Source organism: Acinonyx jubatus, chromosome E1, assembly GCF_027475565.1.
Source record: "Acinonyx jubatus isolate Ajub_Pintada_27869175 chromosome E1, VMU_Ajub_asm_v1.0, whole genome shotgun sequence".
Lineage (NCBI taxonomy): Eukaryota > Metazoa > Chordata > Mammalia > Carnivora > Felidae > Acinonyx > Acinonyx jubatus.
In genome coordinates, this window is record NC_069397.1 from 38,088,485 (window position 1) to 38,367,303 (window position 278,819).

A 278,819-nucleotide genomic window follows, 5' to 3' on the forward strand; every position below is an offset into this window, starting at 1 on the left:
ATGAATAAGTAAACATATGGGGGCACTGGGTGGCTCAGTCAGTTGAGCATCAGATTCTTGATTTTAGCTCAGGTCATGATCCCAAGTTCATGGAGCTGGGCATGAAGCCTGCTTGAGATTCTCTCTTTCCTTCTGCCCCTCCACCACTTGTGCATGCAATAAATAAATGAATAAATAAATAAATAAAATAAAACAAAATAAACATATGAATATAGCAAGCAAATAGAAAATATGCAAAGCTACTTGGGTTTCTATAATTGGTCCTGAGGTTGTAATTGATACTCATGTATTCCTTCTTCAACTACTCATTCCTTATTTTTCTTGCCCTCAGCCAGACAGTTGCTCTGGTTCTTTATCCGGTAGAATAACCAAAACCTTCATTCCCAAGGGGTATGGGTCCTCATATTCTGCCCTTTTTTATTGTTGTTGTTGCTATGTAGTTTTCCATTAACTTTTATTATTAGGCAAGGATGAACTAAGAGACACCCCAGAAAATCTCCTGGGTTCCAGAAACACTCCTTCTTGCCAACATTTTGTAGCAACACAGTTATCCCTTAGTAATCAGGATCATCACTCCATCCAGTAGGTTAATACCCCCCACCTCCCTTTTTTCTGGCCATAGCATATGGAGCTTAAATGTCCAGGTGGCAGTCTAATCTTCCAATTCAGGCAAGAGCCATTGTTTCCTGGTGGAAGCATCCCACATTTGAGGGCAAAGATCTCCAAACCAGTAGAGCTCAAAGCTGCCAGTATAGGAAGCAAAAATTCTGCAAGTGGGTTATTATGTATAATTTCCCACTCCTATTTGCACCTCTGATTTCTGAACTATTCTGGCTATGAGGGAGACAGCACTATATATTGGTCTCTGATTCAAAGCATATACTGCATCCTGTGAAACAGAACCCCTTCATTTCAGGGTATTGTCTCCCAAAGGACACTGTAACTGAGATTTTTGTAAGCCATTTTTCTTTCAGTTGCTTCTGGGTGATGGGGCATGTGGTAAGATTTAATTCCATGGTTATGAGCCCACTGCTTCACTTCTTTTGCTTTGAAGTGAGTTCCTTGATCAGACACAATGCTGTGTGGAATGTCATGATGGTAGATAAGGCATCCTATGAGTCCACTGGTGCTGGCAGAAGCATTATGAGCACAGAAGGCAAATCCACACCCAGAATTTGTGTCTACTCCAGTAAGGTCAAATCTCTGCTGTTTGGACAGCTTTACTCTGTCAGCATTAACACATATTAATGAATATAATGTTGCCCTGAGATAGACTGCTGCATTATTCTTTTTTATTTACAATAGCGTTGTCCCATTTTTAAACAGAATTTTATAAAAGTGAGAAACAGAATATGAACATTTTAATGACTGAATTCTAAGGGGAAACTTCTGTCCCCTCAAGAATTAAATGTCTCCTTGAAAACAGAACTATCACCGGGACCATCTTAGAGAGATAGATGCCTAGGGAATTCAAAGGGAAAAGCTCCATCCGCTCCCAAATGATAGCTGACACATGTATAGCACTGTGTACCAGGTACTATTCTAAATGTTTTTGATGTATTTATTCAGTACTCCTCATGCTCATAATAGTATGTACATACTCATTATTCACATTTTATAGAGAGCAAACAGAGGGACATAATTGTTAAGTAATTTGCCCAAAGTCACACAGCTAGTAAGTGGTAGAGTTGGCATTGGAAGTCTCCAGCATCTAGGCTCTTAATAATTAGCTGTTCCATTTTTCATAGGAAGTTTTAGCTTAACAGGTAATAACTATTCCTAACATTGTATATGAGCTCTTCATATAAAAGTTTAATAAAAGTGCCCATTACGCAAATAAGATATAAACAAAATACAAATTTTAACCAACCCCAGTGAGGGAAAACTAACAGGTTAAAGGGATAACTAGCAATGGTGCTGAGTACATAAGATTGCCACCTGCTGCTTTCTGATGATGTGAGTCAATGACTTCACTTTCCTTCCCCTGCTCTTTAGATAATCTCACAGCATGTAGGGCCTGCTCTTAAATTTGTGAATTTTTTTCCTAAGCCCAGAAACTATTTTCTCCTTTTACATATTGTTTTTCATCCTCCAGTGTCCTTTTACACTTTAGATTGTTGACATATTGCATCTTAACTGTGTTCACCTTTGGCAAGCTTTCCTTACCCCACAGCCCGTGCATGTGATAAATGTTTCTCAGGGCCCTTCTTGCCTTCCACGTTCAGTTTCATAAGCTTGTCAGTCCCTCGGAAGGAAGAATGTCAGTAGATAAATTGACAGATTAGTATGATTACCTTTAGCTCTATGAGTAGAATAGTTTTAGTCAAAAACAAAACTTGATCTCAAGAAAAATAATTTTTAAGTTACAATAATGGGTAAAAACACAAGATTGCCAGGTTTGTGCAGGTGTCAGTGACCTAGAGTAGAAATTATTTTCTTACCATAGCAGGCTTATCATTTCACCAGTAACCCATTTCTCAGAATTGAAAATTAAGTAGCCAAGAAAGAACAAATTGTAGCTGTTAGGAAGTAATATAAATTCAGACAGCTATGGCACAATAATGACTTATGTAGGTCTGAAAGCTCCTGAGGTTGCAGAAACATGATTGGTGCCAAAGTATCGTTCCAGAGTGTCAGCGTTTATTATGAAGACTGCTAGAAATTTGAGGCAGTGTTTGGATAAACAGATACTATGCTATCACTTTGGATCATCCCAGGGTAACACATTGATCATCTGGTATCTGAATCCAGAAACAAATAGAGAGCAATGAAGGTGTTTGGAAAACAAAAAAGATAAGGAAACAGGAAGCAAAAAAGAGAAAGAAGTGGTTTAAACCACCAACCACTGATTAGAAAAGGTTGCACAACTCAGAGGGTAGAGGAAGTACACTTCAGTCCAAATTTTAGCTTGAAGTCCATTTCTTGCAGACATAGATCACACAGCTTTTGACTGAACAGGCTCCTGGGCCCTCCATCATTTCTGTGGAAGTTTTCTAGAATGTGGCTCACATAGAAGGAAGTCAGCCAAATTTTAAAATGCAGAAGAAGACTAAATTGAGGATAAAGATGCGTGCGTGTGCCTCTCCTTTCCTTCTGACCCAGCTCTCTCAGAGTCTAATATTCAATGGTCTTTATTTATTTTTTTTAATATATGAAAGTAATTGTCAAATTGGTTTCCATACAACACCCAGTGCTCAGCCCAAAATTCAATGGTCTTTAAGGCATCTCCCAAAATATGTCTGTCCTGATTGACAGGAAACAAGTGAGGAAAGTCTGCAGTCTATGAGTGGAAAGACCCTGGATTTCTGATTCTAGTCCTGGCACCATCATTTTCTAGTATATCTTTGGCACAGACCATTTTCTCATCTCAACTAATACCAGTTTCAACCTCTCTTACAGTGTAACTTTATGTAGTCATATAATATATAAGAAAGAACTTTGTAAACCATAAATCAACAATTTCAAGGCTCTGTATTAGATTGTGGGACATATAGATAAAGAGGTGATTCTATACAGCTAGGAATCCATGGCTTTCACCATAATTTGTATACTTCAGTCAATAAGCTTTTATTTACTACTAGTATTAAGCTCAGTAGTCTCAGTCTCTATCACCAAGGAGGGCACAGACTAGCGTCTGAGATAGGTTAGTACAGTACTGTTTGATTAAGTGCTATTGTGACCTAGATGGCAGCTTAGGACCCTCTGTCCCTTGAATATTTCAGTGGTAGACTTTAGGGAAGATTTCAGAAGGCAGATGAGGAAGGGTTTACAGGGCCACAACAGAGGCAAAAAGCTTCAAGTGGAATAGTAAACATCGCCATTCTTTCTTTTTTCTACCACTTTTATTGTGAATTATAATGTGCATACAGAAAAATGTATTACAGACAAAAGTATAGCTTAACAAATAATTGTCAAATAAACATCTGAGCTACCCACCACCTAAGTGGAGAAATATAATACAAGTAGCATCCTAGAAACCCACCCTTTTCCCATGCACCTCTCTCTGATCATATCCCTCCTTCAAAGAGGATGATTAAAAGGGTGCCTGCGTGGCTCAGTTGGTTAAGTGTCTGACTCTGGATCTTGGCTGAGGTCTGTATCTCAGGATCATGAGTTCAGACCCCACACTGGGCTCCATGCTGGGTGTGGAGCTTACTTTTAAAAAAATAAATAAATAAAGAGGATGCTCTGTAATAATAATTCTCTTCCTTTTCTTGGAGTTTTACCACCAAAGTGTAGACTCCTAAACAATATAGTTTCCCTACTTTTGAACATTATGTAGAGAGAATCATATTAAATATATTATTTTATGCCTTGATTCTTTCTAAAGGTTAATTTCATGTATCATTAGTTCATTTATATCCATTGCTGTATAGTATTCCATTACATAGGTATACAGTAATCCCTCCCCCGCTTATCTGTAAAGGATACATTCCTGTGAGGGATACATTGTAGATAGTACCAAACATATCCATTAGGATTTTCTCTTTTAAAAAGTTCTATAGAAGACTTTTATCTATTTTTCTGTTGGGTCATCTTTTTTAATTGATTTATACAAGCTCCCTATACTGGATACTTTGCTTTGTAAGTTACATATGTTTTAAATATCTTCTCCCACTCTATTGTTTGTGTTTTCACCTCTTTATGATACCTTTTGATGAACGTAAGTTTTTAATGTTAATATAAGTATAATTTTACCTTTCACATTTAGATCTAAAATCCACCTGGAATTAATTCTTACATATGCTGTCTGGTAGGGATCAAATTTCATTTTTTATCCATGTGGTTACTCAATTGTCCTGGCACAATTTATTGAAAAGTCTAGCCTTTCCCCACTAATCTGCAATGATACTTCTCTCATATATGAAGTGTCCATTTACACATGAGAATCTATATCTGAGCAGTCTCTTTTGTTTTTCTATTTGTCTATCCCTGCTCTAATGCTGCACTAAAATATTATAGTTTTTATAATCCATCTTGACAATCTGGTAGAGCAGATTTTTTCACCTCATTCTTCAAGAGTATCATAGCTATTTTTGCCCTTTTGCACTTCTGTATAAATTTTAGAATCAGCTTAAGTTACACACACACACAGAACTGTTGAAATTTTGTTAGAATTTTATTGTATCCAGAAATTAATTTGGGAAGAACTGACATTTTCACAGTACTGTTTCTTGTAATCATTCTTCAACATAGTATCTCTTCTTTTAATTAAGTCTTCTCAGGTCTCTCAATAAGATTGTATAACTTAATGTGTTAGAACATTTCCAGACCTTTTGTTAGATAGATTCCTAGGTATTTCATATTTTGGGTGCTATTACAATGAGTATTTTCCAAATTTCATTTTCTGTTGATGTATATAAGAATATGATTGGTTTATATGTATATTGATTTTAGCAAATTGCTAAATTATCTTATTCACTTTAACAATTTATCTGTAGACTCTTTTGGGTTTTCTATAAACACATTAGATCACCTGCAAGTAATGTTATTTTCTTTTTTTAATCCTTATATATATTTGTTTGTTTTTGTTTTTTTACTTACACCTTCTATACAGTGTCAGACACAATGATAGTAGGCATCCTTATTTTGTTTCTCATCTCAGAAAGAAAGCTTATAACATTTCACCATTAAGTATGATATTTACTGCTGATGTTTTATAATATGGTTATCAGATTAAAGAAATTCCCTTCTATTCCTAGTTTTCTAGGAATTTTTATCATGAATGGAAATTGAATTTTATCAATTTTCTGTATCTATTTTCTGTATCTATTATGTATCTATTTTCTGTATCTATTATGATGATCATGTTATTTTTTTTCTTAAACTGTTAATGTCATGAATTACATAAATTAATTTTTCAATGTTAAACCAACCTTGAAATCCTAGATAAATCTAACTTTGTCCTAATGTATTATCTTTTCTTCATTGCTGGATTTGGTTTGCTAATATATTTTCTTATTTTTTCATGTAAGTTCATGGGTAAAACTGGCCAGCATTTTTCTTTCTCCTGTTCTTGTTAGATTTTACTAGCATTATAAATGAGTTAGAAAGTGCTTCCTCTTTTTCTGTTTCCTGAAAGAGTTTGTATAAGATTGGAATTATTTATTCTAGAATGCTTAATTGAATTTACTGGAGAAACCATTAGGCTTGGAATTTTCTTTGTGGGAAGATATTTTACTACTATAATATGCTTTGTGATTATAGGATTTTTCATATTTTCTGTTTCTTCTTGGTTTAGCATTAGCAAATTATACTTTTCTAGGATAGTGCCCATTTCATCTAAAATCTCAAATTTATTGGTATAACATTGTTCCTTATATTCTCTTTTTAATGCCTATAATAACATCTGTAGGACTGTCTACTTTATGTGCTCACTTTTTTTTTTCATTCTTGTCAGAGGAATGTCTACTTTATTAGTCATTTCAAAGATCTGATGTCTGTCTTTATTGAACCTTTTTATTATTTGTTTCCTATTTTATTAACTTGTGCCCTGTCTTTATTTTCTTTCCTTTTATTTGTTTGGACTTATTTTGCCAGCTTTTTTCCCTAGCTTCTTGATATAGATACTTAACTCTGAATTTTTTTCTTTTGGTCTTTCTTCTTTTCTAACATGAATAATTAAGATGATACATTATTGTTCCTCTAAAAACTGGCTTTAGCTTAATCACACAAGTTTGATATGTATATTTTTCTTATTGTTAAACAAAAAAAAATTCTAGTTTTCACTAGGATATCTCCTTTGCTTGACTCATGGGTTATTTACACATATGTGCCTTACTTCCCTAAAATTTGGTGATATTTGGTAATGTTTTCTTAGATTTCCAGGTTGATTGTATAGGGGGCAGGGAAGATGCTATGTATGATGTCAATCTTTTGAAATATGTTGAAACTTATTTTATGGCTCAACATATGGACAATGTTGATAAATATTTCAGGCATATATTCTACAGCTGTTAAGTACAGCTTTCTAAATATGTCCATTAGGTTAAGTTTGCTGATCATGTTCAAAACGTCTATATTCTGACTGATACTTTTAGCTGCTTATTCTGTTAATTACTAAGGGGAGTGTGTTATTTTCACTATGGTTGTATATTTGACTATTTTGTCTTCTGATCTGTCAATATTTGTCCTCTGTATTTTGAGGCTATATTATTATTACATAACAATTCAAAATTGTTATATCTTCCTGGTAAATTGAAACTTTTATCATTCTTAAGTGACATTCTTTGCCACTAATAATTCTTTATGCCTTAAATTTATTTTGCCTAATGTTAATATAGCCACACCAGTTTCCTTTTGGTTAGTATTTACATATCCAATATATTTCTATCCTTTTATTTTCAATATTTTATGTCCTTATGTCTTAGATATGTCTCATAAGCAGTGAATAAACTTATCCATTCTGACAATATTTGCATTTTTACTGGTTCGCTTAGCCCATGTATATTCAATGTAGTTTCTAATACATTTGGATTTCATTCCATATTTTCCTTTGGGTTTTTTATTTGTTTCATCTGTTCTAGGTTTCTCTTTCACTCATTTTTTGTATTTTTTCCCCAAACTGGTTTGTTTCTATTTTGTTAATGATTACCTTAAAAATTATAGCATGTATACTAAATGATCAAAGTCCAAATGAGGCAATACCTTTTCTTTCTTCCCAGATAAAATATAACCCTTAGAACACTTTAAATTCAATATATTATTATATTATTTTATTGTTACTTAACCCCAAAAGACACTATTAATATTGTTTTATTATTTTTACATACAATTGTTGCTTATTTAGATTTAACAATATATTTACTAGTTTTTGTTATTATTGTGCTTCATTGCTTCTTTTATCTTAGACTTTTCTTCTGGGATCTCTTCTCTTTGGCAAGAATTTACTTTAATGAGAACTTACTGGTGGAAAACTCTCCCAATTTTTGTCAAAAAAATAACTTTATTTACCTTTGTTCTTAAATGATAGTTTTGCTAAGTATAAAATTTTAGGATGGCAATTATTTCAACACACAGAGGTTATAATTTCATCATCAAATGACTTCCCTTAAAGTAAGTTTTAGTTAAACTGTAACTCCTTTGAAGGTAAGCTATCTTTTTCTCTGGTTGCTCTTAACATTTTGCTGTTGTTCTGCAATTTTACTATGACTTGTCTAGATGTGGAGTTCTTTTTATGGATCTTGCTGTTATGCATTGAGCTTCTTGAATCTGTGGCTTAGTATCTTTCATTAGCTCTGCAAAACTCTCAACCATCATCTCTTCAAATATTGTCGTCTTCTTAATCTCATTTTCCCCTTCTTTTGGAACTCTGATTGAACATATTTAATACCTTTCATGCAATCCTCCATGTCTATTGACCTCACTCCATATTTTCCATCTTTTGTCTCTCTATATTTTGAGCATTTTTCTCTGGTTTCAATTTCACTGTCTCCTCAGGTATGTCCAATATATTCTTTTACCTGTTCATTAAATCTTTACCAAAGGATCAAATTTTTCATTTCTAAAAGTTATATTTGGTCCTTTTACAAATATGACAGGTGACTTTTTATAGTTTCTTCTTGCTATTGATTTTTCAAGCTCATTTTAAAATTTCTTTAAATGTAATAAGTATGTTTATAAACTAGTCTAGTAATTCCAATAGGGATATATTTCTGTGCCTCTTTTTGCTTTTGTTTCTGCTTATTCTTGTGTCATTTCCTTGTGTGCTTTGATACTGTTTGTTGTGAATAACTCATTGTCCTTAAAAAATTATTTGTAGAAATGAAGATGATGTCTTCCTGAAAGATGTGTGTTTAATTCTGACTAGCATCTAGACACACAACCAATCCTGGACACTCACAAACTAACTTTGCAATTTGAGATTCTCTGAAACACCCAGATGATGTAAATCCAGGCTAAGTTATCTGAAAACACAAGCCTATGCCACATTTCAGAACTTTTTTCCTTTCTTTTTTTCTTTAACCCCTTAACCAAATACCAAGAGTCTTCCCTGCAGGTGAGGCAAGAGTTATGGGTTTCCTGATGATTCAGTGTTACCTCAATGATGTAGCCCTTTGAGATTCCAGTTAATATGGGAAAGATCTCCTTTAATTAGATTCCCTACCTTGGGTGGGTCCTTGGCCTTGATTTCTAGACTCATCAGTCTACAAGGCTGGCCAAAGCAAAGCCCTAGCTTGCCTGGATTTGTAAATCCCCTTCATATAAGGAAAAATTACATTAGTGTTCTAATACTTCACTTATCTCCCTGGGTCTCCTTTTTAATTATTTTGGCTTGAGTTTCTTATCAGTTTTTTGTCAACAATTAGATGCTTTTTATGAATGTTTTTAAATTGTCTTATCCAACATTTAAAATTGTTTTCTGTGGGAGAGCTGGAGCAAACAATCTAGCTTACTATTTACCAGAAACACGTTTGGTATCACCATTCTTAAGTGTTTTTCATATGTAATATCTACAAGTTTTTACTACCTTGCCCAATTTCAGCCTCTCTCTGCCTTAACTGTGCTTCCCTGTCTCTCCATTCTCTCTCCTTTCAATGTCCCTCTCTAACATCTCAGGAGCAAAATCAATAAATTCCTCATTTTGTTTCCTACAAAGTAGTTTTCCCCCTTACCCAAGACATCCAACTCCATAGGATCGTATTTGTACCCAGGTGGCTTAACTAACATTTCTCCAAAAGGGTTTCCTTCCCTAAAAGGGTAGGTTCACTACGTTTGGAAGTCTCTAACTCAGCCTGGAGAGATACAGGAAGTATCAGAAGGGAGTAGTACTTAAGCGAAGAGTTATGAAGAATAAGTAAGAGTTAGTGGAGTCTCCCACATCTCTCCAAGCTCAAATAATGACTATTGCAACTGCCCCCATTTCAAAGTCATCTCTATCACCAGTTTTAACTGCTGGAATAGGAAATTCCTTTTGCAGACATATGCAGTTGCTGTATTGAACTTCATATGGGAATCAGAAATGTGAGGTGAAGGAAATCAGCAGATGAAATATGAACCTCAAGCTTCTGGGTTAGTTCAATCTAACCCAGTAGACAAGTACTCCCTTGCTGAGACTGTGAGAGGACAGAAAAAAATTCTTGGGGCACCTGGGTGGCTCAGTGAGTTGAGTCCAACTTTGGCTCAAGTTGTGATCTCATGGTTCGTGAGTTTGAGCCCCACATCAGGCTCTGTGCTGACAGGTCAGAGCCTGGAGTCTGCTTTGGATTCTATGTCTCCCTCTCTCTCTGCTCCTCCCCAACTCATGTTCTCCCCTCTCTCTCTCAAAAATAAATATACATTTTAAAAAACAAAAAAAAATTATTACTGACAACTGGTAATTCTGAGGTTGAGCCAGCCTTATAAAATTTGGGTGTCTCCCAAACTTCTTCCAACTCAAAGGCACTTCTGAAAAAAACAATTGTTTACTGAGCCCTAGCAAAGATTTAAAGATTTAAAGTTAGATTTAAACTCTGTTTTCCAGAAACTTTTACATTAGTGAAACAGTGTACTAATAATTTCAGTATAATATGATGAATGCCATAATAGAAATACATTCAATGTGTTATGGGTCATACAGAACTATCCAAATTCTTTGGGTAAGTAGGATGACTACTAAGGAAGGAATATTTGAACTGTAGTGTAAAGGGTAGATAAGGTGCAGAAAGGTAATCTACACAGAGGGAGAGTGAAACCTGTATTTTAAAATGTTTATTTATTTTGAGAGAGAAAAAAAGGGGGCAGAGGGGCAGAGGAAGAAAGAGAATCCCAAGCAGGCTCCACACTCTGTGCAGAGCCTGATTTGGGGCTTGATCTCATGAGGGTGAGATCAAGACCTTAGCCGAAATCAAGAGTTGGATGCTTAACTGACTGAGCCACCCATGCGCCCCAGGAAACCTGTATTTTAAAAAACTTATCATCGTAGGGGCGCTTGGCTGGCTCAGTCAGAAGAACATGTGACTCTTGATCTAGGGGTCATGAGTTTAAGCCCCACATTGGGCATAGAAATTACTCAAATAAAAACTTTTTAAAAAATCTTTAAAAATTTTTTTTAACGTTTTATTTATTTTTGAGACAGAGAGAGACAGAGCATGAACAGGGGAGGGGCAGAGAGAGAGGGAGACACAGAATCTGAAACAGGCTCCAGGCTCTAAGCTGTCAGCACAGAGCCCGACACGGGGCTCGAACTCACAGACCGTGAGATCATGACCTGAGCTGAAGTCGGATGCTTAACTGACCGAGCCACCCAGGCGCCCCTAAAAAATCTTTAAAAAATTAAAAAATAGCATGTGATTGTACAAGTAGATGGCACATTTAAATAAAAGGCGAATAGTTTAGTGTGGCTGGAATCAGAATTTAAGGAAGAGGAAAGGGGAAAATGTTGGAGGTAAGAGGGGACCACCTGTCACCTTTTATTAAACACTTTAATAGGTACCTTTGATTTTTTTATAATATTCTTCCTACTTTGTATTTCTTGTTCAATACTGGGAAGTCAATAAATACTATCTAAAGTTAATAAATCAAGAACAAATATAAGAATATCATTTTTAGTTGTAATAGTAACAAAAACTAAAACAGTGGTTGTCTCAAGAAAGTGGGACTAGGTTTATAAGGTAAAAGAATTTGAGAAGAAATTTTTATTTAACTTCTTTGTATTCTTCTGTTTGTTCAAGTATGTTCATGTGTATATATTGTTTTTAAAATAAAAATTTTTATTGTAGTTAAAAAAAATACTTAAAGTGGAGTTAAAAAAAAAAAAAAACTTAAAGTGCCCAGATCTTAAATGTATAGCTTAATAATGTCTACACAGGTAAACATCCACATAAACACTATCCCAATCAAGATATAAAATATTTCCAATGCCTCAGAAGATTCCTTCATGCCCCTTCCTATCCAATACTGCTCCCACTATTTGGACTTCTACCACCATCATCCAGTTTTCACTTCATTTATATGGAATTATGCACTATGTACTTAAAAAAAAAAAAAACTTTTTTCTTTTAATTAATGAACAGGGGAGGGTCAGAGAGAGGGAGACACAGAATCTGAAACAGGCTCCAGGCTCTGAGCTGTCAGCACAGAGCCCGATGTGGGGCTTGAACTCATGGACCGCGAAATCATGACCTGAGCCGAAGATGGCCGTTTAACCCACTGAGCCACCCAGGCGCCCCAACTTTTTTTTTTTATTGATGAATAATACAGTGAAATATACTGATCTTAAATGTTAGCTCAATGAATCTTTATATATTTCCAGCACCCCAGGAGATTCCCTCATGCCTCTTTCCAGTTAAGACTATTCCCACTAAGATAACCACTATTTTGAGTTCAACAACCATTGATTAAGCATTCCCTGCTCTTGAGCCTCATATAAATGGAATCATACAGTATTGTGGTGGCCATGGAGGATGCCACTCAGATTTTTCTTTAGGAGAATCTGCTTCAAGAAGCAGAGTTGACTAACAACCTCTAGCTGCTGCCCTGTAGATCTACCTCCTGAGATCAAGCTCCCCTGGGCTGCTTCCAGCCAAAGGCGGAGCATGGTAGGGATACTAGAGCCTGGCCATTTCTGCCTGATGGGGGCTCCTCCAGTAGACAACCTTTGCTGAAGTCAACTTGACTGAGACTCTCAAAACTGCCCTGCATTCTGAGACTCTTCCTACTCGATTCTTCCCTCCTTCTCTCCCTTCACAGGTTTTAAACCTGCACTGAAGACTTGTCATTCCTCTCCCTTTATTCTTCACAGGCTCTTCCCTTAAAAAGACTTTGGCATGTCTAATTCTAGTTTGGCACCTGCTTCTCAGAGGACCCAAATATAAATATGTTCTTTTGTGTCTGACTTCATTTGCTCAGCATTGTCTGTGAAAGTCATGCATACTGTTATGTATAGCAGTAATTTGTTCTCTCTTATTGCATAAATATGGCACAGTATACATATCCATCCTAAAGTTATTGGACATTTGAGTAGTTTTCAGCTTGGGGCTCTTATGCTAATGTTTTTGTAAATGTATGTCTTTTGGTGAAGACATGCACTCATTTCTCTTGGGTACGTGCCTAGAAAGTGGAGTCGCCAGCTCATAGGCTTGTGTTTAGTAGATATGTCAGTTTTCTAAAGTGGTTGACCAATCTACACTCCCAACAGCATCTACAAGAATTCTTGTTGCATATGATATTTTTACAAATTTAAAAGAAAAAACAACTCTAGTGCAAAAAATAGAAAACAAATTTGTTATATCATCCTACTTTCATGTTTAAATTACCATATTTTGAGGTTTATTTATTTATTTTAAGAGAGGGAGCATGCCCATGAGTGGGGTAGGGGCAGAGAGAGAGAGGGAGAGAGAGAATCCCAAGCAGGCTCCACACTGTCAGTGCAGAGCCCGATGTAGGGCTCGAACCCACAAACCATGAGATCACAATCTGAACCAAAATCAAGAGTTGGACACTTAACTGAATGAGCCACCCATAAGCTCCTAAATTACCATTTTAAACACTGTTTCATAGGAAGACTGTTAACATACCCCAAAATGTTAACAGTGGTTATATTAGAGAAAGAAGGGGAGATCGCCTTCAACTTTGAGAAATATTTGAAATGCTTTACAATATATTTCTTTTACTTTTAATTACCTTGTCTTAAAAATATTAAAGAGAAAAGCCTCAAGATGAGAGAAGAGCAGTCTCCTCCTACACTTCCAGCACATCTCAGGCCCACACCTCCCGGCTTAAACTCCTTTAGTAACCTGCTAGTTTCCAAAGATGTGTCAGAATCTCTTATCTGCTGCCTTGTTCTCTTTATCATTGTGGGTTTACATCTTTTCTAGTACTTTATTTAGTGATATTTCAAGGAGAGAAAATTAATATGATCAATCTGCCACTCTTAGAAAAGTCCATGCATATAATGTAGGCTGATTTGGGGGCATTATCATGAAGGGAATGGGATCTATCAAAGAAAAGTCAGCTGTTTGTTATAAAGACATTGTTCTAGTGATTGGGGGTGCAGGGGGAGAGGACGGTCTGGGAGGGGAGCATCCAGATGGTTCAAGAGCTAACATAGTTAGGAAGACACTAAGATAGGCTTCTCACCCAGCTGCAGCAGGACGGAGACAGCAACACGGAGGGCACAGAGAAATCTTGCATCAGGGTCACAGCCCACATCGTGGGGCTGCTCACCCCAGTTCTGCTCCAGGACAGACTCCACCTAGAAGGAAACACACCAGACTATAAAAGCTAGGAACAAGGAAACATACCAGAAATGGCAAATATTTCACCACACTTCTTAATCCTGGGCCATGGCAGATGTAATAATCCATAATGGCACTTTTTCCTGCGGGGCCTGGAGAGCCTCATTCTTTCTCAACACAGTGACAGGCACTGCTAATCAGCGTTGGCACTGCCATCCTGAGACTAACAGTTTTCCACCCCCCTCTCTTACGAATAGGCTAGCAACAGAGCCTATTAAGCCTGAGTTGTCCTGGAAACCAGTTCCAGGGAATTGCCACAAACCAGCTGAATGGATGTAAACTGACAGAGAACTACGAAGTAGGAAGGACTGTACCCTGGGACTTCTGAGTCCCTTGAGAACACAGGCATTCACTTCTACTATGACCCTAGCCCTCAGTCCAGGGTGTCTTATCTGGTCTTTCAACAGGGACAGGATCCCCTTTTCCAGGGCCTCAGCCACAAGATGCTGCTCCTAAGATATCTCGGGGCAAAAAAGAGGGTCAAGAGGGTTGCTGGCAGAGAGGGACAGGGCTTCAGTATTTCATCAGACCTGGGACAAACATCAGAAGGAGGTTCCAGAGAGCCCCTAGCAATGATAGATGAGAGTTATTCCAAATGGGCTCTTGTGGTGAATCTTTCTTCCCTCTTAGCTTGCAGGAGGTCAGACTTGCCAGGCGGGTAGAGGAGGCATCCCCCAACCCCTGGCCTGGGGAAAATGACTAGTTCCTAAAGTGTGAAAGTCTATCCTTCATGAAATGTAAAAGGCAATGTATGTCACCTTCCTCCCAGGATTTGAACCCCCACAGACCCCTTTGCTCCACAATTCCTCCACACCAGCATACTTCCAAATCCCTCCTCACCAATCAAGGCATCCAGGACATTCAGAATAGATTCTGTATGTGTTTTTACCAAGATCCCAGCAGCATTAAAAAGCATTAAAAAGGCTACTTACAAGAGGATCTGCTGGACCCTCCAGGTCACCAGAGATCAGGGCCTCAGACACCGAGGGCCAGGAGATGGGGGAGATGAGTGCCAGTCCCACTATAGCAGACTGTCTTCAGTACGGTAACTGCCCTTCCTGCTGGTTCCTCCCTCTCTCTGCTCCAATTCTTTCCTGGGTCCCTTACTCTTTGTTCTAGATTCTGTCGCTGCCCCTCCTTGTTGAGGTGCTTAGTGAGGCAGCTTAGCACAGTCAGTCAGATCCTAGAGGCCTCTCAGCATGTCCTGCACCTTCTCCTTCATGTTTCTGAAGTCCTCCAAACTCAAGGATTTCCCTGTAGAGGCAGCAGTTAAGAACCCAAACTACCCAGCCAACAAGCTCCATTATTACCAAGGCCTCTGTCGACCCCATTCTTCATGAGACCACTTCTCTATTGCTTCCCTTCTAATCTTTTCCAGTTAAAGTAAAGCACCCTTCTTCCCAGATACCCATCATCATTGCCTCCTGCCAACCTCACCTTCACCTTCCCAGCTCAACCCCAGTTGAGTACCAATCCCAAATTCTTTTCCACCTCCAATATATCAAAACTTACTTAGTCCTTGCCATTCAAAGTGCAGTCTCTGGACCATGCTAGTAGTAGTGAGGATTTAGACAAAGTTAGAGCAGTGGTTCTCAACTTTGTGCATGAGAATTACCTGGGGAGTGATTAAAAATCCTGATGCCCAGGCCACATCCCCAGATAACTTAAATCAGAATTTCTGGAGGTGGGACTCAGGCATCACTAGTTTTAAAGTTCCCCCAGGTGATGTCTACATATAATCAATGAGAACCACTGTGTTTAAGGAGACAGATGCAACCTCCAGACTAAAGTTGAAGACTGCTTTGGGCACTGCCCTACCCTTCTCTCCCCAACTCCTCCACCATACACATATACTAGGCTCTCCCACCTGAGCTGAAGTCCTTGAAGCCAGGAGGCTCAAGGGTGAGTGTGCAGCTACACTAAACACAGCTAGCTCCAATCTTTACTTAAGCAAGATGAACCATCTTCCTCTGAAAAGAAGGGAAGAATAATTTCAGAAAGTCTTCAGGTCACCTCCAGCCCTCTCTGGACATTCTCTTCCCAATGGTGGGAGTTTTCATTCCTGGACTCTGAGCCCTCACTGCCCATGCCAGGGAGACTGTATCCTTATCATTTCATGTAAATGACAAAGCACTATATACGCAAACACCTTCCTACATCCTCAGATACAGACAACCATAGGATTACGCCTAGATAAGTGAAGAAGAAACGGAACCCCAGAGAGGGTACAACAGGTCCTCAGTCACTCAGCAAATGTGGGTCAGAGCAGGGATTGGAATCTACCTCCTGCCTCCTCTGTTATGGCAGTTTATTTGTTTGTTTGTTTAATTAATTAATTAATTAATTGAGAGAGAGAGAGCACGTGTGAGCAGGGGGAGAGGCAGAGAGAGGGAGAAAGAGAACCCCAAGCATGCCACACACTCAGCACAGAGCCCAACACAGAGCTCAGTCTCACAAACCATGAAATCATGACCTGAACCAAAATTAAGAGTCAGATGTTTAACCAACTGAGCCACCCAGATGGTCCTGTTATGGCACTTTATTGTTTTTTTAATGCTTATTTTTGAGAGAAAGAGACAGAGCGCAAGCAGGGGAGGGGCAGAGAGAGAGGGAGACACAGAATTCGAAGCAGGCTCCAGGCTCTGAGCTTTCAGCACAGAACCCAATGCAGGGCTCAAACCCATGGGCTGTGAGATTGTGACCTGAGCCAAAGTTGGACGCTTAGCCAACTGAGCCACCCAGGTGTAGCACCCAGGTGTAGCACAGAGATTCACTCTTGAACTAGCAAGACCTTGCCAGGGTTGAAAAACCCACTTCTACAACTTCTGGGAGTTTCTGGATTTTCTACCACATCTAGATCTCTTTCTATCCCTTCCCAAGTCTTCTTAGGCAGTACAACCTTTCTGGGACCCAGAGGAAGACTATGAAATTTCAGAGGAAGCAACGTTCAGAATCACAGGGATCTTCTAGTCATGCTAACATCAGGATAACCATGGCTCCAGAGGCTACAGAGCCAGTGAATGGCAGAGCCACTAGACCCTGAGACCCTCCTACTCCTAGTTCCAGTGCTCCTTTCACAGCCAGTGCTACCATGTGAGAACTGGACATGCAATGCAATTATGCTTCCCAGGTTTCAGTAAGGGCTGGGACCCCAGGATCCAGCACACCAACCTGCACAAAGCAGGCCAAAGTTGTCAGAGTCTGGAAACCCTAGGCCAATATGCAATCCAATCTGCTTCTCCAATAGACAGGATTTTTTCCTGCTCACACCATGGTCCCTACCCCTGGGTGCATCCTATTCCATTCTCAACCCTGATAACCCTATAATTCTGGGCCATTTGTTACCTTCTTTTAAAAAATACTATCCTTGCCCTTTTTGGAATGATGAACAGAAGGCCTAAAAGCCATTCTCTTTCTGGAAAGGATTTTGTGTTACCCAAGAAACAAATGGCTAGTGCCAGAGAGAGTGAGAAAACCAGTTATCAGAAAGACAAGTTCTTTCTCTATAAGTTCCTCTTTCATATCTTTCCCCATTCTCATACCCTGCCCCTCACCAAAACAAAACAAAACAAAACAAAAAAAAAAAAAACAAAACAAGCTCAGAAAGAGATAAGACTTAACACCTCTAGCTAGGGAAGGATTAACGTTATGATGGGGCAAAACCTGGGTGTCTGCACAAGGAGCTTCAGTCCTTCTTCCCAGCCCTGAACCCTCCACCCCTTCCTTGGAATTTCCCCCCACCTTCGAGCTCACAAGGGCCCCTCCAGGCTGACACAGAGTCTAGCTGAACCTACCTGCACTCAGTCTGCCCCCATCAGACCTTGCTTACTCATTCTCTCCATGTTGGGAAAGATGAGCTGCTTTACTCAATAGCTCAGGACCTGCTTTAGGGGGTTGGTTACTGACCTTTGGTGCTAGGAAAAGGAGTTCACGTTGGTTAATCCCTAGGTGCTTTACATAGTTACCTTGCTTGATCTCCCAAACAATCCCCATTTTACAGATGAGAGAACTGAGGCTCAAAGAGGATCAGTAGGTAAGCCAGTTTCACAGCTAAACCAGTAGCAGAGCTGAAATAAGAACCCACATCTGACCCCCAAACTCATGTTGCTTTCACTGTTGAGTCAATAAATGTTTATTGAGGACCTTTTTATTCCAGGCACTGTGGCTCTTGCCCTCCTGTATCTTGGAAAGGGAGGCAGACAGTGAATAAGCAAAAAATCCCCATGTAATTATGAACCACGAGAAATGCTAAGAAGCAAATAAAAACAGGGCATTACTAGAGAGTGACGGGAAGGACTTAGCAATGCCACAGGCACTTTCTTGGGGCAAGATGAGAAGTCATAAGAAGGCCAGGAAGCAGTTGAGACTGCTCAGGGAGGTCTGGAAGGAGAGCTGAAGAGCCTGACATCTGGGCTGATATCTCCCTGACTTACCATGGGTGGGCCAAGGCTGGTTCTCTCACAGACCCTGCCTCCCATCCAGCTCCGCAGCATACACTGCCATTCAGTTTTCACGGTTTCCTTCTTTGCTGTCTCCAGAGTCTCTGTCACCAGATAGAGGTCTGCTCTCATTTCTCCAGATTGATTGCAACAAAGTAGGTAGTTTTCTCTTCAACTCTCTGGAGGGAATAGAGGGGAATAGAGCTCAGGCTCCCAGGAGTGACATTTCTCCCTCTCCATCAGCTAGTTCCTATTTGAGATGAAGGGTCTCTGGGGCTGGAAAACCAAAGAACATGGTACCCCATCGTAGTCACTTTACCCACTGTGGGAGCAAGGAAGTGGGAAGTGGGAAGAGAACTCACTAGCATCTGTGGAAGGCTACAATGTGCCAGCACCATGAGATACTTCACATGGCATTTCATTTCACCCCTCACCACAAACTTATGGTGTAGGCAGAATTGCACCCATTATCATGAGGAAACTAAGGCCTAGAGACAGGTTGTGAATGGTCCAAGGTCACACAGCTAATGAGTGTAGAGTTGAAATTCAAATCCTAGTCGGTAGGAGTCCAAAGCATGAGCCCTTCCCATGGCACTGAGACAGGCATCTTCCCAGATCATCACACCCAGTTCTCGGGAGTTGGGGTTCCAGTTCCTCATACTGGTCCCTGGGACCTGGCCACATTGTCCACAGCCTTGGGCTCCAGAAGGCATCTCTGATTCCATAAGGAAATGAATGTATTTTGTCACTAAAAATAGCCTGATGGAACTTCTGGTATTTGCAAACAACCCTCAAGGAAGACCTACATCCTTGCCTCTGCTGACCTCCCTCTACCTATCTAATACCCTCCCCAACCCCACTCTATATGCACACACCACAGGGCCTCATACTAGAAACAACAGGCATTCTAGAAAAAATTGAGCTCCCTTTGAAAAACTCCAAAGACCCCTCCCCAGCAACACTATGGTAGGGAGGGGTAGTTCAAAGGACCAGTAAAATTTCAGTGGAAGCCTTTCACTTTTTAGCTAAAAAGGAAAAACAGGGGCACCTGGGTGGCGCAGTCGGTTGAGCGTCCGACTTCAGCCAGGTCACGATCTCGCGGTCCGTGAGTTCGAGCCCCGCGTCAGGCTCTGGGCTGATGGCTCAGAGCCTGGAGCCTGTTTCCGATTCTGTGTCTCCCTCTCTCTCTGCCCCTCCCCCATTCATGCTCTGTCTCTCTCTGTCCCAAAAATAAATAAACGTTGAAAAAAAAATTAAAAAAAAAAGGAAAAACAAAAGGCATTTCACTCAAGGAGGGCTAGGCCAGGAGAAAGGTTGAGTCCCCTCCACTAAGCTGCTCCACACTCTCCAACAATTTCAGCTAGGGGAGAAAACACCCACACCAACAATAAATGCCCGCTGAGGGAGAAAGCTGGTGATGTCCCTGTAAGTCCCTTGGAAGCACCATGCCCTCAACCATCAGAAACTCTGTGGTAGTTGGTTAGTGCCCCCCTGATGGGGTGGAGTTGTGGCACTTTCTGTGCAGGAAATGTTCTACAGGGGTGCTGTGATTTCATTGTGCTTCACTTTGACTCTCTTAGTGAGCGCCTACTGTGTGCTGTGGATAAACACAGAGAGGTTAGTAAAAGCTGTTGCGGTCACAAGCTATTCCCAGTCCACTGAGGAACAGGGGCATGGCTTGCCACAAGGCAGAGCAAAACAGCACAAAACACAGATCTTGGCAACTCATAGGAGAGCAGAAAGTGGCCTCTTGAAACCAGCAGGTTTGGGTCCAAGCCAGAAGAATCAATCACCCTGGAGAGAGGCAGGGAAGCAAGTGAGCTGGGGGTGTTGGAGGGTTTCCTGGAGGCTGATGCATGAAGAATGAGAAGGCTTTCCGAAGGGGGAAGAGGAGGCCACGCTTGAGTAAGGAACGGGCTTGGGAAGTGCCGGGAATTGGGCGTGAGGGACTGCACTGGCCGGGGCACCTCCATCTCAGATGCTCTTGGTGCTCAAAAGGGGCATCTCCCCCTCTCACTCCCCACTGCTGCCCATCTCCAGCCTCACCTGTTCTCAAGGGAATCCAGATACTGCTGGGTATCCAGGTCTCCAATGTCTTGATTCTCTGCTTGTGGGATCTGTGGAAGGTCCCTGCAATTATTATTTCTTTGGATAATTTCACTATCAACATTCCTTTTGAGTCTACCACATCCAGAACTTGGAACTCAGCCTTTTGGCCTGGAAAGGGTAAAGGTCATACTGAGGCTGACCCAAAAGATCTCTCTGCAGAAAATTCTCCCCGGAGCAGCCCCATCCTGGGCTCCCCCTCTACAATCCCCTTCCCTTCTGCAGAGATCCTCCAGCTGTGGCTCCCAGGAAATGCTGTGCTCATCAGGAGTCACCACAAGGGTCACATAATCCCAGGTTTGCACCTATTCTGCCACCTTCTTACCAAATGACCTTAGATAAGTCACTTAACCTCTTTGAATCTGTTTCTTTATTCATGGAAGGAGAATATTGATAGTACCTACTTCCTGTGCTTGAAGAAATTAAATAAAAAATGCAGTTAGGCACTTAGCAAAATGCCTTGCACACATACTAAATGCTCAATAAATGTGAGCTAGTCCTATTTAACTATCTGAGAGGCTGAAATGAGCCAAGGAAAAGTAAAGCTAAAGAATTAGGAGCTCTTGCCAATTGAGAAATAAAAATTAAGCAGACTTCAGTCTCCGGTGTTTGTATGAACCACGCAGGTGTAAAGTGAAGCAATCCTGGACCACCGCCTATCCGTGTGGACTCTGTCCAGACTGATCAGCCACTTTCATAAGGGCCTTGATTCCGAGTCAGCTGGTGTGCCGGGGTTAGCGGAGCATGTGTGGAGATGCTGCCAGCTGACTGCCTTTCTCTCAGACCTCCCAAATGTGAACCTACAGACGAGGAGGAACTCATACAGCCAGGTTTAGGGGGTTGGGCAGGGCTGGATCTCCAGAGACAAACACATTTTGTAACTGACGGAAACGTGACAGAACTGGAAATGGTGCCTCAAATCAGTCCTGTATGGGTTACACTAACATTCTAGGATCCATTTGTTTTTTGATCAATGTAAAAGTGTACATGTACTTTATCCAGGACAAAAGAAAAATCAAGCCTTAAGCACAAAAACAATGTAATATATGGGGGTGGGGGGAGGGGCGTGCTAACTTTACAGTAGAGAAACTTGACAAACACCACCTCAGCCAGGTGACCAAGGTCAACATTAACAGTGATAAGTCATGTTGATAGCACATACCCTTGATATGATGCAGTGAGAATAGTACCTTACCTCGATGGTCTTCCTCTCCAAAACCCATTACTTCAGTCTAACCATGAGGAAAAAAAGTCAAGCAAATTCCAATAGACAAGCATCCTATAATATGCCTGACCAGTACTCGTCAAAACTGTCAAGATCATCAAAAATAAGGAAAGTCTGAGAAACTGTCAGAGCCAAGAGAAGCCTCAGGAGATACAAAAACTAAAGGTAATGTGGTATCCTGAATGAGATCTTGGAACAGAGAAAGGATATTAGGTAAGAACCAAGATAATCAGAATAAAGTATATGGACTTTAGTTAATGGAAAACAAAACAAAACAAAACAAAAACCTATGCCACCTTAACCACATCATCAGCACCATATAATTAAAAAATAATCAATTTGAGAAGAAAGCAGGCCAAGTTGCTAAAAATCAATTCAAATTACCCATCCACTTCATTCTTAAGGATTTTTTTCAAAGTTTGGTTTCACCTCTGTCCCTGATTTGTTTATGCAAACAGACAGACTTTCCCTTAAAGGAAGTTAACTTATCAATTTTTTTTCTGTACTTAACGCTTTTCCCCCTGTCCCTGGGGAGTAATATCATGGCAAAACACCCTAGTCCTAGTCTAAAGTTTTTTTCTGTTTTCAGTGAACTGGTCATCTGGCAAACTGGTTTTTGGAGACTAGCTTTTAGTAAATTGGCTCTTAGCAATTTACTTTTCAGAGAATTGACTCAGTCCTTGAAAAATGATCATCTGAAATTTTCCTGAAGCCCCTTGCTCACTTAATGAAACCACTTGTGGAAAGGCCCAAGTAATCTGGACGCTGCTCTTGGTCACATAACGGCTATGCCTGGCACATAGCAGGTGCTCTAAAACTATACAGTGGTACTGTTTGCATTCTTTTCTTAATGAGATCCAGATGGGCTGTAGCAAAGATGTCTGAGCTGTAAAAGTCCTTACCCTGAGGTCTGAGACACTGAAATAAGTCTCCAGGTGAGGGTTCAGCAACATTTACCCTGGTGCTTCTGCAACCCAAAAGTCTGAGTTTGGAGGCAGGGGAATGGAATAGACTCCTCTAGAAATCCCTCAAGCCTTTAGGGAGTTCTGCTCACCCATCCAGTCTGATCTCCAAGGGACACGAGGGATAACAGCCGCCAGCAGAATGATGGGGCTGAACTTTGACTGAATGCTCCTTTTGCACAACCACTGTCATAAATGACCTAATTTATATCATTTGAGTCTTGTAACATTCTTGTCAAGTTGACAGCTGAGGAAACAGACTTAGAGAGAGAGAAGGCAACTTGTCCAGAGGCCGCCCAGCCGGTGAGTGGCAGAGCCAGGCTTAGAAACGAGGTGCCCTCAGCTCTTAGGCCTGTGTCCTTTCCTAACCACTAAGCAAACTGCCTCCGTTTATTTATCCATCTAAATGATAAACATACAAACACATCAAAAGACCTTAGCTAACTTAAAAGTGAATTATTTACAAAAAGAAAACATGGGAAAGGAAGACAATTTAGGAATAATTTTCAATAAAAATAAATTTTCACTTACCCTGTTCTTTCTCCCCATGCAGCTCTTCTGTGCATTTTTTTTTCAAGTTTTCATTTAAATTCCAGTTAACATCTTTTGTGCATTTCTTAAACTGAGGTGTGTGGACATATGCAAACAAATTCTAGTACATACAAGTTCTTTGTCGACTGGCTGACGTGGTTGATGGCAATGGGGAGTTGACAGTGTGGTACAGCAGGAGTGGGTGAAGTCTCCTGGCTGGCCATCTCTTACCCCCTCGTACTGACCTTGGAGCCCAGAATCCAGCTTATCAAACAGCACTTCACCCTCCTCTCTCTCCACTATGTCCTCTAGGGTGAGGTCTGTCCTGTGGTACTGGCATCCCCGGAAATTTCTCCTCCCACTCACCAAAGAGAAGCAGTGAAATCTGTCAGAGTCAAGGATGCTTCTGACAGCAATCATATCCCCTCCAGCTCCATCTCTTGGACCACAACTCGTGATTTCCTCAAATAGGCTGGACATTGTGCCTGGACCAACTGGAGACAAAGAAGCCAGTTTCAGTTTGGGGAAGGGAGATATTGGTTCAGGTTTTTAAATCTCCCTTTGGCAGCCTGGGGTCAATGAAGATCCAAAGGTTCTAGAACAATCAGGACTTGGAATTATTTGACTTCCCTGTTTCTAGAATGTGAGGTGGTCACTATACACTAAGGAGGGTAACCATCACGAATGCTAGATTCTCCTCTGCCCTTCATAGAACCCTTCTGGAAAAAAGATGGAACAGTGTTTATCCCAAAAGGAAAGTAAGAGTGAGGTCTGTTTTCTCCCACAGCAGAGTTGCCCCTTTGCTCAGAAGGGCCTGAGGGGTAGGGAGGCAGGCCCACCATCTTCCAGCCAGACCCCCACAGTGTTGATGAACAGAGGACCCAGGAAAAGATAAGAGGCATGGCTGCCAGACCTCACATTACCAACCCCCATGATTACTTCTTCCCTTGGCTCTGACTCCTGGGCCTCCCTCCCTTGCTGTGTTCTGCAAGGTAGTGGGATGGGTACTCCTACCAACCATTTCCCAATGAGATAGTGATAACTCTGCCTCAGAAAAAAACGAAAGAGAAAGGATGGAATGCAAGAGTGGCTTGGGGGTAGGTGCCCTGGATAGCCCTCCACCCCCAGGTCCTGTCTCCTCAGTTACTGGTCACCATCTGAAAGGTCCCCTTACTCTTGGAAAAATAAAATGAATCCCAAAACTCTACCTGGGGCCTCTCCCCCACCCACTTTCCCCTTCACCCTCTCCTGGTCTACAGTTGGCCCCTGTACCCGCCCCCCCCCAAGCTCCCCTGCAGGACCCTCCATAGGCTCATTACCAAATCCAACCTGATACAGCCGGTCCTTCCCTTTTCCTACTGAGCAGCAGCTCTTTGTCCCCACCACACCAGACCCTTCCCGCACTCTTACCTCCAAATCCTTCTCCCTCTCCCCTTCCATCAATCACTCTGCAACTCCTTCCTCTTGAGATGTTTCCCTTTCTTCAGGCTCCTCTGTTTTCCTCCTGGGGCCAGGACTCCCCTCACAAGCCTTCTGGTCTCCACTTCCCTATCCTACATCTGGCTACCTTCCCCTAAGTCCCTTCTGGCTGGCCCAGGCATCTGCTCACCCATGCTCCCTTCTCCTTCCCTGCCCCCATCATGGTGGCCAGCTCTCAGCTCAGTCTCAGCCTGGGAATTCTTCTGGCTGCCTGGAAAGGCAGTGCCCAGGGCCCACAGGCCTATCTTGGGGGCCACTCACCTCAGCTGCTCACGAGGAATGGAGGTTGTGAGAATCCCCTCTGTAAGAGCTCTGCACAGGTCCTGGCCACCGTGTCTCAGGAAGCCCTAAGAAGGGAACTGAAAGAACTGGAAAGCTGGGTAGCGCTAGGTGCCCCATCTTTCAGGCCTTTAGATAAGCCACATTATGGCTGGGCTGGAGGCAGATAAGGCCAGAGGTAAGATAGATAAGATAGGTAGGATAGGTAAGATAGATAGATAGATAGATAGATAGATAGATAGATAGATAGATAGATAATCTTTACCTGGTATGTATTCTAGGTGGGTTTGGGGCCAGAGAATGGTGCAGGAGGCATACTGGACCATGCAATCCAAGTGCCAGCAGGCAACGGCTATGGTCGTGTCAGGGGTATGAAGAGAGCAATAGAGCTGGAAACAGCTACCATGCTGCCATGCTGCGGTGGGCAAGGCTGAAGACTGAGAGCTACAGCAGCCAACATCTGTGGGGAACAGGCTGGCCAGCAAGGAGGACTCAGCCTTCCTCCTCACACATGCTCCCACATAGCCCTCTCAGGGAGACGCCTCCACCTGTCCTCTCCACCCACCTCCTTCTCCAGAGAGAGGCCTCTGGCCCCCACCCCTCAGTCCTCAGAGATAAACCACCGGAGCGAGCCTGGCCCGTCTCCTGGCCCCCTTATCCCTCAGTTCCAAACAACCTTAAAGAAATTATGGTGGTAGTTAACGACAGTAATGATACTAATGTGGCTATCACGTGTTCAGTATTTACTATACCAGGTGTGGTGCTAATCCTACAACAGCCCTAATGCCTATTATCCTTCTACAACAGAGGAAGAAACTGAAGCTCAGAGAAGTAACTTGGCAAGGCCACAAGTCTAGTAAGTGGCAGAGCAGGATTTGAACGCTGTTGTTGTTGATGTGCCCCAGCCCCTCACCCTGACTATACTCCTGCAGGTCCATGGAAGCTCCCAGGGCACCCCCACCCCCAGGACTGGGCCCAGGGAGGTGTACTGCTCCTCCCAGCACTGTGTGGGCCTCACTCAGCAGACGTGGGCAAAGACCCTGCACTCTTCCCAACACCCACTCCAAACACACTGTGACGCTGGCCCAGAGCCAGAGAGAAGCCCAGCCTGCCTGAGGCAGCTCCTCCCATCTACCTGGGACTTTGCACCTGTCCTAGGAATAGCATGTAACACTGCCACAGCTCACACTGAGCGGTCCAGAACCTCAAAGATCAGAGTTCCTCCACTAAAGGACTCCTCCCCTTTCCTGGCCCCAGGAGCCTAAATAAGTCCTGGGGAGCTACCTCTTCCTCTCCCACTCATGCTCATGGCAGAAGGGAGGAAGCATGAAGATTCCTCCAAAGACAGAGAGGCCAGGAGGAAATGCAGCACTCCCAGGGAAAGAGCACTAGGGGGAGAGAAGTGAGAGCTGGGAAAGGCATTCTGAGGAAAGGGCTGGGCACCCCTCGGGACTCCGCCTTCATTTATGAAGTCATTGCCCAACTGACCCCCTTCCAGGCCACGCACAAGCCATCACTCAGCCAGCCCACGGAGACCAGAGGTAGAAGTTCTGACAGATGAACCGCCAGGCCAGGTCACAGAGCAGGATTCTGCTGCTGCCTCTGCCAGTTCCCATCAGCCCCTCAGGCTCTCTCCCGCTCTCTCCCCTGGGAGCAGCAGGAAGACCAGCAGCCCCAGAGCCCCTCACACTGCCCTCAGCAGGAACTGCTGCCCAAACCCCTGCCCCCTCCCCCAGGGCCCTCCAGGAAGCAGAGGCCAGACTCAGGGGAAACAGGAACACATTGTCCTTTATTTGCGTTTCTCAGAATACTGTACAAAGGGAGTAAAAATCCTATTCACACGTTGCTTAGAAAGATTTCGAGGTGAAAGTTCCCTATGATACATGGGGTGGGGGGTAGGGGGGCCAGGAGGCAGGAAACAGGACCAATGTCCTCCCCTCCTCCCTCAGGGCCCTGGAAGGGGTCACGGGCACCCACACCTTTTCAAAAGTAACACAGACCCTGGTCAGATTGGGGAGGGGAAAAAGGCGGCTCCTCTCCAGCCCACACTCAGGCTCCTGCCCATCTCCCGCCCTCAGGCTGAGGAGACAGTGCCCGCAGGTCACTCCTGGCTCCTTCTACTACCCTGCTCGAGCAGGGACCATTCTGTGGCCCACCCACCCCATTTGGGGGTGGCCCCATAGCCCCACATGTACACACAAGAGGCCCCGTCCAGCTCCAGTCTGCATGAGGAGGCTACGAGGTGAGGGCTGCAGAAGGCCCCACCATTCATCATTTGTCCCGGTTTCCCCACACCCCTCACACCCCTGCACAGGGCAGTGTCAAAGCAGACATGTGCTAACGTGCTAACGATGACTCATGGGCCTCTTCCACCCCTCTCCACTCCTCACACTAACCCCGGAGCTGTAACCCCCACCTCCGACCCCACAGCCTCCCTTCCAACTATCACCACCATGCCTGGGGAAATTAACTCTCCGAGCCTGACCACTTCCCAAAGGATGAGGCTGAGTCTGGCTTCTGTCCCCACACTCCTCCCTTATACCAATCTCTGTGGCTAACGGCCCCTTCCTCCAAGTCTCAATTCACTGTCCCCATCCCCGCCCCCCAAACCATCCTCCCCACCTCCACCAGGCCCAAGATGAGAGTGGCCATGGCCCCCTCACCTCTGAGACCAGGCCATCCACACCCAGCCCCACCATCCCTCTCCTTACCCTCCCCGCTCCCATCCAGTGCCCCGGGTGGGCTGTAGGGGAGCTGCCAAAAGCATGAGACTTGCAATAGGCAGTTCTCTACCCAGAGAGATGAGGCATCGTCGTGCACTTGCTTTTACACATACGAGCACACACTGAGTGTCATCCTAAAAACTTAAGAATTAAAGTGAACCAATCTAGAAGCTGTACCGTCCCCCCTGCTCCTCTTGCAGGGGTTAAAGTGCTTTAGCAGTCTGAGGATGAGCAAGTGAGCAGGGGGTTTCTCCTGTCCCAGCCTCACAGGTTGGGAGCCCAGCCCGTCCCATGACTGCCCCCACGGAGTCTCTATCCAAAAGGCAAAAGGAAAAGATCAAAAAAAATCAGAAAGGGTCAGAGACCTGGGGGGCCCACCTGAACCCCACTACAAGCTACGTCAAGTCGGCTACCAGGGAAATTGGAAGGGGAAACTAGGGCCCAGAGGCTCGACCCCCATCTCTAACAGGATCCAGAGGCTCCTTCTGTCTTCAGCTTCACAGCACAGGCCTCTACCCCTCCCCTACCATCCCAGGCAGGGGAAGGGGCGGCACCCTCAGTACTTATTGATTCCAAAAATCCGGACTCCATGGAGCTGGGGCAGCTTGGGGATGAGCACACTCATCAAGGACACAGTGTTGAGGATGAAATGGATCTGGTCGTACTTGGTGTAGAAGCTGGTGAGGAAGTACCTGGGTGGGAAGGTTGGGAAGAAGTGTAAGACTCTGTTTGGAGGACCCTTCCTCCCTCACTGCTGGGTGGGGAGTGGCAGATCCCCAACAGGTGTGGAGTTATGGGAAAGACCCCCAGAACAGAAGTAGGGTGGCAAGATCTCCTCAGCTAGAGGTCCCTCCCGACCCAGTCCCCTTGCTTTATCCCAGGTCTGTGGGCTTACGTCACTGGCAGGAAGGAAGGCCCATTTGGTGAAACACAGGGCCAGGGAGGCACAAGGCCTAAGCCCAGCAGAAGAGCCCGGGATGCTCCAACTTCCCTGCCTCTGCTCATGCCCATGCCAAAAGCCAGAGCTGGGGACGGGTTTAAGCCTGGCAGGGCCCAGGGTTCCCCAGGCCTTGGCCTGCCTGCTGGTGTCCTCCTCCACCCAAGGCACTCACAGCACGATGGGCGTGATGGTTAAGAATTTCCGAGACGCTGTGAACTGGACCCCATAGTCCATCTGCTCCCAGTGGGTTAGCAACCTCGCCTTGCCCTGGTCCGGAGTCTCGAAGGGTGTCCCCTTCACCGTGTGCAGGAAGATGTACATGCCCTGGAGGAAGGGGACTTCATTGGAGGACACAAAAGGCAAAAGGCCCTCCAGCTCAGCTCCACCACCCCAAAGAACTGTGCTCTGGGTTATGTGGAGCCTCCCTCTGAGGGGCTGAGGGATGTGGGCTGGAGGTCAGGATGGGGCAGCTGGGAGCCTGGCAGGAGAAGAAGGGAGCCCACCGGGTGAGAGGACAGCCTGACATGAGGATAAGGCATGGAGAGAACTCAGCTGCAGAAATGCCCGTCTGGCCCAGTGGTAGCTTCCCTGTGCCAGCTGGGCGGGGATGAGATGACGGCCCCTGCTTGCCTACCAAAGAGTACAAGCTAGCAGGCAGGAGCTGAGGGAGCAGAGGCACCAGACTGGAAGATGGCTGGGGATCCAGACTTGGGAGAGGGGCATTTCTGTGCCAGGCTGGGCGCCTGGGTCCTGGGGACTCTCTGGAGCCCTTAGTTCAGTTCCCAGCGGGCCTCCCTCCAGGTCCACATCCTGAAGGTGTGGACAAATCTGCAAATTTTAGTCCTCTTATCAGAGTGCACGTGGCTGGAACCCAGAAGTGGGACAAAGCAGAGATGAGCTGGGTCCGGGCTTGGGTGACAAATGTTGTCAGCGTGTCACCCTGACATCTGGCCCATGTTTGGGGGGCTCCTCCTACTCCTCCGCCCCACCAAAGAGCAGCCCACATGGTCGGGACGGGCAGCAGGCAGGCCCTCACCATATTATGGATGAGGTTGGTGAGGGTCCAGACAACAGGGACGCTCACAAAGGGGATGCTGAGCAGCACGACATGGAGAAGCCCGATGGCCAGCACGTAGGACAGCCAGATGCCGCGGCTGTTCATCACCCGCGTGTTGGGGTTCACCTCACTGTGTGCCGTGCCCACATTCATCCTGCTGCCCCTCTCCTGCCGCTGTTCTGCAAACAAGCAGCACAGGTGAGACAGGTCACACCACTTTCCCTGCCCCCTCACCCCATCCAAATCCCACAGGGAGGGAGGCACTGCTTTCCCCAAGAACTCCACGCAGTTCTGCTGCTTTGATTCTCAAGCAAAGAGGACAAAGAAAGTCCGCGTGGACTTAGCTCCATTGGTTTCCCACTACCGGGCTGGGATAAACACCAGGCTGCCCTACACATTGTCCAATCGGGACAGAGCCCCTCAAGGCACCAGGACTGCCTTGGTGGATAGGTCATCAAGAGACATCCAGCCCAGAGCAAAGAAACCATTGCCTGTTCCCCAATCTCATCCTCCAGAGCATTCTGATGAGGACCCTCTTCCCACCAAGCTCAGGGGAGGGGAGAAGAGGACTGTCCCCTCAGAATCACTCAATATAACCCCTGCTGGACCATCTTGCCAAGGGCCTGATAAGGGGCATCTCCTACCCGTGTTCCCACCACCATTAAAATTAACAAAAGGCGGTGGGGTGAGAACAGGCAGCAGTGAATATTTGGGGGTCACTGCTTCTACCCTTCTCCCCTAATTATCCAATCCTGGGTCTCTCCCAACCCTGATCTAGGAAGACAGGTAAGTTGCGGGGGTGGGAGGAAGGAAAGAGAAAACAACAGACTAGGGACAACCTCTGCCCAGACTTGGAGGCCTCCTTCTTGGTGACACAAAACAACCCATGCAAGATGTTTTGTCCATTTGGCAGCCACTCAAGCTAACCCTTGTGATGCCGCCCACTCTGCTGCCAAACCACCAGGGCCCTTTTCCCCAACACAGGAGAGGTGAAGATAGAGAACGTGGCCAACATCTACAGTTCCAACGGGCAGCTGAAACCCACATCAACACACCCTGCGCAAGGACACAAAACTACACCTGGGGCCTCTCTCCTGCCCCTTTCCTCTCCACCCCACCCATCCTCACCTCAGCCTCTTTTCCAAGCCCCTGTTTCCAGGTGTAAGTTACCACCATGCTCCCCCTTGCCCAGTTCCAATGGCACAGCCCTGCAGCAGGAGGAACCAGGAGGGCTGCCCTTGATGCCCAAGAAACAATGCAAGCCAGCTGCATTCCTGGATGCACATAAAGAGGGGAATGAGCAGCCCCCTTGTCTAGAGCTCAGCTGTTCCAAATCCTTAAGGGCCCTGTAACCAGCAAGAGGTGGGAACAGACTGTGCCTTTCTACTGGCTCACCTCCCTAGGTGAGGGGAGGTCCTGCCTGGTAAAGACCCTAAGGTCATCACCATGGTAACAACCCCATCTTCCCTGGGGATGCAGAAAGGGCTCCCAGATGGAGGTATCCTGGAAGTGCCCAGAAGGCCACCTCCTTCACCCTGCTGCAACAAATCCCCTCAGAGTCGGTTGCTATCTATCTCTGGCAAGGATCACAGCCAAGCCGTGTGGGAGCCAGGATTCTCAAGGATCAGTTCCTTACTTCCAGAATAATGAGAACAAGTTTCCTCTTCTCAGAGAGCTCCAAGCTAAGAGACCTCAAGGGAAATGTGACCCACAACACTCTCTCCCAACATGCAAACATGCGTGAGATGTCCCAGGGTGCATCCTGGAAGTAATGCTCTTGAGGCCCATCAGCTCAGCCCATTAGGCTGGATAATTGGGCCTAACAGAAACCCAAGGAACTAGAAAACCAAGACTAAATCAGTTGTTTACGTTCCCAGGGACTTGGAGCTTCAGTTACCCTAACATGGCTCTTGGGACACCTACTACACCTACTAGTACGCAAAAGCCTGGGACGGTGGGGAGCTGGCTAGGAAGTGAGGCCTCTGAAGGACTTACTAGTAAGGAGAGAGGCAGAGTTCCCCAAGTCAGACCAGAAACTGCTTGCCCCTCCCCCTTCTCCCTAACCTAGACCTATAAAGGTGTGGTAGTACAGAGACCTGTAGCTGCCCCCCCGTATTTTATCCAGCAATACCACGGGCCTTGCTGAATTTCAGACCATCCTACACTCCTTTCTGGCTGAACTAGGGCATCCAATGAAGCCTGATGAGTCCAGGAGGGGCTGAGACCTAGGACCTAAACTGATACCCTTGGAAGTGTCTTCCTGAAGACTGAACACTAGCTCCCCTGACAGCAGAAATCCCAGAAGACCCTCAAAAAGACAGGAGAAATCAAGAAACTAAGAAAAAGATTGGCAGCCAGGAAACACTCTTAAGAGGTTTGTGTGACTAAGGGTACATATCACTTCCATGAGTAAAAAAACAAAAACAAAAAACAAAAAACAATTGCCCCTCACCCAGAAGGGGAAAAATAGGGAGAAGAACCCAGTAAAGTAAGTCTACAGCAGCTGAGGCTGAAAAGTTCTGGCCGCCCTAGCTGGCAGGTGGCTGCCGTGGCAGTGCCTGATGTGGTTTCATAACCCGTCTCAAACCAAAGCCTGCAGCAACTCTGTTCTGTTAACTACTCTCTTGCTGGTAGCTGTTTTCTACTCCTTCCCTCCCTTCCCCCCTTGGCTCCACACACAAATATCCCTGTCCCAGTCTGGCACCTAAGCCCAGGCCACAGTGCGCCCCAGCCCAGCTGCCAGGTGCGCGCTTCCCACTCTTTCCCCCAAGTAAGGGCAGCCCCTTAAGCAGCAAATCTTTTGCCTTCTAGATGAAGAGCACAAAACATCCAAGCCCACAACCTGGACCCCAACAATGGGGTCCCTGGCATCCTCCACAATGCCATTTTCATTCTCCCCACCGCCCAATCCGCGGGGCCACGGTCGCTCACCTCTCAGCTCTGGCCCAGCCTCCCGGACTGGGGAGGACGGTGGAAATGGAAAGACGGCAAGTACCGGGGCGAACCCCCACTAGCAGGGGAAGAGGGTGAAAAAGAGGAGGTGGAGTCTTCGCTATTGTTGGGATTATCCGAGCGGGACTCAAGCCGAAGAGGGGCCTCCCGCTCCGCTCCCCAGCCTAGGACCTCGCACTTCAAGCCCAGCCCGGTCCGGAGCCCCACCCCCACCTCCACGCGTTCACCCAGCCCTGGAGGCGGCCAATTTATCCCCGAAGCCCAGCCTCTCCCCGCCCCCCTCCTCCAGCCGCAGCACTCCCCCACGACGGCCCAGACCCGGTCTCCTGCCCCCACTTTCCCCTGTGGGCATCCCTTCGATTAATGCACCCCCTCGGCTGATGCACCCCCTCCACCTCCGCTCACCCTGCCCGGGTCCCCTTCAGCCCCGGGCGCCTCCCCAGCAGCCCCCACTTTCTTTCCCACCCTGCCTCTAGCCCCAAGAGGAGGCTTCTGGTTCGGCCACCGCGAAGCCACTCGCCGGGACTCACCGCACAGGGCGGGCGGTCGAGGGCCCAGGAAGGGTGCCCGGGGGCGGGGGCCGCTGCTGCTCCAGCAGCTGTAACAACCCGCGGCGGCAGACACCCCGCTGGCAGCTCGGGCCGAATCAGCGCCCCGCGCCGGCCCCCGTGACGTCACCGCCCAGCGCCGTCCCACCCAGTGCTTCCTGGGAGTTGTAGTTTTTCAGCCTGCCTGCGTGCGGGGTGGGGGACCGGTGCCTCCTGGGAGTTGTAGTTTTCTGCCTCTGCTGCAGTCTTGGCCTCGCTGGGGCTGCTGGGCCAGACGTTTCAGTAGCCCGGGAAACTAACATCAGAGGGTGGTATTGCTTTGGGGTGTAACAATTCCCGCTTTTGCGTCAGCGCGCTCCAAGTGCGGTTTACTCTTGCTTGGTTTTGAGATCAGGAAATTCAGAGTTTTAACTTGCCATAGGTCCCTGTTGGGTCCCAGCATAGACCAGAGCCCAGAGATTCTGACCCCGCGTCAGTGTTTTTCCACTTAATACCTAACTGGCTCGGCCCTGGCCGCAGATTAGCTTCAAGGGAAACAGACTAGCTTCAAGGGAAACAGACTAGCAGGCCCGTTGCCCTGCCAGGCCTTCCTGGAAGCTGGCTTCTCACTATGTTGGTTAAGATCAGAGTCCAGAGGGCAGATAATGTAGCCAATGGGCAGCATTTGTCCAGAGACTGGTTACTCTTCATTTAACTTGAGCCAGGCTGGCATGGGCCAGGCCACATTCTTGGCCTCCCCATGTGAGGCCTCAGAAGAGGACCTCTTGGGAAGACTCCTTGATGAATAGTTAGGAGCCTTAATTCCAGTCCCAGGTCAGCTTGTGTGGCTTTGGGTGGGAGGCTCCACCTCTGGGCAGCAGGTTTCACAGCTGCATGCCCCAAAGGCAAGGGCACAGATTTTATTTCCAGGCCAGCATAACATAGGCACACCTTTACCAGCAGTGTGACCCCGAGCAAATAACTTGTCTTCATCTCCAATTCTACACCTGTGAAATTCAAAAGAATGTATGTAAAGCACCTGTTGCATGGTAGGAAGCTATTCTGTAGGAAGTGGAACTAAATGGCTTCCCAGGTCTCCTGGGTCAGTCCCACTCTTCATGCCACCAAAAGGGGCTGGTTTAAGTGGTTTTCATTGCCCCCACCCAGCTTCTAAGTCCACTCCGTATGGCAGGGCTGGAATAGCAGGATCAGATGACACCATGACATGCCAGCCTGGTGGGCTGTAAACACACCTGAAATAAATGTGAGGGGACAGAAAGGACAGGGAGGCTGGGGAGCACTTCTCTCACACCTCACCTACCCTTCCCCAGGAGACTGCCAGGAAACAGCCTTCACAAGTTGGAGGGGGCCCCCAGAGGCACCTAGTGGGCAGGGATACCTGAACCACTAGGAGCAGAAGAACAGGAATCTTCTCAAATATTTCCAGGGCCAATGACCAAAGAGCACTCATCCCAAGACCTAAATAATCACCCCAGAGTCTGAAAAAGTTCTACCTTATACAGAAGTTTCTCCTGCTTCACCCATTTTGTGTAGTCAGCCTTCTGAAGACATGAGCCAACAACTGAGTGTTGGCCTTTCTACAGAAACCTCCCAGCACTGAGGCAAAAAAAGATGTCTTTATTTTTTCCAAAGTGAGCCTACTTGACTCCTTGGACTTTTCTCTGGAATTCTTCCATCATCCTTCAAGTTGCTCGAACCCTCCGGATCTTTGCCAGTTTCCTCACACCTCTGCGAAGTTCAGTGACCCAGACTGGACCTACGTCTCAAATAAGGGCCTGACTAATGCGTAGTCTAACGGAAAGATTACCCGACATGCCATGCCCTATTAATAACTCCTGTTATCAAGCTTTTTTCACAATGGGAATGAACAGAGTTCTGACTCACTCTAGGTCTGTGGTAAATTGTAGATCACTCTCTGCTTAATTTAGCCTGAGTCCCTGTCATCATCTTTCTTCTTCTCTAGCTCTCTGCCCTCATAATTACCCTGTCTTTACCAAACATCCTTCAGCCCTGAATAGGCCTAAGTACTGAATGAGTGACAGCACTTTTATGCGGTGCTGGGGAAGGCACAACCCCTTGGACAAACCATTGGTAATATGTGCCAAGAGGCTGAAAAATCATTCAGGCCTTGGAGCTATGATTACATTTCTGGTAGCATATTCTAAGGAAGTACATCCCGTGTACTATGTGGGAGGATGTTCATTCCAGCATTTTTTATAACAGCGGAAAATGGAAAGCAACCTAAATGCCCGAGAAAAATATTATTGTATATCCACTGGATGGCATACTATGAGGCTGTAGAGTTAACGGTTGTGAAAACCATGGGGCAGGATAGGAAAATGTTTGCTAGGTTATATGAAAAGATCAGGGGGAGAAAATAGCATGAGTATTCCCCCAGATGCAGTCAGCAAAATCTAGGAAAAGGGAAACTAGAACATCCAATTCCCTTAACAAATAAATTGGAAAGGGAAAAAAAGAGGAAAAGACTTACAGATTAAAACAAATTTCGGGTGCCTGGGTGGCTCAGTCAGTTAAGCATCCAACTCTTGATTTCGGCTCAGGTTATGATCCCAGTGTCATCTTGGGATAGAGCCCCCCCCCCCCTCCCCACCATCAGGCTCTGTGCAGAGCATAGAGTCTGCTTGAGATTCTCTCTCTCCCTCTGCCCCTCTCTCCCGCTTGTGTTCTCTTTCTCTAAAAATAAATAAAATTAAAAAAAATTTTTTTTTTGATATCAAGCAATATTTCAGCCAAAAGCCATATCTGGATCCTGACTGAAGCAAACCAACTTCAAAAAAAAAAAAAAAAAAAAAAGGTTTATTATCAGGGAAATTTGAATACTGACTCTTCAAATTGATGATATTAAGGAATAATTTTTTTAATGTTTATTTATTTATTTTGAGAGAGAGAGCAAGCACGCACATGGGAGGGGGAGAGAGAGGGGGAGAGAGAGAATCCCAAGCAGGCTCCTTGCTGTCAGCGCAGAGCCCAACTTGGAGACTGGGGCTTGATCTCAGGAACAGTGAGATCACAACCTAAGCCAAAATCAAGAGTCAGACATTTAACCGACTGTGCTACCCAGGCGCCCTTAAGATTTTATTTTATTTTTAATTTTTTTAAGTTTATTTGTCTTGAGAGAGAGAAAGCACAAGCAAGGGAGGGGCAGAAAGAGAGAGGGAGAGAGAGAATCCCAAACAGGCTCCGCACCATCAGCGCAGGGCCCAACTCAGGGCTAATCCCAGGACCTGTGAGATCATGACCTGAGCCGAGATCAAGAGTCACTTAACAGATGGAGCCACCCAGGCACTCCTAAGGAATAATAATTTTTAAGGCATTGTAATTTTTTAAAAATAAAAGTCCTCCTGGGGCGCCTGGGTGGCTCAGTTGGTTAAGTGTCCGACTTCGGCTCAGGTCATGATCTCACGGTCCGTGGGTTCGAGCCCCGCGTCGGGCTCTGTGCCGACAGCTCAGAGCCTGGAGCCTGTTTCAGATTCTGTCTCCCTCTCTCTGTGACCCTCCCCCGTTCATGCTCTGTCTCAAAAATAAATAAACGTTAAAAAAAAAATTTTTTTTTTAAAAAAGAAAAAGAAAAGTCCTCCTAATCTTTTAGAAATATATACTAAAATATAAGTGGATGAAATGATACGATCATTGGATTTGCTTCAAAATAATCTGGGCTAGGGACTTGGGGGAATAAAAAGAAACAAGATGAGCTATGAAGTGATAATTGTTGAAACTGGGAAATGGGGACATGGGACTCCTTATACTATTTTTTCTACTTTTTTATGTTTGAAATTGTCCATAATAAAAGCTTCTCTAAACCTGCATATGCACTAGTGATGATGATAAGAAAAAGTAGAGCAACACCAGTGAGATCCTGGCACCAGAATGCCAGGATTCAACAACCAGCTCCTGTACTTACCAGTTGTGTGGCCTTGGGCAAGTCACTGAACCTCTCTGTGTTTTAGTTACCTCATTTCTTTTTTCTTTTTAAAAATGTTTAATTATTTTTGAGAGAGGGAGACAGAGTGCAAGTGGGGAAGGGGCAGAGAGAGAGGGAGACACAGAATCCGAAGCAGGCTCCAGGCTCTGAGCTGTCAGCACAGGGCCCGACGCGGGGCTCAAACTCATGTACCACGAGATCATGACCTGAGCCGAAGTCAGACGCTCAACCGACTGAGCCATCCGGGTACCCTGTCAGTTACCTTCTTTCTAAACAGAGATGGTGATGATCATGATAATGCCTACCTCATATCGTTGGGAAGAATAAATGGCTCAATAGATGTGTAGCACTTCACAATTGCTGATACATAGTAAGTGCTCTGTATTACTGATGAGGGAGCAAAAGGCAAGCTGAGGGCAAAGCACAGGCTAACACCCAACCCAATCCCCCGGAGGTGGAATATGCTCTCCTGCTTCCTAAGGCTCTCCTGCTGCCCAAGAACAGAGGAAAGAGAAAAACAAGTGGTTAACCGATAGAAATCATAGTAAGGCAGGACATGAGTCTCCATCAATTTACAACTATCTTAATGATTTACAAGGAAAAAAAGCAATTTTATCAATAGCCAACTTACAGAAACCTATAGATTCAATTTCATGGAACTCTGTCATCACCTTCCCCTCCACAAGATAGAAAATCTTATATAATCAGTCACTCCTCATGCCCCAAGTACAGCTCTCTCTGCCCATGGGTCCTGTCCCCGTGCTTTAATAAAAACCCCTTTCTACATCGAAGATGTCTCAAGAATTCTTTCTTGGCCATCAGCTCCAAACCCCAACTTTTCTGCATCATTACCTCTTATTAATCCATTGTGCATGTCCATGGAATCTGAACATCTGCTTTCCTAGGCTGTGCAACTTCGAAAAAATAAAAACAGATCTTGTGTTAGGATGGAGGGGTTAGGAGTGATCTTTTTCACTCTCCAGTGTCAATCTTTGTGTAATGTGAAATTATTAGTTTTAAATTTTTTATGAAATGTATTTGTGTTTTTAAAACCCAATGAGTCACTTTCACAGGCTCTCCTGCCCTCTGGGAGCTCCCTAGTCTGCTGAGATAGACACATTCCCCAGCCTTGGTGTTTCCATCTGGCAGGGTGGCGTGGCCTCTGCTTGCCACAGATACAACCGTGTGGGCCGAGATAGCAAACGTGGGCGGAGAAATAAACTGGGAGCACATTCCCAAGACGATGAGAAGTGAGGAGGTGGGGCGTCAAGAAACAGAGCCCCTTTCCCTGACCCCTGGGGGGAAATCATGGCACCCCTCCACTCTTAACCACCTCTCACTCCCCTCCAATTCATTCCTTTCCCCCACTGCTCTCCCTACCTCACCTCCCTCCTTCCTGAAGGGGAGGTGTAGAGGTCACACCCAGAGCAAATACAAAGGGGAAAAAAAAAGCTGTTTATTTCATTGGCAGTTGAGTTTGGGTTTCGGTGGGGGGCACCCCAGGCATGGGGTAGCAGAGGTGGAGTGGGGGGCGGTGATGCTAAGCAGACAAAGAAACACTGAGTGAGAGCTCTGAGCTGGTGAGAAACAGAGAGCATTGCCAGGCCCTCACTCTCCACCCCTCACCCAGCCCTGTGGTTGGCTATTTGGGGCTGCTGAGGGAGAGGGCCAAGCAGGCCAGGGCCCAGAACCAAGGCCTGGGATCTGGAACCTCTGTCTGGGAACCAAGAGCAGGGCTGTTCTTTAGGCACCCCTCAATCTGCATACTTTGGTATGGACAATTGACATTTTCTCCCCTGGGGGGAAAAAAAAGTAGGCTAGGAAACTGCAAATATTACAGATCAACAGTGACTATAAGAAGTCCCCTAGTGCCCATCCAGAGGGATCAGGCCCCACCTCTCTAGAAATCCACTGTGACAGCTGCCCCAGATCACCTTCCTCCCCTAACGCCCACTCCTCCATCAGTAACAGCTAACGTTATTCAGTGTTGGCTGTGTTCCAGGTATTGGGCAAAGGGCTTCACATCTATAAATACATAAACACATGTGTTTATATATTTTTTTAACTTTAAAGAAAAAGAGAAAGAGAGAGTATGAGTGGAGGACAGGGGCAGAGGGAGAGAGAGAATCTCAAACAGGCCGTTCACTGAGTGCAGAGCCTGATCCCATATCCCCGGGATCACCACCCGAGCCGAAATCAAGACTCAGACGCTTAACCGTCTCTTAATCTTTAAAACGGCCCTGTGAAATAGATATTTTTATTTTCCTCACTTTACAAATGGGAAAATTGTAGTACAGAGAGTTTAAATATTCCAGGGGCGCCTGGGTGGCTTAGTCGGTTAAGCTGGGCTGACAGCTCAGAGCCTGGAGCCTGCTTCGGATTCTGGGTCTCCCTCTCTCTCTGCCCCTCCCTCACTTGTGCTCTGTCTGGCTCTCTCTCTCAAAAATAAATAAATGTTATAAATAAATAAATAAATAAATAAATAAATAAATAAATAAATATTCTACCAGAGGTCACACAGCTAAGGAAGGGATATTTCTCCCCTAATCCACTCCTGGCCACACCCCCTGTCCAGCATGTCCTTCATGTTCCCATAGGTGCCTTGTAAAGCCTTCTATTGGCACCGAGGGCGCTATATTTAAGTTATCTGCTATACACCCGCTTCCCCTGGTGGACTGCTTGTTCTCTGTTTTACTCATATGCGTTTCCTCCACACAGTGGGTTCTCAGTGAATGTTAGCTGAAGGATATAACGATCCACACATCCCAGATACAGCCACTCTGAGCTCCTGACCATTGTCAGAAATACCTTGCTCTTTCTTGCTCTTATCTCAGTCTATAACGCTTTTTTCCTCCTATCTTTTTCTATTTGGTAGACTCCTTTCCTCACCTGTCACCTCAAGGCCTCCCTCACCTGTCACCTTCTCTGTGAAGCCTTCCCCAACTATCCAGGCAGAGTATCCTGCTTTGACTTCCAGATGCCTCTGACCTCTGTAAACACCTCAGCTACAGCTCACCCCTAGGCTATCAGGGGGCTGTTTTTGTGCACATGTCTGTCTTCCCCCATTGTCTAGGGGGCATTTTACTTCTCTCTGCATCCCCTGATGACTAAGAGGCCCAGCAGGTGTGCACTGAACAAATGACAGATGGATGGGAGCATAAACTGCACACCCCCCTTTGCCATTTTCCACAAGGAACTTTCCAGCAAAGGAAAGTTTGTTGCCCCTCCTGCCAAATTACCCAGTAAACTGGCATTAGAGGGGTCCCTTGCTGACATGATAGGTAAAGTAGCTATATAGCCCTCCTTTCCTTTCAATTATCTTCCTCTATCCAGGCTGTATGTGGGCACTTCCCATATCAGGGAGACAGGGACCAGGAGGCCTACTTTCTTTCCTCCAAGGTCACATCTTAGGGGAATGGAATTACTGCCCTTGGAAGGAGGAGCCCTGACACAGCCCACCCAAGATGGGGCCCTGGAGGCCTACTCTCCTTGGCCCTGAACTTGGGAGCCAGGCCCTGCCATGCCTCAACCTCTTCCCTGCCCCACCATCATAGATACCCTGAACTTCAGGCTGGAAGAGATCTCAGAGAACATGAGATCCAGAGCACCAAAGGCACAAGGGGATTGGGGAGGGATGCACCCAATGGAGCAAATGGTCTTGGGCCTGCCCCGAGAGCTTTCCCACACACCCCAGAAGACATGGCAAAGAATGGAACATTCTTTAGTCCTGTGTCATGGCTTCCACTCAGGCCTTTACCATGTCCCACGTGGACCGTCGCAGTAATTAGTCTTTCTTCCACCAATACATCCTCCACACAACCAGAAAGCGATCCAATTATCAAAGTTAATTTTATTTATTTATTTATTCTTAAAGTTTATTTATTTATTTATTTTTAAAGTTTTGATTTCATGACCTGAGTTGAAATCAGGAGTTGGACGCTTAACCAACTGAGCCACCCAGGAGCCCCTCAAAGCTAATTTTAAAACCTGTAATCTACCAGTCACTAAATCAAGTCTCGATTCTTACATGGTATACAAGACGAAAAGGATCAGGTCCCTTTCCACTTTCCACTTTAACCATGGCCTTTGCTACTACTCCTCCATTCTATCGTCTAGGAGAAGCCAAAGCTTCTCATGCTCCCTTGCTCTTGTACATACTCCGCTTCTCCACCTGATGAACTCGGCCTTGAACACCCAGCACAGATGTCACTTCTTGGTAAAGTCTTCCCTGATAGCCTGGAAAAGTTAGTGTATCAGGTAAAAATGCTCCCAGCTGAACGCATGGAAAACCCAAGCAAAGGAATGAGTCTAACCCTCAGTTGCCAGTAGAGTCATCTAAGGAGCTTTTAAAAGTCCCTGTCCACTGGACACATGCCAGACCAATTAAATCAGAATCTCTGTGGTGGGCACAGGCACCGGTAGGTTTCAAAACCTCCCATAGTCTAATGTGAAGCGAAGTTGAAAAGCACTGAAGCAGGGGTTTATTTTTCTCACAGAGTGAAAGTAGCTGGCGGTTGCTAGTGTTGGTTGAGTGGCTCAGTGATATTCAGGCCTATTTCTCAGTGATGCTCTTGACCTTTCCTTTCTGCTTTGTTGCCTCAGGGTCACAGGATAGCTGTGGTTGATCCTCCCTGTTCAAAGCAGGGAGAAAACCGCAGGGAGAAAGGGAGGGTTTAGTCCATCCTCTTTTATAAACAAATCAAAGACTGTCCCAGAAACCCCTTCAGCAGACTTCCCCCTAGATGCTATTGATCAAAACTGCACCACCCCCACCCCTGGCCACAAAGGAGGCTGGGAAAATGGGCAAAGGGATTTCTGATAGACCGAGAGGACCAATCAGGCTCTATCAGGAGGAACTACTCCCAAATCAGCAGGCGTTATCAAGGAAGGAAATAACGCATGGATATTGAAGGGTGGCAGAATGATGCCACCCCCAAATATGCCACTTTGACATTAGGATTATTTTGAGCTCAATTCACATAAAAAAACAACAGATGGCAAGAAGGGCATTCTAATCTCCCCCCCTTTTCCCCTGAAAACAGGAGACAAAACTCCCAAGTGAAAGATGCCCTCCTGTATAGGGAGAAAAGGAACATTCAATAGGGAGTCAAAGCTGAGACAATTCTGTACAAACAGAACTTGTTAAAAAAATAATTTTTATCTTTCTCTAGCCTCCCCATATATTTTAGTTACTTTTCCACAATTCCCTCTCTTTATTCAACCTAGTAGAGAAGTATTTGCAATTTGCCACCTCTTTGGGTCTTCATTTCCTGTCAAGGGCTCCTGTGTCTCATAATCCTTACATAAATGTGTGTTTTTCTCCTCTTGATCTGTGTTAGAGTTCAACTCTCAGGCCCAGCTGAAAAGCTCTAAGAGGGAAGAGGGGAAATGTCACCTCCCCTACAATACCGAGTTGACAGACAGCAGATTCTTTCAGTGTTATTTATTCTCTCTCTGGGCTTTAAAGCTCCTCGTACACACGTCAGTTATGACACACATCACATTAATACATTTGGAGGCATGTATCAACAAGCCCATGTTTACTTCCAGACTGGCAGTTCTCAGCTCAGGCTGCACATTAGAAATGCCTGGGGAGCTTTTTTCTTTTTTTTTTTTTTTAAGTTTATTTATTTGTTTCGACAGGGGGATAGGGGCAGAGAGAGAGAGAGAGCGCGAGAATCCCAAGCAGGCTCTGTGCTATCAGCGCAGTGCCCAGCATGGGGCTTGATCCCAGGAACAGTGAGATCATGACCTGAGCTGAAATCAAGAGTGAGACGCTTTGGGGCACCTGGGTGGCTCAGTCGGTTAAACGTCTGACTTCAGCTCAGGTCATGATCTCCTGGTCTGTCAGTTCGAGCCCTGCGTCAGGCCCTGTGCTGACAGCTCAAAGCCTGGAGCCTGCTTCAGATTCTATGTCTCCCTCTCTCTCTACCTCTCTCTCTCTCTCTCTTTCAAAAATAAATAAACATTAAAAAATTTTTAAAAAGAGTTAGATGCTTAACCATCGGAACCACCTAGGCACCCCAGAAATGCCTCGGGAGTTTTTGAGTGCCTAGACCCTAGCCACAGAAATCTGAATTTAATTGGTCCTGGCGAAGCCCAAGCACAACTAATTTGTAAGAGACCTCCAAGTGGTTCTGATGTGCAGGCTGGGTTAACCACTGCTGAAGTCCCAGCACCTTAAGAGCAGGGTCTGTGTCCCCTTCCATGAGCACAGTTCTTGGAACATGAGGCACACAGGAAATCCTCACTGAACGGATGAATGAGTGGCAGAGAAGAATTTCTGCCCCAACTTTGTCAACCCCTGGCCTACAATGTGCACCGTCTTGTGTGCTTCCCCCTCCCTCTCAGTTCCTTCTCCGCTGAGCACTGCGCTTAGCCACCCTCGACTAACCACATGAATGCTCCAGTTGGACTCTCCTATCTACACACACTGCCCGCTTCTCCCGCAGCTGCTGTGCTGGGCACGCCAGGCCTGCTCTTCCTTGGAAGCTTCCCTAGTCTGAGAAGATCGCTCTATCAACAGCCATGCTCAACTCTTGTGCCTTATTTAGCTAAACTCCTGGCCAGTGTGAGAGAAGAACAGTGTGAGGTAGGATTCCAAATGTCTGCTGTTCCACATTCAGCCACAATCCCAAAACGGACACCCAAGCATTCAGTGGCAGAGTGCCTAACAAGCAACTAACAAGCAATCCACAGACAAAATTCTTGCTTCTCCTGCCCAAGTGTAGAAAATGTGTCTTATCTGATTTCTTGGACAAGTGTGAGTCTGAGAAATGCCCCTGTTGACGTCACAAGAATGAGTCAGTGGTGAATTATCTCCAGAGATGATATCATCCAATATCGGATTCTGGCCCCCATCACGCTTCTGAAACTGCTTCTTCAAAGGTCACCTCCACGGCCAGCTTCATGGACATGTGGCCTGTACAGTCCCACGGGGCCCCATGCCCCACACACAGAAGGGCCCTGCACTTGGTTTTACAATCTGCTGTTGCCATCTTGAAGTTCTCAGTTTTTGAACAAGGGGCCCTATGTTTTCATTTTGCACTGGGCCCTGAAATTGTGTGTCCAGCTCTGGTCATTCATATAGTCTCTTACAAAATCCAGCGAGGTTTTCCTTCTCAGAAGGGTCTCCACAGCATATGACCTTAGTCTCCTTTGTGCAAGTCTCTGTGACACACTGCTCTCCTGTCCTCTTTTACTGCATTGCGAGAAGGTGCTGTAATGGGATGGCATGGGCTGCAAATGGTGGTTAGGATCAAGAGACCCTGGGAAATGAGCCCTCCCAGACATGAGGGAGACTTAACAGGACCAACTTGGGGGCCCAAGGCTCTAGCAAACAGAGACAACTGGAGTCAGCTCCAACCCAACACAGAAAATCATCAGGAAAACTTGTACTGACCATATGACTTCAGATGCCTTGAAGAACCCCTTCTAACTCTAGAGGGGCCATCTACCAACCGTGCAGAGAACAAACTAAAACAGGGAGGCCTACCAATCAGGCAAGAGCGTTGGACACTCTGAGAGGAGCCAGGAGATGAGGTCCCCTGGAGACAGACAAGATTTCCAAGGAAAAGACTGAGGGAAGTTTGTTCACTGTGGAAGAAGGTGGCATAGGACACAGTAAGACAGAAAAGGAGAGTGAGGGAGGGACCGAATTGGGGGAGATGGCTGCTGGAGGCAATGGGTGTGAGATGGGGCCCACCCCAATTCTGCCCCCCAGGCCTGCCAAGCAGGGATCCTTCTGCTGGGCCAGGCTGTGGGCAACCAGCAGAGGTTCTGAGAGGCGGAGTCTCAGCCTGGAGGAAGTCTCAGCTGGGAGAGGAGGGACAGAAGACGACAATGTCAAGGCCTTGGGAGGGGAGCCTGAAGCAGAGAAAGGAATTGGGGCCTGGTCTCCCCATGACAGAGTTCATCAGGGTCCAGGATCTGCCCTGTCTTGGCATCGCCTGGCCAGGCCATGGCTCAGGTATCTGACACCTGGGGCCCGGAGTCACATGCCAGGAAACTCAACACTCTTGGGGCCCAGCCCCCAACTTCCAGCAGCTACGAGCAAACAGGGCTTCTAGAGAAGGAAGCGGTTCTCTAGAGCCGGGCACCAGGGAGACTACTTCCGGGGAGAGGGAACACAAGAGAAGACTCTCCCACCAACAGGGGTGAGAGGTTGAGAGGAGGAGGGTGGAGCGGAGGAAGAGAAGAGTGGAGAGGACAAAGCTGGGGCAGGCAGGGGGCAGGTGCTCCAGGAAAAGGGGGAGATGGGCACAGAAAGCAGGCATAGTCACCTAGCCTAGGTGAATGCCCTGACATCTGCTCGCTGATCTGTCTTCCTTGTCTCCAATCTGGCCCTCAGGTGCCTACGGAGCCCACCTGGCAGCCACCCAGGTAGGTTGGTAGAAAAAGACTTTATTCCAATAAGGGAGATCAGTACATGGGCAGAAGCAAAGCCTTAGGAGCTCCCAGACCCAGAGTGACCAACAGGGCCTTGGACCATGGAACTTCATAGATTAGCCCTCCAGAATCAAAGAGACGCTAGAAAAATCTCAGGCCCAGGGGAATCTTTTACCCAAAGGGCCTGAAAAAGGAACCCTAAACCCCAAAGAAGAAGCTAAAGTCACCCAGGCCTGACAGAACCCCCAAAGGAAGGCCCCCACCCACAGAGACCCCACAGGGGACCTCTGGAAGAGAGAGCTGGCAGTGGGGAATGGAATTCTTTTGACTCATTCTTCCTTTATGGGGCTTTTCTTCCCCAGATCCTACTGCACTCCAGGACTATGCCAATATTTGGCCATGCTCCTACCAGCCAGTCACCTCCTCTCTCTCCTGCTGGTGCTAGGCACAGGTGGCACGGTGCCCAGCCCCTGGGTGCCTCCTCAGGGCTGCTACGTGGCAGAAGAAGCTGGTGAGAGGACATTCCGCTGCAGCCAGGCAGGCCTGAGTGCTGTGCCCACCGGCATCCCCAACGACACCCGCAAGCTCTACCTGGATGCCAACCAGCTGGCATCAGTGCCAGCTGGAGCCTTCCAGCACCTGCCTGTCCTGGAGGAGCTGGATCTGTCCCATAATGCCCTTGTCCACCTCTCAGGGGCTGCTTTCCAGGGCCTGGCAGGCAGTCTGCGCCACCTTGACCTCTCTGCCAACCAGCTGGCCTCGGTGCCTGTGGAGGCCTTCGTGGGCCTGAAGATCCAAGTGAATCTATCCGCCAACCCATGGCGCTGTGACTGTGCCCTCCAGGAGGTGCTCAGGCAGGTGAGGCTGGCACCGGACACTGGAACAGGCATCGTGTGTGGCCCCGGAGCCCGACCAGACCTCGTGGGGCAAGAGTTCCTGCCGCTGGCAGGGGAGGAAGAGCTGTGTGGGACGGGGCGGGGTGGGGCCCAGCGGAGCACTGATGTAGCCCTGCTGGTCACCATGGGGGGCTGGCTGGTGCTCGTGGTGGCTTATCTGGCGCACTACGTGTGGCAGAACCGGGATGAGACTCGACGTCCCCTCAAGCCGGCCCCCGTGCTGCCCGTGCGCTCTGAGGACTCCTCTACCCTCAGCACAGTGGTCTGAGGACCAGGGCCACTCCTCCAGCCCCATGCCCCACACTCCTACCACCGTGCCCTCTCTTTTCCTCTAACCCTCTGCCTCCTCTACAGCCCCCCATCCCCCAAATTCCTCCCCACTTCCTCCTCTGTCTCCCCTAAACACCTGATCTCTCTCTCTCTCTCAATCAACACCATCTTTGGTGACTACTGTGCCTGGTTGTGCTAGACTCAGAGACCCAAAGCTCCCGAGTCCACAGTGGGGGGGGGGGGGGGCAACAGAACAGAGGTGGGTGCGGGCAGAACATGGAGGAGGAAGCCTCTGCCTGGCTGTGTGGATGTCTGAACTGACATTTCAAGAATGAAAAGGGCTTTGGGCAGAAGAGGGAGGACCCTAGCGAAAAAGCAGTAAACAAAGTCAAAGAAGATGCAAACAACTTAGAAGGTATGGGCACCAAAAAGACCTACCTGGCGGCTGGAATAGAGGATGCAAAGAGGGGCAAGGGGATGGTGGGCCAAGCTGGAGGGGAAGTCAGAAACTGGGGTGCAGACAGATTGAGAAGGACTGTGTGGGCTCCTGCTCTCTTCTCTCCATCTACGGAGAAGCTCCCCCTTACTTCCTGCCTCTCTCTTGACCCCAGGCTCCTCTCCCTGTGTCTTCTCTTGGGGGCCTCCTGGCTTAGAGTCCTCTGCTTCCTTTTCCAGAGACTCTCCATCTCTCTTCTCTCTCTTTTATACACTGATGGGCTTTCTGAACCCTTTCCCTTGGGGGAAGAGGGGTCTCCTCTATGTCTGAGCTGAAGATGGGTCACCGGGAGTCGGAGGGGGATAGGGACGAGGAGGTCTCCCACCTCCAGAATATCACTGGACAACTCAATAAAGTCACTTTTATTAAGGCTCCTGATCTCTTCCTTATTGTTCATTTCATTGAATGCACGTGGCTTGACAGTGAGGAGTGGGAAAGTGTTGAGCCCTTTACCACGGCCTCTGCCACCACTTTGGCGGCGTGTGCTCCCGCTGGGTTGGATGCCAACTCCTCTCTCCCCTCCTACCTCCCAGTTCCTGACACCAGAGTCTATCTGCTAGGGATGCCAGGGCCTATGAATTAATGATAATGGAACCAGAATGGAGAATGGGAGGAGGCTAGAGGGAGGACAAACAGGGAGGAGGGAAGGAGGGCAAGGTCCAGGCATCAGTGATCAGCTGGCAGCTTCCAGTCTGTTAGACGGGGCATAGGAAGCAAAGGGAAAGGGAGCTGTTACCCTCCTGGCAATCTCTCATTTCTCTCAGTGGGAATCTGAGCAGGGGTTACAGAGAAACTAGATGTGCTCAAAGTTAATGAAAGAACTCGTGGGGCAGAGGAGACCAAGTTGCCTGAAGAAGGGGGGCCATATGAGATATCCCTATCACCAAATGGGCTTCTCAAGGGACCAAAGGGGTCAACACACCCCCTCCCTCACCCTCATGCAGCATGATCCACCCATGCAGCCTCCGTGGAGGAAACTGCTGCTTTGGGGAATCTCATGGAAACTCCAACAGAAGCTGAACATAAGAACCACTGAACCACGGTTCCACCCAGCTTGGGGCAGATTCTGGGACAGATGGAGAGGCTGCTCAAGAAGAAGCAAACAGGGGTGCCTGGGTGGCTCAGCCGGTTAAGTGGCCAACTTTGGCTCAGGTCATGATCTCGCAGTCCATGAGTTCGAGCCCTGCTGTGCTGACAGCTCAGAGCCTGGAGCCTGTTTTGGATTCTGTGTGTCTCTCTCTCTGACCCTCCCCTGTTCATGCTCTGTCTCTCTGTGTCTCAAAAATAAATAAATGTTAAAAAAAAATTTTTTTAAAGAAGCAAAGAGGAATCCACTACCTCCCCAGTCCCTCTGACCCACCCTAATTTCCCTGTCTCCTTTCCAGCATCCCCAGCCCCTTCTCTTGCCATCTCTGAGGCTCCCTCCACCACTCCAAGGCTGAGGTCCCTCATATCATTCAGGAAGTCTCAACTTGACTCATTTCAGAAAAACCTGAGACCCACCCCCCATCCCCTTTTCTCAGGAGACATGGGCCTCCCCACTTCCAGGGATGCTCAGGGACAGGGAAAGAACTAGAGTGTGGACAGTTTCCAGCTGCAGTTTGACCTCCACCCCAGCCACACCCTGGCCTGGGCCTTGGAATCTTGGCCCAAATCCTATCATACCCTCCATCAGTTTCTCCCCTGCCACTGTCTGTCCCAGTCTGCTCACCCACCCGCTCCTGGAATCAGGCTGGGACACATCTCACTGGATCCTGGGAAACAGACTGTGTAGGCCTATGGGAGTGGGAGCCTGGGGGACAGGTGGGGCCCCGAGTCTCTATTATCTGTGTCCATCTCTGGAGCCTCATTTGACTTCCTGTCATCCCAAGCAGCAGAAACGACACCTTTAAGATCTGCAGAGTTGGTTCCCCTGCCCAGACACCTAACCCCAATTCTCAGAGTTGAGCACAGATGGGAAAGGATCCAGGGAGGGAAACTTTGCCTGGAACCCAAGTGAGGAAGGGTCCTAGAGCCCTGGATAGTGTCATCTTGGTAGTTATCCCCATGGCCCCTTCTGGCTCAAATTCCTTTCCCTCTTGCGTTCTAGGGCAGGAGAGGGAGAGGGAGGGCAAGTGGGGCAGAAGATGGAGATGGCAGGGGAGATGCTTCATTGGCTCCTCTCCCTAGGGAGAGACCCCTTTACCCCCGTCAGCTGGGGTCCCTGAGTCGGAAATTGGTGGGAGGGGGGCATCAGAAGCTATAGCTTCAGCTCAGCACATTATAGGACGCTGGACAGAGTGGGGCCTCCACAGACTCAGAGATGCTCCCTCCCAGAGCAACAATCACTGAAGCCCTCAGCCCTTCCCTCTGCACTCTGGCCTCTGAGTTGTGCTTGTCCACCAGGCAGGCAGCAAGGGGTAAGATAACTGGTTTCTCCCCCATCCTTATCTCCACCGGGGACCAAAGATCATAGGACCCATGTTCTGAGATGCCAAGTAGGCAGCTGGCCGGTTTCATTTTTGCTGTCTGCTTCTCACACTTCGGGCTGGTACAGATGCACTCCATCAAGACCAACCTCTCCTACCGGGACATGCGGGAGCCAGGAACGAAGCTGCCAGGTGCCAAGAGAGCCCAGCCACACACCTGGTCCAGAAGAACCCAGGAGGTCTGGGGCAGGACCCAGCTTAGCACCCACATGCAGCATCCTGGAGCCAGCAGGCTGTATGTAGGTGTGGGAGAAGAGGAGTCCCTCGCTCAGCTCTTCCAAAACCAATTTCTTCCTGCCCTGCAGAGCAGAAGCCTGGGGCGGCCCTGAGGGAGCTCCCGGTCTGAGGGGGAGAGACAGGAACCTAACTCTCGGGGAACTCCCAGGCTTATGGAAGAAATAGGGTCTTTTCTCTCTGGGGAGCTCTGAAGCTGGGGAGACCAAGACCTACCCCAGACACAGAGACTTGAGCATCTACAAAGCCACGTTATCTACAAAAGGAAGTGAACAGAGAGCAGACTGAGTACCCAGGAGCCGAGGGAGGCAGTTAAGGAGCAATGGGTGGGGTGCAGCCCCCACCCTTCCTGTCTTGGGCTCACATGCAGACATTTCGAGTGCAACACTGAGCTCTCCTACAGAGGGGAGGGCATATCCGCATCAAAACCAGAAGCAACCCAACAGCTTATTCCAAGGGGAGGGCTGTGCCTCCCCCATTAGACCCAGGGGAGTTCCGACTACAAACAGTTTTACCTCATCTTGCTGGGTCTTTGTCACCAGCAAGCTTGCTGCCTATGAGCAACGGCTCCCCCAAATCAGGAAGGCAGGAAGCAAAGCAGAGCGAGGCCTTGAGCTCCCAAAACAGATGCCAAGACAAGCCCATTCATGCATTCGACAAACGTTTATTGAGTTACTACTACATGCCAGGCACTGCAGATACAAAGATGAGGACGTCATGGTATCCACATTTGGGGGTCTGACAGGCTAGTGATGGCAGCCCGGGTGATAGTGGCAGGCACAGGGGTCATGTGAGCCCAGAGGGGCATTGAAAGCAAACACTAAAGTTCAAGCCCATCTCTCTTGGACACCACAGCCCTTTGGATGGGTGAAGATGGCTCTGGTGTCTCCAATACTTCAAGTTAGCACATTACGGTACTTCTCAGTTTTTGTCTCTCTCTCCTCATTCCAGGTCTACTGCTACCATACGCCCACACATCTCCAAGTCCCTGGAATCTAGCTTATCTGCTCCCGGTCACAATACTCATTTCTGCACTCCGGGCCATCACTATCTTCCTCTTCTAGAATGCTAAACAAACAAACAAACAAAACAAAAACAAAAAAAAAAAACCTTTGTGTCCCATACTCAAATGAATGTCTGAGGTCAGCTCTCAATTCTCATTCACTTTTGGGGTCAGGGACAATTTTATCATGCAGAGTCAGACCATCAAGGAAGTTTCTTGCAAGGGACGTGTGGGAACAAGCACAAGAGCATGTATGTCCTCTAGAACCAAGAAAACACTGCGAAGTGACATAGGGAAGCAGGTTGAGGAACCAGGCCAGGTGAGAGGGGCTGGCACCCAGGGGCGTGCCCCCATGAGAGCAGCACCAGCTGTCAGAGCTGGCAGTGATCTTCAGAGAGGGGTGGTGAGTTGCCCAAGGTCATACAAGGAGTCAGGGAAGAAATTAACAGGACTAGAACCTCAGGGCCCCTATCCCTCTGGGACTCACACACACACCCTTCTAAGGGGAAGGGACAAGGGAGGGATAGGGAGAAACAAGGTGGATCCAGGGGTGCAAATGAGGGAGCCGGAGGTGGCTAGGAAGAGGGCCCCGCCCACTCAGAGCCGGCCCCACTCCACCCACCACAAGAGCTGAAGAATCTTTGGGAGCATGACGCAGAACCTGTATGTTCGAGGTGGCCAAGGCTGGGGAGGAGCTGGAGGAAGCCACCCTGGAGAAGGAGGGCAAGGCTGGAGGGGGCATTCCATCCCCCTCCCCACTGCTGTGGGGTTCCAAGCTGGCAATCTCCAAGATGCTTCCCCTGTCCCACCCCCATCCTTGCTCACACTTGCCCCTCTCCTCCCCTCCCACAGCCCTGCACTCTCCCCTGCATCCCTGCCCACCATCAGGGCAACCTACCCTCTTCTCCTCCATACCTGCCTCTCACCTAGTTCCCCTAATAACAGCACCCTCATCTTTTACAACTCCCCTCTTCTCTTTTCTAAAGGTCTGAGGATGTTTCCATCTATTGTCTCACTGGAATCCTGTAAGGAGGGCTACAGTGCATCTGCACTCCCCACCCTGGAGTGTTTGGGAAACTACCTGGGCAAAGTCCAGTGGTGCACCCAGGTTTCCCGGTCTCAGTTGGGCTTTCCTTCCCTGCTCCACCCTCTGTCCCGTTCCCATCGTCAGCTGTCCCCAACCCTTCGTGGGACTGCTCTATCGCAGCCACTCGTGGTGACGGGGTGTGTCCCTCTGCCCTCTGCAGGATCTTCAGTGCCCACTGGAAGCTAGCGTAAGGAGCTGAGCTCCCGGGCACCCAACACCAGACCAGCCCCGATCATCTTCCCCTGGGGAGGGGTACCTGCGGGAGGGCACGGAACGCCAAGGCTCAGAAGGTGGTCTCTGTGCCTGGGGGCGGGGGACCCGCTGAGTGAAGTCAAGACGAGACTGGTAGAGCGGGATAGGGTCCTGGTCACCACTGTCCTGCACCCTCACTCACCTAGGCCTGAGCCGGGAACACACGGAGTATCTGGCGCTGCGGGCTGAAGGGGAGGAGGAGCGGCTGGCATTGAAACCCGGAACAGCGGCTGCCCAGCTAAGGAGTGGATGCTGCGGGAGTAGGGGGACCCGGGGGCTGGGCTGGGGCGCTGGGGTTAGGAAGGGGCCTGGGCGGGGCAAGCGCAGTGTAGGAGGCCGGGGAGGGGTGACATGGAAGATCTGGAGGAGGCTAGAGTGGTGAGGCCAGACTGTGAGCATAGGGCGCAGGACCGGGACCCCGGTGGGCATCGTGGGGGGCGGGGCTTAAGATGGTAGGGGCGTGGCTTGGTAGCCTGGGCGGAGCTGAGGGAGCTGGGGCCCTTGTGGGCTGGATGGGGTGACCCGCCTGCCTCTCCAGGGAGATCTCAGCGCACTTGGAGGAAGGCTCCTTTAAGTTGAGGGAGAGACTGGGGCCCTGCCCTGAGGGAGTCTGCTCTCTGTGCAGGGAGAACTCTCCCTCTCCTCAGGAACTTCCCTGTCTTTCCAGCTGTAGGAGTCTCTAGCTGATCATTTCCCATACTCTCTGCCTGATGGATGGGGTCCTGAATCTTGGTGACCCAGAGATTCTGGGAGTCCAAGGGGCAGGGCCAGGGTCTCAGTCCTCTGAATGACTGCTGGAGACTTCTAGTCAACTCAACACCATGCTTGCTGGGTACATCCTCTACCTGCTAGGGGCTCTGCTGAGGGGCGGGAGTGGGGTTGGGTGTCCCTCCCTCATGTGACTGACAGGCCTCCTGGCTTAGACCCAGTGGTAACAAGCCAGACCTGCAACGTAATTTACAGATCTCAGTGAAGAATAAAACCTAGAGGAGTTCTTGCTTAAAATGATTAAGAATTATTATTCAAAAGGTGCTTGGGTGGCTCAGTTGGTTAAGCCTCCAATTCTTGATTTCGGCTCAGGTCATGATCTCAGGGTTTGTGAGTTTGAGCCCCCCCAGCAGGCTTGCACTTACTGCATGGGGCCTGCTTGGGATTCTCTCTCTCCCTCTCTTTCTGCTCCTCCCCTACTTGTGCACTCGCTCTCTCTCTCTCTCTCTCTCTCTCTCAAAATAAATAAATAAACTTTAATTAAAACAAAAAAAGAGTTATTCTTCAAGATGGCAACAGGAAAGCATTAAACCAAGCTGGGGTCCTGTGTGACTTCATAGGTTGCATGCCCATGCAACCAAGCTACAAGCAGATCAATCAGGGTCCAACCCCTGTCATTCCCTTCTCCCAAGGAAAAAGCAAAAGGTGTAAGCCCACCTAGCCTCCATTCATTTTTCCCCCAAAGAAAGGAGAATACATATTCTTACAGGGATCTTCTCTCATTCTCTCCTGGAGGGGAGTGAATCTGCTGCCCCAGCCAACACACACACACACACACACACACACACACACACACACACACACACAGTTAGCCCCCCGAGCTGCCTTACAATCTCCTGCCCACCAAGAGAGGGAGAGAGAACATGCTCATGTCTCTCACACCACCTCCTCTCCTTTTCCCTCTTCAGCGTTGAGCGAGGAGCACCAGCCGCTGCTATGTCTGTGCAGAAAGAAGTCCTTTCCTACAGACAGAGCTGGTGAGGGGCCTGGGGATTGCAGGACAGGTGTGAGGGATGACAACTAGGGTAAAATGGAGTTTGAGCACTAGAAGAGATCCGGAAGTTCATGCAGCTCCACCCCCTCCATCACAGATGACCTCTCTGGCCCAGAGAGAGGAAGGTACTTCTCTGGGGCCACACAACAGGCTCCTAGCAGAGCTGTCTATGGAACTCAGGTCTCCAGACTCTTAATCTGTGCCCGCTTCTGCTCAACTCTAGCACTAATGGGCAGAGGGGGTCAAGGGTGGGGTCAGGGGCTAGAACTTAAAATTTTACTGCAGATCACCTCTGAAGCTGGTGGTTCCCCAAATGCAAACCATCCCGTGATGCTTATTCTCTGTTGTGCAGATGGAGAACACTCTGGACCAGAATTTCTTCTAGGGGGTGGTAGGGCTCTTCTGCCCTCACTTCAAACTGCTCAGGGATTTCCTGGCCAGAGCTGAAGGTGACCCATGCCCTGGTGGGACTCTGCAGCCTTGACATACCAGGGATGGACCCCTCTATACCAGAGACCACAATGCTTTGTCACCACTCTGTGCCCTGTATGCCTCTTGTCTTTCAAGTGCTGAAAGGCCTGAACATCCGCTTTCCCCTACTAGGGCTAGGGAAAGCAGAGTGGGGCTCTGCACAGACCCAGGGGAGCTGGTGAAATGGACAGGCACTTCAGCTCCAAGTTCTCTTGGAGGCAGACCTTCAAAGGCTCCATCTGGCACCCAGTATCTTTTACAAGGATCTGGGGGCTCTGTCTTATCAGGAGGGGCCTAGCAATCACAGCCAAGGAGGAGAGCTTCTCTTCTGTCAACCATGACATGAACAGGAGCACCAACACCTACCCCAGGTGCATCTTGAGGGACTCAGGAAGAGCTGGGGCGCTGGGGGTGATCAGCTGACAGAGGAGGCATCCCTGGATTTGGACTGGGTGTTGGCAGTGGCCTCCTTGCCCAAACCAACCTCATAGAGGGGTTGGCAGCGGAGGGCTGGGGACGGCGAGGGCTGACACCTTGAAGTTTGACACACTTTTGTAGTTCTTCAGTACAACTTTGGGTTGAGGAAGTGTCACAAGACCCTGAACAATGTCTACTCAGCCAGGAGTTTGGAGGTGTCTTGGGTTCCAAAGCTGATTTGGGAATTTGGGAAAAACCCTCAAAGTATTTTAGGGGATAAGAAAGAATTATGGGGGTTTTACTTTGTTCAGAAAGGAGAATTTATGGAAGTATAGCTCCCAGTCTGCAATCTACACCCGAAAACTTCCAACCTCCCATAGGAAATATAAAATACAATGCCTCTGAGGCATGTTCTTCCTGCCCTTCTACCAGAGGGTTACACCTCCATTTCAGCCTGCCTTCCTCCCTAGCCCTTTCACCTCTTTCTACTCAGAGAAGATCTGGCAGTATGTCTGTGCCAGCTTCTTCCCATTCTTGCCAGGATCAGTACCTTCCACCCTTCTGAACTCCACCAGCCTACCTCATCTCTGTCCTCTTTGGCCTCTTCTTGAGAAAATCAACAATAATAAAAGGAAAATGGGTAAGGAAATAACAACCTGTCCCAATGTCTGTATCTGCAATGCACTCTATGGGTCAGAGAGGCATTCAGGTTCCCAGAGAACAGGTGGCTTCCTCCCCTAGGCCAGCTCCCTTCCCTCATCCCCATCTCCTAGCAACTACATGCAAATTACAAGCTTGGTGCCCACAGTAAGGGTGATTATCGCCATTACCTCTGTTGAGTGACCACCAGAGGGAGATAGAGAGCAAAGCCTGCCGCCTAAAACAGCACCAAGCACCACCCAGCCTCCTGTTTTCAGTAAGTCATTTTAAATTCACCTAAAGAGTTCTTACAAATTAGTCTAAATTAAATCTCTTCCAGCACAATTTAAATTATATCCCAGATTCCTCTGATTGTAAACCAGGACTCTGAGGAAAAGGAGCCTCTGGAAGAGGCCTGATCCGTAAGACTATGAGGCAGGGGGACTGGGAAAATAACAAAAATTACAAAGCATCCAGATGGGGGGGCGGGGTGGAGGGGGGGGTGAGGAGCAGCACAGGAACAAGCCTGACATGGTTATTTTTATTCTCAAAGTACAAGATCTTTAACCTAGCTGACCCCGCAAGCCCTTATTTCTTCTCTTTGCATTGAACCCTCAAAGCCACCCTTTCTGAACGCCATTAGGCAGTTTGGCGGATGGTTCAATGAGACAGAGGTGGAATGGAGTGGCATGAGGAGAACAAGGGCAAGTCTGGTAGAGTCCAGAATGAATGAAGGAGGGCAAGAGAAATGAAAGGAGCAAGACTTCCAGGTCAGAGGAGAGAAAGCTGGCCAAATGGCTTTTGAGGTCCTCAGAGAGAGCAGATACACATGTGGCTTCTTGAAATCACTGCCCTCCGGATCTTTGGAGGATGGCCTGGACTGGAAACCTTGGCCTGCAGCCAGTGGAAAGAGGGTAGACACCAACAAGAAACTCCCAAGTCTCACTGAGGCAATGGTGGGCCAGTGAGAAGATGGGGAGGGGGCCATCTAAAGGATGAGAGGGGTGGGTGCCTGGGTGGCTCAATCAGTTAAGCCTACGACTCTTGACTTTGGCTTAGGTCATGATCTCATGGTTTGTGAGTTCAAGCCCCAGACTGGGCTCTGCGCTAACAGCACAGAACCTGCTTGGGATCCTGTTTCCCTCCCTCCCTGCCCCTCTCCCACTTGCTCTCTATCTCTCTCTCAAAATAAATTAAAAAAAAAAAAACTTTTAAAAAATAAAAATAAGTAAATTTTGAGAGACTGCACAGCCCAGGACTATATGCTGGATTGCAGTGGCATCAGTCACATCAATGCAGTGATTAAGAGCCACAGAAAGGAAGAGATGGAAATCCAGGAAGAACCAGGACAACAGGTAGAGATGGAAAGAATATAGCACATACACCTATTTCTGCACACATGCGCCCATGTGACAGAGACTGAATGACTAAAGACAGCCTTCCCACACAGCCAAGCCCTTGGTTGGAGCTGTTGAAGGAGGAAGTGGTAGATGGCCCCACAAGAGAGGTCTGGGGTACAGGAAGGAAGGTGAGCCAGAAGATAGGGGGCAGGGACTAGAGACCCAGAAGGTTTTGTTTTATGACACAGAGAGATTTGGGAGCATTTGTCATATTGAATGAGACTTTGGAGACAGAGTTGTAATTCAGTTTTTAGGGAGTTTTGTTGAGTGTGGTGTGGTCCGATCTCCCCCATTAACCACCAGCCCCTCAAGAAAACCTCCAGACAGGGTGGGTGCCTGGGTGGCTCAATCGGTTAAGCATCCAACTCTTGATTTCAGCTCAGGTCATGACATCACAGTTCATGGGTTCGAGTCCCATGTCGAGCTCTGCGCTGAGCATATGGAGCCTGCTTGAGATTCTCTCTCTCCCTGTCTCTCTGCCCCTCTTGCTCACACTCACACTCTCTCTCTCTCTCCCTCAAAATATATTAACTTTTAAAAAAAGCTTTTTTAAAAAAGAAGAAAACTTTCAATAAACATATAACTTGCCTTCGTGGTTTTCAAGGCTGCATTTCCTATTGGATGAGTGGTACTGAGGAGAGCCTCAAAGTTAGAGCATGAAAACAGACTCAGTTGTATTCAGGTTATATACGCATGCAGACGTTGACTCGTGTCCCAACACTAAAGGAGTCTTGCTTGGAAATGTCTTGATTTGTCATCTAGAAACCCAACCAGGTGTGTAAAGTCCCTTTTGAAATTCCTTCTAGGCACAGACTTAAGAACAACTCCCGAAGCAGACATGCTCTATAGCCTTGCCACTAATTCCGCTCTGCCTCTGCCTGTGCATGTGCGTGTAAGTGTGGGTACGATACTCCATGAGGAGCAGACACGCTGAACACAGAGCAGCAGGAAACCCCTTGGTCTATCTACATCTCTGCCTACACAAGCACAGGCAGCTAGCAGCGCCACAGATATGTATATGCAGCAAAAACCAAGGGAGGGAGGGAGTGATGTGCAGGCAGACCAGCAGAGAGATGCGGGACAGCTTCTCAGCTGCTCTTTCTGCTGGGATCTGTGGACACACGGGGTTTCTTATCCCTTTATCATGCCCACAAGGCCTTACCATGTATCCTACATACTTCCTGATGACCACAATGATGACATAACAGAGATGCCGCCTTCATCACACCTGCACGCACACGCACACACACGTGCGTGCGCGCGCACACCTCCCACTGCCTCTCTGTTGCCCCTCTCCCAAACGTGCCTTCTTTCCTCTCCTCTCAGCCCATGAAGCCAACCTTCAGTGGCCACCTCTATCTGGTCTGGCTCCCTCCACCCACGCTGGCACCTGTCTGGCAGCTCCCCACCCCCTCAGCCCTCAGGAGGCCAGGGCCCAGGGCCCGGGGCAGGGCACACGTGGAACAGGTTGATGCTGTTCTCCTGGAAGTAGAGCAGGATAGGGGTGGGGTCACTGGGGCAGGCGGGGTCCCTGGAAGCCTACATCCTTGCCTCCAGAGAAGCATAAAGCGGCAGCCTGTCCTGGTGAGGGATAGTCACTCTCTCAACCTACAGACTGAGAGCCGGCTGCTGGACAGAACCTAGAACTGCTCTCTGGTAAGAGCCTGATGACAGCAGGGGAGGTGGGGGGTGTTCGAGGGATGAACAAGAACATGGGTGGGAAGAGAAGGGCCTAGAAGTCCCCTAGAGCCCTGGGGGGTAGGTGTCTTCATAGGCCTTGGAGAGAGAAGTGAGGAGTGGTCCTGTGAGCTCCTCTCTGGTGAGGAGGAGACAGCACTCACCTGATCCCTTCCCAAAGGCATCTGGCTGGCCCCAGGAGGTTGGCCTGGCCTGGCCCTTCCAGGAATGAGGAGTAAAAAAGGCACACTGGAGCCCATGCAGTTGGCAGGCTGGTCCCATGCACCTGTACGTGTGCCTCCTGCTTCCCTGACTCTGTGAGGTGCCCAAGGGGGCTGTGAGGCAGTTCCAGGCCAGCTGCTGTGTCCTCTTACAGCCACAGGAATAATCCAGCTGTGCCAGCTGGCCACCCAGCCAAAGCACCTGGACTTGAACCTCAAAGACAGAAACCTAAGACTCTGAAGGTCAGGCTCTTGCAAACCCCACATTCTCCAGGGCCCTCTCACCCCAGTATGTGCCTCCCAGGGCCACATTCATTCATTTCTTCATTCATTGTTTCCACACACATTTGCCAAGCTCCAGGTCTGCACCAGGCACTGTGCTTGGTGCTGATGCTACAGGGATGACTAAGACCCATTTCCTGCCCTCTGGGAGGCCACAATCAAGTAGGCGAGAGTCAGGTGCACAGATCACAACAACATGACATTGCAGGTGTTTCGGAATGGCATGTACAAAGTGCTTTGGGGACACAGGATAGAGTCACCAGCTGCCTGGAGAGGAGTGAGAAGGGAGTCACCAAAGAGGTGGCCCAAAATGAATCTTAATGAATAGGGATTGGAAGGGGGCGTATTATAAGCAGAGGGAGCAAAGGCAAATGCCTGGGTGTATTGGGTAGCACCTGGAGGGAAGTGGGTCTACTCGCGCCCAAGAACCAGGAGGTGGGCACAAGGGAAGTACAGGGTACAGGGAAGTGACCCCCCCACCCAAAGAAAGGACAACCGGGGCAGGTAAACAGCATCTGCCTCCTCAGGCCCTCGGCACCAGTGGTGGCTGCCTCCTTCCCTGGCATCCCAGGTCCCCACTGTCACAGTTCTCTGGGGAAGACGAGGTGGGCACAGCTGTATGAGAGGAACTTTACTTGCAGCACTAATGAAATGCTCTAGCCAGGCTCCGAGTCCATGAAGAAAATGAATACAGGGTGAGCAAAGAGCCCTTGGCAAACAGAGGGAAGGCCTGGCTTCTCTAAGCAGCCCTGTGACTTCGGGAAAGTTGTCTCAGCTCTCAGGGCTGTGTCTCCTCGTCGTAAAGAGAAGACTCCTTTAGCTCCTTTCAGCTCTGACATTCCTAGAATCCAGGCATCTTGAAGCCCCACCCCCCACATACACCCTGAGCCCCATCTCTCTCTGCAGGGGCCTTCCCATGTCCTGGTCTCCCAACTTGTCACTCTCCTGTCTCCCCCCAACCCCCACAGAGAAAATGACCATATTTGAAAATGTCACCCGGGCCCTGGCCAGACAGCTAAACCCTAGAGGGGACCTGACACCCCTTGACAGCCTCATAGACTTCAAGCGCTTCCATCCCTTCTGCCTGGTGCTGAGGAAGAGAAAGAGCACTCTCTTCTGGGGTGCCCGATATGTCCGCACTGACTACACCCTCCTGGATGTGCTTGAGCCTGGCAGCTCACCTTCAGGTTAGTCTGGACACGGGGTTGAGGACGGAGGGGTGGGGCCAGGCACTGGCTTGTGAGGAGGAGCCCAAAGCTCCCTCTGCCCAGATGTGGTTTGGTGTCCTGTAGCCCAAAGTTCTCCCAGAAGGCGAGGGAAGAGGAACGCCTGCCAGCCTGGCCCCTTTCATCTTCTCTCTCCTGCAGATCCAACAGACTCTGGGAACTTTAGCTTTAAGAATATGCTGGATGCCCGAGTGGAGGGAGAAGTGGACATGCCAAAGACAGTCAAGGTGACGGGGACTGCAGGGCTGTCCAGAAGCAGTACCCTGGAGGTCCAGACACTCAGTGTGGCTCCCAAGGCTCTGGAGACCTTGCACCAGGAGAGGTGAGAATGAAAGGGCTGGAGGGCTATCAGGATGGGGTGGGTGGTGCCTGGAAAGGGTGCTTTGGGCCCTGAGCTAAAGGGCAGGGCCTTCACACTGACCTTCACCTATGTGGTCACCACAGGAGAGTTCTTGAAGATGACCCTTCTGGCCCATGAGTGCCTCCAGGCCATTCCCTAACCATTCCCCCCATCCTTCCGCTACCTCCAGTACCACCCCCCTACTATCATATACACACATGAGGATGCGTATGGTCACGTTAACTTGCCGTGTGACCTTGGAAAAATCACTTGTCCTCTCAGAACCTCAGTTTTCTTTCCTGAAAAATGATGGGGTTCAACGAAAATCTCTAGGGCTCCTTCCTAAACTATGACTCTATAAAATACACTAAAAAAGGAAAGGGTCTTAACTGCTCCCTAGTGAAGCTTGGGCACAGAGTTCTGCTCCCATAAATCAAGCCATCTGCTCAGTCCCATCCACACACCAGGTGCCCTCGGGAATGCTGCCCCAGCAACACAAGGGGTGTGGCAGATGCCATGTCGATGTGGTAGTCTGGACATCTCAGATGTTTGGCTTGACAGGGAACTAACTTTTAAGTTAGTTAAGTAGTGGTTGAAAGAAGGAGATGAGGACTGGGGAGGCAGGAAGGAAGGGCTGGGGTGCTTAGAAAGTCACCCAGTAAATATTTATATAGTCTCACTGAGTACAAAATACCCTACTAGGTGCCAGGGTGCACTAGGACATCTTTGTCCAAGAACCTTGCAATCTAGGAGTTGGGGGCAGGAGAGATGTACAACAGTGACTATAATCAATCCAAGGTGAGAAGTAGTAAGTGCCAAGTAGTAAGTAGTAAGTAGTAAGTGAGAAGGACTTTGCCTGAGTTTTGTGGCAGGCCAGAGGGACTTCTGGCTGGGGAAATGAAGAAGGACTTCAGAGGAGGCAGCCCATGATCTAGGCTTTGAAGGATGAGTAGAAATTGAACATGCAAGTCTGGGAGAAGGACATTACAAAGGCACATGGGTGAGAAACCTCAGAACCTCTAGGGAGAATGAAGAGCTGGTTTGGCAGGAGCAGAAAAGGTAAGAGTAGAGCAAGTGGGAGGTGGTAGGGAGGCCTAGACCATGGAGGGCCCAGGTGTCTGGTCAAGGAGGTGGAACTATTCTGTAGGCTTCAGGGGGACCCTGATGACACCTTGATGTGTCATGATTAATCTGGCCACATGAAAGGAAGCTAGAGGAGGAGGGACAGGAGTTGGAAGGAGGCAGACTAGGCAAGACACCGTTCCATTGTCCATCTGAGATACAAAATGAGGATCTGAGATATAAAATGAGGGAAGAGCAGTCAGAATAAAGAGGGGGGAACCGTTGGGGCTGGGGGACCTCTGGGGTGACAGAATAGACTGGACTTGACAGCCGACTGCAGGGTGAGGGAGAAGGTTTCGTCAAAGATGGAGATCCGATGTACAGCAGGATGATGACAGTTCATAACTCTATACTGTACACTGGAAATTTGCTAAGAGGGTAGATTTCAGGTGCTCTCACCACACTCACACACACACACACACACACAAAACGGTAACTATGTAAGGAGATGGATATGTTAATTAGCTCAACTGTAGTAATCATTTGTCTATGTATATGTCCATCGAAACACGTTGTGGGGCACCTGGCTGGCTCAGTCGGAAGAGCGTGCAGCTCTTGATCTTGGGGTTGTGGGTTCAAGCCCTACATTAGGTGTACAGAGTACTAAAAAAATAAACTTAAAAAAACCATGTCATATACCTTAAGCGTATACAACTTTTATCAAAATTAATTAATTAATTAAATACGTGAGAATTTTAAAAAGATAACTCTAAGATTTGACCCAAGTGATGACATTAACAGAAACAAGAAGCCTGATTTTAGAAGTGTATTTGGAGAGAAAGATTGTAAGTCCCTTTTGGACGTTTTGAGTTTGCGGGTCCGGTGAGACATTAGCGGAGGGGCCACAGTTAACGACACTGCATTGCATATGTTGGACATCTAAAACCAATATGATGTTATATGTCAATTATATCTCAAGTTTAAAAGAAAAATTTTTTAAGTTTATTTATTTATTTTGAGACAGACAGATACAGCGTGAGTGGGGGGATGGGCAGAGAGAGGGAGACGGAGAATCCCAAGCAGGTTCCGCGCTGTCAGCACGGAACCCCACACAGGGCTCGGACTCACGAAACCATGAGATCATGACCTGAGCCTATACCAAGAGTCAGATGCTCAACCGACAAGCCACCCAGGTGCCCCTAAAAGAAAAATTTTAAGGCAGTTAGAAATGAGGGCCCAGAGCTCAGGAGAGAAGTCAGGTGAAGATCCCTGTGTGGTGGTGAGCCATATAACGATGAAAACTATAGGAAGGGGGTTGGGGGCAGGGGAGGATGTTCGAGAGAGTTCAGACAGCAAAGAACTGAGAACAGAATCTTAGAGAATGTAAAATTTTAGGGAACCAAAGAAACTAACACAGGACATGTAGACAGAACGGATAGGAATCAGAAGCCCAAAGGGTGGGAGCAGAAGCAGGGTGGCACAGTGGGACTGGAAGCCCCGGAGACAGAGTCACAGGGAGGTTTTGGCCAGCAGGGGTCAGTGTTGTGCAGAGTTAGGGAAGGTCTTTGAATTTGGTGGGCAGGAGGTCGTTGGGGATTTCAGTGGAGGAGGAGAACCAGAAGCCAAATTATAAAAGAATTTAGGAGTGGACAGGAAGTAAAGACTGTGTATGGGCGTAGCTTTCCAGATACTTGCCAAAGAAGTGAAGGAAAGAAATGGAATGGTAATTTGAGGGAGTAGAAAGATCAAAGCACACGTTTATGTGGGCAAGCAAATGGGGTCAAAGGAACTAGGGTTAATAGCAGAGACAGGATGAGAGATGGGGACAAAGGACCCCCAGAGAGATGAACAGGGCTAAGAACGGGGTGGGGGGGAGAGAGGGGAAGGCACCCCAAGGCAGAGGGAAAAGGGGGAAAGAGCAACCAGAGGGGCCTGTTCCGGGCCAGAAGCTGTGCCAGCTGATTTCCCAGTTTCCCTCTCAGCAACTCTGCAGGGAAGGGTAATTATCCTCATTTTATAGATGAGGCACCCAAGACTCAAAAGTAACTGCTCTGCTAGTAAGCGGGAGATCTGGGCTTCAGCCTCGGTCTTACTCCAGAGTCCTCACCCTTTCCCTGACGCCACCATGCCTAGCTCCTGGGAATGACCGAAGAAAAGAGAAGCTCATGGCCCATGCCTGGAGAGGTTCTGGCTGATTCCTTAATGCTTCCTCTGCCACAGGAAGCTGTCAGCTGAGCACCCGTTCCTGAAGGAGATGCGAAACCGAGGGGAGAACTTGTATGTGGTGATGGAGGTGGTGGAGACCGTGCAGGAGGTCACTCTGGAGAGAGCTGGCAAGGCGGAGGGTTGCTTCTCCCTCCCATTCTTCGCCCCGTTGGGACTACAGGTTTGGTTCACACACGCGCACACACACTTACATTTAGCCTCTCTTTAGAGGCTGTGTTAACACATTAACTTTACCTCATCGGTGCCCACCCAGGATACTAAAAAGGACCCCCTCGTTCTTCCTGCTTTTCAAGATTCAGGCTCCTGTCGGCCAGACACAAATCCTCTCTCTGGCAAGGGTGCCCTGGGTGGGTAGATCCCTGTGCCAAATGCCACAGGGAGCTATCAAGGAAGGGGAAACTCATAGTCATGGATCTTCCCTCATGGTGCTCCCAACGTACAGGAGAGACACCCTTGCTCTTAGAAAGTTCTCAGTCTCATGGAGGAGACACACAGGTTAAAGCCCAGAGAACACAGGCTTAGAAAATTCGACATAAATAAGTAATGGTCTACATACCTAAATCTAGTTTGTATAAATCTTCAAGGGATGAGTTGGAGCTGAGAGTAGGATTAGTCATGGAAGGCTTCTCAGAGGAGATGAGCACAAGACAGATGGCGAAGAGGAAGAAGGCACCGGGGCCTGTGGAAGCTCTCAGGTGGGACAGAGATGCACAGGCAGGTGACGGAGCAGGTCTGGCCACTTCCTTCATGTGTCTGAACCAGGAAGAGAGATAGAGATTGTTAGTGGGATGATGCAAAAGAGCTTTGAAGCTCATTCCATGAAGTCCAGACTGGTGGAAAGACAATCTGGGACACCAGTAAAGGGTTTTCAACTTCTTATCTCCTCATTTCCCCCTCCCCCACCCCATGTCTCAGAATCTCTGCAGGTTCATAAATCCTCATTGTCTGATCCTAGGGATCCATAAACCACAAGGAGGCCGTAACCATCCCCAAGGGCTGCATCCTGGCCTTTCGAGTGAGACAGCTGATGGTCAAAGGCAAAGATGAGTGGGGTGAGCAGACACTGGCATATTCTCCCCTCAAGACAAGAATTACCCGCATTAGTACTAAGGCATCCCGGTCCCGTCTTGCGGCAAGTCAGGGAATAGTGCAGGAGTGTACTGTAATGTGGCCCACCTGCCGGGGAAAGAACTGCAGAGGTTGCTCTGGAGAGGAAGTGAAGGAATCCCTGGGTTCTGAGCATCTCCTCTGTGCTAGGCACTGCGTTAGCTGGGGAAAGGGGACACGGAGATGAACAAGCACAGCCTCTGCTCTCAAGAAGTCTGTGGCCAGTGGAGGAAACATCCATAGACACCAGTACTAGGATGCAAGGCAGAAAATAGTGTTGTCATGGGAAAGGATTTACAGAGAAAGAAAAGGGTTCTTCTAGCAATAGAGGTAGATCGGGGGTTAGGTGAGGCATTTAGGGACAGGGACCTACCTAGCCCTTAGCAGAGCCCATGGACTTGAGAATGGAGAAGGGAAGGTGGGTAGCTGTTAAAGGTCCTCCTGTTCTCCCCTCTCTTGCACCTTTACAGATATTCCACATATCTACAATGATAACATGCAAACCTTCCCTCCTGGAGGTAAGTGAAATTGCTACCTGGTTTCCCATATCTTCTGCCCAACCCTGATATCATCTGCTAAAATCCTGTACCCTCTAACAGCATATACCATAGTCCCCCAAGGAGCCCCTGGTTTTGTTTCCCAAGTCCCCAAAAATATCTATCCCCAACTTTAGGCAAGACAGATAGAAGCACATGAATACTGCCCTAGAGAGACAGAGAACCAGAAAGACAGACCAGAAGGCACCACTGGAAGCAGAAATGAAACTTGGAGGCATTGTGTGTTCCCAAATTGGGGGGGGGGGGGGCGAGCTAACATAGTCTCTGTGTGTTTTTATAATGATCACTGATAAAGCCACCTTGACATCCACTCTAGATAAAAAAGCACAAATAGGTTTTATACTGACATATGTGCATTGTTTCTGTCTTCAGAAAAGCCAGAGGAGAAGCTCACCCGTAAGTGTTTCCTCTCATTTCGCTGCAACTTTCTTGACACAGATTTTTAAAACTCCAGTCTTTTTCTGACAACGGGGAACATGGCAGAGCAGGTCTCGGCAAACAACTGTCCCCAAAATGTGGCAGAAATTCCAATAGCTTAGGAAAAAGTGGTGGAAGGGGGAAGTCTTTGGGCAGGATACCCAGGTGGTCTGATGCCTCAAAGGGCCTTCTTAGCTATAACCTGTCCCATCTGCAACTCTGCCATCCACACCCAGCACCCGGGACGGGAGCCACTGAGTCACCATGATGCCAACTCAGTCAATCCGGGAGCCCTTTTTCACGTTGCATTAGCTTCTCTCCTGCCCCATTCCTGCCTCCCACAAATGGAGCAGGTGGAGCCTTAAGATGGCTGGGATATCCCAGGAGACAGGATACATTTCCTAACCCCCATTAATGTGTCATCCCCTGGGTATGGCTACTGTTTCGGAGGAGTACATTCTTGTTTTTTGTTTTCCCCCTCAGTTATCCTGGCATCTGATGCTGGTAAGGAATTTTGTAAGTTTCTCCCATGACTTTGGCATGAAGACAGTGGGGTGAAGGGAGGGAAAGGGAAGTGCTGAGTCCCAGGTCCTGGTGATTGGAGCTACTTCCAGGAAGCCACTCTCCAGGACATATTCTTAGGATGCAAGGCCCCTGGAGAGTCAGGCCAAGATTCAAGCTAACCTTGATCTACCCACGTCCATGGATATAGACCCATCCATGCTAGCCTTCACTCAGTCGCCAAAGTCATTCTTTGTCAACTAATTCATAAGAAGGAGAAATAGACTTTCCTTCTCAAATTTAGCTGGAGTTTTGAAGAAAGGGGAATCAATTGTCTACTGCTGCAGAATGGGGCTTGAGAACCCAGGGACAATCAACTCCCCCCTTAGATATTAATGTGGGTCCTGGTCCACCTCCTTGCCCAGACCATCACCACAACTCCTTCCACAAGTCAAGGCTAGCAGAAACTTCACAATCCTGTTCCTTGGTCAAGAAGAAAGAGAGGCGAGGCTCAGGCTGGGAGCAGAGCACAGGGACTTGAGGGAGGCTGAGTGAAGGAGCCCCGCAGGCAGAATGCTGACTGAATGGGCAGGCTGCCAGATGGCAGATGGTTTGTTTACCATGTTTACTATCCCAATAGGGGAGGAACTTGAGGACTTCAAGACACTAAAAGAAGAAGTTCAAAGAGAGATCCAAGAAGTGGAAAGGCTGAGCCAAGTAGGGCAAAGCTCCCTGCTCACCTCCCTCAGCAAACTTCTCGGGAAGAAAAAGGAGCTACAAGACCTGGAACTCACGGTGAGGTCGCAGAGAAAGGCTGCTGGTAGACACGTGTGGGTGTCACAACTGGCAGGGGGAGTCAACAGTAGGTGGATGTCTCCCTCCAGTGGGTGGGTGTCCAGGTGCCCCCCAGACTGCCAGGCGGCCACTGCTCCCTCATTCCTCTGGAAAAGGGCAAACGATGCAGATTCCCTGAAGGCACGACAGAGGGTGGGCAGCAGGCCAGCAGGCCCTTTTCTTGGAAAGAGGACTGGAACATTTCCTTTCCAGAGTCCAAGGCTCAGGGACCAAGAAATCCAAGGTATCCAGTACTTTTTATGACTTTGTACCTTGATAAAGAAGCAAGGACATGAGTTAGCACATCTCCAGGGACTGTTATGTGCCAGGCACTATGCTTGGCCCCTTCATTGTGTTATCTTACTTAGTTGCCCACCTTTCCCCACAGCTTGAAGGGGCTCTAGACAAAGGACATGAAGTGACCCTGGAGGCACTCCCAAAAGATGTCTTGCTATCAAAGGAGGCTATGGGTGCCATCCTCTATTTCCTTGGAGCCCTAACAGGTAAATGGAGAATAAGGTCTTCATTTATATACATTTTCGGCGAGAGGAATGAATCACTGAATGAATCCCCAGATATACAAATGAATGAATGAATGAATGAATGAATGCCAGGCAAATTATACCACAGTTAAGTAGTATATACCTACATTTAAGGAATTTGGTTATAGGGGTGCCTGGATGACTCAGTTGGTACAGCATGTGACTCTTGATCTCGGGGTCATGAGCTCAAGTCCCACGTTGGGCACAGAGATTGTTTTAATAAAATAAAATAACAAAAATTTTAAAAAATTGGTTGCCTTCCTAAGGCATCACTTGGGCACCTTGGATAGTCTGGGAAGGTGGCCTAGTCTTGCTAATAGAGGTTGGGAAGTAACCCTAGCTTTACCAGCCACGTATTTAAAATTTCTACATATGGCTAAGCTCATCACTTTTGTATCAAAATTTGTTAGCTTTATTTGATTTTATTATTTATTTTGAGAGAGAGAAAGCGTGAGTGGGGGAAGGGCAGAGAGAGAGAGGGAGAGAGAGAATCCCGAGCTGGCTCTGCACTGACGCGGGGCTCCAACCCACGAACCGTGAGATCATGACCTGAGCTGAAGTCAGACCCTTGACCGACTGAGCCATCCAGGCACTCTGAAATTTGTTAGCTCTAATTTCAGAGAGTAACATCTTCTGATCTTGCCCTGAATTCTCTTCTTCCCTCTGCATGAAACATTGCCCCTTAGAAAAATGCTCTAGTCCTTCAGGAGTAAGCTGAGATGTTTGTCCTCTTAAAAAGTCTGCCCTCAAATGCCAAGACCAAAATAGACCCCTCGGCTATCGTTCCATCACTCCCTTAATACCCTGTATTGTCACTGCACGTGGCTTTGCCTTCTCCACTACACTGCAAGTTCCCTGAATGCAGGGGTATGACTTTGCTGACACACCCAGAAAAGGTGCCTAGCATAGAGCAGCAAGCATTCAACCGTGGATAAATGTGTGGATTAACTAACACTGACGTTCTGGAAGGGCATCCATTTCGAGTCTGTAATCCCCTTCGTACCCACACCACACACTTGTTTCTCTGCTTTTCTTTTCCCTCCAGAGCTAAGTGAAGCCCAACAGAAGCTGCTGGTAAAATCGATGGAGAAAAAGATCCTACCCGTGCAGCTAAAGCTGGTGAGAAAAAACAGCAGGTGCTAGAGAGAGTTTGGGAGGGAGTCAGCTAGAACCAGTGGAAAGACACAGACTGAGCCTAATGACAGACTGTCCTGAAGGGCCTCTGTCATATCACAGGGGCTCATGCCCATGCTCATTTTTCTCCGTGTTCTCCCTTTTTTTTTTTTTTTTTTTTTTTGCTATTTTATAACCAGAAGTAGAAGAGTAAATTTTGTGCCATTATCTAAGTTTTTCAGCTTGAGACGTCAGAAAACTCTGGTTTTGCTTATTCACAGCCAAGTGATGTGGGCAAATCTCTTAATGTCTCTGAATCTGTACAATAGGCCTAAAAAGAAAAGCACTGGCCACTGTACAGAGCTTTTAAAAGGCCCACATGGAGGGGCGCCTGAGTGGCTTAGTTGGTTAAGCGTCCAACTTCAGCTCAGGTCATGATCTCATGGTTCATGAGTTAGAGCCCCTCATTGAGCTCTGTGCTGACAGCTCAGAGCCTGGAGCCCATTTCAGATTCTGTGTCTCCCTCTCTCTCTGCACCTCCCCAGCTAACACTCTGTCTCTCTTTCAAAAATACATAAACATTAAAAAAACAAAAAAGGCCCACATGGAGTTGTAATGTAATGAGAGGAGTTATAATAAGAAAAAGGTAGCCCTCTTTGTGGTTATGTGTTAGGAGAAAGGAAGAGACGTTTCCAGTTCTTTCTTTTCATGCTATTTTGGTTCCTTGCAGGTGGAGAGCACAATGGAACAGAATTTCCTACAGGATAAAGAGGGTGTTTTCCCCCTGCAGCCTGACCTGCTCTCCTCCCTTGGGGAGGAGGAACTGACCCTCACAGAGGCCCTAGTGGGGCTGAGTGGACTTGAAGTGCAGAGATCGGGCCCCCAGTACATGTGGGACCCAGACACCCTGCCCCGCCTCTGTGCCCTTTATGCTGGCCTCTCCCTCCTGCAGCTCCTGACCAAGGCCTCCTAACTTGCCTCTTCGCTTGCTCCCTGCTTCCTGAATGCCTCCCTACCTCATTGTGCTGTGTCCTTATCACCCAAGGGTATTTCAGAGCCACCAGGCTGAAGATGACAGAAAACCTAGCTGATCACCTAAGATAAGCAATTTCCACTTGTCCAGCTCTATCTCTCCCCTTCCCCCTGCAGTTCCGCAACCCATCTGCTGGTGCTTAAATCCTCTAAAAGTAGAAACTTTCAAACTTTTAAAACTATGAACCATGAACCATTTCAGCAAAACCAAAACGAATTCATTTCTTATCCCAATCCCTCCTGCTTATGCTTCCAAAACTCAAGTTTTACTGGCATTAATGGAAAATATTATTTTACTTTGGGTGAAATGTCTTCTGGTGTTTTTTTTAACTTCTGCCAAAGAAAAAAAGTAGACCTTATCACACTACATATAGATCATATATACATGAATACTATTATACTGCCTGCAGTATAATTCTGGGAAATGCCCAGAAAACAACTTATGAGGGTATAGAATGTGGAATCTAGCTTCTAAAGTGAGAAGATCATCAAAGCAGGTTGTCTTCAAAGAGGAGGCTTTAGGGTCCTCTGGACTCGGGTTGAGAGACTGGGACGGGCTTGTTCATGATACAAACCCAAAACAAGAGTAGGACAACTTTCAAGTGTACCAAATAGAAAATACAGATGAGTCTTAAGGGGCGCCTGGGTGGCTCAGTCGGTTAAGCGTCTGACTTCCGCTCAGGTCATGATCTCCCAGCTCGTGAGTTCGAGCCCCGCGTCGGGCTCTGTGCTGACAGCTCAGCGCCTGGAGCCTGCTTCGGATTCTGTGTCTCCCTCTCTCTTTCTGCTCCTCCCCCGCTTGTGCTCTGTCTCTGTCTCTCTCTCCCAAAAATGAATAAAATGTAAAAAAAAAAATTTTTTTTAAAGAAAATACAGATGAGTCTTCAAAAAAAAAAAAAAGCACCCAAGAATAAGACTGACCCGTAACTTTTAAAAAGAAATTGTGATATTATCTTATTTCACCTTTCTCTCTTCTGCCCTCAATTCAGGGTGGTTGTGGGAGGAAGTAATGTGGGCTTACAATATGGACCTGCAAATATAGATACTGCAATCTTATATAACTACTGGGTTCATACCATCCTCCTCTGCCTGAAGCTGGGTTTTAACATCTTTCACCAATTTCTTTTAAAGTAGTTTTATAGGTGGAATAATTTCTCCAAGTTTTTTGGCCCCAGGAGTCAGACTCTCCCCTCCATAGCCACCCCCCTCCCCCGACTGGTTCCCTCACTCAACAAGAATTCATGATCAACTGCCAAAAGCTTTGCGTTAAGCCATCCTCCCCCATTCTGGGGCATCTTTCAATGCCTCACTACATTGCTCAAAGACATCCTGAGTAATTATCTGCTGACTTGGTTGTTTTTCTCTTGTGATGTATACTTAATAAAGAGATGATCTAACACCCTAACTATCCAGAAAGGTAACTTCATAAGGATGAACAACAAAGCTTGTCTGTTTTCTCCTTTACCCTTCTCACCCACCTGAGTGACAGATACGGTGTTATGAAGAAGAGGCTCTAATGAGTTTATTCCAGTGATGATTCAAAAGTTCTGTTATCCATCCCACAGCCCAAGGCAGCACAGAGACAGTTAGGGAGGAATTGGTCAAGGCATACTCCCTAAAATCAGACAACATGTTTTTCCATTTAGTTCAAGGAGCTATTTGCAGCAATAGTATGACAAGGGGGAGACAATATCCTTTCTACATTTGAATATAAAGAATATGGTCAAAACATATTCCTCTGCTCTCTATGACCTTACAACAGAGCTAGATTGTTTTGTAGGGTCTGACCTGGTTTAAAACTCAGAACTTCCCACAACTAACTTACAGTTTTTATTACAGGGAGTGGGACATGGGTACGAGGTGGAGAGAGAGGCTTTATGTGAGCATGTGGATGATGGATCTTTTCCTAATGATTCTCCTCAATTTGAGAAACACATGGTAGGAATCTAATATAATTCAGCTAAGCAAGGGAACCAACCGATCCTAGTGGACCACCTACATAATCACAGTCTTAGAAGTCTGGTCAGCAAGATTTTATTAAATGTAACCCCTACATTGGGTTAGGCTATATTGAAAATCATTTAAATAGGCCTAAATTTGGGAACAGAGATAGTCTTTTGTTGTTTTTAATATTTCTTACTATAAATTTTCAACAGTAGTAACTGATTATTTGGATAATGTTTTATTAAACTAGCTACTATACACAAGCTATTACACATTTTATTGCAGATTTTTGCTCTGGGGAGTAATTTTTAATTGTATTATTTGCTAGAAAATCAGCATATAAGACGTCTTTATATAAGACATTATCTGTAATGTTTTTTATGCTGATTTTCTAGAAAATAACACAATTTGGAAGGGACCAAAACATGGAAAAGAGCGTCACACAAATTGTATCTGAAAGACAGCTCAATCGATTATCCTCTAGTTCTGAAATTCTCATTTTGTAGCTGCTTTCCTCTTTGCAAATACTCTTCCACCACAGAGTTTTCTAGTGCTGCCTAGGAAATCTAATTTCAGTACATTTATCCCAGGTTTCGTGTAAGTTTTTAAAGTTTGGGAAAAAATAGGTCCTTATTTACTAATATATCTTTTTCAAACTAGATTTATGTGCAAAGTTAAACATTAACTATTAATATACTTCTGTCACTCTGTAAAAAACAAACAAACAAACACCTCAGGACTTCCATCAAGAGAAGAGATACAAGTTCCAAGTTAGGGAGGGAGGGGTTTTTTTGGTTTGTTTTTTGTCTTAAGAAGTTGGAACCTGTATCCTCCTCCTGCAGAATCACTGGAAGATTCCTTTGAAAAATAAGTGGACAGGGTTTCTGGTTCAACTTCATCCCCCTGGGGATTCTTAGATTCTCTTTAGGTACACTATTATTCTGCTCCCCGTTTCACTACAGTGTCTGGAGGCAAACAGGCACCCCGCAGACTCCCTGAAGCCTCTCCCAATAGGGGCTTCCACCGGCTTTCCTCCCGCCTCACAATACACGGCAGAGCGGAGCTTCTAGCAGACTACATTCTAGGGCTGTTTTTATAACCTCGCGCTCCGAACATGCTGGCCCTGTGCCACACATAGAGTGGTCCCGTATATTTTATACTGGAGTGATTGTACACAAGGGTACTCTCCTCCCCACCCCACCCCCATCCGCCTTCCCAGGCTACAAAGATTCTATGCCTTACTTTCGGCACTAGCTAAAATCTGACAAGAAGTCTGAATCCCATTGAGTTCCTCCTACTCTCCAGTTCGGGGCTCACATATCTCTTTCGTAGCTTCTGCCCACGCGCTGGATGCACTGGACGGCGGTTGAGTACGAGCCTCGAGAATCTCGATCGCTATCCTAAACTGGGGGCAGACTGAGCGAGTGGGGGCAAGAAACCGCCCGGCAACTCATGACGCCATCACGCCCTGCTCTACGATAAGGCCCTACCTACTCCACGTCGATTCGGGCGCTCTTAAGAGTCCGCGGTAACCCAGATTGGAGGCTGAGGGGACATCTCGTGGACGTGCGTGGAAATGCACCCGAGAGGAACACAAGAAAATCAACACACTGAAGCACTCCAAAGAAAGCGGGGCAAACCCATACAGGCTCCTCCCCGTTCCTTCCTCGAAGATCCGCCTCCATCCTGCACCTCGGCTGTTGATTTCTTTCCCTTTTGTGGACTCGGCTTTCGGCCCGCCGGGCCTGGCGTTTCCCAGAAGGCCCAGCGCCGGGAAAGGGTTTGCAGCTGCTCAGTCATCGTGCGGCCCGTCGCGAGCCCGCGCTCGTGTGCAGGCCCGGCTCGGTTCCTGATTTCTGGTGCGAGGATTCACGCGAACCCCCGGTCTCTGTCCCCGGACTAGGCCGCGACCCCGGGCACCATGAAACAGGAGGGCTCGGGGCGCCGCCGCGGCGCGGACAAGGCAAAGCCGCCGCCGGGCGGAGGGGAGCAAGAACCACCGCCGCCCCCGACTCCCCAGGATGTGGAGATGAAAGAGGAGGCGGCGGCGGGTGGCGCGTCAGCGGGAGAAGCTGACAGCAAAACGGCGGCGGCTGAGCACTCCCAGCGAGAGCTGGACACCGTCACCTTGGAGGGTACGAGAGCCCGGGCCGGGGACGTGCTGTGATCACGGATGACAGCGCTCCTCGGGATCCGGAGCGCAGCTTCCACCATCCCCGGTTCTTTAGGAATATCCCCAGTGCCCACCTCCAGTCCCCTGACACTCCCGACCCCAGTCCCAATAACTGAACCTTCTCTCCAGGTTCCGGACTCCTCCCTTCACACACACCTCCTTCCTCTGCCTGAGTTGCATCTAGAAGTAGGTCTCACTGGGCCTGTAGACTCCCTCTTCTAGGTCTTCTCTGACCTACTCTGTTTACATCCACCGAACTGATTCTAACGCCCCCAGCATATGATTGATCCCACCAGAAACCAGTGTTTGTATTTGTGTATAAAGGGTGTCAGGGTGACGCAGAATACTGGCCCTTGAATTTTAAGACTACAAAAGTTTTCTTTTGCCAGCTATCTCTAGTAAATTCACCTAAGAGAAGACTTTCTACTCAGTATCTTGCTTTCTTGTTTCTGTAACGAAGGTTCCCCAACAATCCCAATGTACTTCTGCTCCCTTACTCCTGTTTCTAAAGAGTTTAAACATTTTACAGACTTGCAAGTTTTTAGGTGTCATCTTTGAGTTCCTAATATCTTCGACCTAAAATATGAACCAATTCCTCCATTTCTTTTCTCCTAAGTGCTTGTTTCCAGTTTCTTACAGCCCTCTTGCTCCTCCAAATTCACATTTTTCTTAGAGATCCTGTCCACATTTGGAGTGGGTAGACTGAGAGCTTCCCACTGTGACCCTTGAGCTATTTTCCCAGCTCTGGATCAAGTGGAACCAGATTGTTCATTGGGTTTTCTCTCTAATGATGGACACATAGTAAACCCTCTGTAATGTTAGCAGTTATCATTACTGTGTCATTGATGGGACCCAGGCACCCTATGCTAAGTGTACAAAGGTAACTAAGAAACTACCAATGAAATGTATTCCCTTATTCCTAGACACTTTAGTTTCCAGTTTTTTACTGTTATAAATAATTTTTCAACAGTCATCTTTGTGACCAGGTTTTTAGTCTACCTTTACAATTATTTCTTCAGTATAGATTCTAAATATGCCTGAATTGAAAGGGTAGGCGTTTTTAAGGTTTTGGGTAGGTATTGTCCAGAGAAACTGTACTGATTTATGTTATACCAACAGAAATATCCTGTTCACTGGTAACTCTGTTATGATTTCTTAAATATTACCAGTTTGGTAGTTGAAAACATTTCCATTTGCAATTATTCAAAAGCTAGTAAAATGTATTTTCATGTCAGTTAGCTATATTTCTTTTTGTATTGTCTATTTGTGGTTTTTTTAAATGTTTTTTTTTTGACACACACACACACACACACACACACACACACACTCTGAGTGGGGGAGCGGCAGAGAGAGGGAGACACAGAATCCAGAGCAGGCTCCAGGCTCTGAGCTGTCTGCACAGAGCCCGATGCTGGGCTCCAACCCACAAACCGTGAGATCATGACCCAAGCCGAAGTCAGACATTTAACTGACTGAGCCACCCCGGCGCCCCATTTGTGTTCATTTTTACTTGTCCTAATTATTTATGCAAGTTCTTTGTAAAATAAGAACATGACTCTGGTCACATTTGTTGCAAATATTTTTTTTCAGTTATTCGGAAGGATTTTTTAGAGTGGAGTTCATCATGCGTGTGCGCGCACGTGTGTGTGTGTGTATGTGTATGACTTCTCCCATTGCGTTTTTTTTTTTTTTTTAAGTTATTTTGAGAAAAAGAGAGGGTGGGGAGGGGCGGAGAGAGGGAGAGAGAAAATCCCAAACAGGCTCCGTGTTGTTAGTGCCAAGTCCTATACAAACCATGGGATAATGACAGCCAAAATCAAGAGCCTTCTGAGCCAGGTGCCCCTCTACCATTGTTTACATTTAGAAAGTCTTTTCCTGTATAGAGATCTGTTAAATCTCCATGTGTTTGTCTTGTTTTTTGTTGTTCTCTTTACCTTCCCCTTTCTGTCACCCTCTACCCTTTCCCCTACCCCAGCTTTAATTTTTGTCTCTTGGTTATGTCTTAAAATCATTATTTGGCATCTGTAAGTATTGCTTAACCCTACTAGGCAAAAGAAGTGGTTGGCTACATCTTGCCCTTTTATAAGAGGTTCCCTAGAACTACTTGCCTGGAGGGTGGGAGGGAATAGGAAGAATTGGAAGTAACATTGTTTTCTTCTGTGGTCCTCCACAGACATTAAAGAGCATGTGAAACAGCTGGAGAAGGCAGTTTCGGGCAAGGAGCCTCGATTTGTGCTGAGGGCCCTGCGGATGCTCCCTTCCACATCACGTCGCCTCAACCACTACGTTCTGTATAAGGCTGTACATGGCTTCTTCACCTCAAATAATGCCACTCGAGACTTCCTGCTACCCTTCCTGGAAGAGGTGAGTGAGTCAGGTGCTTAAAGGATGCAGGCTTGGTCTCAGACCACATCCCCCCACCCCACCCCTTGATGTAATGTTTCCCATCCTGAAGACCTGATTACCTGCTGTAGCTGAGTAGTGAAGCAAAGCAGCCCATTTTAAGACTCATTTGTCCCCTAACAAGGGAACCATCTTTCTGCCCTATAGTGTCATTCTTCTGAGTCAGGGAAAAAAACTGGGAATCAGGACCCTTTGAACCAAACTCACTTAACGCTGCTCCTCAGCACAAGCACTCTCCTCCAGTTGGGTGGTGTCTCCATTGTCCTAGGAGAAGGTACCACCACCTCTGAATCCTCACTGAGGAGGACGTATAAAACAGTGGTTAAGAGCACAGGTTCTGGGAGCACCTGCGTGGCTCAGTTAAGCGTCTGACTCTTGATCTCAACTCAGGTCATGATCTCACAGTTTGTGAGGTGGAGTCTGCTTAGGATTGTCTCTCTCCCTCTCTCTGCCCCTTCCCATCTTGTGTGAGTGTGCTCTCTCTCAAAAAATAAATAAAAAACCAAAATAAAATGTTAAAAAAAGAATACAGGTTTTGGAGGTGGAGTCAAATTTGAACCCCAGCTATACCATTTGGTACTTGTGGGACTTGAGCAAGTGACCTAACCTCCTTATGCCTCATTTTCATTGTTAAATGTAGTGAACAGATTCGGGGGATGAGGCTGAGTAAAGGAATGTCTTAGAACCTTCCCTGGCACATAGTGAATGCTGATGAAATTTGGTGCAGGCAGTGTTCTCCATGCCACGAAAGACCTCTCCTTTTCCTTTCCGGCTGTAAAATCCCCCTTATGTACAGGTCCTGACCCTTCTCAAACCACGTTGTCCCTTCAGCCACCTTCATCTCACTAAAATCCTATACGCTCACAGGCTGTTCCATGGATGTGAAAACTCAATCCCTTGAGGTGGAATGATGAAGAAGAGTGTATTGTCTGGGAACAAGAAAGCACCCTCCCCCCAACCTCACCTGGAATGTTTTTTAACCCTATACCTCTAAATTCACCCAACATGTTTGCTTTTTGATCTGTTGCATATTATTCCAGCTTTGGTGACTAGATCTGATAATAAGTACTATGTATATGTCACTTCCCCCAAATTTCCTTTGTTCCCACAAAAAAAAAATTATATCTCATTATTCTTGATTTCATCTCTAGAATTAATGTTACTTTATTAAACCCTATCTGATCAAATTTGCAGTGGTTCCAGGTGTGGTGGTTTAATCTCTCCTTAGAATGTAGGTTTTTTGAGGGCTCCTTACATCATCCTTTCTGTCCCCATTATATTCTGTAAAGATGTCTGTTACATTCCTGTAACCCTTTTCTTGTTTCTATTGCCAGCCTCCTTGACTTCTTTCAGAAGGTGACTGTGTGCCATCTTTATTTTTGTATCCCCAATACCTAGAAAAATCTTGCACATAGTAGGCATTCATCGTGAGTGTTTAGTAAATTCTTGGTTGGCTGATCTGACTGAGCTTTTCCACAGTAATTCATGTCTTCTCCTAGCCCATGGACACCGAAGCTGATTTACAGTTCCGTCCCCGAACAGGAAAAGCTGCATCAGCACCCCTCCTGCCTGAGGTGGAAGCCTATCTACAGCTCCTCGTGGTCATCTTCCTGATGAACAGCAAACGCTACAAAGAGGTATCCAGGGCCAGTGGGCAAGGTTAACATGTCTCAAGCAGTGCATGGGTTTTGTGGGAGAGATTGTCTCTGGTGAAGAAATGGAGAGAATCACTGGGCTCTTAAACAGCCCCCCAGACTCTTACCCCATGTGGGAACACACCTAACTCCACATCCAGGAAGCCCCCTCAGCTCCAATTCAGACACCATGGGAAGGGGCTGGCGGCCACCATTCTGTGCTTGTCTGTGGCATAGTGCTGGTGTTGTGGATTCTGTTAGGATAGAGATTTGGAGATAGAAACCAACGTTCAAATCCCAGCTATACCTTAGGCAAATTAATTTCTCCTGGCCTTATGTCAAATGGGGAAAATAGTGCCCAATTTACAAGATCATTGTTGGCATTAAGTAAAATACTGGCACAACGATCTGCATATAGTAAGCTTTCACAATATTTTAATAAGTAGCAGCTCTTTTCATGGGACTGAACAACTCCATGGATACTGCTCTACCACTTCTCCCTCTGACTGGGGCCAACTTCTTTGCCATCACAGCCACTATCCCAAGAGCATGCTTAAGAAATGACAGGTCCCTCTCAATTTCCTGTTTTGTTTTTTCCTTGCCTTGCCTTGAGTTGGTTTTTGTTTGTTTCTAAATATAATTCACCCCTTTATTTTATTTTTTTTTTTTTAGTTTTTTAATATTTATTTTTGAGAGAGAGAGAGTGTGTGCAAATGGGGGAGGGGCAAAGAGAGAGGGAGACACAGAATCTGAAGCAGGCTCAGGTTCTGAGCTGTCAGCACAGAGCCCTATGGGAGGGCTCCAACCCATGAACTGTGAGATCATGACCTGAGCCAAAGTCGGATGCTCAACTGACTAAGCCACCCAGGTGCCCCATAATTCACCCCCTTTAAAGTGTACAATTCAGGGGTACCTGGCTGGCTCAGTCAGTAGAGCGTCTGACTCTTGGTCTCCAGGTCATGAGTTCGAGCCCAACATTGGGTACAGAGAGTACTTAAAATAAAATGAAGGGCGCCTGGGTGGCTCAGTCAGTTAATCATCCTCCTTCAGCTTAGGTCATGATGTCACAGCCTTTGGGTTTGAGCCCTGCGTCAGGCTCTGCTCTGACATCTCAGAGCCTGGAGCCTGCTTCAGATTCTGTCTCCTCTCTCTGCCCCTTCCCTGCTAGTTCACCTCTCTTCCTCCCTCTCTCTCTGTCTCTCTCTCTCTCTCAAAAATAAGTAAACTTTAAAAAAAGAAGATATAAAATAAAATCAATTATGGGGCTCCTGGCGGCTCAGTCAGTTAAGTGTCTGACTCTTGATTTCAGCACAGGTCATGATCTCACAGTTTGTGAGTTTGAGCCCTGTGTCAGGCTCTGCACTGACAATACAGAGCCTGCTTGGGATTCTCTTCTCTCTCCCTCTCTGCCTCTCCCTCACTCAGGCTCTTTCTCTCTCAAAATAAATAAACTTTAAAAACAGTTATAAAAAAATCAAGTGTACAGTTCAGTGGGTTTTGGTGTGTTCACAAGGTTGTACAACCATCATCACTGTCTAATTCCAGAATAATTTCGTCACCCCCAAAAGAGACGCCATTGCTGTTAATAGTCATTCCCCATTCCCCCCAGCCTCCAGCAACTACTCATCTCCATTTTCTGGCTCATGGATTTTCCTATTCTGACATCTCATATAAATGGAATTCTATAATACATGGCCTTTTATGTATGGTTTCTTTGACTTAGCATAACGTATTGTAGGTTTGTCCATGTCGTAGTGTGGATCTGTAGTCCAGCCCTTTTTGTGGGTGAATAATATTCCATTGTAGGGATATGCTGCATTTAGTTTATCCATGTATCCAGTGATGGGCACTTGGAGGGATCATTTCACTTTTTGGTAATAATAATGCTGCTATGAACATTTGCATACAAGCTTTTATGTGAACATGTTTCCAATTCTCCTGGATTTATGCGTAGAAGGGGAGTGCTGGTTCATGTGATTGCTCCACGTCCAAGCTTTCGAGGAACTGCCACTAGATTCTCTTTTGGCTGCCTCCCCAGGCACAGAAGATCTCTGATGACCTAATGCAGAAGATCAGCACTCAGAACCGCCGGGCCCTGGACCTTGTGGCCGCAAAGTGTTACTACTATCATGCCCGGGTCTATGAGTTCCTGGACAAGCTGGATGTGGTGCGCAGGTACGGGTGGCCAAGGTCTGACCCTAAAGTTAAGAACTATCCCCCAGGCTCTTCTCTTTACTCCACATCAAGGGAGTACTGACTGGTAGGTCAAGGGTGGAAGGACAGGCTAGAAAACATTTCACTCCTCTGCTTAGAGCTTGTGGTGGCTCCCCATTTTCCTCAGGGAAGAGTTGAAGTCCTCGTGATAGCACATAAAGCCTGATGTGCTCTGGCCCTTGTTACTGCCTTCTTGACTCCAGCACCCTCTGCTCGCCTGACTCCCCACACTGGCCTCCCTGCTCTTCCTGGGGCATGACAGGCACGCTCTTCTCTCTACCGAGAATGCTCTTCTCCCTACTTCCTTCAAGCCTTTGTTTAATTGTTCCTTTCTCAGCAAGTCCTACCCTGATCAAACTATTTAAAATTGCAACCCCATCCTCCTCACCTCCTGTGTTCCCTATTACACTTACCCTCATTTCTCCATAGCCGTGATCTCCTCCTATCATGCTAAGTAATACACTTACTTATCATGATCATTGTCTGTCACCCCCACGAGAATGCAGAGTTGTGTCCTTTTGGTGCACCTAGAATAGTGCTTCACGCCGCAGGCACTCAATAGTTGAGTATTCAGTGAAAAACCAGAAAAGCAGTCTGTGTCACTTTTCTTGGAATTGAGAGAGAATGGAGAGGTCAGAGCAATTCAAAGAGTTCTTATTTGAGCCCTTTGATATCTCTTTTCTTTCCTTCTTGAAGCTTCTTGCATGCTCGGCTCCGGACAGCCACCCTTCGGCATGATGCGGATGGGCAGGCCACCCTGCTGAACCTCCTGCTGCGGAACTACCTACACTACAGCTTGTACGACCAGGCTGAGAAGCTGGTGTCCAAGTCCGTGTTCCCCGAGCAGGCCAACAACAATGAGTGGGCCAGGTACCTCTACTACACAGGTGAGCAATGGGCCCGACCCTTGAGTCAGATCAGAAGGTGTCTCAGGCTCACTTGGTGCATGAGACACCCATCTGACACTGGTTTGCAAGGGGCTTTGGATGATGCCATTCTCTTGACCCACTCCCTTCTCTACCCCCAGGGCGAATCAAAGCTATTCAGTTGGAGTACTCAGAGGCCCGGAGAACAATGACCAATGCCCTTCGCAAGGCCCCTCAGCACACAGCTGTCGGCTTCAAACAGACGGTGAGCAGCAGTTCTCATCCCTACACTACTTACTCATCTGATAAGGCTTTGGTTCTCTTTCCCTACACAGACCAGGGAAGGTGTCCCTAACCTTCATTATCCAAAAGGTGTAGCATTGTGCATAGTGCATTTATGGGTAATAACATTGGTCAAAGCACATTAAGCAGATACTAGCTGCACCTCTGGTGGTTATGTTCAGAGAGAGTATTCTCCTTGGTAGATAGGTTTAGAATATTCCCATTGCCCCAGCGCTCTTTACAGTCATTCCAGGCACGGGCCCGGATTATGTTGAGAATCCCCAGACTCTTCTCTGGTTTCTCACATGCCCATTTGGGAGCAGTGTTCTCTGTAGCCAGGGAATCCAGAAAATCTCCATAAGGCTGACTGGTTTGGGTGGAGATAAACCTTGGCCACCTAATAGCTGTCAGTCACCCTAGTATTTTTTTTTTTGAGTGGTGACCTTGGTATTAGGCACTGTGAGATAGGTAAAGAACATTGACCTAGAAAGGTTTGAGAACCTTTGTAAAGTCACAGAGCCTGGTAGCCAGAATTTGGACCCAGGTTTCTCGACTACAAACCTCTGTTCCCACGTCAACGTGACCTCTACCTCCTAGTGCGCTTGAAAGAGGAGAGGATGAAAATGTACAATGATTAAGTCAGTGTAGTTGAGATTTGGTCTGTTTCTGTTCAGAAGTTCAAAGAAAGACAGGTTTGGGCGCCTGGGTGGCGCAGTCGGTTGAGCGTCCGATTTCAGCCAGGTCACAATCTCGCGGTCCGTGAGTTCAAGCCCCGCGTCAGGCTCTGGGCTAATGGCTCGGAGCCTGGAGCCTGTTTCCGATTCTGTGTCTCCCTCTCTCTCTGCCCCTCCCCCGTTCATGCTCTGTCTGTCTCTGTCCCAAAAATAAAATAAAAAACGTTGAAAAAAAAATTAAAAAAAAAAAAAACAAAGAAAGGTTTGATTTTGGTCAAATAATTAAAGACATCCTTAAAAAGTTAAATTTAATCTGGTGCTTGCAAATTGGTAGAATTTTCCAGAAGGGAATGGCTTTTCAGACCTACACAGTACATGTGCAGAATGTTGATTACTTACAACATAGGACATACACTAAAGTTTCTGAAAACACAGGTAATTAGCATATAAATTGTTGTGTCCTGGAGAGAGACATTGTGGGGTCAAGTAGGATTCTCAAACCAGACTTTACTCTGGTAAAGATGGATAAGGTTTCAGAGTTTTCTGTGGTGGAGCCAGGCAGCAGGAAGGAGCAGAAAGGGCTAGAGTGAGAGATCTTTGGCCAGGAAAGAGATGGAGTGGTTGCTTGAGAGAGGAAGAAGCAGAGTTAGGGAAACTTCCACCCAGAGGGACTTAAGCAAACAGGTGATGGGCCAGGGCCTTGGAGAAGCTAGGAAGGGATGGAAAAAGAGAAGCTAGCTTGAAGTAAAGCAGAGAGAAGGAAAATGTGTAAAAAGAGGCCTCAGGTTTAAAGTGGGGTCTACAGCACTTTGAAAGCTTATTCACCCATAGTGAAACTCGCATTCTCTCCTTGGGTGAGCTTCCTTGCTTGCATGGCTCAACACAGACCTCCATGATGCTTCACCAGAATCCATTTCTAACTATCTTAGTCTGTTCGAGCCGTCACACCAAGCTACCACAGACTGGGTGGCTTAAGCAACAGAGATCTATTTCCTCATAGTTCTGAAAGCCAGAAGTCTAACATCAATGTGTCCGCATGGTTAGTTTCTCCTAAGGACCTCTCTTCCTTATAGATGGCCGTCATCTTCTAATCTCTTCAAATGGTCTTCCTTCTCTGCCTGACTGTATCCTAATCTCTTATAAGGATACCAGTCATATTGGATTAGGACCCACTCATATGACCTCATGCCCCTTAATTATCTCTTTAAAAGCTCTGTCTCCAAATACAGGCATACCTTGTTTTATTGTACTTCGCACATACACGCTTTTTATAAATTGCAGGTTAGTGGCAACCCTGCAATGAGCAAGTGTCACGGCACCATTTTTCCAACAGCATTTGCTCACTTCATGTCTCTGTGTCACATTTTGGTCTTCCTCACAATACTTCAAAGTTTGTTTGTTTGTTTGTTTGTTTGTTTGTTTGTTTTAAGTTTATTTTAAGAGAGAGTGCGTGCATGAGCTGGGGAGGGGCAGAAAGAGAATCCCAAGCAGGCTCCTTGCTGTCAGTGCAGAGCTCCATGTAGGGCTTGATCTCACAAACCGTGAGTCAGACACTTAACTGACTGAGCAACCCAAGCACCCCTCAAACTTTTCATTATGATATCAGTTATGCTGATCCGGGATCAGTGGTTACTACTTGTTGGAAGACCAGATGATAGCGTTTTTTAACAAGATATCTTCAGATTAAGGTACATATAGTGTTTTTTGTTTTTTAATATAATGTTATTGCATACTTAATAGATTATGGTACAGTGTAAACAACTCTGTGTGCACTGGGAAACCAAAAAGTCCTTTGACTCACCTTATTGTGATACTCACTTTGTTGTGATCTGGAACCGAACCTGTGATATCGCTGAGGGGTGCCTGTGTAGTCACATTCTGAGGTCCTGAGGGGTTAAGGACTTCAACATATGAGTTTGGGGGTTCAGACTTCAGCTTGATACTAATTCTGACCCCTCTTATGAACACCAGATCTACAAATCCAGCTTCCCACCACACATCTCTGTATAGATACTCCTCACACAAAGCTTGTCCAAAGCAAACCCCTCTGAGTACCCCTTACCAGTCCTTCCTTCTGCTCTCCCAATCAAGATAGGAGCTTCAGGATCATCCCAGACTCACCACCACTACCACCCCTCCTTCCACATCACTAAGTTATCTGTTGATTTGTCCCCATGTCTTTTGTATTTGTCTCCTCTCTGGTATCACTGGTGCCCTTGTTCAGGCCACTAGCATTTCTGGTCATCATCCTCCCCTTTACCAACCCAGCTTCCACACAACTGCCTAACTAAAAAGAGCTCCAGGCCCGTGCCTGCCTTGCCCAGGAAGCTTGCATTGCTCTGCCTTACCTGCACAATAGAGCATTACAGTCTTGTGAGGTAGGCAGGCTGGGCATTACGGTCCGGTGCCACTGCCACCTATTTTAGGGACTAGGATACCAAGGACTTCGTTACTCAGCATTTCCTAGCTAGTGAGTATATACTAGCATACTGTCTCCAAACTCTGAGCTCAGCCTGCTTTTCAAAACAGCACATCCTTAGACTGGCCCATCATCTTTCATCGCCTTCCAGACTTTCTTGGGGTGTGTCCTCACACTTATCCACCTCTTTTCTAATCTGTTTCCTTGACTGAAACAACCTCCTTCCTTTTTCTGCTTCATCAGAATCCTATGGCATATATTAACTTTAGCCTTTTTCCTGCATTTCCCCTCACTCATGGATTACTCCAGGGAACTGGGCAACATCATGGGTATTATATGGGTGGGTGTGGGCATGATCACCCACCACCCATTTTTTTTTTTTTTAATGTTTATTTTAGAGAGAGAGAGAGAGAGAGAGCGAGCGAGCAGGAGAGGGGCAGAGAGAGAGGAGACATAGAATCCGAAGCAGGCTCCAGGCTCTGTGCTGTCAGCACAGAGCCCGATGGTGGGGCTCGAACTCATGAGCCGCAAGATCATGACCTGAGCCAAAGCTGGACACTTAACCAACTGAGCCACCCGGGTGCCCCCAGCCCACTACCCATTTTAACCCCTTACTTCTCTTGTGACTTGATATCACACGATCTAGCTGTCTGTGTTCCTGTTCGTCCCAGGTTCGTCCCAGCTTGGTAGGAAGCTCCTTAATTGCTAGGCGTCACCCCTCTTACGGTTTTCCTCCCATGGTACTGAATCCATGGTAGACGCACAGAGGTACTCACAGTTTTATGGAGAAGGAAGGGCCAAATTTTCCAGCCAGCCTTCTGCATCCATACCCGGGTCATTCACTGAGGTTCTGCCAGTCCCCTTCCTGAGCTTCTGCCTCTACCCAGATAACTTGTTCTACACATTCACCTCCTCTCCTCCAGGAACGATCCACCTCTCTAACCAGCATCTTTGGCTGACCCACACTCCATTCCCTAGGCCACTAAGCCCTGTTTTCTCACTATTTCGGAGCCACAGGACATACCCATCTGGCCTGTACTTCCAGATTGTTGCCATGGCAGAGCAGTGTGTATGGATTAGCCAGATTAACTGGAATTTAGGGCTCAGTGTGGGCAAAAAGGCAGATCTTCCCAGTACCTGGCTCTGGAGGCAGATCTTCAATTCCACGCCCAGCTCTGCATGGGCCTAATCGCAGTGCCATTTTCCCTGTTTCCCAATGCATCTGACTGCACTGAAGCCCCATTTCTCTCCCTTCTCCCTCCTGCTGGGGCTCCCTGCCCACTGTGTTCCTGTGTCACACACTGCCAGGTGCACAAGCTTCTGATTGTGGTGGAGCTGCTGCTTGGGGAGATCCCAGACCGGCTACAGTTCCGTCAGCCATCTCTCAAGCGCTCGCTCATGCCCTACTTCCTTCTTACTCAAGGTAAGGGTGGTCCCGCTCCCAGAGCTTGCCAGGCCCCTAGCGCTGTGGCCTTTTCAGTGGGTTTGCCCGTTTGCATCATCTGATCCACTCCTCCCCGCTCCAGCTGTCAGGACCGGAAACCTTGCCAAGTTCAACCAGGTCCTGGACCAGTTTGGAGAGAAGTTTCAAGCAGATGGGACCTATACCCTAATCATCCGACTACGGCACAACGTCATTAAGACAGGTGTGGATCTGAGTCTGAGAAGCTGCTGGAAGAGCAGGACCCAGATCAGCTTCTGCAAGGGATGGTGGCAACCCTGTGGGTGTCCATGGGTGGGCAGAGGGTCTGTGGCCACCCTGCCCACCCCAGTGCTCCTTCCTCTCCCAGGTGTGCGCATGATCAGCCTTTCCTATTCCCGAATCTCCCTGGCCGACATCGCCCAGAAGCTGCAGCTGGATAGCCCAGAGGATGCAGAGTTCATTGTTGCCAAGGTGGGGCCAGTTCCGGGACTGCAGTTGCTACCCTCCTGCCATATTTCAAGGGGTGGGAATGGGAGACTGGCCAAGGAAGGGAATGGGTTCAGTAGTGGCATGGTCTTTTCAGGGAGTGCTGGCCTTACAATGAGGCCAGGAAGTTGCCAGAGAGTGTGTGTACGTGAGTGAGTGTACAAGTGTGAGGAGGAGAGGGACAGGACAGGATGTTCTCAGATTTAGAAGATGGGCTTTCTGGTGACTTTTCCTTTATTTGGGGGCTGGCAGGCCATCCGGGATGGTGTCATTGAGGCCAGCATCAACCACGAGAAGGGCTACGTCCAGTCCAAGGAGATGATTGATATCTACTCCACCCGTGAGCCCCAGCTGGCCTTCCACCAGCGCATCTCCTTCTGTCTAGATATCCACAACATGTCCGTCAAGGTGAGAAGCCGGGGCTGTAGAGGGGGGTTAGCAGCACCTGCGAATTCCTCAGAGGAGGTTGGCCTAGATCCCGGACCATCTCTGTAAAGTCCCTGAATGGCAGGGCAGGGGGTCCCAGAGTGAATGAAGGACTTGGCATGTGGGCCTATACGACCTTCGCCTGCTTCTAAGGGTCTGGTTGCCCGGGAGGGAACCAGATGGATTCACAGTACAAGGTTCCAGATTTGCTTCCAAATCTGAGTCCTTCACCTTGTCTGAACCTCTGTTTCTCCATCTATGAAACCGATGGGGAGATTACCTGCCCTGTCTGTTTTCAGGGTTGAGGACATTAAACGAAATCACTGTCTTAAGACACTTAGTGAAGTCTGAATTGTGGAAAAGGTAGGGTGGGTATCTAGTTCCTCAAAAGGTCGTTAAGCTCTTATCCTGTGGCAGGCACTGAGTTGGGTGCTGGTACTGTTCGCCAAATTTTTTTTTTTTTTTTTAAAGTTTATTTTGAGAGAGAGAGCACACATGAGCAGGGAGGGGAGGGACAAAGAGAGAAGGAGAGAATCCCAAACAGGCTCTGTGCTGTCAGTGCAGAGCCCAACCCAGGGCTCCCCAAAATCATGACGTGAGCCAGAATCAAGAGTCAGATGCTTAACCGACTGAGCCACCCAGGTGCCCTCTGTTTGCCAAATTTCCTGGCCTCTTCTTGCCCCAAGAAACTAGGGATGTTGTGACCTTGCTTAAAATCAGGTAAATGTTGTTCTCGGGGAGACATGAAAGGCCCTCTGTGACCTGGTTCCCCTTGTCTCTAGGCTCACTTCCCAGGTGCTCTTTTCCTCTCTACCCACTTTTCCTTCCTCTCCTCCCTCCCCACCCCCACCCCCCGGCTGGCCCCACTGAACTCAGGCCAGGCCTTTTCACACATTGAAACCTCTGCCTGGAATGCCTTTCCTCCATTCCCACAAGCAGTCAGTTCCTTTCCTCTGTTTTCCTCCTCACTGCCAGTCCCCCTCCCTGGCCAGTGAGAATGTCTTGATTCTCATTTCCAGTGTTTGCCACATGGTATAGTAGTAATTACCTTCCATGTCTAGCTCCTCACTAGACTAAACTAGAGAATGAATAGCCTAATTCATGTTGTGGTGCCCAGTACACAGAAGGAGCACAATAAACATATGTTCAGTGCATGCCTTGTCTTTATCTTGCTCCTGTCTCTACTGTGCTTCATTCAGGCCATGAGGTTTCCTCCCAAATCATACAACAAGGACTTGGAGTCTGCAGAGGTAAGGTGCTTTCTGCTTTGGATAAGACTGAAAGCTCAAACTTCCCTACAGAGAGGGAAGAGTGGGGGGCAGTTTCTGGAAGGGCTGGGAGTAGTTCTGAAGCTCTGGCAGTCCCTGACCTTGGGGTGGGTTGGGCTCGGTGAAGCACTGTGTGAGAGAGCCTCACTGGTCCCCAGCAGCCCAGCCCTCACCCCACCTCTTGCCCCAGGAACGGCGCGAGCGAGAGCAGCAGGACTTGGAGTTTGCCAAGGAGATGGCCGAAGATGATGATGACAGCTTCCCTTGAGCTGGGGGGCTGGGGAGGAGTGGGGTGAGTCGGGAATGGCTCTTTATCTTTTCCCCTTGGGGCCCCCTGCCCAGGGAACTGGCCCCTTTACCATACATGTCTCACAGACAGCATATGTGCAGGGGGTGAGGGGTGCAGGGAGCCAGTCACCCCCACCTCACCCCAGGACCCCTCCCCAGCCAGTGACATATCACATGGTGGGCAGGAGGGTGGGCAGGCAGCCTCCCCAGGGCAGGGTCCTGGCTAGTGGTGTGGGCAGCAAGATGGGAGGGAATCTGTGCTCTCCCGGAAGTCCGGGACTGGAATCGGGACATGTGTTGGGTTGTATGTTTTTTGAAGCCTCAATTATGATTTTTAAACAATAAAAAGTTCTCCAAAGCTCTTTGTGCATCATTTAATAACTAGACTGCACTCTTCATACCTGCAGTATTGACAGACCCAGATTTTTCCTTCCTGGTCTTGGGAGGGCCAGCCCCAGTGTAATCTGGGGACCTGATGTGACTGTGGATGAGAATGAGGCCAAGGGCAGGGTGAAGAGCTGCTGATCTGGCATCAGGAGGGCCTCTCTCCCATCTACCTGGCTGGCCAGTATTGGGCAAGTCACTAAACCTCTCCATCTCCTTTCCCACATCTGTCCAATAAAGGATAAGATTCCATGACCTGGCTCTGAAGTTAAAAGTCTAGACCTCTAGGGGCACCTGGGTGGCTCAGTCGGTTGAGCGACCGACTTTGGCTCAGGTCATGATCTCGCGGTCTGTGAGTTCAAGCCCCGCATCAGGCTCTGTGCTGACAGCTCAGAGCCTGGAGCCTGCTTCTGATTCTGTGTCTCCCTCTCTCTATGTCCCTCTCCCGCTCATGCTGTCTCTCTCTCTCTGTCTCAGAAATAAACATTAAAAAAAAAAAAAAATCTAGACCTCTACAGGATCAAAGAAATGGCTGGGGTCTGACCCTCGGGAGGTTTGCAAGAGGAGAGAAGGGTCTCTGATGAGGCTGCAGCAGCAGGTTGAGAGCAGGTTTTGCCCAGCCAGCCCTTACTGAATGGGAGACGGGTTGTTCCCTGAGAGTGAGAGTTGGGTCAGCCCGGAGGGGCCTCCTTGTGGCTCCAGCTGCAGATAGTGGGGAAATGTGTCTGCCTCAGTCTTGACGTCTCCCAGCCACTGACGGGGATGCTCCCCATCTCGGGTCATTGAATTACTGCTGTTCTCTGTTGGCGCCTGGGACATTGCTGTACATGTTCTCTGTTCCTGCCAAGCGCTGTTATCTGAACACGGCCTCGTGGGTTTCTGCCTCTGCTTAATTGCATTCCCTCTCCTGCCACGCTCTGGCTCTCCACCTCGAGGATTTCTACACCTCCCCCAGGCTTCCTGCCTCACACTGATTTATCCCCCTGGCATCTGGAACACTCGCTCGAGATCAGATCCTCTCAGGAGGTGGTGTGAAAGACTTATCTTCCCAGCTAGCTTGTAGGTTCTTCGAGAGCATGAAGAGGCATTTGTGTCCTCCCGGGGCTTTGCCCAGTACCTGGCACACTGGGTTTGATGAAGTCTTGTTTGTGTGTTCATTACCAACTGAAGATTTTCATCTTGCAGTATCCCTAATTTCCATTAAAGGCATGTTTTCAACTGGCCTTGTTTTGGGTCCTGGTCCCATCCCAGCCTTGATCACAGTAATCTGGCATTGCCCACTTGCCCTGAAGCTTCTGCCACCTCCCAAGTGTAATGAAACTCTCAGAAAAAAAAGACTAACCTACACCCAAGGTAGGGCTCCAACCCACAACCCCAGGATCGAGAGTTGCACGCTCTTTCAACTGAGCCAGCCAGGTGCCCCAAGGTTTTTTTTTTTTTTCTTTTTTCTTTTTTAAGGTAGTCTCCATACTCAATGTGGGGAAGAGTCACATGCCCAATGACTGAGCCAGCCAGGTGCCCCTCAATGCTAACAAATTTTAGAGTCAGCACCTGGCCCAGAGTGCCTCAGGTCCTCTCCTGGTTGGTAACAGATTGGAGAGTATGTCATCCTGTTACAGAGAGTTGGGGTCATTTGACGTGATTTCCTGGTTCTCACCCACCTTGACTCTATGATAGACTATTTTTCTGCTCACTTTCTGGAAGTTTCTTTTAATTTGTTCCCACTGGCTTGGTTTTCTCTTCCTGGAGAAGCTTAGTGTCTTTTTTATGCTTGGAGAGTTCACTGTGTTCTCCACTTTATGGTTGGGTGGGTTTTTTTCTTTTTTTTTTTTTTTTTTTTGTTTTGATTTTTGAGTTTTGCTTTAAATTACAAAACTACAGAGAAGCAGAAAGAATGACCTAACAAATACCCGTGGACTTTTCCACCCAAGTTTAATAAATGGTGACATTTGGTTATCATGTCATTTTTTTCAACCAAGGAAAACCATTACAGATCAGTCAGAAGCCCATCTTGTTTCTTTCCCAGGCCCTTCCCTTACTTCCCTAGAGGCAGCTGCTCTGATGAATTCCGTAAGTAGCCTTCCAGCTTTATGTTTTTGTACTTTATCTTCTACAAAATACAGTATTTTTTGTGGTTTTATTTTATTTTTTATTTTTTTTAACTTACATCCAAATTAGCATATAGTGCAACAATGATTTCAGGAGTAGATTCCTTGGTGCCCCTTACCCATTTAGCCCATGGCCCCTCCCACAACCCCTCCAGTAACCCTCAGTTCTCCATATTTATGAGTCTCTTCTGTTTTGTCCCCCTCCCTGTTTTTATATTATTTTTGTTTCCCTTCCCTTATGTTCATCTGTTTTGTCTCTTAAAGTCCTCATGAGTGAAGTCATGATTTTTTGTCTTTCTCTGACTAATTTCACTTAGCATAATACCCTCCAGCTCCATCCACGTAGTTGCAAGTGGCAAGATTTCATTCTTTTTGATTGCTGAGTAATACTCCATTGTGTGTGTGTGTATACACACACACAGACACACACACACCACATCTTCTTTATCCATCCATCCATCCATGGACATTTGGGCTCTTTCCATACTTTGACTATTGTTGATAGTGCTGCTATAAACATGGGGGTGCATGTGTCCCTTCGAAACAGCACATCTGTATCCCTTGGATAAATACCTAGTAGTGCAATTGCTGGGTCATAGAGTAGTTCTATTTTTAGTTTTCTGAGGAACCTCCATACTGTTTTCCAGAGTGGCTGCACCAGCTTGCATTCCCACTAACAATGCGAAAGAGATCCTCTTTCTCTGCATCCTCGCCAACACCTGTTGTTGCCTGAGTTGTTAGTGTTAGCCATTCTGACAGGTGTGAGGTGGTATCTCATTGTGGTTTCGATTTGTATGTCCCCAAGGATGAGTGATGTTGAGCATTTTTTCATGTGTCGGTGGCCATCTGGATGTCTTCTTTGGAGAAGTGTCTATTCATGTCTTTTGCCCATTTCTTCACTGGATTATTTGTTTTTTGGTGTTGAGTTTGATAAGTTCTTTGTAGATTTTGGATACTAACCCTTTATCTGATATGTCGTTTGCAAATATCTTCTCCCATTCTGTCGGTTGCCTTTTAGTTTTGCTGATTGTTTCCTTTGCTGTGAAGAAACTTTTTATTTTGATGAGGTCCCAGTAGTTCATTTTCGCTTTTGTTTCCCTTGCCTCCAGAAACGTGTTGAGTAAGAAGTTGCTGCAGCATTTTTGTGTGTTTTTAAATCTTTTAAATGATGTATCACATGAATGTAACTTGCTCTTTTCACTCGCCATTGGTTTTGAGATCTAGTGGTGATACCATGCACAGCACTGTCCTAGGCACTGGGAAACAGCTAAATAAAGCAATTCAGCTTTATTAAGAGCAATAAATTCCTTTCCTCACTGAGTTTTCATTCCGTGAGGGGCTCGGGGGGAAGGAAGTCTATGTGGTATGGATGGACCACGGTTTATTTAGCCCTTCCCCTACTGGTGTGCACTGGTTTAATATTAACAGTGCCGCAGAGGACATCACTGTGTGTCTCCTAGCACATAGGCACTGTGCACATGGTTTGCAACCTTTTCTCAAAGGGCCAGATAGCACATTTTTTAGGCTCGTGAGCCATACAGTCTGTCACAACTATTCACTTCTGCCCTTCAGAGCAGCTATAAATAATATGTAAAGAAATTATTCAAGAACACTGGAGTTTGAATTTCATATGATGTATACATGTTATGAAATATTCTTTTGTTGCCCATCCATTTAAAAACGTAAAACCCCTTCTTGACACGAGGTGTACATAAATTGGCTCACAGGCCGAGTCTGCAACAAATGAGTCACTCCACAGCCCTTAGAAAGATGCTCCAAGTCCAGCACCAGATGAAAACAGGAAGCATGAGGGGAAGTTGCTGGCCAGTTCTGGCCATTAAGAAACACCAGGGAAAGCCTTTGGAAGCTGGAAGGCTGAATGACAGCTAAGGGTCTCCAGAGCCAGGCCCTTTGCCCCAAGATCGTTTTGGTCCAGCTCAGCCTGTGCGTCATGGCCAGTAACTAGCCCTGGCTCTCTACCTGGTCTTTATTCTCCCATGGGCAAGGCCGAAGTCTGGACTGAGCCATTTTCCAAGAGGTACAGCTTATCTGAACAGGAAGGTAGTGTAATGGGAACAACAGGGAAGCCTGACTGCAAATCCTGCCTGGCTCCACCGCCTGACCAGTTCTGTGATCTTGGGCAAGACCCTTCACTTGTCTGAGGCTGTCCCTTGTCTATAATGAGAATAATCCACATCCTTCCACTTGGTTTGTAGGATGAAATGACAAAAGTGTAATGGAAGGTACCTGACAGATAAGAGGTACCCAATGATTGCCAGCCAACATTTGGATTTTCTCCCTGTGGAATGGATGCCAGAACACTTCCTGGGATGGGCCACTCACTTCCCCTGGAAGCCGCCCGCTCCATCTTCTAACACTTGTGACCGCTAGTCACTTCTGTTGATCTGGAAACTAGCCGGCTGTGGCTTTCACTCCCTGTCCCACGTCCAGCCCTTGAGACCAGGCAACAACCCCCTCCTTTGATTCCCCAATCAAAACAGCCTGTTTTCTTCAAATTGTGATCTTTGAGCCCTCTCACCATTCTGGCCACCCAACCAAACACCCTACACACTTGGACTGTCGATAAAGACAGGAGTCTGGGTCTAGAACTTCCTGGCCACAGGTGAGGAAGTCCAAACATTGATTAAGAGATTTGATGGTTGAGGCACTGGGTGGCTCAGTTGGTTATGTGTTTGACTTCAGCTCAGGTCATGATCTCAGTTTGTGAGATCAAGACCCACATCAGGCTCCAGGCTGACAGTGTGGAGACTGCTTGGGATTCTCTCTCTCTCCCTCTCTCTCTGCTCTACTCCTACACTTGCACGTGCTCTCTTGCTCTTGCTCTCGCTCTCACTCTCTCTCAGTATAAGTAAGCTTTAAAGAAAAGATTCCATGGTTAAGAGTTTAAGACTGTGGCACAGGGCAGACCTTGGTTCTGCTACTTGGGTAGGTTACTTAACCTCTTCAAGGTCATATTCATCTTCTGTAAAAGGGGAAATGGTTCTAGTACCTTCCTCCTGGGCTTGTCGAAAGGAATACACTCAATAATGTATGGAGAGTGTGTGGCACAACATCTGAAGCCAGCTGAGCCCTCTGGAGATTCTTTGGGGGACGGTAAAGGGGCACGTTTTGCAAATGAGTCTCCTGACCTCCACAGTTCTAAACCCACCCCTCTGCTCCCACAGAGCTGGGCATACACCTGGTCTCAGTCAGTGCTTGGTTGCCAACTGCCTAGCCTGAGGTGGACAGGAGACCAGAGGCAGGATGTGAACAGATCGGCACGTGAAGTCCCTGCCAGCAGTGGCCACCAGGGGGCACCCCAGCCCCAGAGGTGGCCTCACCCAGGCAGACACACCTACTCCTCATCCAAAGAAATCCGTTCCTTGGCCTGAGGTGAGGTAAATTGGGACAGAAAGTGACAGCCTTGGGTGTGGTCGGTCAGGCCCCAAGTCCTGTGGGAAACCCTCAAGCCTGAGGCAGAGGCCTAGACTGTGAGTCTGACTCTGCTATCCATGACCTTGGGCAAGGCACTTTCCTCTCTGGCGCCGGTTCACTGGGGTCAGAACAGACTCCAAGACTTGCCTGGCTCTAGGATTTGAGGCTGGGGCAGCTTCTTCTTTCTCACTCCCAGCCTTTCTCCAGCTCAGGGCAGCACACACTCTGACTGGCAGTGAACCTGGCCTGGGAAGCCATGTGTCACAGATGCCCCCAATTCCAAAGCGCTGGTGGACACCATTGGAGGGAGGCATAGTGCGGGAGGAGGAGGAAGGGCAGGGTCAGGTGAACCAAGAGACTCAGAGCCTCAAAGGTCTTGCTTCATTTGGGACAGACATCCGGTTTCCTCTGGTTTCTGCCAGGATTCCGGGGGCTTAAAGGAATGAGTCATGGAGGGGGATTGGGGGGTTCCCAGCTAACCAGTTTGCGACAGGAGCCTGAGATGATGCCCATCAAAGTGTGGGGTGGAGATGGGAGGCAAGACCCCAATGTCCCTATCTCAGGCCCCTGGCCCATCAGGAGGGGACTCAGGAAGGCAGCCTCCTGGGAGTTTGGGGGGTAAAACTAGCTTCTTCCCTCCCAGAATTTGGGGCCTAGGGAGCAGGTGGCTTGAGAATCCCAAGGGAGAGTGCCAGGGGACTGCTCCAGCTGATCCAGGGGAGGGAGGGAGGGGCTGCCCAGAGGCTGGCCTCTTCCCCAGTCAGTCTGACCAGCCTCCAGCCTCCAGGGCTTTTATCAGTGGCTCGGCCTTTGTTCAGCGGTTCTGATCAAACACCCTGGGGCAATTCGGGCCTGGGTGGGGCTAAGGGGAGGAAGGGAGTTTGAAGGGGACTGGACGTCAAAGAAGGATCAGAGATTCCACAATTTCACAAAACTTTCGCAAACAGCTTTTTGTCCCAGCCCCCCTGCATTGTCCTGAACGCCAAATTTGCATAAAGTTATTACTAAGCCTTAGTCGTAGCACCAGGTAATTTCCTTCCAGGCCTCCATGGGCTTACGTATAAAGGCCCTCTGGAGCTGATCCCTGCCAGAGCCCAGAGCCTGCAGACCCACCCAGACCTCCTGCTAAGCCTGCTGCCCAGAGCCCCATGAAGCTGACCGGTGAGTGTCCCAGCCCCAGGGAGGGAGGATGGAGTAGTAGAGCGGCTGGGGGAACCTGGGCCCTGGAAAGGGACCCCGGCGGGAGTGGACAGCGTGTCTCCTGAGCCCCTATCTGCCCTCAGCCCTGCAGCTGCTGCTGTGGCACAGCGCACTCTGGATGGTGCAAGAAGCCACCCCCTTGGGCCCTACCAGCTCCCTGCCCCAGAGCTTCCTGCTCAAGTGCTTAGAACAAGTGAGGAAGGTCCAGGCTGATGGCACAGCGCTGCAGGAGAGGCTGGTGAGTGAGAGGCCAGGAGGGGACAAAGATGCTGGAGAGGGGTGGTGGAGGAAAGAAGACCCAGAGGGCTGCATGGAGGGAGGAAGGGGCAAGAGCTGAGGGAGGGGACGGGAATACTAGGAAGACATCATCAGGGAGGGACATGGGAGAGGAGAGACCCAGCGGGAACGGGGAGAAAATTAGGGAGAGGTGGAGCCACGGAAGGCTGGCCAGGAACTGGGGGGAGAGAACGTCGCAGGGACGGTGCTCTTGGTGCTCTCGGAATGGCTGCCTGGAATCACAGTGGAGGGCAGAATGGGGCTGAGCAGCCTGGCAGGACCAGGAGGGAGGGGAAGATCTTGGAGAAATGGGGAGGACTTGGACTCGGGAAGCAGAAGCAGCCCAGCCCCATCAGGACCCCCTCACTCAGCATCCTTCCTGTCCCCAGTGCGCCGCCCACAAGCTGTGCCACCCTGAGGAGCTGGTGCTGCTTGGGCACGCTCTGGGCATCCCCCAGGCTCCCCTGAGCAGCTGCTCCAGCCAGGCCCTGCAGCTGGTGAGTTTCTGGATGGGAGGAGGGCGATGAGGGGAGGGAAGGATGGTCTGGAAGTCTCCCTGGATCTCCAGGCTCCAACCTGGGGCCCCGAAAGGAGCATCCCGGGCAGCAACCTCTGACGCCCTACTCTGTCCCGCAGATGGGCTGCCTGCGTCAACTCCACAGTGGCCTCGTCCTCTACCAGGGCCTCCTGCAGGCCCTGGCAGGGATATCCCCCGAGTTAGCCCCCACCCTGGACATGCTGCAGCTGGACATCACCGACTTTGCTATCAACATCTGGCAGCAGGTGAGAGCCTCGCTGGGAATGGCAAGTGTTCGGGGCCTGGACTGAGCTGGTCCCCAAAGACTGGGCTGAAGGCTTGGGTATCCCGCTTCTTTAGGAACGGGAAGGGAGCACTCCCAGGCATGTGTGTAAGGAGATACCACTTCATCCCAGGCTCCCCTCGCTGCTGGCCCTTCCCCACTCTCTAGATGAGGGCGGGAGACAGATCACCGGACCTTGAAACAGACCTGGGTTCAAGGCCTGGCCCCACCATTAACCGTGTGATCTTCCACAGCCCATCAGCCTTTTGCGTTTCCTCATTTAATAATGCGTTTGCAGCAGGGCCTGCCTGGTTGCTGATCTCATCTTTCCCCCCCACAGATGGAAGACGTGGGGATGGCCCCTGCAGTGCCGCCCACCCAGGGCACCATGCCAACCTTCACCTCGGCCTTCCAGCGCCGGGCAGGAGGCACCCTGGTTGCCTCCAACCTGCAGAGCTTCCTGGAGGTGGCATACCGTGCTCTGCGCCACTTCACCAAGCCCTGAAAAAACCCTCCCCCACGAGTGTATTTATCTTTATTTAATATTTATGCTTATTTAAACCTAGTATTTAAAGACAAGAAAGAGCAGAAAGGAGCCCTGGACTCTTGGGTCCTTCCTGCCACCTCTGAGTTTCATTCTCCTGCTTGTAGCAGGGAGAAAATCTGTCCCCGGGACTGGGAGGCGGATAGGTAAATACCACGTATTGATTTCTATGACTGCTCCCTGGCCTGGCTCTGTGGTGGGCACTGGGAAGAACCCCAGTGAACCCCTTAGCCCAAGGGTACCCACCTTGAGTCCCTCGGAAGCATCAGGAAGTCTCCCAAGTGGGAGACAAGACAACCCTGTTTAATATTTAAACAGCAGTGTTCCCCTACCGGGTCCTCCCTCGCTCTGGCCTCACCGAAGTGGCTGGCGCATGCCAGGTGGGCTAGGCCTTGCTTCTCACGTCCCCTTCCCTACACAGTAAAGCCCGCAGAGGCAGCCAGAGCCGGAAAGCTTGACCCTGGGGTCCCACGAATTCGCTGGGGAATCTAGTTTTCAAGATGTTTTGGGGAATATTTTGACTTCCAGTATGGGGAGCCCAGGCATGGCTGACATTTCTCATCTTTCTGGATGCCTCGTAGCGACAATGACAGGCTTCTAATGCCTGCCCCACCCTCACCAGGGTCAGGATTCTGACTCAAGGGCCGGGCAGATAGTCACTTACCGGCCTCGCTGGAGGGGGACTGGGAGTGCGGGGCCTGTGTGATGGAGTGAGAGGAACGTTCAACTCTTCACCCTCCACCTCTGCCCCCACTTTCTCACTGTAGCCAAACTGTGATAATAAAGTGTTTTGTTTGTCTCCAGTAAACGTTCTTCCTCTTTCTTGAGTCCAGCTGGTGCCCAGCCAGGGATTGGGTGGGGGAGGGCTGAGTGGGGGGTGAGGCCAGAGGGAGGGAAAGAGGAGGTGCAGGGAGGAAGAGGGCCGTCCTCTAGCTCATCAACATTCACGCCTTTAGCATGGATTTCTCTTGTACCTGCTCTGTGCAGGCACTGAGCTAAGTGCTAGGGACACAGCAGTGGGCAAGGCACGTATGGTCCCTGGCCTCAAGGAGCCACAGCCTAGTGGGAAGACAGAAGGCAGATGGACAACCATACTGGGAGAGAACATGGGATTGGGAAGTTTTAATAGTCCAGACATAGACAGACACTGGCCCAAAGCAAGGGAGGATTTAATGTCTGCACAGAGCTGGTCAGTTTATCATCTTCCATAAACTCCAGCCCATCCACACTCACAGCTGCCCACAACGATAGAGTAAGTGCCTTTTACAGATTAGGATCTGAATTCAGGGTGACAACCTGGGTCAGAACTCAAATTCCCAGCCCTGTACTTCTCTCCCTCAAGTTCTGCCTCTGATCTGATAGGGAGCAACTCAGGTCAGCTGCCACTTCTCTGCTGGTCTCAGCCTCAGGGGCTGTTGAGCTCACAGGGTGAGTGGGCAGGTGTGTGTGTGTGTGTGTGTGTGTGTGTGTGTGTGTGTGTGAGTGAGAGAGAGAGAGAGAGAGAGAGAGAGAGAGAGAGAGAGATGCAGAGATTGGAGGGGCTGCTGCTTCACACCGCAGGTTGGAAGCAATCCTGTGTCCTCAGCTGAAGATGCATGTGGTTCCAGGGTGCCTCCACCAGACTCAGGAAAGTTCAGATGGCCAACCGGTCCCCAGTCCCCCATCTCAAGGCTTCCCCTTGGCTCCTCGAGCATCTTTCACTTCCCTTCCCCATCTGGCTCCTTAGAAAGGATGGGGGCACCTGGGTGGCTCAGTTGGTTGGTTAAGCGTCCGACTTCAGCTCGGGTCAAGATCTCACAGTTTGTGAGTTCGAGCCCTACACTGGGCTCTCTGCTGTCAGCAGAGCCCGCTTCAGATCCTCTGTCCCCACTCATGTGCACATGTGCACACACTCTGTCAAAATAAACACTAAAGAAAAAGAAAAAGAAAAAAAAAGAAAGGTCTGGCTGAGCAGGGCCAGAGTCCCCAGCCACGCGGCTCAGAGCCCTCCCTCTCTGCTTGGTCCTGAAGAAATCGGGGCTTGAGATGTGTGGAGAAGACAAGCAAGGGTTAAACAGATCCTGCCCTCACCCCCCAGTCCTCTTTTGGAAAGCACAGATCAAACTCCAGGCCAGTCAGACTCTGGGTGGGGTTGGGCCTAGTGGGAGAGCATCAGGACAGGACAGTGGGGCCTTTAGCCAAAACCTCTCCCTTTTCAGAGTTAAGTCTGACTTTGGGGTGTGGGGGCAGGCGGCGGGCGTGTGTTGACTCCTTATCGCCCAGTGCATGTCTGAGGAAGGGAAGGCCTGCCCCTGCTGAGTGGACAAACACAGGAACCTGAGCCCAGACCTCCTCAGCCACAGGACTGAGTCTCTGCCTGGGGCACAGTATATGGGATTCCAAGAAGATGTTCCCTGCCCCAGTGGGACAAACACTGACACCACTTGGAGTCACACAGGGACCCACAAAGATCTTTATTTACAAATGAGCTGAGGTGAACTTCCCTCATGTGTTACAAAAATATATGTATATATACACTCTGCACCTGTAAAAATTCCTCAGAGGTACATCTACTGTTGGGGGGGGGCGGGGCGGGCAGGGCAGGGGTGTGGGGTGTGGAGGGCCCTGGGCTAAGAGCCAGGCTGCTCACATTCTTCAGGTGCTGGCAGGGGGAGAGGAAATTATGAAAGAAAGAAACTGGGAGACGTCTTAGAGGTCAGATGTCAAGAGTAGGGGAATGATCTGGAAATGACAAAGGGTTCTTACATCACGTGGATATGAGCAATGATGTCTCATCTTTCCTCACTGTTCCCCTCTGAGGCGCCTGGAGCCGTGGGCCCCCCCGGCTGACCCCTGCAGCCACTCCAAGCCTCTCAGAGAGCAGCAATGGCCTTGGCAGCCACCTGGCGACCCAGAGACAGGCTGAGGTCCGTGATGGCCAGAACCACCTTGGGGCTGGACATGGCTGACACCTTCACCAGTTCTGATACCTGCCACAGACGGACAAACGGCCGCTCACTGGGGCTACCTGGTGGTGGCCCCGGTGTCCTGGGAGGAAGGAGGCCCCTCCTACTCTGACGGCTGTCACTGAACCCCAGGCTTCCACTAAGACTCGCTGCCCATCTGAGCCCGAAGGTGGGGACCGGCCGGGCCTGGAGACAAAGCACTCACGGTGGTAAAGGGCATGAACTGCAGGATGCTGCCGCGGCTGCCCTGCTCCAGGCAGTCCACACACTCCTCCATGAACCACTGCACAAACTGGGTGTGCGGGCCGGCGGTCCGCGAGCCCAGGATGGAGGAAATGAGCAGGAACAGGTTGGCTGTGCGGGATGGGGGGAGAGTGAGCACTCCGTGAGAAGGGGCTGAGAGGAGTCAGGCTGGGAGGTGGTGGTGGCACCAGAAAGCAAAAGGAAAGAAGTGCTCAGGATGCCCCCCAAATGGGGGCGTCCAAAAGAGGAAGCGTGAAAGGAAAACGAGTGAAGAGGGACTAAATGGGAGTCTGGGGGTGACGGGAGAGCCAGCGGCCGGGGAGATGGGGCAACATAGCAGGAGTGAAGGGACACCAGGAGGACTCACCCAGGACTCGGTTCAGCGGGTCTCTCATGTTAACCGTGTGGAGCTGGGAGGCTGACAGGGAGCTGCTCATGGAGCGGTCGGCTGTGGGGCCAGGCAGAGGGGGCCTGAGGAAAAGGCCTCCTGCGTTCAAAACCCCCCTTCCCAGGGGATGCCCTCACTCGTCAGGCATGGAGGGCCTGCCCGGGAAAGGTCCTGGATCCAGAGTCACAGAGGGGCCCCGAATACAGACATCCCACAGGGAGAGGAGAGAGTACATTTGGTGAACACTGCCAGGCGCCCATCTGCGGCCTGCGCGTGGATCAGGCCACTTAATCCTCGCAATCCCATTTTACAAAGAAACCAAGACTCAGGTTTGCTGAGTGGCCAAAGGTCACAGGGTTTGTAGGTGGCGACCTCAACATCTTTCCTCTGCCCAAGTGCACAGTTGGTGATTTAATCCCTAAAAGGCCTTAGAGAAATGTCTAGACTCAAGAGAAATCTCTGGAAACAGGAAAAATTAAGTGCCACAGGAGAAGCCCTTGGAAAAGGGGGCCTGGAGGGGAAGGGGTGCTCTTCAGGCAGGAAGAGTGGGGAGCAGCCCCGTGTCCCAGCCCAGACCTCAGGGGCCGTTTCAGGGGAAGGAAGGCCAGAGCTGGTGAGTCAATGGCACACACTGTGCCTGAGGCAGTGAACTCACTTGTGGTGAGTAAGGCACGGGGAAGGGACAGTGGTGCATGCGGGGCGGGGCTGGGCTGGGGTCTGGGCAGAAGAGCATCAGTCCTTCGGAAGAGGTCCCCAACAACCCTGGGCTCTCGGCAGGTAGAAAACAGAGCGCAGTGGGGAGCGGGATGAGACAAACTTCCCCCACACTCTCTCTGACCCGCAGATATGCGGCAGCCACGGACCACACCAAGCAACTTTCCCAGGCGGGGGTGAGTTCCCAGGAAAGGAGCAGCCCGCCCAGCCCCGTCCGCACGCTCACTGGGACTCACTGGGACTTGAAAGGACGTTGGCGTCTTCCTCATTGGAGCTGAGCAGTCGCATCAGCTTCGAGGGCTGCATGTCATCCAAGGGGAAGAGACTGATATAATCCTGGAGGGCGGGAGAGTCACTTTTACACCCTTGAGTCCCCAAATTCCCTGTCATCAGGGAGGAGAGCTGCAGCTCACATAGGAGTGAGGAAGAGTCAGCTCCCCATAGGCCTCAGCCGGCATCTCCAGCAGGACCAGCTTCCCTTACCCTCCCACAGCCCTAGTGACAGACCCCCTCACACAGTCACCCTTACAGACGCCTGGCCAACTGAGCCCTGACGCAGCCACCCAGGGAAGGTGTCTCTTACCACAGAAGGCCCAGTAAATGTCCTCTGAGCACATGAATGAACGCGCCCTACCTCGATGTCTTCACGGTGTCTCTTCTTCTGGCGCGAGGATGCCTGTCCCTTGTGGGAAGAATAGGAGCTCAGGGCACACCAGACAGCTAACCTGGCAAAGGGTTCCAGGGAAAGAAGGTGAAGTCAGAGGGCCCCAGAGAGGGTTTCCGTGCCGGTGCTGATCAGGCCCCAGCTGACAGGGCTTCCCCACAGCCCAGCCCCCCTGGGCCCCGTGCTGTGGGGACTCGAGGCTCTGAGAGAATCCTACTTGGCGAGCGCAGTGCCAGGAGGGTCCATGAGGCTGTGCCACTTAGAGGAATCGGTGAGCAGGCCAGGGAGGATGTGGCCCAGCAGGACCAGGGTCACTTGCTGCATGTCCAGACAGAAGATGGAGTAGAGCAGCTCCACCGCCCGCAGTGTGTGCTCCTTCCGTGTCTCCTTCAACAACTCCTGGAGGGGCCGGGGAGGGAGATTTAGCAGCTGAGGGCTCCAAACATGGGGTTCTCTGGGAGAGCACACAGGGGGAAGCCCCGGGTACTGCTCCATCCCTCACTACGCGTCAGCCTCTGGCCACAGCTCCCTGAAGAGGGGGCTTCCCTCAGAGCCCAGGAGCCCCGAGGCCAGGACCTGCCTCTGTGTTCCAAGGAATCTTCTCACAGCACTTAAGAGGCCTCCCAGAGAAGCCCAGCTGACCAGGCTGGGTGCAGGGAAATGCGGGGACAGGACTGACTTTGGTGCTACCAGGTATTTTCTCAGAGGTCTCCCTGAGTCTCGAGGACACCTGCTCCCCCAGCCTAGGTCTGGGTGGGTGTCTGGCCCACACCCGCTGCACCCCAGGTACCTTAATCAGGTTGTTGCAGAACCAGTAGACGCCTCCCATGTGCAGCAGGGTGTCAAAGATGTGGATAGAGCGGCTGTCCACCCATCCTTTCTCCAGCACCTTGCCAAATATGTCTGTCAGCACCTCCTTGATGGGTCGCTTGGGGGGCAGCAGGTTCCAGTAGGGCATCGTGTCCACGCCCGTGGATGGGAACTTGATCTGGGTGGCTGTCTGCTGCAGCACGTCAGCACACATGTGCTCCAGGATCGAGCTCATGATCACCACCCTGGGGGAGGGGGGAGAGGACCTGAGATTCAGGTTCGGGCAATATCAGGTTCAAGAGTGGAGCAAACATCCAGGCCAGACTTTTCCCAGGACTCGAGTTACGGAAATATTCCTGGGGAACTAACCCCATTCTATGCTGAGGGAGGAGACAAGAAGTCACAAAGCCCTAGCAGACCTGCCCCTACCAGTCCTGCTCCTGGGAGGCCTCTCACCTGATGGGCCCAAAGCCTGTGCGTGGAGGGGGTGCTCTCCTCCCCCAGGTTATTCCAACGATATATTCCTATTTTCTCTTTTCATTGTCTCCAACTTCCCCCATCCCCCAGAGCTGGGGCCCTGCCAATCCCTGGACATAAATAAATATGATCACTTCCCTTTGGGCTGAGTGCTGGGGGGGGGGGGGTCCCCGCCCAGCCTTGGCCTCCTCCCAAAGTAAACTGTTACTTCCAGGACAAGGGCCCAAGGACTGCCCCACAAGACTCTTCCCGGCCTTTGGTAGCTGGGCAAATAGAAGCGTATGTCCAGGAATTTTCTCATACACAGTCTTCAACCGTGAATGCAGTCCGGAGTCTGAGCGCTAACTATTCCTGAAATGCTGGGCAGCTCTGGGAAAGCTGCTAGGACTTTCAGGCCCACTTTTTCCCACCTGCATGATGCACCCACAGATTTCCGACTATTCTTCACCCAGATAGGAGTCAGGGTGCTTAGCGTGGATTACGTCAGAGCACACCCTCCATTACTTGTGGGAGGATGGATGTGAGGGACAAAGGAATAGAGAATGATGTGAGGAAAAAAGATGTGATCTCACAGACCCTCTCCAACCGTGTTTTGGTTCAATGTTTCCACCTCCCCCCTCTAGGAGCATCCTGAGGGCCACCTGGTGAGTCCTCTCTCCTAGCTTACTGCTTGTACATGCCCATTCCATAGCAGCGCTGTTCACAACAGCCAAGAGGCGAAGCTACCCAAGCGTCCACCAACCGACGAATGGATAAACAAAATGTGGCATATACATATGATGGAATATTATTCTGAAGGAAATTCTGACACGTGCTACGACATGGATGAACCTTGGGAACACTGTGCTAAGTGAAATAAGCCAGGCACAAGAAGACAAACACTGTATGATTCCACTTGCATGGGGTACCTAAAGTAGTCAAATTCATAGAAACAAAGTAGAATGGTAGTTACCAGAAACTGGGGGAGGGAAAAGGGTGAGTTGTTACATAATGGGTACAAAGTCTCAGATTTACAAGATGAAAGGTTCTGCAGATCTGTTCCGCCCCCCTCCCCCCACCCCCCACCCCCCACAATGTGAATACCTAACACTGCTGAATTAGATACTTAAAAATAGTTAAGACAAATTTTTTTAGGTTACATTTTTACCACAATTATATTAAAAAAAGGTTATCGGAAGGGGGAACCAACACCACTGAACTCAACATCTGAAGTCACCAGGGAGGTCCTCCAAGCCTCTAAAAAGCCAAGGCAGGGCAATGTCGCAAAAGATAGCCAGATAGGGGGATGACGAGGGTAAGCAGGCTGAAGGCTTATAGTTTTGCAGATGGGCTCATAGTTCCTAGACAGTGATAGAGCTAAGATAACCACTCTGTTCTTCTGGTAAGCTAGTTCTCCAGATCTTGAGCCCTCTGAAGGCAGGAATCATAGCTATTTGGGGTCTGTATTTCTGGGACACAACAGGTACTGGATTATAAACACTCCAGGCGCAGAGACACACACTAAATCTTGCTGAGTCAGTGGGTGAACACGTAAATAAGAACGTGGGTGAGTGAGCAGCATGTTTTGGGAAGGTAAGAGAAGAGGGGGATATTGGTTGTTGGAGGTGCTGGCTTCTCACGACAGGCCTACAGAGTTCCAGAAGTGAGGGGACGGGTTACTGACCTCTCATTGTAGAACTGCAGGGTGTTCTCACTATACAGTGGCCCTGCCAGCTGGCGGATCATCTGCAGAGACTTCTCACGCTCATCCAGCCCCAGCATCCGCACGTGGGCCACAAGCCAAGCCACAGCACACACTGCCAGACTGCACACCTTCCCCTTGATATTATCTGTGATTTTCTGGGGGAGGGGAAAGGGTGACTGAGGCCACTATCTTCCCCTCCCTGACCATCACTTTCCCCAGCCTCTGTGGGCAGCTAAGTGCAGCAGGTGGAGTCCTGGACCACATCCCACACCTCTTTTCACCACAAATATGCTTTTTCCAAAGTTGCCTGGGTGGGAGGGAGTGGCTAAGCCTATAATTACAAGGAAGATCAACATCCAAACATGAGCTCCTGGATTAAGGGTCTTCGTGTTCTTATAAAATGTAACAAGCTATCAAAGACTGGCTCTGTGTCTCAGGTAGGAGAGAAGGCTGCTGGAAAGGTGGGGCTACCTGGATGGACTCGAAGGCCAGGACCCCGTTCTCCCAGGCATTGAGGATCTCCAAGATGGCTGCTGAGATGCTCAGACAGGCTTCGTGCCACTTCATCTGCCTGCAAGGGGTGGGAGTGAGAGGAAAATCACCACGGGGGAGTGTGGGATGGGCTGAGGGAGAGGGTCTTGGCCTACCCCCGCCACCACCCTTGGACCGGGCACCCGGCCACTGACACCAGCTTCATCTCTGAAGAGTTGTTGAGCAAGGCCACCAAGGATTCCACTTTGGTGGAGTCGGGCCAGAAGCAGGGGTGGTCAGGGTTTAGGATCTTGCCCTCCTCGGGCATGCAAGTCTGCATCCATGTCTCAAAGAAGGGCACCTGTGCTCCTGAGCTTGACTCAGACAGAATTACCTGGGAAAGGAAGGGAGCATCAGCAGCCAGTGCCCCGCCCCTCCGTTTCCTACCCCACCGCTTCTACTTTCCAGCCTGAAGAACTAAAGATGAATTGGTCTAAGGGAGAAAGATGAGGGGGCTATGCTGCCACCTAGTGGTGGGTGTGGAGGTCGCACTGAAGGATTATGGATGTGACCAAGAGGGCATCCGTTGACCCACCAGGGGTGGGGGCACCAGAGTTCTGCAGCCAGCAGAACCAACTGGCTTAGGAGACCAGTGGGAGAGAGGGGCCCCTAGTTATTGGCCGTTTCCTTCCCCTTTTCCCCGCCCACTTGGTGCCCCTAATACTGGCTGCTTTCCTCTCACTCACCTCTGAACCATAGGTCTGGGCCACGTGACACAACATGAGGAACGAGATGTCAAAGAGCAAGGCGCGCACTGAAGCTGCTTTGGCTATGAAGAATGAGAAGGCTGACCCCACTGCCTAGGGCAGGGCCCAAAGCCCTTGTCTGGGTTGGGAGGGGATCAGGATTTGCCTCAAGGAAGGTCAGTGATCAAGTGGCTTCTTCAAAGCTCTGAGGCTCAGAATCCTTTTCTTGAGTGTCGATTGGAACATCATCCCTTCCTTAGAATCAAAGACTCCTGATACCCTCCTTCTCCTCAGTACCCAACCAAATCATAAAGGGGGAGAGCAAGAGACAAACAGGTGGTTTGGGAAGAATCCTTTTCCCAGCATTCCCCTCTTTCAAGGCTCCCCAAAAGCTTCAGTCCGTCATTGTTCAGGGGAGAAAACAGCCTCCCCAGGATAAGCAATAGGCCCTCTGCCCTCCCTTATTCTCTGCCTCCACCACCCCTCCTGCAGTGCAGGGTCTGGAGGTGCACAGAGCTGACTTACCAAGTTCTTCATTGCCATGTGTCGTGAATTCATTCAAACTGTGGGAGGAACGGAGACAGGCTGCACCAAGCAGGGCAAAGAGTCAGGGGGCTACACCTGTCCCGAAAGGCAGTCACTAGAGTCTGAATTAGGGATTACACTTAAAATGAACATCACTACACAAAAAAGAACGCTTCCTATCTGTTTTTAAAAGATTTCCCAGGCGGGGCACCTGACTGGCTCAGTCAAAAGAGCATGCAACTGTTGTGAGTCAAGCCCCACAATGAGTGTAGAAATTACTTAAAAATAAAAATCTTAAAAAAAAAAAAAAAAAAGATTTCCAAGACCCAGTTAATGGCTCACTGGATGGAGCCAAGTTCTACATATCAAATTCCAGGTCAACCAAAACAATCAACAGGGTTTGAGAACGCCTTCTTAATGATTGAGTGCACCTGAATCCCTCCACACCTGCCATTTTATGCCTCTCAGCTCATTAACATGCTCAGCTGCAGAGAAAAGAGCACTTCACATCCAGAGACCTGGGCCTTCCCCCAGCGTCTCCCGTGGGGATGGCCTGCCTTGCCCTGGGCATCTCCAGGGAGACCCAGACTCCAGCGCCTTGCCCCTATTCTGCTACATCCTCCTTCAGACATGCCTCCCCAACCCTAGCCAGGGGCTCAGCCTTCCTCACTTGATGAATTTCCGGGCAAAGGATTTAAGCTTCCCAGTGGCAGCAGCAGCAGCCAGCAGCAGATCCAGACTCTTCCCAGACAGCATGTGGCCCAGAACTCCTAGCAGCCCCTCTGGGGACTTGGAGTGGTCTGCATCCATCGTCTGGGGATATGACAGGAAATCAAGTCCTGAACAATACTGAACACCCCCCAGATACAGCCTAACCACAGTCTCCCTCTCTGTATGTCTCCATTAAATGGGATACTACAACCTGAAATTCGATCTACATCTTTCTGACTCTGTTCTGGAAAACCATTCCCCAAATCCATCCTTGCTCTCTAATCCTTCCCTCTCAACTAAACTGGGATCATGGTGGTGGTGGTGGTGTGATGGTGGTGATGGTGGAGGTGGGGTGGGTGAGGTCCTGCTATGAGATTCCCCATTGCTTCTGCAGGAGCAGGTGAAAGCATCTACCAAGGTGCCTGGCTTACAGGTAATGCTCAGGCTCAACAGAGGTTATTTTCGATGGCAGCTTCCCCGCCTTCCCCCTTTCTCTACCTCCAAAGGAACTACGTATAAAAGCCGGAAGACAAAGAAGTCTATGACCTCTGTTTACTTACCTGGAAGTAGAAGCAAAAGTGGAAAAAAGGAAGTCATGACCCCGGAGGCAAGGAAAGGGCACACTCACCTTGAGGATATTTGTGACAGTGGGCTCTGCCCGGAGGATCAGCCCAGGATTGGGCTGGATGTTGGCATTTTCTCCGGATTTCAGCTGGGGCGCGTGTTCCCGGTCTGCTGCCCTGCGGCCGTAAGCAGTTGGAGAACGGAAAAGAAATAGAGGTAAGTTCCTGACTTACAGAAGCAGAGGCCCAGAGAAGGTGGGGAGCACAGGAGAACCTTTGTGGCCGGGGTGATCTTTATGAAAGCATATTTCACGACCATGATTGCTTCAACTTATCACTGATTGTTACTTCAATTTTGAAAGCTCACTTCATATTAAAGGAAAATTTAGGATTTTTACTTTGCTTGCAAAGGAGGGTGGGAGTTCAAGCGCAGCACCTAAGGGTGCAGAAACCAGCATCTGCTGTTGCTGGGATCCCTAGGCCTGGCCCCAGGCACCTGCAACCCGAACTCTAGACAGGAGGCAAAAAGGCACCAGGAAGTCCGGACTGGACATGAGAGGAGGAGGGCAAGCGGCCCATGGGCCAGCCCAAGGGAGCGCACACTTACCGCTTGGCCATGAGGTTGGTCACGCTGGCTTCAGACAGAAGCCCCTGCTTGCTACATTCTTGGAGTAGGAATTTTGTACAGTCACAGCTGTGAGGGGAAAAGGTGATGACGGGGGAGCAGGGCAGGGGTTACTGAGGGGTGGGAACAATGGGCCCCTGCCTACTGTCCTCCCTCCTTCAGGATGAAGGATGTTTGAGTGCCTGAGGGATGCTAGAGGGGCGCAGGCACTCGGCAGCTACAGGGCTGCTGCCTCCTGCCCAGGGGAGCAAACCAGGAGATAGTCTCCTGAGAGGAGCAGGGGGGAGAGCCCAGAACATGTTCTGGTGCAGTGGGGGTGAGCAGGGGAGCTCGTACTTGCAGCGCTGGTCGGCTTTGTCCAGCAAGGGTGTGAGCTTCAGCAGGAACTCAAAAGCACAATTGACATCCTCGGTGAAGTCCTACAAAGACCCAGAAGGTGCCATCTGGCTTCTAGGTCCTCCACTACACCCACAGCCTGTGATGCAGACTTAAAAGGACACCCCACTGGATATAAACACCAAGTCGGCTGTACCCACCACATGCTTCCAGTGACATGACAAGGAGTGTAGAGCACCATGGCCCTCCACCGGCCCCAGGACACCTTGGGCAACCTTGCCCCTGGTGCGGCCTGGCCGCCTCGCGGAGGATGGGCGTGACGCTCAGGTGCCCACATGCTTCCAGCCTTCCCCCAGGGGCCAGAACACACGGCTGGCCCTTGCCTTGCCCTTGTGTCTCCAGGGTGGAAACAAGGATTCACCAGCTCCCGTGCCCCTCCCCCATCTCATTTCTTCAACCAACCTTGTCCCCGTGACAGTATTTCTTCAACTTAACCAAAACCTGTGGAATCTAGAGGGTGAGACAAGAGGAAAAACAGGAAGATGAATTTCTTCTCTCACCCAGAAATAACGGCATCCCCTCCATCCCCCTGCCCTGAGTAGAGAGACAGGAACCCTCCCACCCTGGAAATAAAAGCACTCTTAGGGCCAAATGAGAAAGCTGAAAGGCATCCAAGTGCCCGGTGCCCCCCAGTCTACAGGACACAGGGACCCCTCACTTCTGCTGGTTCCACAAGGAAATGCCACAAGCAAAAGGGAACTCAATTCAAGGGCCGGGGCCACTTCCCTGGCTCCCATAACTGCCCTGCACCAATCTGGTTGATGACTGAGCTAAACAGCACCTGTGTGCTAAAAGATGGAGGGCGCCTGCCAAGTAGGCTAAATATAGCCCTGGGACTTTCAGAGAAAAGAATCGATGGGAACTTGCGCTGGGGGACCCGGCAGGCTGCAGACAATGCCAGCGGGGAGAAATGCGGGACAGAGATCCTGGGTGTCACTGCTTTTCCTGAGAACCATTTCTAGATTCGGCTCTCTGTTGCTCCCCTGTCCCAGGTACCTTGAGGAAGGTGAAAGCTGTCCACTTGAGCTCCTCTGTACCCTCAGGAGACTCGATAAGCCCCACGAAGCAAGCTTTCCAGATTTCCAGGACAAAAAGTGGGGTGGGGATATGCTGTGAGAAGACCCAAGAGAGAAGCCTAAAAGGGTGCCCATCCCCTTTCATATTCTGAAGGCCCCGGGGAGGCCAGGAGCTGATCAGGTAAGCTCAGAGACTGTGTACGAAGGGTGCTCCCCAACCCCAGTGTGAGAACAAGAGATGTCAGGCGAAATGGCACTGCCACGTATGACAGCCATCTGCTTTCCACCCCGATCAGAGGAAACCCAGTTCTCCCAAAAAGTACCAGAAGAATCCTCCCCACTGCCCCCAAGTGGCCAGCCCAACATGTTGGCAGAGAAACAACTCTGGAACCCCAACCTGCATGCGCTTCACCATCATAAGCTGTTCCACCAGGGGCTGCGTCTCGCCTGTCAGGTTCATGGTGCCCTCGAGCAGGACCACCGCATGGACTGTGGGGTAACCAGTCTTGTGCAGCTGCTCAGAGTGCACAGCCAGCATTGTGGGAATGCTGAAGGGAATGGATACATGGGAGACAGAAAGAGTTGGGAGGGCAGGTGAGCAGAAGGGTGGGGGCCAGGGGTCACATCTCCCTACCCACACCCAGGGCCTTTCCTCGCTCCTTCCACTACAATCAGCCTGGGAGCCTGGTACCTCCTAATGAGTGTGCCACACTGCTCAGCCTGGCTCCGGAGCTGGGGGTTGCTGAGACTGGCCAGGATTTCACCAAGCTTCAAGAGAGAATGCTCAATGGCAGTCCAGGAGGCTGGCAGAGAAAAGGAAATGCAGACACACAATGGGAAAAGAAGAGAGGAAGACAATGGCCCTGAGCTCCTCGACTTTGGCCCCCCTGGGACCTCAAAACCACGCACAGAGGCTTCCCCTGAGGATGACATGGAGGCCAGGGGCCTGAGGGCAGCATGCACTGTTTCTAGAAGGGGAGTGAGCACCAACACCGAAGTCCCTAGAAACTATTCCCAGAGGCCTGCCTTCTAGGGGATGCACGTGGCTGACTTTAGAGCCTAGGTACAGTTCAACACAGACAGTGGCAAAGAGAGGCACAGGGGGGTTGGAGTCCAGTGGCTGGAACAGGGAGGTGGCCACAAATTGCATCAGGAGTGGCCAGCCTTGCAAGTGGCCATCACTCTCTACCCCAGTCGAGCTAGATTCCTAACCAGGCTTCTGGGTTCACCCACACCCTGTCGAGGCCTTTGCTCTCACGGCTCTCCCCCTCTGTGGTGCCCCAACTCATCGCCACCTCTCAAACCACTCTCCTCAAGCTTTTGTTCATGTCTGGATTCTTTGACAACACACCCAACTGGTCCAACCCGCTAACCTCTCCGCCTAAATGCTTGAACTCATGGTCTCTGCTACATTATTTAGCACTTAATTATGAGTCACTTATCCTAGTTACAACTCCAGAGGGTTAAATGATGATGAATACTGGCACCAACTAGCCCGTTAACCTCCATGTGGCATGGGAAAAAGAAACAAAAAAATAAGACCTGAGATCCATTAAAATTAAGTTAAATATTCATTCACTTTTCAGCCACTAAACATTGGTCAAGTGTTCAAGATAGGTAAGATACTGTCAACAAGGCCCATTTTTATAGACAGGTCATCTTTCTGGACTTCTCACAGGCAATAAAACATACTTTGAAAAGTTAACAAATATACTAATCCTATAACAAGTTCTCCAAACATGTCCTGAAGACCTGGATGTAACCCATTCTAGCATTGTTGTTACTGGAGAACAAGAGATCCTTAGGTGGTCTCAAGCCACAAGACTGTGGTCTTTGGGCAACATGTCCAGAAAACCAGTACTTCCCCCCCACCGGTGATCTATCTCCTTCAGGCTCTGGAGGGTTCCAAGAGTTAACATCTGCACTTGAGTCAAGCGGTGTAGGATACAACAGGCCTGATAGCAGACAGGTACCATGTTCAAAGGGACATGTTAGGCAACACTCAGAAACAAGAGTCATTTACTTTCAGGAGATGAGTAGCGCAGAGACAAACACAAGGATGGATGGTGTACTTCCCTTGTCTCTAACTTCATCCATGTTTATCACATACTAGTCTTGCTCCCCACTAGCATGTATGCTTGTTGAGGGCAGGGACCCTGCCACATGCTCCTTTGGTAGCCCCCCACCCCCCATCCCCAGCACCTGGCACAGTGCTGGGCATACAATAATGCTCAGTAAATACCTGTTGGTTGATTGGCTCGGGTGCCACCCTGCCCAAGTCCCTGGGATGTATGCAATGCTTATGGGGAGAAAAAAAAGGAAGTGGGATGATTTCAGATCCTCCTGGAAAGAAGTGGGATGGCATCCTGCCTCTCCCCTTTCAATTAAAGAACCAGCTATGGGAACAGTGGAAGGTGGGGCTCAGGGGAACCAGGGGACATACAGGCCTCCTCTAGTTTGGCGATGTGGAGCAGGGCCCGGTTCTTGGTGCTGCTGAGGGTCTTCTCCAGGCGCTGCAGGCACATGGCAAGCTGCTTCTCGCCAGCCGCTGGAGTGCCGGCCTCCAGCCCCTCCCGGAGCCGCTCTGCAGAGGCTGCAGTGCAGCGCAGCAGCCAGTGGAGGGCGCTGAGAAGGGACCGGCACAGCCCGATGCACTCCTCTGCTTTGCCATGACAGCTACCGGGAAAGGATGCAAAATCTGTCTTGGCTCCAAAGGCTGAAATATGACCCACACCAATCTTCCCCAGAGTGGCTGGCACGCCCCTATGAGGGAAGAGAGCTGGGAAGCTAGCAAAGTCCTAGGGAAGACAGCCCCAACTTCCACTGGGCAAGATTTCAAATGAGCTACTCCAAAGAGAAGAGGTCTTTTATCCCAAGGGACTAAGTAGAAAAGGATGGGGGTGGGTGGGTGCAGAAGAGCAGAGGGGAAAGAAGTGTGGGAACCCACAGAGTTGGCCTCAGTCTACATGCTTGGAGCTTCTCCTTTACGCTAGGATAATACCGGAAGTTAACAAGCCCTGCCATTACCTCAGTCGGTCACAAAACATGTCCATGATATCCAGCAAAGCCTGGACACACAAGTCCCGGGAAAAGTCATCAAACTGCAGAAAGAACAGTTAATGATACTACAAACATCCCAGTTGACCTCTGGTCTCACATATGAGGCAGACGGCATATTCAGAATTCCTACTCATCTTCCCTCCAACCTCAGGTTTCAGACTCAGCATTCTTTCAACATTGGAAGTTGGCTCCTAATTGCCAGCCTCCCACTTCCCAGGATCTCCCTCCCTCCAGTGGAACACAGCAATGCCATCCAGAGGCATCACGTGCTGCCTCTCCAGTCTCAGAGTGTACGTGACCGCGCAGGCGAACAGAGGGGGTCCCATCTGTCACTATCATCTCTCTGCTCCCATGCCCTCCACCTAGCTCATAAATGGCTATGGTCATACCTTACTGATTGCTGTGAGGACAGAGGAGTAGGACACCATCTGGATGGAAAGAAGAAAGATAAAGTTCAGACAACTAGCGTCACAGCTGACAGGATCAAACACTGACACTTCAAATTTCTGCAGCTCAAAAAGTTCAACCCCTTTAACAGGCCTTCCTCAACCCACGAAAAGAGAGGCAGGAAAACTAGACATTGTCCCCATCCCTGCTTCTATCAAAATCACCATAAATGACACCATGAGCATACACCCACTAAGATCAGGGTGGGCATTCAAAAATGCCGTGTTTCATGTTCACATGCCACTCATTGTCCACTATATACAAGGTTAAAATAATTGCTAGTAGGCAGAAGAAAGGATAGGAATGAGGTTATGTTACTTTACTCCTACAACTTCTATAGAGTAGGAGAGGCTCTGTCAGCACAGACCCTGGTGCAGGGTTCAAACCCACAAACTGTGAGATCATGACCTGAGCCAAAGTCGGACGCTTAACCAACTGAGCCATCCAGGTGCCCTCAGAGTACTTTTATTTACAACAACTGGAGATGAAGAAACATTTCCTGCAATGAACAGGTAATACCTGCACACTGAAATTGTAGTGAATTTCATGATACACACTCTGATTCTCTAGGATTTACTCTCTAGGACTCCTCCAGGACACCTTCTCTGATCGACCCAACCTCCTTCCCATGTGCTCCAAGTAATTAATCCCCTTATACCCATCATTACACAGCAGGTACCTGTTGCCCCCACTAGGAGGCAGGAGCTCCTAGTGGACAAGGAGCTCCTTGAGGACAAGGATGCTTTTACTCAGTGACCACCATGAACTTGCTATGATGTTGGTAGAATGAATAAGTAAAAACACACCTTTAGATCAGCATTTCTCAAAGTAGCTTCCAAAGTTGCACTATCCAATAGGGAAGCCACTAGCCACAAGTGGCTGTTTAAGTTTAAATTAAGTAAAATTAAATATTCAGTTCCTTAGTCAGACTAGTCACATTTCAAGTGCCCAACAGCCACATGTGGCTAGTGGCTACCGTTTTAGCACAGATACACAGCATTTCTGTTACTGTAGAAATATTTATTGCATGATGTTCTTCCAAAGATTCCCCAAGATGTTAAGAAACTTTACACACACACACAGCTTTTGTGTGATATGAATTTAAGAAACCACGGACTAAATAGCTTTCTTTGCTTAGCTTTGCTGAGTCATAATATGCTTGTATATAATGAGAACCTCTAAGATAAATGGAGACAGTAAATAATACTTTCCAAGCTTATTTGACTAAGAGAAAGCCTATCTGAACAGTGAGCTGAGAACAGAAACAGTGGTGAATTTATATCTGTTTCTCTAGAATGTAGCCCAGGCTTAGCACATAGTAGGTCCTCAGTAAGCTTTTATTACTTTGGATTGGTGAATTCTAGGAACTAGCATTCTGAAAAAAAAAATGTATTTAAAATAAATCTCTATTAGTAAAACCTATCCATAGGATTGGAGATGTAGTTGAAAAGAAATAACCAATGTGTCCTGCATGAAATTAAAACCTAGAGAAAGTCTATTAAGTTGTCATATTTAAAAAAAAAATTTATTGCATGCTGATAAAATATAAATAATACTTTAGAAAGTAGTTACAAGTATATACTCAAAATCAGTGGCAAAATACACTGTAATAAAAAAGATTACAATGATAGCAACTGTCAGGATAATCACCTGCTTCGTGGGTTGTCTTCCCAAGAGGAATAGAAATTTCCAGAGATTCAAGAGGAAAGTGAAGTCAGCCTCAATGACCTTAATATGGTGAATTTTACATGCATGGCAATGCCTTCTGTGTATAATTTCTCCATCATGTGAACAGAGTGCTCTCTGTTCAGACACATTTAACTAGTATTCTTAAATAAACAAGAGCAAAATACACAGAGGACTTAAATACACAATTAGTGTTTAGTACAACTCTCAGCAAGATGTTCTGTGAAGCCATAGCTGGTGTCTGATGGTGATCAGAAAGTTGGGAGCCTGCCTGGGCAGAATGACCATAACGTTCCAGACGAGTATTTGTTTATTTATAACTGATGTCCCCATAGCAAGAGCTTGGCAGAGAAATGAACCTTGTTGGATACCAACCTGAAGAGGGAGCTGGATGTTCCCACTGAAACTAACCCCAAACTCCCGGAAGAGAAACCCCCAATTTTCTATGTTCTGAGAGATGCAGTATGTTCTAATGTATTTATGGTCTCTAAATTCAGAATTGTGTCCGTAAATTTTAGCTAACAATATCGAGAAAGCACTGCTACCCTTGAGACCTAAAACTACTTTCCACACGGCGAACTGTTTTTCACAGCAGGATTTAACCTATTCCAGTCTACTGTGTCTATCAGTGTAGAAGCTCTAAGCTACCACCAGACTCTGAGGCTGGAGACCGTCTATGTGTCCGCTGCACACCTGGCTAGCCCAGACTGACCCTGCGGCTGCTCTCTCCTCTCCTCTTCATATTCAACACCCTCAGCTACTCCTAAGTGCCCTCTCCATGCACAGCACTGAACTGAAGAGCCTCTGGACTTAGAAGGAAGAATCAATTACTAATTTTGCACAGCACTTTACAATGCTGATTGTAGTGAAACTCCTGCATATATATTTATTTCTCTCTCACTGTTACTTTGGCCTTGTTCTCCTTCTTGCCTTCCCCATCAGTGTTTACATGTCTCGAGATTCTGCCATTTTTAAGAGAAGTTCCCGCAGACCACTCCCCCCATTTCCAATTAATCACTACTCTCTCTATCCTGCTCTCCACAGATGGGAGTTCTTCACACTCGCTGTCTCTACCTCCCCACCTTCCGTTCACAATTCCACCCACTCCAATCACTTATGTCCTTACCACTGTAGGAATCTCCTCATTGAGCTCATCAACAAACTGGTTAAACCCCATGGATACTTCTCAGTTCCAATCTCACAGACCTCTCAGTAGCACCCAACACCAGGAAACACTTCTTCACTCTTTGATCCTCTTCTCTCTTGGCTTCTCTTGATACCACGCTCTCTTGCTTTTCTTCCTTCTTCACTGATCTCTTCTTTTCAGACTCCTGTGAGGCATCTTTTTCCTAGCCGTGTTCTCTACCTGTGATTGGTTCCTCAGGGATTTGGCTTGGGTCTCTCTTGTACTTACTCTCTACCCTCTCTAGGCACTCCTGTCAATGCCCACAGCTTCCATCACCATCTACAGTCGACAACTCCAAAATCAACAGTGCCAGTCTAGGCCTCTTCTTCTAAGTTCTGGACACATATGTTGAAGGACCTACTGAGTATCTTCTCTTTGTTAGCCCACACAGGCACCTTACTTAACAAGGCCAAAATCAGTGTCATCTCCACCCCTCAGCGGTACCCCAACCTTAACAGCAGCCCTACTCTTTTCCCACTGTCTCCTTAAGATCCCATCAGTCATCGAGTCGTCCAAACCAGAAACCTAGACACTAGCCATGATTTCTTCCTCTCTCTCATGTGCCTCATCCAGGTAATCACCAAGTCCTCTCAATGCCACCTCCTGAACAGTTCTTGGATTCATCTTTTTTTCTGCTGCTACTTCCCATGTTTATGCTAATATCATCTCTTACCTGAATTTACTGCAATAAGGGTTAATCAGGGGTTGGAAAACTATGACTCGCAAGCCAAATTGGGCCCATTATCTTTTTTTTTTAAAACAAAGTTTCATCAAAGCACAGGCATATCCATTTACTTATATACCATCTATATATGCTTTCAAGCTATAATGACAGAATAATGGTGACAGAGACCACATGGCCTGCAAAGTATTACTATTTGGTCCTTGGGCAAAAAAAAAAAAAAAAAAAAAAAGCCTGGGGCGCCTGGCTACCTCAGGGGAAGAGCATGCAACTCTTCATTTCAGGGCTGTGAGTTCAAGCCCCATGCAGGGTGTACACATTACTTAAAGAAATACATACATATATAAACAAAAATACACACACACACACACGTACATACTCCAACTCATATACATACATATATATATTCCATCTCATATATATATATATATATATATATATACATGTATTCCAGCTCGTATATACACGTGTGTGTATATTCCACACACACACACACACATGTGTATATTCCAACTCATTCTTCAAGCTATAACCGGAGTGATCTTTTTTTTTACAAGTGTGATCTTTCTAAGATTAATCCACAAATTCCCCAAATCCAGAAAGTCAAAAAAATCCCCATTAAAATATAATAGGATTTTTACAAGAATTTAACAAGCTGATTTTAAAATGTCTGGGAAAGGACAGGGCGCCTGGGTGGCTCAGTCAGTTGTGCGTCCAACTTCTGCTCAGGTCATGATCTCGTAGTTCAGGAGTTCAAGCCCCAAGTCAGGCCCTGTGCTGACAGCTCAGAGCCTGGAGCCCGTTTCAGATTCTGTCTCCCTCTTTCTCTGCCCCTCCCACCCTCACACTCCATCTCTCTCACCTCCAAAAATAAATAAACATTTAAAAAAATGTTTTTTAAATGTCTGGAAAAGGAGCACCTGGGTGGCTCAGTTGTTTAAGCATCTGACTTCAGCTCAGGTCATGATCTCATGGTTCATGAGTTTGAGTCTCACATTGGGTGAGCTCAAGTCCCACTTCGGGTGAGACTGTACCCCACTTAGGGTAAAACACGAACCCCACTTCAGGTGAGTCCCACCTCTCTCTCTCCCTCTCTTTTCCTCTCTTTCTCTCTGCCCTTCGTGAGATTCTCTCTCTCTGCCCTTAGATCACTTGTGCCCTCTCTCTCTCTCAAAAAAAGTTAACAATAAATATATAAATAAATAAATAAATATTAAAAATAGAAAATGTCTGGAAAAGAAAATGCCTAGGGGAGCCTGGGTGGCTTAGTCGGTTGAGCATCCAACTCTTGATTTCAGCTCAGGTCATGACCTCATATTTCTTGAGTTTGAGCCCCTGTGTTGGGCTCCTCGCTGGCAGTGCAGAGCCCACTTGGTATTCTCTCTCTCCTTCTCTCTCTGCCCCTCCCCCACTTACACAGGGGTGCACACACACACGCACTGTCTCTTTCTCAAAATAAATAAATAAACATTAAAAGAAAGAAAAAAAAAATGCCTGAAAACAGCCAAGGAATTTTTGAAAAATTAAACTAAGGGAAGACTTGCCTAACCAGACATCAAACATACCATAAAGGTATAGTAATTAAAACAGTCAAGTACTAGTGCAAGAAAGGACAAATATATCAATGAATGAAACTGGAATACCAAGAAATAGACCTTTGTCAAAAAAAAAAAAGAAAAAAGAAAAAGAAGTAGAACTTTGTAAGAGAATTTAGGATATGACAATGAATGGCCTATTCAATAAAGGCAATTGAAACAACTGTCCACCTATTAGGAAAAATAAATAAATTTGGATCTCTTCCTCACACCACAATAAATCCTAAATGGATTCAACAAAATAAATACAAAAAACAAAAGTGAAGTGTTGGCAGAAATTAGAGAAGAATATATTTTGATCCTTGGAGCAGGGAAGGAAGCCCTTAAGCAAGACAAAAGCCATATAGGAAAAAATGGTTAAATCTGACAACAAAAACATTAAAAATTTCTGCATGCTAAGAAAATAAAACCAAAAAGTAAAAAAAAAAAAAAGTGATAGAAAACCATAACAGGATTAAAAGATCAATTATATTAAGACACTTAAAAAGCAGTCAGAATTCTTGTGCTGATTAAAATGTTCTACATTGATTGTTGTAGTGGCTGTACAACTCTGAATATACTAAAACCCAATAAATTGTATACTTTAAATGGATACATTGTATAGTATGTGATTTATATCTCAATAAAGCTTTTACAATAACAAAAAATTTAGGAAAACAGGCAAATGGTATGCATTAGCAATTCCCAGAAGATATACAGGGAGCCAGTAAATATGGAAAAAATGCTCAACATCACAATTATGGAAATACAAATTATAATGTGAAGGAATTTTTTGCTTATTCTATCCAGCATTGGAAAGGTGTTGAGAAACACTGTCAAACACTACGGAGGGGGTATAAACTGATACCATCCTTTTTGGAGGGCAATGTGCAAGATCTACTGCAATTTTTTGTTAATTTTTATTTATTTTGAGAATGAAAGAAAGCACGAGTGGGAGAGGGGCAGAGAGAGAGAGAGAGTCCCAAGCAGGCTCTGTACCAGCAGCATGGAGCCCAACACGGGGCACGAACTCACAAACTGTGAAGGCCACAAACTGTGAACTCACAAACTGAACCAAGGCCAGGTGCTTACCCGACTGAGCCACTCAGGCGCCCCAGAATCTACTGCAATTTAACATGTGGGAATGCTTCAAGCTAGCAATTCTATTTCTAGGTATCTATCCTAGGGAAAACTCGCAGAAGTGCAGACAGGCTAAGTATAAGAATGAATGTTTAATGAAACATCAATTATAACAGTAAAAAATTAAAAGCAACCTAAATTACAGTACACATGGAACATTATGTAGCAGTTAAAAAGAATAAGGTAAATGAACACGTGCTCACATGGAAAGCAGACATAAGCCAAGAGGAAAAAGAAATAAGAAATACATGCCAACTGAGGGCTACTACTCAGCAATTTAAAGAGAATGAACTACTGACATACACAACCACATAGATAAATCTCAAAAACATTTATGTTAAACAAAAGAAGACAGAGTACAGGGTATTGCTGGATGATTCCATTTCTATGGAATCCAAATATAGGCAAGATTAATCTACAGTGACAAAAAACATTTAGTGGTTGTAAGAGGTTGGGCTAGAAAGGGGCACAAGGCAACTTTCTGGGAGAATGGAAACATTCTGTATCTTATTTTGAATGTTAGTGACATGGGTATATTACAATTGCTAAAACTCACTGAATTCATCTTAAGATCTGTACATTTTACTGCATGTTAAATGTCTATACAAACACATACATACATATCCTATCACACCATTCCTCCACTTAAAACTCTTTAAATGATTACTTGTCAGCCTAGGATAAAGTCCAAACTCTTTAGCATCACTCACAGGTCCTTTGTGCCCTCTCTATCTCCTTCTTGAAGTGCTAGCCCAGCAGTTCTCAAAATATGATCCAGGGACCCCTGGAATCTGTGAGGTTAAAACTATTTTTTAGGGGCACCTGGGTGATTCAGTCAGTTAAGCATCTGATTCTTGATTTCAGCTCAGGTCATGATCTCACCATTTGTGAGATCGAGCCATGCGTTGGGCTCTGCACTGACCAGCAGGGAGCCAGCTTGGGATTCTATCTTTCTCTCTCAAAATAAATAAATACATAAATAAACATTTTTTAAAAAACTATTTTTTAAATATTGCTAAGATGTTATTTGCTTTTTCTACTCTCATTCTCTCACAACTGAACATGGAATGTTCCAGAGGCTCCATGACATGTAATCATATAATTAAATGTGTCAATAATTATGTAATTCAGTAATGGGTATTTTCCACATGATCAATTCATGATATTATAAAATCATTCATGAGTAAAAGTGCAAGAGAAAGACCAATAGATCTTAATGTTAACAGTGTGTAAGAAGTTCATTGAGGGGCACCTGGCCGGCTCAATCCGTAGAGCATGCAACTCTTGATCTCAGGGTCGTAAATTCAACCCTCATGTGTGTAGAGCTTATTTTAAAAATAATTAATTTTTTTTTAAAGTTCATTGATGTGGTTTCACATCACCTGCTGAATTTTAGTATATCAATGAATATCCAGTTATCTGAAAAGCTTATTAATATACTCTGTCCTTTTCAAACTAAATATCTGATGTGTGAGGCCAGATTTTCTTCATAAACTTCAACTGAAATAGCCTATTGCAACAATTGAATGCAAAAACAGATATGAGAATTCAGCTGCCTTCCATTAAGCCAGACATTAAGTAGATTTGCAAAAACGTAAAACAATACCACTTTCCTCACTAGCTTTTTTGTTTTGGAAAATACAGTTTTCATTAAAATGTTATTTATATTAACATGTAACATAACAGGCTTTATTTAACAGACATTACTTTTTGGTGCTTTTAAATAAGTTCATAAAAATTTTTTAACTTACTCCGTTTTCATTTCTAAAATGGTAAATATGGATAGATATAATACATACAAACAAAAGCTTTGTGGGAGTCTCAATGGTTTTTAAAAGCATAAAAGGGTCCAGAGACCAAAACTACTGCTCTAGCCATACAAATTATTTTTGGTTCCTAAACATGTGATTTTTGCCTCCCAGCCTTTGTATACAGTGCTTTTCTTTCTGCTTTGTGTATTCTCACCAATCTGCCTGGCTAACTCCTATTAATAGTAAGGTCTTGGTTTAAACATCACTTTCTCCAGAAAGCCTTCCCTGATTGCTCAGACTGAATTATTTGCCTTTCCCATGTACTCCCATAGTACTGTCTTAATCTACATCATAAATCCATCCTGTGACTGACTGCTTATTTCCATGTCTGTTATTACCCATAACTTCGTTCTTTCTTATGTGCTGGGATCAGGTCTTGTTCACAGCTATATCCCCAGGGCCTACACCACTCCCTGACGCATACAGGCATTCATGAACATTTATTGATAGAATAAGTTAGTGTACCATTCATCACAACCAGTGAAGTATTATTTTCAAAAGAAAATGGAGGCTCAGAGAAGTGTTCAAACAAATTCGCCTAGAAAGTGTGAGCTGACAACGTTACTCCAAGACTTTTACCTTCAAATCTTCACTCTCTGGAATAGGTGGGACAGTTTACCTGGGAACTAATGGCATACTTCAGGTAGGACAGAATGAGAGGATTGGGGGAAGGTCCAATCATGGCCTGCTCCAGTAGCGCTTCTGCAAGGGGAATAAACAAAGCAAGACTGAGTGGTTATAACTTTTCTGGGTTTAGCCCTCCCATCCTTCCTTCCTACTTGACATGAGACCTGCTAGGTTGAGAATGTCCCAGGTGGCTCCTTTGGGAAAGAATTTCTTCATGTTGATTGCCCACTGGTAGTCACTCCATCGCTCCTTCCAGGCTTGCAAAATGGCTTGCTTCAGGTTCACCACCTTCATGATTTCACTCTGAGAAGGGGCCGATGGAGGTAAGCTTTGAGGTGGGTGAAACTGAGCTTAGAGAAGAGATTGTGAGGGAAAGAACAGGGGTGGGCAGAACAGAATGAAATGGGATCCAGGAAGATTTAAGGGAGACAAAGGAACTACGATAAAAATGGAGAAAGGACAAGGTAGAGATTCTATCAAGTTCCTCCCTCCTGAACCATCCCTTCCTTAAACTGGAGCACTAAGAAGAGGGGGTCAAAGGCGCTTAGTACAGAGTAAAGGTGGGAGCAAGGGGTTAAGCCTATTCTGATTGCCTAATTACGCCCTTAGCCCTGGCTAAGTCCCTCAGCCCCTACCACCCCAAATCCAGAGTGTCTTCCTCCATCTCCTCCACCTTCCCCAACCTTAAAACTATAATTCCCTATTTCCCTTTCATCCACCACCTTCCCAATTTTAAGCCTACCGTACAAGTTAGTTCTAGATCCTAGGAATCGCCATTTTGGCACTTATCAAAGAGCTTAACTTCTATTGGCTGAGAGTAACAAACATGAGCCAATAAGAACGCAGAAGGAGACAGGTCACGCCACGATGTTTTCTGGGAATTGTAGTTCCTTGGATTGGGCTAGAGAGGAAGCTAAGAAACTAAAAACTAGTCTGCCCTCATTGTTTCTCTGCTGTAGGGAAAAATATGTAAGAGCTGAAGCATCACAGAGACTCGGGGAGCCGAGGGGGAAGAGCTCTCGAAAGACCGCTAGCAAGCAGGCGTAGCCCCAAGACGTCACTGTCGACCAGGCGTTTAAATGATATTCTGACACCCTTTCATTACATGCTAGTTACTAGGCATAGCAGGGGCGTGGCATTCGTTAAGCAATACGTTTTTCTCTTTCCTGGTCTTTTTTTTTTTTTTTTTTTTTTTTTTGGTGTTCCTACACTCCTGAGTCTACCAGAATTCTTATTTCCACACCTTTATCCCAGAGGCGGCATTAGGGCTTGATCAATTACACACATCACCACTTAACCCCCAAATCTGGCAGTCCTCCCAGAATCTCCTGGCCTTGCACACTGCTTGAATATGGGAAGAGGTAAAGAGGAAAGTAAGAAGGAAAACTGAAGTTAAGGTTATCAAAAATAAGGAAAGTCTAAGAAACTGTCATAGCCAAGAGGGCTTAAGGAGACACAAGTATTTAATGTAACTTGGTATCCCAGATGTCATCCTGGAACAGAAGAACATTAGGTGAAAACCAAGAAATCTGAGTAAAGCACAGACAGTAGTTAATAACAACATAATCAATATTGATTGGTTCATTAGTTGTAAAAAAAATACCATACTAATGTAATGTAAGAGGCTAATAAAAGGAAAAATTGGGTATGGGGAATGTAGGGACCCTCTACTATCCTCAAATGTTTTCCTGTAAAGCTAAACTATTCTCTTTTTTCTTTAAGTTTATTAAAAACAATATGATGTCTCGATTATCCTATGGAACGATATTGTACATAATTATGTTCAGGGCTTTGGGCATGAGCCCTTCTTTCCCCCCTCTAGTGAGAAGCTCAAAAGCAAGTGCTATCCACCTCTGGCTCCAATGTCTGACCCTTCCTATATATAGCCCTTGTCCCTGCCCTGTCCTATGGACAGATCGTCCCTAACATTTATAACCGAGGACCAGAGTAAACATGAAGGCCCAAGCCAGTATCCTGCCACCCCTACTTTCTGCTCCCCCATCCCATACCCTAAGGGGGTTGATATCCCAGTCCATGAGGCCAAGTTCTGCCCATATTCCCCAGCAATCATTCTTTGGCCACCCTTTCAGTGGCAAAATCAGTCATCAGGGTAATGAATCTGGGACAGCAGTGTGCTCAGACTCTGGAAGCAAACTTGTGGCCCTTGGGGCAGAGAATAACAGGATCCTGGGTATCCAGAGCCTAATTACAACAGGGAGACAAGGATCCCTGTTCTTAGGGGTAGCGTGCAGCTGAAGGAGGGCCAGATCACATCTCTCTAAGGTCATTACTCCCTATGGCCTTTCTGCCTCCCCATATACCCAACCCCCCCCCCCCATTCTGGTCCCCTTTGTGCCTATCCAAGTGACACCACTGGGAAACAGTGTTTCTGTAAAACAGCTGCCAAATATATGGAGCCAAAGCTTCTGAAGCAGCAAGGAGGGAGAACCCAGACTCCTCACACTTAACCTTCAAACTGGCCCCAGCCACACACACATACACTCACACTTGAAATGACCACAACCCCTGTTACTCTGCAGCCTCATATGAACCTGACCTCCCTTCTCCCAGGCCCCCACTCTACCTTTGCCTGCTCCTTCCTCTCACTCCTGCCTGGTTACAGCAGCCCAGGGCCCCCACCTTGGGCCATTCCTGGATCCTACAGCTCCCTTCCCATCCCCCATAGGCCAAACTGCCCCTCTTAGAGAGAAGTTGTCAACTTTGTGACTGAGTTAGTGGGTGTTGGGTACATTTGGGGAATATCTGGGCCCTGAGGATAGTGGTATTCTGAGCTTAAACCATCCCTCTCTGGCAGGAAGCCTGGCACATCTCTGGGGGATGGAGGGGTGCCTCCTTCCCACTTCACAGTGGCAGGGAGGCGGCTTTTGTAGTCAGGCCATCTGCCTTCCCTGTCCCCCACCTCTCACCAGCAGCTCCTTTTCTAGGCTTGGCAGGATTCCCCCCAAGAACTGGACTCCTAAAAAACTAGGAGGGCTCCCTTAGTTGTGGACACGGGCCATCTTCAATTTCCCTACTTTGACTGTCTTGCCTCTCTGATCTGTAAATATCAGAGACAGCCTTTCCATACACCACCTCTTTCCTCCACACCACATTAGCTCTCTAGAACCCACAGGCTCCCTGGCTGGATCCTCTCTCCCCAAGCATGGAACTCTATGAAAATCCTCCTGTGGGTAAGAGACAACCCCTTTGGATATAAAGAAAACCCTTCCTCCACACAGCCCTTCTCAAAAACCTTCCTTTTTGGGGCACCTGGGTAGCTCAGTCAGTTAGGCGTCCAAATTCAGCTCAGGTCATGATCTCATGGTTCGTGGGTCCGAGCCCCACACTAGGCTCTGTGCTGACAGCTCTGAGCCTGAAGCCTGCCTCAGATTCTGTGTCTCCCTCTCTCTCTGCCCCTCCCCTGCTTGCACTATGTCTCTCTCTGTCTCTCAAAAATGAATATTTTAAAAAAATTGTAAAACCTCTTTTTTTCATGTTTATTTATTTATTTATTTTTGAGACTGCGAGTGGGGGAGGGGCAGGGGGGTGTACAGAGGATCCAAAGCGGGCTCTGTGCTGACAGCAGAAAGCCCAATGCAGAGCTCAAACTCATGAACCTTGAGATCATGAACTAAACGGAAGTCAGACACTTACCTGACTGAGCCACCCGGGTACTCTTCTCAAAAACCTTTCTTACCCCACTTTCTTCTGCTGTCCATTTCTTCCCCCTCAGCACCAGTGAAGGATGAGCTCCCAACCCTGCTCTCTTAGTTCCAAGCCCCAATGTCTTCATCTTGTTGGCTGGTCTGGCTGGAGAAAAGGGGCAGGTGGAAGCCAGCCAGACAGAGTGACATGGCAACACTGGAGCAGTGGCAGAAAAGGAGCTAGGCCAGAGTGGGGTCTTGGCTGGGGTAAGAGGCTGTGGAGAGGGGCACTTGGGTGGCTCAGCTGGTTGCATGTCCGACTCTTGATTTCAGCTCAGGTCATGAGCCCAGGGTCCCGGGATCAAGCCCCATGTCAGGCTCTGCGCTGAGCGTGGAGCTTATTTAAGATTCTCGTGCACACGCGTGCGCTCTCAAATTTAAAAAAGGCTGTGGAGAACAGGGGTGTGGGTACCCAAAGGGATGGGAACATTCCTTATCTAGGCTAGAAAGAAGTATAGGGAAAAGTGACAAGAGTCTAGACCCAGAAACATTGAAATACTTGGTAAGCATACAAGGCACAGAAGGTTTTAGTTTCCTTTCTCTCCACAGGGAAACTGAGTCATTCCCCTCCCCAGCTGAACCATTTTCCTTTGGAAGCTTGCCTGGGTCCCCCCACTATGGGGAGTTACTTGGCAGCAGGTAGATGGACAAAGAAAGAGTTGTTCCTACACACTCATACACAGCTGGTTCCAAACCAGTTCCCTTCTCTGACCAGTCCCTACATCAAAATCCCTACTTTCTGTTTATCTAGGGGAGAGGAGGATGGGGGAGAAGCCTACCAAAAGGACCCACCTCAGGGACAGGTCCTGGATCTCCCACCATTTCGTGTGTCTGTCTTCCCACTGCCCCATAGAGGTCCAGCAAGAGACCAGCCAGGACAATGGAAGGCAGCATTTGAATCCTTGGAGCAGTTTCCTCTCCCAACACCCTGAAGGATGCCTTCCCTTTCTACACGCCCATGTCAGAGGAGAAGAGACGTCCTGTGATCCCGAGGCCTGGACAGCAGCAGGGAAAAGAAGCCGGCCTGCCATTTCCTTTGCATCACCCCTCCCTCTAGGCCCTGAGAACCACTCTATACTAACCACTCTATACTCCTGGCTTCCACACCAGCTTGTTCTATCTCCTCTCATTGCGGGGGAGGGCTGCAATACAGTAAGGCCCAAACTGTATGGTAGAAGACATTGCGCCCCTACCTCTCCTCCCCTCTCTCCTGGCAAAGGCCAGATGAGGGGGCTGTATGCAAGAGTGAAACCGAAAGCTGGAAAATTTAGGGGGTCCGATATCTGGCACATATTAAATGCTTTAAAAAAAAGGTATCAAAAGAATGAATAAAAGTAGGAGAAACTCTGAAAAACAACCTGGAGAAGGTGTCAGTTTCTTTTTCTACTTCTTGCCTCAGCTACGAAGGGCCAGGTTCAGCCAGGCCTGAGTCCCTTCCCTAGCTCTCTGTTTTGTGACCCGTACCCAGGGTACCTGATGGGACAAAGATGATTGGTAGGGGGACATTAAGTTGCCATTTTACCCATGGGAGGGCAATTGTTGGTAAATTTCCCAGTCTCCCATCTCTGCCAGCCACTTGATCCCCAACTTCCATAAACCGTCCCCCCTTTCTTTTCTCCATTTCCACTACCTTTTCTTGATTGAAAGATCTCTAAGGGGAAGAAAAATCTGGGTTTTGGGTTCTCTTTAGGTTTCCTCCACTGTCTTTCCAGAACTCCCCAATAAGTGGGGCTATGTCTCCAGAGTCCAGGGGTGTCTGCTGAACACCTCATCACTTGCTAACATCACCCAGAGCCCAGGAGCTCAGGATGGGGGAGGGGTGGGATTACTGTGGCCCAGGCCACAGAGGTAGTTCCAGGGCAGGCTGGTAGAGGGCCTGTCCCCTGTTTCTCCAAACCCTTTGGGGCTTCTTGGCAGGGGTGGAGGATGCTGTGTGGGGTCTTGACTTCTAGGCTTTGGGGGAGGCTCTTCAGAAAGATATCTGGATCCCCTGGTTTCTAGGGGTGGGACCCTGAGAAATCTTGGGGTGCTTCCTAGCAACAGTCTGGGAAGGAAGGAGGGAGGAAGGGAGAGAGGGCGGGGCCCAGGCATAGCTGCTCTGATGAGAGCGCAGAGAACAGGCTGTTCCTGCTGCCTCCTTGGCAACCAAAATCTGAGAGGGAAGGGGCTGTCAGGCATATCCCCTTGGAGGGTCTCTATCCATACTCACTTGTGCCCCACCTCCCTGCTCTCCCCAGGGATTCAGCCCTGAAACAGAGGTGGGTGGGGGGTGGGAGGAGACAGCCTGGGTGGGGGTTTCCTGGCAAGAAGACAACAGAAGCTGGGGCTGAAATGACTCTGAGAGGAGCTAGAAGCTTCAAGAAATGGGGGTAGGCAGGATGAGTGGGGTGGAAAGAGGGGTGATGCAACACTGGGCAGGGGCTATAAGCCTAGACCTGGGCTGGATCCCAGCATCTGGCAGGATGCCGGCTTTGGAGAGTGTGTGCCCTTCACTTTGCCCTTGCCTAGGTCTGTTACCAGCCCATACTGGGAGCCAAGGAAGTGAGGTAAGGAGAAGATGGGAATGGTAAACTCTTGTCTTGGAGTTCAAAGTGCCCCAGTCTGCCCCTGGTGGGGGTGGGGGTGGGGAGGAAGGTGGATCAGGAAGCACTTCATTTTCTATGGCTTTGGGTCTAGGATTTCAAAAAGTCTCCCTCACCAGATATCTTTAGGGCCTTTCGTCAGAGAGATGTGGGGGAAGCCAGAATGTAAGGGAGACAAAACCGTAGCACTCTTGTGTTCCCCCTGTGGACTCAGTCACCCTGTCCTAATCCAGATTACTGCTAGACTTCCTCATTGCCTCTTTGGTTCTGTCTGATGGATGCAGAGTAAAATTGTATCTCATCTCACATAAATGTATCCCATGCATCGGGATTCTACCTCAACTCCTTGGGCAGCCCAATCCCGAGACTATTTCCATACAGGGTACAGCACGCGCCCCTAAGTACTGCACAGCACAGCATAGCCTTGCTCCCCAGGGTTTCAGCCAAACATGATCACCGAGGAGAGGATGTGGCACTGATTGGCAGACAGCCACCCTCAGTGCACCTCACACTGCACACTGCCCTGACTCTGCACGATGCAGCCTCCTGCTCCATGCTGCAGCTGTTGCATGTCCACTGCAAGCCCAGGCTGAACCCACAGGTTTACTTACTGCATGCTGACTCTGCACCATGCAGCCTCGACTCCCCAGGACAGCTGCCACTGCACCCCACAGGCTCTCTTCACCCACTGCAGACCCCTCATCACCACCCACTCTGCATCCCACACTGCATCCCACGGGTTTCATACCAGCTACCTTTCTCATCCCCATAATTCCAAGGGGTCCCGAGGAAGGCACACTCCCCTCCCCCATGCATTACAAACCCCAGTTACACTCCCCCTCCCCTAAGAGAAAAGGCTCCAGCAAAGCTGAGGATGCAGGACCCTGAGACTAACATGAGCAAGGGCAGCCCAACTAGGAGAGGCTGTTGGCCAGAACCCCACACATAAGCAAGTGATTCTGCCCAGTATAAACTGGGCAATTGGTAGAGCAGTTTCCCTTAACACACACACACACACACACACACACACACACACACACACACACACACCTCCTCAAGAGCAGACTGTGGAGACAGGGCCCCGCCCTGGGAGCCAAAGGAAGGCTATGGCCCCCGCTGGTAAAACTGGGCTAATGACAGTGGGGGAACCGGTGGGGCCAGGGGGGGTGCTAGGGTAATTAGGGTTCTGCCTGGCACTGGGAGATCCCGAGATGAAAGGGGCTCTGGCGTCACAGAGATGGTTTTATGTCCATGAATGCAGGTGTGTGCATGTGTGTGTGTGTGTGTGTGTGTGTGTGTGTGTGTGTACATGGGGGGGTGGGGCTGGAACGGTGGAGACCTCTCCTTTGGGGAAGGAGATCCATTTTTATGCAGCCTGCCCTCCTCCTTAGATGGGCCCTGGTACCATGTGGATTTTGGTGGGAGCACGCAGGGGAGGAAATACCACCTCTGTGAAACTGAGAGTTGAGAAGATAGGGCAAGCCTTGCCCCCTCCCCTGCTCACCAGGGAACCAGACTGTTGAGGAAATAGCTGGTGACGGTGAATAGAAAGCCTATATTGGAAGAGGGTGACATTTGAAAGAGGAGGCAGTGGACCAGGTAATGTTAGAAATAAGAGGGGAAGGGAGGTAATGGGGAGTGAACCTCCAAAAGATTAAAAACATGAGATGATTGAGGTAAAAAGGACCTGAGGGGTCACTTGCCCAACCCTCACATTTTAAGGTTGAGGAAGCTCTGTCCCCGAGACCGGTGGTGATTTGCTCAAGGTCACACACTGAGTTACTGGCAAAGAAGGGCCCCAACTCAGAAACAAACTCTAAAGCTCCTATAGGGGTTTGGTATTTAGACTTTCTCCCCGACTTATAAGGTGCAGGCGGCCGATCGATACTCCCTTCTCCATCCCCACGGTGCAAACCCAAAAACCTCGGATTCTTCCAGCAAGCCAAGGCTATTTTTTAAAATATGTCACCGAGCACCACTGCTGTCGGTGGCGCCTGGAGTGGGGCGGGCGAGCGCGAGCGGGGCGGGGGCAGAGGCGGCCGAGGGGCGGCCGGGCGGCTGGCCGGGGTCCCGGGGCGCGGCGGGGGGCGGGGGGCGGGGGCCGGCGGCGGCGAGGCGGCCTGCAGGGAGCAGCCGCGAGCCGGCCGGGCGCGCCGAGCCCGAGCCCCAGCCTGAGCGGGGCGGGGGAGGGAGGAGCCAAGAGCGGCCGCCGCCTCTGCCGGAGGAGCCGCGGGGCCGCCACACTCGCCCCCCGCCCCCCCCCCGCGCTCACTCGCACTCACACCCGGGCGCAGGAGGCGGGCGGCCCGGGCCCCACCGGCCCCCCATGGACGCCCCCGGCACGGGGCGCTGAGACCCCGCGTCGCTGCCCAGCCCTGTCCAGCGCGCCACGCCGAGGTAAGGGGGAGGGAGCGAGGGGGCATTAATATGCAAATGCCTCGCGATTGATTATGCAAAGCCGCGGGGCTCTAGGGCCAGCTCCCTGGCGGGCTGGGGGGCGCCCGGGGGTACCTGCTGCCAGCCTCTGCCTTCCCCGGCACCCCGGTCACCCTGTCACATTCCGGGAGCTCGCAACTTACGCCCTGGGGAAGGGAGGTGTTGCTAGGAGGTCGGTGGGCCCCGGGGTTCGCCGGCAGAGATGGCGTCCAGGCCTCCCCCTCGAGGGCCCGCCCGGCCTCTGTCCGGCCCGTCTGCTGCGCACTCCGGGGCCCGGCCCCGCTGCCGGCCGCCGGAGCTCCCCCGCCCGCCGCGGTTTGTTTACGGTGCGCCGGAGGCCTGCCCCCCCCAGCCCCCACCCCCAGCGCCGAGGCCGAGGCCGAGGCCGAGTGGCCTTTGCAAAGACGCCTCCAGCTGCAGAGGGCAGTATGAGAGGGCTTGTGTGGGGGGGTGGGGTGGGCTTGCACAGGCCCCGGGAGAGGGAAGTCCCCCCCCATTCCACCCGCCTCCCCAATTGAGCATGGCTCTCTGGTTGCAACACTCCTTAATTGCAAAAACGCGGCTTGGAAGGGAGGGAGTGTGTGTAGGGGGGAGTGTATTTGAGGGTCCCTAGATGATCAGGAGAGTTGCAAGCTAGTGTGGTTAGGGAGAAGAGGGAGGAAGGGACCTGTGTGGTGTGCCCCCCCCCCCGCCCCGTTTTCCTCCCCCTTGCAACGTGTCTCTGGTGCCCCTTCTATGCCTGGGGCCCTCCCTTGTCCGGTGTGAAAGAAAGGCCTGGGGCGGGAGGGGGGGACAGGGATGATAGGGCCAATGAAGAGTGCCACCGTTTACAGGGGTGGAGGTCGCAGAAGGAAAGCCTGTGGGATGGGAGCCCTCCCCTCAATGCTGGCTCTGGCTCCAGCAGGGGGAAGGGATGAAGGGGGATGTTGTCCATGATGAGGGAGGGGAAGCAAATGTGACATGCAGACACACAGATATGCCCACACAGACAGCCACATGCATGCACACCCAGGGACACCCAGGCAGACTCAAGGACAGGAGCTGCTGGACACACCCACATAGGGACAAGGGAAGAGGCAGGCTGCTGCTGCACCGGGGAGCTGAAAGGGGTGGGACACACCCACAGGAGACCAAGAGCAGGGAGACCGACCCATGCACATACCCACGCACAGGGTCACACGGAGATGCTGTCACACACAGGGGCAAGGAGGAGTCGCTGTCACCCACACAGAAAAAGTCACTATCGCACGCATGCATGAACACAGAGCAATTGCACACAGCCGCACATTACAAAAGACCCTGTCACTCACAGGCACACACGTGCTAGCATGAGCCCAGTCACACAGACATCATCGCCTGCCGTGACAGTGGCTGTCACTCAGTCAAAAGCAAACGCAGTTACATTTCAACACATGTATACACAACTTAGCAACAAGTATTTTCCTGGACTCTTACTGTGGATCTCTAAGGTTCTGTATACAACAAAACCTCTACTCCAAAGAAAATTAAACTTGTCTCTGTGAAAAGACTTTCCTGCATAATGGTGCAAGGCATGCATTCATAATAATATTCTGAGTCTCTATTGCTTGTCATCCCCCACCCCCCACCCCCACTAGATCATGAGCTAGTTCCTTGAGACCTGGGAGAATCACTCCAAGAGCTCTGGATCCCACCCAGAGCCTAGCACAGGAAGTGCTCTGTAAATACTTGTTAATTGATTGACCGAAATCTCTGGACACAGGTGTACTCATTTGCACATACTCCCAGGGACTCAGGTGCAGAAGGCATTCACAGGGCTCAGGTCCACACACAGTCACAGGTCTATGCCGACAGCTGCGTCCAGACAACCCCAGATGTGTACACTGTAGCTGTGCAGTCAGGCACACCGCTGGATGCACACAGAGTTGTGTCGTAGATTTTTTTCCCCTCAAGCTTCCTCCTGTCTTCTTCCTCTAGGCTTAGCCTTTCTCTCTCCCTCTCTCTCTCTCTCTCTCTCTCTTTCTTTTTGAGGGACAGAGAAACAAGAGCAAAGAGAGCAGGGGCAGGGGGGTTCCAGAGGGCCGAGTCATGGGGCTGAAGCAATGTCCAGTGACTTCCAGCAGCTGAGATTATCCTAGCTGCTGTGTGTGTGTGTGTGTGTGTGTGTGTGTGTAGGGGGAGAGGCAGTTGGGGAGAGCCAGCTTTTAGGGAGCGGTCCCTAATGCCACCTTAAAAGCAAATGTGGGCTCTAGCACCTCCTGTTGGGGTCATATGTCTGAGCCTTTCCTGGGACCATTGACTTGCCCCCTGGGCGGAGTTCCTGCCTCCCATCATGAGTCTGGCCCCTTTTCCCACCTCTGCCCTCCCGTCTAAACTTGGAAGCCTTCCTTAGGAGGCCGTGTGCTGGTGAGTGTCTGGTTGAGTGATGTGTATTTTTGACTTGGAATTTCTCTCTAATGCTGTCTCTCTTTTGCTCTGTCTTGCTGTGTCTGATTCTCCCTCAGCTTGTTTCTCTGACAGTCTGGAACTCTCCCCCAGTCGCTACCCCTGTCTACCCCTGTTCTTGTCTCTGTCACAGCCTCTTTTTTCAGAGCTGGGAACTGGCAGTGATGAGCTTCATACTTTTCCAGTTGTTAATACTCAAACCCCGCCCCTCGCCCTGCCCGCCCTGCCTCTGGGGTCAATGAGAGGTTGGGGTGGGGGGGGGGCGGGGGGCTCAGCTGCCTGCTCAGGACATCCTCCTGCACTTCCTCAGTGCTGCAGCTGCAGCAGCAAGTTTTGGGGGCTGAGAATGGGGGAAAGGGAAGGGGGGTCAGCTACTGCTCATGCTGACCTCTTAGACCCGGTGGGCTCAGCCAAGGGTACACCAGCTCAGTGGAAGCCCTGGGTATGCGGGCTACAGCCAGCTAGCTCCTAAGCAAACCAGTGAAGAGGCCCCCCACCACACTGACCCACAGGAAAACAGTCCCCCCTCCACCGTGGGCAGTGGCGGGAGTTGGCAGGGCCCCACTGAGCAGGGTCAGTGACAGGACTCACAATGGTCTTTCTCCACACCCCTGGCAGCTGAAATCCACCTCAGAGATGCCCAACAGCTGTGCCCTCTGCCCAGCCTCAGAGCCTGGTTCTGAGGGTACAGCTGCCCAGACTATGTGGGGGGCTGAGTGAGGCCCTGCTCCATGAGTGCAGGCGCGAGCCCAGAGTGGGAATTTGAGCAGGGGGCAGTGGGGCAGGGAGCCCAGAGCCCAGGGGGCACTAAGCATTTCTGGCCATGCTCCCCTGTAGCCATGACCTATTTGGATGAGAAGGCACTCTTAGTGATTCTACTCTAAATAATCCATAGGCTTCTATAGAAGGGAAAATTGAGGCTCAAAGGGAAGAGTAACTGGATCAAAGAACAAGGTATTGTTCCTTTATCAGGTAATGGTTAAGAGCAGGGTTTTTGTTTGGTTGGTTGTTTTTTTTTTGTTTTGTTTTCTTTTTTTTTTTTGGAGCTGGAGTGCCTGGTGTTGAATCCCAGCTCTGCCACTTGCTGGTTGTATAACCTTGGGCAATCTATTGAACCTTGCGATATCTGTAAATTGGGGATAATAATACCTATCTCATTCAGCTTTTTGAGGATCAGAGGAGTTAGACTATATAAAATGCTTTTAAAAGTGCCTGGTGCATAACAAGCACTGTATATGTAGGCAGTTACAGTGAGGAAGCCTGTAGGTCCGAGGTCCCCTGGATTTCTTGGAGAAGCCAGGTGGAGAATTGGTTCTCCCATAGAAATAGGATGGGGGATGGGGAGGATAGTGGGTCCTTAATCTCCAGCCTCCTTACCCTTCATGTCACATCTGTCTCCCCTACAAGTTTTTGCAACCTGGAGCCCCTCTACCTCTTGCACACAGAGTGCAGCACCCTACCTCACTGCTGGGGATCCAGCATCCCAGCTACTACCTACCATTAATCAATCACCCAGGACCTAGCCCTGGCTGATAGATACCACATTCCCCATCCCTGCACTGAGAGGGCATTAGCGTGAAGGGTGGTAGTGCTGAGTAAGGAACAGTGGGTGGGTGTGACATCTTGCAGGCCAGGGTCTTGTCCTAGGTTGCCTGTCTTCCTCTGTGAGTCTGGAGATAAGACTCCCTCTCTCCCCCAGATCCCTTTTCTTCAGCCCCTCCCCTTCAAGATGCAGCAAGGACAGTGGAAGGATACCCCGTGGTGGGCCACTGGAGAGCCTCTGGGCTGGGAGGCTAGTCCCAACTCCAGTTCTCACGGTTGCAAAGGTGCTTGGAGGATTGGTGCCTCCTAGGGAGGAGGGAAGCATGACTGTGGCAGAAAGAGCACTGGCTGGGAGTTGGAGGCTGGGTCTTTGCCATTCACCAGTTGCTGACTTTGGCCTGGGTTTTCGTCATCTGGAGACAATGATGCCTACCTCACTCCGAGGGAGGGTAAATAACATAATGTGGCCTGACACCTGTGTTCAATCCGCGTTGCATGCTGGCTGGGTAAGCAACGCCTGTGGATTCTCCTGTTCTTCCCAGATCTGGCACACACCAGGATGCGGATCCCCATGCCCCCTGGAACCAGAGACAGTTCCCAGTCTCTGAGAGAAGCATCTGGGGCTAGTGGGGGGGGGGGGGCAGTGAGGTGGGGGTCACATGGTTTTCAGACATGCGTTGTTACCTGCCCTCCTCCCCAGCAGGCCAAGGTTGTGGTAACAAAGGGGACCTCCCTCTTGTATGCTTTTGTATGAGGTGGTCCAGAGGGAAGGTTTAGAAGTTCTCTGGGTAGAGGAGAAGAGCAAGGTGGAACTTGTTGGTGCCCAGGAAATGCGATGGTTGCTCTAGTGCTTTAAGGATGAGCACTTAGTCTGGGGACAGGGACTGGGGTTAAGGGTTAGGGCCAAAGGCACAGCCACACCCCCAGCAGTGGCAAAGAGCAGCACAAGCCCACCTCCCCTTCTTCCTCCTCTCTTCCTCTTGTAAGGAAGAGATGAGTTCTTGGCTCCCAGAGCCTGAGCTGCCTGTTTCATTTTCTCTTTTACCCAGGCGCGTAGGCGGGGGAAGGGGAACGCGGACCCGAGGCTATCGGCTATTGGTGGCTATCGGCGTTTTTGTACACATCAGTGAGTGGGTGTGTTGTGCGCGCATCCATGTGTGCATGTTTTGTGCATGTGTGGGCTGGGGAGGGCTCTGAATATCTCCTGGAACTGGGCACCCGCAGCTCGTGGCTCTGCGCATGCGGAGTGAGTGTGTGTGTCTGCACGTGTCCGTGTGTGTGCCGGAGACTCAGCTGCATTCACTTGCTCGCGCGCGCTCTCTCTCGCTCTCTCCTGCTGTCTCTTTCGCGCGCACACACACGTACTCACACACAATTTTCAATCTCTCTCTTCCCATTCCCTCCCACCCCCTCTCCCCCTTCTCTAGCGCTTGCGGGCTCTGTCTCTCTCACTCTCTCTCGTCCTCTCTCTCTCCCTCCCCGCCTCCCTCTTTCACTCTCCCTCCCTCTCCCCGCCCCCTCTCTCTGCCTCTGCCAGTTCTGCCTGGGTGGGGGCTAACTCTCCCGTCCCTGGGGTGCCTGGGAGAACATCCCTGCCTTTCTTTTCGCCTCCACCATTCTCTTCCCTCCTGGGCTGTGCTCCCCTGGGCTTGCAGACTACTCCTTTCTAAGGTCTCCTGGGAGGAAGGCAGCAGAGAAGGGAGGACCCCAAGCTCTGTGCCCATGCCATCTGCAGCGAGTGCCTTGGCCCCGTGACATTCATGCCTCCAGCATTCAGCTGCCCTAGCTCCCAGCTCCGATTACCCTACCCGTCTGGCTGCTGGGGGGAGGGTGGGGACAATGTGCCTTGCCCAGCTTGGGGGTGCTCCGAACTGTGCCTTTTTGGCTACTTGGATCTCCCGCTTCCGTTCCTGAGGGGAACTGGGGCAGAGGCAAGAAGTTCTGTGGGTTGCCAGGGAAGGGGCTGAGCTTTTGAGCATGGTTGTGGGCATGGGGGGTGGAGCTGACCTCTAGACCTGGGCACCCACCTTGATGCCTGACTGGAGCTGGCCTGGGGTAGGAAGAGGGAGAGGAGAGCAGCAGGTGGTTAAGGTTATGGTGGGGTGGGGGGATGTACAGTCTTTGCAGTCTTTGATGTTAATACTGGGCATCTGGCCCAAGTCAAGGCTGCTGTTTATGTCTTTCTGTCTCTGATCTGCAGGGGGGAGTTTCCTGTTATATTCTTTGGGGGCAGAGGATCTTTTGTTTAATCATTCAGCCCCCTATGTCATATCCCCCACCCCTTTCTCCCATTCTCTAGCCTCCAAGGTTCCTTGGTGGCTAGGAGATCAGACTTAAGGGTCACTGCCCTTAAGCTCCAGAATCCCATCTCAGGGGGCCGCAGGGAGAACCCACCAAGGAGTTCTGCCTCACTTTCCTCCTCCCTTCCGCTTGCCAAGCTGGTGCCTGCGTCTGTGTATTCCTCTACCATCATACCTGCCAAGTAGTACCTTCCTTCCCGCCTTCGCTACCTTCTCCTTCCTGGCACTAGGATAACAGTGAGTTGGGTGGGGCAGTCCTACTCAGTCCATACCTGAGAATAGAACAGGGTGACCTGGGAAAGGAGAAAGAGGTCCTGGCTCTAAGACGCACCTACCCCTCCACGTGGGGGCCTATGTTGTGCTGCAGCTTTCACTCTCGCCAGACTCCCAGGGGCCGTTGGTGTTTGTGGCTGCTCGTGGGAGCCCACGTTGGCACAGGCACTAGTGTGTGCACAGATGCCTGTGTTTGCCTGTGCATGCCCCTGTGTATGTTTGGGCTACAGTGGCCACCGGGGCCCCTTAGCATCACCCTTCTTGGCGCCCATGGTGTGGAGTCAGGGCATCAATGCCAGGTTATTGAGGGAGGGAGGAAGTATCTCCCCCCACCCTAGCATCAGGCAAAGGGGAAGGGGAAAGGGAGGCGTGAACCTACCCACAGCACTATTAATAGCCCACATGCCAGGCCACCAAGAACCAGCTGTCACCGTGGAAACCATTTCTACTCCCCCCCTCCCCCAGCCTCCATGGGGTGGGACTTAGGCGGGGCATGAAGCACCCCCCACCCATCTTTCTTTGTTACCTTTCTCTCTTTGTCTCCCCTCTCCTTCATTTTTCTCTCCTCCCTACCTCACCCCTTCTGTCCCCCATCCCCCATCTCATCGCTGCCTTTCCTTTCATTGTCATCCTAGCTCTACCCCCCAATCCCTGCCCATCTCTTTGTTCTTACCCCTCCTTTCTTTCTCCCTGTCTTCCCCCATCATCCCTTTTGCCCCTCTCCTTCTCTGCTTTCTCCACTATTCTCAGCCCCCTCTATGTGTGTGTCTTTTCCTCTGTGGTTGGCAAGGAGGAGGGCTGGGCTTTCTTTAGAGCGTTAAGGACAAAGTCCAGGGGCCCCAGACAGATGGGGCCAAAGCCAAGAGCGGACAGTCAGAGGAGTAGCATGTGTAGAATCTGGGGCTAGATTTTGGGGGCAGAGAATCCCCCTGGGTCTGCAGGACTGCGGAGTGGGGCAGTCCAGCAATGGGAACCTGGCATGGTGCCCATGGATACCGCATTGGCCTCTTGCCTCTGTCCCCCCATTGCAGAAGCACTTAAACTTAATGAAATGCTTCCCCCTCCATGGGCACTTTGCCCATACTGCCACCCAACAGCTCTTATCTGACAAAGAGAGTGGGTGGCCAGCCCACCCGACAGGTGCGTCTTGCCTTCTGGCTGTCCAGCCCAGTCTCAGAACCCCATAGCTCCACCCTCTCTTCTTCAGGCTGAGCCTCTGTCTCTGCAGGGCATATGCCAGGAAGGAGCCGGACTCCAGGATGAGGGGAGAGAGGCTGCCCTTCAGGGTGGGCATACTTACCATACCCCCCCCTTCCCCCGCTGCCCACAGCTAACACAGGCGCACGTGGTCTATGCCTCCCTGCATGCTGGGCCGTCTGCTTACTCTGTGTTGCCTCAGAGGCCCAGGTATGTCCCTAGAGACCTGGGGTCCCCAGGGTTTCTCCAGCCTCTTGTTCGGTGCCACATGAGGGTGCCCTGAGCATGAAGGCAGCACCTCGCTCCTCTGCCCATTGCCAGGGGTCATTGGAGCCTGGTTGCACTGACAGGCACCGGGGCACCATTCAGCTCAGCACAGAGGTGGGGCAGAGAGGGAGCCTGCCCCTCCCCCCAGCAGGCACGTGCAAGCCCTTGGCAGTGCCCAGACACATTTGGAGTTAAGGCTGGGCTGGGGAGGGGGAAGGGAAAATAAACATGGTGGCTCAGGTTGGCACTGCCCCAGGTGTGCCCTGTAGCAATTGGCAGTGGCAGGGTGCAGGAGGAGGGGGTCCTCCATAGCTATGGCCCGGGGCAGGAGCTGCCCATGCCATGTGGCTGCTGCTGGTGTTCCCTGCCTGGCCTGGCCCACAGCTGTTAATACCCATTCCCATACACCCTGGCCCTGTTGCCTGCCCCCAGGGCCTGCTCCCCAGGGCTGCCCCTCGCATGCCCACTCCTTTGCCTGCCTCCTCCCATCCCTGGGGGCGCTTGGGCCTCCGGCTGGCGAGTGGATTTTTCCAGCTTCTGTAAACAAGTGGTGGCAGCATGCCAGGTGGGCAGGAGACAGGCGGGGGCAGCACCGCAGCCAGGGTGTGCCAAGCACCGAGGCACAGCCTGAGGGGGGAGACAGGGAGACACCCAGACCCAGAGAGAGAGAGAGAGAGAGAGAGAGAGAGACATTCAGATGCAGAGAGCCGACTAAAGGAAGCCTCGCTGGGCACAGACAGAAGTGGAAACAGAAGCGACAGAAAATAGCCCTCTATTGTCCGGCCCAACCCCCACGACTTCCCTGGCCCCCTACCCCTCAGTGCCCTGACTGAGGGCAGCAGGCCCCAGTGCCCAGTCCCTGGGCATCCCCACCCACTCCTTCTCCTCCCCCTACCTCCACCCCTTAGGGCTGGCTACGCCATTATAAATTTATAACAGGAATTTCTTCACAAGCCAAGAAAAACTTGACCTACTTTCTTGACGGCTCCCTGGGCTAAGGCTCCCCGCTCATTGCCCCCCCCACCCCAGTCTCCTGTCCAGCCCCCAGTGCCCAGTCTATGGGGGTAGAAGAGGCATAATGGTCCTGCCATGCTCGTCATGCTGGGGGCTTGCCTGGGTGCAGAGGCCCTGTCTGGTTGCCCTGCCCTGCCCAATGACCTGACTTATCTGTCTCCCCTCCCACCCTGGCTCCTTATCAGTTCCTGGGGGTGGGGCGGGGGGCCCAGGGGTGAGGTCTCTGGTACAGCAGCCACGTGATGGAGGTTGTGTGTGGGGAACTGCACCCTTTGTCCCCTTCTCACATGCCCACACCTGCCTGTGTGTGCAGACAGTACACCTCAGGTCTGTAGCCTGTGGTCAGAGGGGCAGTGTGGAGGGAATGGTGGCCCCATGCTGGCACTGCCCTGGACCCCAGCTGGTGGACTGAGGCTAGCATTTGAGACAGTCTGTTAGTTTCTTTTCCCTGAGCCACCTGCTTCCTAGCTGTGTGAACATGAATGAATGATCAAGCTTTCTGAGCTTGTTTCTTCATCTGTAAAGTTCTGATGCCCACTTCAGAGGGCACATGTTATCTATCCAGGTAACACATGTTTGCTTCCTTTCCCCTTGCCCTTGCTGTCCTGGTGGGTGGTAGCACAGCTAAACAACTGGGAAGTCTGGTCCTCAGACTGGGAAGTGTGATTTGGGACCTTGTACAGGAAGCTCTAGGGTCCTTGGGGAGCTGGGATTGAGGAGTGGTTATTTGGTCAGCAGCAGGGGAGAGGTCAGCTCCCCACTGTTTTCAACAGTCTCTCTCCATCAATGCACTTGGGTGGGCACTCATGATCCCTGCGTGCTGCCCCCATGTCCCACCCTTCCTTCTCAAGTACCCCCTACAGGTGAGCTGAAAATTGCTCATCTTGGGTCCCCTCTTGCCCTATAATACTGATAACTTTTAGAAAAACTTGGCTAGACGGGCGGTAACAATAGCTACATTCAATGGACACATCAAAAGGCCAGGCGCTTGACTGAATGTCAGGATTGAGACACGGTACGTGATGACCTGATTCTTTTCCTCCATACCTTTCCAGGTCTGGGGCTTAGGATGTGTATCTCCAGTCTTGCCTCCTGCACCTGTTAACTGACAGGCTGTCCTGATCCCGTTTGTGCTTGCCCTCCATGCCTGCCACCATCTTGTTATGAGCTCCAAGAGCCCAAAATGTTGCCACCAAAGGAATCTTAGCCACTCACCGCCACCATTGCACTGCCTTATCCCTGCCTCTCTCCTCTCTTTGCAGGGACTTCTGGACAAGACTCCAAAGCTACTCCCCCAGCCCGAGACCCCTCCACAGACCCAGCTTGTCCTCAGCCCTACCACCTGCCACTCCCTGGCCCCTCTCACCGCCCGCCCCCCTTGGGGCGCAGGGCATGGTGTGAAAGGCCAAGTGTTGAGGGGGGCACCATGGGTGCTGTGCCCTAGGGCCTGGGTGGCAGGGGGTGGGCGGCCTGTGGTTGTGCCGGGGGGGCCATCGTGCCCACCCCAGTCTCTTGGCGTGCTGGAGGGCATCCTGGATGGAATTGAAGTGAATGGAACAGAAGCCAAGCAAGGTGGAGTGTGGGTCAGACCCAGAGGAGAACAGGTAATGGCTCCAGCAACTAGGTTGTGTCAGTTCTTAGGCAGCAGGCATGGTCATCTCCTGGCTGGGCAAATGAGCGCTGAGCCTGGGCCTTTTAAGCACCTCTGGAGGGCTGGGCATGGGGCCAACAAGCTTGCTGCCTACCTTTGCCCAGGAGATGAGGTCATGGCCACATGTGGCAGGGAATTAGGCACCTGGATTGAGAGATGTCCATTTTGGAGGGGGGAGGTGATGCAGGACACAGTAATTACAGGCGGCAGGCACGTGGCCCTTCTCTTGACAGTGCTGGGAGATCTCCGGTGCCTTCCCAGTGGCTCTCAGCCACCCTCACCTGAGCATGTGGAATCCAAACAGCCTCGCCATTTTCCTCTTCTCCCTACCAGACTAGTGTGTGGTCCAGAAGCCATGATGCATGGGACATGACATTTCAGAGCACATGCACCAGTCACTGTTGGTCATAGCCCGTGCTTATATTTGGAATCTATTGGGAGCCCCACAAGCTCTTCCTTGTTCATGGGCAAGAGCAGGCACTGCCACGGGGCTCCTCCCAGGAAGTGGAAGTAAATGCCAACTCTGAAGGTTTTGCTCACACGTGGAGGAGGAATCAGCCCTGCATACACAACTAGGGATGGGTTACCTGTGATCTGCGTTGCCCTTGAGGAGCCCAGAGGGTCTCTGCTTCTCCCATCAGCCCCAAGTGGCACAGAGTTCTGTCCCAGTTGGCATGATGCCCCAGGAGCTGGGTACAGCCTGTGCCTATGGCCAGGGAGAGGGTGGGGGTGGGGGTGCTCTGGGGAGAAGTGTGGCTGTTGCCTTGGAGACCAGATCTTGAGCCAGGAGGCCAGAGGCTTGGCCAGGCAAAGCCTTGGGGCCCATGTCTGGGTCCCTGGAGGGATGGAGGAAGTGGATGAGGCTGGCAGTTGAGTAGGGCACCTTGGGTATCCCTCCCCAAAGCCCAGGATCGGGGGAGGGCTCTGAAAAAGAAGATATGGCCTGTCACTGATAGCTCTCACTTACAGCCTCTGTATCTCCCTGCCCAGACTTCTGTGAGTCTGGGCGAGCCTGCTCCTAACTCAAAGAAAAGCAGGAATGCAGGTTCCTGGTTCCCTCCAAGGCAGCATCCCCTCCCCCCACCCCGTTTCTCTGCCACCTTGTGGCTGTTCCTGGGACTGCACCCTGTAAATCGTAGTTGCTGAAAACCACCAGCTCAACTGGGGGCTGGGTGGCCTGGAGTTCTCCCACATCCACTCCTCCTGGAGGCAGGAGGGAGATATGACTCTCCAATGGTTGTAGAAATCAGACAGGGGTAATCCCCAGGGGGCCTGGAACACAGACTTGTCTATGACTGCGACCCTGGCCAAGGTCACTGTGTCAGTGTGTTGGGAGCTGCATCAGGCTCCAGGGGGAGGAGCCCTGCAACATGCCACATGCAGGGTGGGTGTGGGAGGTTATACAATCCGTGCACGTATGTGGAGGCTTATGTAACCTGTGTGTGCTGTGGTTATGTAACATGTATGGGTCGAGGTTGGTAACATATATGTGCAGTGGTTGAGGGTTGCTAACACCTTGCGTGGAGGGTCCTTGTCTTGGTTCTGACTCTAGTGCACAGTGTCACCAGGCACAAATGGAGCTTCGGTTTGTTGCTTTGTTAAATGAAGGCCATGAACAGGGTGGCTCTGGGAGTCTCTTCTTATTCCAGGTTATAGATTATCGTTGCTAGTCAGTATATGTTTTCAATCACTCGGGTTATCTACCATGTACATGACCTGGGAATCAAGCCACATGTTCACTATTAGGTGTCTGTCCAGAGGGTTGTGTAACACATGGGCATATCCTAGAGGTCATAGAACGCATTTGAGAATGCCCTGAAAATTTCATAGATGTATAGATCCTGGTGCTTATTTATAATCCTTAGGTTTATACTGAAGACAGACAGATGCTCTGGTCTTCTGTTATGTACATATGTGTGTGCCCTAAAGGTTATATAGCTGTAAGCATGTCCTGAAGATTCTTTCTGCATAAGTTCCATGTATTGAAGGTTTAAATATGTGGATATCCTGTGGATTATGGGTGTTTAAGGTTCTATAGTGTGTGTGTGTGTGTGTGTTGGGGCCCTAGAACATGCCTGTGCCCCAGCCAAGCCCTTTATCTCTCACCCCAAAGCTTCTAGATAGCTGGACCCTTCTCAGTTTTATCAGCTGACCTGGGGGTGGAAGTGGAATGAGGACACAAGATGGAGGGAGTCGGGCCTGGGAGATTATAGAAACCTATTGGATGAGAAGGGGGCTGCCCAAAGACTGCCCTGTGATTCTGCCCACTCTACCCCCATCCAGTGCCAGGTCACCAGATGGAAAGCGAAAAAGAAAGAACGGCCAATGTTCCCTGAAAACCAGCATGTCAGGTGAGCCTGGTTGTGTGTGCCTTTCTTCCCTACCCTCAACCCCACCAAACCAGGCCTGGAGCTCTTTGGGGGCCTGGGCATGGACCAGCAGTTCCTGTGACCCTTGGGGAGAGCCTTCCAGAGAGCTTGGGACGAACTTGTCTGGAGGTGAGAAGGGTGATAAGGGCATGCTCCAGCCTTTGAGGACAGGTCCTCAAAAAAGAAGGACCTCTTCTCTTCCCTGATAAACCCCTTCCCTGAGCCCCACACCCCTGCGCCCCTGAATCAGGGTCTGGGGCTAATTGGCCAAGGGACTGTATTCCCCTGAGATGAGCTGCTGACATGTCCTGCATCCCCTGCCCCTCAGATGCAGCAAGAGAAAAATCCCCAAATGGGCAGTCGGAAGAACTGGGATTCTCCATATTCTTAGGGAAGGGGATGGACAAGGTGACTCTGATGTGTCTCCAGGATTCTACCTGGACACAAAGAATCCTTTAAAGAGGCTGGGCTAGGGGATGGGCCAGGAAGGAAGAGTTGGGGGGATGAAGGAAGTGTAGGAGCCTCTCTGCTGGGGGCCCAAGCCATGCCTGCCTGCCTCCCTTCCTCCCTCCCAGGGTATATCCCTAGTTACCTGGACAAAGACGAGCAGTGTGTCGTGTGTGGGGACAAGGCAACCGGTTATCACTATCGCTGCATCACTTGTGAGGGCTGCAAGGTATGGACCAGACAGCTCCTGCCCCCCCTCCCCCCACCTGAGCCCCCATCTCACCCGCCTGAAGGCCCTCAGCTCCTGGCAAAGACAGCCCTATAGACACCTAACCTAAACCCCACCTGTTGCACCACCATTTCTCCTCTCTTATTCATTTGTCAGTTTACAATCTCTGCTCTGCCACTCATAGGTAAGATGCTTAATTTCTCTGGGCCTCAGTTTCTTCCTCTATACAACGGGGATAATCACATTACCTACCTCATAGAGCTGTTGCGAGAATTAAATGAGCTAATTCATAAAGTATTTAAAACAGTGCCAGGAACATAAGAAGCACTCAATAAATCCCAGCTATCCTCCATCCACTTGGCGGATCAGATGTGAAGGAGGTAGTATGTGTCCTGCCCTCAAGCTGCTCATAGTCTACCAGAGAGGCACACTGGAAACAAATACTGGTTTTCAAAATGTGGTCCCTGGACTACCTGCAGGATTAGTTCAGTGCAGATTTCCAAGCCTCATTCCAACCCTACTCAGTCAGAACTTGTGAGGCCTTTGTGGACTCTGCCTTGGAACAGGTCCCCAGTTACTCCCCCTGCACCTAGAAGAGTGAGAACCAGTGCCGGGGGGAGGGGCACAGTGGGGCCCAGAGTTGGAGAGGATGACAGAGTCTCCGTGGGCAGTTGGGACAAGGTCATAGACTTGGGGAGCTTTAATTACATCTCACCTAGCTCATTTTCACCTGCAAGGGTTTTCCAGGATCATCACCTCCTGAAAATGTAAGACTTTCCAAGAAATGAAAGTATTTAAAAATATAGTAAGGCTTCACATTCCTCTCTTTCTTAGTATCAACAAAGCCCAGACCACCAGGGGTTCAGAGTCCCATAGCAGTGTTCCTGGAAGCAATACAAGCAGCACAACAGAGAGCAAGGATCCTCACCCTCAAGGACAGTTGAGTCCCAGAGGAGCATCCCAGAAAGACAGAAATGCCTTGGCCCCAGCTCTAGAGAGTCTGATATCTTAAGTCTAGAGTGAGGCCCAGGACTTTGCATTTTTCGTTAAGTGCAGTAAATGATTATTTTATTTTGTTTTATTTTATTCTATTCTGTTCTATTTTATTCTCTTTTGTTTTAATTTTTAAGTGCACTAGATGATTTTAATACACCCCTGAATCTGAGAACTCGGAACTGGTGTCCCACACCTCAGGTCCAGTTCTGGCTCCCCTGCCCATTTAGCCATATGACTTTGGGCAGATTGCTTAATCTCTCCAAACTTCAGTTTCCTAGTCTCAAAATAGAGATAGTAACATTACTACCTCACGGGTGGACACAAGCATCAAATGTGATGATGCACACATGGAAAAGGCTTATAAGTGCCTCATAGTGAGTGTTCAGCACATGTTAGCTCTTCCTGTTATTGCTGCCATCTTGATTCTTGAGGATTTTTCTTTAGGGCAAAGACTAAACCCAATACACAGAATTGAAAATTTTCTTTTGAATCTACTAGTGTCCATACACAGTGCCTTTTCTTGATTTTTAACCTCCACCTCCACCCCCACCCCCACCCCCCATTTCGAGAATTCCACCTGCATGAGCAACAGGCAGCATGTATAAGGGTGGGTTTGGGAGTCAGTTTTATTTTCAGAGTTGTTTAGCAGGATCGAAAATAAGGTATCAGTTGGACCTCCAAAGCTGCTGCTATTCCTTCAGGCATCATAGCACCTGACACCATCCCAGGCTCATGTCTGTGTACTGGGTTCCTCATCCTCCCCCCTGCCACCACCCTTCCCCATGTGCCCCTGCGCCTCAGCAGCCTGGGAGCTGAGGGCACATATTTCCATATTTCTAAAGTCCTTTGGCCCCACCAGGTGATCCTGGACTTGCTGGTGTCGGGAGGATGCCAAGTTCCCTCACTAATTCCCCCACCCCCGCCCGCCCAGTGAGTTGCATGGTTGGTTCATGAAGGAGAGATCATGATCACTACATGCTACATCTCCCTCCACCCCAGGGCTTCTTTCGCCGCACAATCCAGAAGAACCTCCATCCCACCTACTCCTGCAAATATGACAGCTGCTGTGTCATTGACAAGATCACCCGCAACCAGTGCCAGCTGTGTCGCTTCAAGAAGTGCATCGCCGTGGGCATGGCCATGGACTGTAAGGGGATGGGGGGGTGGGTGTCGAGCCAGGCAGCCATGGGTGGGGGTGAGTTCAGATATGACTGCTCCCTGCCAGAGTATCCTTAGGGCCCACAGTGCAGAGTAACAATCCAGGTCAGGATGATGGGGAATGAATGTTCAGGATCTTGGTCCCTGCTGCCCTCATCCCTGGGGAAAAGGGAACAAAGGATCCCTGAATGGGCCCTGCACATGGGCCCCAGTGCCTACCTGCCTTTCACCACTCCAAGGCCTTAGAGTTGTTGGGTAGAAAGGAGTCCTGAGTACTTCACCCTAGCACAGTGTTCCTGACTACTTCTGGGTGAGAAGACACCCCACTTCTGGGTGAGAGTGGGCATCTTGCATTGGCTGGGGATTGGGTAGCAGGCTCTTCTAGTAACCACTATCACCATAACCACTTAGACCAGAACGTGATAGTCTACATGGGCCCAGTGATTATCATGATCCAGGTTGTGCCACCCAATTGCTAGGTGGTATTTGGGAAGTCACTTAACGTCTCTGGCCCTCAGTTTCCTAACCTTACATTGGGAAGAGTAGTTTCTGAGTAGATTGTGGAGAGTGCCATGCAGAGAGCATCGTGTCTCTCTGCCGTTGACAGTGGTTCTAGATGACTCAAAGCGGGTGGCCAAGCGCAAGCTGATCGAGCAGAACCGGGAGCGGCGACGAAAGGAAGAGATGATCCGATCACTGCAGCAGCGACCGGAGCCCACTCCCGAAGAGTGGGACCTGATCCATGTTGCCACAGAGGCCCATCGCAGCACGAATGCCCAGGGCAGCCATTGGAAGCAGAGACGGAAATTCCTGGTAAGGAGAGAGGGGGCATGGGGAGAGCAGCAGCCACATGGCCAGGAGGAAGAGCAAGCTGAGTCTTGTCTCCTTCAGAAAGCTTTCTTGGTTTAATCTGACCCAAAGCTAATGCTCTCTACGACGTGGTGATCCTGATTCATATGCCTGCGTATGTGTTGCTGCTGTCACAGCCCTGCGTATTCAGTGTGATTGGGAGCTTCCCCATTGAATTTCTAGAGAGCAGGGGCAACCTCTCCTCTTTTTCCTGCCCACAGTGACTGGGAGGAGAGGGTTAGGACACAGTTATGTAATAGTATTTGGGGGCACCTGATGGGTACGAGGCATTATGGTAGACCCTGGCAAAACTGAGTGCTAAGTGAATGGGCAGCTCGGGAGGAGATGGACAGTTGATTGTATATGGTGAGTGAAGGCAGGAACCTGGTATCTGGTTCCTGGTGGAGTGTGCCAGCGGGTGGAACAGTATAGTGTTAAGAGCACAACCTTTAATACCAAGCACATGTGTGTATAATGGTGAGGAGTCAGACTATTTGGGTTCAAATCCTGGTTCTACCTCTTACTAGTCATGTGACCTTGGGCTTATTACTCAGCTGCACTGTGCCTCAGTTTCCTCACCTGTGAAATGGTGTTAAGTATAACATCCTTATAAGGTTGTAGTGGGGATTCAATAGGATCTATAAAACATGTAACCTAGTGCCTGGCTGCGTATTAAATATGTTACATATTCAGTAAACATAGCTTCTATTATTATGAGATTACTTCTACTACTGTTATGGTCATTGTTATTATTAGCCGACTTGCAGCTCTGGCTCTGATCTATTCTCTGCCCTAAGGTGAAGGAGAAGCCTTAGGCATGGGACAGGGCAGTCCCCTGGTACTGGCCGCCCCTCTTCCCCAAGCTGACTTGGAGCTCCCCCTGGTGGGCAGGGAGCCTCAGTGAGAGGTTGAAAGGGGTCTGCAGCCCCAGCTGACCCCTGTCTCTTTCTTTATAAAGCCGGATGACATCGGCCAGTCACCCATCGTCTCCATGCCGGATGGAGACAAGGTGGACCTAGAGGCCTTCAGCGAGTTTACCAAGATCATCACCCCGGCCATCACCCGTGTGGTGGACTTTGCCAAAAAACTGCCCATGTTCTCCGAGGTGAGTGGCAAATGGGAAGAGGCATGGTGCCACCCTAGAGGGAAAACTGGGGCTGCTCCCTTGGTCACCCAGTGTCAGCATATGCTCATCTAAGGTCCTCTGGACAGGGAGCAATCCCTGTAGGTCAACACACATCTAACACACACAACCCAAACACCCCCAACACACACACACACACACACACACACACACACACACACACACACAGCTAGCGAATGCCTAAGGAACCAAGATATTCCAAGTGCCTGGCCTCCCCAGCCCCTCTCTGTCCTTCTCCCCCAACATCTACATGGCTATCCTGGCTCCAACAGCTTCAAATTTCTCATTTTATTTATTTATTTATTTATTTATTTATTTATTTATTTATTTATTTATTTATTTATATTTTTTAATGTTTATTTATTTTTGAGAGAGAGAGAAACAGAGTGAGAGCAGGGGAGGGGCAGAGAGAGAGGGAGACAGAGAATCCAAAGCAGGGTCCAGGCTCTGAGCTGTCAGTACAGAGCCTGATGTGGGGCTTGAACTCATGAACTGTGGGAACATGACTTAAGCTGAAGTCAGTCACTTAACTGACTGAGCCACCCAGGCACCCCAAATTTCTCATTTTAAAGAGCACTAAGTCTGGGTACAGGCTGCCTACTAGCTGTGTGACCTTGGCCATGGTACCTAATTCCATGTACCTCACTTTCCTCATCTGCAGTGGGGATGGAGATAATGATGGGAGGGAACTCATAGGCATAATTGTGAGATTTAATGACATAAGGCATGTCCGTGGCCCAGAGCAAGGCTAGTTGTTCAGAGTATACCTTACTGGCTGAGGTGAGTGGTGGCCTCACAGCTCCCAAAGGGCATCCACAAGAGACACTCATGGGGAAGGGCATGCTGAGTGTTCCTGTGGCCCTGCCACTCTGCAGCTGCCTTGCGAAGACCAGATCATCCTCCTGAAGGGGTGCTGCATGGAGATCATGTCCCTGCGGGCGGCTGTCCGCTATGACCCCGAAAGCGACACCCTGACGCTGAGTGGGGAGATGGCCGTCAAGCGGGAGCAGCTCAAGAATGGTGGCCTGGGCGTAGTCTCCGACGCCATCTTTGAACTGGGCAAGTCACTCTCTGCCTTTAACCTGGATGATACGGAAGTGGCTCTGCTGCAGGCTGTGCTGCTAATGTCAACAGGTACCTGCCTACTGGCTGGGAGGGCTCAGAAGCTTCCAGGGCTTGGCTGGGCCCTGCGCCTGTCATTATCCTCTTCCCTGAATTCTACAGTCTTTCTCTATTCCTCAGCTTCTCTGTTCCCCAAGCTTACCTCCATCACTGGGCCCATTCTCTGTCCCCTGTCCCTTGTTCTATTACCCATCCCCCCTCAGTTCTGATGTCCAAGCACATCTCTTGCCATGTCTCCTCTGCTCCTTATTCCATCTTCACCGTATTCTTTCTCTCTGCTCACCACCACCCCCCCTCCACTTTCTGTCACTCACATTTGCCTTTGTTCCACAACCCCAACCACCTATCCCCTACCCCTCCTCTGTCCCCTCTCCCTGCCCCTTATCCCCCCTCTGCCCCTCTTCCCACCAACTCTTCTCTTTGCCCCCTAGTCCTGCCCTGTCTCCAAGCCTCCCCTCTCTTCTCACGTCTCAGTCCTTCTGTCTTCTTTACTCACTACCTCTCTCGAAACCCCCAGCGGCTCAGACTCCTCCCTCCTCCACCCTGCTCTTGCTCCCATGCATACGCTGCCGTCTCTTTCCCTCCCCTTCCCCACCCTAGCCTCTCCAAGTCTATCTCCCTTCACCCACTCAAGCTCATGCCCCTTTTCCCTGCAGACCGCTCGGGCCTGCTGTGTGTGGACAAGATCGAGAAGAGTCAGGAGGCGTACCTGCTGGCGTTCGAGCACTACGTGAACCACCGCAAACACAACATTCCGCACTTCTGGCCCAAGCTGCTGATGAAGGTGACTGACCTCCGCATGATTGGGGCCTGCCACGCCAGCCGCTTCCTCCACATGAAAGTCGAGTGCCCCACCGAACTGTTCCCCCCACTCTTCCTCGAGGTCTTTGAGGATCAGGAAGTCTAAAGCCTCAGGCGGCCAGAGGGTGTGCGGAGCTGGTGGGGAGGAGCCTGGAGAGAAGGGGCAGAGCTGGGGGGCTGAGGGAGGCCCCCCACCCCTCTTCTCTCCTTCCTCTCATCCTTGGATAGATTCAGCTCCCACACACACACCCCGTACTGCCCGTCCCTCCTCAGAACCTCCAGCCCTGGGACAGGGCAAACACATGAACTTGCTATGAAAAAGACAGTGTGGGAGGCTGGGGGACCGTGTCCTGCAGTTCCCAGGACCCCATCCTCTAAGAAGGTAGGGGAAGGGAGGGAGATCTAAGAGGGGACAAGCCATCTTGACCGTAGGGGATGGAAGAATGTGGGGTGGGGGAAGATGCCCTCAACTCAGCCCCTACACACACACAAGAGAGAGCCCCCCCTGCACAGTTCCTTGACAGAGGTTCCCCCTCCAGGCTAAGGGCCTCTCTGCTTCCCCAGAAGCCTGGGTGCAAAGAAAGGCTTGGCTTGGCTCCTCCCCCTGGAGGTTAAAAATTAGTCATTCTAACTGCACTTTGGAAACCAGGCAAGGGGAGAAGATAAATGAAGAAAAACTAGACAGAGAGAAAAAGAAAAAAAGAGTGAGCGATTGATAGAGATAGAGAGAGAGAGATGATATTAAGTTATTAACCGAGGCTGGCCCCCTACCACCCCTAAGCACTTTGAGAGCTGCCCCTCCTCCCCGCAAATCAGAGAGAACTGCCCCACATACCAGGTCCCCAAGGGCAGGGCTGCCGATCAGAGCTGTGAGTTAACACAACAGGGTCCTGGCCATCCCTCCTTGCCTTGCCCCTCCCCCTGTGCCCCTTCGGCACCCCCCGCCCAGTGCTCCCTCTGCTCTCTGCCACTCGTGCCCGCTGAGTTCCATCTACCTCTCACGCTGGATGCCAGCTGGCCCCTCACCAGCCTGCCCTGCTGCCCACACAGCTCCCCTTTCAAGTGCCCAGCCCCAGGGGCCTCTCCCTGCCCCCCCCCCAACTCCTTCCACACCTTGGCACCCACACAGGAAAAACTGTGGCTCAAGCTCCTGCCCTCCTCACACCTGCAGTATTAGCTATAATCCAGATGCTGCTGCACTGGGGGGGAGTTAGGGGGGTGTGTGTGAGTTTCTCCCAGAGCCTCTACCCCCTTAGGACCGTGTCCCCATCTGTCTTCTGGGCTCTCTCTAACCTCTGCCCTCTTCCTTCCCCACTCCCACTCAATGCACTAACCCAGACTCTGGGCAGGCAGGCACCAGAATGGGGGTGCCTAGATAAATGGCACTTAGTTGGGGCCCCAGGGGAGGGGGCGGTTGGTGCTCCTCCTTTTTTCTTTGAAGCTCTTTAGGCCAGCCACCCCTCTGCCCCTGGGACCCCCTCCCCTCTTCTTTTCTGTAATTCAGGGACTTTGGCTTGAGCCACCTCCCACCCTCCTGGTGAGGAGTGCTCTGTTGGTCTGCACTTGGGTGAGCTGCCCTCCTCCTCTTCCTTTTGGCTATCGCCCACTGCCCACTCCACAGGGGAGAGAGGGAGGGAGGAGGTAGCCCTCCCATGGGTAGGGGGGGAGGGTGGGGAGGGACAGAACAGACCAGAGGGCCCTGGGCTCAGGGCTGCATGTCGGCAGGGATGGATGGGTGGACATAGATGCCCCCGGAAGCCATGGGGAATGGGGCAGGGGCAGGGGGAGGGGTGCCAGGGCTTCCTGCGCTTTGCACTATTGGGGCAAAAATGTCTTAAGCAGTGGGGAACCTGCCACCCCACCCTGACCCTCAGCCTGCCACAGCCCCCTACATACACACACACACACACACACACACACACACACACACACACGGGAAGGCAATGCTATGCTGCCCATCAGGGCATGTCCTTCCCCCACTGTCCAGGTGTTCTGACAGGGGTGGAGGGCCTGGAAGAGCATCTGCTGTCACCTGTGCATGTGCCTGCCCTGCCCCCCTTGGGCTCGTGGGCTGCCCCTGCTGTCTTTGTCTGTCTCTATCCTCTCTCTCTCCTGGGGTACTGATTCCTATATTACCCCAGTCCCATGGGTAAGCCCTCTTGTACCCTCCTCTGGGGGTATACCACCCCTGGGGGCCCAGTGGAATTCCTGACCTGTCTGCTGTCTCCTCCCTCCCTCCCTCCCTCCCTCCCTGCATCCCCACCTCCACCCCTCCATCCCCATTCTCAGCCATGAACATGGTAGAGAAAAGGCCTTAAAGGGGCTTGGCCTCTTACAGGCACTTGGGAATCCCCCCTCACCTCCCCAATCATATGAGCTGTGATCCCCTACTCCTCCCCCCCATCTCTGACCCCTCCCCCCTCACTCTAGGTGATGTGGGGTGTATGTGTGCGTTTCTCTGCGTGAATGTGTGAGCAAGTACATGTGGTGGGGCAGGAGCCAGGGGACTCAGGAGCACCACGCACCTGCTCTAGAGAGGCAGCTGTCCCAGCCCCTGCTTTGGAAGTGGGGGACAGGGCCCTCTCCTGGGGGCCATTGGTGCTAATGAGGGGGATGGCCTTGACGTGGGTGCTTAGTATGCCTCCCCCAGTATTGGCCCGGGGCACTAGGGCAGGCGGGGTGGGGCAGCAGGTGCAGTATTGGTGGGAGGAGGGACTGCTGGGAATGGGCCAGGCCAGGACAAGGGGGTGCCAGAGCCATGACCACTCCCCCGTGCCCACCACCCGCCTCTCCATCTCAGTATCCCCACCCCCCATCACTCAGAACACACATACCTCATCCAGCCTCCTCCCTGCTCAGCCTTGGGGAGGGTGGGGGTGGAGGAGCCCCTACCCCTTCCCCTGGTGGCGGGTCTACAGGGCTGGGAGAGGGCGGGGCGTGTGACACAGACACCGTCCATAAGGGGGACAGTAATTCCTGCCCCGGGATCTCCTGGGTGGGGGAGGGGGCACTTCCCTGGAGGCGCTACTGAATGTATGAGAAGCTGGTGCTGGGGTGGGGGGAGGGGGGTTGTGGCCAGAAACAGGGAAAGAGGTAGGTCCCTTCCCCAGGGAGGGGTGGGGGACTGGCAGGGGTGACTTGGGGGGCTCCTACTCCTGCCCCACGTTGACAATCAGTATGTCTGTTACGTGCGATTTTTCACCCCGTTGTGTTTTGGGTCAGGATTTTAAAGAAAGATATTTTTATGGTAATTGTTGCTCGTCTATTTTACTATATATTTATGTAATAAATATATGATGAAAATAACCCCCTTGGGCACCCCCCCTTAGACTTGTGTGCTGTTTCCCTGTATCCTCCCATCTGCTGGCAGAATACCCACCCCACAAACTGACCAGATGGAGAGGTGTGCCCCAGCCTTGGCAATATTTCCACCCCCACCCCCAAAACGAGCACACACCACAGAAGCCAGCTCAGCTGTGAACTATTGGATTTGAGACAGGAATAGAACAAATCGGGGGGCTAGAGAATAAGCGGGGGGCGGGGGGGCGGAGAGTGATTTAAATAGGGGAGGACGGGAGGGTCAGTGATGGGGGAGGGAGGCAGTTATTTACAAGAAGGCTCGGGGGGCCAGAGGCTCATCTTGGAATATTTTATAACAATATAAATAAGATTCTGGTTTGCTTTTCCTTTTCGTCTCGTAAAGGAGAGAGAAGTGCAGAGTTCGATTCTGTACAAGGGGGCAGCGGCAGAAGGCCGGCCGGGCGGGTCACTGGGCGTCCACCCGGAAGGACAGCAGCTTCTCGGAATGCATGTTGTTCAGGGTCCGCAGGTCCGGCAGCTTGAGCAGCAGCTTGGTGAAGCGGGAAGTCTCCGAGGGCCGGTTCTTCAGCACCAGAGCCCGAAGAGCCCGCAGCAGCGTCTCCTGGAGCTGCTCCACCGAAGCGGAATTCTCCATGCCCGAGCGGTCTGTGGGGAAGACGACAGCAGTGAGGCAGGCTCCCCGAGCTCCTCTGAGGAGGAACCGGAGGAGGTCTGTGAGGAGGAGGAGGAGGAGGAGGAGGAGAAGAAGGAGGAGGACCCGGCCACCGGTGCAGCCTCTCCCTGAAGCCCCTCGGAGGGCCCACGGGGGAAGGAGGAGGAGAGGAGCGCAACTCCTTCTCCCAGGCCTCTGCCCTGAGAGCAGGAGGCAGCTGAGAGCTGGGAGCATGGGCTCAGCAGGGCTGGTCACCTCCCATCCCACAAGGCCACTCTCCTTCCCTGAACAGGCCAAACGTGTCCAGGCTCCCTTGCTTTTTGCTCTGTAGTTCCCTCTGCCTGGGATGCCCTTCCCCCTCTCTGCCTGGCAATACCTTACTTGTCCTTTGAGGCCCCACTCAAGTGTCACCTCCTTCCCCAGCTCCCCCAGGCAGAAATAGTTGTCTGTGCTTCCAAAGCCCTTGGTTCATGCTTCTACTGTGACACTTATCTCACTGTTTTATAATTAGTCGGGCATGAGTCTGTCTCCCCAGCTAGACTGTGTCTGAATCATGTCTGTATCCCCAGTGCCCGGTGCAGGGCCTGGCATAGAGTAGGTACTCCATAAAAGGTGTGTTGAATCGAACTGCGTCCGCCTCCTCCCCCCCACCCCCCTCCAGGGTCAGGCTCAGGAGAGAGCTTGACCTACCTGCAGAGACAAGCACCACCGCGGTGAAGAGGCCCAGCTCCTCCTCGGTAAGCGCCAGGGAGTTGAGCTTCTCACTAAAGTCAAACATGGCATTGAGCAGGTCCCCCATGCCCATGGCTCCAAGTTCCTGCAGGCTGTAAGTGGTGCGGCTCAGGAACATCACTGTCTGGTCCTTCACGTTGAACAGCGATGCAAAGCGCACCATCAGCACCTAAGGGAGAGGGGACAGGGACAGTCACCCTGGTGGGGTGGGAGGAGCATTTGCCAAACTGCCCCTAAAGTTTTCCAAAGGGTTTACTGGCACCGCCTTAGGTTTCTCGGGAAAGAGTGGGGGTGGGTTCTGAATGGGCAGTGGGGTGGGGGTGGGGGAGAGATGGAAGGATGGGGAACATCACCCTGGCTTTAGAATCCAGCAAGGCTGAATCTGAGTCTTAACTTTGTCACTACCCGTGACCTGGGACAAGGTCGCAAAAGTTCACCAAAATTAATTTGAATCTAGAATGGGGGTAGCAATGTGCCCTAAGGTGTTATTTCCAGGTAATGGGATGTGTTGAGACCCCAGCTGAGATTACAGAAGTCCCAGCCAACCTGACGCAGGAAGGGAAGGGATTCTGTCCCTTCCTTCAGCAGTCAGAGGCTGCCAGGACAAAGATACTGGGGTTCCAAAGCCTTTCAGAGTCCCTCCCTATCCTAGATACCAAGTCTTTCTGCGGGATCCTTCCCAAGGTCAAGACCAGGGAGCACAAAGGGTCACTCACCTCAAAGGTTCCCGCCTTAAGCAAGGTGACCTGGTCGTGCTGAGAAAGATCACGAAAGCCGGGGATGTGCTTGGCAAACTCTACCACCTCCCGCACAGCAGGTGTGAAGCTCATGGAGAAATCCTCCCAGATCTCTTGCACGGTTCTCCCACTGCGTCCGTGGGGGTACATGTTCATGGGACATGCCTGGAGGAGGAAGGGATTTGGGGAGGGGAATATCAACCAGACTGGCTCAGGTGGGTTCCCCCAGCAGGGCTGGACCCCAGCTTCTGCCCAGGTTAGAGGCTGTGGCCCTAGAGGATCGGTCTTTTAGGTAAAGGAGCAATCAGGTGCCAGGTGGAGATCAGGGATTTGCAGGCACAGCCCTTACTGCAGGGCTGAGCATCCTCCCCCCTGGGAAGAGGATATCCCTGCATTAGCCTCCAGGCACACCCAGCTGCCCTATGCTAAATCCAGTCTCCCAGGCCCCCTGCCCACCTCACCCCCAGTGCCCTCACCAGCAGAACATTCTTGGAGTTGCCCTGCCGTGGACTGTTGGCAGGTGCTTCGCCTTCTGGGGCTGGGTACACATGGGTGGGGCATAGACGGTGCCCGTTGCTGTTGGGCTGCTGGCAGCTGTGGTGGGCAGGGCCAGGGGGCCAGGCGGGAAGGTAAGAGGAGGAAGCCTGGCGTAAACCATTCAGGGCCTCATTATGACGCTGGGCAGCCATAACGTTGTCATTGGGGACAGGCGGGCAGCCCTGACTTTCCCAGCAATGAGGAGTGGTGGCTGGAGGGCTGCCCGATGCATGGTTGGCATTGAAGTTGCCAGGTGAGGTGCCCAGCTTGTCATGGGCATAGGTGAAGATTTCTCGGTGGGCCCGGGCCACCTGGGATATCACATCCTCCACTGTGGGCTCAGGACTTGGGGATCGGGGAGGTGTCAGCTGTTGTGGGAATTGGGAGAAGCCCACCAGGGGTGAGGGGGCCGGAGCGGGAGGTGGTGAGGGGCCCATGGGGCCTGGAGTCGGATGCTGGGTGGGTGAGGTCTCCAACGGGCATTGGCTGCTCAACTGGTTGTTGGCCAGGTTCATGGCGCTCTGCATCTCGGCAAGCATCCGCTGCTTCTCTCGTTTGGGGATGCGCCCAAAACGCACAGCTGTGACAGGATGAGAGCAGCGTCAGGAAGTTCTCCTACACACTCACACGCTTCTCTTCCTTCCTTCCTCTTGAAAGGGCAAGGCCCTGAACGCTTGGGGTTCGACATCAAAACTAAAACCAAGGCCACGCCCCTTGAGGGAGTTTTCCAAGTAGGGATTGCCCTATGAGGGGACCAGAGGAGCGAATAGTAAAGAAGTGTGTTTATCCAAAAAGATGAAAGATGGGCATCCCCTACACAGAGGAGACTCACAGTCTGACGTGTCTCTGTTGGGACTTTTTTAAGGGAGGGATTAACTCAAACTTTGGGTGGAAGGAAGTGGGGGGGAAGTTGTGGGGATGCTTTGTGGGGCAACAGTGCCGCCTTACCATCTCGAGACATGCCCACGGAGAGACACTTCTTGAAGCGACACTGCTGGCAGCGGTTGCGATTGATGCGGACGATGGAGCAGTTTTCATTTTTCAGACACCTTTTGTACTGGATGTTCTGCTGGATACTCCGACGGAAAAAGCCCTGGAAGGACGGGGGCAGCTAGTAAGCATCTCCATCCAGGCCAGGCCTATGTGTCCGGGGGAATGAGGTCATACCTCTCTGCCCTTACCCCCAACCTGCCTCACCTTGCAGCCCTCACAGGCATGCACGCCATAGTGGAAGCCCGAGGCAACGTCCCCACACACTTTACACAGTAGCACCATGCCATTCAGCTCTGTGGGAAGAGAGGGGCAGCAGGTGAGCAGGAGGGCTGTCTGGCCAGAGATGTGGAGGTTTTCTGGGCTGGAAATTCTAGGGGAAAAGCTGAGGAGCTCCTCCAGTATCCAGACTGGGCTGGACAGTGGTTGGTGCAACTCTAGGAGAAATCCCTGAGGCCAGGGTAGGCCCTGGGAATAACCGTGTCATCTGAACACCAAGTCCCAACCTAGTCCTGGCCGACTTCCCCCAAATCAGCTGGAAATTTACGCACTGGTGATGTTGCTGGTGCTCTTGCTGGGGGACACTCGGCTGCTATCTTCCAGGGCCACTTGTAGACCCCCTGAGGGGCTCCCATTATAGAAGGAGGAGGAGGAGGAGGAAGATGAAGAAGGGGAGCCATCATCACTCAAGTTGGGTGGAATGCTCCCAAAGGAGCGAGCTGGGTCCTGAGTGAGGGATCCAGTGGGTGATGGTGGGAAGTAGGCAGGGCAGCCTTGACTCAGGGACTGGAAGCTGCCATTTGAGCTGTCACTGTAGAGAGACTCAGGGCTGGTACGGCTTGGGGAAGAGCCGCTGGAGCCAATGTAGGTGATGACACCACCTGGCAGGAGAACACAAGGGAAGGGGGTGTCAGCACCATGTATCTTTGGTCCTAGGGCACCACTCCTGCTCATCCCCCATCTACCTCCCACTGTTGCATGCTCGGAAGTTAACTGTGGAACCCTTAATCTTGGAGTCCCAGGAAGAACCACAATAAGCAACTCCCCAATGCAAACCAGATATGACATGGCCAACCGACACTCCAAGGCTCTTTGCAGGGTACATTCAACTTCTGCCTTGGGTGTGAGGTGCCTCCCTAAAGGCATGACCTCTGCAGGCATCTCATATATGTACCCCGCTACCCCAGAAGCCTTCCTTGGGAATACGGACTGAAGCTAGCTAATGACTTCATCGTTAGTGGCAGATGTGAGGATGGGATGAGCAGCTGAGACCCATTCAGAATGCCCAGTTTCACCCTCCAAAAAAAAAGCTGCCAATTTTAACACCAAGACCACTCCAGGGATGAGACTATTTGGGGCAAGCTAGCCAACAGTGAGGAGAGTAAGGTCTTATAAAAGTAAGACAGTGACATTCCCCCAAAACTGGAAGACGTTTCTCCAAAGGTACTGAAACTACCCAGGCTGGTTCCCCTGGCCTCCAAAAGCAAGAGTCAGAGTGGACTCTCCCTCCGTGTCCAGGGAAGACTTAGCAATGCCCATTGCAGGTGGTGGACATGAAAAACAAACTGTCCAGCCTAGGGTTTAGGAATTCCCCTTTTAGATCTCTCAGCCAGGTGACAACGACCTTGGCTCTCAGCCATTCAAGGGACTTCGACCCTCTGGTTACATTGTCAACCAGGTGTTTGTGCTCCCGTGGCATTAGCAGTAGAAAAGGTGACCTGCCTGCCACACCTTTGCCAAGCACCTAGCTTGGCCTGCCACGGGTGGGGTGGGAAAAGGGAGGATCCTAGGACACGTGTGAGCCAACACAAGCCATGTCACCGTGTATCCAGAGGCACATGTCTTGCTCACCCACTGACACACACTGAGCTGGGCAGGGCAACCCTAAAATAGCTCAAGGTTGGTCAGGGTGAACCCAGCTCCCAATAAAATAGTTGCACAACAGGTCAGCTCCTCCAGTTTCAGAGCTGGGTGGGGGGTGGGGGGAGGATGGGATGGGATATCATTTGGTGGTAAATGAACTTGACCTAGTTCACCCATCCCCTAAAAGGGAGTAAGACTTTCATCCAAAGATGATTCTAACCTGGAAGTGAGGGGGATGCTCAAAAGAGTCTAGTTCTAGATCCAGATCTATCAGAACCAAATTGATCTGTGACCTAGAGGAAGTTACCTTCCCTCTCTCTTTGGGTCTCAGTTTTCTGTGACCAAAAAAAAAAAAAAAAAAAAGACTTTCAATAATGATTCTGGGATGTAGCTGTTCTGGGGAAGTCCTTTCTGACAGACTGCTGCTGGTTTGGTGGGGGTGGGGAGTTAAGACAGTGTTCGCAGGAGTAAGAGATGCTCCAGGAACAGAAAGAATTTGGAATGTGGCGAAACTGAGTCTAAAGGCAGTAAAATGAAGTAGGTGCAAACAAAAAGAAAAGGAATGAGGAGACAAGAGTGGCTAAATGTGAGGTACCACTGAGGAGTGTAAACACGGCCATGAGAGGTCAGGGATAGCTCCAGCTTACTCTGCTTCAGGGATGGGGAGAAGGTTCCCCACCCCCCTCCCGTCCCAGGCAGGCGGACAGGAAAAAGAGGCAGGCGGGGGCGGTGAGTCAGCCCAGCTTCACCCAGATCTCGGCGGGGCGGGGCGGGAGCCGGGCCCTCAGCCGGCCTCACGTCCTCACTCCACGTGTGCCTCCTGCACGTGGCTCCCCAACGAGGAACCCCGGAACCCGAGGCCCCGCCCCTCCCCGTCCCGTCAATCAGGAGCATCAGCCCCGCCCCCGTCCCGCCCCTCCTGGGCTTCCAAGTCCCGGGCTGGGCCCCAAACGCCAGCCGGGCCGGGGCAACTGAGGGGAGGAGAGATGGGAACACGCGTTGCCGGGGCGACCGGGGGGGGGCGGAGCTCATTATGTAACGGGGCCGGGAGACAACGACCAATGGGGTGGCGGCCACGGCTTCTGCTGAATGAAAACAAACGCAGCACGTGGGCCCGGCTCTGCAGCCATGTGAGCCCTCCGGGCCTCCCGGGCGCTGTGGGTGTCCTCCCTGGGGCCGAGCACCACTCTGCTGGCTCCTCAAGTGCCGCTCCCTACTGTCACTGAGGATTCCCCAGTGAGATCCGACCCATTCCCCCAGCCGCTCCTGCCTGGAGCCCCTATCGCCCCACTGCTTTTCAGGTTCCCTTGAGCTTGCAGGAAATAGGGGAAGAGAAAGAGAGGAAGGAGAGGATCATCTTTCCGAGAGGGTCAGCCATGCTACAGCTGCAGGGCAGGGGGGAGGGGGGAAAAGGGGCGTTTGGGGCACTGCTCCAAAGCTCCCAGTCCCTCTAAACTGTGCATCTTATCACATATACCCGCTCTCCCATCTCCTCCTGCCCGGGATCCTAGTCCATCAGGCTAAAAGGAGCTTTGGGACTGTGAGAGGTGGTGGTGGGGCGCCTCTGGGCACATTCCCAGGACGAATAACTCGCTCTGGAAATCCCAGCCTATGGTACCCGTTATGCTAGCAAATCCCCAGACCGAGGGAGTCCCCAGCCCCTTAAAAAGTTCCTCTTGTTCTAAGGCATACATGGAAGCGAAGAGACAGTACCAAAGGATGATGATAGTAAAGAATCTCAGTACCTGTGTTATTGTTGGAGTCCAGAGTCGTCATGTCTTCACCGGCTGAGAGCGGTCATTCAAACTGGACCTTGACACAGACTGGAGGTTGCAATTGCTGCTGTCGCCCCCTGGACACTGACTGAGGGCGGAGAGTGGATCCCACGGATCACAAACAAGATCCGAGGCACCCTGCAGCAAGGTCTCGGGGTTGCCTGACTGCAGCCCTGCAAAAGGGTAGGACGCAGAGGCAACGGAGGTCTGCTTTGCATGGGAAGAGCAGAGTGTGGGGGAGGGGAAATCAGCCTGCTGTAGTTCTTCTAGCTGGAAGGTAGCAAGGAGGGTCGGGTCTCTGCAGTGCACGGGGTGCCACTGCCTGACGGCTCCACAGCGCTGCAGGATAGTGAATCTGAAGCTCCCGGTGCAAAAGTCCCAGAGGGAGAGAGGTTGCAGTCAGGAAGTAAGTAGGTGATGGGGAGAAACGGGGCACCCAGGCGCAAAGAAGCGAGACGTGTGCCCTGCTACGTTCCCTCGGCAGCAATATTTCACTCTGCCAATCTCAGCCGCCTTTTGCCCCAGCCTTTTTCCCCGGGACAGAGGGCTCTGCGCAGGCGCCAGCAACCCAGGGTTCCCGGGCCGCACGCGGCACTGGAGCAGGTACCATGTGATCCCAGGGAGCGCCTCGTGCCCCAGTGACACACTTTTCCAGCAGCAGGCACGTTGAGCTCCGTGCGCCTGCGTAACGCCAAGCCTATCGGGATTTGTAGTCCACTGGCAAAGTGGGCGGACTGCGTCTATTTCCCCCTTTCTGCTTTGCAAAAGCGATTGCTGGGACCCGGGGAGGAGCTAAGAGCCGGGTCGGGTCGGGTGTGCCCTGAAGACTCAGGGTGGTGTGTTTGCAAAGCCTGTATGGCAGAGGCATGTGAATTCCTGGGGAGGGACTGGCAAGCTTGGCTGTTCCCCGGGAGATCAAAGCTAACAGGCTCTTTCTGCAAACCTTGCAAACGTGAGGGCTTCACGTGATTGCTGGACTGACCTCGCCTTGAGGTTACTAGTGACACAAGGAGATATGACCAGTAGGGGAGGGAGCTATCCCCAAAGTCAAGAGCTTAAGATGAATTTCTGCTGCAGGGCCAAGTCCAGGGACCAAAAGGAAATGTGACCCCTTTTTCCTTTTATTCTCCTTAGGGAAAGCATCCCTAAGGGAGGAGGAGTTGCCATGCGGGTGAGGTTGTCTCTGGGGACTCCCTGTCTGCTTGTATGACACCACCTCACTCATTCGAGGTGACTTGGGGGTGAGTCATTTCCTTTTGTCTGGGAAATAAAAAGGACCAGGGAAGGGAACTTTATGGTGAAAGTGCTTTTTAAGATCCTAAAGTAATGGGGCTGAGGTGAGGCAGGGGGCAGAGTGACACCCCCACCACTCTGGGTGCTTGAGTGCAGCATGCAGATCCCACAGAAGGGAACTCAGGAGGGAACACGAAGATCATCTTCACCACCACCACCCCTTCCTCAGTAGCCTTTCCTCAGTAAGAGGAAAATGAGCCTTAGAAGAAGTGGGTGGCCCAAGGTCAGACGTTCATTCCTAGTTCCCTCTGCCCTCCCAAACATCAGGGAGATGAGCAGACACACAGGGAAACACTGAACAAGGGGTTAGAAATGGCCCCCTTCAAAGCAGCGATTGCCCCACTGGTGAAAACAGATGTCTCCCACTTGAGGACGTGGACTGTGGGGAGAGATGGGGGCCTCTTCTCCAAGCAACCAAGTGAGGCTGAGCCACCTGCTGCTTCCTGCTAATTTCCTCCTCAGTCCCAGTCCTTGGAGGGAGGGTTTTCCCTCACAGGAAGCCCTTCCCCACTTGTTCACAGACAGCGCCTGGAGCAGCACTGGTGGATGCTTGGAAACATGACAGTCAGCAAAGAGGTAGAGAAAAGGAGGAGTGTGGGTGCCAAGGAAGGAGGAAGCTGGGTGGTGAGGAGTTGAGTGAACTGAGAGGAACTGAGAGGGCTGTGAGGTTGACTGAGAGGTGACTGAGTAGCTGGCTTGATCACTGACCCTTTGACTCCCTTTAGGAGACCCTTTAGGGAGATGTGCTCCCTAAAATGGGCTCCTTAGAATGGCCTGGGCTTTTACTTTATCCCCCCCCCCCCCCCCGCCCAAAAATGTGGGAGAGAGAAGACAGGGGGCGCTTCCCTGGCCTGCCCTGGCCTTCTGGCCCAGAGCTGGGAAGCTGTAACACAGCGTGGGAGAAACTGGGAGGGGCTAGGACAAACTGGGAAAGAGGCTTTTCAGGAAAGCTTGGTTCTGAACTCAGCCTTCTCCCCTCCCCCCCTCCCCTCCTGCTGGGCTCTGGAGGGAAAGCTGGGAGGTAAGCTGCTGTGTCTAGGACTGCATGCTCTTTGAGCCTGTCCTGACTCTTCCATCAGAAGCAGGGCCAGGGCTCAAGTATCTGCCAGGGCTGGATTCAAAATCAGGGCTCTGGGCATGACCTCTAGTGCCCCACCAGCCCCAGTACCAACACCAACACACTCCCAGTTGTCCTGGACCCTCCCTGAGGCCCACAGCTCTGTTCCTTGCTTGTGATCCCACCCACCTCCTGTTCTATTTGTTGGTCTTTTTCCCTATAGGGAAAGGGCCAGGGGTCAAGACTCTCTCCCTGAAGTTGCAGCCAGTGAGAGGGAAGAGGAAGCAGAGGCAGGGAGAGTTGAAATTCAGTCAGCCTAACTCTTGGCAAGGAGCTGGGTTGTTTTGCAGTCTAAGTGAGGTATGAAGGCGGAGGCTTGGGAGGGAGGGAGCAAGGGAGGGGGGTTACCTCTGCTCCCTCCTTCCTCTGCAGCACTTCTTATAGGGCCCCCTTTTTCTTCCCTGACAAAGAGGTAACTTTGGGATATTCCTTCTACAATTGGAGGGAAGGATACAGAAGAATCAAGAGGCAAGACTCGTCCTTGGTTCCAGAAGCTTCTAGCCTATCTCCCCCTGCCGCCGCCCACCCCCCCCCCCCAACGTTCCTCTCTCTGCCAGTAGCTACTGGGAGAAAGACAGAGACCTATGGGACCCAGAGGCACCAAAGGGAGGGGAAAAAGCTGAGTTGTCTGGCCTTTGGAGACACAGACTAGAATCTAGCTTTGGCCTCTCTTTGACCTCAACCTTGACCTTAAGACAACAGGTGCATTTCAACACAGCCTCCCTCCCCGCCCCCCACGCCAGCTGGACATTCCAGTTCACTTCTACACACACACACACACACACACACACACACACACACACACACACTGTTCCGCCTATAGCCAAATTCAGCCCAGGAAGGAACTGGACTCTTAATAAACAGTGCTCAGACTAGAACTGTGTGGAATGGATGCATATCGAAGATCCAGCACAGCAAGCACAGCCCTGGCTCCATGTTGCACACACTTCCACTCAGATTCCTCAGGGTCTGGGATTCTGAGGACTGACCTCCCCATTTGGGGGCAGGATTAGATCGTGTGTGTGTGTGTGTGTGTGTGTGTGTGTGTGTGTGTGTGTCTGTGTGTTCCCAAATATTCTTTAGTTCTCCTGGATTTCTTTGGACTGGGGTTGGGGGGAGTGGACAGCACAGAGAAAGCAGAGGAAAGAAAAGGGATCGAGAGCTCTAAACTCTCGTCAGAGTATGCATGTGATCATATAAGTGAGAGACTGCACTGCCCATGTGAGTGTGTAAGTGTGAATGGTGTGAGTGTGCATAGATGTGTGTGTGTTTGACCCAGAATCTGTGCTCCTTGCCAGTGTGTTGTTCTGGGTAACAGGGCAACGCCTGTACAAATCCTGGGTGGCCTAAATCTTGGGCTGACTGCTTGACTGACTGACTGAGGGTGGGTCCTTGCTGGAAACCAGGTCAGACTTCCTTAGGTGCCTTCCCTTCCCCCTCCTTTCTCACCAAGCAAACCATTGCCCAGGGGAGTAACCTCCCTGCCTAAGTCATGCAAACCTGGGTCAGAAACCCTGGGGATTCCCCCAGAATCAGGGAAGCAGCCATGTGCCTGGGAGAGACTCATGCCTTGCCCTCCTAGAATCTTTTCCTATTCTCTAAAGGCCCAGCTGGCTTTTCTTCACCTACCCAAAGCATTGATGTCTTGGGGAGAATTTCAAGAACATGCCACAGGAGGGTCTAAGTCTGAGCTGATTTGTTCGTTGGGGGAACTGGAGAAAGAGAGGGTGAAGCATGGTCCAGGGCTGGGTTCCATGGATGTGTTTTATCTCAGATTCTATCCTTACACCACTCCTTTCTTCAAGGAGAGGAAATAATAAGCATGTATTAAGCACCAACTGTATGCCAGGCACTGTGCTAAGTGTTTTGTATATATGATCTCATTTAATATACATAATGACACAATGCTACAAGTCCCATTCTTATTTTACAGACAGGAACCTGAAACTTTGAGACATTTGTTAGCTTGCCTGGGAAGAGGCAGACACTAGCTGATTTGTCTGAAAGCTGTATTTGGAGTGAAACACTGCAGATTGAGAGGATGTCACATCAGGGGTGCCTGGGTGGCTCAGTCGATTGAGCATCTAACTCTTGATTTCGGCTCAGGTCATGATCCCAGGGAGTGTGGGATCAAGCCCTGCGTCAGGCTCCACACTAAGCATGGAGCCTGCTTGGGATTCTGTCTCTCTCTCTCTCTCTCTCTTTCTCTCTCTCCCTCCCTCTGCCCCTCTCCCAACCCTGAGTGTGTGCAGGCATGCATGCATTCTCTCTCTCTAAAATAAAATATAAATAAATAAAAATAAAAGACTATGTCACATCAAAAAATGGAGATTTTTGGAGAGGCTAAAACTCCCCCAACTCTCTCTTGAGACTACCACTGTCAATGTCACAATGAAGACAGGAGTGCTGGAAATCTGACCCCAGGTCTGAGGATACAACTGTTCCCACTAGCAAGACTGTCTTTCTTGGAGAGAATGATCACTTTGACTGAAACATTGACACGTCTGAGCAGCAAGTACATCCCAGTGTTTCCTAAGCAATAATGCTACTTCGAAGTGTGGGGTGTCAACCAGAAGAAATACTTGAAGCTCCCCTGTCCTTGGCCCCATTAGTACCTCACCTTCCCAGAGCCACATTTCCTTTTCCCTTGTACTCTCCCCTCTCTCCCTCCACATTCTCCTTATGTGGTTATAAAGGTAGACAGGGGCCAGAATAGGGTGCAGCAAACAGATAGCAAACACATTTCCACATAGACTGCTACAGAGGTGAGTCACCGAAGCAGGCATCTGAGCCCTCTTCTCTACCTCTGACTTTAGGATCCACAGCTGGTGACAAGGGGAGGGGGCAGGGAGACCAGGGCCCTTTAAAGCACCATGGTATTTCCTTCAGGGGATGTATTAAGAATAGTTTGGTTCATATAACTTCGTACAGTGACAGATGGTAACTATGCTTATCGCGGTGAGCACTTTGTAATGTATATAAATGTTGAATCACTATGTTGTAAAAAATAATAAATAAAACAAAAAATTTTAATTAAAAAAATGAAAAAGAATGGATTAGTTCAATGAGAGTGGGGAAGGCCTCTAAAGAAATCCAAACTACTTAGGAATAACATCCCACTTCTCCATTTACCTGCTTGAGCAATGTGCACTTCTAAGTACAGTCCTTCGAGAGTCATCCACCATCCTAGGCCAATGCTTCTGCAGTAGATGCTTTGGGGAACCGGAAGGAGGATTCTCCTTCCAGAGCCCAGGATCCCACTCGCATCACAGGATCCAGGAGGTGCATGGGCTGTCCTTGGCAGTGGAAGACTAGGTCTCAGATCATCCTCTTTCTGGCATGGGGGTCTTCCTCCCGGGTTGGGGTGGTGGCAGCCAGCACATGCTATGCCAAGGCCATCTTGTCCAACCCTTGCTATGTTGCTGCTGGAGCCTACTGGTGGTTTTCTCTTCCAGGTCCAGGTCTGGCAACGACCTGTTGTCTGTCCTTGAGCCTGTGTAGGATGCAAATGCAGGGAAGTGTGTGTAGGGAGTGGGGGGGGGGGGTGTGGGTACCTGTGTGCCTGCCTCTGTTTCCACCTATTACCACAAGCTCTAGCTCAAACTCTCTATCCAATGTCTTCCCATTTCTTGGGCCACGGAAGATCTCTGTGTAGCTGCCCAGGGAGGCCAGAGGCTCATGACAGTCCTTGTGAGCAGGATGGACCTCAGAGGAGCCATGGCCTGGGCAGACATTAGGGACCATGTGTAGCTTCTAGGAGGCTTACATAAACACTGGCTGGGATGGGAAGGGAAGGGGGGGGTGTAATGGGCTGCCCAAGAAAAAAGCAACCCCCGCCTCTCTAGCTCATACTGCATGGAAAGAAGGAAAGCTCATTTTCCCTCCTCCCATCCCTCTCCCCTAGTCTGCAGCTGTGAGTTGGGCCGGAAAGACTGCAGTATCTTGGGGGAGGGGTGCAGGAGAAGGAGAGAGAGAGAGAGGATGAGACTTTGTGAATTTGGGATCCCCCCCTTCTTCTAAATTGGGGGGGTGAAGGGGGGAGAAGCAATTTGCCAAAGAGATTTTCAATGCCACAGGAAGGAGCTTTGGCTCATTAGAATGCGCAGTTTGCACCCTGAAAAAAAAAATCTGTGCTGGTTGCAAAAATGCAGACGTGTGTAGGGGCCCAGCAGAGATTAAAAAAAAAAAAAAAAAGCACTAGCTCTGCAATGCAGGATCTGCGAAGTTTTGGTGCGATGAGGAAATGTGGGTCGTGCTCACTTCATTTGCTTGTTCCTGGTAACCTACTGTCCGCCTGACTCCAGCACGGTCTCACATCCCAGCAAGAGGCACTGCTGCTCAGAAACGGGGTCACGGGCAGGGGGCCGGAGCAGAGGGCTGAAGTGGGGGGTTTGGGGTTAGTCCTGAGAGAAGGACTCTATGGGGCTGGGAGGGCCAGGTGGATGGGAGGGGACACTTCCATGAGGCATGGAGGCTGAGCTTTTTCACACTAGTGTTTGTTCTCCAGCCGGACAGGGGTTAGTGTGAAATTCTTCCAGATCCCCCCAGCCCCCCACCCTGCCCTCAGTGCCTCCCTGTCCCCCATTGGCAAAGAGACTTTCCTTCTCCTGTCCCGCAGACCACTGCTGCAGAAAGAACCCTGGCTTCGTGTCCCTGACCCCACAAATCCCTGAACTCTCTTTGTTCTAATCCTGGAATAGGCACTTGCTGCATGTCTGTGTGGCATCCTCCTTCCTAGAAAAAGGGGACCAGGCAGTCTGATTTGGGGAACCCAGGCTGCAGGGATACCAAGTCTTGGCCCTGGGCTGACATTGGCACATCAACTCCAAGGGTAGGGTGGCCACTCTGTGCTCTTGGCTTGGGGAGGCCCTTTGTCATCTGGGGCCTAAGGCCCTGGGCTGTATATATGCCAAGAGGCTGCCTGGGAGGAGAATATGCCTGGGGAAACCTTGTTTCTTTCCTGGGTATTTGCTCCCCCAGTGGCTCAGGAGAAACAAAAGGAGGCAAAAGCAGAATAAAAAGCTGGGAGATAAGGAGAAGGGAGCCTAGTGCCCTTTTGCTCCTTCCCCATCTTTTCTCCTGTTTTTCTGGCCCATGGAGGACAGGGCCGAGGGTGTTTGTGCCGGCAAGGCTCACGCGGGCTGCAGGGTCACATGGCCTGGGCATGTGCAGCCTGCTCCATTTCTACCACAACAACTCGCTCATAAACAGCCCGGCTGCTGCGGCGGTGGTGGCGGAGACATGTGCAAGCGAGGGGGTGGGGCACGTGGCCCTGCCCAAGCCAAGGGAAGGCTCTCTCTGAGCCCTGCCTCTCCCCTCCCCATGCTGGTGCTGCCTCGCCACAGGAAATTCCTAGTGCTCCTTTGCTGCTGCTGCAAAACATGTTTTTGGAAAGTGACTTTTAACAAGGATGGAGTCGACAGACCATTTTAAATGACATAAAAGAGATAATCAGTCTGACACAGACTTCTCACCCTTGCCCTATCTTTCTTAGATCCCTATACATGTTGGGGTTGAGGGCTGAGCAGGAGTCACGTGTTTTCAATGCTCACCTGTTTCTTCCTCTTAAACTACATAATATTGGAAACCAACCAGGTCCCCATGGTGAGCACTGGGGCAAGGGGCTGTGCTTCCCTAACACAGTGGTTCTCAGGATCCACTGGTGGTCCAGGATTAGTAGTGGGGTCAGCATCACCTGAGAACCTGTTAGAAATACAAATTCTCAGGTCCCGCCCCAGGCCTACTGAATCAGAAACTCTGGGAGTAGAGCCCAGCAATCTGGGTTGTCACCAGCCCTGCAGGTGATTCAGATGCATGCTGAGGTCTGAGAAGCACTGCTCTGAGGTCTTTGTTCCCTAGCAAATCAGTCCTGCAGGATCTAGCCCAGGATCCACTTCCCCTTTTGTGCTTCTTCCTCTAAGTTTGGCCAGGGAGCACAACCTGATTCAGTTTGACAGTATAAAAAGCGTTTATCGAGTGCCTACTGTGTGCGAGGATTCTGGAAATGAGAGCAGGTGAGTAGTAGGAAAAGGGAGGGGATCGTAATAGGGAAGAATAAAGAAAGTGAAGGCTAGGGAGGTAATTATTTATCCTTTCTCCATCTTATCTACTTTTCTCCCTGTTGTGAAGCTTTATTTAGAACAGTTGATTGTGGTTTAAATTGTTTGGAGGCTGGAAGTAGAAACTGGTCCTTTGTCTATTTTTGCTGGCCATGGGAACCCCAAGCTAGTTAGAGCCATAGGTCCTTGACTCCCCATGCATAACAAAGAGAATACGAGCACCATGCACATGCACATGCACATGCACACGCACACACGCTCCTGGGGATCTCAGAGACAGGGGTAGGGAGAGCCAAGAAAAGGAAAGAGGTCCCAGAGGGTTGGAAGTACCCCAGGCAAAATGAGTTTAACAGATAACAAGCAGGAAAAGTCTTTCAATGGGGGAGGGTGGGGACAATTCTGGCCTACTCCAGCTTCCTGAGACCCAGAAACTGTGACCAGAGGAAGCAGAGGGTCTCTAAGGCAAATCACAAAGGCTCCTGAGAATGAAACCTGCACCAAACCAAGGCGAAATGGGGGAATGGACTTCAGATCAGAAGGGCTTCCTTTCACAGGCAAACAGGACAAGGGTAAGGCACAGCCCCTCTCCTGTGACCTCTTCTCCACCATCACACATTGTCCCTTAAGAGCAGAGCTCCCATTACTGTCTCAACCATGACTCGTTGACTCCTGGCCTCTCCCTGCTTCAGCCTCATTTTTTTCTTTAATTTTTTAATGCTAATCTATTTTTGAGAGAGAGGAGAGAGAGAGAGAGAGAGAGTGAGGGAGTCACAGAATTCGAAGCAGGCTCCATGCTCTGAGCCGTCAGCACAAAGCCCGATGCAAGGCTCGAACTCATGAACCGTGAGATCATGACCCGAGTTGAAGTCAGACGCTTAACAGATTGAGCCACCCAGGTGCTGCCCCCCACCCCCAGTTCATTTTTTGAGGAATACGCTTTCCTCTGGTTCTCACAGAGATCTTTCTCTCACTTCTCTCTGCAAGGGTTCCTCTCTGTGCCTGAAAGGCTTTGGGCTCAAGGAGCAGACAGCCCTGCAGGCTCAGCCGCAGTGACCTACATCAGCTCTCCCCTAGGTCCTGGGTGTGGGGGCTGAGGTTTCAAGATAGGAACTTGGGAATCTGGCACAGGTCTGCAGATGACGTCAGGGAGACAGGCTGCAAAAGTGGCACTGAGGGACTGCAAGGCAGGGGGTACTGCAGGACTGAGTTCTCACTTTGTCATTTGTGGACAACGGCAGAAGACAATCCAAACCTCATATACAAAAACATTTCTGAGCAGTGACCTCTTGGATAGGAGCCAGAGGTCTCTGACAGGTCTGACCTCTATTTGCTAGATTTGGAAGTGGTTTCTGCCTGCTCCCCATTCTTGCTGAACTCACCCTGGTCTGCTGCATCTGGCTGGAAAGATTACCTTGGCCTTGATGTGGACTAGTGAGTTCAGATTTCAGCTGATTTATTTCAGGATATGAAGGCTGAGGAGAGGCGGTCAGATATGCAGAAATCTACTCCGAAGCTTTACTATATAGAGACCCATGTAATTTTTTTAGATCTGAGGTTCTGAGAAGGATCCAGAAGAAGCCCCACAACCGAATTATCATTTACAAACCCCCTTACCTCAGGACCCTGGCAGTTGAACCTCTCCTTCCAGGCTCCTGGCACAGGAAGGCAGGTTCTGAAATAGGTGTTTTCCCTCTCTCTCACTATAAACCACAGTATTTAGCATGCCCATCGCCTCCAGATTGTGGATGTTTTGCCCTGGCAAGCAAATGCTATTGTAGGGGGAGAAATTAGGTGGTGGTGACAGAGAATGATAGATGAGCCTTTTACTTGGGGGGGGGGGGGCGGGGGGGGGGTAGGGAGGGAGAGGAGGGAGAGAGGGCGTGTGAGCAAACGAGCCCGAGCTCATGAAGGGGAGGGAGAGCACGCAGGCAGTGCCGGACTGGATGGCTCTCTCTCTCCAAAGGGCTTCCCCTCCGCCAAGCCCCACCCCCAAAGCCCAGGAAGTCCACTTCCTGGCACCCAGCCAGGGTGAGAGCATTCCTCAGGACTCTGACAGGCTGGGGGGTTGGGGGGAGATAGTGGTGGTGCTCCCACCCAGAGGACAGCGACAAGGGAAGGAAACACGCGGGGGAGGAAATGACCACAGAGAAGAGGGTGAGGGTAAGAGGTGGGGAGCTAGTTCCCAGCGCCACAAGTCCTTTTTAGAGAGAAGGGTTGAGGCTGGATGCCTTCCCAACGGCCATGCGAAGGGTCTGCAGCTTCAGAGCAGATGACCTCGAGGTCACCTCTCTGAGCAGGGTTGTCAATGACGTCTCACGCTGTCCTCTGGAGGTTCTCTCTCTTCCTTCCTTACTCTGGGGCTGTGGTTGAGCTCGGGAGACCCAGAGTGGCGAAACTCTGGAACTGCAGCTGGGCAGGGGGAGGAGCTCAACGCGTCTCCCTCCGTCTTTCCACCAGGGCCCCTCCCTTTTCCTCCGCTAGGCCCGGGACTCTGGAAATAGCACCTGGTAATGGGAGTGTTGACAGATGCTGAGTTATAGGAGAGCAAGTGTCCCTCGTCTTTAATGTTCTAGCTTAACTCGCTTTTTGGCTCTTTCCCTTGAAAATAGGCGCCCTAGGACTCCTCCCACTCCCTTCCATACATTGCTCCTTAACATGCCCCTGGATAGCCTGCTACTTGGCTATAATAAAGTCTCCCTCTTTGAGCCCCAGGACCCATAGCCTCTTGGACCTCTATGACTTTGAAGGACAAATGGCCCTGTGATAATTGTGATTTTATTTTTTATTTTTAAAAAATTTTATTCTGAGAGATAGAGAACAAGTGGGGAGGGGCTGAGAGAGAGGGAGACAGAATCTCAAGCAGGCTCTGCACTGTCAGCGCGGAGCCCCATGAGGGGCTTGAACCCATGAACGCTGGGATCATGACCTGAGCCAAAATCAAGAGTTAGACGATCAACCAACAGAGCCACCCAGGCATCCTGATACTTCTGATTTTAAATTTACCATTCCCTACTCTTCCTTCCCTGAGCACTGCCTGATAGATAACTCTTTCTCCTGGTCAGCTTCCAAACACATGCCTTCCATCACCCCAATTTCCCATGCAACCTCTCAACCTCACATCTCATGTGGGGGAAAGGAGTGGGAAGGAAAATGGACAAAGCTAGGTCAGAATTGTTTTCCAAGGAAAACCAGTTCTCTCTGTTTGGTTTCATTTGACCTATACTCCAGCTTTTCCTGGTTAGTCCTCTTGTTCCTTGCTGCCCTCCTCACCTCTCCCTCCAACATGATCCCCTGTGCAGGGAAAATGTCCCTAATGCTGAGAAAAAAGACTCCACTTTGGCAATAATTTATGTCAGCTCTCGAGGAATACCAACTCACAGAGGAATAACTGCTTCCAGTGTTGTTGGGGAAGGGGAGGTGGTGGAGGAGGCAAGAAGCAAAACATTCACTCTAGGAGAGGCCGTGTTCCCATTATCCAGCCGGTAATTAAAGAACTCTTGGTTCTTTTCTGGTATCTGCGGATCTCAGCTCTGCCAAGAACAACGAAGAACTTTAAGGGAAATAGGAGTTGGAGTAGAGGTAACCAACTGTGCAGTGAGGGACTAAAACTTTACCCACCTCCACCTCCAAAGTCGTTTTCTTTGATGATATCCCTTCTCTTGAATTGCCTGTTTTATTTACTTTTATTTTTTAAGTTTATTTATTTTTTTAGAGAGAGAAAGAGCACGTGAGCAGGGAAGAGAGAATCTCAAGCAGGCTCTGCACGGTCAGAAGGAGCCCAACCCTCCGGCTCAAACCCACGAACCAAAAGATCATGACCTGAGCTGAAATCAAGAGCAGGAGGACCTACCAAGTGAGTCACCCAGGCACCCCACCTCATCTTTTAAATTGCATGATCCTTAATGTTATTGATCAGTGAGCTACACGGCATGAAATCATTTTAAGTAGATACAGTCACATTCCCTTCTTGCACTGCACACCTCAATCAACTTTTCTCTTCCTCCCCAGGTTGCTGCCCCACATTCACCCTGAAGGGGGCACTTTTGTTCAGTCTTTGGTGCCAGAGAAAAGGGAGCCCCAGGAAGGAAACATAACAATTGGTCACGTGTTGGGGGGGTTCTCGAAGGGGTTGCTGGGACAGGGAAGGGAGGTCCACGTGGAGTGGGCGGAGCCTGCTGAAAGTTTTGGCGGGGCTGGCAATAGGAGAAAAATACCAAATTTGAGTTGTGATTTTACTAAAAAGAAAAAAAAGAGGCAGCAGAGAGGGTGTGTCCTGCCCTCAGAGAGGGCCCTGCAGAGGGGAGAAGGGGAGCGGCACACGCGCGTCCTGCTCGCGGAGGCCTGGAACGCAGGGTAGAGTTTCTGCCAGAAAGAGCTCTGAGCCATATCGGGCTTCGGAGCCGGAAACCTCCGTGGCTCCATGCTGGTTTCCCATCCCCCATCCTCTCGGAGAAGGGAAAGGTGGCCTCTCCCCCATGGTCTCATTTCGGAGACCATGTGGAGCTGGGCTAATGCCAGCCACGCAACCCCAGTCTTTATTTACCTTTCCAAGAGCCTCAGGAAGCCGCCCAGATGAAGCCTCTCTCCTTGGGGAGAAGCCAAAACAAGCCTCTTTTTACTACCTAGTTCTGCCCTACTGTTAGCTGGAAAACAGAGCTTCATACAGTCTTTAAACTGGAAGGGCCTTAGTGATGATCTACTTCAATTTTTTTTCTGGTCTGGGAAAACCAACACCCAGACAGGTAACAGGGCTTACTACCTGCTCTTTCCACACCATAGACACTCAGTTCCAAGAATGTAGGTCATAGAAATGGAATTCGCCATCCTAAATCCTTAGAGTAGTGATAGTATTGGCTTTAACTCCATCCATACCCTTAGCCAGAGGGCAAAAGGAAATGATCATTAGCCCATTATGGATAAAAAAAGCAGAGGATTGTTTAGGGACTTAATTTATGGGTCCCACGGTTTTCCTAAGTGCTCTCAACAGTGGGCAGCTCCATCTTTCTCCCTCTGCGCCTTTACTGTTTGGTATCAGGGCCCTTATATGTCTTAGTTCAGGGATTACCACAGTTTAAAAATCTAATGGTTTGGAAGCAAGAATTCTTAGAAGAGCTTCTTTCCCCAGGATTAAGTTTTCTGGTGATTTATTTACCTCGTCCTGTGACTTGAGATCAAGATCAGACCTCCAAATCCAAAAAGTCCAGACTTTTGGCTTTGGAGGAGAAAAGCATGTTTACTTAGTCTGGAGTAGTGAAATCTTAGACTTTGGATTTCAGAGCTGTAAAATTTCCAGAAAAAAAAAAAAGTTGGGGGACGGATGTAGAATTGCCAGTGTTCTATTTTGCCAAGTAAGGACATTAAAAAAACTACTAGCACCAATTGCTATTTATTATCACCATCATTTCACAAAAGGAAGTACATTTTAGCACACACAAAATAGGAAACATATAATGTCAGAATAAATAACAGAATAAATAACAGTTCTAAGCCACCCTGCATTGATTCACATGAGTACTGCATAGTGCTTTGCTTTTTTTTTTTTTTCCATTTTGTTGTAGATTGGTTCCAGTTTGGTCTATTGGTCTCTAGACCAGTGGTAGCAAACTGCAGCCTGAGTGCCAAATCCAGCCCAATGCTTCTTTTTGTATTTGCCCCAAGCTAAGCAAAGCTAAGCATTTTTTTTTTTTTAATTTTGTCCTTATTTAAATTCTACACCCAGTGTGGGGCTTGAACTCACAACCCCAGGATCGAGAGTCACATGCTCTATGGCCTGAGCCAGCCAGGTGCCCCTAAGTTAAGAAATATTTTTTAATTTTAATTTTTTAAAAAGACTTTTGGGGTGCCTGGGTGGCTCAGTCGATTAAGTGTCCAACTTCGGCTAAGGTCGCCATCTCGTTGTTCGTGAGTTCGAGCCCCATGACAGGATCTGGGCAGACAGCTTCAGATTCTGTCTCCCTCTCTCTCTGTGCCCCTCCCCCACTTGCCCTGTCTCTCTGTCTCTCTCTCTCAAAATAGACATTAAAAAAAATTTTTTTTTTAAAGACTTTTGGGACACCTGGGTGGCTCAGTAGGTTTAAGTGTCCAACTCTTGATTTCGACTCGGGTCATGATATCAGTTTGTGAGTTTGAGCCCAGCGTTGGGCTCTGTGGTGACAGCATGGAGCCTGCTTGGTATTTTATTTCTCCTTCTCTCTCTGCTTCTCCCCTGCTCACATTCTTTTCTCTCTCCCTCTCAAAATAAATAAGTAAACATTTAAAAAAAAACAAATTTTGGGGTGCTTGGGTGGTTCAGTCAATCGTCTCATTTTGGATCAGGTCGTGATCTTGAGGCTCATGAGTTCAAGCCCCATATCGGGCTCTCTGCTGTCAGTCTGCTTCATATCCTCTGTCTCCTTCTCTCTCTGCCCCTTCTCTGCTTCTGCTAGCTTGCACACTGTCTTTCTAAAATAAACATTGGAAAAACACATTTACTTATTTATTTGAGAGAGAAAGAGAGCCAGAGTGGGGAGAGGGGCAGATGGGGGGGCGCGGAGAGAGAAAGAGAGGATCTCTAGCAGGTTCCATGCTCAGCACAGAGCCCAATGCAGAGCTCAATCCCACGACCCTGGGATCGTGACCTGAGCTGAAATCAAGAGTTGGATGTTCAGCCGACTGAGCCACCCAGGCGCCCTAAGAATTTTTAAATAGTTGAAAAATCTAAAATAATATATATATATTTTTTAATGTTTATTTAATTTTCAGAGAGACAGAGTGTGAGCAGGGGAGGGGCAGAGAGAGAGGGAGACACAGAATCTGAAACAGGCTTCAGGCTCTGAGCGGTCAGCACAGAGCACAACGTGGGGTTCGAACTCACAGACCATGAGATCATGACCTGAGCCAAAGTTGGACGCTCAACCGACTGAGCCACCCAGGTGCCCCTCTAAAATAATATTTCATGACACATGAGAACTATGTGAAATTCAAATTTCAGGGTCCCTAAATAAAATGTTATTGAACGGTGGAACTGTGATTGCGGCTTGCAGTCTCATGCCAGAGCCTTTGTTTTTAACTGTTGAGTCTCCCATCTGCCTTAAAAAAAAAAAAAAAGTTTATTTATTTGCACAAGCAGGGAAGTGGCAGATAGGGAGAGAATCCCAAGCAGGGTCTGTGTTGTGGAGGCAGAGTCTGATGATGTGGGGCTCGATCCCACAAACTGTGAGATCTTGACCTGAGCTGAAATCAAGAGTTGGACGCTCAACGGAGCCACCCAGGTGCCACCACTTGCCTTTCCCTCTGTATCTCCACAACCGTGGTACTTTACATTAACAGTCATCATAAGCCACCCTTATTCATTCACATGTCTTTTGCAACACAATAGCAGAGTTGAATAGTGTAAGAGCCCCTATGACTGTCAAAGCCTAAAATATTTCCTGTCTGGCCCTTTAAGAATAGGAAGGCCAAGGCTGGCTCAGTTGGTGGAGCGTAAGACTCTTGATCTCAGGTTGTGAGTTTGAGCAATGGTTGGGTGCAGAGATTACTTAAAAAACAAAAACAAACAAACAAACCCAAAAAATTGGTCAGCCAACTCCGGAAAGTTTTCAAACTTGAGGGGCATCAGAATCACATGGAAGGCTTGTTAAAACACAGACTGCTGAGTCTCACCCCAGCATTTATGATTCTTTAAATCTAGAGTGAGAGGCCTGAGAATTTGCATTTCTAACAAGTTCCCAGTGACGCTGATGATGTGGGACCACATACCACTAGTATCCTAGATTAACCACGTGTCATCTCACACTTAGGGTAACAGCCTTCAAATTGGCCTCCTGCCTTAGGTGCAAAGATGTAAATATTGAAATTAGCTTTCAAAAACAAATCTGGCCATTCTCCACTTTGCTGGAAATCCTTTGATGCTTCACCTTGGCTGAGAAATTATCCATTCCTTAGCTAGGCCTCATAATCTGTTCTCAACCTACCTTACCTGCTTTATCCTCTATACTCTCCACTATCCAAACTAAACTCCAGCCAATTTCTCTCATTTACTCCAATCTATCCTTTTATCCCACGCCTTTGTAATGCTCTCACTTCTGTTTGAGAGGTCTTCCTATGGTCTCAACCTTTAAGATCCGCCTCAGTTGCCACTTCCTCAATTCCTTCCAGATGGTATATTCTATCTTCTCTGTACTCCCAGACCTTATTCTTCCCTAGGTTTCATTTTTACTATATTAATGTTAAAACTGTCACTGTCAACCAAGCTAAAGGTCAAGGGAAGATGCTTTCTCTTAATATATCTACATAGCTCATTTATTCATTCAATGAATGTGCCAACTTTGTGCCAGGTATGGTTCTAGGTGCTGAAGGTATAGCAGTGAAAAAACATGAAGCTTATATTCTAGTGGGAGAAGATATAAACAAGGTAAATTACATGTTTAAAAGTATTAAGGGGCGCCTGGGTGGCTCAGTCGGTTAAGCGGCCGACTTCGGCTCAGGTCATGATCTCAGATCTCACGGTCCGTGAGTTCGAGCCCCGCGTCGGGCTCTGGGCTGACAGCTCAGAGCCTGGAGCCTGTTTCAGATTCTGTGTCTCCCTCTCTCTGACCCTCCCCCGTTCATGCTCTGTCTCTCTCTGTCTCAAAAATAAACGTTAAAAGTATTAAGCACAAAGAAGAACAATAAAGCAGAAAAGGAAGGGAGGGAGTTTGGAGGGGTATGTGAGTTCACATAAGGTGACCAGAGAAGGTCTGATGAAGAGATGATATTCAGTTAAGAACTGAAGAAGTGGTAGGAGGGCAGGTGGATATTGGAAAGAAGAATGATCCGAGCGGAGGGAATAGCAAGGCAAAGGATGTGAGCAGGCAAATACCAGGCGTGTCTGAAGGACAGTAAAGAGAGGAGTGTGGCAGGTGGGGAGTGAATAGGGGAGAGAAGAGTAAAAGTTGAAGTCAGAGAGCAGTGGCCAGAGGGCCACATCCTGTAGGCCGTAATAATGATTTTGTTCTTCTTCCAAGTAAGATGGGAAGCCATGAGAGGATTTTGAGCAGAGAAAGAACATGATCTCACTCATGTCTTATCAGGATCGCTATGGCTGCTGTGCTGAGAACAGATTTGAGGCAAAGGTTGAAACTGAGAGACTAATTACAAGGTTACAGCAATAAAAAGGTGTGATACGACTATAACTTAGACTAAGGTGGAAGTTGTGGAGGTGTGTGAAGATGTGGGATTCTGGACATGTATTTTGAAGGGCAGTGGGATTGGAGATTGAGTGGGCATTAGGTGAGAGAGAAAAAGAAGGCTGTAGAAGCAGGATTTGGAGGAGGGAAATTCAGGAGTGAGATCTTAGATGTAAGTTTGAAATGCTGATTAGACATCTAAATGGATATGTCTCCTAGACAATTGGATATATTAGGGGAGGAGTCCAGGAAGAAGATATAAATTTGGGAGTTGTCAATGTAGAGATGGTATTGAAAGTCTAGACACTGAAAAAGAACACCATATTCCATGTGCCTCCCACCACACCCGCCTTTATTGGTATCCCTAACCCCAATGCTTCCTTTGCAGATCTTAGGCCATACAGTCTGGTGGAAGAGGGCTGGGGCTCCTTGGCATCTTAACACATGCACACCCACTTGTTTAAAATTTTCAGTGCTTCATGCTTTGGGCCCACAAGGCCAAGACATAGTTCTAATTAGAGGTTTTCACATCAGGCCAAAGAATGTTAGTCATCTCCATCTTCATATGGATTGAAAAAAAAAAATACACCTCAACAGAAAAACAATCAATTAAAACTACTTAAAAGTTTTTCCACGAGGAACTGAAGACTTGTTGCCTAAGTTGCATGGAAAGTGAGACATACAAATACACACACACACACACTGAACACTGAGAGATAGGAAGAAGTGTTCCACATAAGAGAATATGCAAAGTATTCCTATTCCCAGTAAAGACAGAAATCCCTGGGGCTGGCTCTGGCCGAGGAGAAAGTGAATCTTGATCTTGGGATGGTGAGTTCAATCCCCACATTGGGTGTGGAAACTACTAAAATAAAATAAAATAAAATAAAATAAAATAAATAAACTTAAAAAAAAGATGATAAAAATCCCTTCCGAGATTTCCTTTTTGCTTCGACCCTTCGTGAACCTCCAGCAGATGCTAGAAGTGACTTAAGAAGACTGGGGAGATGGCCATTGGGAAAGAACTGTCGGTAGTTGGCAATACTTCATTCTAGGGAGGTTGTGGCAAGAACTCCCTAGGCAGCAGACATCATGGATTTTCCTCCCTCTGGGAACCAGAGGTCCCTCAGTTTCTGGTCTGAATCCCTTAGAGACAAAGAACTTCATTCTCTCCCAGACCAGAGTGGGGCTGCTGGGGAGTGGAAGGGGTGGAGGGGTTAGAATTCTACCCCCAGGAAACACCCACAGGCTCAGACAGGAGCCCGAATCCTGACTCTGGTCCAGGAGGCGTGCGGTGCTGCTGCGGGGGCCGCGGGGCCCCTCCGGCGGGGCCGGGCCGGCTGCCAAGGTGCCCGGGGAAGGGGCCGCCCAGCGCAGGCCGGGTACGTGGAGCGCTCCGTACACTGCCTCGAAGGGCGCGTCTGCTCCTGAAGCCCCCTGCCCTCCTCTCCGCTCCATTCTCTCGCGTTCCCTTTTCCCGGGGAACCTCCGCATTCCCCATCTTCCCAAAGCCGCCCTCGCCTTTTCTTCCCTCCCCCGACCCTCCCCCGAGTAACCCCCTCCCTCCGCAGCCCACCTTCGCCTCGCTCCTCCGCGGGCTCCTGGGTCCTCGCCCCTCATCCCTGGCCTCCCCTCGCCGGCCCCTAGCGCCCAGGGCCTCCGCGGCCCCCTCCCTGCCCCCCTCGAGGCAGCGGCGGCCCCTTTCACAATAGCGCGGCCCGCCTCCCTCCTGTAGCTCCCGGTTCGCTCCCGCCCGCTCCCCGCCTGGCGCATGCGCCCTCCGGTCGGCGGCGGCTGCGGCGGTGGCGGCTGCGAGCGGCTCCGTTTTTTTAAAGGGAAACGCTGAGGCGCCGGGGGTGACTGTGGGGGAGGGGGACCCCGAGCCGCGGAGACCCCCGGGGGAGGCGACAGACCCCCCTCCCGCAGTAGGAGGGCTTTGGGCGGACCCATCCCTTCCACCCCCTCCTGAGGAGGAGCGGGGGGGAAAATGGAGGCTCGGGGCGGCTGAGGCGAGCTCCGGGGCGGGGGGCCGGGGCGGGGAAGGGGGGGGTGTGGGGTGGGGAGACGAGGCGGGCCCGGCCGGGCCAGGGGGGGCCGAAGCGAGCTCCGGGGATGAGCTCGGGGGCGGCTGGGTGCGAGCTCCTGCCTCTGAGGCGAAGGCGGCGGCGGCGGCAGCAGAGGCGGCGGCGAGGCCCCCATGGGCCGGCGGCGGGCCTCAGCCGCGGCCTCCACTTCTCCACACGCCGGCGGGATGGCGCCCGGGCCCCGGAGGAGCCGCGCTAGCCGAGGCCTGCTGCCGCGCTGCTGAGGCGAGCCCGCCAAACTCCCCTCCCCCTCCTCCGTCCTCGACCCCCCACACCTCGCCCCTTCCCCACCCCCTCCTCCGTCTCGGTCCCCGACGCTGCTCCGGACCACTATGACCATGAGATCCGCAGTGTTCAAGGCGGCCGCGGCCCCTGCCGGCGGCAACCCTGAGCAGCGACTGGACTACGAGCGGGCTGCGGCGCTGGGCGGGCCCGAGGACGAGCCCGGGGCGGCCGAAGCCCACTTCCTCCCCCGGCACCGTAAGCTCAAGGAGCCGGGGCCCCCGCTGGCCTCCTCCCAGGGCGGGAGCCCCGCGCCCTCCCCGGCCGGCTGCGGCGGCAAGGGCCGGGGCTTGTTACTCCCGGCCGGGGCGGCCCCTGGGCAGCAGGAAGAGAGCTGGGGCGGCTCGGTGCCCTTGCCCTGTCCGCCCCCGGCCACCAAACAAGCCGGCATTGGGGGGGAGCCAGCGGCCGCGGGAGCCGGCTGCAGCCCCCGACCCAAGTATCAGGCGGTGCTGCCCATTCAGACGGGCTCTCTCGTGGCGGCGGCCAAAGAGCCTACGCCCTGGGCTGGGGACAAGGGTGGGGCGGCTCCCCCAGCTGCCACCGCCTCGGACCCGGCGGGACCCCCACCACTACCTCTGCCGGGGCCGCCACCCCTCGCGCCCACCGCCACCGCCGGGACCCTGGCGGCTAGCGAGGGCAGATGGAAGAGTATGAGGAAGAGCCCTCTCGGGGGTGGCGGCGGCTCGGGAGCCTCCAGTCAGGCCGCCTGCCTCAAACAGATCCTTCTGCTGCAATTGGACCTCATCGAACAGCAGCAGCAGCAGCTGCAGGCCAAGGAAAAGGAGATCGAGGAGCTGAAGTCAGAGAGAGACACGGTACGGGAGGGGTTAATCGGCGTTCAGGATGAAGAGCGAGTTGTGCGCATGCTCGGGGGAAGGGGGCTGTAGGAGGTTAAGGTATCCCTTGGTTAGGGGTAAGGAGGCTGGCCACCAGCAAAGGAGTAGCTTAAGTGTCGAGTCCCTGGGAGCCAAGCTCACAGACACGTTGGGTCGGAGGGAAGGGTTAAAGGGCAACCTCCCAGGGGGAGGGGGAGGGGAGGTTTCAGGTGCCAAAGGGTTAATTTAAAATGACAGCCCCAGACTTGTGGGAAAGACGTTTAGAGTGGGAAAAGATCTGATTTGTGAGGGGTTGAAAATGCAAAGGTGGGAATGCATATGTGGTGGCTTTATGGAAGGAGTTAATTGAAGGAGCTTTTGCTTTAGAGATGCATTTTGAGAGGAGAGGGACATAGCAGCTGTTGCACTGCTGGAGCATCTTCTGACAGGAGGGCAGTAGGCCTTTTCACTGGCAGAGAGGCAGAGGTGATTTCACAGTGGAATCCTATTTTAGTTTTCTTCAATGATATGAAGAGACTGACCGCCTTTGATTTCAGACAGTTTTTAATGGGAATCTGAGTTATAAAACATGACCCACTGACTAGCTCCCTTGTATAAGCATTGTGTTTAGAGGCCGGTAGATTTTAAGGCATCAGGGGAAAGTAAGTTTATTAAATGTATAAAGTAGACCCCCTCTAAAAAAAAAATCCCTATTTTAGAATCTTAAGATAGTAGGGCAGTAATTTATTATTTCTTTGTACTTCTGAGGAGCACGACTATATAGGCTTGTTTTCACTGCAGCAGTAGTCAAGAGCTCCCTATGCATTAAAACAAATTCTTTCAGATATCAGGAAAACTGTGTGTGTGTGGGGGGGGTATTACTGTGCTAGCATACCTTACAGCTGCCTAAAAATAAACATGGTTTCTACAATTGTTGTGTTCAGGCTGCAGCAGTCTGTCTCTCTGTCTCTTTCTCTCTCTGTCTCTCTCTCTGTCTCTCTCTCTCTCTCTCTGGCGTTGTGTGTGCCAAGGGCTGAGCAAGGGAGCAGAGGGCTATTCATTTTGTTTGCTTTACAAATGAATCGCATCAAGCAGGGGCTGTTTTATTGGAGAATGCATTCTGCAAGGTGGAATGGGAGCTGGGGCAGGTCTCATTAAAACATCTCATAGTGTTGATTTGTGGAAGTTACTCAACATGGAGGTGGCCCTGCTTAGCTACTGTACTGCAGTCTAGGGGTGCGATGGTACTGTAATTACAACACATCATATCCTTACATGGGGGGGGGGTGAGTGGGGCGAAGAGAAGGACCAGTGAAGAAGAAGAAATCAAGGAAATGTCACCCACAAACCGTGGTTGAGTAATGTTAAGGCCGGGAATCAGAACAGAAGGAGATGAAATGAGAGTATGGCTGACTGGGGCGGGGGGCGGGGGGGAGCCCCCCTGCTGATTGTGGAGGTTTATGCTCAGTTCCTGAGGTAATGGCCCCTTTGCAGACTTTCCTAGGCAGTAAAAGTGGGGTGAGTTAAGGATAGAGTATCAGTCTGAACTTGGCATTCACTGTTTCTGTTGTGTATTGCAGTCTTAGCATTGCTTAAGCTTGTTTCTCTTATTCCAGTTGTTGTTTGGCTTCTACTAAAATCTCTGCAGCTAAGTAGATATAATGAAGATAACATTAATATCGCTGTCTACCCAAATAAAATTCTTACTATAGTGTTTAAAGAGCATAGTTGGCACCTTTTCTCAGAACATTTTAATATGAAGTTTCCAATGGTAATAGACTTCTATTTTCTGTTTGATTATGTAGTTCTCTCTTTAATTAGAGTTAAAAGACTTTGTTTTAGTTAATATTTAGATAAATAGGTAGATTTTTTTTCTGGTATCTCAAATGTAAAGAAATAAGCATATTTCTGATTGATGGGATTATGGGCACTGGTTTCTATTATAATTCTTCCAAATTGAGTATTCATTGTTTAAATGCCCTGTACACCACTTTCAAATCCCTCATGGCACTGGGACTGTGAGCTTTTAATTCCTTCTCAATATATTCTTTGGACTCTGCCCTTGTGTATAGCATTTTGGAGTGAAAGGAGAGAGGATAGGATTTGGAGAAACTTAGGGCCTCCTAAAAGAGCATAGGGTTAATTCTGGAAACTCCCAAACTGACTTGGAGCCACATGGTTAGCAGTAGCAGAGACCATGCCATGTTGTGGCCCCTCCCAGAAAAGAGGATCTTCTTTCAAAAGAATGAACTACAAATTCCCCCATGCCTCTCCTCAACTAGGTTAGCCCTAAAATTAAGCAGAGTACCTTTTCTTCTCTACTGTGTTTAAGGAAAACTTTTCCAGTTAATGTCTGCCTATTAAAAATAAGTTAAATTGCTATGGTCCATGGAAAAAGGCAGAAGACCATACTGATGCCTAAACGGTGCTAAGTACCTGGGTGTAATTTTTTGTGTGTTAAGTCTGCATTTTGGCACTCTCTCTTTTAGCTCCTTGCTCGGATTGAACGTATGGAAAGGCGGATGCAGCTGGTAAAGAAGGATAACGAGAAAGAAAGGCACAAGCTGTTTCAGGGCTATGAAACTGAAGAGAGAGAGGAAACGGAGCTATCCGAGAAAATTAAACTGGAGTGCCAGCCGGAGCTTTCCGAGACATCCCAGACTCTGCCTCCCAAGCCTTTCTCTTGTGGGCGGAGTGGAAAGGGACACAAAAGGTGTGCTGATAACTTTGTTACACTGTCTGGACATGATGAGGACCCTTGTTTCCAGTGACTGAGAGTAGGGGATTGAGATTTAGGAATTAGTTTTAATGCAGCCATATCCTGAATTAAGAAGTCTTCCATGCTGAGAAACTATCTTGAAACATTCTTGTAGGCTATAAAAATCTTTTAGGAACATTGTGGTCACAGTAGTAATTACCGAATGCAGAGTATATCACAAAGAGAATGGGCAACAAATGTGGCAGCTGAGTTTCTTAAAGAAAATTATAGCAGTTGACATCAAGTTAGGAAGTGTTAAATCATTCCTTCATTGTGTTAGGTACACTGGTGGACAAAAAAGTAAGATCTAACTGTCCTTGGACCCAAAGAGATTAGTCAGTCTAGCTGTAAAGGTGGCATAAATTTGGCAAACTTGGAATTCAGCTGCAATAAAATGTGAAGGTAGACAACAGTGACACAAAGTAAGTTTTGTGAGATTCGGAGACATTAAAGATTATTCTAAGGTAAAATAGCGAAACTTTTAGGGCGAGATGGATCTTGAAAAAGAAGTATAGAATTTAGGTTGGTAAGCAGGAAACGAGACGGCATTCTAGGAATGGGGATTTGGGGGAGGAGATTGGTGGGAGAAAGAAAGCTGGTAGATAGCAAGAAAAACGAAACAGATTGTAATTAACATGGTATAGAATTGATGGAAAAAATAAGAGACCGGTCTCTGGTTGACAGGAATTTTCTTTAAAAAAAAAAATTTTTTTTTAAATGTTTTTATTTATTTTTGAAGGAGAGAGAGAGACAGAGCATGAGCGGGGGAGGAACAGAGAGAGAGGGAGACAGAATTTGAAGCAGGCTCCAGGCTCTAAGCTGTCAGCACAGAGCCCGATGCGGGGCTCAGAACCACAAACTGTGAGATCATGACCTGAGCCAAAGTCGGATGCTCAACCGACTGAGCCACCCAGGCGCCCCAACAGGAATTTTCGAAATAAGTCACAGAGTAGTGGCACCTGATGTTAGCTAAAGGGTCTTGAATAAAATAAGACTCTTTTTAAGTTTAGTAGGCAATAAGATACTATTAGAGGTTTATGGAAATTCAGTTGTTCAATAAAGACTTACGGAGGGCCTGTCATATATAGTGGTAAGCATGAGGCTGTTCCTGCTCATGGTTGCCAACTGAACCAGATGTTTAGATATTTAGATACCTGAACTAGTTTGTTCTCTTGCCCCAAAATGTAATCAATTCAGATTTTATTCAAGAATCAATACATTTTATAATGTTTTCTTCCCTATCTAATAGGAAATCCCCATTTGGAAGTACAGAAAGAAAGATTCCTGTTAAAAAGCTGGCTCCTGAATTTTCAAAAGTCAAAACAAAAACTCCTAAGCACTCTCCCATTAAAGAGGAACCCTGTGGTTCCTTATCTGAAACTGTTTGTAAACGTGAATTGAGGAGCCAAGAAACTCCAGAAAAGCCCCGGTCTTCAGTGGACACCCCGCCAAGACTCTCCACTCCCCAGAAGGGACCCAGCACCCATCCCAAGGAGAAAGCCTTCTCAAGTGAGATAGAAGATTTGCCGTACCTTTCCACCACAGAAATGTATTTGTGTCGTTGGCACCAGCCTCCCCCATCACCGTTACCATTACGGGAATCCTCTCCAAAGAAGGAGGAGACTGTAGCAAGTAAGGCATAGAGAACACTTGCTCTTATACCCTAGTGGTGGCGGTCAAGCTAACAAGTGTGAAAATGCCTTTGGCATTTTTAAAAAAGTGCAATCAATAAAGCAGAGTTCTGTCAAGAATGAGTAAGTTAACAGCCAGAGACAGACACTGTGCAGGCATTGCAAATAGATGGAATTACAGCAAAATGTGCTCAATGTATTTGCCTGCTTACAACACTGGGAGATGTGTTTGCCAGTAAGTTGCTCATCACAAGAGCACCAGACTTGGGGGTGTAATCTCCGGCAACTTGCATGCCCTCTGAAAGAAGGGTTTTCTGTGCTGTGAAATGCATAGAACTTATACTTTGCCATGCACGACTGTTCCTGCAATTGATATTGTGTGAAACCTGGGAGGGTGGTCTTTGGGTGTTCTCAGGGGCCAATGGTAATTTTTGGGTTGGGGAGCCAGCTTGGGGTGGGGAATTTCACCTGGGCCTCCGCTCTTTAACTATATAAACATTTATCTGTATCTCTATGTCCCGGTCTGGGGGGCAGGAGGAATCTGCCAAAGACCAACAGTCTTACTTTATCTTACTATACTTCACAAAGGTTCTAAATGTGAAGAGTTTACTTGGATTGCAGTAGCCCATTGGTTGTTCATATATTTAAATAAAATGGTCTACAAACTATTTTTCAAACAATAAGGACTATCTTGGGATATCTGAGCTGCTTGGGGAGGGTGTGGGGTGTGGGACCTTGGTCTTCATTCCCTTTTTTTCTTTATGGCTTCCACACAGAGATGCTCCCTTATCTCCTACATCAACCAGTTAACTGCAATGTGCCTTCAATTGTGTAATGTTAGTCTGACAGTCACTGTGGGTACTCCGGGGTGATGGTGGGGGAAGCCTTCTTGAATAGAGCCACAGCCCCAAGTTTCTACCACTGGGTCTTGCCCTAGCAGGGATGGGGATGGGAATCCATTCCAATAAGACAAGAGCATTCTCCAGGCTTTGTTTGGCTGTTCTGGTGACAAAATTAAGTGGGGAAGATAGATTACTCTTCTTAATTATCTAAAATACATTAGGCCTCACACTTGAGTACATGAGATAGACCAGGATCCTGATCTAGGTTCAGGTTTTTTGTTGGTTCAGTCAGTTGAACAGGTTCATCCTTAATGGTTAACCTTCTTGCTGCCATGGCAATGCTGTGTAACAACTTAAGAGAAACCGTGAAGCAACTTCCCATCCGGGATTGGGAAATGGCTTGGTCCAGAGCTGTTCTGTTTGACTGGCTGTTTTGAAAACCCTATCTGTCCTAGTACAGAAAATTCCAAACACCTCTGAGATTGTGGGCATAGCAGTACAGAAAGAGTCTGATTGGGGGGATCCCAGCCCTTTGAGGAGCCTGAGTTGTGAATAAACGTGTGAATCCTTATTCTTGATGCCCCTATCTCAAGAGGAAGCTCAATGGCTTGTTCTAAGGAAGCCAAAGTCTTTGTGCATGTTGTTCAGGCTGGACCAGCAGGGTAGTTTGTTTGGAGGGAGGAGGGAGCTGTTTCAGAAGACTACATATGTAAGTTTTGAGAACACTGATCTTTTATTTGAAAAATAGGGTCAACTTTTACTCACCTGCCATGTTCTGAGTTTAAGGTTTGATATCCTTGGCCATCAACTGTTGCAGGGAAACCACCCTAAATAATGAAGAAAAGAAGTCGTCTCAGTGTAAAAAAAAAAGTGGTGGGCTTATTTTCTTTTCTTTTGTCTGTTTTTCCCTCTTCCCCTCCCCCAGAGAGAAATTCTCAAAAGAACAACTCAAAAAAACCAAAATGGCTTCCTAGTGAGAACTTCAGTGATGATCCTTTCCTCCATTTTGGGTATGGGCTTTTTTTCTTTTTACACTGAGATGATTCTTCTTTCCTGCATTATTTAGGGTGTCTGATGCCATCAAGTGTTGCAGGAGAAACTTCAGTCTTGGCTGGTGAGTAGAATAGGAATTGTGCTGGCTGGGCCTGGGGTGGGGGTTGGGGGGATGGTGGATGGTGGGAGCTGCGTTCCCTGTCAGTTGGATGTGGGAGAGTGAGATTCCTTGGTGTATGATTACACTATAGACTTCAAAATGACTACAAATTTCAGTTGTTTTTCAGGAACTGCAATAGCATCCATTATATGAATTGTCAGGTATTGGCTTAGGGTTTTTTGTGATCCTGTGTTTGGCAGACTGCTGCACTGGCATTTTAGGTTCTTTTTATACCATAGCAAGGACACTGAATATGGCTTCAAGCGAGGCCATAGAATGGATTCCTATCACTTGGTAACTTGGTCTTATCTGGGGAGAGACCTCTGGTCCTAGTGAATAGTAGGAGGGTTGTGTGACCTTGGATTTAAGGGTGGTTCCACCCCTCCTCCCTTTCTTTTTCTTTCTTTTTTTTTTTTTCAGTTCCTTCTTGGAGGGACCACTCAGTAGAGCCTCTAAGGGACCCAAATCCTTCAGACCTTTTGGAGGTAGGTACCCAAGACCTGTCAGTGGAGGGGAGTGAGGGACAGAGTAGGAATGGAGCTTTAACTTGAATGTGTTATAGTAACTGGATGGATGGGTTAAATAACTCTAAAGCCAGAAGGGAACTTGAGTGATTATATCTAATCCAACTCTTTTGTTTATATAGAAGAGAAAACTGAGTTTCAGAGTGGTAAAATGATTTATTCAAAAATAAGTAGCTAGGGAGTGCTCAAAACAAAATGAGATTTTACGTTAAGTAGAAAAATTAGCATGTACCACTCAGCAACAAAATCATATATTCCAAACTCATTTGACTCTTAAAACAGACTCTTGCAAAGTATGGAGGTAGGAAGGGTTTATGGCAGTCTCAAGGGTTGTTTCAGTTTGATGTGGTTTTCACCTTGGAAAGTTAAGGAAATAATTTTGAAATGTGGACAGTCTAAAAGGGTGGGTGTGGGGAGAAGCATATGTGTTTTGTTGATTCTGTTACCAGGAGGTTCCCATGACATCCATAGAACTCACAGACTCAGGTGGGACCTGCAGGGAAAAGATTTTACATTCCTGGAAGCTGGAGATGAGTGCTATACCCATGTGTCACGTGGTGATAAATACTTTATTAGCTGCTGTTCTTTACACAGAACCTGGATGACAGTGTGTTTTCGAAGCGGCATGCAAAACTGGAGCTGGATGAGAAGAGAAGGAAAAGGTGAGGCTAGAGGTACTCGTCCTGGAACACCTGAGCCCTAGGACCCTGACCTCTCTCATCCATGCTGTGAAAAGTCCTGGAGCCCTTAACACCCTTAAATTACTGGCATCCCAATTGGTTGAGTATCTTAGTTTGAAGTGGTAGTTGTCGTAAGTAAAGGTGTTTGGCTTCTTTTTCTTTGTGTACGCCCTTCTTCAGTTCCACTCTCTGTGGAACACCAACACATGATTTGGACTGCTAGACCGACACAAGTCTTTCCTGAACCGGCAGACAGTTCACTTTACCACCCCCACCCTGCCCACCCCATTAAGAAGAGTCAGCACGGGTCTCACCGGTGTCTGGATTGTGTTAGTTGCTTTTATAGAGCAGGTTTTCAGTAATATTGGGTTTGTTTGTTTGTTTGTTTGTTTGTTTTGTTTGTCTGTTTTGTTTTTCCCAGATGGGATATTCAGAGGATCAGGGAACAAAGAATTTTACAACGACTGCAGCTCAGAATGTATAAAAAGAAAGGAATTCAGGAATCTGAGCCTGAGGTTACCTCATTTTTCCCTGAGCCAGATGACGGTAAGTTCTGTCTATGTAAGAGAATAGGGTTTTCAAAGAAGGAAAAGGGTGCAAGGCTCCAGGGTACAACTTGCTGTGAATGAGCGGAACAGCATTTTGGAGCAGGTGTAGTTGCTAGACATTTCCCCTCTGTGTCACTAACGAGGTCCCATTTGGCTTTCTTCCATAGTTGAAAGTTTGATGATTACCCCCTTCTTGCCTGTTGTAGCATTTGGACGACCATTACCCAAATTAACTCCGCAGTAAGTACAAGGTTTTTTTTTCCCCCCCCCCTCCCCTGTCAGGTAGCCTGCACTCCACCTCCTTTTTAGACCTCATGAAAGCCTAGATCTAAGGCAGAACAGGTGGCTTAGGGATAGCCATGGTTTTTTGACAGTGATAATTAGGAGGATTGCTTTTTGAGTTAGAAGTAGATTATTCAGTCATTTTAATAGCAAACTTTCTCTGGCTTTGAGGCAGGAAAGACCATCCAAACTTGGAACTTGGGAGTCAGAATTAGGAGTGGTAAGGGGCATATAACTCTTTTTTAGAGTTAATCTCATGTCCACACTGAATCCCTTCTAGTCTTGCAAGTTGATTTCCTTATCCTTTTTTTTGCCAGGAATTTTGAGCTGCCCTGGTTGGATGAGCGTAGCCGATGCAGGTTGGAGATCCAGAAGAAGCAAACACCTCACCGGACGTGTAGGAAATAGCTGGGCTGGCAAGAACCTTCTGTCTTCAGATAGTTGTAGCATGCCATTCCCAGAGAATGGCAGAGACCTGTATATGTGACCTATGTCCTCATGTATGTTATCATTCGCTGATAATGCCCTTCCATAGTCCCTTGATCTTGGTTTTGTTTTCATCACTCTGATTTCACAAAAACTCTTCCATTGGGCTAATTGTGAATTATGGAGGATGATTGGGATTTCTTTTCCCTTTTTGGGAATATGAGCTCTCAAGCTAAATCTATAGGATGGCAGATTTAGAAGCCTCAGGGGTCTGCTTCTATACATTTGCCTATGTTAAAGGGGCAAAAGGGCTCTTTTCGTTCGACTTGTGGAAGATGAAGCAACCCCTGCCTTTAGAGCTGTGCCTGCATGGCACTCTTCACGCCCTGGTGTACCCTTCCTTATAGTTCTGAGTATAGTGATGTTTACCTGAAAACAAAACAAACAAACAACCAACCTCACCAGGAGCTTAAGGACCAGATGAGGAATAAAAAGTGAAGTGATGAAGCAAGTCATCTTCACAGGGTAGAAAAGAGATTCAAGAGTTGGCAGATACACGTCTGAAAAAACAGTTGTTCTCTTAAAACTATTCTGTGATACAGCCATGTGGGAAGGGATATTTGGCTATGATTATTTTGTAAGTTCATGGGTAACTGAATTTCTTCCCCCACCCCTCAAAAAAAATATTCAGAAAAAAGAATGGGGATGGTTAGTTTTGGTCAAGTTATGGCTCTAAACAAAAGCTATTGGCATCTGAGGATGGCATGCCAGAACCTGTACAGATGTCCTTGTGTCACATCACTTCTCAAGTATTCCTTAGTTGGGCTTTATTCTTTTAGCTGAGCTCTTGGTGGTGGGATAGAGATTTAGGGAGGGTGGGGGGGTATGTGGAAATATGTGCTTCCTTTGGCTGGCAAATGTCTACATCTTGAAACAAACATGTACCTAATGAGCTTCTCCATTCACTTTGTAAAAATAGATTGTATGTGTATCATCTCGGTCCCCCTTCCCCCCATTTTGTTAAAAAATTTCAGGACAGCACTCCAGGCCACTTTGGTCTCAGTGTAAGATCCCTGTAACTATCTGGAAGGAAAATAGAGCCAAGACCTCTGGTCTTAAATATATAGGAATTGCCTTTCTTTAGTCTTCATGACTATTGTGTGAAAACAAGTAGGGGTCTAATCTCCTAGAAGGTAGGGGCTTTTATCCTTGAAGAGAATATGTCCCCAGATTATTAGCACTTTTAGAGGAGAAGCCAAGGTATGTAGGGTGTGTGGCCGGCCCATCAGTGGAGCATGAGAGAATGGGGATACCATTGTGGGAAGAAAAGAAAAGTTCCTCAGGGGCCTCCCACTGCTAAAGATTTTTGTGAGATGTTGATCTGTGCTCCCTGGGTTTGACTTTTAAGGGAGTTATTCCGGCAGCACATGTAGTATTCTTGGATGATCTTGCTGCTTTTATTTCTCCTTCTGTGTGTGTGTGTGGCTATGGGCTTTCATTTGTAACTCCATCTGCTTAGGAGAGTGGGCTCTCCACAAGGGAACCTGCTGTGAACTTCATTGCAGCAAGAGTGTAGAGAGAAATAGGACTTGTTCCACTAGGGGCTCTCATCTCACACCTTAAGGGGAGGAAGGAGATTTCTAGAAAAACTGGGCCAGATTTTCTTTGTTCTCCATCATTTTAATATGGCAAGCTGTTTGGCTTTCCTACTCTGATCTATGTTATGTTCCTTTATGATGTGCCCAAGAAGAAAAAAGACCAATCAGTGTCTCTTTACGTTGTTCCTTGATTCCTCTGTTTCTTCCTGATTTTCAGCATTTGTCGGATTCCTAATTTGGATATGGGTTAGCAAATTTAACCTTTTATGTTTGTGCCCTACCCAGGGAACTCCCCAGGTTCTGAAATTGAGCTAGACTAAGAGGAATCCATGAGGTGCTATCTGGCCAGACTTAAGTGGATTCTATTTCCTTGGTTCTCCCTATACCTAGGACTGCTTATTTTATTGTCCCCTCTTCTAGATCAGTTCTCCTTTGATTTGGATGTGTTGAGGTTTGTTGAGGAGGTTGGAGAGTAGATTAGCAAAGTTCCAAGAGCGAAATTACAGTGTGTTAGAGTGTGGGGGGAAAATTAGTCTTATTTTTTCCCTACATGGGATACAACACTGTGAAATTCAGTCTTCAACTACGGCCCTGCAATTCTCCTAAAACATAGTTCTTTGTTTCTTTCTTTAACAACGTTTAAGCTAGTGTTAATAAATTAAAAAGAGAAACTGCTTGTCTGTCCACTTCAGCTTTGTTTTATGCCCATTTCATATTGTTGTCTGTGTTGTAATTCATACTTTTGATACCATTTCTGATGTGTAAAATTGGTTGTCTTGTAAATATCTTATAAAGAGTTCAATTGTAAATAAACTATTGTGGCTGTTAATTTTTGAACTTCTGCTTCAATTTATTAGATTTATTGGGAAGCATTGAACAGTTCTGCTTGTAGATATTAAAAGATTAGAAAAAGAAAAGCATTTTCAAAAATGGAGAAACACATCGCTTCTCGGCCTTTTGGCTAAGATCAAGTGTAGTATCAAAAATGGAGAAACACACCATTTTCTCTTTTATTTGTGTATGAGCACAATGTATGTTTTTCATCCCTCTTTGTTCTGTGTTCTCTCTTCCACATGCGGTAAGTGGCAACTTTAAAAATGAGATTCTAGGGTAGGATACTTGGTGCCTGGTGTCTAAATGAATAAAACCTAGTTGAAAAGACCTTAGAGGTCATCTAGTCTGACCGCTAATACATGATTTCCCCTTGACAACATTCCAGACAAATGAAGTCCAGCTTCTGCCTCAACTTTTCATTTTTTCCCTAAATGTTAGAAAATCCTTCCTCAATGATAAAATCTAACTTTTTGTAACTCGAACCCATTGGTTCTTGGTTTGCCTTCCAGGGTGATGAAAAAAGATCAATTCTTCCTGTTCCTCATAGTCTCTTGAATAGTTAGATTGCTGTGGCTATCTCAAATCTTCTTCATGGTAAACATTCAGAGAGCTTACACTTGTTCCTCAAAAGCAAGGATTTTGAATTTTTCAGTTCCCTCTGAGTGAACAAGTTCATGTTCATTTAAAAATTGAACCCAGCCTTGGGACACCTGGGTGGCTCTTCAGCTCAGCTCAGGTCTTGATCTCACATGAGTTCAAGCCCCACGTTGGGCTCTGTGCAGGGTATGAAGCCTGCTTAGAAAAAAAAGAAAAATTGAACCCAGACCAAACAACTAAAAAGTAAAGTCGCAGGTTATCACTTTTCTTTACACACTAAACTTGGCAGCCTTATTTGCATCAATTTACCTTGTGATAGAAAAAGCCCTCCAAATCTTTTCCTCCTTTCCTTTTTCCTTTCCCTTTCCCCTTCTTTCCTCCATACATACATCCTCCATTTTTGGACTCTGGAAGCTGGGTTTTGGAGCTGGATTTACAACATGTCACATTTGGCCACTTGTTAAGATCTTTTTGGATCCTGAATCTGTGAAGGCATTCAGAATGCCTTCTAGTTTCGTATTGTCTATAAATTTGGTAAACATCAGAATCTTTAACCATATACCTTGTAAAAATATTACATGGGATAGAATCCTGTACTATGCCATAGTGACTTTTCTCTGTTTGATATATATTATTAATGTGCACTCCTGTAGGTACACTAATACCTTACACATCTTGAACGTATTTACTATGGTCCAAAGAAAATACACCTTTTTTTTTTTCACTGCTGGCAAATGCCTGGCCAAAATCAAAGCATTCCCCTCAGCTACCTGTCTGGTAACCCTTAAGAAGGAAATCATGTCAGGAAATTGAACCAACGGCGGTTCATCTTTTAAAATCGGTTCTAAATCTTGGTTAAGTCTAGCATCATACCAGCCTGCACTTTGGGAGAGGTGATAGCTGGGATGGGGGTGGGAGAGATACAAGAAGGAAGAGGAAGTGAGAAAACACGGTGTGCTGCAACACTAAGTCCTTGAGTTTCACTGCAGACAACTGGTTTCTCCTTCGCTCTTTAGCTTCAAATGGGCTGCTGTGGCAAATTCTGACGCACCACAACGACTTTAGAGGTTTACCTTCACTCGTGATTTTACTAAGCAAACGAATGCAGTAAAACGATCTGCTTCAAACGTGGGTAGAAACAAGAAACGGAAATAGAAAAGCCTGAAACAGCTCCAATGCCGCAGTGAAGCTGTGACAGGTGAGCGCCTTCGACTCGGAAGGCCCAAGATGGCTGGGCGAGGAACACCGCTACCCTCGCGGGGGCCTACCCCAGGCAAGACAGGGGTCGCGGCACGCCCCCCGCACGACACGGATTACGTAATCCCGCTCGCCGCAAACGTGCCGCAGGGTGCCCGCCCCTAGCCCCTCCTCCCGAAAAGCGCGGCGGCCAGTGTCGCACGTGAAGCATGCTGGGACTAGCTCTCAAGCCTCCCGGCAGCCCCTGCGACGGGCGCGGTACGTAAGGAGCTGGTCGGCGGCGGCCGTTCTCCGTAAGATGGCGGATCGTCGGCGGCAGCGCGCTTCGCAGGACACGGAGGACGAGGAGTCTGGCGCATCGGGCTCAGACAGCGGCGGCTCCCCGGCGCGGGGCGGCGGGAGCTGCAGCGGTAGCGCTGGAGGCGGTGGCAGCGGCTCTCTGCCTTCTCAGCGCGGAGGCCGAGCTGGGGCCCTTCATCTGCGGCGGGTGGAGAGCGGGGGGGCGAAGAGCGCCGAGGAGTCGGAATGTGTGAGTGCGCGCGGGCGGGGCCGGCCGGGGGGCGGGGTGTAGGTGGTGATGCGAGGCTGGGAGTTGATGGTAGATGCTGGGGCATATCGTGTTAGAGAAGAGAGCTATGCCAGTGCGGTGTGCATCCGGAGCCCCAAGGGAGGAGGAGGTGTTGGGGTGTCAAGGGGGAAGGGTAGAGCCGCTGTAGATGAAAAGCGGATGTTTATCCAGAAATTGGGGTTGGAAGTGAAGAGATCGGACCTCCCTCGGCTGCTATTTGTTAAAGATGTACCTTTCCTCATCTCCCTTTTCAACATTTTGTGTTGAGTCTTTAGCTCCCCACCCTCTGGAAATCACGGAACTAACCCATGTCATCTCCTTTCCTTCAGGAGAGTGAAGATGGCATGGAGGGCGATGGTGAGTAGCATTATGACAAGTTTTTTGCTGGTAAACTCAGATCACCTATCTTTAGCAGTTGACATCCTGTCAGACTGTTATGGATGTGGGGGAAAAGTGCCATAACGTGGCTCTTTGTAGCACAGGGCTTGTGAGCATACATTTTAGCAGTATGATGTTGGGCAAATCGCTCTTTGAGCCTGTTTCCCATTTGTAAATAGGGACCGTAATTTTATCTCCCTGATAGGTTGATGTCAGAATTGAGTTAGAGTCTTAGCTTGACTCAAAAAGCAATCAGGAAATGTATTTATAATCATTTCTGTTGCCTTTTTTTTTTCCTTACATATTTCTGTTTTGTTTCAGCTGTTCTCTCGGATTATGAAAGTGCAGAAGACTCTGAAGTGAGTGTAACAGGTTCTTTTTTCTCTGTTATCTAGGTTGGAAAATGGTTTGTTTGTTTTTAATGTATTTTAAAAACATGTACACACTCGTGGTTCAAAAGTACCATGACCCACTTGTTACTGTTCTTGTGCATTCTTCATTTATGCTCTTCAAAAACTGTTATAAAAGGTCTTGTTTAGAGTGAGGGAAATTTGGTGCATGCCTCTTTAGGTTTCATGTGATACACTGTTAGTGTCAGTTTTTCACTCTGTCTGCGGAAAATAAGGTTCTAAATTAGAGAATGAGAACATCTTGAAGTCCTTCACGGGATCTTTGGCAGTTCCTTTTATGCTACCTACAGAATGAAACCAGGCAGTTGGATATTTTTTTCAAGTGTGTCTGAAGACCTTAAAAGGGCAGGATTCTGAGTGGTTTGTATCAGAAACATCCCTCAGTTTATAGGGTGCTTTCTCCCTCTTAAATTCAGGAGAAAATTTCCATAAACCAAGCTTTTGTGATCTTATTTTGGTTGGATGAACTACCAGAGATGAACTACCAGGGAATGGCTGTTTGTTTCCTGGGGTTGTTGAATAAAGTCCTGAGTTCTGGATTTTGATCATGGGATTATGAACAGAAGGAATTGGATTGTGGATCAAAGGTTCATTGTGTAGATTTTGTAGAACTGTTACTGTGTATTAGATTTCCATTAAGCACTGGAAATGCAACAGTGAACACTATACCACAATTTCTGTCTTTAGGAATGACTTAGTAAGGAAGTTGGATAAACATGCAGGCAGTCCTAGGACTTGGTGACAACTGCTGGGGACAGGGTTAAGTAGGGTATTAATGGCTGAGTACTGAATCCATTTTAGGTAGTCAGGAAAAAATAAGTTGGAGTTAGACAAACCATGTTCTAGGCAGAGGGAACAACAGCTGTGAAAGTCCTGACACAGGAGAGTAGACTGAATTATTTGGAAACTGATGGTTTGATGTGGCTGGAACATAATAGGTATGTGACGGATACCAGAAATAAAGGCAAATTAGTGAACAGGGGCAAGATCGTCGAGGGATTTACTTGTTCCTTTTCTTCATCATGTACCTGCTATGTGCCAGGAGTTGTGCTGAGCACTGGAATAAAAGACAGACATGGTTCTTCCCTTGTGGAGAAAATAGACAAGTAATTACAGTAATGTTTGGTGAGTGTCATAATATCGGAAGCATAGGGTGCTTTGGGAACACATGGTGGGGGCAACTAACTGGGTTTAGGGTATTTGGAAACACAGAGGATGGGATGTTAAAATAGAGATTTGATGGGTGAGTGGGAGTTAGCCAGGCAGAATATCCTAAGCAGAGAGAACACTGGGAAAAAGGTCTAGAAGGAATGGACTGCATGACGATTTGGAGGATGTGAAAAGTTTAGCATGACTGGTGCTAAGTGATGAGTCTGAGTCCAAATCTTAAAATATCTTGTAGGCCAGATTAAAATGTATTTGGATTATAGCGTAAGGAAGTGAGAAAGCGTAACAGGGTTTTCACCAAGTATGTGATGAATACTGATGGCTTAAATTTTATTATATTATTATTATTATTATTGTTATTTTAATGTTTATTTTTGAGAGAGCAAGACAGCATGAGTAGAGGAGGACAGAAAGAGGGAGACAGAGAATCCGAAGCAGTCTTCAGGCTCCAAGCTGTCAGCGCAGAGCCCGATGTGGGACTCGAACCCACAAACTGTGAGATCATAACCTGAGCCGAAGTTGGACGCTTAACCGACTGAGCCACCCAGACGCCCCCTTATTTTATTATTATTTTTTAAGATTTTAAGTAATCTCTACACCCAGCGTGGGGCTGAAACCCACAACCCCAAGATCAACTGTTGCATGTTCCACTGACCAAGCTAGCCAGGCTCCCCTGAATTAGACTTAAATTTTAAAGAAGTGTTTGTCAGATCCAAGGGACACCTGCCTCAGAAAATCCAGTTGGCCAGTTCTGAGCAAAATCTTGCAGAGGGAGGGAAGACTCAGACATTTATGTGTTAATAAGATCCCAGGTTGATGTTTATGCACAGTAAAATTTGAGATCTTTTTTTTAAGTAGGCTCCATACCCAGCATGGGGCTTGAACTCATGACCCTGAGATCAAGAGTTGGACACACTAACCGTCTGACCCAGCCAGGCATCCCAAGAATTATTATTTTATAACCGTTATTTTGTCTGCAATTTTAGTTGATCTGAGGGGAGCAAAATTGGAAGCAGAAAAGCTAAAGCAATGTGCAAGTTGAGGCAAGCAGTATATGTGGCCTGGAGTGGAGTGGTGTGATAGCAATGAAAACGGAACTGGACAGGATCAAGGGGCACCTGGGTGGCTCAGTCAGTTAAGTGTCTGACCCTAGGTTTTGGCTCAGGTCATGATCTTGCGGGTTTGTTGGTTCTAGCCCTGTGTCAGGCTCTGTGCTGGCAGTGCAGGGCGTTCTTGGGGTTCTCCCTCTCTCCCTCCCCCTCCCTCCCTCCCTCCGCCTCCCCCTCCCCCTCTCCCTTCCTCCCCCTCTCCCCCCCCCCCCCCAGCTCTATCTCTTAAATTAACTTGGGAGGAAAAAAGTGGACAGAATTGAAAGCTATTTAGGTAATGGAATTCATAGAATGTGGTGATTGATGAGATGACTTATTTTCTCTGAAGTCAGTGATGAAGTTAATGTGTAAAGAGTAGAAGGGAGATGAGAGGTTTTGGGGTGAAGAATGTTTGCAGTAGTCACTAGAGAATGGAAACCCTGGAAAGATTGTTACGCAGAATGCAGTGTTCAGTGAGGTTTGTTGATTATGAACTTATAGCATCTCACCATTCTGTATGTAAATGACTTTGGGTGTTACCCTAATAGCAAGGAAAGAAAGCTACTGATGGCTTAAGTAAAGAAGATGAATTGTGGGTGAGGCAAGACTTGGGACAGGGAGAGCCGGTTAAGAGGTTGTTAGGATGAGCCAGGGAACATGATGGTACCCTACAGAAGAGACATGGCAGTGGGACTCAGATTTGAGACATGTTAGGTGGTACTAACAGAACTTCTTGATTGATTGAATGTGGAGCCTGAATTAAGGAGTCAAAGGGATGCCCAGGTTGATGAATAAGAGAGAGAATGGGACATAGGAAGGGTGCCTGGGTAACTCAGTTGGCTAAGCAGCTGACTTTGGCTCAGGTCATGATCTCGTGGTTCATGGGTTCCAGCCCCACGTCGGGCTCTGTGCTGACAGTGGAGAGCCTGGAGCCTGCTTTGGATTCTGTGTCTGTCTCTCTCTGCCCCTCCCCCAGTCACATTCTGTCTCTCTCTCTCTCTCTCTCAAAAATAACATTTTACGAGAAGGGCACATGGGTGGCTCAGTCAGTTGTGCATCTGACTTCAGCTCAGATCATGATCTTGCGGTTCATGAGTTCAAGCCCCGTGTCACGTCAGGCTCTGTGCTGACAGTTCAGAGCCTGGAGCCTGCTTCGGATTCTGTCTCCTCTGCTTCTCCACTCACACCACCTCTCTCTCTCTCTCTCTCTCTCTCTCTCTCTTAAAAATAAATAAAACATTAAAAAAAAGAAAAGAACGGGGCACCTGGGTGGCTCAGTCTGTTAAGCATCCGACTTTGGTTCAAGTCATGGTCTCACAGTTTGTGGGTTCAGGCACTGCATAGGGCTCTGTGCTGACGGCTCAGCCTGGAGCCTGCCTCGGATTCTGTGTCTGTCTGTCTGTCTGTCTCTCTCTCTCTCCACCCCCCGCCCAAACTCTGTCTCTCAAAAATGAATAAACGTTAAAAAAAATTTTTTTTAAAGAAAAAAAGAATGGGACACAGGAGGAGATTTTAGGAAGAAGAATGGTGGGTTAAATTTTGGATGTTTTGAAATTGAGGGACTTGTGGGACTTTGAAATGGCAACATATAGTATATATATCGTCTGAAAGTTAAGAAAGTCTAGTTCTGCTCTGTCTAATACAGTAGTCACTAGCCAAATGTGGCTATTTAAATTTAAATTAGTTTAACTTAAAATCAACTTCAGTTCTTCAGTTGCGGTGGCCACATTTTAAGTACTCAGTAGCTAGCTGTGGGTACTGGCTGCTGTATTGGACAGCATAGAAAAAGTTTCTATGGACAGCAGATTATATTACAGAAAAAAAGCCTGGTATCCTGACTTTCATAGTAATCCATTGCTTGCATTTCTTCTTGATTACTAGCTATATACCTATACGCTACAGTTCAGTCTTGCCTATTAAAGTATGATCTCTCTTGAGGTATCTGGGTGGCTCAGTCTGTTAAGTATCTGACTTTGGCTAAAGATATGATCTCAAGGTTCATAAATTCAAGCCCCACAGCAGGCTTGCTGCTGTCAGTGCAAAGCCTGCTTTGGATCCTCTGTCCCCCTCTCTCTGCCCCTCTTCAACTTGCGCTCTCTCAAAAAAAATAATAATTTTGATTTTTTTTTTTAAGTTTATCTTGAGAGAGCATGTGCGCAAGTGGTGGTGGTGGGGGGCAGAGAGTGAGAGAGAGAGAGAGAATGGGAGAGAGAGAATCCCAAGCAGGCTCCATTGATGCACTATCAGCATGGAGCCTGTTGTGGAGCTCAAACTCATGAACTATGAGATCATGACCAGAGCTGAAATCAAGAGTTGGACGCTTAACCGACTGAGCCACCCAGGTGCCCCAAATTTGATCGGTCTCTTAGTCTACAGGTTAGTTTTTCATCCCTTTCTTTTCCTTACAGTTTATCTGTTGAAAAGGTATTGATTGTTCACTCGTAGTACAACCCAACATGCCTTTTCTGTCCTTTGTATTTCCTGCAAATTATTTCCAGATCCATGGAAAGACAACATGAAACAAAGATTTTATCTTGAACAAAACTGATCATTACTTATTTTCTTTCCCTTATAGGTCACTTGCTTTTTTGTGTGTAGGTATTCCCAGTATATATTTTTTAAGGTCCAGTAACTATATTAGAATTTGTCTAGTGGTAGTTGCTCTGGGTTGGTGTTCACAGGTATGAGATGTACTCTGCAATATGTCATGGAACTCCTATCCCAAGTATTTTGTTTTATTTATTTTTAATGTGTATTTATTTTTGAGAGAGAGAAAGTGTATATGCACAAGTGGGAGAGGGATAGAGTGAGGGACAGAGGATCCCAAGTAGGCTCTGTGCTGATGGCAGAGAGTTGGATGCAGGGCTCCAACTCACAAACCCTGAGATCATGACCTGAGCCAAATTTGGACACTTAACCAACAGAGCCAGCCAGGTGCCCCCTAAGTATTTTATGTGTGTCTTCAGTATTTGACCCTTTCTTTCTAATCCTTTTTTCCTTTACTTCTTGATTTTTAAAAATACTTTGTTCCTTATCACTTTTATTTTTACTTAAGGTGTTATTACTATGTTTATTCACTCTTGTGTTTCTTCTAGTTTTAGGCTTTGTATTTGAAATGATTTTTTTTAAATTTCTAGTACTTTCCTGAGTTCTTTCGTTTCGTTTTTGAGTTTTTCTAACTCTGATTGATGTTCTTTCATACCTTACCTAATTTTCTTAATGCTTTTTTAGCTTTTTTGAAATGAAGTTACACTTTTTATATGATATGTCTGTCTTCTGTCATGCTTTCTTTGTAGAATGCTCTTATTTTTTCTTTCTCATGATAAGTTTATATTGGATTTGACCTCTATGTTTTTGTTACCGGTTTGTATTTTATGTGATATTAGTTTTCCTGATCTGTTAGAAGGACATATGGCTCAGAGTAGCTTTTTCTGACTTCATAAAGCTCTTTCTGTTGTTTTCCTGTAGTGTTAAAAAAAAAAAAAAAAAGTGGTGGATTGCTTTCTGTGATTTCCTGCTCTTGTTCCCTTTCCTAATTTGTTTTGTAGCTTCTCTTCGTTCTTTCTGCTCCTCTCCTGCTCAATTGGATTGTCCTCTCAAGTTTCTCTTTGGTGTGGGACCCTATCCTAGAAGGCAGCCCTGGCAGCTGGGTCGGTTGCAAGATTTCAGAGATTTTAGACCCCTCGAGCCCTTTCAGAGCTTCTTACTGCAGGACCCTTACATTCAAACACTATTGGAGACAGTAAAACTCCTCCTACTTTCAACTGTTGTTTTCAGTTTAGCTTTCTGTTAAATAAATACCTGTTGATTAGTTCAGGGTTCTCCTGTTCTCAGTTCCATTTACTACTCTGCTTTCTTGAGTACAGACACAGTCTGGTGCAGGTCTTAATGGCTGTTCGTGCTTTATTTCTGTGTGCTTGTATTTTGAGGTCTGGGGAATACCTTGTAACCTAGTTTTGTTGTAAACGTCCAAAGCCTTTAAAGGGCTTTGATTTTGCTGTCTAGAAGCTCTCATTTCATGTGGAGGTTAGAAGAGATCAAAAACTGCGGCTGCCATTTTCCCAGAATCCTGGGAAAATCCCAGACAATTTTTAAACTTGTTTTATTATTATTATTATTATTATTATTTTTATTTTTAATTTTATTTATTTTTGACAGAGACAGAGTGTGAGCATGAGCTGGGGAGGGGCAGAGAGAGAGGGAGACACAGAATCTGAAGCAGGCTCCAGGCTCCAAGCTGTCAGCACAGAGCCTGACGCGGGGCTCGAACTCATGAACTGCGAGATCATGATCTAGGCCGAAGTCGGACACTTAACCAACTGAGCCACCCCGGCCTCCCCCCCTTTTTTTTTAAGGTTTATTTATTTTTGAGAGAGAGAATGCAAGCAGGGGACAGGCAGAGAGAGAAGGGGATAAGAGGATCTGAAGCAGGCTCTGTGCTGACAGCGGAGAGCCCGATGCAGGACCTGAGCCCATGAACTGTGAGATCATGACTCAGCTGAAGTTGGATGCTTAACCGACTGAGCCACCCAGGACTGTCCTCTTTTTTCGATGGGTTGTCTTTTTATTGAGTTGTAAAAATATATTCTAGATACAAGTTCCTTATCAGATACATGATTTGCAAATCTTTTTTCCGCATTCTGTGGGTTTTCTTTCTACTTTCTTAATGGTGTAAGGTTTCAATTTTGATGAAGTCTAATATATCTGTTTTTTTCTTTTTGTTTGTGCTTTTGATGTCATATCCAAGAAGGCTGAATCCATGCCAAAACCAAAGTCATGAAGATTAACTCCTGTTTTCTTCTAAGAGTTCTATAGTTTTAGCTCTTAAATTTAGGACTTTGATTCATTTGAGTTAATTTTTGTATATGGGGTGAGGTGGGGGTCTAACTTTTTTTTTTTTGCATGTGGCAGTTTTTTATTTTTATTTTTTAACGTTTATTTATTTATGAGAGAGCGCGAATCAGGGAGGAGCAGAGAGAGAGGGAGACACAGAATCCGAAGCAGGCTCCAGGCTCTGAGTTGTCAGCACAGAGCCTGATGTGGGGCTGGAACTCAGGAACCACGAGATCATGACCTGAGCCGAAGTCACTCACTCAACCAACTAACTGAGCCTCTCAGGTGCCCCTGCACGTGGTAGTTTTGATCAAAGGAGTATTGAAGAGTTTTAAAGAGGAGCAGGTTTACTTTTTTAAAAATGTATGGCATAAAAATAAAATGTATAGTAGGGGTGCCTGTCTGGCTCAGTCGGCAGAGTAGGCAACTCTTGATCTCAGGGTCGTGGGTCGTGAGTTCAAGCCCCACATTGGGTGTGGAGCCTGCTTAAAAAAGAAATGTATAGCAGTTCCAGATAAGACTTGTCTGGAGTGTGGGCATGGAAACCGATGGCCTGTAGCAGAGGTGAAGAGTGAGCATCTTGCTAGTCTTCCAAGTCTGTGACAGGGTTGGCTCAAGGAAGGCATAGAGGTATATAGCTAGGTGATAGGAGCCTCAGGGGAGTAGGAATTTAAAATGATGCTGGATAACTTAGATCTAGAAGAGACATTGAGAACCAGGAAGACACTAACTCTTGTCTTATACTCTGAAATACATAGGGAATGCAAGAATAAGCTAAAACTTCTGTGTGAGAAAGCTACCAGGGGCTTCAAGGGAGAGCTAGACTTGAGAGTTGGGGAGAGTATTCATTGAAGAGGAGTTTTGTCTCTGGAAAAGGATTTGGTGTCAGTCCTTAGCCAAAGCAGTGTGATCCTGGGGTAGCACCTTTTTGTCTTCAGTTAGACCAGACTAATTTGGAGTCTTCTCAGCACTGCTGTTTGTATCTTTCTGTCCTGCCCTGGAAACAAAATTAGTTTCTCATTTGGAATAAAAGAATTCCCTCATTTGACATTCCACCATGGACTAGAGGAGGCAGAGCATAAAACAAAATTCTCATAATCATGCTGATACTATTTTAAGATATTTGAAATCAGTGTGTGTGTCTGTGTGTTTGTTTGGTGGGGACTAATGAATGAAGGTCACATATACATATTGAATAAGATTCTTGAAATTTCTGCTTTAGAACTTACAGGGAACATAAGATTAGGGAAAGAACTGAATGATTACCACCCACCCATCCCCATCTTAAGAGGAGGGGAAACTTCTTGTGAATGAGGGGAAATGGGAAGAATCAAGGACACTTGGTTATTAGAAAGCTGTGAGTAGGGGCGTTTGGGTGGTTCAGTCAGTTAAGCATCTGACTCTTGATTTCGGCTTAGGTCATGATCCCACGGTTTGTGATTTCAAGCTCCACATTGGGCTCTGCACTAACAGTGCGGAGCCCGCTTGGGATTCTCTCTCTGCCTCTACCCCACTCACTTGCTCTCTCTCATAATAAATACATTAAAAAAAAAAAAAAAAGCTATGAGGAGAGGCTTAATCCTTATAGTGTGAGTGTGGTCTTCCTCTAATTGTGGGTTTCATAACAGTATCACCTTTCAGGAATCTGACCCAAAACACTTAGAGGCTGAAATACCCAGATGCTGAGTAGGGAAGAGGATTAGTTGGCTCATTTGGGCCGGTTGGGCAGACGCCACTCTATTTGAAGAAAGGGTAGAAACTTAGAGCTTCTTTGCTTTATCAGGAATCTCACAGTAGAACTCTTTGATCCCATTCCTGATGTTAGCATGAGTTTGGAGTTATGAGCAAGTCTAGTATAGATCAAGCATCAGACCCAGTAGGAGAATAAGATTAGTGTGCACCTATCTACCAGGTGGCAGCGGGGTATTGGCACCCTGACCTGTTAACCCAGCAGTGAGGACTAGCCCACCTTCCTTTGAACCCATTTCTTTGTCTTCAGGTCTCTAAACCTACCCTCCAGCCTATAGATTGGCCTCTGGAGGCCCAAATCCTGAGAGGAATTTGAAATGAAAGTATTCTAAAGCCAGTTCCCTCAGCATAAGCTTTAATTGCTCCTTTTCTCTCCCTAGAACTAGCCACACCTTTATTACCTAACCCTTTCTGGTGGCCAGCCCCTATTTAGTAGATGGCCTAAGGACCCTCTTCGGTATGGACAGACTCAGCAGTTTCTCTGTCACAAGCAGGATTATCCAATCTTGATGTGGCAGGAGAGGAAAGGAGATGTGGAGAGGCAAGAAAGCACTTGAGCTTTGTTTTCATTTCTAAAATGCAGTGGTCATACAAGTTCTCTAGCTTTCTAAGTCACGGGTGCCTGGTTGGCTCAGTTGGTAGAGCATGCGACTCTTGATCTCGGGGTCGTTAGTTCAAGCCCCACGTTGGGTGTAGAGATTACTTAAAAACAAAATCTTAAAAAGAACAAGTTTTTTAAGCCAAAATTTTATAATTACATAATTCTGGGCTGAGTTGTTGGCTAAGGTGATCTCATGCTGCAGAAGGTTGAGTATTCGTATCACAGACATAAAAAATGGTATGCCATTATTTCCCAATTTGAGGGTAAATAAATGCCTTGAAAAATCATAGGGTTATTACAGAGTTTGCAAATTCACTAGCTCAGTTCATATTATTTATAGACTAAATGTACATCTCCCACCTTTGTGTATTACTGGTTTTGAATATACAAGTTAATACAATGTAGATTTTTTTGAAGTATTGAATGTATAGAAATTGTTTGTTAATGTTTTTTTCAGTCACTGGGTGTTATATGAGCTATTGTCTAATGGAGATCCATGAAAATTTTGGAGTTTAACAAGAGGTCCACATAATCTAAAAGGTTGGGAATCTCTGCTCTAAGCTATTCTGAGATGAGACCATTCACAGCTTGAGTTAGAGTGTAGTTTTTAGGCACTGCATGTTTAAGAAATAATCCATGAAGAGGGAGAGGAATCATCAACAAAGATTAAGCTCCTTTTGTATGGTAGGCAGTTTTTATTCTTACTTTTTTAATGTTTATTTATATTTGAGAGAGAGAGAGAGAGAGACACTGTGAGCAGGGAAGGGGCAGAGAGAGAAGGGACAGAGGATCTGAAATGGGCTCTACACTGACAGCAGCCAGCCCGATGTGGGGCTTGAACTCATGAACCATAAGATTATGACCTGAGCTGAAGTTGTCTGCTTAACCAACTGAGCCACCCAGGTGCCCCTGTATGCTAGGCAGTTTAAAGCCTCTCTTTCATATCTCCTGGGCTCCTTCCCCAGAGGCTACCATGGTTAACATTTCCTTGCATATCTTCCTGGAAAACTTACACGGATCTGTATAAGTATACGTATGTATATTTTTTATTGTGTTTTGTGTGTGTGTGTGTGTGCGTGCGCGCGTGCACGCGCCCCATCCTCTAGAAATTTTAGTAAGAGTTTTGATATGTTTGCTTTTAATTCTTACATGGTAGTAAAAGTTCATTAGAAAATGTTTCTATCCTGGGGCGACTGGGTGGCGCAGTTGGTTAAGCGTCCGACTTCAGCCAGGTCACGATCTCGCGGTCCGTGAGTTTGAGCCCCGCGTCAGGCTCTGGGCTGATGGCTCAGAGCCTGGAGCCTGTTTCCGATTCTGTGTCTCCCTCTCTCTCTGCCCCTCCCCCGTTCATGCTGTGTCTCTCTCTGTCCCCAAAATAAATAAACGTTGAAAAAAAAAATTAAAAAAAAAAAAAAGAAAATGTTTCTATCCTAAAGAATGGAAAATAAGGGGCACCTGGGTGGCTCAGTCGGTTAAGGGTCCAACTCTTTGTTTTGACTTAGGTCATGATCTCATGGTTTGTGGGTTGGAGCCCTGTGTCAGGCTCTGTACTGACAGCATGGAACCTGCTTGGGATTCTCTCTTTCCCTCTCTCTCTGCCCTTCCCCTGCTCATGTACATGCTCTCTTTCTCTCTCAATAAACTTGAAAAAAAAAAAAAAAAGAATGGAAAGTAAAAATGCACCATTTCCAACTGATGGGAACTTTTTTCAGGGTGAAGAAGGGGAATACAGTGAAGAGGAAAACTCCAAAGTGGAGCTGAAATCAGAAGCCAATGATGCTGCTAATTGTTCAGCAAAAGAAGAGAAGGGAGAAGAAAAGCCTGACACCAAAGGCACTGTAACTGGAGAGAGGCAGAGTGGGGATGGACAGGTCAGTGTCCACCACAGGCCTCCATTTTGGGGGCCAGAATAAGGACTCTTAACCTTGGAGAGAATAAGGAGCCCTTTGTCTGTCCTCTAGGAGAGCACAGAGCCTGTGGAGAACAAAGTGGGTAAAAAAGGCCCTAAGCATTTGGATGATGATGAGGATCGGAAGAACCCAGCATACATACCCCGGAAAGGGCTCTTCTTTGAGCATGATCTTCGAGGGCAAACTCAGGAGGAGGAAGTCAGGTACAACCATTTGTTGCTGCTATTAGTATGTATTTAGTGCTTACTGTATGCCCAGCACTTTGCTAATTTATTGCTCACAGTACTTTAAGTTTTATGATTATCTTTTGAGGAAAGTGAGGCTTAGGATATTTGGTAACTTTTGGTGGAGGAGCTGGGATCCAGACCCACACTTCCACTGCCTTCCTTAATTTGAGGCTCAAGACTCTGGGATATGAAATAGTTGCATAGGCTGCCTTATAAGCAAGAGATATTTATTTCCAAGGTGCTGAGTAGTTTGAAGTGAAGTCTTTCCTCATTTTTGTCCCTTATTACATTTGAGCTCAGTAGGCTCTGTGATTCACTCTTGGTTTTGTATAATCTGTCTGGGAAAATGGGAAGACCAGTGAAGTTCCTACTGTTTCTCTGCCCAAACCTATTTTTTCGTGAACATCTTTATGTAATGGAATCTACCAGCCTAAGACACTTTTTCCTGGTTTTATCCAGACCCAAAGGGAGACAGCGAAAGCTATGGAAGGATGAGGGTCGCTGGGAGCATGATAAGTTCCGGGAAGATGAACAGGCTCCAAAGTCTCGACAGGAGCTCATTGCTCTTTATGGCTATGACATCCGCTCAGCTCACAATCCTGATGACATCAAACCCCGAAGAATCCGGAAACCCAGGTGAGGAAATTTTGCAGTTTATATTTATATTTTAGAGAACCTTTGCTTTTCTAAATGCCATTTCAGCCTGTCATTCAGTCGGTGAGGAATGGGTGAAGTCTCCCTGACCTTCAGTTTATATCTCTAGTCATCTCATCTCTTTTGTTATTTCTTTCCTTAAGACTTTTGCCATTCCATTTATTCAGGTTTGGGAGTCCTCCGCAAAGAGATCCAAACTGGATTGTTGAGCGACCAAACAAGTCCCATCGCCATCAGGGTCCTGGGGGCACCCTACCACCAAGGACATTTATTAACAGAAATGCTGCAGGTACTGGCCGGATGTCTGCTCCCAGGAATTACTCTCGATCTGGGGGCTTCAAGGAAGGTCGTGCTGGTTTTAGGCCTGTGGATGCTGGTGGGCAGCATGGTGGCCGATCTGGTGAGACTGTTAAACATGAAGCCAGTTACCGGTCACGGCGCCTAGAGCAGACTCCTGTGAGGGATCCATCTCCAGAAGCTGATGCTCAAGTGCTTGGCAGTCCTGAGAAGGAAGAGGCAGCCTCAGAGATTCCAGCTGCTGCTCCTGATGCTGCACCACCAGCCCCTGACAGGCCTATTGAGAAGAAATCCTATTCCCGGGCAAGAAGAACGAGAATCAAAGCTGGAGATGCAGTCAAGGTTGCAGAGGAGGTGCCCCCTCCACCTGAAGGGCTGAACCCAGCGCCTCCAGTCCCAGAAACTACCCCTTCTCCACCTGCTAAGACTGGAGCCTGGGAGGCTCCAGTGGATTCAACTACAAGTGGACTTGAGCAAGATGTGGCACAACTAAATATAACAGAACAGAATTGGAGTCCAGGGCAGCCTTCGTTCCTACAGCCACGTGAGCTTCGGGGTAGGTACCTTAGGGTTAGTGACTAACTTTTTTCCCTGAGCATCACTGAATTTGGGGACATGGGATTAGGTGTCTTGGGGATATAGTGTCTGATAAATATCTTTTTTTTTTTTTTTTTTTTAAGAGAGTGCATGCATGTGCAAATGGGGGAGAAGGAAAGAGAGAATCCCAAGCAGGCTCTGAGAGCAGGCTCCCTGCTTTCAGCACAGAGCCCATCAAAGGGTTCAAACTCACAAACTGAAATCATGACCTAAGCCGAAATCAAGAGTTGGATGCTTAACCAACTCCACCCGGGTGCCCCTAGCTTTGTTTTTGTTAACTGAAAGAAATATATTCATAGGTATATTCATACAAAGACCTCAGAGAAGTTTTATCTGTTACCCAAGACTACCCCACTACTTTGCCTACCTGACCAGTTATCAATATTGACCTCCTGAATGCACAATCTTTTACCCATTCTCTGTGGGGAAAGTTGGAAGAGAGTGGCAGTGTTCTTACTATATGAATTAATAGTTAAATATTTGAAGGCAGATACTTACTCGTTTGAATTTGGATGAGAATTTTCTTTTTTTTTCTTATTTATTTATTTATTTAATGTTTTTTATGGAGGGCTTTTATTTTATTTTTTTTTAATGTTTATTTTTGAGAGAGAGACAGAGTACAAGTGGGGGAGGGGGGCAGAGAGGGGGAGATATTTAATATTTATTTTTGAGAGAGAGCACAAACGAGGGAGGGGCAGAGAGAGAAGGGGAGAGACACAGAATCAGAGAGAGAGAGAGAGAGAGAGAGAGAGAGAGAGAGAGAGAGAGGGAGACACAGAATCTGAAGCAGGCTCCAGGCTCTGAGCTGTCAGCACAGAGCCCAATGCGGTGGTCAAACCCACAAACCATGAGATCATGACCTGAGGCAAAGTTGGACTCTCAATGGACTGAGACACCCAGGTACCCCTGGATGAGAATTTTCTAATCTCTTTGAAAGGAAAGCCTAATTTCCTTAATCTAGAGCTATAGAAAACAATAGAGTTTTCTATAGTGTAATAACTTTTTGAACAACTGTAATGTGCCTAGAGTGACTGAGGAAATGAACTTGCAATTTTAATTAATAGAAATTTAAATAACCACATGTGGCTATTGGATATCACGTTGGATAGCAGAGTTCTAGAAACCAGGACCTATCTACCAGGCTCTTGCCCATCCATCTTTCCCTCCAGCCAGGTAGATCAAAAGATCTTTTCCTTAGTTTTTTTTTTTTTTTTTTTAATTTTTTTAATGTTTGTTTATTTTTGAGAGACAAAGTGTGGATGGGGGAGGGGCAGAGAGAGAGAGAGAGAGAGAGAGGGAGACACAGAATCTGAAGCAGGCTCCAGGCTCTGGGCTGTTGTCAGCACAGAGCCCAAGGCGGGGCTCGAACTCACAAGCTGTGAGATCATTACCTGAGCCGAAGTTGGCCGCTTAACCAACTGAGTCACCAAGGTGCCCCTCTTTTCCTTAGTTTCTGAAATCTGATTTGAACTTAAAGATTGGAAATCCTCATTTGGACTGGGAGTTTCAGCATCCTTCCCTGGTGTGCATGATTTTGTTTGTTTGTTTATTTGGAGAAAGCATGTGAGTGAGAGGGAGCAGAGGAGGGGAAGAGAGAGGAAGAGAGAATCCCAAGCAGGCTCCACACTGACAGTGGGGCATGAACGTACGAACTATGAGATCATGACCTGAGCCAAAATCAAGAGTGGACACTTAACCTACTGAGCCATCCAGGCACCCCTGTGCATTTTTGAATACCAAAAACCAATGTAGTATAAACTGGACCTGGAGTTGATCTTTGGATGGAGAAGTATACCCTTCTACTGATACCTTATTACCATTGGAAGATGTCTTTTTTTGTCCTGAGTCATTTTCAGCCAGAGGGCAGTATCTTCCCAAATGTCCATCCTAGACCTCTATGGCCTAGAATAATTGGGCAGATTCACAGAATGTCCAGTTATGTTCAGAAACTTGAGGGCTGAGATTTTTCAATATGTTTGATAATGTACTGTGCTAATTATAACTCTTAGGCATTCTGTAAAGGGAAGTATTTGGTGGGAGAAATTTGAACTTGCACTTTCTCATTGAAGTGTGTGTGTGTGTGTGTGTGTGTGTGTGTGTGTTCAAAGACTTTATTGCTATATTAAGATTGCAGGCAGTGAGGACAGATTTCCAAATGCTGGTATTGACAGGAGGCAGAGATAGTTTAAAAGGAATTTTGTTGGGTCCCTGGGTGGCTTAGTTGGCAAGCCTCTGACTCTTGATTTTGGCTCAGCTCATGATCTCATGATCTCATGGTTCGTGAGATCCAGCCCAGCATCAGTCTCTTTGCTGACACCGTGGAACCTGCTTGGGATTCTCTCATTCCCTCTTCCTCTGCCCTTCCCCAACTCATGTGCTTCCTCACTGTCTCTCCCCTTCTCCCTCTCAAAATAAATAAATAAACATTAAAAAAGAATTTTGTTAGTTTAAAAGAATAAAACAATTCCACATGTTGTATTCTTTAGTCTTACTCAACATCTATCTACTCTGCAGCCATGACTTTTTTTTTTTTGGTATATTACAGGTATGCCCAATCACATACACATGGGAGCAGGACCTCCACCTCAGTTTAACCGGATGGAAGAAATGGTACAGAAAGGAAAAGGGAGTAGTTGGGGGAGCGGGCTGCATGCAACAGTTGTTCACTGTTTAAACCAGGATAAGGCCTTGGAGTCTGCTTTCCCATTGATTTACCCATATTTCTTTTAATTTGGCTCTCCAGAAAGGGTAGAGGGTCTAGGTTCAGATCTTGATGTTTCTCATTGGCTTTACAATTCATTTTGCAAATATTTTTTTAAGCTTTTTTTATTAAGTAATCTCTACACCTCATGTGGGGCTCGAACTCATGACCCTGAAGTCAAGAGTTGTATGTTCTTCCAACTGAGCCAACCAGAACCCCTTCATTTTGCCAGTATTGTTTAAATATGTGCCATATACCAAGGGTGTGTTTTGCAGCACCTACAAGAGGGTGGGACTTGATAGGAGAGTCAGCCCTCTGGGAGTCTTTTTGCTCAAACCTTGTTATTTCAGGGTGTCCAGGGTGGGCGAGCCAAACGCTATTCATCTCAGCGGCAGAGACCTGTGCCGGAGCCCCCTGCCCCTCCTGTGCACATCAGTATCATGGAAGGACATTACTATGATCCATGTGAGTTATTTTGGGGGTTTTTTGTTTGTTTTTTTAAAAATTCTTGTTAGGCACCTTTCTTGGCAGGATGAAGTGAATTAAGAGACCAGCCTCTTGACTCCTAAAATTTCCCTTCTGACTTCTCACAGTGGTTATCAAACATTGTCTGGCTGCTGTTTTCTTCACATGGAAAACTGAGAACATCTTTTAAAGGGTTTGGGGGACAAGGAGACTTATCCATATGATACGAAGAGTGAGGGTTTATGAGAGTCCCAATGTGATATTTTACAGTGCAGTTCCAGGGACCAATCTATACCCATGGTGACAGCCCTGCCCCACTGCCTCCTCAGGGCATGATTGTGCAGCCAGAAATGCACCTTCCCCACCCAGGTAAGCTTTGCACCTCTGCTTGTATGCTTCCAGTACGTGAGGATATGTGTTGGGGGCTTCACAAGCTCCATCCTCCTGAGCTCTGTGCTGCTTGCTTACAAGGCTGGCCACTCTGGCTGCTTGAGCAACAAACTCCTCTTGGGTCCATCCTGAGGACTTCATCCTGAGTCTTTCTGTGCTGAGCAGGGCAGCCAAGCCATCCCATGGAAATGGTGTTATCTTCTATTTAATTTTTGTTTTCCTCTTCTTATCCAGGTTTACATCCCCACCAGACACCGGCACCTCTCCCCAATCCGGGCCTCTATCCCCCACCAGTGTCCATGTCTCCAGGACAGCCACCACCTCAGCAGTTGCTTGCTCCTACTTACTTTTCTGCTCCAGGAGTCATGAACTTTGGTAATCCTAGCTACCCTTATGCTCCAGGGGCACTGCCTCCCCCACCGCCGCCTCATCTATATCCTAATACGCAGGTGAGATGGCTAATGAGCAGATTTTTCTACACGTCCTTTAATTCAGACGAGGAGGTGATATGGGAAGAATGCTTAAGGAATTTGAGAAAACATTTCGATGCCACTGATTTGCATGTGACACCAGGACGCCTCTTGGTGGTCAGGAGCTGGAAATGCAGCTTATGTAATGCCCATCGTCTGTTTATTGCCTTCTGTTTCTTGAATGGTATTTCATTGAAGTGTTTTGGTATGTCTTAGGTGGCTGTGTCTGTTATTCAATTGAGTAAAGAAGCTGTATTATCCTTACCAGCCCTACCCCTTCCTGTGCTGCTTAACTCCCAACAGGTTGACACCATCTGGTATGTGAGGTGTCACCACTGAGCTTAGCCTCTTCCATTTTTCAGCTGATGGTAAGAATTAGAGAAAGATGAGCAATACTTTGGAGGAGTAAGAATCAGAACATAATTAAAAGATAGTAAGATAGAAATGAATGATCACTTTAAGGGGCAGCTTAGAGATTTAAAAATTCCCCAGTACTTTTATTTTTGTGCCCGAGTAATGCTTCCTGCCCAAATAATGTTTCCTGTTCATCATAGTTAGGGTGAGTTTGCCTAACTTTTTCTTCTGACTTATTGGGGTCCCAAGGCCCCATCACAGGTATATGGAGGAGTGACCTACTATAACCCTGCCCAGCAGCAGGTGCAGCCAAAGCCCTCCCCACCCCGGAGGACTTCCCAGCCAGTCACCATTAAGCCCCCACCTCCTGAGGTATGTAAGCTGCTTCCCACATCAGTGGGCTTTCCTTTCCCCTAGAAAATTTCTCTCCTTTTCTGAGTGTGTCTCCATGGCCTTTTTTTTTTTTTTTTTTTTAACGACTGGTAACAAATTCTAACTTTATTATTCCAGGTTGTAAGCAGGGGTTCCAGTTAATATGAGTTCTTAAATATTTTAAATCGAACATCCTATAAAAGTAAGTGTACAATGTACTATGACTCTTACAACATTTTAAATTTATTTATTTATTTATTTATTTATTTATTTATTAATTATTTTTAATGTTTATTTTTGAGAGACAGAGACAGAGCATGAGCCGGGGAGGGACAGAGAGGGAGACACAGAGTCTGAAGCAGGCTCCAGGCTCTGAGCTGTTAGCACAGACCCCAACACAGGGCCCAAACCCACAAACCGTGAGATCAGGACCTGAGCCGAAGTCTGCTGCCCAACCGACTGAGCCACCTAGGCGCCCCAACTCTTATAACATTCTTAAAACTAATGCTCGTGCTTATTTACTTAACAATCACCTAATTAATGCTTTAAGTTATAATCATGAGATATCTTGTGGGGAGGCTTAAAGGAGTCTCAAAATTTGCCAGCCGCTTTGTTTTGCGAATGCATTGAGCAGGATTGAAGCAGAAACCATTGTTAACTTGGCAGAATTTCATTTGGGAATCTGCAGGGGAAAAATGCAGGGCATTCTTTTTTAAGGAAAGGGAAATCTAAATTTGAGGTGTTTGCAGCAGAGCCAGTTCTAAAAGTCATGGAGAAAGATCATGGGGGTTTTATTGTTGCTTTGTTAGGGACTTTATTTTTTTTATCTTTACTATTTTTTTTTTAACGTTTATTTATTTGAGAAAGAGACGTGGAGAGAGAATCTCTGTGCTGTACTGCAGAGCCTGCTTGGAATTTTCTCTCTCTCACTCGTGTGTGCTCCGTCTCCTCCTTTCTCTCTCTTAAAAATAAATAAACATTAAAAAATAATAATAAAACACATGATTTAGAAACGTGGCTTTTTGAAAACAGCTTGTAAATGCCCAGAAGGTCCATTAACGATGTTTCTTCCCATTTCCCCACCCCTGTCAGAACAGCAGAGGTGAGAACCCAGGAGAGAAGAGAAATACAACTGGCTGTTTACTACCAGGAGGGCTTCAAAGATATAGGGTGGCTCCTACCAGCAAGCAGCTGAATGAGGAGGACCCCTGCCTTCCTCTGAGGACAGACTCTGTTGGAGAAGGGGCTAAACAAGTGGACTTCCTCCCATCTCCACTCTTTACTTGAGTTGGCTGTGCTCAGAGGAGCAGAGGTCCAGCCAGCTCAGGCTTCTGGGTCTACATCTAGAAGCCCATGTCTTTTACTCTTCTTCACTTTTTCCTGGGAAATTCAAGTGTCTTCTCCCAGGGAAGCTCCTTCCTGTATGTTTTGTTTCCTAAGACGTTCGTTTGTAAAGCCTGGCTTATTATTCTTAAATTAATATTCTTTTAGTTTCTTTTTCTCTTTGCCTTTAAATGAGACAAATTCATTCTTCTGATTTGCTAGCTCCTCTGGGTTCCCTTTTGGTCTTTCCCTGCATCCCAGATAATTGAAGTTTTACCAGCCAGTTTTCCCCCACCAAGTCTTTAAAGAGGTGGCCTTTCATTTTTGTCTGGCCGTTGTTATTGTACTTGGATTCTCTCACTTCCTCTAACCCTCGAAGCAGAGCCGTCCACAGAGTGTCTCATTGTGGAGAAAAGTTCAAAGTGTGTGGTAGGAGCCCTTCGTCTGACTTCGATTTTCAGGAGTCTGAGCCTCCATCAGTCCCTGTACTGTGTAGGTGTCAGTCCTCTACTTGAGGGCAGAGTCTCTACAGTGGGGAGAGATGGCAGTCCAGATGCCCTTGTGAGAAAGGGAGAGTGGAGTAAGCCTTTGCCCTTAAGGGTCTGTATTCACACAGTCCTCGGGGCCCAGTCTTGGAGGTAAGTGGAGTTAGAGGTCCCTGTGCTGCTCTTCTTTCCATCCTTCCTACCACACCCCCTTTCCAGTTGCTGTGGACCAATACATCTCTCTAGAGGCAGATACTGTCCAGCAAGTGGTCTGCCCTATACTTCGCAGTTGCTCTTCTCCATGTCTTTCCTGCTACAAGTGTTTTAGATGTTACTACCTGATTTTCCCCAAGTTCTGCTCCTGTCCCTGCAAACAGAAGATCCCACATCTGGGCTTCAGGCCTAAGGAAGCCAGTCATTTTCGGGGCAAGGGCTCCTCTTGCTTTTCTTCCCTATCCATGGCGCTGAACCACTCCCCTGCTGCCTCTGTGGAAGAGATCCCTATTACTGCAGCACTTGTGTCTGCCAGGGGTAATTTGGCCACTGTCCCTATCCTACAGAACCTGAGGGAGATGGTGGTGGCTGTGTTTCCCCAAGTAATGTCACTGTCTCTATTCTCTCCAAGAGCTGACCTAACCACTCTTGAGTCACAGGTGTGGGGTGGGGGGTGGGGAGAGGCACTCAAGCTGTAACCCCCAAGGAGGAAATAACTGAGAGATTCTTCTAGGGGTAGCTGGTGGTTGTGCCTTTTGTAGGCTGTTCCCTTTGCCTTAAACCTGAAGATGTCTCCTCAAGCCTGTGGGCAGCATGCCCAGATTCCCAGACCTTAAGACACTGTGACAGTTGTCTCTGTTGGTCCACTGTGTTTCATTGCAAGAATTTCTCCATGTGTGGTGGTGGTGGTGTTGTTTGTTTGTTTGTTTGTTTGTTTGTTACTATTTTAAAGGGTGCACATTTGTGATCAGCATTGTGACTTGGAGATAATAAAATTTAGACTGTAAACTTGGCTCCTTTGCCAGTGTTTTGCATGAGTCTTGATTTGGGAGGCACAGTAGAGAACTTGCTGACTCCCCAGAGTTGCAGTCACAACTCAAGGCAACTCAAGACTTATGAAATGGAAGCCCTGAGAGGTGGGGAACCCACAGTTGTATCTGTATTCCCCATTGGCTATCTTATCCTAACTACATTGCCACATGGATCCAGGATATTATTCAGTCCCTTTGATTGGAAGCATCAGGGACAGAAAAAAACTAGTGAGATGCAACTTACCCACGTGAACATGTAGTTACCCTTTCACCTTTGTTAGTGTTTGGCAAGTGAGTTTCCCTTCCCAGGGTAATGTGCCCAAAGTCAATACAACTGTACCAGGGGGAGGCACAGGTAGCTAAGCTTTCTTCTTGTAAAGACACTCTGGCACTGAAGTATCAAGAACCACAGCCTAAGAGGGAGGCTTCTATTAACCTTAGTAAAGGTAAAGCGGAACTATTGAGACCATCAGCTGTGGCTAATGCTGCCGGTTATCTAGTTCACTGAGCCCCTGATGTGTGCAGGCCAGTTCCTAGCTTCGAAGTGACTGTTTTCTTCCAGATCCTGGGTGGGGTGAAGTTTACTACAGAGGTGATGCCCAGTGGGGGGAGCAATTGAATTTAATGTGGAGCTAGTGGCATCTGTTCTTGGACCACAAATCCTTGTGCACCGGGGGCATGGACATCATGGTATACCTTAAAACAGTTGGGACTCCCCCTGTATCCCTTGGTGCTACTGCTTGAGGCAGAGGACCATGATTCTTTTTCCCCCTACCCCTAATTCCTCTTAGTCATGTCCATTTGCTTTCCTCCTCCCCACAGGGTGATGGGTAACTATGGCCCTGATCTCCTGGGGGTCATGCAAAGAATGCCAGGCATCCTTGGGGGTAGGACACTGGCAGGAGGGATGACTGTTAAGATGTTTCCTCCTCACCCCTGCCTCTTGCTTCCCCAGTCCTGCAGTTAGATCCCATTGCTCTCTGTTGCCCTGGTAACAAGCTCAGCAAGAAGAAACTCAAACTCAACAAAGCCCCCAGGTTCTCTGCCCTACCAGCCTGCCTTTCAGTGGGCAGAAAGCAAGTATGAGGGGCAGATCAGCCTTATGTAGCCTTGCCCTATTCCCTTCTAGAAGTCCATGGGCTGGGCTCTCAGAGTTCTTTGCTTCCATCTTCTCACAGTTGTTAATCCTATCACTCTCTTCCCCTCTATTTCTTCCATGCCAGCCCCCTCTCCCCTGTGCGGTCAACACACAGGCTTGCTACCTTATGGGTAAGGTCTTAGAATCCTGAAGTTGTCTCCTAGCATCGACAGCCGCTTGGGCTGTCCCTCTAGGGCAGTGATTCTCAACCATGGCTGTTTGAATCACATGGGGATCTTCTACGTGGCATCCTCGTACAGGGACCATGCTAATCTCTGTATCATCCCAGGCTTGCTATATGTGCTGCCAAAGTGAGCACCACTTGGGGATCTTTTAAAAAATACCATAAACCTCAGCCTCACCTCAAAGATGTAATTGATTCGGACTGTGGCCTGGGCATCAGTATTGTTGAGTTCCCCTGGATTCCAATGTGCACGTGGGGTGAGAACCACTCTTCTAGGAGGGCCATGACTCACTCCATGCTGGCTTTCCTTCCTCATTCAAGTCCTTGAACTCAGTCTCTGCCTGATATCCTTGAGTAGTTGCAGGGGTGCTGGGGTCCTGCTCCCCAAGCTTTCAGTTTCCAGAAGTGTCTCTGCCTCCTTTATTTCCAGCCCCCACACCCTCCACACTCCCCAAATCTTTCCCCTTCCTAACTGACAATCCCAAATCCTGCCCAGAGAGGAGGTTACCAAGGCAACCAGCTTAATCTGGTAACTGTGGCATGTGCTCGGAGTGGAGCCCTCTCCTCTTCTTATTTGGTTCACAAAATGCCTGGGGAGCTCTTAGCCACTCCAGCCAGTTTCTCCTCTTAACCCCAGGGATAGTGGGGTATCCAATAAAGGGAGCCCAGCAAGCCGATACTCGGATCTCTATTCCAGCTTTTTAGCCAAAACTGCTCTTTCCCTTTTACTGTTCCCTTTTGAAATCCACAAACAGATGGGTGTGCAAAGCTTTAATTCTGTAAACACATGCTCTAGCACACATAGGACCAGATATGCACACACGATGACACGTGTGGAGTACACACCCTGCAGTTCAACCACCACTCCCAGCCTTTAGCATTCCTGTCCCTGCCTGGTCCCTGCACGGTAAACAGGGGTGGGGCATTGTCCAAGGAGCTTCAATCTCTCTGGAACCTGGTGCCACTCCCCCACCTTGTTACTTTAACCTTGATGTGTTTACACTGAGTGTTTCTCTATACCCACCTCCTTCTGGGGCAGTGTATCTTTAGGGACAGAATGCTCCAGGCACAGGCATCAGGAATAAAGATCATTTAGAGTGCAAATTGGCACCACTTGCCCTACTCCATGGCTATGTCCACCCTGGAGGGGCTCTACACTAAGTGATATTGGCTGGCAGTTCTGGAGCTTGTCACTCATCTCCACAGTCCTGCTTTCTCCTGCTGCTGGCTGGGTTCAGGTGCCCTTGTGCTCCTTGTCTCCTCCCCTCTGCCTCCTGTCTCTTTTCCTCACCCCAACTAGACCTGCCACAACCTGCTGCTGCTCCTTGCCTGGCTCCTACCTGCCTGCCAGCACCTGCCTCTCACAAGCCAGGCCTTCACCACCTATTGTGCCCTACCAGAAAGGGCAGATGGGCACCGCCCCCAGTGCCAATGCCAATCCACTTCAGGCCTTCCCAGCCCTTCTTATAGAAGGAAGATAAAAATCACAAATATAGCAACAGAGCATAGTGTCGGGGTTGAGGGTGATGGACACCCAACCAGCAATCTTTGTAGTTCTCACCTGAGTACAAGTCCCAAGTCTGCAGGCCACAGGCCTGCCCTACTTCTTTGAAATGAAACTAAGAGCCCCTGTAAGCCCCCAAGCCAGGAATCTCTCTCCATTGCTAAATCACTCCATCACCTTTGCCCTTAATTTCTGCATCTGCTCTGAAGCCAATCCCATTCAGCCCTTCACTGTTTCCCTCGCGGCCAGCCCCAGCGCCCAAGTTCAGGCCTCGCGCGGGCCAGGGGGCGGGCCAGAAGGGGCAGGGGCGGGGACTGGGCGGAGACTGGAAGAGGGGGCGCGGTCTCAGTTCTGCCACCTTCCCCCCTGGCCAGGAGCGCAGCCGCCGCCGCCGCCGCCGCCGCGTCCTCTCTCAGCTTTGCGCTCCGCCCGCTGTCTCTGCCGCCGCAGCCCGGCCCAGGAGCGCAGAGCCCCGGGCACTGGCCCCGCAGCCTATCCACCCTCTGGGCCGCGTGCCAGCTGCAACCGGCATGGGGGGCCACTAACAGCGGACACTCCTTCCTCTGGCACCTCCCCGGGCCACTGGCCACTGGACCCCGGCCAGCGAGCCTCGGGCTCCTCTGGCCCCCAGTCCGGCGCCTGGCACGGCCCTCCGCTCTGCCCCTCCGGCTCTGAGCATCGTGTCCCCGCCCCCCCCCCCCCGCCCGCGCCTGGGACACCTGGGTCCTCCGGCGGCCCCAAGGAGAGGGGCGGGGGGGGGGGCATGAAGCCACTGGAGAAATTTTTGAAGAAGCAGACGTCGCAGCTGGCGGGGCGAACGGTGGCGGGAGGTCCCGGCGGGGGTCCGGGGAGCTGCGGTGGGCCTGGCGGGAGCGGGGGACCTGGTGGGGGCGGCGGTCCAGCCGGGGGACTGCGGCCGCTGCAGCGGCGTCAGAGCGTGTCTCGCCTGCTGCTCCCCGCTTTCCTCCGGGAGCCCCCCGCCGAGCCGGGGCTGGAGCCGCCCCCTGAAGAGGAAGGGGGAGAGCCGGCGGGGGTCGCAGAGGAGCTCGGCAGCGGGGGGCCCTGTTGGCTGCAGCTTGAGGAGGTGCCAGGGCCCGGGCCGCTCGGGGGAGGGGGACCCCTGCGCTCGCCTTCCTCGTACTCCTCTGACGAGCTGTCCCCCGGCGAGCCCCTGACTTCCCCGCCCTGGGCCCCCCTGGGCGCCCCCGAGCGGCCAGAGCATCTTCTGAACCGGGTTCTGGAGCGGCTCGCTGGAGGGGCCACCAGGGACAGCGCCGCCTCAGGTAAGGCTCCTCCATCCCGGAGTTGGGGGTTGTTACCCGGTTCTTCTTCCTTGCCCTTGGAGAGTGGGGGTGGCGCCATGGCGGGAGCCTCGGTGTGGGGCCGAGCGGTCAGCTGAAGTGGGGCAGCGGCCTAGGGGAGGAACAGACCCTTCTGCAGAAGGGAAGTGGCTGTGCCACCTTCCTCCCTGTAGCAGCCTCACCCACTGGCTGGAGAAGAAGGCGAACTCTTTATCTGAACCTCAAGCCACCCTTCCTTTCCCCTGGACATTCTACCCACAGACTCTCATGGGTCCCGGAGGTTGACTACCTCCTTCTGTGGCCCGACACCCTAAGATGGAAGCTGCCCAGAGCACACCGTGCTTCACACCCCTCACTCCAAGAGGTGCTGCCCGAGACCTGAGAGATGTTCCCGGAGTCCCTGCTTCTGTCTAGAAACCCCAGAGCACAGGGCTGGCCCACTCAGTGGGGCAATGCCAGACAGGCGCAAGGCCCAAGCTGCCTTTTGGCCCGGCAAAGGGATGCATTGTCCTTAGCAGCTTGAGGGGGAAGGAGGCATTCTAGTTGGGGGCTGACTCAGAAGGTGTTTGCTGGGGGAGAGGTGGCTGGGCAGACAGACAGCAGGAGCCTGCAGCATGGAGGGGATTCTGAGCTCCACCAACTCCTGCCCTTCCCAAGGTAGGCCTCAGCATACGGCCTCTTTAAAAAATAATAGCCACACCCTGAGAAGCTTATTCCCTAAACGATGATACTATTTCACCACTCCCCACCAGCACCCCTACTAAGGGAACTTTGAGGAAACCGAGACCCCAAATTGCCGGTTGGTGGTGGAGGTAAAAGGCTGGTGGGTCTTTAGGTCTGCCTCTCAGTATTTCACTAAGCCCAGCAAGGTCTGAGGGTGGGGAGCCCTGGTTGAGGGCTTCAAGGTGGGGGGTTCACACTTTGCTCTCAGACCTCTGTAGGGAGCCTGGACCTAGGCATGTGGAATGGGACTCCATCCCCCACCCCCTAGATTTTTTTCAAGACCTGGGCCCTCTCCTTGGCTCAGCTGTCGTTGCCCTGGGGAGCTGACACCTTTTGGATTTAATTAGAAAAATATCAGACACACACAGCTCTCCTAACCATAACTTCCCGCCTACACTACACACCCTGTGTCTCTATGACACATTCCCTGGGGAGGCTGTGCATTGGACCAGAGCCTGGCTTGGAAGAGACAGACGCCAAACTGTAGCCCCCATAGCAGCATCTCCCCCACTCTGCCCCATGTTCCTCTTCCTTTGCTCTGGCTGAGCTCTCCTGTGAGATAGATAGGAACGATGCTGGGCATCCCTATTCCTTGTCACCATCCCTGGGGCCGGAGGTCGGGGCTGGGGCTCTCAGCCTCACTTTAAGAGCATAGCAAGGTAGCTGGGCAAAGAGGAAAAGGGAGAAACTGTCTTTCCCCTTCCACAGGGGCCTGGTGCCACACACTGTGCCTGGTCTCCCCTGGGAAAGGACTCTTGAGTTGCTTGTCATCCTATTATCTGGGCTGGCAAGCTAGATCCCCAGAGTAACTGGTTTGGGGAACCAGTTAGTAAATGAGAATTAGTTTAACCTACCACTCTGATATTCTCCAATATAACCAATGTTCTCAAGCCATCTTGGCTTTTTCCCAGGGTGTGTGGGAGGTAAGGGGGACTTACAGAAGTTATTCCCAAATCAGCCAAAGGCTTACAAACATCTAAGCAGCCCCACCGTGCTCTACCCCGACACTCTGGTTGCCTCGGGCAGATCGAGAAAAGAACAAAGACTCAGGAGTCTGGGTTCCTATTCCAGCTCCAGGCAAGTCCCTCCCAACTCTGGGCCTCAGTTTCTCATTTGTGAAATGCAGTAGTTAAAATAGAGGATCTTGTGTTGGTTCTGCTCCTCTACCTTCATGGCTTGAATCAGAGGCCAGGGCATGGTGAGCCAAGGGACTCAGAAGACTTGGTTTTGTCTGGGGGCAGTGTCTGGGGACCTGGCCCTAACCTGTCCTGGTGAGGACACCTGGCTCCCTCCCTGTGCCCTGCTTGTCTGTGTGTGCCAGGCTGCCCTGCCCCACCCCAGGGCTGGCTGCAAGTCAGGGCGACCTTGTACCTGGCTGACTGGCTGAGCCAGGCCCAGATGGGGGTGTGGAGGGGAAAAGGGTGGTGAGAGCCACTCCCCTCCACCCTTCCATCATTAACCCTTCCGTCTCTGGGCATCTGGGGGACACAGGGTTTCTTCTTAAAGGCTTTTGGGATCAAAGAGAGGGCAATCACTCCCTCTCCCTTTTAATGGGGCTGGTTCTCACCTGCCTAGTTGGAACTCAAAGTTGTTAGGTAGAGAGTAGGGAGGGCAGGAGGGATGAACACACAGACACACACACACACACACACACACACACCCACCCACCCACCCACCACCGACTCTAACCTCTGTTTGGAAGTTCTTTTTGTCTAGAGACACTACTGTGGTCTACCTCTTTTTTTTGGGCAGATCTCAAGTTTGCTATATTATCTGACCAGCTTCCCACATCCATTGAAGAGAAGTGGGCGTGACCAAAAGGCGCCCCCTCCTTCCCTCCAGCTGCCTTGGCAGCTGCCAACCCCACCCCCGCAGCGGCTGCCCAGAACCTTCACACGTGTGCGTGCGCGCTTGTGCAGAGCATGACGGGGCAGGTGGCCAGGGCTCCAGCCTGGCTAAGGAGAACTCACTCTAGGAGGCGGCGGTGGGGGGAGGGTAGTGAGTGTCCAGTCGGGCCCTACAAGTGCCCGCCTGACATCAGTGGTGCCAATTGATCTCTACAGATATCCTGCTGGATGACATCGTCCTCACCCATTCTCTCTTCCTCCCCACGGAGAAATTTCTGCAGGAGCTACACCAGTAATATCCTTTTATGGAGCCTGCAAAAGGGGAGGTCGGGAGGAAGCCACTCCCCCTACCCAATGTGTGATGTCAGGGCCTCCACTCTTCCCTAGAAAATACACCTTGGTTTCAATTCCAGGGGTTTTACTCAGCAGCTGCGTGACCTTGGGCAGACCACTCAACCTCCTAAAGCCTCAGTTTCCTCTTCTGTAAAAGGGGGTAAATAGCACCTGCCCTGCCTACCTATGGGGCTGCTGTGGAAATCAATCTGATAGTAGATGTGGGAGTGCTATGGAGACTGCAGAGCCCTCTGCAAGTGTAAGGTGTTATTATTCTATTAAGAGTGCCTCTCTCCCCCACTGGATTGCTGCTCTAAACATCTGGTTGCCCAGTGAGTTATTATAGGGTCCGATGTAAACATCAGGTCACAGCTATGCTTTAGTAAGGTCTGCTAGAGACAAGCCACTGGCTGAGCTATTCATAGGGTCTCATGTAAGCATAGGGCCTCTTGCTGAGTTATTTTAGGATCTAATTGTAAATGTCAGGCCACTGTGTAGAATACCATAGGCTCTCTTAGAAACACCGGGCCTTACACTGAGGTATGGTCAGGTTTGTGGTAAGGATCATTGGCCTTTACCAGCTCCAGGTTATGGGCCAGTCAGAGGTTGGGTGGGTCCTGGTAGGGTATCCTCAAGTGAAATTCAAACAGGCAGGATGTGGTCAGATGGATGTGGTCAAGTGGATGCCATCCACACCTACTGTGAGAAAAATACCTGGGCTGAGGCATGAGGGGGTCTTGGCTCCAGGGACACCTGGATCTCCTTTCTTCTTGGCCCCAAGCCTAGAGAGCATTTGGGAGGGCTTAAGCAACCACTGCCTCTCATCTCCCTTCCCAGTTTCTTCAGGTCTCCCTGCTTGGGGCTTTTTCTTAACTAAGGGGTCAGCTTTGTTTGGGCAGGAGGCATGGAGGGCCCCGAGGGGCTGGGTCGGAAGCAAGCCTGTCTAGCCATGCTCCTTCATTTCCTGGACACCTACCAGGGGCTGCTGCAGGAGGAAGAGGGGGCCGGCCGCATCATCAAGGTGGGCCTGGGAAGAGAAGGCGGGTGAGCAGGCTATTAGCTCTGGAAGGGGACCCCTTTGAAGGAGCCATACTCCTCAAGCTGGGTACCTGGAAGAAGATGCCTGTGGGCCTTAAGTTTATACGGTCCCTCTGTGCTCCAAGGCATGGAGACCCTGCGCCAGCCCTTGCCGATAGTGATGCTTGGGATGACACCCCTGCCTTCACCTTCTCTCTCCTCTGCTCCCCAGGATCTGTACCTGCTGATTATGAAGGATGAGTCCCTTTACCAGGACCTTCGAGAGGACACACTGAGGCTGCACCAGCTTGTGGAAACAGTGGAGCTAAAGTGAGGGGAATGGGTTGGGGGGAGGGGACAGGACAGAAGTCCCCTTGTTCCTCTATCACAGGGACTGCCTCTGGCCTTTTGACTCCAATGCGGTTTTAGTTTTCATCCCCTTTCTCTTGCTGGAGGGTAGCACAAAGCACGGCCTCCAGTGGCTTCCTTGTCTGTTGTCCCATCCGTTTCTTTGTTGATCCAGTGGTGTACTGGTACCTATTTAACAACCAGCACATCAGGGTCAAAAAAGCCCTGATTTGTAGCTTTTGCTGATTCCCATGGTGTAAATTCTTTCACTGGCTGCTTTAAAGCAACCAACGTGATGTCACCGAATGTGAAGTTGGGCAGAGAAGAGAGGAGCAGTAGCAGGGCTTAGGTAGGATTTTCACCACACAAATACAAGAGAGGTAAATAACCTCAGAAGCACAGACAATAGCAAAATGTAGTAAAACAGGCCACTACCTTTTGTGGTAATAATTTGGCTAAAAGTTTATGAAACTTTTTTTTTCATGGCTTTTTAAAAGGCAGTAGGCAGAATTGCCCCCAAATTTCACAATCCGCTGTCATGAGCCAACGTGAGCCCGCTTCAGGACTCCACTGCATCCATCCATCCATCTGTCCGTCTGTCCATCCATCCCTTGGACCACTTCAGTTTCTTTCCATTCCATCCCTACCGCCACAACCCCCATTTAGGCCTCATTATCTCTCACCTGGAGTATCGATCGCCACAGCCTCCTGTCCAGGGCTTCAGCTTATGGTCTTGTGTCCTCTCCTTTCTTCTTCTTCTTCTTCTTCTTCTTCTTCTTCTTCTTCTTCTTCTTCCTCTTCTTCTTCTTCTTTTTCTTCTTCTTCTTTTAAATTTTATTAATTTTTAAAAATATTTATTTATTTTGAGAGAGAGACAGAGACAGAGTGAGAGCGGGGGAGGAACAGAGAGAGGGGCGGTTGGCGGGGCGGTGGGGGGGGGGGCGGGGTGGAGGGCCGGACAGAGGATCCAAAGCGGGCTCTGTGCTGACAGCAGAAAGCCCAATGCAGGGCTCGAACTCATGAACCTTGAGATCATGACCTGAACTGAAGTCAGACGCTTAACCCACTGAGCCACCCAGGTACCCTGTGTCCTCTCCCTTCTTATGCTGACACCAGAGAGATCTTTCCAGTTTGATGACATCGTGCTCCTATTCCAAAAACATCCTCGGCTCCCAATTGCCTATAAGACAAAATTGCAACATCCTTGCACAGTGTTCAATGAACGCCCTTGCCTTTCTGCCTTCTGCCAATGCTTCCCACCTCATTTCCCAGCCCCCATGACACTCCCTATACACCCCTGAACTCCTGGGCTCTCCCATTTTCCTACCATCATTTACGTGGTCCACTCCAGAAGGACTCCCCCATACCCACTTCTCTTTCTGTTGTCCTTCAAGGCCCAAGTCAGATGCCATCTTTTTTTTTTTTTTAATGTTTATTCATTTTTTTGAGAGAAAGCCTACGCGCCAGCATGAATGGGGGAGGGGCAGAGAGAGAGGGGGACAGCGGATCTGAGGTGGGCTCTGAGCTGACAGCAGTGAGCCCGATGTAAGGCTCAAACTCATGAACCATGAGATCATGACCTGAGCCGAAGTCAGATGCTTAACCGACTGAGCCACCCAGGTGTCCCTCAAATGCCATCTTCTTGTTTTTTTTTAATTTTTAAAAATGTTTTTATTATTTTAATTTTTGAGAGAGAGACAGAGCACGAGCAGGGGAGGGGCAGAGAAAACAGGGGACAGAGGATCCCAAGCAGGCTTGAACCCATGAACCATAAGATCATGACCTGAGCCGAAGTCGGACGCTTAACTGACTGAGCCACCCAGGCAACCCAAATGCCATCTTGTTGATGAAAGTTCTCCCTGCCTCATACCAACAGAACTCTCCTTGTACCTTTGTTATATCACCTAACACCTCCTGCCTCGTGTTAGAAGTAGCTGTATACACATCTGTCTCCTCCCAGGCTGTGAAGTTCTTGTCAGCAAAATTCAGCAAACAGTGGATGACCTACACCTATCATGTGCCAAGTAGTGTGCTAGGCCTGTGGGGTGAAAAAAAAATTTCAGGAAGAACTAAGCCCAGCCCTCAAACGCTCTCAGCCTTGTAGAAGAGATAAGATTCGAACGTAAACAAATATTAGCCCAGTGTCCTACGGCAGTTAAAGCCAAAAAGTGACCTTTCCTGGTGGGTGGGGTAGATCAGAGAAGAATTCACGAAAGAGGTGGCATTTGATCTGGGTCACTTGGACTGTTGTCCCATGCTGTTCATTGTCTCTCTTCTGACCTCCTTCATCACTTTCTGAACCTGGTACTGGTGCATCCTTGACTCAGTTCTGATGTCCCTGCTTGATGTTGCCTGCCTGGCGCTCCATATGCCTGGCAGGACTTCCTGACGCCCAGCTGTGTCCATGTCAGGATCCCAGAGGAAAGCCAGCCGCCCAGCAAGCAGGTGAAGCCACTGTTCCGCCACTTCCGCCGGATAGACTCTTGTCTGCAGACCCGAGTGGCCTTCCGGGGCTCTGATGAGAGTGAGTGGGGGCACTAAGAGGGGCAGAGCTTCCAGGGTGGCTCAGAGGGCCCTCTGGGGTCTCTGGATTTGGGGCATTCTCCTTATGTTGTAGAACCTGTCCTGTTTCCAGCATTTTTTTCAGAAGCCAACCAATTTAGGGTTAGGGGTGAGATGGGATGGGGAACAGAGGTGCCCTGGAGGGGACGATGCCAGCACTGCCATTCTGCCTTCTAATGAAAACCCACCTTCCTGGCTCTGCCCAGTCTTCTGCCGGGTCTACATGCCTGACCACTCTTACGTGACCATACGCAGCCGCCTCTCAGCGTCAGTGCAGGACATTCTGGGTTCTGTGACAGAGAAATTGCAGTACTCAGAGGAGCCTGCAGGGCGCGAGGACTCGCTCATCCTGGTAGCTGTGGCTTCCTCCGGAGGTGAGGCTCAGGAACAGCAGGGCTGGGGGGGGGGGGTGGGGAGGGGCAGGCAGGAGAGGAGAAACTCACCTGCCCAGGGCTCTGGGGCATGGCCAAAGACAAATTCTAGGCCCTGGCTACTTGAAGTGTGGTCCTGGGGCCAGCCACATGAGCATCACCTGGGAGCTTATTAAAACTGCAGCACCTCAGACCCCACCAGACCTGCTGACTCAGAATGAGCATTTTAACAAGATTCCCAGGTGATTCCTATGCACATTAAAGTTTGGAAAGCACTGGCCCAAGACACTTGGATTGTGATCTAGGTGCTTGCCTCTTACTCATCTTGGGATCTGGTTCTTTAACCTCCTGGAGGCTATGTTTTTGAGGCTAAAACACAGGGTGGGCCTCCAATCCCTGTGGGAAGGCAGAGAGCCTGCAATGTAGCCAGAATCCTATTTTCCTCTGAGGCAAGGGAAAAAATATTCCAGTATCATGGGGATGATAGAATGACAGAAGAGCTGTGGAAGAATGTTGGGGGGTAAAAGAAGGTGATGAATGCTGAGGAAATCATTATTTGAAAATTTCAGATGAATGTGGCACAAACTGGTGATAACAGCAGTCCCATTCGTCTAGAATGTGTCCATGCAGGGTTAGGAGTTTCTAGACGGGATGGCGACAGTGGCTGGGGTGTGTGAGGGTGCAGATAGCCAGGGCTGAGGCAGAACAGCTCGTTCTCCTGCAGAGAAGGTCCTTCTCCAGCCGACTGAAGACTGTGTCTTCACCACGCTGGGCATCAACAGTCACCTGTTTGCCTGCACCCGCGACAGCTATGAGGCGCTGGTAAGAACTCCGTCACAAGGGCGTTGGCTGGGAGTGAGGGCCCAGAGGGACTATGGGGCAGAAACTCACAAGCCCAGAGTGGAGTCCAGCCCCTGCCTGTCACCAGATGCCCCTCCCCGAGGAGATCCAGGTCTCCCCTGGAGACACAGAGATCCACCGAGTGGAGCCTGAGGACGTCGCCAACCACCTTACTGCCTTCCACTGGGAGCTGTTTCGATGTGTGCACGAGGTGGGGACTGAAGGTGGTGCTGGGCTGGGGGCCTGGAGGGAGAAATGTGCCAACGTGGGGTCCTGGAGACGGGCCATGTGTGCAGCTGAACTTTGCATTAGAAGGTGGCTGGCGGGGTGCCCTCGGGCAATTCACCCCCAGACCCTCTAAGCCTTACGTCTCCAATCTGAAAAAAGCAGCAAAGTGAGAGTCCTTAGTAAAGTGGGTCTAACCAGATAAAGTATCTTTAAAATATTCTCTACTAAAGAGAGAAATTAAGGCAGTGACAACACTGTCTATCAGATGGTTCGAGGACCTGGCACCAAATAAGCGCCCAGTAGATGGGAGAGTATTATTAATGGTGCTTCCCCTCTTCCCCCATTTCTGTTGCATCCCGTCTTGTCCCGGCTTCTTCTAATTTCCACCCCTCCTACCCCTGCCCTCCTGCCTTTGCCTCCTGGGGTCCAATCCACCTCCCGCCCACGCACACCCCCCACGCCCCGGCGGCCCCTCCGCCACGCGGACGTGGGTGCAGCTGGAATTCGTGGACTACGTGTTCCACGGGGAGCGCGGCCGCCGGGAGACGGCCAACCTGGAGCTGCTGCTGCAGCGCTGCAGCGAGGTCACGCACTGGGTGGCCACCGAGGTGTTGCTGTGCGAGGCCCCGGGCAAGCGCGCGCAACTGCTGAAGAAGTTCCTCAAGATCGCGGCCATGTGAGTGCGGCCAGCCGGCGGAGGGGGAGCGCGGAGACCACCCCCCTCCCCCCACCTCGCGCTGACCTCGCCTCCCACCCCCGCAGCTGCAAGCAGAACCAGGACCTGCTGTCCTTCTACGCCGTGGTCATGGGGCTGGACAACGCCGCTGTCAGCCGCCTGCGGCTCACCTGGGAGGTGATGCATGGCTGCCCTCTCCTCTCCTCCCGCCTGGGCTGGCCCGGCTCGGGGATCTTGGCCTGCCGGGCTCACCCCGGTGCTGCCTCCCGCGGTGCGGCTGGCCCTTAGGGAGCCTTTGTGCCAGGCGGAAGGAGGCGCCCTCTTCTGGCAGATCCAGGCCCGGGGCACGCCGCTAGGTTAATGTGCCCTGTCCTTGCGCAAATTAGTAAAAAGCCGGAATCCCCGCCGGAGAGGGGGGCAGGCAGCCCAGGCCAGGTCGCAGACTTGGATGATGGATTCCAGCCAGCGCTCAGTGAGGCCCCTTGTGCGTGGCAATGCCAACGCAGAGGCTCGAATTCCCCAGAATAATTCATTCCTCCGGGCTGCTTCAAGCTCCCCAGACCTCACCAAGAGCTGATTCTATTTCCCTACCCACCAGACCAGCTTGCCAGCCCCTTGCAAGATAGCCGGGCCCTTTCCCCCTCTGACACCTGGGGATTAGCCAGAGGTCCCCTGAAACGCAAGGAGCTCCAGTCTGACATTCCTTCTTCTTCCTTCAAACTCTCTGCAGAAGCTGCCCGGGAAATTCAAGAATTTGTTCCGCAAATTTGAGAACCTGACAGTGAGTGGGTTCAGCTCTTTTATCTGCCCCTGGGCTTGCACCCCAGAGACCCTCTGTTCCCACAAACCTTCCTCCTCAAGCTTGCCTTTAAGGTTTTTAGTGCCCAAGACCCTTCCCCTGGCATGCTGGGAGGGGGAAGGGTGGGTGGATTGCTGCCCTGTTTGCTTTGGAGGTGAGGGGAGGACAGTCAAGCTCCTCCCCATCTCACCCCCAGCTAGACACCCATACATACCTCTCTCTGATCAGAGATGGATCTAGGGCAGGGGGATGAGGGAGGAGTAGGGGGCATCTTTGAGGTACACTGGGACTATGTGTCCCCTAACCTCTCTTCTGCGGAATGCCAGGACCCCTGCAGGAACCACAAAAGCTACCGAGAAGTCATCTCCAAGATGAAACCTCCTGTGATTCCCTTTGTGCCTCTGATCCTCAAAGGTGAGAGTCAATCCCATGCTCTTCTGGCCACAGTCTCTGTGCCCCAGTTCCGGCTATCAACCACTGTCACTTAGCTCTGAATGCCCACTGGAGAGGAGCCCCGCACTGAGGGGTTGTGGGGGAGGGGAAGGGCCCTTTGGACCTCCTCTCTTCTTCCTCACATTTGCTTCTCTTCCCTCCCCTAGACCTGACTTTCCTGCATGAGGGGAGTAAGACTCTTGTTGATGGTTTGGTGAACATTGAGAAGCTGGTGAGTGGCACGGCCTACCCTGGCCCAGGAGCAGGGGCTGGCATCCTTCCCCCCCCCCCATCCTGGCAGCCCCCTAAAGACAGCAGCCTTCCTTCTTGGTGCCCAGCTTGCCTGACAGACTCCTGACCGTCCCTGCTGCCATTGCTGTGGCAACACGCCCACAGGCCACAAAGCTGACAGGGAGCTGGGGGGGGGGGGGGCGGCAACTCTACCTCCCCTCACCGGCCCCATTACACCCCTTCTTTGGTTCTTCAGAGACCCTCCAGAATTAGACCCTGGAGGGAGTGGAGTCAAACCAGCAGAGTTGGAGAATAGACCAGGGGGAGCATAAGAGGGGGGGGAGCATCTTTCTGTACCCTTTTTAGGGCTCATTTCTTGTCATCTCCCAGCATTCAGTGGCTGAAAAGGTGAGGACAATCCGCAAATACCGGAGCCGGCCCCTTTGTGAGTACCCAGGCTTCTAAGAGCTTTACAGGTAGAGCTTTGACTGAGTGGGAGGATTCCGGGAGGAGACCGTCCTCAATTCTTTATTTCCTTAAACTTGTCAGCTCTCCATCCTCTCTTTGGCCTCTCTAGGGACCCTCCTGTCCCAATCCACACCCCTCTTCTCTGGCTGGTAGGCATGTAGAGCAAGAAGGGAGGCTGGGAGCCTGAAGGCCTCTCTCTTGTCACACCTCCAGGCCTGGATATGGAGGCATCCCCCCATCACCTCCAGACCAAGGCCTATGTGCGCCAGTTCCAGGTCATCGACAACCAGAACCTCCTCTTCGAGCTCTCCTACAAGCTGGAGGCTAATAGTCAGTGAGAACAGAGGTTCTGGTCAGTGCCCCACCAGGGTCCTTGGGCACCTGGCACTCAAGCACTTTGCACGCTATCCCAACCCACCTCTGACATCTTTCCCTTGGAGCAACTTCCTGCCCCTCAGGAAAGAGTCGGATGGACTTACCCCTGGGCTCATAAGCCTGTTCATCCTGCTGAAGTCCTCTCCCCCTTGCTCCTTCAAGCCAAAACCGCACTCTGCTGGGTCCTGCCCTCGCAGGGATGGGGGGCAGAACACTCCTTCCTCTGCCCCCTCTCATCGAGGTCTGTTCCAGAGACGGAGCTTCCAACCTCCTCCTCCCACGCAGACAGGAAAGCTGCCCACATTGTCTGTGAGACAGAGCGGAACTGTGGAAGGGATTGGCAGCCTTCCTCTCCACCCGTGGCCGGCTTCTCCCTGGTCAGGGCTGGGACCCCTGGATGCACCCCTCCTGGAATATTATATTGCCCTTGTGTCTGTGTGTGTGTGTGTGTGTGTGTGTGTGCGCGCGCGCGTGTGTGTGCACCTGTCCCCTTTAAGAAGCAGCAGCGCATCTGTAACTGAGGGAGGGTGTTGTGTGTAGCAGGGGTCCTTCTGTTTGGTGCTACCCTGGTCTACTTGGCCCTGTGATGGTGCGGGGTGCTGTCCCCACCCCCACCACTCCCTGCTCAGCTCCTTGTGCTGCCCCATGTGCCCAAGCCTGTGGGTGAAGCTGCTCGTGGGGCAGGGGACAGCAGCGAGGGGGAAGGGGTTACCTGTCAGCCCTTGGGAGTCCTCCACTCACGCCTCCCCAGGGTCTCTGGGTGGGCTCTGGTGAGAGGGTAAGAGATGCTCAGGGAAACACAGGCCTAAGCTGCCTACAGGACACTCCCTCTGCATTGTGGGGTGGGACGTGGTGGTATCAGGAGTTGGGGGTGTTTGCTGCCCACACTCCTTCTTTTGGGGTGTGTTACTGCTAAGAAGGGAGCTGTCATCCCCCTCCTTCTGGCTCTTCTGTGGGACACCAACAACATGGTCTCTATCCTCCTCCCTGTGTTGACTCCCCCTTGGTCCTCCCCATCAGAGCTGGGGTGGGGCAGACCCCTGTCCCTGGGCAGGTAGCCCACAGAAGTGAGGGGAGGGAATGGCTGAGACCGTAAAGGCCACACTGGACTGTGGTGATGCCTTTAATACCTCTCTGTCTCCCCTCCCTCTCCCACATGGGCCTCCAGGGCTGAGGGGCGCAGGGCTCCTGGCAGCTACCGGGTGAGGTTCCCTGGCACAGCCTCACCCTCCTTTCTGGCGCCACCTCTTTCTCTTCTGAAGAGGCAGCAGCAGCAACAGCAAAAACAGCTGCTGCTCCTGCTCTGAGGGTGTATATATTTTTTACCAAAAGCTCTGGAATTGTAAATTTATTTTTTAAAACTCAAAGAGGGAAAGAGCCTTGTATCATATGTAAACATTGTATCATAGGTTATGTTGTACAGTCCCTTTTATACAGTGGTCTGTCTCGTTCCTGCCACAAAAGATGTCTATGGACCCCTCATTCCCCATACATCACCGGCACTGTGTCCCACCACCTCCATCCCCCAAGGACGGTGACCATAGGCCCCCCTCCCGCTCCCTGCTTCCTCCCTGCAGCTTAACACGCGCCCTCCTCTCCCTGGGCCGCCCTCCTCCTGACCCCACGCAGCAGCCTTCTCTCGCAGCTCCCACAACCCTCCTCAAGCACTGGGGCCCACTGGTCCAGTCTTCGCTGCTTCCCAGCTTTGCCAGAGTGAACCGTGTGTACCGTACAGGCGCGGTTGTCTGCAGAAGCCGCTGGCTGGAGAAAAAGCTGATAAAGTCTATGAATCAAGCTGCTTGCTGTTATCCATTCTGTTTCTCTGAGGGAGAGGGTGAGGGAGGGGAGAGGGGAGAGGGGACCGCCTCTCAGTGTGCTGGGCCCCTCAGCAGGGCTGTTCTCAGTCTGGAAAGTCTGGAAAGACTTTTAAAATGTGGATGAGGGAAAAGTGCCAGCCTCTTAAGACTTGCCACATAGTGTCTGGAACTTGGAAGAGTGGAAGTTTGAGTTCTTCCATGTTCCAGGTGCCCTAGACATGGGATCTTGTTAAATTCTAACACTATAAGGTGGAAGATGGAATCCTAGCATAAGGTCCAAGTTACAGGCGAGCGAGGGGGCAGAACTGGGCCCCTAACTCAGATCTGTCACTGCAGGCAGCATACATGCACATTCCCCCAGCTGCTACCCAGACAGCACGCGCCATTCACACAACCAGTGTCTGCCAGTTATACTAGGATGGGGGCATCTAGAGCCTTAGTGCTCTAAGGATGGCCTAAGCTCCAGCAGATGACATATTCAGACAGCTACCCATGAGTCCTTGACCTTCCCTTGGCCCACATCTGTTATTCCCTGTCTCCTGCATCTTAGAAAACGGTCCTCTCATCCACCCAGGTTTTCAAGGCAAGGATGCAGGACTCGCCCTGATGCCTCCTTCTCATCCCTCCCTCACTCATCAACCAGTCTGTCCTGCTACAATTCCAGGACACGTCCTGATTGATCCACTTCTCTGACTCCTCTATTACCATCTAGTGCAAACCATTTGTGGGTCTTGACCCACACTAGCCTCCTGTCTGGTGTCTCAGTTTCCTCTGCCCAACCCAACCCTAATCCCACCACTTGGTTCTCAGAGTGCAGCCAGGTTGCTCTGCTAAAAACCTACATCAGATCATGAATGACTACAATTTTAAAAAGTGGTAATACCAGTATCAGCAAGGGTGTGGAGCAACTAGAACCTTTATATGCTGTTGGTGGGGAGTGTGAATTGGCACAGCTACTTTGGAAACCTGCTTGGCAGTGCTTACAAAGACTAAATGTACACCTAACCTATGACCTAGAATTTCCACTCCCAAGAGAAATCAGTGCTTGATGTCCAGTGAAAGGCACAGCCAACAGTGATCAATAGCAGTTTTATTAATGACCGTGAAACTGGAAGAAGCCAGAATGTCCTTCAGCAGGTGAATGGATAAATCAACTGCGGTATACTAGTACAACGGAATACTACGTAGCAATAAAAAAGAACTACAACCTGCATGAAGGAACCTCACTCACAGACGTAATGCTGAGTAAAAGAAGCCACACACATAAGACTACAAACGGTAGGATTCTACTTAAGAGAAATTCAAGAATAGACCCAATTAATCTATGGGGATAGAAGTAAAAATAGTGGTTACTTGATGGGGATGGGAGAGTATTGACTGGGAAGGGGCATGAGGAAGCCCTTTGTGGTGATAAAAATGTTTTATATTTTTAAAAATTTAAACTTATTTATTTTGAGAGAGGCAGAGACAGTGCACGTGGGGGAGGGGCAGAGAGAAAGGGAGACAGAGAATCCCAAGCAGGCTCTGCAGTGTCAGCGTGGAGTCCAGTGTGGGCTTGAACCCACAAAACCATGAGATCGTGACCTGAGCTGAAACCAAGAGTCGGACGCTTAACCGACTGAGCTACCCAGGCGCTCCAAGAACGTTCTGTATCTTGACCTGGGGGGTGGTTATGTGTGTGTGTTCACTCAATTGTGAGATTTACCCAATAACTGTAGGTTTGTTACATCTCGGCTAAAACAATTCAGATTGCAACACTCCTGTTTCCGATAACGCATTAAGAATCAAAATTCTCCCTCTCCGACCCCATCTCCTGCCCCCTCTCCTCTTACTCACCCCACTGCAGCCACACTGACTGCTTTACTGTTCCTTAAAAACCCTAAGACCCATTCCTGTCTCAGGGAATCACCTTTGCTCTTCTCCAAGCCTTTCCTGACCACTCTGTTTCCATCTCATCCACCCCCACTCTGTCCCCTACCCCCTGTATAGTCAAGGCACTCATCACTCCCTGACATCATATATATTCTCTGTATTTTCTTTGCACCCACTCCCCTACAAGGATGTTAGCTCCATGAGTGTCTTGTTTGCTATCCAGAGCCGAGAACAGTACCTGGCACAGAGAAGACGCTCAATACATATTTGCTGAATTAATAAATTAGGTTGGTTGAAATAGGAGCAGTAAGAGTGGACACAACACAAGATGATAAATGTTCTAGGAATTGAGCTAAAGAGATTCACTACTGGTCTGAGGATGGGGGGGTGGTGGTGGGGACAATAAAAGAAAACTTCTTGAGAACGATGACTTGGGCCTTGAAGCAGGTTTGATGGCCAAAGTGCAAAAGTGGGAAGTCAGGGATGAGGCACTGGGAGGCACTGAGAGCTGCCTCTGCCCTGCTGGACTGGTTACAAGGGAAGCCAGACGTATGGGGGCTGGACAGGTTCTGCCCTCTTTAAAGGGTGCTGGTCGCACCCTCAAGGACTCCATGCCCTGGTGCAGGATCATAGGGACCAGTCCTTTCTGTCCCTGCTCTTCTACCCCCAGGGAGGGCAGAGAAAGTGGTGTGGGCTATTCTCCTTATCCCCATCTTGGCCACCTCCAGAGCCATCAGTCATCTGCTCTCTTTCAGGGGTGATGATAAGAGCTGACACTTGGAACGGTATCCTTTGCCACTCACTGTGCTTGACTTTATGTGCCTTCTCTCAATTAATCTTCCCATGGGGCGCCTGGGTGGCGCAGTCGGTTAAGCGTCCGACTTCAGCCAGGTCACGATCTCGCGGTCCGGGAGTTCGAGCCCCGCGTCGGGCTCTGGGCTGATGGCTCGGAGCCTGGAGCCTATTTCCGATTCTGTGTCTCCCTCTCTCTCTGCCCCTCCCCCGTTCATGCTCTGTCTCTCTCTGTCCCAAAAATAAATAAAAAACGTTGGAAAAAAAATTAAAAAAAAAAAAATCTTCCCAACAAATAGGTTGGCTCTATCAGCGTCACTTTCCAGATGAGAACCAAGGTCATGAGAAATTTAGCATCACAGGCACAGAGAGGCCAAGTCACAGCTAGCAAGAATTTGAATCCAGTTATTCTGACTCCGGAGACCACAGTTTAAGCTCTGCACAATCCCCAGAGCTTGAATAACTGAGAAATGGCCATCTTGCACTCATCAGGGCTGCAGTGGTCACTTGACTGGAGCTGGGTGACTGGGGTGTGGGGGACATATATCCTTTCTGGTCCCTTCCTCACCCTGTCTGAATTCTGCTTCCTTGTGGGGAGAGTGGCCGAGAGACAAGAGACGTGGCCAAGGTCCACTGTGGACTGAGAGGGGAGACGACGAACTTACTTAGTAGCATTGCACATCGTAGGCTGGTCTAGCAGTGAACAAAAGGGTGAAAATGATTTGGAGTGGTCACAAGACCAGCATGAGATGCCCTCTTGAGGAGGTGTAGAGAGAGGAGTGAAGAATTTCAACAGTGCCCTTTGAATCCACTAGGTGTCACCACCACGATTTCTTTCTCCTGAAGCTTGGGGCTAGGAGGCGGGTAGAACATTTCTTGGGGTGTACTGAATCTCTCACATGGTTGGTCTATCCCCAGGCATGAGTCAGAAGTTTGACCAGAATAGCTTGTATCTTTCATGCTCCTCTTTCTGCTGGCTCTTTCCCACTTAGCATTTAAACCCTCTCATCTCCCCCTTTTTTTTTCAATTTTTTTTTTTTTTAACGTTTATTTATTTTTGAGACAGAGAGAGACAGAGCATGAACGGGGGAGGGTCAGAGAGAGGGAGACACAGAATCTGAAATGGGGTCCAGGCTCTGAGCTGTCAGCACAGAGCCTGACGTGGGGCTCGAACTCATGGACTGCGAGATCATGACCTGAGCCTAAGTCGGCCGCTTAACCGACTGAGCCACCCAGGCGCCCCTCATCTCCCCATTTTTAAAAAGCACTCTCTTGACCCTACGTGCTTGCTCCAGCTTATTGTTCCCTCTCTCACTTGGCAGTTCAAGGCCAAACTGCTGCAAAGGATGGTCTCCACCTCCTCATCTCCCATTCATTCCTTTTTTATTTTGTCTTGTTTCCCCAACTTTCCATCATGAATCATCTTAAACACAGAAAAGTTTAAAGATTAGTACAGTGAATAGCCTTGAAACTTTCTAGATTCTACAATTACCATTTTGCTAATTGGCTTTTGTTGTCTCTTTCCCACTTCCTCTCCCTTTCTCTCTTCACACACACACACACACACACACACACACACACACACACACACACTCTTTTGCCAAGCTATTTGAAAGTAAGTTGCAAACATTAATATCATTTCACTCCTAAAAGCCTCAGTGGAAACTTCCTAAGAATAAGGACAATTTCCCGCATATCCACCACAGCATTATCACACCTAAGAAAGCCAGCAGTAGTTCTCAGATATCATCTAATATTCAGTCTCTATTTGATTTTCCCAGGTTGTCTCAAAAATCTCTTTTTAAAAACTTAAAAAAAAGAGGGGTGCCTGGCTGGCTCAGTCAGTAGAGCTTGGGACTCTTAATCTCAAGGTTGTGAGTTCAAGCCCCACATTGGGTGTAGAACTTACCAAAACAAAACACTTAAAAAAAGAAATCCTGGGGGTGCCTAGCTGGCTCAGTCAGTGGGGCATGTGACTCTTGCTCTTGGGGTCATGAGTTCAAGCCCCACGTTGGGGCTAGAGATTACTTAAAAACTTTTTTTAATTAAATCTAAATCTTTTTTTTTTTTTTAAGGTGGGGGGATTCTGATCCAATCAAGGCCCAGCAGTGCATTGGGTTCTTATATCTCGTTTCTTTTAATTTAAAACAGCTCTTTTCTTTTTTTCCAACCACATTGACTTTCCGAAGTCTAGGAGAGATGTCTTGTAAAATGTCCCAGATTCTTGACTTCTCTGTTTCCCCATGCTCTTGTTCCCTTATACTTTCATCCCCTCTAATGTAATTTACATTTTTCTAGTAGTTACACTTAAAAAGTAAGAACAGGCGAATTAATTTCAATAATATATTCTACTTAACTCAATATATACAAAACAATGTTATTTTAACATGTAATTGATATGAAAATACTGAGCTATTCTACTTTTTTTATATTAAGTCTTTGAAACCTGCTGTTAATTTTATATTTAACAGCATATGTCAAGCTAGACTAGTCACATTTTAATTGTTTAAGAGCTACAAGTGGCTAGTGGCTCCCAAATTGGACAATTTAGCTCCCAAATTAGCGAACATTCCTTATAGTGGTTTTCTGGAGCTTAAATATTCTAGAAAAAAATACTTTTTAAAAAGTTTATTTATTTATTTGGGGGTGGGGGAAGGAGCAGAGAGAGAGAGAGACAGAGAGACAGGGAGAGACAGAGAGAGCCCCAATAGGCTCCACGCTCAGCACAAAGCCTGACGCAGGGCTTAATCCCACAAACCGCAAGATCATAACCTGAGCCCAGATCAAGAGTTGGATGCTCAACCCACTGAGCCACCCAGGCACCCGTAGAGAAGAATACTTTATAGGTGATGCTGTTAATACCATTGTACCGGGAGGCAAATAACGTCAGGTTGGTTCCTATCAGTGATGGTTGAGTTTGTCCAGGAGGATTGCCAGATCTCTCCATGAAAAAGATAAAATATTTCTTCTCTCTTTGTTGTATGTGGTGATTTTTGCATCTTGCAAATATCCTATTTATCTCAATCATTCTTTCCTGCTAAAAAATTATGTTTAAATGTGTAATTTTTCGATCACGCAAAAAGTTTAAAGACTAATGTAATGAACACCCATGTCTCCACCATCCAGCTTAAGAAATAAAACCTGACCCTGCAGCTGAGGCCCCCGGTGCCTGTCCCCAGCCACGTCTCCTTCCTTTCTCCCCAGAGACAACCGCTTTCCTAAGTGTGGTATCATTTCCCTGTATTTCCATAAATATTTACTGTGTATGTATACATCTCAGAACAATATATTTTTTTTGCATTCTGGGGAGTAACAATTTTATTGAGATATTTACATGCACTATTTAAAGTGTACAGTTCAATGGCTTTTAGCATAACCACGGAGTCGCGTGACTATTGCCACAATCGACTTCAGAACATGTTCATCACCTCAAAAAAGAAATCATACAAGAGTGTTCAGAGCAGCATTATTTGTGATAGCCAAAAAGTGGAAACAACTCAGTATCTATTAATTGATGCGTGGATAAACTAAAATGTGGTATATCCATAAAATGAAATATTATTTAGTGATAAAAAGGAATGAAGCACGGATACAGGCTACAATGTGGATGCACCTTGAAAACACTACACTAAGTAGAAGAAGCCAGACACAAAAGCTCACATATTGTATGAAATGTCAAATCTATAGACATAGAGAGTGGATTAGGGGTTGCCAGGAGACAGGAGGAAGGCAGAATTGGGAGAGGCTATTAATGGGTACAAGTTTTCTTTTTGGGGTGATGAAAAAGTGCTGGAATTAGATAGTGGTGATGGTTGCACAATACTGAGAATATATAAAACCTGCTCAACTGTACACTTTCAAGTGGTTAAAACGGTTTCCTGTTATGTGAACTTTGTGTGCTTGACTTGTAGACACATAGCTCCAATCTGCCTCTGTCTTCACCTGGAGTTCTCCCCTGTGTATGTCTGAGGCCTCTCCTCTTCTTGTACGGACATCTGTCACTGGATTTAGGGCCCACCCTAATCTACTTCATTTCATCTTGACCCACCTGGCTTCAATTTAACTAATTTTATCTGCAAAGACCTTATTTCCAAATAAGGCCAAATTCTGAGGTTCCAGGTGAACATGAATTTTGGGGGGGGACACCATTCAATCCACTCCAAGATCCTTTAACCATTGGTTAATTGGGTTATTTGTCTTTTTATTACTGAGTTTTAAGAGTTTTTTAATATTTGCATGTTTTAAAACTATATAAATACTGTCCTCCTAGGTATAGTGTTCAGCAACCTTCCCTCCTCAAGGTTATGCTTGTGAGATTCACCCAGGTCAATAGGTGTAACTCTAAAAACAAAAACAAAAAAACAAGCCAGGGCGCCTGGGTGGCTCAGTCGGTTGAGTGTCCGACTTCGGCTCAGGTCATGACCTCGCAGTTTGTGGATTTGAGCCCCGTGTTGGGCTCTGCGCTGACACTTTGGAGCCTGGAGCCTGCTTCAGATTCTGTGTCTTCCTCTCTTTGCCCCTCCCATGCTCATGCTCTGTGTCTCTTAAAAATAAATAAATATTAAAAAAACATAAACAACCCCCAAAACCGTAACTCCAGTTTGATTTTGTTGCTTTTTTCATTCTTCAACCCAGTGCATCTGGCGTCCACCCTCAGTGCTCACTGAAACTGTTCTTGTCAAGGTCACTGACTCCCATGTTACCAAATCCAAGGGATACTTATCTAACTGTTCTTTCATTGGCATTTGATATTTCTGACCACTCTTCCTTCCTGAGCACTTATTGCCACTTCCAGGATACCACGCTCTCAGGATTTCCCTCTGTCCTGTTTATCTCAATCTCCTGTGTGAGCCTTCTCCCTCAGTTTGGTCCTTGCATGTGGGGTGCCTTGGCTCTGTTCTAAGCCCTCTTCTCTTCTCACTATACACCTGGGCTTAGAGTTCATCAGTATCATTCTGCTTGGAGATCTACTGCTGCATAACAAACTATTCTAAATGTAGTGCCTCAAAACAACAACCATTTTATAACTTCTCATGATCCTCCCAGTTGGTTGATGGGAGCTCACCTGGACAGCTCTGCTGTCTTAGTTGGGGGTGTCTCTTGTGGCCACAAGTCAGAAGGTAACTGGAGCTGGAATGTCCATATTGGCTGGCTTGCTTGTCTCCCACTCCGGGGGCAACAGCTGGAATGCGGGGATGGCTGAACCTCCCTTTCTCCATGTCCAAGCTTCTCTCTCCAGATGATGTCCACAGCAGAGAGGCTGATTTCCCACATGAGACCTTAGGGGTCCCCAAAGCAAGAGTGGAAGCTGCCAGGTCTTCTTAAAGCTTAGCCCTGGACCTGGTGCAGCTGACTTCCGCTGCATTAAAGGTTGCCACAGGCCGGCCCAGATTCCATGGATACAAGGAGTCCTGGGTTGTCAGGGGCCATCTTACTCCAGTTTAGGAGTCCCACATTGCTAGGATCACTCTTTTAAGTTCCAGACCCAGATATGTAGTGGTCTACCTGACCTCTCTTTGCTCCCTCACCAGGCTCCTCGGGCTCATTTAGTCCTGGCCTGTCTTCTTCTGGGCCTCTCTAAGCTAAGTGTTAGCATCATGTGCACATAGGAGGTGAGCCCAAAGCCTGAGGGTCATCTTTGGCTTGTCCCTGTCCTCAACCCTCACATTCCACTTCTTCAATATCTGTTGAATTACTTCTTCCATCTCTACTGCTCAAACCTAATAATGATCATAGCTAAGATTAGCGGGTGCTTTCCGAGTGGGTATGCACTTTGGACACATTCCATCCAGTCTTATCTCCATTTTATAGATGACAAGACTGAGGCTGGTAGAGATTGAGTAACTTGCCCAAAGTCTCACCTTATTCAGTAGTGGGAGAACTGAAACTCAAGCCCTTTGGCTCTGCACACAGGCAGGCCTGCCTCCAAAGCCTTTGTGTCGGGCTGGTGCCCCGCTGCCACTCACCACAGGCAACTGTCATCTCCCACTTACCTGTTCACAGAAGCCTCCCAACAGGTGTTTCTGCCTCCCATCTGGACCCATCTAATCCATCCTCCACCTTTCAGCCAGATGGATTTTTCTGGAAGGCAAAAGGGGCCACAGCACTTCTCGGCTTAAATCTTTCAATGGTTTCCCTCTCAACCTGAAGATAAAATCTAACTTTTCACGACAGTTAATAAAGTCCTTCATAAATTGGCTCCCATCAATTTTGACAGTGTACCGTGGGGCATTGGTTCTCTATGGGGGCATTCTGGAAATTTGTGGAAGCTTTTTTGTTGTTGTTGACCACAACAATAAGGATGTGCTGTCGACATTTGGTATGCAGGGGGCAGGGATGCTAGGGGGCTGCAATGCAAGGGACAGAACCACACAGCCAAGAATTATCCTAGGTTCCACATGGACATTCCATGTGAAAAATCCATTAAAAAAAACAAACAAAACAACACACTTAGCTGGGCCTATAATCTATCTCCATTAACCCTATACCCAAGGGAGGAGGTGACAGACTTATTTCTGGTTCACCCTTACCAGAAATAAAGCCCTTTATTTCTTTGAGGGTTACATTTTTACAAAGAAGAATTTTTTGTTAAACTCCCCTGTTGAGGAGGTTCTGAGGCATTTATTTTTTCCATGAGACACTGATCAAAGCTCATGTTCACCTAGTTAGGCAAATGTCCTTAGAGCAAAAACCTGCATCAGTGTTCTACTTACCTCTCTACAAACCCCGCCTTCACTTACTTTGTTTTGCCCTGAAAATTCCTTACTTTTTCATTAAAGCACTGACGATACTTTTATTTTTGTATGTTTATTTATTTTTGAGAGAGAGCATGTGCAAGGGAGGACAGAGAGAGGGGGACAGAGGATCCGAAGCAGGATCTGCACGGACAGCAGCGAGCCTGATGTGGGGCTCAAGCTCACGAACCACGAGATCATGACCTGAGCCAAAGTTGGATGCTCAACGAACTGAGCCACCCAGGTGCCCCAAAGATATTTTACTTTTTTTTTTCTTTCTTTCTTGCTTGCTTTTTGAGAGAGAGAGAGGGAAAGAGTGAGTGTGAGTGGGGGAGGGGCAAAGAGCAAGGGAGAGAGACTCTTTAAGAATCTCAAGCAGGCTCCACACCCAGTTGGGAGCTTAACGCTAGGCTCAATCTCATGACTATAAGATCATGATCTGGGCTCAAATCAAGAGTCAGACACCTAAGTGACTGAGCCGCCCAGGCACCCCAAGATGTTTTTTAATATTTTTCTATCCAGGATTTTTTGTTGTTTTTTGAGAGGTCTCCCAGGTGTTTGGCCTGTCATATTATCAAAAAGGAAATTGCAAACATGAAACATTTTTGCACAAACTTAATATAACCTGTTTTTTTAATGAATACATTTATTGTGTTGTTTTGTGTTGTTGAGAACTTTACCATAAGTCTTTCATCATTTTAGGAAATCACATCACAAATGACAATGCAGGGGCACCTGGATGGTTCAGTCGGTTAAGCTTCTTGATCTTGGCTCAGGTCATGATCTCACAGTTCGTGGGTTCAAACCCCGCGTCAAGACCCAAGCTGGGAGCATGGAGCCTGCTTGGGATTCTCTCCCTCCTTTTCTCTCTCTGCTCTTTCCCTGCTCATATACACTCACTTGTGTGTATGCTCTCTTCCAAAATAAGTAAAATAAACATTAAAAAAAAATGACAATGCAGGGTCACTTGGTATGGGCATTAACAGCACAGACTCTGGAGCCAGTTCTATTTTGTGCATATGTGGCTTTGGGCAGGATGGTTACTCCTGCTGTGTCTCAGTTTCTTCATTTGTAAAATGGGGGTAATAATACTTACCTCAGAAAGTTATTGTGAAGATTAAATGAGCTATGACATGTGAAGTTATGCCAATGTTACATGGTAACATGGTGTTAATAAATGTCAGATGTTATGATGATTTCTTCGACCTAATTTCTTGCCTTTTTCCAAGTTCTAGCTCTAACCACATCAAAATGCTTTGAGTTTTTGGAAGGTGCCCTGATTCTTATTTTGCACATACTCTCCCTCTGCTCTGGGATGCTTTTCTCTCTCCTCTAGCCCTGCCCAATTCTTATTTTCCCATCAGGCCTCACTTTCTTCATGAAGCCCACGCCTAGTTCCCCAGGTGAGATGTCTCTGTGCTCCACCCCAGTGGCTGCCCTCAGCACAGAGTGATGTTATAGGGAATGGTGGGGGGGACGGCGGGGTGGGGGCAGCTAACATTAGCTACAGTGGGCAGGGAATGCCTCTGAGGAGGGGACATTTGAACTAAGGCTTGAAAAATGCGGAAGGGGCAGAGTAGAGGCAGTGCAAAGGCCTTGAGGAGCCACTGCGTGCACTGCAGTGATAGAAAGCAGGTTCACACTGTATATGATGAGCAAGAAGGAGACAGAATGGACACGAAGTTGAAGAACGGGGAGTTTGGGTCTACCATCTTCCTGACCCAATCACCCCACCTTCAGACACGCAGGACTACATACCTGAAAATCTTTAGCTTTATACCCACTGGTCCCTATGCCTGGAATGTGTCCCCTACCTTCTCTGACTAGTAATGAAATTCTACTCATCCTTCAAGGCCAAGTTCAAAACCATTTACAAAACCTTCTCCCATTCTTTAGCAGGAGTTAATCACTCCCTGTCTGACCTCTCACAGCACATAGGTCCCCATGGCACTAATTACATGCTGACTTGTATCTCAGCTAGCTGTTTACATGCCCATCTGCCTACCACACAGTGAGTTCCCTGAAAACTAGGCTCTTAGTCATCTCTGTAACCATCTCATGGTGCCTAGCCCACAGCAGGTTCTCAATGAATGCTGTGACATTGACTAGTGGGTGCTGCCCAGCACTACTCATGGCACAACAGAAGGAAAACAAAAATAATAACAATTTACAATTTATCACATGCCTTCCCATTCATTACTTGATTTGAGCCTTCCAATAACCCTATAAAACAGTTGAGACAAGCACTATTAGTCCCATTTTACAGATAGCGTAGTTGAAGCCCAAGGGCACACAGCTAGTAAGCAGTGGAAACTGAGTCTCAATCCTATCCCTTTACTTTGGATTTAACACAAGGAAGGATGCCAGAGAGATGCAAAGAGCATTTTGAGGATATACGGCAATGGGGTTAGCTATAGTAGAAAAGAGCTTTTGTGAGTGGACTAGGGAGAGATCCTTACTCAGCTGGGAAGGAGTTAACAGCAGCTCCACCACGGAGGGCACAGGATTCCTCTCCCTGACCCAAGCAGCTGGAGGAGTCTGCAGCACCATCCCCCAGCCCCGGAAACTAGGGAACCCCCGGCCCGCGGAAGAGACGTGTTCACGGGTGTTCAGGTCAGGTGGCTATGACGTTAAGGATGACTTGTTGGCAGGGGCTTGCCTCTCTGTTGCTATGACAACAGGAGCTAGACTACTGGGCCCCAGCAAGGTTGAATGAAGAGGGTTCTTCCTTGACTCGAAACTAGGGAAGGACATTTATGGGGCAGGTGCGTGGGTGTGTGTGCGCGCGCGGTAAAATAAAAATGCAAAAGCTATGTTCAAGACGGTAGCTCAGTGGTTCTCCACCTCGGTAACATGTTGGATTTACCTGCGGAATTTAAAAGTCTCGATGCGTAGGACATACCCCAGACCAATTAAATCAGAATCTCTGGGCTTCACTCTCTGCTTAAGTCTTCGCAGACGATTCCAATCGCTGAAGTTGCAAACCCTGCTTTGAGGAGGCAGCCGGAATTTTGGCGACCTTCCCAAGATGGCGGCTACCCGACCGCTTCCGCCTTTACGTGCGCCGTTAGGGGGCGGGCTTTCCGATAGCGCGTGCGTGTAGTGTCTTTTCGCCCCCTGCTCCCTCCTCCTCTTTCCCCCGCCTCCATTTTGTTCGCGGACGCTGGGGACGGTGGGAGCAGATCCATTTCCGGGTTGGCAAAAGGGGCGGCGGCGGCGAGAGAGGGAGCTTGCTGGGGAGCTAGCCGGACGGGACGAAGCCGGAGCGGAGGTGGCGGAGGATTCGCTCCCGGGGCAGCTACAGCCCGGTCGAAAGGAGGCCGAGGAGGCTGGGTATGTCGCTGAGATGACCTGCGTACTTGAATGGGAGGGAGGGCCGGGGTGGGGGGCATTGGGGCGGGGCTTGGAGAGGACAGAGAGAGAGAGAGAGAGAGAGAGAGAGAGAGAGAGGGAGGGAGGGAGGGAGAGAGACAGAGAGGAGATTGGGGGAGGGGCCTAAGGGAGAGGGGGGTCCTGGGGGCGGAGTCTGAGGGGTGAGTGGAACGCTGGGCTGGGCCTGAAGAGTTTGGAGCGGGGCGTGGGCAATCTAAGTAGGGAGGAGTGGTCGGGAATTGGTGTGGGACGAGCGCTGACTGAAAATGGGAAGGAAGGTTACTGAGAGACAGGAAATAAGGAATCCTGAAGGGTTGGGTAAGGTAAGTAAGACGGCAGCTGGGAGTGAGGAACAAGTAACCGTGCGCCTAAAGGGAGATGGGGAGGGCGGACTTGTTGTGAACAGGTAATTAACAGGATGCTGAGTGAGGAGGCCACTGTGACATTTTAGGGATTGAGTTGAGTGACAACCAATGGTTTAGGATGATTCAGGAAGCTGCTTACACTAGAGGGTATCTTGAGAGCGTTGGTGGAGAAAGAATCAGAGTTGAGATAAAGGTATGAGAAGTACTGAGTTGCGCATGGGAGCAACCTAGAGTTGAGGGTTCAGATTGGAGTGGTGTGAAGCAAGGGAAGATGGAAATCTTAAAGTGTTAGACGTGGGCAGCGTGTGGTGGTAAGTTACTGATCAGGAAGGAAAATTACTAAGAGAGAACGCACGGCTGAGGAGCTGGAAGAAGCTGGCCTGTACTGGAGTTCGTATTTTTAAAGGGATTTGAATAATCTGTTACTGCTTTGGGCTCCCCCAGGATCCACCTCCTTTTTCATGGTGCTGTTTTTACTCATTGTTTTCTGAATGATTTACGGAATGTTTTGGTGGCTTTTGTCTCCTCCTACAAACCAAAAGAGAACCTTGGGGAATAAGGACTGTTCTAGCATACCTATGGATTTACTAAGTAACTTTGAGGCAAGTCATTAAACTGTCCTTTTTTCCCCCCCCCTTTGAAAGACAGGTTTGGTTCTTCTCTGCTTCTGAAAGATTGTTTTAACTAAGTGGGACTTTTTTTTTAAGTTTATTTATTTATTTTGAGGGGGAGGAGGGGCAGAGAGAGGGAGAGAGAATCCCAAGCAGGCTCCTCGCTGTCAGCACAGAGCCCAACACAGGGCTCGAAGTCACAAACTGTGAGATCATGACCTGAGCCAAAATCAAGGATCAGATGCTTAACCCATTGAGCCACCAGGTGCCCCTAAATGGGATCTTTAAAGTGGTTGCAAAGAAGTGATCTCTGACAACAAGATTGCGATATTGGTATTTAGAAGACCTGTTTTCTCAGTTTCTTCTCAGCCTTGCTGCGTTTGTTACACCAGGGAATAGTTGGTTTTCCGCGTTTGTTGTGCCAGGGAATATAGTTGGTTTTGATTTAATACATGTTCAGTTTTTTAACTTTTTTCCGAGTCAACTTTTAGTAGCCCAGAATTTCATATTACTTGTTACATTGTATTGGCTACCATCAAGATGGAGATAGGGAAGTTAGAGCTTGGGTTGAATGAGGTTGGTTGATGAGGAATGTGAGAGAATGCAGTGTTTTATTTTACCCTTGCCAAACACTGACTTTCCTCAATGAACTCGGAGAATTCGCTGAAAAATAGTACTTTATTTAGTTGAGCCTTTTGCTTTGGTCCTGGCAGTTTGGCCCCGTTGGTGGGGAGGAGTGTGCTTGTGGCCAGTTTCAGCTTCTTTATTGTTAATACTTTGAAATCTTGACTATTCCAATTTTTTCTTTGGGCATAATATTCTAAACACTTTGCTCATAGGTGAACTTATTTAATATAGCTTAGAAGAAGTGTTCCTGAAAGTCTTGGCATTTCTGAGGTCTGACTTGGATTTGCTTAAGAGGGGGCAGTTTCCAAATCTACCTCATACTTGATATCTGTAGTGTTTACTTTAGTTGGTACTGATTAGTTATGTGATGTCAGCACAAAGGTGAAATGCAGGGCAAGGTGGAAGATGTTGATAACAGTGGAGTTTTCAGGTTTTATTAATGGCTTTTAAGAAAGGAAGAGAGAAGTCCTGTCCCTGTCGAAGACACAATTTCTTGACCTCTTCTTAGATTGGGAGAGTAACCTAGTGTACTTGTGTCTGTTTTCCTATTGCTCTGAAATGATTCTGAAAGTCTTGGGCTTGTTCAGGCTGTTCTCAAGCAAACTATAGTCTTCTTACCCCAGCAAGAGCAGGAAGATCTTCAGGCTATGAAGTATATAGTACATACTTATTTGGGGGTAAAAACCAGCTTAATATTTTGCCGTTATTTGAACCACAGGGTGTCTCTTTGGTTTGTTTTTCAGAGGGTTTGGAAATACGTTATGGGAGTTCAGAGCTCTGGGCAGGCTTTTGGTATAGCCTGCTCTTTAACATAATGATTTTCCAGTCTTCCTATCCTGTCACGTTTTTCCATTGCTCTACTTGAGCCAGTCCTAGGTAGAAAATGGCAAATAACACATTCTTTCCCTGTTCTTTTTAGTCTCTGGTTGATGTGTTGTCTGTGTCACAGTTTGATACCTCAAAAATGAAAGGATTTTTGACTGCTTTAAATGGAGAAGATGACAGTAGCCGAGCTGGGTTTTCTGGGCCAGAGAATGGACTCTGTCAGAGCAAAGAATAGTTGCAGAGACACAAACTGGGACCTTAAGCTGTGACTAACATTTTGGCAACATGCTTCCCTTTGCCAAATAACTTCTTTTCTTCTTGAGTGTGATTGTTGATCTCCTTCTCAAAGTAGGCTCTTGTGCTCCACACAACTCCCAAGCAGAAGTTGGCAGAGTTCCGGTTGATTGACTGTCTTTTGAGGGATATGTCCTGGATTAGAGTAGATGGGGTGTTCCTTGTCAAATTGAGGTTCATTGGCAGGTCCTGAGAGCTGCTCTGCAAGGAAATGGAGTCAGTATTCTTTACTGAATGTTCTTGCACTCCTTTATGCTTCTTCTAAATTCAAACCTGTTTCTTATTCACCTGCTGATTAAGTGCAGAATCATTGCCTCTGCCTAGCTTTCAAAGTCCAGAGCACTGAAGAGAGAGAGAATTTCCCACTTTTTTTTTTTTTTTTTTTTTTTTTGCTCCACTCTCCCTCTCAAGCCTTTTAGCCTAGGGAACCACAGGCTAAATTCATGAGTACTTCTTGGTATTATTATAGACAGGTATTAAACACAATTTTTATTTAATGTTTACCTTTTTTTGAGAGAGAGCATGAGTGGAGAGGGGCAGGGAGAGAGGGAGACACAGAGTCTGAAGCAGGCTCTAGGCTCCAAGCTGTCAGCACAGAGCCCAATGCGGGGCTCAAACTCAAAATCCGTGAGATCATGACTGGAGCCAGTCTGACACTTAACCAACTGAGCCACCCAGGCACCCTATAAAGGGGGATTTTAAAATGGTGAGTAGAACTTTATGGAGAAAAACAATGTTGGTAGGGAAATCAGGTGATTCGTTTGCTGGTGTCTGTGTCAGTCTTAGATCTCAAGATTTTGACTTAATATGCAGAAAGAGCGTTTGGGGGCAAAGAAGTTATCAAATGGGAGAGCCAGGAATTGGCTTCTTACTTGCCATGTAACATGGCAAAGTTATGACAATTTAGAATGGCTGTACTGAGTACTTCGTTCTACTTAGTAAATACCATTTTGTTTTTCAGGGGATAATTAGTTGAAGATAACTGTGTCTCTAATAGGTCTTGGGATGGATTATGAAGATCATTTCTTGCAGTCGATGGCAATGGCCCTTGTAACATTGGAGATAATCCCGAAAAAAAATCCTCTTTTTGGTGGCCCTGGATTCAGGTTCCTCTTGCCATTCTTAGTCCAGAGTATTCTGTACCTGATATGCAGGTTTGGGAAACTAACAGGTTCAAATCCAAAGGTTTTGACTCTGTTCCAGGGCTTTGATTGTGGTAACAAACAGGATTATTGGAGTTGTGTTTAATCTTGTCTCAGATATTTCTTTACTGAAGAATGTCTTAAAGTTTGGCACATCTGTTTATCTAAGGAATGTGTATAGATTTCCTTACCATTTTTAACTAGTTTTCAAAAAGGTCTTTAGTTTTGTGAACTTTGTGGATTCAGATTAAGCTCCATTTGGATTTTAAGGCCCCTTGGTGAGAATATTTTGTTTTGGGTCAGTATTTATGATATTTCTTCCATACAAATGTATCGACCTACTTTCTAAGCTAAAAAAAAATGCTGAATTCCCTTTTTTCTCTAATCCCTTTTTTCTGTCAGTAATCCCTTCTGACTGTGAAAACATTCTCCATGTATCTGGATCGGGACAGTTAGTTGTGAAAAAGATGGAATTTTCTTCCAAAATGGTACAATCTAGGAGTGCCTGGGTGGCTCAGTTGGTTAAGTGTCCAAGTTTGGCTCAAATCATGATCTCAGAGTTGTGGGTTCAAGCCTCACATTGGGCTCTGTGCTGACAGCTCAGAGCCTGGAACCTGCTCCAGCTTCTGTGTCTCCTGTTCTGCCCCTCCCTCACTCACACTCTGTCTCTCTCTCTCAAAAATAAATAAACATTAAAAAAAATAATAAAGTGGTACAATCTAGTATGGAGTAGGATGTCTGAGATTTGTGGATAAGTGAATTGTCTTTCTTTTCACTCCCCCCCCCGCCCCATGCTTAGCTTGCAAGCAGGATATTTGTCATCAAATCATTTAAACTTCATCACTGTCTTAGAAATGAGGATAGGACTGTCTTTAGCAAATTTTATTTATTTATAAGTTTTGTTTCTGTTTTTCTTTAGTTATTTATTTTTTTTAAGTAGGCTTCACACGCAGTGTGGATCCCAGTGCGGTCCTTGAACTCAGGAGGCTGAGATTAAGACCTGAGCTGAAATCAAGAGTCGGATACTTAACTGACTGAGCCACCCAGGCACCCCATTTTATTTTTTAGTAATCTCTATACCCGGCATGGGAGTTGAAATCACAACCTGAGATCAAGAGTTGCATGCTCCTCTATTTTTTTTTTTTTTTAATTTAAAAGTTTATTTATTTATTTTGAGAGAAAGAGACAGCATGAGCAGGGGAGGGGCAGAGAGCCAGGGAGAGAGATCTTGTGGAGCCTGCTTGGAATTCTCTCCCTCCCCCTCCCCCTCCCCCTCCCCTCCCCTCCCCTCCCCTCCCTCCCTCCCTCCCTCCCTCCCTCCCTCCCTCTCGCTCTCTGCCCCTCCCGTGTGCACACACATACACTTTTTCTCTCTCTCAAACATTAAAAAAAAATACATTTATATGGTTCAAAATTTAAAAGTTAAAAAAAAGAGTGTACATTGAATAGTCTTTTATGCTTGTGTACTCGTGAGTCCAGTCTGTCTTCCCAGGGGCAACTGATGTTTTCAGTTTCTTAAGATCCTTTCCAGAGATAACATGTACATATAAAGCATATATATATTTCTTGCGTTTTCTTTTAAACAAATGTAGCACGCTGTTAGTACTATTTGCATTTTTAAAAAACTTACTTTTGCAGTCATTCCATGAAAGCAATAGAGATTTGGCACCTGCCGTGTATTGGTAGACATTTTAAATATTTCCGCCTTTATGCTATTACCAACTATGCCCTAGTGAGTAACCATAAGCATTTGGCCCTTTGTGACTATATCTGTAGGGTAAATTATAAGTAGAATTGCCAAAGCTGATGTGTTTTTAGCCCTGTTACTCATTTATTTGTCAAGAAGTTTTGAGCTCCTACTGTGTGACAGGCTCTGTGCTTTGCCAGTGAACAAAACTGACTGAGCCCTTGCAGTCATACAGTTATGGTCTGGTGGGGAAGACATCCATTAAACAATAATTAATTACTGTTTTGCTCTAAATACTGTGGAAGCAGCTAATGGGCAGCCTAACCCAGGTTGATTGGGAAACAGGGCAGTGAGGGAATGTCCCCAAGGAATTGACTTTTAAGGCTGACACCTAAGGGATGCGGGGCAGACCAAAGACTGTGCTAGGTGGACGGAATGACATAGATGAAGATCCTGAGGAGGGGCCATGTTCTTTAACATGGCTATTTTGAAGAATTGAAGGAAGGAAGTTCCAGTGTGTCTGGAGCTTAGGGAATGAGAAGTAGAGAGGTAGGCAAGGCTTCAGGGAGTGTGAGGTCTCCAAAAAAACCAGATAAATGACAGTGAATTTTGAGCCCAGTCTTTACAGGAGAGATTTTTCTCAGTTCTTTTCACAGATATTAATTTACTAGTGTTGATGCTGAAATTGTCAATATCGTACAGAAATCTGATGCTTGTACAATGGAATATGTATTTTATAAGAACTTTTTTAGATAAAGGAGATTCTTTTAGTCTTGAGTCATTTTATTTTATTTTATTATTTATTTATTTATTTGATTATTATTATTATTTTTTTTACATTTATTTATTTTTGAGAGACAGAGTCAGTGAGAGCACAAGTGGGGGAGGTGTAGAGAGAGAAGAAAACACAGAATCCGAAGCAGGCTCCAGACTCCGAGCAAGCATTCAGCACAGAGCCCGACGTGGGGCTCAAACCCACGAACTGCGAGATCATGACCTGAGTTGAAGTCGGTCACCTAACCAACGGAGCCACCCAGGTGCCCCGTTATTACTTATTTTTTTAATGTTTGTTTATTTTTGAGAGAGAGACAGTGTGTGAGCTAGAGAGGGGCAGAGAGAGCCAGAGACACAGAATTGGAAGCAGGCTCCAGGCTCTGAGCTGTCAGCACAGAGCGCGATGCAGGGCTCCAACTCATGAACTGTGAGATCATGACCTGAGTCGAAGTCAGATGCTCAACCGACTGAGCCACCCACGCGCCCCAGTCTTGAGTCTTGATTTTTAGGTCTGGCAAATTAAACTTGCATGGCTGGATTAGGTCTTAAAATTTTAGGATCTTGGAAATTGGTTTGGAGGTTAGTAATAATTGGGGAACCATTCTGAGATTATGGGGGATGGTGAATTTGGCCATACCCCCCTGAACACACCCAATCTTGTCAGATTATGGGGATGTTGAGATGGATGGTTTGCCAGACCTGCTGCTTAGGAACAGAAAACCTGTTTACTTCTAGAGAATATTGACTGTTTTTTGTAAGCCTCATAGGGCTAGAGGGTGAGCACAGATGTTCTCATTATGAACTGGTGAATATAATACTGTTTGTACCCGTCCGTCATCTAGGCCATATGTCTTAATACAACACATAACTCTTACTGGACGTGAAAATGAATCGGTAGCCCAAGGGCCATTATAACTCTGAATATATGAAAGCATTTTTATCTGCAAGTATATTGACTTTTGTTCAGACATCACAATACTCTTGCTTAAAGCCCAGATGGTCCTGTTTGATTTAGTACCTTTTTTGTGTAATTGGATCAGCTTGCCCTGTTGTCATAACTTAAAGTAGACTCTTGGTTTAGCAGCCCAGCAGTAGTGAGCAAGGAATGAAAATGTGCAAATTTTTCTAGCATTTCAGCATGAAGCGTCTGTATATCTGATGGCTTCGGGGCATTAGAGTGAGAGAAGAGACACCTCAACAATGAAAGTCACAGCTTTGTTATTAGATTATCTGTGGTGAGTCAGGGCCTAATATATTATCTTTGAAATGAGGCATGACACTTCTCTCCATGTGAAGTCTGGATCAACATTTTATGGAGCATCTGTTTAAGTTTTCTTTCAGGCCTTTTCTCATGGAGACTGTCCTCACTGGATTTCCCTTACTCCTGACTCTTGTCTTTATAGGCTTTTTACTTGTATCTTTGGGATGTGTGGAATGAAGGCTGCTGGGACATGGAAGCTGAAGCCTAGTAACATGAGACACAGCTAGCCTAGCCTACAGTGAGAAGAGCCATTTTTTGTCATCTGTGGCTAGGTTACAGCCTAACCCACTAATTAACAGTTTCCTAGAACTTGTAAAGATGTTTTGACCACAGATGTTGGGTGTTTCTAAAAAATTTTTTGATTAGTTGTGTTAAATTGAAAATAAGACCTAAAAAAGGAGCTAAGGTAATTGATTTCAAGATCTGTCCCTTTGTTTTTATGCTTACCTTTGCAGTTAATTTTCGTCATGATTTCTTCTTGAGGCCTCGAGTTTCTTCACGTATTTGACCTGCGATAGAGTGAACTCTGGGATGGTGAACATTGTTAGGTCACACCCAGGCTGTGGCGGAGATTGAGGTCACATTAGGCAGCCTGCTTTCATTAGAGTTGGATCTGAGATACAGGTTCTAGAATTAAGCATATAATGGCCTTTTAATTATTTGGTTGGTTTGGGATTTTCTGCTGTTTTTAACTACATTGGCAACAGATCCAGTACGGACCTTATGGTTTGAAATTTTGGTCAGTCTGAAGTTTGATTTTGCTTATACAGTGTTAGGATTTTTTGCCTTTTAGTAATTAAATGTTTGGATTTTTAAGTTGAAATAGTAAGAATACACAATTTAAATAGTCAAATAGTACTACAAGACTTATAATTAAAAGAACAGCTGCTCCATTTCTCCTTATTTGTCCTCATTTTTAGTACTTTCGGTGTTTTTTTTCCTGATGCATATTATTTCCATATTTTTACATGGTATGCCTGTACTGTCATTTCTTGGTTTTTCTAGTCTCAGATATTATCTATTGAATTTCTATGAAAGATGATTTTGTATTCTTTTTTAAAAGATTTTTTAAATTTTTATCATAATTAAAAAAATTTTTAAATATTTGTTTTAGAACGGGGGAAGGGGAGAGAGAGGAAGGGCAACAGAGGATCCGAAGTGGGCTCTGTGGTGATAGCAGAGAGCCCAATGCGGGCCCGAACCCATAAACCATGAGATCATGACCTGAGCAGAAGTTGGATTCCCAACCGACTGAGCCACCCAGGCACCCCTTTATATATTTTTTAAGTTTATTTACTTATTTTGAGAGAGAGAGAGAGAAAGAGCACATGAGCAGGAGAGGGGCAGAGAGAGAGGGAGAGAATCCTAAGCAGTCTCCGTGCTGTTAGCTCAGAGCCCAAGTGGGGCTCAACCTCTTGAACTGTTGAGAGCATGATCTGAGCTAAAATCAAGAGTTGGTTGCTTAACTGACTGAGCCACCCAAGCACCCCAAGATTTTGTTTTTAATGTTTGTGTGTGTGTGTGTGTGTGTGTGTGTGTGAGAGAGAGAGAGAGAGAGAGAGAGCGCGCGCACATGCGTATGTGTAGGGGAGGGGCAGAGAGGGAGGGAGACAAAGGATAAAAGCAGGCTCTGTGCTGTCAGTGCAGAGCCTGATGTGGGGCTTGAACTCGCAAATTGGGAGATCATGACCTGAGCTGAAATTGGACTCTTAACCCACTGAGCCACCCAGGTGCTCCAGATTTTTTTTTTTTCCAACGTTTGTTTATTTTTGGGACAGAGAGAGACAGAGCATGAACGGGGGAGGGGCAGAGAGAGAGGGAGACACAAAATCGGAAACAGGCTCCAGGCTCTGAGCCATCAGCCCAGAGCCTGATGCGGGGCTCGAACTCACGGACCGCGAGATCGCGACCTGGCTGAAGTCGGATGCTCAACCGACTGCGCCACCCAGGCGCCCCAAGATTTTTCACAGTGAACTCTACATCCAACATGGGGCTCAAACTTACAACCCCGAGATCAAAAGTTGCATGTTCTACCAACTGAGCCAGCCAGAAATCCCTGATTTTGCATTCTTATACTGTTATCTATCCTCAACTCTTTCTGCTACTTTCCTAATACAGTCCCATCACAGTTTTTATTAAACCAATATTTTATATGTTTTTATGTATCAGGGTTCATTCAGAGAAACAAACCATTCTTGATATTTCAAAGAGGATATTAGATGCTTGCACAACCATTGGAAGATCATGGGAACATAGGTCAGGGAAAGCCACTTTGCAGGGATTACAAACTGCTAACCATTAATAATCTTGGCTATCTTAAATACCAAAGCAGGCAGTTTGTAGAATATTGGAAACCTGCAAAACGACATGTCTGTCATTTGTTGGAGGCCACACACCTGCTCATTGCTACTAGAAAAGCAATAATGACATATACCTTTCTTACATCTTCTAGGGCTTGAGTGAATGAGTCTGTGCTGATGGAATTAATTAATTTATTTATAACATGGGGCTCAAACTCCCTACCCTGAGATCAAGAGTCGCATGCTCTTCCAACTGAGCCATGGGTCCAGTTGACCCATATGTACTGTTGGAATTTAAACCACAACTCCATTGAAAGGGCATTCTGGGAAATGTAGTACCCAGGTTTTCAGCCTCCCTTTCCATCTTCCATGAACCCAGAAAGCGAATACAGGTAAATGTAACCTAAAGAAGAAAAATTAACATCCAGTATAATGACTGTGTGTACTATGCTTATACAGTATTTCCTTATAGATTTTCCCTTTAAATATAATAATTACCATTCTTTTCTTTCCTTTTTTCCTTCCTTCTGCTTGATTTATTGAGTATCAATCACTAGTTCATCCCTAAACTCTGAGGAAAGTGTAAATCTCTTTTCAGTACAGTTACATTAGTGGAGCCTTGTTGAGAGGCTTTATGAAAAAGGGTTCATTGGAGGTGGTGCATTTTTTTTGAGACTTACCTGTTTCTGCCTGCACATTGGTTGGAAGTTTGGATGTAAAATGTTGTTAGAGATGGTATTTGGAAACTTTAAGCCTTGTTTTGTGGTCTTATGACTTTCAGTGGTAGACTATGAAGTTTGATGCTATTCTGATTCTGGATTTTTTGTATGGGATTTGTTTTTTCTCTGAAAGATTTTAGGATGTTGTCTTTACCCCAGGTATTCTGAAATACAGTGATACATGACTGTATACCTTGGTGTGACTATTTAAAAATTCATCATGATTGACATTCATTGGGCCTTTTCAGTCTGAAGCTTATTTCCATCTATTCTGGGAAATTTTCTTGTATTATGTATTAAAAAAAAATTTTTTTTTTTAACGTTTATTTATCTTTGAGATAGAGAGAGACAGAGCATGAACAGGGGAGGGGCAGAGGGAGAGGGAGACACAGAGTCCAAAACAGGCTCCAGGCTCTGAGCTGTCAGCCCAGAGCCCGACGTGGGGCTTGAACTCACGGGCTGCGAGATCATGACCTGAGCCAAAGTCGGCCGCCCAACCGACCAAGCTACCCAGGCGCCCCTTGTATTATATTTTTGATAATGTATTCTTTGGTAGTGATTTCTGTCCTTTCTCTTTCTGGGAACCCTTATTATCCAGATGGTGAAATTCCAACACTGGTCCTCTTAATTTTTTTTTCCTCATGAATTTGTCTGTTTTTCCCTCCTCATTCAGTTTTCAGATATTCTGAGTTTTTTCTTCCAACTCTTCTGTGATATTTTTAATATTTGCTATTGGCATTTTAAATTTCCTTAAGCTCTTTTTGTTCCAGAACTTTATTATCATTATTATTATTATTATTATTATTATTATTTAACATTTGTTCATTTTTGAGAGAGAGAGAGAGTGCAAGCAGAGGAGGGGCAGAGAGAGAGGGAGGCACAGAATCTGAAGCATGCTCCAGGCTCTGACCTGTCAGCACAGAGCCTGATGTGGGGCTCGAACCCACGAACCATGAGATCATGACCTAAGCCGAACTGACTGAGCCACCCAGGTGCCCCAGAACTTTATATATAAGTATTTTCACACATTGTCAGGAATTCTGTTTTGTTACTTTGATTCTTGTCTTTCCTGTAAGAGATTTTCTTCAAATGTCTGGTAATTTTTGGCTGTTTATTTTTAAGAATGAGGCACTAAAAAGCTCTCAGTGTGGAGCCCTGGCTCATCAAGTGGTAGGCATCACTGTAGGGTGTATTGGCAACTGGTTATTTTCCTTGGAGAGGACTCTTCCAATCTCCTGCGTAGAGAGGATGAGCCCAGCAGTAGGTGGTTTGGAACCAAATTGGGGAAGAGAGCTGAGGAACGGGGACAGGTCTCATCGCTGAGTGGAAGACTTTCACTTGATCTCCCTTTTTACAGTATGGCACTCCTGCTCTAAGCTGTAACTGCTCCCTTGGTTCAGAGGCTTTCTGCCTGGCAGCATGGGCAAGGGAAAGAGGGTACCTCTTTCTTTTTTTTGAGAGAGAAGTCGCAAGTGAGTGGGGAGCAGAGAGAGAAGCAAGGCTCACCCGAAGCAGGGCATGAGCTCACCCCAAGCAGAGTTCAGACTCACGAATTGTGAGATCATGACCTGAGCCCAAGTCACATGCTTAACTGAGCTACCCAGGTGCCCAGAGGGGAATCTCTTTCCTTTACAGACTTTCAATCAGTTCTCCTGTTTTAGCCCCTCCAAGGCCCCTTTGTCCAGAGGTACCAGGTGCCTTTGGTTTCTGAGCTTTTTCTGAGATTCTGTGGTGGGAATCTACTTTCTGCTGCAAGTGTTTAACTTTTTCCTTCCTTTGAAGTTACTTGTCACTAGTGCATGTGCCTTCCAGCTTCCAAAATTTTGTTGACATCCTTCTGCTGTTGCATCCTTTCCCATTTTCTTCATTTTTTTTTTTTTTTCAGGTTTAGGTCTTAAAAAAAAATCTCTTGTCGTTTTAATGGTGTTTCATGAGGGAACACTAATAAATGCATGCAACACGTTTATGTTGACCCAGCTTATTCATCAGCTTTTCCTTGCTGATTTCCGTTCAGACACAATAGTGTTGGTGTAGTTGATTATTAATACTCTTTCAGAACAATGTTTTTCAGACTTCCCTAATACCCAAGTATTACTTAAGGTGCTTCTTAAATATACAGATCACCAGATCTTTCTGCTGAAATATTTCTGATTTTAGTAGGTCTGGATTAGGGTCCAGGAGTGTGTGTGTGGCTGTGTGTGTGTGTGTGTGTGTGTGTGTGTGTGGTGGGTGGTGGGTGTGTGTTTTAAACAAATGCCCTAAGATGTGTCTTATCTTCAGGTAAATTTGGAAACTCTGTTTTAGAAGAACCTTTTAAACAATTTATTGCTCCCAAGTCTCTAAGGCAAACTTCTCAGGCTCCACCTAGTATTGCTTTTGTATTCAGACTGTGTTTTAGTCTGTCTGGCTTTGGTCTGGATTTCTAAATTAGAATGTGTGTCCTTCATCTGATTAACTCCTCTCTTCTCTGGTTAAATGCTGGCTGATGTTAATGGCTTTGGCCTTGTGTGACTCCCATTTTTTTTTTAGCTAGCACTTCTAGACCCATTGGTTCTTGGCCTGTGTGGATGAGGAGGAAATATTAGTTATGAACATTGAGCTACTCTCTGCATAATTTCGCTGTCCAAATCCAGGAATCTGTTAATTTTTTTTTTTTGGTGAAGTGGAAAATTGACTTAAGGTTTTGAAAATAGATGTACTAATGATCTGCCTTGGACTAATGCAGAATCATTTTTGGAGATGTTAAAGGATGTGATTTGAAGTTTGTAACTTTGATAATATGAAAGGGCACATTCTATTCTCCTTTTTGTATTATGGATCCCTAAGGCCTAGAAAGGAAAAATGGTTGAACCATTTACTGCCAGTCTGTAACGCATCTGGAAATGAGATGTTTGCAGCTGCTCTTTGGTTGCTGTGAATTGCTTGGCAGTCAGGAACCAACTAGTACATGTCTTATAATGCAGAGGCCAAGTTTAGGATCCTAGTTCTTGGTTCTCGGAAATCTTGTGGCTGTTATTAGCTAAAATACAGCCTGAGAAAGTCATGTTGGCTCTGACGTAGAGCTGATGTAAATCCTAAGATGAACAACTCCAGAGAAACAGCTCTAATATGTTTTGCAAGTTCCTCTGAAACAGTTTTGGTGAATGAAGCCACAAAAACAGTTCTAAATCTAGTGTTATTGTTTGCTAGATTATTGATCTCTGGCTATGTTACAAAACACTACTTTGAACTACTACTGATTTATTGCAGTTGACTGTTTTCTATATATGTTCCCCTACCTTTCCAGTACTTTAGTGTTTTCAGGTTAACAGGATTTTTCTCTTTGCTTTGAGGGGTGTAGTAGGTTCTGGTGAGGTCATTCCCTGACCTCTGTTTAGGATAATTTTCAGACATTTCATTTACCCTTGATCTTGCATTAGTTAATCTATAGCCATCTCTTTTATGGAGCCATTCTTTGCTGTTGTGGTTATTTAATTGAACACAAGAGCAGACTTCTCATTGATTTGTCATCATTTTAGATGAGAGGGCTTGGCTCCTGGGTTGCCCTGTATCTGGGAATAACCCGTGGCACCTAATACATGTTATATTAAGTAGTATGTGAATAAGTACACTTCTGAGTTTATGTTTTTAGGGCTTTAAACAAATCTAAGACAAGAGGAAAGAGTCATATTAGGGGAAAAGCTGCATCATGGGATGTGTACTTCCATTTCTTGTTAGAGAAATTATATAGACAGGATATCTTCATACAGTTACATATCTTTCTTCTGCCTCTTTCCTTTTCTCTTTCAAGGTTGTGTACTGCGTATAACAGTGAAAAGTCATTGATGTAGAGAGTAAAAATCCAGCTTTAGTGGTAGAAATTGTAGGATTTTCAGTTTAAATATTCACAGTGTGTATGTGATTTTTTTTTTTTTTTTATTACTTGTTTTGGATCAATCCTATTTGCTGCATAGTTGGATTTCCATGATGGAAAATGCCTGCAGTTGGAAGAGTGATTTTTTTTCCCTTCATGGAGTAACCTTGGTGTTTTAATTAATTCTGTCTGTATGCATGATAGAAATCTGTTTCACCAGTTTTGACTGAATTGAATTTCAAGGGGAAGGTAGCACCTTTTCCATTGAGAGAAGAGGGCTGTGGATTATTTTTAAAGCCTTTTTTCAGGTTGGTGGGAGGGTGGTTAAATATCTGTGACATGAAAGTCATTCTAGTCTGTTTCCTTATGTTTTAGAGAAACCAAAATGCTTTAGTGGAAACCCTCCACTGTATTCTATCCTAGAACACATGAAGGAGTGTTCATAATTCTGTGTTGACATCAGTTCCCACATAATTATAGGAGCCTGTTGTTCGTTAGTCTCCTGGAGTGGCATGTGAATACTCTTAGGTAGCTCCTGGCACTTCTCCCATGTTGAAGTTCTTTCGTTTGGCAACTGGATGCCATTGTGTTTACTGTGGTAATGAGCTCCTACCTCACCATACTGTATTGCTTTTCAGGAGCAAAATTGAAGGGCAGGTGGATAGGCAGACAGATTATCATGAGGTGATTTTTAACCCTGGGAAGCTTCCAGTTAGTATCTAGGTCCCTAGCTGTGCTTAAGCCAAGAGATGAAGTACAGTCTATGGGATTAATGAGATAACCGATTGAATTTGTTTACTCTGGGCGTGAAACTATTGGTTGGTTTAAACTTCTTTAGTATAGGCATGTTGGATGGAGAAGGATACTACTTTAAAAAAAAATTTTTTTTTAATGTTTATTTATTGTTGAGAGAGAGAGAGAGACAGAGTGCGAGTGGGGGAAGGGCAGAGAGAGAGACACACAAGATCCGAAGCAGGTTCCAGGCTTCGAGCTGTCAGCACAGAGCCCGATGTGGGGCTCGAACTCACAAACCATGAGATCATGACCTGAGCTGAAGTCGGATGCTTAACCAACTGAGCCACCCAGGTGCCCTGGGATACTACCTTTTTTTTTTTAATATATATATTTTTTTCAACGTTTATTTTTATTTTTGGGACAGAGAGACAGAGCATGAACGGGGGAGGGGCAGAGAGAGAGGGAGACACAGAATCGGAAACAGGCTGCAGGCTCCGAGCCATCAGCCCAGAGCCCGACGCGGGGCTCGAACTCCCGGACCGCGAGATCGTGACCTGGCTGAAGTCGGACGCTTAACCGACTGCGCCACCCAGGCGCCCCTGTGGGATACTACTTTTAAGGGATTTGGAGAATGGCATGTAAGGCCTCAGATTTCATCTTCTACTACTCTTGTCTGTATTCTATTCTAGCTACCCTGGCTTTCTTACTAGTTCTCTGACATGACAAGCTCATTCTCATCTCAGGGACTTTTTACTTGCCATTTTAAAATTCTTTTTGGAATACTCTTTCCCTAGATGTTCATAGGAGTTGTGTGCTCATGGAGAGACTTCTTTGTGGAGAGCTGGCCCCTCTCCCTGCGACCCTGTCTAAGAGAACACTCCATCATACTCCTAGTTTCAGCCTTTCTGATTCTCTTTTTTAAATTCTTTTTATCAGTAACTGAGATACGAGATTGTATTTGTTTCCTTGTTTATCTCTTCTAGAACATAAGCCCCAAGATTGTAGAAACTTGTTCAGCCTCTAGAACTGAGTTTATCAATCTCAGCATTATTGACGTTTTGAACTAGATGATTCTTTGTTGTAGAGGACTGTCCTATGCATTATAGAATGTTTTTATCCACTAGAAGCCAGGAGCACCCTCCTAGTCACAACAGTCAAAAATGTCTGTAGACATTGCCAAATGTCTCCTGGGGGACAAAATCATTCCAGCTTAGAATCATTGTTATAGAACAGTGCTTTGGTTCCTAGTGAATGCTTAAGAAATATTTATTGAGGACGCCTGGGTGGCTCAGTTGGTTAAGTGTCCGGCTGTTGATTTTAGCTCAGGTCATGATCTCACAGTTTGTGGGTTCAAGTCCTGTGTCGGACTCTGTGCTGACAGTGCAGAGCCTGCTTGGGATTCTCTGTCTCTGTCTCTCTCTCTCTCTCTCTCTCTCTCTCTGCATGCATGCTCTCTCTTCTCTCTCTCAAAATAAGTAAACTTAAAAAAATATTTATTGAATGGATCAAGTGATGGGTGCTTAATAAATATCATTGGGTGGTAGATGAATTCATGAATGATTGAATTTAACAAGTTAAAAAAATTTCAAACACTGAACTACACACAGTCCCGTGTTTCTTCCTTTCCTGTTTTTCATAGATATCCATTCTTTTTTCTGTTTCTGGCACAATGTCCATCCTTTACTTCTTTTTTTCCACCACTCTTGTTAGCTCTTTCAGACAGTGTTACTCTTTTTTTTAATTTAATTTTTTATTTTTTTTAATTTACATCCAAATTAGTTAGTATATAGTGCAACAATGATTTCAGGAGTAGATTCCTTAGTGCCCCTTACCCATTTAGTCCATCCTCCCTCTCACAACCCCTCCAGTAACCCTCAGTTTATTCTCCATATTTATGAGTCTCTTTTGTTTTGTCCCCCTCCCTGTTTTTATATTATTTTTGTTTCCCTTCCCTTATGTTCATCTGTTTTGTCTCTTATTAAAGTCCTCATATGAGTGAAGTCATATGAATTTTGTCTTTCTCTGACTGACTAATCAGACAGTGTTACTCTTAAATTTACTTTTGTTCAGTTCAACACATTACTACTGAACACTTTGTGCTGTAAAGTAATAAAAAAGAAAACTGTAGAAAGATGCAGTGCTGTCTGTGCTTAAGAGCTCATTGGGTAGGGGGTATGTGCAACTCTTGATATCAGGGTTGCAGGTTTGAGCCCCATGTTAGGTATGGAGATTACTTACAGATAAAATCTTTATTTAAAAAAAAAAAGAGCTCATTGGGTTAAATGGACATACATATATGAAATGTTCCTCTAAATTTAATTCTTAGTTTAGAGTAATGTCTACATGGGTACTAATGGGCCAACACAGGTTATTTGAGTCAGTAGTAAGTGCTTATCAGAATGGGGTGAAATTACCGATGAATTTGGAATGTAGTTTCAACAAAAATCTATCCATTCACTTTCTACTTTTTTTTTTTTTTTTTTTTTTAAAGTAGGTTTCATGCCCAGTGCGGGTCCCAACATAGGGCTTGAATTCAAGACCTGAGCTGAGATCCAAGAATCAGATGCTTAACCAACTAAACCACTCAGGCACCCCTACTTTTTACTTATTTTTATTTGTTGCAGTTACCCTTGGTTTTTTGCTATTCTTTTTTGCCTAAAACCTTATTGAGAAATAATACAAAATGGAGTTGTTCATTTTGAACTTGTTTGAGGTAAATGTTTCTAGGGTTTGTTGTGTGATTATGAACATTGGATTCATCAGTGGGTTTTTAATGTCTATGCTTGGAAAGTCTTGCCACCCCACCTACCTGGGTTATTGAAGCCTTATTAGGTAATGCTGTAGTTTCTTCTGACTCAGATTAAAGTACACCAAACAAAAACTGCATTCTGCATTATGTGACTTTGTCTCAGGGCAGCTGATTTTCTATTTCTGCCAAACATTTATTGTTCCATCTCTGATACTATTAGATTTATTTTGCTTTGAACTGTTGGATCAGAAGAATTCCATCGAGGGGAATGTCTGGAACCTTTCCTCTTGAAGACAAAACTCTCTTTTCTTTAGATGATTTGGAGACAGAGTAGGCAGAGTATTGGTCTTTTAGAGAGTATCTTGAAATGTCTTTTTTATCTATCTCTCAGCTTCTTTGTGCTGGGGAGAGGTTTAATAGGATAGTAAAGAATTGAACATGTTTGGGGCACTGGGTGGCTCAGTCGGTTGGGTGTCTGACTTCGGCTCAGGTCATGATCTCACAGCTCATGAGTTCGAGCCCCAATGTCAGGCTCTGTGCTGACAGCTCAGAGCCTGGAGCCTGCTTCAGATTCTGTGTCTCCCTCTCTATCTTCCCCTTCCCTGCTCATGGTCTGTTTCTCTCTCTCTCAAAAAATAAATAAACATTAAAAAAAAAAAAAAAAGAATTGAACATGTTTTTAAGAAAGGAGAGAGGGGCTCCTGGCTGGCTCAGTAGGTAGAGCATGTGACTCTTGATCTTGGGGTCGTGAGTTTGAGCCCCACATTGGGCATAGAGAGTACTTAAAAAAAGAATTTTCTTATTGACATCCCAAATTCATATTCATTTAACTGATTCTTGTAAGGCAGAAGGTAAGGCTCTTGAGACTTTGCTGAGGGAGGCAGCCTACTTTTTAAGGTCAGTTTTATTTTTTCCCCTGTGGGATTTTGTTGGGTACTTCAGTACAAAAACTGTAATTTACTAGATAATCAAAGGTGAGATGAAAGGAGAGTGCTGTTACTTAAGGTCTCTTCGAATGAAAGTACATGGCATTAAGATTTAAAGTTAAAAAACCTTTTTTCTTTTAAAAATAACTTGTAATTGAGACTTGAGGGTTTTTTTTTTTAATGTTTATTTATTTATTTATTTATTTTTTTTTGAGAGAGTGTGAGCAGGAGAGGGGCACAGATAGAGTGGGATAGAGGATCTGAAGCAGGCTCTGTGCTGATAGCAGCAAGCCCAATGCAGGGCTTGAACTTATGAACCGTGAGATCATGACCTGAATCAAAGTCAGATGCTCAACTGACTGAGCCACCCAGGTACCCTGAAACTTGAGTTTTATAATAATAGCAGAATGCCATTTCAATAAAGGCCCCAAATGGTAGTGGTAACTAGAATATCTCTGAGATTATTTTAAGTATATGAAAATAGCAACAACTAAATTAGATTCTTCATTTATCAAATGTGAAAAGTTGATGTCTTTTTTTTCTTTTTATATATAGAGAGAATGCATGCACAGGGAGAGAGAATCTTAAGCAGGCTGCATGTCCAACACAGAGCCCAAGCTCAATGCAGGGCTCAATCCCATGACCCTGGGATTGTGACCTGAGCTGAGATCAAGAGTCGGATGCTCAACTGACTGAGCCACCCAGGAGACCCTAATTTTTTTTTTTTAAGTAGGCTCCATGCACAGCATGGAGCCAATATGGGACTTGAACTCACAACGCTGAGATCAAGAACTAAGCTGAGATTAAGAGTCAAACACTCAACTGACTGAACCACCCAGGCGCCCTGATAGCAACTCAGCATTTTTTTTTTTAACATCTTATTTTTAAGTAATTACACCCAACATGGGGCTCAAACTTACAACCTGGAGATCAAGAGTCTCGTGCTCTACTGATTGAGCCAGCCAGGAGCCCCTTCGATGTCTTTGTACTCAGAAGTTTGCTCTTACAAAATACGTATTTGGAATGAAACATTAGGAAATTGAATAGAAAACTAGGTTTTGTCTTTTGAGGAACAGAAGAGAGTGCATTGCTTTTTAAAAGTGCGTTGTTTGAATTTTATGAAGACTTATCTCTGAGTTCTGTGATAATTTTGACATCAGAAAGATTTGAAATACTGCTTTCTGAACTCGATTTAAAAGAAACGGACTCCCGAGGATGTGAATGAAAAGCTTATTCTGTCATGGTTTTTGAGGTAGAAGGGCTTACAAAGGGAACTTGTGTGTTGATGAACTGGAGGCAGCCTCACAACATTTCTGAAAATCAAGGACTCTGAAGAGCACAGATGGTGAGGTTTTATAGTTCTCATTTAAAAGATCAGAAAGGAAAGACTTAAAATTCTGTAGAGAACCCTCTTTTTAGGTTTAGGTTTAATCTCAGGGTTGTTAGGTTTTAAAAATTGCAATAGACAGTGCTTCTGGAAGGGCTGGAATTTGTCCTTTGTTTAAAAGTAGCTGGCCATGGGGCACCTGGGTGGCTCAGTCAGTTGAGCGCCTGACTCTTGATTTTGTCTCAGGTCATGATCCCAGGGTCTTGGGATTGAGGCCCAAGTGGAGCTTGTTTAAGATTCTCTCCCTCACTGCCTCTCTCCCCCTCTTGCATGTGCACACTCCTACATGCTCTCTTTCTCTAATAATAATAATAATAATAATAATAATAATAATAAATAAATAAAAGTAATTGGCCACTAAAACTTGTTATTCTGTTACAAAACTTTAGGAACTGTTTTGGTTCACTTGTTTTTAACTAAAAGCAGACCCTCTACTTTGGCTTAGTGATTGTTATCCATCTTAAATTAGCTTGAATAAAGCTTTTGGGGATTTTCAGGGAAAGGAATGTTGTATTAATGTAAATTTACTTAAGTTGGGCTGCTCTTGGGAAACCTAGAGAGAGCTGTTTGTATTCTGTTAATAAAATAGAAATTTGGAGTGGGTTGAATTTTCATTTGGGGAAAATACTAGAAATTGTTAAACCAAACCAATTTCCAGCAGAAATGATTTCCGTGGCGATTAACGAAATTGCAGGAGATCAGAAGGGCTGGTGTTGAGTCCTAATTCTGCAGTTTACTCCAAAGTGATCTTGGGCAATGCCCTTACTTAGATCAGTCTTTTCTCTAGTGTGCATGCATGCATGCAATTGTATCCACTCCTGGAGCTTTAGTGTCCTTACCTGTAAGATGGAAAGCAATGATACCCTACCATAGCATATTGTTGTATAATAAGTGTCAATAATAGGAGCATGTCACGCATGCAGTCTATGGAGGCAGAAGAAAGGTTGAAAGCCCTGCTGGTTGTCAACACTAAAATCTGTCACATGATGGTGATTTTTTTTTTTTTTTAATGGATCTATTTTGAAGTTGGAGTTTGAATTGAGCCTATTTTTAAAGAAGGTGTCTGTAACTGTGTAATTAATATAACTGGTCTTTTCCAGTAGATTGCTTTATAGAAAAGATATGCCTTGCTAGAGAATTTCTATTTTGCCTAATAAATGATGGTCACTGTAAGGCATAAGGTTGTTCTTCTAGATCACTCCTTACTTTGTAGCATGTAGGTTGGATCACTTGTGGATATGAAAAGAATTAGAGATTTGTCTGAATCTCTTTTCCAGGTCATTCTAGGAGACCATTTCAGTCACGGCAATGGCAAAGGTAGGTAGAACTGGGAACTCAGAAAAGGCAGGAATTGCGGTGACTGGAATTAGTTGAAAATGTTTGTTTCTGAGTAGATTATTACTTTTGCCTATTGTTTACTGTTAGCTTTTAATTTTTTTTAACTTTATTTATTTTGAGAGAGGGTGCGAGGGGGGAGTGGGGTGGGGAGAGAATCCTAAGCAGGCTCTGTGCTGTCAGCACAGAGCCCAATGAGGGGCTCTATCTCACAAACCATGAGATTGTGACCTGAGCTGAAATCAAGAGTCAGACACTTAACCGACTGAGCTATCCAGGCACCCCTGCTAGCTTTTTAAAAGAATGCTTTGGGGGAACTGTCAGAGTGAACCCAGAAAATTCAAACAGAAGAAAATTTTTTCATCTCTGTAATCTTTATTTTAAATTTGCATTCCCCCTCCCAATTACAGGTAGATCGTGAGGATTTACTATTTTGATCAATTTAAAAAAATATTTTTGTTTTTTATATTCTAGAGAGAGCGAAGGTGGGGAGAGGGGCAGAGGAAGAGAGAGAGAATCTTGAGCAGGCTCCATGCTCAGCGCTCCATCCCACGGTCCTGGGATCATGACCCGAGCCGAGATCAAGAGTCAGACACTCAATTGACCGAGTCACCCAGCCTCCCCTATTTTAATCAGTTTTTAAAGTCCAGTATGTTAGATCCCTGGCAAAGAAAAACTAGACTTAGCTTTGAAACAGAAATGGTGTTTCCTTTGGAGAGCAGTCAACTTCTTGATTCTTGCAGTGAGTTCAGACACCATTCCCCATGGGAACCATCTAGCCAGAGTACTGTCCAGTTTTGTGATTGGAGCAAAAAGCTCTGTTGGGCATCCAACCTATAGTGGCATTACTGGAAGGGTTGGGATTTTGAAGACTTTCACAGTCATGTTTCTAATCAAATTCTAACCACCTCTAAAGATTTTTAGTTTCTTAGAACCTTTGAAATATTTGCTCTTTATTTTCATCACTAAGTGTTTAAATGGTTTTGAGAACACTGAGAGAAGTGTTTAAGTCATATCCTTTATTCACAGGGAAATTGTGATCACCCTTGTAAAGAGTTCAGAACCAACCCTCCTCAGTGGATTGTCATGCTGGTTTGATCTTTTAAACTTGGCTTGGTACACATGGTCTCTCATCTGTGCTAGGGGCTGCTTGTGAGATTTCTTGGGTCATAATCTAATCACCTTGCTTTTCTGGAAGCGGTTCTTTCATGGATTAATTGGTGAAGTTGTACCTTTCTTGTCATCTGTAATTTGTACTCTCAGTGCTAATATTATTTTGGCTTTGATTTTTGGGGGAGAAAGGGTCAAGAAGTGGGATTTCCTTGGGGCCAACTTTTTGGGGGAGTTTTGCTCTTGAGTTTTGGTTTTATCTTTGCCCCCTACTTTAATGTCTTAAAGTAAGACAATTCCCTGGTTTTAATCTCATTTGTAAAATGAGGATCACTTACAGACTATAATAATTGGGGGACAACTGTATAGTTTTTTGTGTGTGATCTGAGAAGTAGCTAAATTCTCACTTGGTGTTTATGCTCTGATCAGATTCCAAGGATGTGAGTATAGTAGCGGTCAGTAGACTGGCCAGTGAGTCAGATCTGGGCCGTGGTCTGTTTTTCTATGACCTGTGAATAAATGGTTTTTGTATTTTTAAAATGTAAAAATGTAGTTTTAAAATGTAAAAATCAAGAGTGAGAAGATATGCCACAGACTGGGAGAAAATATTTGCAAAAGACACATCTGGTAAAGGACTGTATCCAAAACAGACAAAGACTCTTAAAACTCAACAATAAGAAAACAACCTTATTAGAAACTGTGCAAAAGACCTAAACAGACACCTCACCAAAAAAGCTACACAGATGGGAAGTAAGCATATGAAAAGGGGTTTAACTTCATACATTATCAAGGAATTGAAAATTAAAACAGTGAGATAGTGCTACTACACACCTATCTAAAACACTGACAGCACCAAATGCTGGCAGGGATGTGGAGCAGCAGGAACTCTCATCCATTGCTGGTGGGAATGCAAAATGGTGCAGTCACTTGGAAGACATTTGGGGAGTTTGTTATCCAGTGTAGCTCTTACCATATGATCTGGCAGTCACACTCAGTGGTATTTACTCAAATGAGCAAAAAATTTATGTCTACATGAAAACTTGCACAAGAATATTTATAGCAGCTATATTCATAATTGTTAAAACTTGGAAGCAGCCAGGGTGTCTTTCAGTAGGTGAATGGATAAACAAGCTGTTGCACATGAAGACAGTGGAATATTATTGAGCACTAATAAAGCTATCAAGCTATGAAAAGGCATGGAAGAAACTTAAATGCATATTACTAATAGAAAGAAGCCAATCTGAAAAAGGCTACGTATTATATGATTCCAACTATATGACATTCTAGAAAAGACAAAACTATGGAGACAGTAAAAAAGAGCAATGGTTAGGGGAAAGGAGGGATAAATAGGCAGAGCACAGATTTTTAGGACAGTGAAACTATTCTGTATGATGCTACAGTGGTATGTAGTTGTCATTACACATTTGTCCAAACAAAATACGTCACCAAGAGTAAGCCCTAATGTAAACTATGGACTTTGGTAATGAGGTGTCCGTTGTATCAAATGTTCCACTGCAGGATGTCGATAACAGAGGCTGTGTATGTGTGTGTGAGGGGAACAGGAATATATGGGTACTCTCTGTACTGTCTGCTCAATTTTGCTGTCAACCTAAAACTGCTCTTTTTTTTAATGTTTATTTTTGAGAGAGACAGTGCAGGTGGGGGAGGGGCAGAGAGAGAGGGCGACCCAGACACAGAATCTGAAGCAGGCTCCAGGCTCTGAGCTGTCAGCCACAGAGCCCGACGTGGGGCTCGAACTCATGAGCCATGAGACCATGACCTGAGCCGAAGTTGGACACTTAACTGATTGAGCCACCCAGGCGCCCCTAAAACTAGTTTGTTTAAAAATTTTTGCCAAAATAAAATCAAAGAATAAAATGTTACAGAGACCATATGTGGCCTATAAAGCCTAAAATATTAATATTTCTTACCTGACCTTCTACAGAAAATATTTACCGAACCCTAGACTATATCACAGAAGAACTAGGAGAAGAGTTGCTTGGTTTCTCTCTGGTATCCTGCCCTGCCTGGTACCCTGAGTCCCCCTGAGTACTCAGTGTCTCTGATGGCAGAGTTGTTCTTAAGAATTTCCATTTCATTTGCAGGTATATGAGTGACCTAAAGCTGCAAATTAAAACGGAGAGAAAGCAGTATCAACTGCGAGCAGGGCAAGGATGCCAATTCCTCCTCCCCCTCCACCACCCCCTGGTCCTCCTCCACCTCCCACTTTTAATCAGGTATGTACTTCTTCCACCTGGCTATCTCAAAACCTTAATGGATACTTAGGGCTTCCTGGTGTAAGACATGGAGTACTCAAAGATACGTGGCATAGAAAGATGGAGAAAAAAAATGCATGAAGTCTCTCCTCATTAACTGTTTCTGATTCTTGAATGGTCCTCTTAGGACTATAATGGCTTATCTTGGGTTTTTTTTGGCCTGGTTCAGTATAAATGGAGATTTGGACAAGTCACATCAGAACAGGAACTAGTCTTTTGCCCCAAAACTATTCTACAAAGGTGAGCACAGCATTTCTCTGGCGTTGTTGAGAAAAGGGACGGCAACTCCTGGTTGTTACTTGCTACTGTTTCATCTCCTTTTCTTCCACTCCAAACCAGTTCATCCTAAGACCAAGTCCATTAAGTCTACTACACCATCAAAAAAGAAAGGAGTTTCTTGAAAATATTAGTACAAAGACTTAAAGGTTTGATAACAGAAGGAAAAAAAGCAATGTGGCTTCTGAACCGAAGAGGCAACCATGTTTACTATATGTGGATTGTGATATCTGGTGTTGCATGAGAAAGAAGCAACTTGGGTGCTTTCTCTCTCTCTCTCTCTCTTTTTTTTTTTTTTTTAGATTTTTAAGTAATTTTTACACCCAACGTAGGGTAGAATTCAAAGATCAAGAGTTTCATGTTCTACCAACTGAGCTAGCCAGGCATGCCTGCTTTATCTCATTTTTGTAAAATTTTAAAGCAAAAGAAACTTGAGGGAATGAATATTGTGTGTGTGTGTGTGTGTGTGTGTGTGTGTGTGTGTGTGTGTGTAGCAGATGAGAAATAGTGCCTGAAAGTGTCGGTGTATGTGTGTCTTAGGTATTGAACAGATGAGAGGTAGTGCCCCTAAGGAGGCAAAGTGACTTGCCTAGCTAATTTATTGTAGAACTAGGACTAGAGTTCAGGTCTGCCCACTTGTTTTTTTTCCGTAAGTTCTGGTTTTCAGACATTTTGTTTGAGGGTATGTATGAACCCTCTTTCTGGATGAAATCTTATGTGGAAGCCCAATAAGTGAAATGGAAAGCAGAGCTGCTCTGGTCATAGTGGGATTCAAGGACCCAAAGTATATCCTTGGATCTGTATAACTTCCTGGGTTAATGCTCTGCATCATGCTGTCTTAGTCATTTACTCAGTAGCCTTTTGTTGTGTACTTCATGTCAGAGACTTGGCTTGGCATACAACTTAGAAAATCCAGATAATTTTACTCCATACTTCTTTCTATGTTGCTTGACTCTTTCCTAATAAGATTTATTTATGTAATTGAAAGAGAGGGAAAACATGCAGATAAGAAAAACAGATTAAAAATAATCTGTAATACTATTGGCCAGAAAGGACAATTTCTGCCTTCAAAGGCTCCCAGCACAATGGGTGAAACAGACAAGTCAGCAGGCAAATTCCATGCTACACAGAGATAAATGAAGCCATAAAGGAGCAGGCCTCACCTACCGGCTCTGGAGGGAGTGGAGGCAGTCAGAGGCGGCTTCTAGCCAGGAGGTGATACTTGAGCGGAGTCTTAACAGATGAGTAGCATTTAGCCAGAAAGTGAAGAGTGAGGGCAGGCACTTGGTATTGAAGTAGAACAGAAGGGTGCTGATGTGTGGGAAATCACACCCAGGATCGGGTCATTGCTGGAGGGGTGTGGTGGGAAATGAAGCTGGAGGCAGGCACAGGCTGAGAGGGTTTGGGTTTTTCTCCAGGCAGTGATAGGGAGGTAGTGTATTTTTAGCAGCAGGAATCAACTGATTGGGTGCATTAGAAAAGTGTGGATAGTAGGTTGGGGTTGAGACTGGAGACAGAAGGCTGTTACAGTTGAAAATCGAGAGTTTTGCACTAAAGCAGCAAAGATGGAAGAAATGAAGATGAGAGACATTTAGAAAGTAAAATCTTTTTTTTTTTTAAGTTCGTTTATTTTGAGTGAGAGAGAGAGAGAGAGCGCGCGAGTGCGCGCGTGCATGGAGGAGGGGCAGAGAGAGAAGGAGAGAGAGAATCCCAAGTAGGCTGTTGCGGTGCTTGAACTCACTAACCCGTGAAATCATGACCTGAGCTGAAATTGAGTTGGATGCTTAACAAACTGAGCCAGCCAGGCGCCCCTAGAAAGTAAAATCTTAAAAGAGTTGGTAACAGTTGTAAGACTGAGGAAGAGGAAGGAAGTTGGAATGACTCTAGTTTGGGGGACTGAATGATGGTGTTGTTCACAAAGAGAAACAGGTTTGTGGAGGAGGATATGAACTCAATTTTGGATATGTTTAGTAATGTTTTAATAATTTTCTCTTTACAAAAGTAATGAGTAAGAAATTTATGAACTATGGCTTGGATGCCTGGCTGGCTCACTTGGTGGAACATGGGACTCTTGATCTTGGGGTTGTGAGTTTGAGCCCCATCGTGGGCATAGGATTTATTTTTAAAAGAAAGAAATTGGGGCTCCTGGGTGGGTCAGTTGGTTGAGCGTCTGACTATTGATTTCAGCTCAGGTCATGATCGTAGGGTCAGGGGATCAAGTCCCACATTGGGCTTTTAGCTGACAGCACGGAGCCTGCTTGGGAATCTTTTTCTCCCCCTCTCTCTGCCCCTTCCCTGCTCTCTTTCTCTCTCTCAAAATAAATAAACATTTAAAAAAGAAATGTATTAACTATGGATAAGTATAAAGTATAAATATAAAGGATTATACTTAATCCAGTGATTCATAATAGTTTTGTGTATATCCGTCCCCTCCCTTCCTCCCTTCCTCCCTTTTATCTTCTACTTTTTTAAAAAGGAGGCTGTGCTGTATATACATACTGATTTGTTTTGTTTTCTTTTCCCCTCCCCCACACTGCTATGCGTACTGAGTTCTAATCTGCTCTTACTCATTAATACATCGTGAATGACTTCTCACATCATTAAATGGTTAGTGCTATCATTAAAAAAATTTTTTTTACTGTATTAAAAATGTGGAAAAAATTAGAGAATGCCAATAAAAATAGAAAATGTTAAATTATCAATAATTAACCTTTGTTAGCATCTTACGTTTTACATATTTATGATAGGAAAACTAGAAAATTCAAGTAAATATAGAGAAGTATTACCCCAAATTAACTTTTGTTAGTACCTGTGTATATCCTGCAGATGTTCTATATAGATGTACCTTGAAATTTAGCTACTGCTTTTATTGAGTTCTTTTTATACATCAGGCACTGTGATAAGCTCTTGAAAAATGGTTTTTTTTTTAATTTTTTAATGTTTATTTTTTTGAGGAGAGGGGGGATAGAGATGGGGGAGGGGCCCCTGAAGCAGGCTCTAGGCTCCTGAGTTGTCAGCACAGAGCCCAATGTGGGGCTCAAACGTACCAACCTACCAACCACAAGATCATGACCTGAGCCAAAGTTGGGCGCTTAACCAACTGAGCCACCCACCCAGGCACCCCAAAAAGTGTTATTTCATTTAATTTTCAAAACTACCCTATGAGATAGGTTCTATTATTTTTCCTGTTCTATAGAAGAGAAAATGAATCCAAATCCTCTTAAGGGTATTGTTTTATAATCTTTTTTACTTGACTATGTCACACATTTACTGCTGTGTAAAGATATTTACTGCCACATCTTGAAGAACTTAACTGGCATTCCCTTCTATGCTTGTGCCATCAGTGTTCCCTTATTGAACTTTCGATGATTTTCAGTTCTTTGCTATTATAAACTTTTTTGCAATTATTAACATATTTGTATACTTCTCTAGTTGTTTTTTTTTTTTTTTAAGTTTTCATTTATTTTGAGAGACACACACACACACAGCATGAGTAGGGGAGTGACAGAGAGAGGGAGAGATACAGAACCCCAAGCAGGTTCTATGCTGTCAGTGCAGAGCCCAGCATGGGGCTTGAACCCACGAAGCCATGGGATCATGACCTGAGCTGAAATCAAGAATTGGGACACCTAACCGACCTAGCCACCAGGTGCCCCTCTACTTGTTTTCTTGAAGTTAATTCCTGGAGATAGAATTCTTGTGGTAGACTTTCTGAAGATGTTTGATACATAAACTACTTTCTAGAAAGATCATACTAATCTGTCTTACTCCAGGTGATACAAGAGTACCTGTTTCCCTGAATCATTATGACCACCATAAGACAGTTACTTGTTCTTCACATTTTTTTGAGCACCCTCAGTGTGTCAGGCACTGTACAACAGTGAGCAGTGGATGCTGCCTTCTGCAGCTAGCAGTCTCCTGTTAGAATTTTACCTTTTACCAGTTTCATTGGTAAATGATGATACTGTGTTTTAGCCTGAAAAATTTTTTTTGTGGTTGAATTTTTTTCGTATATGCTGGTTCTCTGATTTCTTTTATGCAGTTCATATCCTTTGCTTATTATCCTGTTGATTTATAAGTCCTCTTTATGTTAATGCTCTATAGATTTAGGACATTATCTGTATGTGTTACAGATGATTTTTTCTTCCAGTATATCATCTGCTTATTATATTCCTAAGTAAATAAAAGTCTTTCGGTCTTTCCCTATTTTAGTTGTCATATTCTTCCCTTTATGTGTTTTTCCATATAGTACTTCTGTGAGGTTTTTTTTTTTACATTTACATTAAAAAATTTTTTTTAATGTTTATTTTTGAGAAAAAGACAGTGCAGGTGGGGGAGGGGCAGAGAGAAGAGGGAGACACAGAATCTGAAGCAGGTTCCAGGCTCTGAGCTGTCAGCACAGAGCCCAGCATTGGGCTCGAACTCATAAACCTTCAGATCATTACCAGAGAAGTTGGACGCTTAACTGATTAAGCCACCCAGGCACCTCTACATTTACATTTTATAACTCAGCTAGAATTTGTTTGAGAAGAAGCTGTGAGGTAGGGGTTTAACTTTATGATTTTTTCCCCAAATTAACCAGTTATTATCAGTAGCTTATATTTAATAATCAGTGCTTTCTGCACTGCTGAAATACACTTTTATTATTTCTTACATAGATCTAGGTTTGTTTATGGACTTTCTGTTTTGTTCCATTTATCTAGCTGTCTGTCCCTGCGCTCCCCTTGTAGTCGATTCTAGCTTTTGGTGGCGCAAGTCCCATTTTCTTAGTTTTTTTTCCCTCTGCTTAATCTTCCAGATGGATTTTAGAATCCTTTTTTTTAATGATTTCCAAAAAATTCCATTGTGTGGTTATTTTTAAAAGCTATACATTTAAAAATTTTGTAAGGAACATGGTATGTATGATGTGTTTCATTTTAGGTATGTGTGGGATATTCATTTGGAGATGTCCTGGAGACATTGGCACACATGGGTATGAAGCTCAGGGCCAGAAGTGGTGACGAGATAGAAACATTAGAGATACTAGGGCTTATCAGTGGTATTGAAACCATGGGACTGGATGAGCTTGCTTGGGGAGGTTTAGATGGAGGCTGAGGATAGGGCTCTGAAATGGCATTTAAGAGGTAGGTGGAAGGTGAAGAACTCAAAAATAAATATATAGGGGGCTCCTGAGTGGCTCAGTCGGTTAAGCGCCTTGACTTTGGCTCAGACCATGATCTCGTGGTTCTTGAGTTCAAGCCCCGCATCAGGCTCTGTGCTGACAGCTCAGAGCCTGGAGCCTGCTTTGGATTCTGTCTCCCCCTTGCTCTCTGCCCCTCCCCCACTCATGCTCTGTCTCTCTCAAAGATAAATAAACATTAAAAAAAAAATTCAAAAAAGAAAAGAAATATGTTGTTGGAAGAGACCATAGGGAAAGTGGGAAAGGCATGGGCTTTACACAATCAGACCAGCTCTGCGTTTACTAACCATGTGACATTAACTTCTCTACACCTTCACTTCCTCATTTTTGGAATAGGAATAATATGGTCTATTTTATAACATTGTTTAGAAGATGAAGTAATAGGGAAGCAGTAAGGTCTGTTAGTTGAGATAAGATGGGCATTTTAGAGTCAGTGTCTGGGTTTGGATCTTTGCTTTCCTATGTACTGGGTGTATGGCCTCAGGGAACTATTCAACTATTCACTTTCCAAATGAGTAATGATAATAATACTTCATAAAAATATTTCAAGATTTAAATGAGCTAACAGAAGTAGCATGCTTAACTTGAGGCATAGTAGGGACTCATTGTTTGCCTTGATAC

The 278,819-nt window shown here is 48.1% G+C and overlaps 13 protein-coding genes, 2 long non-coding RNA genes, 1 other non-coding gene and 2 pseudogenes across 42 annotated transcripts in view; 10 read left to right on the forward strand and 8 right to left on the reverse strand.

The window, feature by feature from the left end:
* Positions 1-11,991: 11,991 nt before the first annotated feature.
* On the reverse strand, positions 11,992-26,865 carry GSDMB (gasdermin B). The gene is given in 12 exon segments (XM_053211843.1): positions 11,992-14,169; positions 14,605-14,681; positions 15,059-15,129; positions 15,131-15,200; positions 15,325-15,387; positions 15,389-15,470; positions 18,046-18,130; positions 18,599-18,790; positions 18,792-18,834; positions 20,702-20,732; positions 20,735-20,872; positions 23,725-26,865. Coding segments are annotated over 12 exon segments (1,227 nt in total). The 5' UTR covers positions 23,960-26,865; the 3' UTR covers positions 11,992-14,029.
* Positions 26,866-27,006: 141 nt separating this feature from the next.
* ORMDL3 (ORMDL sphingolipid biosynthesis regulator 3) lies at positions 27,007-35,171 on the reverse strand. 5 transcript variants are annotated; one of them, XM_027033848.2, is made up of 5 exons: positions 33,440-33,549; positions 32,889-32,967; positions 29,937-30,136; positions 29,073-29,224; positions 27,007-28,652 (listed from the first exon to the last, which is right to left on the reverse strand). In XM_027033848.2, the coding sequence occupies exons 3-5, from the start codon at positions 30,108-30,110 to the stop codon at positions 28,517-28,519; spliced, it is 462 nt and encodes a 153-aa protein (XP_026889649.1). In that variant the 5' UTR covers positions 30,111-30,136; positions 32,889-32,967; positions 33,440-33,549; the 3' UTR covers positions 27,007-28,516. The 5 variants fall into 5 exon arrangements, with proteins under 5 accessions (XP_026889649.1, XP_053068399.1, XP_026889650.1 ...); XM_053212424.1 differs by lacking the exons at positions 32,889-32,967; positions 33,440-33,549 and adding an exon at positions 34,951-35,171; XM_027033849.2 differs by lacking the exon at positions 32,889-32,967 and having other exon boundaries at positions 33,440-33,589.
* A 9,896-nt stretch (positions 35,172-45,067) lies between these two features.
* Positions 45,068-47,092, forward strand: LRRC3C (leucine rich repeat containing 3C). Its single transcript, XM_053211844.1, has 2 exons — positions 45,068-45,369; positions 46,151-47,092. The coding sequence occupies exons 1-2, from the start codon at positions 45,068-45,070 to the stop codon at positions 46,950-46,952; spliced, it is 1,104 nt and encodes a 367-aa protein (XP_053067819.1). The 3' UTR covers positions 46,953-47,092.
* A 1,740-nt stretch (positions 47,093-48,832) lies between these two features.
* LOC106980565 (uncharacterized) lies at positions 48,833-73,875 on the reverse strand. The gene is made up of 4 exons (XR_001431104.3): positions 73,507-73,875; positions 71,799-71,935; positions 64,774-64,970; positions 48,833-51,220 (listed from the first exon to the last, which is right to left on the reverse strand). It is a non-coding gene; the product is annotated as an uncharacterized LOC106980565 (long non-coding RNA).
* Positions 58,703-70,953, forward strand: GSDMA (gasdermin A). Of its 2 annotated transcripts, none has more exons than XM_027033844.2 (12): positions 58,703-58,839; positions 60,332-60,550; positions 60,731-60,911; positions 64,212-64,377; positions 65,173-65,269; positions 65,795-65,842; positions 66,254-66,277; positions 66,782-66,814; positions 67,440-67,594; positions 68,022-68,136; positions 69,221-69,294; positions 70,019-70,953. In XM_027033844.2, exons 2-12 carry the CDS (start codon positions 60,337-60,339, stop codon positions 70,259-70,261), a joined length of 1,350 nt encoding a protein of 449 aa, XP_026889645.1. In that variant the 5' UTR covers positions 58,703-58,839; positions 60,332-60,336; the 3' UTR covers positions 70,262-70,953. The 2 variants fall into 2 exon arrangements, with proteins under 2 accessions (XP_026889645.1, XP_014934094.1); XM_015078608.3 differs by having other exon boundaries at positions 66,782-66,802.
* Positions 73,876-74,026: 151 nt separating the features above from the next.
* Positions 74,027-89,178, forward strand: PSMD3 (proteasome 26S subunit, non-ATPase 3). The gene is made up of 12 exons (XM_027033843.2): positions 74,027-74,399; positions 76,611-76,801; positions 78,340-78,477; positions 80,513-80,649; positions 81,385-81,575; positions 81,716-81,819; positions 86,238-86,352; positions 86,456-86,575; positions 86,720-86,823; positions 87,091-87,246; positions 88,464-88,514; positions 88,723-89,178. Exons 1-12 carry the CDS (start codon positions 74,186-74,188, stop codon positions 88,798-88,800), a joined length of 1,599 nt encoding a protein of 532 aa, XP_026889644.1. The 5' UTR covers positions 74,027-74,185; the 3' UTR covers positions 88,801-89,178.
* A 2,535-nt stretch (positions 89,179-91,713) lies between these two features.
* On the forward strand, positions 91,714-98,393 carry CSF3 (colony stimulating factor 3). Its single transcript, XM_015078616.3, has 5 exons — positions 91,714-95,908; positions 96,031-96,185; positions 96,613-96,720; positions 96,860-97,006; positions 97,364-98,393. Exons 1-5 carry the CDS (start codon positions 95,896-95,898, stop codon positions 97,526-97,528), a joined length of 588 nt encoding a protein of 195 aa, XP_014934102.2. The 5' UTR covers positions 91,714-95,895; the 3' UTR covers positions 97,529-98,393.
* Positions 98,394-100,001: 1,608 nt separating this feature from the next.
* MED24 (mediator complex subunit 24) lies at positions 100,002-131,775 on the reverse strand. 8 transcript variants are annotated; one of them, XM_053212686.1, is made up of 28 exons: positions 131,624-131,773; positions 123,501-124,251; positions 122,923-123,061; positions 122,751-122,833; positions 113,995-114,033; positions 113,573-113,646; positions 112,989-113,221; positions 112,788-112,844; positions 111,237-111,348; positions 110,943-111,093; positions 110,526-110,639; positions 109,932-109,979; positions 109,470-109,552; positions 109,116-109,202; positions 108,574-108,685; positions 107,905-108,047; positions 107,235-107,272; positions 106,710-106,792; positions 106,179-106,357; positions 105,964-106,063; positions 105,472-105,647; positions 103,312-103,576; positions 102,739-102,920; positions 102,492-102,582; positions 102,094-102,193; positions 101,123-101,203; positions 100,718-100,866; positions 100,002-100,536 (listed from the first exon to the last, which is right to left on the reverse strand). In XM_053212686.1, the coding sequence occupies exons 3-28, from the start codon at positions 123,050-123,052 to the stop codon at positions 100,420-100,422; spliced, it is 3,027 nt and encodes a 1,008-aa protein (XP_053068661.1). In that variant the 5' UTR covers positions 123,053-123,061; positions 123,501-124,251; positions 131,624-131,773; the 3' UTR covers positions 100,002-100,419. The 8 variants fall into 8 exon arrangements, with proteins under 8 accessions (XP_053068661.1, XP_053068660.1, XP_026889637.1 ...); XM_053212685.1 differs by having other exon boundaries at positions 122,923-123,108; XM_027033836.2 differs by lacking the exon at positions 123,501-124,251 and having other exon boundaries at positions 122,923-123,108.
* Positions 106,871-106,974, reverse strand: LOC113592739 (small nucleolar RNA SNORD124). The gene has a single exon (XR_003412702.1). It is a non-coding gene; the product is annotated as a small nucleolar RNA SNORD124 (small nucleolar RNA).
* On the forward strand, positions 131,223-154,569 carry THRA (thyroid hormone receptor alpha). The gene is made up of 9 exons (XM_027033839.2): positions 131,223-131,441; positions 141,760-142,101; positions 144,432-144,499; positions 145,093-145,193; positions 147,189-147,336; positions 147,955-148,160; positions 149,155-149,301; positions 150,216-150,474; positions 151,119-154,569. The coding sequence occupies exons 2-9, from the start codon at positions 142,049-142,051 to the stop codon at positions 151,367-151,369; spliced, it is 1,233 nt and encodes a 410-aa protein (XP_026889640.1). The 5' UTR covers positions 131,223-131,441; positions 141,760-142,048; the 3' UTR covers positions 151,370-154,569.
* A 164-nt stretch (positions 154,570-154,733) lies between these two features.
* NR1D1 (nuclear receptor subfamily 1 group D member 1) lies at positions 154,734-162,501 on the reverse strand. Its single transcript, XM_015078545.3, has 8 exons — positions 161,841-162,501; positions 158,784-159,113; positions 158,440-158,528; positions 158,191-158,335; positions 157,182-157,822; positions 156,685-156,870; positions 155,927-156,137; positions 154,734-155,229 (listed from the first exon to the last, which is right to left on the reverse strand). Exons 1-8 carry the CDS (start codon positions 161,869-161,871, stop codon positions 155,030-155,032), a joined length of 1,833 nt encoding a protein of 610 aa, XP_014934031.2. The 5' UTR covers positions 161,872-162,501; the 3' UTR covers positions 154,734-155,029.
* Positions 162,502-181,559: 19,058 nt separating this feature from the next.
* Positions 181,560-193,940, forward strand: MSL1 (MSL complex subunit 1). 3 transcript variants are annotated; one of them, XM_015078567.3, is made up of 9 exons: positions 181,560-182,669; positions 185,159-185,382; positions 186,677-187,059; positions 188,967-189,014; positions 189,474-189,538; positions 190,172-190,239; positions 190,679-190,803; positions 190,973-191,045; positions 191,405-193,940. In XM_015078567.3, exons 1-9 carry the CDS (start codon positions 181,902-181,904, stop codon positions 191,493-191,495), a joined length of 1,845 nt encoding a protein of 614 aa, XP_014934053.2. In that variant the 5' UTR covers positions 181,560-181,901; the 3' UTR covers positions 191,496-193,940. The 3 variants fall into 3 exon arrangements, with proteins under 3 accessions (XP_014934053.2, XP_014934052.2, XP_053068009.1); XM_015078566.3 differs by lacking the exon at positions 188,967-189,014; XM_053212034.1 differs by lacking the exons at positions 188,967-189,014; positions 189,474-189,538; positions 190,172-190,239; ... (1 more) ...; positions 190,973-191,045; positions 191,405-193,940 and adding an exon at positions 188,826-188,959 and having other exon boundaries at positions 181,699-182,669.
* A 112-nt stretch (positions 193,941-194,052) lies between these two features.
* Positions 194,053-194,206, forward strand: LOC113592746 (uncharacterized; annotated as a pseudogene).
* Positions 194,207-195,601: 1,395 nt separating this feature from the next.
* On the forward strand, positions 195,602-217,785 carry CASC3 (CASC3 exon junction complex subunit). Of its 3 annotated transcripts, none has more exons than XM_053212032.1 (14): positions 195,605-196,268; positions 196,637-196,664; positions 197,007-197,044; positions 208,246-208,404; positions 208,495-208,646; positions 209,130-209,306; positions 209,492-210,177; positions 212,764-212,828; positions 213,270-213,384; positions 213,655-213,753; positions 214,009-214,223; positions 214,848-214,970; positions 215,109-215,172; positions 216,068-217,785. In XM_053212032.1, exons 1-13 carry the CDS (start codon positions 196,038-196,040, stop codon positions 215,130-215,132), a joined length of 2,112 nt encoding a protein of 703 aa, XP_053068007.1. In that variant the 5' UTR covers positions 195,605-196,037; the 3' UTR covers positions 215,133-215,172; positions 216,068-217,785. The 3 variants fall into 3 exon arrangements, with proteins under 3 accessions (XP_053068008.1, XP_053068007.1, XP_026889632.1); XM_027033831.2 differs by having other exon boundaries at positions 195,607-196,268; positions 216,063-217,785; XM_053212033.1 differs by lacking the exon at positions 213,655-213,753 and having other exon boundaries at positions 195,602-196,268; positions 216,063-217,785.
* Positions 217,786-219,163: 1,378 nt separating this feature from the next.
* LOC113592774 (uncharacterized) lies at positions 219,164-219,260 on the reverse strand (annotated as a pseudogene).
* A 1,722-nt stretch (positions 219,261-220,982) lies between these two features.
* On the forward strand, positions 220,983-233,159 carry RAPGEFL1 (Rap guanine nucleotide exchange factor like 1). Of its 2 annotated transcripts, none has more exons than XM_053212031.1 (15): positions 220,983-221,912; positions 224,717-224,795; positions 225,719-225,854; positions 226,083-226,180; positions 228,610-228,722; positions 228,967-229,134; positions 229,856-229,953; positions 230,060-230,182; positions 230,697-230,875; positions 230,962-231,052; positions 231,606-231,656; positions 232,001-232,088; positions 232,274-232,338; positions 232,704-232,782; positions 233,019-233,159. In XM_053212031.1, the coding sequence occupies exons 1-15, from the start codon at positions 221,393-221,395 to the stop codon at positions 233,141-233,143; spliced, it is 2,013 nt and encodes a 670-aa protein (XP_053068006.1). In that variant the 5' UTR covers positions 220,983-221,392; the 3' UTR covers positions 233,144-233,159. The 2 variants fall into 2 exon arrangements, with proteins under 2 accessions (XP_053068006.1, XP_026889620.1); XM_027033819.2 differs by having other exon boundaries at positions 220,985-221,912; positions 232,728-232,782.
* On the reverse strand, positions 227,630-247,421 carry LOC106980543 (uncharacterized). Of its 3 annotated transcripts, none has more exons than XR_008294119.1 (4): positions 247,262-247,421; positions 242,727-243,742; positions 233,285-233,487; positions 227,630-230,348 (listed from the first exon to the last, which is right to left on the reverse strand). It is a non-coding gene; the product is annotated as an uncharacterized LOC106980543 (long non-coding RNA). The 3 variants fall into 3 exon arrangements; XR_008294120.1 differs by having other exon boundaries at positions 231,046-233,487; XR_008294118.1 differs by lacking the exons at positions 227,630-230,348; positions 233,285-233,487 and having other exon boundaries at positions 239,692-243,742.
* Positions 247,422-247,591: 170 nt separating this feature from the next.
* The window catches only part of WIPF2 (WAS/WASL interacting protein family member 2), a 48,659-nt gene continuing 17,431 nt past the window's right edge, over positions 247,592-278,819 (forward strand). Inside the window, exons 1-4 of one of the 8 annotated variants that reach the window (XM_053212037.1) lie at positions 247,592-247,728; positions 254,180-254,355; positions 269,300-269,339; positions 272,573-272,704. In XM_053212037.1, coding sequence (XP_053068012.1) covers positions 272,642-272,704 — 63 coding nt within the window. In that variant the 5' untranslated portion in view covers positions 247,592-247,728; positions 254,180-254,355; positions 269,300-269,339; positions 272,573-272,641. Of the gene's footprint in view, positions 247,729-247,937; positions 248,091-254,179; positions 254,356-269,299; positions 269,340-272,572; positions 272,705-272,912; positions 275,627-278,819 lie in introns of those variants that run through there. The other 7 variants (XM_053212038.1, XM_027033828.2, XM_015078555.3 and 4 more) reach the window with 7 other exon arrangements.

Coding starts and splice junctions, on each gene's coding strand:
- CASC3 (XM_053212032.1), top strand. CDS start 196,038: ATGGCGGATCGTCGGCGGCAGCGCGCTTCGCAGGACACGGAGGACGAG. Junction 209,307..209,491: donor CGAAGAATCCGGAAACCCAG/GTGAGGAAATTT, acceptor CCATTTATTCAG/GTTTGGGAGTCCTCCGCAAA. Junction 210,178..212,763: donor ACAGCCACGTGAGCTTCGGG/GTAGGTACCTTA, acceptor GGTATATTACAG/GTATGCCCAATCACATACAC.
- NR1D1 (XM_015078545.3), bottom strand. CDS start 161,871: ATGACGACTCTGGACTCCAACAATAACACAG. Junction 158,336..158,439: donor ATGCCTGTGAGGGCTGCAAG/GTGAGGCAGGTT, acceptor CCGTCCTTCCAG/GGCTTTTTCCGTCGGAGTAT. Junction 155,230..155,926: donor GGTGGTGCTTGTCTCTGCAG/GTAGGTCAAGCT, acceptor TCTTCCCCACAG/ACCGCTCGGGCATGGAGAAT.
- MSL1 (XM_015078567.3), top strand. CDS start 181,902: ATGACCATGAGATCCGCAGTGTTCAAGGCGGCCGCGGCCCCTGCCGGC. Junction 187,060..188,966: donor GAAGGAGGAGACTGTAGCAA/GTAAGGCATAGA, acceptor TGCATTATTTAG/GGTGTCTGATGCCATCAAGT. Junction 191,046..191,404: donor TTACCCAAATTAACTCCGCA/GTAAGTACAAGG, acceptor TTTTTTTGCCAG/GAATTTTGAGCTGCCCTGGT.
- RAPGEFL1 (XM_053212031.1), top strand. CDS start 221,393: ATGAAGCCACTGGAGAAATTTTTGAAGAAGCAGACGTCGCAGCTGGCG. Junction 232,089..232,273: donor TGTGCCTCTGATCCTCAAAG/GTGAGAGTCAAT, acceptor TCCCTCCCCTAG/ACCTGACTTTCCTGCATGAG. Junction 232,783..233,018: donor ATACCGGAGCCGGCCCCTTT/GTGAGTACCCAG, acceptor TCACACCTCCAG/GCCTGGATATGGAGGCATCC.
- LRRC3C (XM_053211844.1), top strand. CDS start 45,068: ATGGCTGCTGGAGGCAATGGGTGTGAGATGGGGCCCACCCCAATTCTG. Junction 45,370..46,150: donor CTGGCCAGGCCATGGCTCAG/GTATCTGACACC, acceptor TTTCTTCCCCAG/ATCCTACTGCACTCCAGGAC.
- CSF3 (XM_015078616.3), top strand. Junction 96,186..96,612: donor CAGCGCTGCAGGAGAGGCTG/GTGAGTGAGAGG, acceptor TCCTGTCCCCAG/TGCGCCGCCCACAAGCTGTG. Junction 96,721..96,859: donor CCAGCCAGGCCCTGCAGCTG/GTGAGTTTCTGG, acceptor TCTGTCCCGCAG/ATGGGCTGCCTGCGTCAACT.
- THRA (XM_027033839.2), top strand. CDS start 142,049: ATGGAACAGAAGCCAAGCAAGGTGGAGTGTGGGTCAGACCCAGAGGAG. Junction 148,161..149,154: donor AGCAGAGACGGAAATTCCTG/GTAAGGAGAGAG, acceptor TTCTTTATAAAG/CCGGATGACATCGGCCAGTC. Junction 150,475..151,118: donor TGTGCTGCTAATGTCAACAG/GTACCTGCCTAC, acceptor TTTTCCCTGCAG/ACCGCTCGGGCCTGCTGTGT.
- GSDMA (XM_027033844.2), top strand. CDS start 60,337: ATGACCATATTTGAAAATGTCACCCGGGCCCTGGCCAGACAGCTAAAC. Junction 66,278..66,781: donor GCCAGAGGAGAAGCTCACCC/GTAAGTGTTTCC, acceptor TTTCCCCCTCAG/TTATCCTGGCATCTGATGCT. Junction 66,815..67,439: donor TGATGCTGGTAAGGAATTTT/GTAAGTTTCTCC, acceptor CTATCCCAATAG/GGGAGGAACTTGAGGACTTC.
- PSMD3 (XM_027033843.2), top strand. CDS start 74,186: ATGAAACAGGAGGGCTCGGGGCGCCGCCGCGGCGCGGACAAGGCAAAG. Junction 76,802..78,339: donor TGCTACCCTTCCTGGAAGAG/GTGAGTGAGTCA, acceptor GTCTTCTCCTAG/CCCATGGACACCGAAGCTGA. Junction 81,576..81,715: donor CAGGTACCTCTACTACACAG/GTGAGCAATGGG, acceptor CTCTACCCCCAG/GGCGAATCAAAGCTATTCAG.
- MED24 (XM_027033836.2), bottom strand. CDS start 123,052: ATGAAGGTGGTGAACCTGAAGCAAGCCATTTTGCAAGCCTGGAAGGAG. Junction 113,647..113,994: donor TCCTCACAGCAATCAGTAAG/GTATGACCATAG, acceptor TTCTTTCTGCAG/TTTGATGACTTTTCCCGGGA. Junction 112,845..112,988: donor CGCCAAACTAGAGGAGGCCT/GTATGTCCCCTG, acceptor TCTCCCCATAAG/CATTGCATACATCCCAGGGA.
- ORMDL3 (XM_053212424.1), bottom strand. CDS start 30,110: ATGAATGTGGGCACGGCACACAGTGAGGTGAACCCCAACACGCGGGTG. Junction 29,225..29,936: donor CCAACCTCATCCATAATATG/GTGAGGGCCTGC, acceptor CCCTTCCTCCAG/GGCATGTACATCTTCCTGCA. Junction 28,653..29,072: donor ACCATCACGCCCATCGTGCT/GTGAGTGCCTTG, acceptor CTTCCCACCCAG/GTACTTCCTCACCAGCTTCT.